This window comes from Stegostoma tigrinum, chromosome 4 (genome assembly GCF_030684315.1).
Source record: "Stegostoma tigrinum isolate sSteTig4 chromosome 4, sSteTig4.hap1, whole genome shotgun sequence".
In the NCBI taxonomy this organism is placed as follows: Eukaryota; Metazoa; Chordata; class Chondrichthyes; order Orectolobiformes; family Stegostomatidae; genus Stegostoma; species Stegostoma tigrinum.
Window position 1 is genome coordinate 116,125,491 of NC_081357.1, and position 222,742 is coordinate 116,348,232.

A 222,742-nucleotide genomic window follows, 5' to 3' on the forward strand; every position below is an offset into this window, starting at 1 on the left:
GTATAAATTGGGTAGCTCATTCCTTTAAACTGCAAGTTTACAAATGTATAGTGTGTTTGCAATGAAGTATTAACCATATGCACTGAAGTGTTTTTCTGGTTCGCTTCCCATTATGTGCACAATGGAAAAAAAACTTCCCTGTTTCTTCCTGCTGGTTGGCAGCATGGTGCATGGCTAGACTTTAGGAATGGTGCTGGTGACAAGAGAGAGGAGATTGGATAAATGGGACAAAATTGGGGCATTGTGTGTAACTAAAGAAACAAATTTCGGCTGACGGAGTGAGAAATCACAGAAACCCCTCCATGAAACATGCCAAAATTGATGATTAACCAATTTCTGGTAAAATTCAGCCCAGTGTGCTCTCAAACCACTGTCTTCGCTTGGTATCTGAGTTTAATACCATACAATTTACACACTTTAGGTTTTGAATTGGCAGTGAAGATTGTGAAGAGAAAATTAAATGTCATTTATGTAATGAATAAAGGCCAATTTCCTTCAACATTCAAAGTTGTGTCCTGTCATTGAACTTTTGTAGTATATAATGTACTTTATATTCAGGTCATCGTCTTAATTTCTGAGGCAAAAGCTATTGAGCAGATATAGTATGTGCTATTCAATGAACTAATTGGACTCAACATAATTTCAACAGGTTGTATGCACAAACTGAATGAAGAGTATAATTTCAGATTGTAGCCACTACTTTTTTTTTCAGACCTTGCATCCTGGTATTAGAGTCATAGAGTTGTACAGACTGTTTGGCATAATTCATTCACGTTGATCCGATATCCTCAGTTAATTCTTTGCCAGCATTTGGCCAATATCCCTCTACACCCTTCCTATTCACATACCCATCCAGATGCTTTTTAAATGTTGGACTGTAGCAGTCTCCACCCCTTCCTCTGGCAGCACATTCCATCCATATACCACCCACTGTGTGAAGAAATTGCCCATTTTGTCCCTTTTTAAATCTTTCCCCTCTCACCTTAAACCTATGCCCTCTAGTTTTGGACTCCCCTACTCTGGGGGCGGGGGAGGCCTTGTCTATTTACCTTATCTATGCCCCTCATGATTTTATACACTTCTATGAGGTCATCCCTCAGCTTCCTACGCTCCAGGGAAAATAGCCCCAGCCTATTCACTCTTTCTCTCTCCCTATAGCTCAAACACTCCAACCCTGGCAACATCTTTGTAAATTTTTTTGAACCATTTCAAGTTTAACAACATTCTTCCTCTGGCAGGGTCAACAGAATTGGTTATGCCACTTTTGGAATACTGTATGCAATGTCCTGTACAGCCACAACATGACCTTCCAACTCCTATACACAGTATGCTAGCTAACAATGGTGTGCATAAATGCAGCTATTGTACATCAACTCAAAATATTTTGCTTTGTTTCTGCACCGTCCCATTGCTACCCATCTAATGCGCTCCTTCATTTTTGTAAGTTTAAGCATTCCTGCTCTCCATCCTATCACAAACTTTTCTGTTAGCTCTTAACTTCATTCTCCCTTTCCCTGATTCTGCACTTAAATGTTACAGATGAACAGGACTTTTCATTTCTGTTGAAGTTCAATTTTGGTCAGGCAGCATCTTTGAAGTGAAACAATATTTTGACCATTGACTTTAAGAGCAAGCAAAAAATGACAGCAAATTATAAGGAAAGACGAAGTAGATTGAGAAAATGCTAGGTGCCAATATAAATGCAGGTACAAAACATTTTGAGTCAACTGACTGATTAATTCTTAACTTTTCCCTTCTTCCCAGACTTGTGGAGCTTCCCCAGCAATTTGATTTTGATCCCAGATCTCCAGCATCCACAGTTCCTTGTTTTTATTTATATAAATACAGATAATGTTTCTAAATGGGACAACAGTAATTGATTCTAAGTGTTTCCTGTGTTTTGCAGGGTTCCTTTTCTCAGTGTGGTTTGTCTTTTGTCAATGAATACATTATGAAACTATAAGACTTCCTGAGCATGCATGCAATATTTGACCTAATTTCAAGTGCTGTGAAGTCAAACTGCAGAGAAATAAACTCAGAAAAATGTGAATATTATTGTTATGCTTTCTTTCTCAGCCTTTGCATTGTACATAATTTCATCAGATTCAAAACGAGCCAAAATCAAATCTCTACGTGACTTGTTAATTCTTAATGTTGCTGCAGCATTATTGATGGATACCTGCCACAATGAAAGAAATGTGAACTTTACGGTTGAATTGTTTCTTTGACTTAGAATTAACCACCAGATGTGCTACCTGCTGGCTGTTCTATAGCTAATTTTAAACAAAAATGTCAAAGTGCTTGATGTTTCCACATAGGTAATGAGTGTGAGTACTGTACACCAATATAAAACAGCAAACCAGAAAAATTTGATTGCATTTGCTTTGCACACTGAGAGTGATCTTATGATAAAGAATAAACAATCTAAGCCTGTTAATTTAAGTTGCTTAATTTAAAAAAAACTGGAAATTCAAATTTTGTTTTGTGGTGTTATTTACATTTCTTCTTTCAAATTGATTCATCTTTTAGCACAGAATTGATTATCAGTCTACTGAATTAGTTTCTCAATACCACAGTATAAGCCATACGGAGACTGACGCCACAATATTAGTAGGCAACTACACAAGTTAGAAATTGGGGTAATGTTGACATAAAGTACCAACAAGTCCATAGCCTATCTCCTGCACAGGAGGTTAGTACTACTGGCGTCATTGATGTGCGCCATACAGCATTGGAACTAACGTGTCAGAAGTGGTGTGTCTATCTAATGTTGCTTCCTCTCACTTGCCTCTCCATCCTTTACCCCCCTACTGTCCAATCCCTGTGCCATCCTGCTGTCTGCTCTTCTCGCCACCCTGATCTCCTTTTCATTGTACAAAACAGCCTGCACCTGAGAGGGTAATTTGATCATGAGATAATCGTCCTCCATCATAATATAAAGGACTGTTCCTGGGAGTAGCTAGCTAAATCTAAGATCGGTCCCCAACATGTGATTCTAAGCACTAAGTTCCATGTAGTTAACAGTAATTGTACTTACTCTTAAGCTTAGCCTGAGGCTTCACAAGAGACTATTATGTAACTCTGATGTAATACAGCTAGTTATTAAGTGAAATGTGATAGTAATTATCTCCATATCAACTCCACCGCTTTGTAAATCCAACACCTGGCAGAATTTGTGAGCCAACCCACATGCAATTCCTAAAATTGACACAAATTCCTCTGCTAACGTCCTCAGGCGTGGACACAGTTTTCTGGGTCAAACTTTTTTTTTGTCTTTGATAGTTTGCAAGTATTTTCTCCAGACTTGGGAAGCGTTGCAACATTCTAATTTTTCAACTGTCGGTGCCAATCCAGTGATTTCACAGAACTGATTGTATGGATTAAATCTCTATCCTTTCCCTGCAGCTCAGTGTTCAGTTTGTTCAGTTTTGATGTTATGTCTGTAAGGAAACTAAAGTTGCCAGCTTACTGCATGCTTCATCCCTTGATTCAAGAGAAGTGATGATTTCAGGCATCAGAGTTAGTCTTTCCGGAGTTGTCTTTCGGCTTAACATGGACAATTATATCACCACAGGCAACGTTAAGTTTGTCAAGTAAGCATTTAAACAGTCCAGTACCAAAGGACTCTCATTTGTTTTGAGTTTACAATCTTAACAACTTGCATATATGAGAAAAGTCCATAATGTTACTTGCTAAGAGAGTCACAGAGTTATAGGCTATAACATATACCACTATAACATGCAACAGAGCCTCTAGCTGCCTGGTCTGAGTAGCAATTATTTAATAATTTTATATCTTGTCTCTTATAGATTCAATCAAAGCCAGATCACCACTTTCTTTTCTAAGTATTTCCTGTCATTTTCATTCCTTCAGTTATTCTAGTGTTGGTATTTCAGTTGTTATAGCCTTCCAGTTTTCTCCGTGCAGGTACACTTTCTCTCTACATCTTTTCTAATTTATGTTATTTTCTAGTTCTCCATTTAATTTTCACAAAACATTTTTCAAAGCAGAAAAGCTTAGTGCTTAAAAATCTCCACTTCTGTACTGTAATGTGAGCTCAGTACTTAATGCAATGTCAGGTGGGATGAATGAAATAATCACAAAAAATAGTGCCAGACCACCATTAAGTTCTGTCAATAATGAATGCTATCAACTCTATTTTCTTAGCATTTTCTTAATATGTTGACATACATCTAACCTTGGAAAAAATTAACAAATGACTTTTTTCCTATCTTCACCACAACTTGGACTCTAAAGTTGTGCCAGATATTACTTATACACAGATGCTAATGTATTCAACCAGTATCATTTTTTTAACTGCTATTTTAATAAAGGCATTAATCCTTTGAAAATAAGTGAGTGTCTCTGCTACATCAATAAGTGAAATAGGTTTCCTCCATGATGTTCCTTAATGTGCTTTCAAAGCCTTTAACATTTGATGCTGTTTGTAATGTGCCAACAGAAACATTGCATATTCATAGAATAGAATCATTGAATAGAATAGATTTCCCACAGTGTGGAAACAAGCCATTTGGTCCAACAGGTCCACACCAACTCTCTGAAAAGCTTCTCACCCAGACTCACCGATCACCCCCAAACTCCCCACTATGGGAAATTTAGCATCTTTGGACTGTGGGAGGAAACCAGAGCACCTGGAGGAAATCCACGCAGACATGGGGACAGTGTCACACAGGCCTGTCGAGGCTGGAATTAAACCCAGGTCTCCGGCACTGTGAAGCAGTAGTGCTAATCAATGAGCCACGATGCCTCTAATAATTAGGATTATTAAGAATACAGATTAAAAGCATATTAACAGAAACAAATACAGTTTGAATGTCAGGTTGGAGGTGCAGATGGACATAAAATATACTTCATTAATAGCAGCTTACGAGTTTTTGTAAAAAGAAAGGTAAACATTACAAAATTTCAACAGAACACCAATGGAAGTGAACAGTATTGTTTTATATTCACAGTAAACATACAATAAGAATAACATAAAAAAGTGCAAATTTCAACATTAAGAATGCACTTTGCAATTTTTTAAGAGAAGTCTTGGATTTTTAGTTTCTTTATTTGTTAATCATCCTCCACATTCAACTCAAAATCAGAGAGGTCAACATGGAAGGAAACTATTTGACCATGGAATCTGTGCCATTTGTTTTGCAGGATAATTGAACTGCTGAGCTAGAAGTTTTGATCTTATGTCAGGAACGCAAAGTCGTGAAAATACCACAAATCCACCTGCAAAAATGTATACTGGAAGGTTGTACTTTATTTCTAGAGCCAAATCAAAATGGGAGCTGTGCCAGGCCAGACTGGGTAAAAGTCAGAGACTGCTGTGTGGCAAGCCAGGCTGGATAGATGTCCTACATTGGACCATGGCTCTTCACTGAAACAAATGAAAAAGAAATCAAAACCAAACATGCACGCACTGTCCATTCACATTCCATGTAAACCCATGACATTTTATGCCTGCCATTTATTCCCAAAGGCCCCTTATACTTTCCATGCCACCTCGTCATTAAGTACAAATTGAACTGTCCTTGAATCAGTGTAGACTGTTATTGGGTCAGCCCCTTTAGCAGTGTTAGAACACATGAACTTATAGTTTCATGCTATTTATATTCACATTTCCTAACCATATGCCAGCAATTATTTCCCAGATTATTAAAACATCTAAAAATAATGTCACTGGCTAGCACATGGAATGATGGAGATGATTGCCATATGTGCATTTAAGGGGAAGCCAAATAAGTACATGAAAGAGAAAGGAATAGAATTATGTATTGATAACAAATACTAAGATCTTGCAATATATATACACCTCTGTTTAATACACACTGCAAAGGGCTTTCAGCGATTTCCCTGCTTGTTCTGAGGTTAATTGAATGTTGTCTTAAATGGTTATGTAGCTGGAAATGACTGACAGTGAGTCTGTTACATGAATAATGACATTACCAAGGAAAGCAGCTGTCTGGGTATTTTGATTACTGTAAACATGAACATCACAACTCTGAATATTCCTGGGTTGTCATGCCTTCAATACAATAGCACCAACATAGGTATGAGCAAATACATAGAGACTGATCCCTGTGTGGCCTAAGGTGTAGGTCAGGTAAATGACTGGGCTGAATATGATGAGGTTGACAAGATATAATGAGTAAGCCTAGCAGTTACTGCAAGAAAAGCTGGTTTTATTCATTAGAATTAAAACTTGTAACCATCTTAACAACAATTTCCTCATAAACAGCACTCATTCCATGGACTTAAATGTTGTATAAAGGAGTAAGAGGCTGAAAGCGTTAATATGGAAAAAGAACATGTGCGCCACCCACTACAATGATGTCATGTAGACCTTTAGGCAGAATATTTTCTGATCTTGGAGGAATAAGAACTAACATCTAGGTTCTCCTCACAGTCACTGTCACAACGTCTTCTTAATGTAACCTGTGACTAGTTGGTCACACATAATAAGCGTTAAATATGCTCCCTGAAATTCACAACCAGATATAACAAACAATAATTATCATCATTTTGATTTTCATGTCAGTGAAAATGGCTGAGTTTCTTGGCAAGACTCTAGGGTATATTGCCCAAAGTCTTACATGTTTAAGTCACAGTGAGCAGCTCCACTACTCTGCAGAGTTTCAGATTGGTAGGCAGATTTACTCCTCTTTATTCCCCACTGATGGTCCAAGTCTGCCTAATGCTATTCTAGTTTTGTTTCAATTCTTACATTTGTCTTGTTGTCAATATAGACAGCTCAAGGCAGTGTACTGCTGAGATAAGTGAACCACTTACTGCTAAAAGGTTCTGGTAATGGACCCAAGAGAGAGCTTTAGCTCAAGAGAGGGCTTTCATGGAACAGGCTTGTGCATTACTTCAGTTTTTTTTGTACTGCTCATAAGACTCAATTTGTCAAGTGCATTGGGGAACAATCCCAAGTAACAGTGCACGTTCAGCTCTGAACCAGTATGCAGTCATTGGCAAACAGGAAATTGCAAACTGAATGGTTGGAGACCCTGATCTTTATCTGGAGTAGTCTCAGATTGAACACCATCCACACCATGCCTTCAGCTTCAACACAGAAGCAAAAGGTGAGGTAGCAGAAGATATACTGAGCCCTAGGATCGGGATTCCTGCCACTTTGGGACCACACCTGAAAAACATTCAAGCAGCAATATCACCCGGAAGTGCTGGGGTTGTCTTCTTCGTAATTAAGAAAAGTGCATTTGTTTTCAGTAGAAGATTTAACTAAAAAACTATGACTTTGCTGGGAGGTGCAGAGGAATATCATTCAGCTGCTAGGAACCGGCTCGTACTGAATTTGAAAACAAACTACAGTAATATTGCAGAAAATCTATAAGTTCATCGGTTGGTAAGAAACTGCTTCTAGGTCCTATCTGTAAGTTGCTACAAATTAGAAAAGTGTATTATTAAGCACCAGGAATAAATGAAAATCAGGAGCAATGTCATAACGTAGTATAGGTGAGCCAAAGTCGGGTAAGGAGAGTAAAGTTTAGGGAAATAAGTTTAAGTTTAAAATTAAGATAAGGTATGGCTGGAGATTTCAGTCCCATGTGTTGTATGACCTACAGTATGAGGAAATTGTAGGGTCTCTTGGCTAATAAGCTTTAAGGGGACAATGTCTGCAGGAAGCTCAATTGATTGGCTCAATCAGTTTGGGCAGCAGGTTTTTGAGCTTGAGCATCAGCTTGAGGCACAGCAGTGTATCCATGAGGCTGAGAGTTATTGGGGAGCACATTTTTAGATGTGGTCACCCACACCTTGACAAACTTGTCAGAGAGGAATGGATGACCACCCGTCAGAAGAAAAGTCACAGGCAGTGGCCAGAAAAGCATGCTCTCTCTCATGAATGGACATCCTGTATTGGAAAACAGAGGCCCTAGAACATAGAACACAGAACAGAAACAGTACAGGCCCTTCAGCCCACTATGTTGTGCCAACCTATTATCCTACTCTAAAATCAAACTACCCTGCATACCCTACATTTTACTATCATTTTACTTTCCTCTAGGGAGTGCAGCCAAAGCCCAGCTGCACAAGGTGGGACAGGCAAAGAGGACTTTTAAAAATTAGCTTTATATTGCATATGAGCACTTAAAAAAATTCAGAGGTGAGGATGTGCAGTTGGAATTTATCACCGGACAGTCGTGTCAACAGACACACTATTTATTGTGTTGCTAAGCTAGGAAACTGCAATTTATGATTACCAAATTAGAGAGTTTACCAGATAAAGCAGCAACTAAATAAACTAATATAACTAATTCAATAAAAACAACTATTAAATCAAATGAAGAAGACTGGTTAGACACGGCAGGGTTGCAATAGTGTGTATTTACAAATGGGGCTTTATGGAGATTAACAACCATTCTTGCAGTTCATTCCTGTAGCTTCAGGAACTTTGACTCAGAATTTTCGAGTCAGCGTCCAAACTGCGGTGATTGCAGGGGTTAGGGAGTGAGAAGATTAACAAGACAATTTGTTCCAGAAAGCAGTGCCACCTCCATGGATAAGTAGATACAAAATGTGGAGCACACACAGCAACAGGTTCAAGAAAAACTTCTTCCCTGGTGTTATTAGACTGCTGAATGGACCTCGCCAATTTCAAATCTAATGTTGACCTTACATTTGTGCACCTCCTGTGCAGGCGTAACCTTGTATGCCTCAATCTGTCAAAGCACCCTATGGTCTGTATACTTGTGTTAACTATGATGCCTGTACTGCTCAGAAAACAAAACTTTTCATTGTACTTAGGTGTATATGGTAACAATAAATCAAATCAAATCAGATTAAATGTTAGAGTTGGTCAATAGACATGGATTGGAGGGTTTGACTGAGTCAGGCAGATATGGGAGCCCAGCAGGAGGAGGCCTATCCCCTGCCTTTGGCAAACAGGGTCCAATTTACTTGTTTCTTGTATGACTGCATGGTAGAAAGGTACACTGCATGTAGTTCTATGGTGCAGGAAGACCATCAAGTGGGGCTACTGAAAAGGGGCTAGTGAATAGAAATGTGGTAGTGATAGGTGACAGAATAGTCAAGGGAATGAATGCTGCGTCTTTGTAGCCATTGTACCTGAACATACAAAGCATTTACACCAATTCAGATACCTGAATAGTATAGATAGAAATAAATGTGTTTGATCCAACAGGCATTACAGACACATGGTCACAAAGTGACCAAGGTTAAGAACTAAATAATCCAGAATACTTAACTTTGAAAAGATGTAGGCAAATTGAAAAGGGAAGAAGAGATAGCCCTGATAATAAATGGTGGGATAAAGGAGATTCCATAAGATGATGCAGTTTAATATTGAGTTTGGAAGCTATTTATGTCCAAAATTGGAGGATCACTGTAGAGTCAGTCAAATGCAAAGTGAAACAGACTGGCATCGCTGATGTGAGAGATAAAGTAAACAAACCAAACTGTAACTTTACAGGAAAGTCAGGAATTCAATGGCTAATGAGTACTATCACTTTACTTTCTGTTCTCCAAAGTTGGGGAATTTGTCTAAGGAGTTGGGAAATATTTTTAAAAAACATTTTTTTTGGACAATAAGGATATTGGGATGTGATGGAAAACTCTCCACTTGCCTGGACGGATGTAATTTCAACACCACTCAAGAAGTTTAAAACCATCCACAACAATGCAGCTTCCTTGAATGACACCACCTTCAACATTCACTCGCTTCACTGCCAATGCAGTGAAAGCCATGAGTGCTATCTCAGCAACTTCTATCCCACAACCTCTACTACATAGAAGGACAAGGCAAGCAGATGCATGGAAACACCACCACCTACAGGTTTCAAGCCAAACACCATCCTGACTTGTAAATGTATCACTCTCGTCTCCACCTAACTTCTCCTCTATCCAGCTTCAGTCCGCCTCCCCCCTCTCCCTATTTATTCCAGAACCCTGTCCCCCATCCCACTTTTCTGATGAAGGGTCTAGGCCTGAAACAACAGCTTTTATGTTCCTAAGATGCTGCTTGGCCTGCTGTGTTCATCCAGCTCCACACTTTATTATCTCGGATTCTCCAGCATCTGCAGTTCCCATTATCTCTGATCATTATGTATCATCATTCCTTCACTGTTGCTGAGTGAGAAACCTGGAACTTCCTTCAAAACAGGACTATGGGTTCTTTGGGATAATGAATGCTGGTCTAGCCAGAGATGCCCACACCCCTTGAAAAAAGGGCTAGATATTCAAGTTGATGTTCATAACAACAAAGGAGAAGTAAGTTGTAAGTTTAGTTACTTAATTGATAAAGGATTGACAGGGAAGTGCCAATCATTGGAGTGCAAATTCCACTCCACGTGGTAACTGCTTAGGTTCTGCACGGTATGCACAGGAAGTGTGGTCAGCTACAGCAGCCTGGACACTAACTTTTGAATATTGAAAAGGAGTTGTGTCATTTCCTCACTGCTAGGCAGCTCACACTTCCCATCCTTGGCCTGGTTTTAAAGTCATTGAGAGTTGCTCTTGCATCCATAGCAAAAGTGGAAACGGAGTAAGCTGATCTATTGCTCTGCTGGCTTTACCACGCTGGAGAGTGGAGTCCTGGCCCAGCACCTGATTATATTCAATCCAGTGTTGAGTACCATGTCTTATTGATGGGATCAGGGAGCAATCATTAAGAGATTTCTGATTGAAAAGGGGTGAAGCTGATAACAAGTCCACTTAACAGACTGTACATCAAAGCTGCCTCATACCACTCATCTCCAGGACACTCGCTCATAGTAAGGATGCAGGAGAAGAAAACAATATCTGGGCGATTCAGCAAGAAGTCATGTCTGGAAACAGCGAGATGCCAGAGGTTGGGAGCTCGGCAAGAGAGTGGATTACAGAGCAGATGAGGATGCAAACTGGAGAGTTGGTGAGAGGAAGAGTCGACAGCTACCAAATCTTATTATATTTCTTAAAGTTTCAAATTATTCATTTGGCAAGATACACACATAACAAAGTATAATATTTTAATTTACACAGTATAATGTTTTAATTTTTTTTCTGATGGCCTTTCAGAATGTAATTACAACCTTTGCGTTGATTTCATTGGGAAACCAGAATTCACTTAATTACTAGATAACAAAGTGTGAAGCTGGATGAACACAGCAGGCCAAGCAGCATCTCAGGAGCACAAAAGCTGACTTTTCGGGCCTAGACCCTTCACCAGAGAGGGGGATGGGGAGAGGGTTCTGAAACAAATAGGGAGAGGGGGAGGCGGACCGAAGATGGAGAGAAAACAAGATAGGTAGAGAGGAGAGAATAGGTGAGGAGGTAGGGAGGGGATAGGTTAGTCCAGGGAGGACAGACAGGTCAAGGAGGCGGGATGAGGTTGGTAGGTGGGAAATGGAGGTGCGGCTTAAGGTGGGAGGAGGGGTTAGGTGAGAGGAAGAACAGGTTAGGGAGGCAGGGATGAGCTGGGCTGGTTTTGTGAAGCAGTGGGGGGCGGGAACGAGCTGGACTGGTTTTGGGATGCAGTGGGGGAAAGGGAGATTTTGAAGCTTGTGAAGTCCGCATTGATACCATTGGGCTGCAGGGTTCCTAGCGGAATATGAGTTGCTGTTCCTGCAACCTTCGGGTGGTATCATTGTGGCACTGCAGGAGGCCCATGATGGACATGTCATCTGAGGAATGGGAGGGGGAGTTAAAATGGTTCACGACTGGGAGGTGCAGTTGTATATTGCGAACAGAGCGGAGGTGTTCTGCAAAGCAGTCCCCAAGCCTCCGCTTGGTTTCCCCAGTGTAGAGGAAGCGACACCGGGTACAGTGGAAAGTCATCTTGGGGCCTGGGATAGGGGTGGGGGAGGTGGTGTGGGGGCAAGTGTAGCATTTCCTGCGGTTGCAGGGAAGGTGCCGGGTGTGGTGAGGTTGGAGGGCAGTGTGGAGCGAACAAGGGAGTCACGGAGAGAGTGGTCTCTCCAGAAGGCAGACAAGGGTGGGGATGGAAAAATGTCTTGGGTGGTGGGGTCGGATTGTAGATGGCGGAAGTGTCAGAGGATGATGCGTTGTATCCGGAGGTTGGTGGGGTAGTATGTGAGGATGAGGGGGGTTCTCTTAGGGCGGTTATTGCGGGGGCGGGGTGTGAGGGATGTGTTGCGGGAAATGCGGGAGACACGGTCAAGGGCGTTCTCAACCACTGTGGGGGTGGGGGGGTGCAGTTGCAGTCCTTGAAGAATGTGGACATCTGGGATGTGCAGGAGTGGAATGCCTCATCCTGGGAGCAGATGCGGCGGAGGCGAAGGAATTAGGAATAGGGGATGGAATTTTTGCAGGGGGGTCGGTGGGAGGATATGTATTCTAGGTAGCTGTGGGTGTCGGTGGTCAATGTCCACTTCAAGCCCACCGACTCCCACAGCTACCTCCTCCCACCTCAAGCCGCACCTCCATTTCCCACCTATCAACCTCATCCCGACTCCTTGACCTGTCCGCCCTCCCTGGACTGACCTATCCCCTCCCTACCTCCCCACCTATACTCTCCTCTCCACCTATCTTCTCCTCTATCCATCTTCGGTCTTCCTCTCCCTCTTTCCCTATTTGTTTCAGAGCCCTCTCCCCATCCCCCTCTCTGATGAAGGGTCTAGGCCCGAAACGTCAACTTTTGTGCTCCTGAGATGCTGCTTGGCCTGCTGTGTTCATCCAGTTCCACACTTTGTTATCTTGGATTCTCCAGCATCTGCAGTTCACATTATCTCTGTTCACTTAATTACTATACTACATTCACTTATAGTGAATCACTTATAAGTTGGATTTTTCAGAAGCACAACTTCAAGTGAGGAGTGAAAAATAGAAGAATAAAGAAGTGAATACATCGCCGAAAAGATTTGTGCAAAAGGGGTCTCTAAAGGCCAAACTAGTTGCACCAAAAACAGAGCCAGGTTTAATTTCATTGCAGGCAAGTTGGAGATAGTTTAAATCTGCCTTGTTCAACAAGCAGCCACAGGTCACACGGTTGCCTCCAGAGTCTGTGTGTACGGCTCACCAGGCTATTTTCAAATTACACGGAAGAACAAGTAGAAGGATTTAGAAGTTGATGCAGAGTTCCTCCCTCAATTATGGGCTGTTTGTTCTCTGTATTTAGTGTTGTTAGACTCCCAATTAACAGTAAAAGTGGAAGAAAAATGACTGATTGGTTGAGCAATAAATAGAGTGATTATGAGGTGTGTCTCCTTTGTTTCAACCAGGTCCTTTCTGTCTCTCTTTCTCTCTACCTTCACCAGTCCCACCCCAGGCTGGGATCTCAATATCTTGTGCTGACACTGGCTGCTGAAATGAGCACGCAAGGTGGCAGACCGAGCGTGGGAGGTCATGATGAACAGCACATCTCAAACAATGTCCAACCTGGGCAACTTCAGAGTTAAACAGGGCAGATGACAGAGTAAATGTTGCGACCTATTAACTACTTATCTGTGGCCCAGCTCATAGCTTAAATAGCAATCCAGCCTTGAGGCTTGAATCTGTCACTTTGATGGGATTTATTTTAATTCATTCAGGAGTTGATTGCCAATCTCTAGTTGTCCTCAAGGTGGTGATAGAGAGCCGTTTTCTTGAATTGTTATGATTTGGTATAGGTATATATTAGGGAGGAAATTCCAGGATTTTGACCCAGAAATAATGAAGGAGCACATATATTTTCAAATCAGTTTGGTAAATGTCTTGGGAAAAAAACTCACGTATCTGCTTGAATGAACTTACTGTTGGTATTACATTTTGATATCTATATTTTATGTTGCTCCACACCTAAATGTCAAAATGCATATATTAGCCCCTTGAGTCAAAAATACAAATGAGTTAGATTCCATCCCTCAACCATCAAAACAGTGAAAAGATTGAACACGTCTATTTAAACTAACTTTGCAAGGGTGTGGGATCCAGTTGAGACTGAGTAGTTTGGGTCTGTACTTTTGGAGCTTAGAAGGGTCAACCTCTTTGAAAGAGAAGATTCATAGGTGACTTACAAGATGTGGAAAGATTATTTCCCCTTGTGGGATAGCCTAGGACCACAAAACATAATTTAAGGAGTTATTTAGTTAGGATAGAGGAGGATGAATTTCTTCCAAGTGTAGCAAATTTGAAGAATTCTTTACCCTATGGAGCGGTGAGGGCTGGGTTATTAAGTATATTCACGGCTGAAATAGTAATGTACTAGGTCTGTACTTAAACCTTATCAGACAATGACAGCATAGAAAATGACCCACATGAAGGCAAAGGACAGTGGAGTTCCCAAGGGGGTGGAGGAAATACAAATAGTAAACAGTGGCATAACACAAATAACAGTAATCATGGACATAGGAATGCAAGTAAAATTGTGAATCTTGAGATATCTAATATTTCATCAGTTGTGGGGACGTTAATCCATTGGAACAATGAGTTGACCAGACTGCCAGCATGGATTGTAAAGGGTTAAATCTGTGGAATCATGCAGAAGCCCTTTGACACATCAAGTCTGCACTGGCAAAAATATACAGTCCCAATTTGCCACATTAAGTCCTTAATGTTATGACACTTAAGATGCTCATCAAGTAATTTTAAAAAGGTTTTGAGGTTTTCCACCTCATTAGTCTCACTGCTTTCCCATTCAGCACACTCCAGACCCTCATCACTCTTACCAGGTGAAAAGGCTTTTCCTCCAATCTCCTGTTTTTCACTTTAAAATTATGTCCCCTTGTTATTGACCCTTCAATAAAGGTGAACAGATGTTTTCTGTTCAGCCTGTCTATGCATCTCAATCTTATACACCTCTATTAGATTAGATTACCTACAGTGTGGAAACAGGCCCTTTGGCCCAACAAGTCCACACCACCCCTTAGAGCATCCCATCCAGACCCATCCCCCTATAACCCACACACCCCCCCCTGAACACTATGGGCAATTAGCATGGCTAATCCACCGAGCCTGCACATCTTTGGACTGTGTGAGGAAACCAGAGCACCTGGAGGAAACCCACGCTGACACAGGGAGAATGTGCAAACTCTGCACAGACAGTTACCAGAGGCTAGAATCGAACCTGGGTCCCTGGCACTGTGAGGCTGCAGTGCTCACCACTGAGCCACTGTGGTGCCCCTTCAAACTATTCTGAAAACCACCCAAGCTTATCACCAATCTCTTAACCAAAATGCTCCACCCCAGACAGCATCCTGGTAAATCTCCTCTTCAATCCCTCCATGCAATCACATCCTATGAAGTGGTGGCTAGAACACAGCATACCAGCTGCAGCCTAACCAAAGTTCTGCACAGTTCCAACACAGCCTCCCTGCTCTTATAGCCCATGCCACAATTGATAGTATTAAGTATCCTGCAGGACTTTAACTAACCTATTAACTTGCTCTGGCATCTTTAGGAATCGGCGTACAAACACCCAAAACCTGTTTCCTTAGGACTTGCCATTCATGGATTATTCCCTTGTTTTGTTCCCTGTTCCAAAGTGCATCACCTCACATTTTTAACATTTATATCCTCCTGTAACATGACACATTCCTCCTCACTGCCAAACACCCAGATAGTCTTTGTGTCATCTTCAAACTTAAGTACTATCCCTCCCACATTCTCACGTATATCATTTACAAATATCAAAAACAATAAAAAAAAGGTGCCCAGCACTGATCCCTACAGTCAAACAGCTTTCTACCATCATACTCTTATATCACAAGGAGAATTCTGGATCCATGATAACAAGGTGTGAAGCTGGATGAACACAGCAGGCCAAGCAGCATCTCGGGAGCACAAAAGCTGATCGCTCTAAAGAAGGGTCTAGGCCCGAAACGTCAGCTTTTGTGCTCCTGAGATGCTGCTTGGCCTGCTGTGTTCATCCAGCTCCACACTTTGTTATCTTGGACTCTCCAGCATCTGCAGTTCCCATTATCTCTTACCCTGGATCCATGAGCTTTTATCTTATCTGCCATTTTCCCTTGTGACCTTGCTGAAATGAATCCCTACAGTGTAGACCAAATGACCTGCTTCTATAGAGTCTATAGTAACCCTCTGAATAGCATCTCTCTAAGACCCATCCTCCTACCCTATCTCTGCATTTCCGAGGGCTAACCCATCTAACTTACACATCCCTGGACACAATGTGCAATTTAGCATGACCAATCCACCTAACTTATACATATTTGGACTGCACAAAGAAACCACAGCATCCAGAGGAAACAAAAACTGAGAATGTGCCAACTCCACACAGACAGTTGCCCATGGGTGGAATTGAACCTAGGTGCCTGACACTGCAAGGTACCGTACTAACCAATGAGCCATCAAGACCACCCTTAAAACCACCACCGTTCTACTCATTCAAACATTTGGACACTTCACTGAACAAAATTCCACCAGATTTATCAGAGGGAGGTCATGCCTAACAAAGTTATGCTGATTATCCCTGAACGAGCTTTGATTTTCTCCTTGCCCATTTTCTAACAGTTTCCCCATCACTGATGTTACAACAGGGAACTATAGCCCAGTTAAGCCAATACTACCAGCTTTCTTGTAAAGTAAAACAAGATCGGCTGCCTGCCAGACCTCTGACACGTCTTGTGGCCAGAGACGATTAAAAAAAAAAATTGGGGTAAGGGGCCTGTAATTTCCTCATCTCCCGTAAACAGCCTAGGGTACAACTCATCCAGACCTGGAGATTAAACCAATTTTACTCCAGCAAACCTCCAATACCTACACGTGGTCATCTAAGACAGTGGTAGGGTGCATGATTCCCCATTTGGGGGAAGACACATTCCACAATGCTGCTCTCACGTGCCATGATTTTAGACTTCCTTAGTCTTACAAACCAAGTTTAACTTTATCCCTGAATAATTTTACTCTGAAATGGCAGTGCTTATTGACAACTGTGGGTAACTATATCTGCACACTGATTCTTGAACACAATTTCATTTGCTGACATTATCACACAACCTTTGCTACATCATGCACAAAGCATGCATCACACAAACATTTTATTTTAAACTGGATTTCAATTGTGAGGGTAAACATGTTGGAGAATCCTGTGAAAGTGACAAAGGCAGCCCAGGAGCAGGGGCTGGGGGCCAAGAACCCAGGAGACCCTCTCCCCAACCACTTTCCCAGATCATAGCAACCCCTCCCAGTCTCATTCCCCACACCTCAGGCATGTGATTGCAAGCAGCATATGTCCAGGTCAACAAAGAGCCTTTAGAAGATTTAGGGAGTTTAGATTAGATTCCCTACAGTGTGAAAACAGGCCCTTCGGCCCAACAAATCCAATCTGCCCCTTGGAGCGCCCCACCCAGACCCAGGAGAATGGTAACTGCCTGTGTGGAGTTTGCACAGAGGCTAGAATCGCACCCGGGTCCCTGGCACTGAGGCTGCAGTGCTAACCACTGAGCCACCGTGCTGCCCCATAGTTTAGATGTCATTCTCAGCAGCTAATCAGCTTGCTGCTTTCCACTGACATCACTTTTTCCTTAGAAAGGAAGGAAACTGTGAAGTTTTTAATACTCATTTTTTCAAGCACCTTCAAAGACCCATCTTCCATGATTTCAAGTAAATTATGCCTAGCTAATCTAAGTTGATACTTACGAACAGCTTGAAGAAATAGGAAACATATCTAATGGAGAGGGGTTCTTAAGAACACAAGAAATAGGTTCAAAAGTTGACAATTTGAAACCTCAGATCTATAATATCATTTAACATGTCATGGCTAAACAATATGATTATGACGATTCATGTCAAGCAGCAGCTATGAAGCGAGAACTAAAACCTGAATGGGATTTTTTTTTAGGAAGACAACAGGGCCTCCACAAGGCATTCTATAAAACAATGATAATGATTGAGGTCCAAGTAAGTTTTATCTTTTATTTCAAGCTCAAATAAAAGTACAAAAAAAATTATTAAAGAGTGTAAACAAATTTCCATAGGAACACTTTAGAATGTGATCCCATCTCCTAGTCAACCATTTTGTTGCATACATAAACCAAACCACAATTTGAAAATTGAAGCACTCAAAACAATTTACTGGTCCCAAAAAGGTAGCCATTTAATATCACCCAAACAAACATTCTACTTAGGATTGCCGACTGGTCAGTGAAATTCTATGCAACAATTTAGACATTGACTCTTCCTGTTGGAGAGCGTGAAGAACAAAGAAGTTCCATTCCACTTTCCCAGGCACAGGATGCCAGTAGAGTATTAGCAGCACGATCTTCAACATGGGATGGAAGGTCACCTTCCTTGATTTGTTGCAATAATTGCCTAGGAGAATAAATAATAGATTATACAGCATGCTACTGTTTGGCAGAATGTAAAAAGTGGTTTCAAGTCTAAATAGGAAACTGTGTATTACATGGAGACGTTGAGATGACCACGAGCAACATTTAAGTCTGTGTTGAATCAATTAGGCTGCAAATTGATTTTGCACACATTATTGATTTCCTGAAAATATTTCTAAGTCAAGTTTCAGGATTGTGGGGAATAGCAACATTTGTAGCTGCAACATCACTGCATTGTTAGGAGAGGGCATGTATAAAGTCTCATGTTTTCTTAATTTCATTAGTACATGCTAAAATAGGAAAACCAAGAATGAAAAAAAGAGTGCAGAATAAATAAGGAAATACTGTACCAGATTGGCCTTGACATAACATAAAAAATCTGAGGTCTTTGAAATCCATTGAATGTTGAGGCAGCAGCAACAGTGTAAGCTCCCATGTTCTCAAACACCATCCAATCTCCAACCTGTAGCTCTGGCATACTGCAACGTTCTACAATACGATCAAGCCCATCACAGGTTGGGCCCCAAATACTGGTCAAGTACAGCTTTTCATCTGACTTCTGTTTCTAAAAAAAGTATTAAATAATTTAATGTACTTTTTTTGCACAGCTTTCTTAAAATCCTAAATTGGATGTAAGGTCTTACCTTAAGCAGAACTGGCATTACATGAGCATGATCATATAGTATGCAGTTGAATGATCCATAAACACCATCATTCACATAGTACATGAGGGTCCTGTCACATTCTTCATCCTCATCTTTAAAAGATACACGTGCACTTATTAGTCATGCTGCAAATAAACTTTGCTGAAAATAAAGTACACATTATTCCAATCAAAACAATGCTATCTTTTAGGTGGAATTCAGTTGCGCAAACAGGAAACTTTTGCAAATTCAGGGATTACGCTCAACACATTATTTTGAAGTAACTAGTACATTAAATTCGGATGGAGCTATGCACAGTCTACATGGCCTTCAGTAAAGCTTTGATATTTCAAGACAGCAAGAGCTCATGGGGTCCAGGACAATTAATAAATTGGATCTAAAATTTACTTCAGTGGCAGTGGGCAGAGGGTAATAGTCATTGGTTGTGATTATGACCAAATTTGCATCCAGTAGTATACGGCAGGCTTGCAGTGATTAGAGAACTGTAGGATATTTCATTAGGAAGTTCATGGATGAACTAAACAAACACTGGTGATTTAAATATGGGGGAAGCATATTACAGGGTGCACAGAAATGCACCAAAATGTTGTTTGGGCTGGAACAATTCAGCCAAGACTAGATAGGTTGGCACTGTTTTCCTAAGACGACTGAGGGAGAGATTTGATCAAAGCTTACAAAACACACACAGTCTCCAGGGCATGGACTGAGTAAATAGCAAAAACCTCCTCCCTGCCACAGTAGTGGCATCAAACACCCAGGAACAATACAGTTTTAATTAAAAAAAAAGGTACATGGGCCCCACTGTCAAAAAAGATTGTAAAGGCAGGAACAAGACAAGAAATACTTAGATGAATAGTTAAAAACACCATTGCATAAAGCCACCGGTCAAATGCTGCAAAATGAAGTTAGAAATAGATGGTTGATTACTGACATGATCAGTTGAAGATCTCTTTCCACAATGTAAATACTCTTGACATTTATAAACCAGTATTAAAAATTGTGGTTAATTCCTAAATTAATTCAAGTAACAACAGTACAAAATGATATTGCAGTACAGATCTTCAGGGAGGTTAGTTAATAAATAAAATAAATATAGATAATTTACATTTAGTGCTCCATTCCCTCCTGGTTATTTGGTCTCATGGCCCATCCAATGCCTTTTATATTTGCATCTTTATTAAATTCGTACATGTAATTTCTTCAACATTCTAATATTTCATACACTCAAATGAATTTCAACATAATCCCAGAGGACAATTGCATTGCTCACCAATATGACAGAGGGTGTAAAGTGCGGATCAGAGGATCACCACACCTTAGATGAGGTACAGGTGGGACTTTCATGGTAATCTCAGCTGGTACAGGAAGTGGGCCCATGTATTTGGTGTCATTGACAAATAACAAACATTAAATCAACATGGTCAAGATTTCTGCCTCTTCCTGGCATGTTTCAGAGGGTAATATATTTTATTAAACCCTAGTTGTGCTGAATTTCTGGGTCAAACATGCAATAAATGACTATATCACCATTAATACACTTACCAGAGTTACTTTGTTCACTAAAAACAACTTTCTTGGCAATAATGTTCACAGCAAGTGTGTAAGCAGAAGCAACGTAGAACCGACCAGGCTCAGCAATGACTTGAGCCCCAGAATCAGTGGGGAAGTATTTGTCCAGTGCAGGATTGATAACAGCTGCAATCTAAAAATTGAGAGAGAGTCAATCAACTTTCACTTTCAGATAAAGTTCACTTAAGGCTCAATAACAATGCTTCTCACCTCTTCAAATTTGAGTTTAGTGTCTTCTGAACCAGGAAAACCACCACCAATATCAAGCAAGTACATGTTGTAACCATACTCTACCTACAAAAAGACAACAACATAGCAAGAAAGATGACATGAGCGACATACTAATCTAAATAAAAAAAAAACTTTTGATGGCCTCAAAACAGCACTAAGAATGGTAGTATCATGCACACAACTGTTAAAGTGAACATATTAAAATAAATACCTACCCCCATATCAAAAACAAAACGAGCATCTGCAATAGCCTGGGCATACGTTTGTGCGTCTGTACAACCACTTCCCACATGAAAGCTTTCACAGGGGAGACAAAAATTAGTCCATACAGTCAGTACCTAATAAAGCCAATAGAGTTCAACCAATGAGCTACAGGAGGGCTTTTAAAATCTTCAAATCTCTCTAACACGAATTGCATTAAAAAAAACACTAATCTTATAACCTGTCAAACCTTCAAGTAGTATCTTGCCTACAAGTGAATGTGCTCATCGATAACCAGCACAAGTTGTCAAAGAAAAAAATGAAAGAAAACTGCAGATGCTGTAAATCAGGAACAAAAACAAAGTTGCTGGAAAAGCTCAGCAGGTCTGGCAGCAACTGTAAAGTAAAAAACAGAATTAACGTTTCAGGTCCAGTGACGTTTTTCAGGTTTTTTTTGTTCACAGATGCTACTAGACCTGCCGAGATTTTCCAGCAGAGATAAGGGGAACTGCAGATGCTGGAGAATCCAAGATAACAAAATGCGGAGCTGAATAAACACAGAAGGGTCCAAGCTCGAAATGTCAGCTTTTGTGCTCCTAAAATGCTGCTTGGTATGCTGTGTTCATCCAGCTCCACACTTGCTTATCTGAGATTTTCCAGCAACTTTTTGTTCTAAGCTGTCAAATAATCCTGTATAATTATTGTCTACTGGGAGGACAACATGATAAATTCAGGACAAAGGCTGCTGAATGGACAAATATATGATGGATGAAGGCTAATGCAGAGGAGTGTGAATATAGTTTGTTAGGAAGAATGAGGAAAGGCAATACATAACAAAATGATACAATTTTAAAAGTGGGCACTAGAAAAGTCAGGAAGCATACAAGCACAAATTGTTAAAGGTGGCATGGCATTTTTTTGAGAAAGTGGTTAACAAAACATATAGAATCCTGTGTTTTATAAAATGGAGAGCGTATCAAGCCAAGGAAACTATGGTGAATTGATAGAGTACTAGCTCTGCCAAAGCAGTAGTGTCTAATTCTGGAAGGATGCAGCTGCATTCTAGAATGCAGAGATTACAATAGCTCCTGGGATGAGGGACTCCAGTTACATGGATAGGCTGGGGTTTTCTCCTTAAAAGTATTGAAGGGTGATTAATGAAGGTGGTGAAAATAATCAAGGACGTGGACAGGGTAGATGAAGAGAAACTGCCCACACCAGCAGAACAAGAGAATGCAAAGGACACTGATTAAAAGAAAAATCTTCCTTTTGGATTTGGAGTATAAAATGCAGTACGATTAGCACTGCCTAAAAAAATGTGGCAGAGACAGTCTTAGGCTCAATCATGGCCTTAGAGGATAAAAAACAATTTGCAAAGCAACGAAGACCAGGAGTCTGGGAATGGACAGGTTGCTTTTACAGAAAGCCAGTGTAAACTGTTTAGGCAAAACAACCTGACTGCATTATAACCTTTTAATTTTCTATACTGTATCAAAATCAATATTTCAACAAATTAGAATAACCCAAAATATGTTCAAATGTTTCAGCAACATTTCAGCACCATCTGCAATGGAATTGATCAATTCTAAAGTAAAATTCAAGATAATATGAACAATTTACCTTACTCCAATAATGTCAATACCCAGCTCTTTGGCACGCTCAAGGAGGAGTCTACTAGTCCTAAGTGTCGCTCCAAACTTCACACTTAAGCGGCAGATTGCCTTGGAATCATCAGCAGCAATGCGCAGAACTAGCCTAGGACAGAGGAAGAGTTGGATGCATTTTACGCCAGGATTTGACGTTAGTTCGATAAAGGCGTCAATGAAACATTATAAAAGGAGAATCCCATATCCAGATGAATCACCACAGGCAACCTAAAAACAGGAAAACCTGTGCAGGAAACAACATCCCAGAATTAAGACCTGCCAGACGCTAGATCAACTAACATGACTTGCTCAATCAAGAAACTGAAACAATCAGGTCAGAAAAAACAAAATTTTTACAATATAAAGTAATGCAGAAAGAAACGCCGACATGCAAATCTAAAATAGTTGTTTTAGTATCACTGATGGATTATCCCACACCTGAAGCACAAGCAAAGTGTTCTGACCACTGTTCAGCCAAGGCTCTCCATGCCAAGTTTGGTTCTCCATTATTTCATGCAAAACCCTGATTTTCCTCATTCTACCAATGAAACTGGATGTCCAGTCATGAAGACAGACATGCAGCACAAAACGTTACTTGTCATCCTGCATATTTCTAACAGACAGATTTTCCACTAATAATAAGATCTCTTTTGCCCTTAGGAACTGTTCAAGATCTGGGTTCACTTGACATCTCTGCATTCAAGCATTAAACACAGCTTAAAGAAAACACTTTCATTAGCTTTAAATACCTCATTGTTTTGTTATTAGAACTGTTAAACAAAAATCATGTAATCAAAAATTGCAGAACTGACTGAAGTGCGGTGGGGGTGGATATATGCAATTAGCAGTTCCAAACTATCTATACTTTTGAAATACGTGGATGACTTTCTTTCTCAAATAAAGTTACATCTACTAATTCCATCACTCCCTTAAATATCTTTAGATGTATCATTTCAAACACATGAAAAAACTGAAATTTTTAATTCTTGTTTCCTTAAAAAAACCAAAGCTATCCTCAAGACCCAAAATTATTTGTTTTCTTTTGTACAAATTTGAGATTTGAGTATGCAAACCAGCAACTTACTTTGCACTTGGATGACCTCTTGCTACTTTCATCAGCTCCACTTCACTATCAAATGTCATCATCTGCACCCCATGTGTTGCAGCATATTTGATCTGAGACAGTTGTTTACATGGGTTCGCATAGATTATTCGTTCAACGGGAACATCAAGGCTCTGCACCATCTGAATTTCAGTCTGCAAAGAATGATTGCATTAAAATCATTACAACAGCACAGCTTAAGCTAGAAAACACAAGTCAAAGTTTCACATACCTTGCTAGCACAATCAAATCCAGCACCCAAAGTAGCAAGAGTTTTAACCACAGCCTTGTCATCATTGCACTTGACAGCATAAAAAGGAGTCACACGAGGAAGAATCCTATACCAGCGCATGTGTTTTTTGACAATATCACCCAAGTCGGCAACATAAAAAGCATCTTTGTCATCCTAAGAATATAACAGAGGTTAGATTTCCATGCTAGAAATACTTCTAAATTACATACTTAGTACAGAAAAATGCTGATGGGAAGGACAGATGGTCAAATCCCACAGAACAGAACAGTTTATAATGGAGAAAGGAAAGCAAAGTCAGTTTGTGTCACTTCAAAAGAAAGACAATAAAAACTGACAATCAAGTAACGAACACTTACAGAATGAGACACTTCATTTATTTTGCTTTCCAAGATGTCTCTCGCAGTAAATCCTTCCTCAAGAAAGGCAAAATCAAATTCACTATTACTGAAGTCGTTCATTCTGAAATTTATAGGAAGATGCACAAAGCGGGAATCTTCAGTATGCAACAAACTAGAGAAGAAAGAAAGCAAGTTACGTGATACGGCAACAACAATCCATTATATTCAACGTGCTTAAATGACAAAAAACTTATACCTACACAGGCAAGTAAGAGATGGAATCTAGTTAAAAGCAGAACTCAGCTGTCTGGCCAAGGTGGCTTTCCAACAGAGTTAAACCCTCGAAGGTACAAATCAAGGTCTGGGCTCTCTGCGTAGCCGTTATATACCTTCCTGACTTGTTCGTTCTGAAACAGAAGTTAAGACCTTTACACAAGCAAATAATTGAAAGTGAAAGCATGATTGCCCCTCTGAACTAAGCAAGTCACACCGCACGAGTGGAAGCAACTACTCTGCACTTAAACCCCAGTCAGACCACATCTTGGGATCAGGTGGATTCTCTTTACAATTCCATGTTGTCTACACTGACATCTTTTATTTAAAGTAAGCTAGCAAGTTGAGTGCCCGTGTAAACAGCCACTGTCATTACAGCTGCACAGCTCAGCGGCTGTTGCAGTGGGCACGGCCTCGCACCTTCAGTCGCCCCACCCCCCGACGTCGCTCAGCTGACTGACAAGACCGATGTCCAATAGGCAGCGGAACTCTCCACTCACGCGCACAACAACGCTGTGCTAGTGGCCAATAGGAAGCGGAGGGGGGGGGGGGGTGCGGCGAAGTCCGCTCACCAGCAAAATGCCGGAGACCCGGTGTATTTCATCAGGGCAGCCGAAGCGACAGAAACACAGAACTCACTGATCACTAGATGGTACCGAATGTGCACTTAAACCCCAGTCAGACTACATCTTGGGATCAGGTGGATTCTCTTTACAATTCCATGTTGTCTACACTGACATCTTTTATCTAAAGTAAGGCTCATTAATTCTCGACGAACAAACCCGACCATTTTGTTTTAAATTAAGGGAATACAGCCGTTGAAATTGCTCTGTAGAGAAGGTGACTTTTCTGGCGCCATCAAACCACATTAACACGTGGCATTCAATAAAGTCACGTCGCTACATTCATGACTTCCCCCCCACCAACGGCCTTTCTCGCACAGAGAAGCAGTAACAGGGAAAACCGTTACCTTAAAAAACATTTACGAAGACTATGTCCATCGAAGAAGTCCGTTTAGAAAAAAAAAGGAGCGCTCTCCTCCCGCACAGGACCTAGCCCGCCGCTGACAGAATACAGCCAGCTACCGTGCCGCGGCCGCCGCTTTTTATAGAGCGAGGCCGGGTTGCCAGGCGACGTGTCCAGCCCAAACCGGTCCTGATCGGTTTGCTCTTGTCTGTGATCATTGGAGCGTGGGCTCCCCCCCCCGACCCCAAAACGCCTTTACGTCACTATGATGGACAGCCCCGTCCCCTCCCCCTTCCCCCGGACAGTGCGCAACAGTAAGTCCTCACCACCAGCATATTGAATGCCAGAGCCAGGCAGGCTGCTTCCAGGAAAGTAATGCATCGCCAGCACCTTAACTTAATAGTGCCTGGCGTCTACCTCAAGCACCAGTCAGTCTGGGCGGCGTGGCTCTGTCAAGCAATTTCCAAAATGAATTAAAATTCATTTGCAGGGCGAGGGCATCAATGGTCAGCTAGCATTTAATGCCCATCCCTAACTGCGAGGGGCAGTTTGAGAGTCAACCAGATTGCTGTGGGTCTGGAGTCACATATAGACCCGACCAGGTAAGGATGACAGTCTCCTTCCCTAAAGGACATTAGTGAACCAGATGGCTTTTTCTGACAATCAGCACATGGTCATCATCAGATTCTTAATTCCAGATATTTTATTGAATTCAAATTCCACCATCTGGCATAGCAGGATTTGAATTCTAGTGCCCAGGACGTTATCTGGGTCTCTGGGTTGGCAGTCCAGCAATAATACCACTAGGCCATTGCCTCCCCTGCTATTTTGCATCATCCTGTTCAGACAGGTCTGTGGACCAAGGTATTCAAAAACAGAAGTTGCTAGAAAAGCTCAGCAGGTCTGGCAGCATCTGTGAAGAAAAATAATCAGGAGTTAACATTTCAGGTACAGTGACCCTTCCTCAGGACTGGACCAAGGTGGCGCTTGCTTGTCTGCTCAAAGGCAAGGGTGTAGGTAAAGTCGCCATAATCTCATCAGGTCACAGGGCTGCCCTCTGAGAGAGAGATGGCCGACTCGGGGTGGTTTAACCTCAGGGTCACCATGCCTCAGGTGAGGGGAGAGGTTGAGATTGAGAGCCCTTTGTGGTAACCTCAGCCAGTGTGAGAATTTAACCTCTCTGCAAAGTAGCCAACATCAAACTATTTTCTAATAACATAGCTCTGGAGCAGATGGGAGTTCAAGCCAGGTCTCCTTAGACACTAGGGAGAATACCATTTCACCACTGATTGCTTAGGTCTACATCACCTCCAATTGCACACAATTAAACTGCATTTTTGCACACGAAAGAAACTTGCTTACACTCATTTCTTGAGAAGAGGTTATCACTTTTCTTCCTGACCCACATTAAATAGAAAACCACACCTTTCTGAAGCGTAGAGGTACTTTTATGTGGAAAGCTGCTATTTCCATTCAGTTTGATACTTCCTTACTAAACTTGCTGATTGTAATTACACCCTCCAATCAGTGATGAGACTGTGGAGTATCAGGTTTACTCCTCACAAATTCCTCACTGTAGATCATCCATTGGACTTAGCCATCACAGAAGACATTGAACTAGAGTGAAAGCAATCCTGAGGGATAGTCTTAGCAAGAGACTGTAGAAAACCTCAAGGTGAACAAAATTCAGATATGCGTCAACAATTTAGGTAGGCCGTATGGGTTAAGTCATTCAATACACAGCCACAATACCCATACACATTGCTGGTGCAGACTGCGCTGTGTATTGTGTTGATATTAGCATGTGCAGTGTGAATACCTGCTAGAATCATAATGTTAATTTGACATCTGCTGCTATTTTGGAAACTGTGCTCAGCTAATACTGTCTCATGCACAGATGAACATCAGGAAGGATCCACCACCAATGCTATTTAAAGGGATCACTAATTTATTTCAGGTTATTTGGGGAGTGATTTCTACTGGCTTAACACCCCTTGTTTGCAATACTAACTAGGCAAAAACTATCCACTTACCTTCCTGCAATATTTCTGGCCAGTCTTCCAATGGAGAATCCACGTTTCCAAGAACTATTACTGAGAGAGGGAGAGAGAGAGATTTGCAATTTCTGGGGTTTCTCACTTACTGACTATCTCTAGGTTTATGAAAACAGAACTCAGGTCGAAAATGGGCTGCTAGATAACCATCACCGCAGAAGCTCCCATAGTTTTTCCAAAACCAGGCTTTTCAGCAACTAACAGTCATAAACCCTAGCTGCTATCGCCTTAAAGAGTTGCTTATCTTTTATGCACTTAACTTTCTGTAAATGGCAGGTAACCCACAGCACACATTAAACTTTGAATTTCATTTCCAAGAAACATGATGGTAAAACTTCTTTCAATCCAGAAATTGTTCCATATCTTAGTTTTCCACACTGCCCATGAATATAAATAAGCATTCCCAACAATTTACTCAATGATAGCATCTGCTCCTGATCATTTTCAGCATTGAATGCAAAAAGCAATTCAAATGTTTTAAATGTTAAGACACAAATTGATGTGTCGATGCCAGGAGTGTGACAGTATTGAATCCCCCTGAATTTGATAAATCAGGTTGGACACTGGCCTGTATTGTCTACACCATTGACCACATTAATATGTTCCCTGTTAGAGTCTGCAAGCTCAAAGTCAAATCTGTCAAAAAGATTTTCCCGCAAAAGGCTTCTGTCTTTACCTACACATAATGTGAATTTCTCATTGCGATGTTTTTGTAGAAAAAGTGATTGTTTCCAAAAGTGAAAGCTGCCAGGGATCTAAGCTGCTATGTGGGGTGTCTTTATATCTGTGTTGGCTCCTTGAGACTGCTCCACTATTCAATAAGATCACAGTTGATTTATTTGTGTCTTGAATTCCATAATTCCAACTACCCAATAATCTTTGATTCTTTTGCCTCGAGATGTAGTGACTGTTTTAGAGACAAACACATAACTGTTTAGCTGTGACTTCACCAGTCCATGGAAAGTATAGAGTCATAGAGTTATACAGCACAGAAACAGACCCTTCGGTCCAATTTGTTCATGCTGACCTGGTTTCCCAAACTAGTCTCATTTGGCTGTGTTTGGCCCATATCTCTCTCAGCCTTTCCTATTCATGTACCTGCCTAAATATCTTCTAAATGTTGTAACTGTACCCACATCTACCACTTCCTCTGGCACTTCATTCCATGTATGAACCACTTTCGGTGTGAAAAAGTTGTCCGTTAGGTTCCTTTTAAATCTTCCCTCTCTCGCTTTAAATTTATGCTTTCTAGTTTTGATCTTCCCTCCCTTTGGGAAAAGACCTTTGCTATTTATCTTATCTATGCCTCTCATGATTTTATAAACCTCTATAAGGTTACCCTTCAACTTTCTACATTCCAGGGCAAAACGTCTTTGCTTCTTTTTAAAACTTAAACTCTCCAGTCCTGGTAACATCCCTGTATATCTTTTCTGCACTCTTTTCAATTTAATAGTCAGTCAATCTTATATCAGGGCGACCATAACAGTACACAGTACTCCAAAAATAGCCTCACCAATGTCTTTATAGCTATCCCAACTCCTAAACTCAATGCTCTGATCAGTGAAGGCAAGCATACCTTTCAAGGAGCTATGTACCTGAACCCCTAGTCTTTCTGTTCGAAAACTCTCCAGACCCCTACCATTAACTGTGCCAGGAACCTGGGTTCAATTCCAAACCCGGGTGACTGCCTGTGTGGAACTTGCAAATTCTGCCCTTGACTGTGTGGGTTTCTTCAGGGTGCACCAGTTCCCTCCTTCAGTTGGAAGATGTGCAGATTAGGTGGATTGGCTATGCTAAATTGTCCATAGTGCTCAGGGATGTGTAGATTAGGTGGGTTATAGCAGGGTGCATCTGGGTGGGATGCTTTGAGGTTCATTGTGGACTTGTTGGGCCAAAGGGCCTGTTTCCACACTGTAGGGATTCTATGTTCTATGATAAAAGCCATGTGACATTTTATTATAATAGTATATAAATTCAAGCTGTTTTTGCTTTGTTGCAACTACAACTTGCTACGTTCATGAATTGGAGTGGAATGGGAGTGGGGAGGGTGCAGTAGAGAAGGGAAAAATAATTTGTCATAGTTCTTATTCCTTAGACCTATCTATGAAAACCTCCAATGGGAGCCTTTGTATAGAGATCAAGTGGTAGTAAGTGGTGCAGTTAATGATAGGCCCAATGTCAAATAGCAAATCAACACCTTTAGCATACTTGCATATGAATAAACATTTGGACAAGAGACACAGGGGTAGAGGCACCCATTGAGTAATTGACAAATGAAGTTTAGAAGACAAAGGAGAAAATTAGACGAGCAATAGATTGAAGTGTGTGCTGATGGCAATGAAGGTTGAATATATTAGAAAATCTTTGATATATTGCCTGTCTACACATGGTCTAGGTTGTTGGAGTTTGGATTTGTTTGTGCTGCTTGCAGATTGCAGCAAGTAAATTTAAACTTTGTTTATAGTTACTTTCGAGCAAGCATTAGGTTGTCAGGAGTAATCTTACCCTGGAATGTAACTCGTGGGAGGAAAATACTCAGTAAGTGGTTATGAGCACACAACAGTTGCACTTTTTAGTCTTGGTCAGAACTAGTTATGCCTAGAATATAATCAGTGTTAAACACTTATCTGAAATTGGCAGGAATACAATAAGGAAGATGTTTTGCCCAAGTTATATAGAATCTAACTTTGTCTCTTGTAACAGGGGGAGGGAGACAGAGATAAAACTAAAATTGTACTCCTTTGTTCTTAATTCCCCCAACAATGGAAAATATTCCTACATATCTATCCCACAAAATCCTTTAAACATTGAGTACACCTCTGAGATCAACCCTCAATACTTAAGGGAATAAAGTTACATGTATGCAGACTCCTCTTTTCAATAACTGCAATCAGCTTGGGTACTGCACTCAGTTAGTTTTATGTTAGTACATAACAGATTTACCGGAATGATATGGGGCTTATGATTAACGTATGACCTCAGATTTAGACTTTGCTAAATCACTCCACCAGATCCTCTCAGTTCAGGAGCCCAAATTCATCAGGAGACTGCCTGAACCACCACAGCAACACTTAGCCATTCCGTGAAGCTATTTCAGATTCTCCTGAAGCTCTGACCTCACCACCAGACACTCTCAGATGTTGGACTTCAAGGTCAGTCAATGGGACTGGCTAGATCTTCAAAGTTGCACTATTACTTAGTGATTTATACTGTAAATAAAGTATAACAGTAATGTGTATACACCCTACATGATGGTTCTAATATTTGTGATAATGGGAACTGCAGATGCTGGAGAATCCAAGATAATAAAATGTGAGGCTGGATGAACACAGCAGGCCCAGCAGCATCTCAGGAGCACAAGAGCTGACATTTCGGGCCTAGACCCTTCATCAGAGAGTGGGATGGGGTGAGGGTTCTGGAATAAATAGGGAGAGAGGGGGAGGCAGACCGAAGATGGAGAGAAAAGAAGATAGGTGGAGAGGAGAGTATAGGTGGGGAGGTAGGGACGGGATAGGTCAGTCCAGGGAAGACGGACAGGTCAAGGAGGTGGGATGAGGTTAGTAGGTAGGAGATGGAGGTGCGGCTTGGGGTGGGAGGAAGGGATGGGTGAGAGGAAGAACAGGTTAGGGATGCAGAGACAGGTTGGACTTGTTTTGGGATGCAGTGGGTGGAGGGGAAGAGCTGGGCTGGTTGTGTGGTGCAGTGGGGGGAGAGGACGAACTGGGCTGGTTTTGGGATGTGGTGGGGGAAGGGGAGATTTTGAAGCTTGTGAAGTCCACATTGATACCATTGGGCTGCAGGGTTCCCAAGCGGAATAGGAGTTGCTGTTCCTGCAACCTTCGGGTGGCATCATTGTGGCACTGCAGGAGGCCCATGATGGACGTGTCATCTAAACAATGGGAGGGGGAGTGGAAATAGTTTGTGACTGGGAGGTGCAGTTGTTTATTGCAGAACACCTCCGCTCGGTTCGCAAAGCGGTCCCTAAGCCTCCGCTTGGTTTCCCCAATGTAGAGGAAGCCACACCGGGTACAGTGGATGCAGTATACCACATTAAGCAGAGGTTCACCTGCACATCTGCCAATGTGGAAAGTCATCTTGGGGCCTGGGATAGGGGTGAGGGAGGTGGTGTGGGGGCAAGTGTAGCATTTCCTGCGGTTGCAGGGGAAGGTGCCGGGTGTGGTGGGGTTGGAGAGCAGTGCGGAGCGAACAAGGGAGTCACGGAGAGAGTGGTCTCTCCGGAAAGCAGACAGGGGTGGGGATAGAAAAATGTCTTGGATTGTGGGGTCGGATTGTAGATGGCGGCAGTGTCGGAGGATGATGCGTTGTATCCGGAGGTTGGTGGGGTGGTGTGTGAGAACGAGGGGGATCCTCTTTGGTTCTAATATTTAGTGTGTGTTTGAGTGAGAGATCATGTGGACCTCTCGTTCAATCAGAATCACTGATGAACCAGGACTCTCCTGATTCTGTAGGGGCTGATTAATAAAAAGTTTGCTCTATATCTATAGAGGTTCTAGCAAATGTAAGAGAGCCACATTGTGAACTTGAAAATAATCTTTTGTCAATATAATTTCAAGGGCAATTGATATTGTTCAGCAAGTGCTGCTCTATCATAGAATCACAATATGTTATCCACTACAATAATTACCTCTGTGGCCTCCTTGTCCCTGTGCCGGCAAGGTGATTTCTCCTCCTCTGTAACTCCTTCACACAACTTTCCAGCACATTCAAGAATCTGTGAACCTGCTTCCTGAGTTGTTCGGATACGAATTGTCTGTTAGTACACCTTCAGTAGAATTAGAAGTTACATCAACTGCACTCAGAAAATTGGTCCTAATCAACACCTGAGTGCCAAATATGCAGATGGCTATTTTAGTACAACCAGCCTAAACTAGAGTTTTAAACAGGCTTGTTATCATAACATTCACTAGACATGCATTTTCACACTTCTCCCAAAATATCCCCTTTGCTTATATCAGCTGTGACTTTAGGCATTGCAGGCACTAGGGATAAAGCCTGATGAAACTGGTCCATTTTCTACCACCATTTCCTATGCAAAAGGCTAATACCAAGAAAATGCACCAAAAATAGAAATAATGAAATTTTGCTTTAATATTAATCCACATTCAATTACAATGAATTATATTTGGTTAAAGTAATCTTGAACTCAATCTGCACAAAAAAAATGTGGTCTGAAGACAAATGAATTGCTGTAACTCAGCATTGTTATTGGTCTCTCCATTTTGTTAAGTAGCCACTAACATTTGTCACTTGGCTACGATTTCATTAAAAGAGTATGCCAAAGATCCAGTCAAAAAATGTGGAGCTGGAAAAGCACAGCACGTCAGACAGCATCTAAGGAGCAGGAAAGGTAGAGTTGAGTTGGAACATTTCTTCAGGACACTCAGCAACACCTCATTTGCAAACAATTTTGATGTGCATTTCCTGCATTTTAATTAAAGCATTTTAAATATTTTCAACAAATTATGTAAATATGGCTGTACTTTTGAAATCCATTGAAATGTGGAAAGACGTGTCTTCATTTGTTGGTGCAGGATTACATTGCCAAAATATAATTAGCACAAAACCTCTAGACAAAGGGTCATAACTTGAGGTTATTTCTAATCACAGTGAAGCAATGAAAAATAGCCTTTGTGGCAGCATGAAGTCTGAATGGAATCCTGCCAAATTAACTTATACGAGTTCGAACGTACACACAAGGATTGGAACATTTTACTCACAAAGCAAACACTAAACAGAGGACATCTTCTACATCATCACAATGAATGTGGAATGTAATCTGGGAACAAAATATCTTCTCAATATGTTGGAATGCATTTCAGATGTTTAAGTAATTGGACTGAAAGGAGAATAAAATTGTATTGATATGGCAGCTGTCATGATCGAACAAACCTGTGACAACTGGTCAGACACCATGACTCTGAAAATGAGCACCACTTTCATGCCATCGGAGGACATGGCATTAGGTTTCAGATATACATGGAAGACACTCATACTTTTCATTACGTCCCTCAAACTCTCCATTATCTCCAAGCATAATCAACAGCTTTTGATTACTCTGGTTTGGAAACAGGTATTAGAATTTCTCACTAGCATATGTAAAGAGCTAAAATGCAGTCTGTGACATGCAGAACTGAAAATGTCTAAGCTCAATTGAGCTTGAACATTTTCCAGGTGACTTGGGGCTGTTTGGAACATCATACACTAATTTACAATTTCTACTCCTTGCATTATGAATCCTTAAAGGTCAAATAATTTCCTATTTCTTTCAAATATATCCAGCCATAACAGGATCTGTGAACTCTTGCAATTCACCAGTTCTGTCCTTTTGCATATCAGAGTGTGGACATAATTTCACCATCTAGACCTTAAGATCAAGAATTCTCTCCGAGTTTCTGCACCACACTTGCTTTGCAACTCTCCTTAAAACCTATTTCTTTGATCAACCTCTTAGGTTAACGCCTGTACATGCGACTGATGTGATGTTTTAAGGGATAACTAGGTATGTAATTTCATGGAACTCTATCCCCAGACTCCATCACCTCATTGTGCTTTCCATCTTTAAACACATTTCTTTCATCTAGATTGTGGTCAACAACCCCTTTTTAACCCAATTTTTTTTTCTGAAAAAAAAAAGCCTTAAAAAATTAAATCCGTTGACAGTTGCAAGGTAAATATAAAGAATGGGGTAAAAGCAGATCTTAAGCATGTTTTATTTATTGAGAATCTAAGGAAGATTATATACTAATGCTACAAAAATGTTATTTTCTGTAACTTCTCTCCCACACTTCCAAGACTGACTGCAGTTACTATTAAACTTTACACAATTTCAATTATATTGAGGCTGTGCAAAAACCTAGTTTCTACATTCAGTAGTTAAAACCGTTTTCCTAGAGAATTGTAACATGTTTACTTTCACTTTTAAGCGGATATTTTTGGCAAATATTTTGAACTTTGCCAACCTGATTCACTATTGCAACTAAGTTAGAAAACTCATTTGACTGGAGCCTAAACCATGCTTAAACATTGAGAAGGCACTAATTGGATGGTGAAATCTACCCAGTTGACACATACATATATATTTGCAAATTTTCACACAAAATACTCAGTAGTTTCTACTCAATACTGCAGCAAATTTCACTATTATTTTAATGTGATGAATTTTTAAGTTTCTTTTGAATGCCCATTTCTTCCAGGAATCTTTTATTTCTGCCACTGCCTTCTTTCATTACATCCATTCATGTAGACTCTTGGGACATTATGTTGAAACCACAAAATAAATGCAAACTTACATGTTGTAACAATATGACCTATAGTTAGAAAAGGAATGGAAAGGAAATGAATTACATGATCAATTGGTAGAATAGTCATTATTTTTTGTGTTTGCTACTGGCCCTATAGTACATTTATCGATATTGATAGCCCATAGTGGCTAGAGCTGGTTGATTTTTTTTAAGCATACCGATACTGGCTTGTTTTAATATTACCTGCAGACAGTACCCTAGTGGTGTCATTCAGATCATTAATATAGATTGAGAAGAATAAAGGTCCAAATATTGATTCTTCTGGAACATCATGAGTTGGTATATGGGACCGTTATTATGAATGATAACCCTCTTTGTGAAGGCAAAAATTTTTCTATCTAACTCTGATTCACCTTCCAATTCCACGTGATCTAATATTGTCTTGTGCAGCACATTATCAAAGCTTTTTGAATGAGCAAATATATTAACATAGCTTCATTCACTAATCTAGGAATCTCCTCAAAGAACTCAACTTGGTTCAGAAACAAAGAAAATAAGTGCAGGAGTAGGCCATTCAGCCCTTTGAGCCTGCACCACCATTCAATATGATCATGCAATCTAAGTATATCATTTCTGCCCACTCTCCATACCTCTTGATCCAGCTCCCTCTTAAATGTATCTAATGAACTGGCAACATTCTTCCCATATCTAGCCTGTCCAGTTCCATCAGGATTTTATATGTTTCTATGAGATTCCCTGCCACCCCCCACCCCACCACCAATCTCCTAAATTCCAATGAATACAAACCTAATCAATCCAGTCTTTCCTCATATGTCAATCCTGCCATCCTGGGAATCCATCTGGTGAACCTTTGCTAGACTCCTTCAATGATAAGTACATCCTTCCTCAGACTAGGAGACCAAAAACTACACACAATACTCAAGGTGTGGCCTCACCAATGCCCTGTATAACTGCAGCAAGATATCCTTGCTCAGAGTGTCAAGGAACTCCAGAACAAGGGGTCACAGTCTAAAGGGATCAAGAGGTACGGAGACGGGGCAGGAACGAGATACTCAAATCCTCTTGCCATGAAAGCCAGCATGCCATTAGCTTTCCCCACTGCCTGCTGTACCTGCATGCCAACCTACGGCAAATGTGTCACCATGACACCCAGAACTCATTGCACTTCACCTCTTCCTAAACTGCTACCATTCAGATAACTTGTCACTGCCTGCCACTCTGAAAAGGATCTGTTTATTCCAACTCTGCTTCCTGTCTGCCAACCAGTTCTCCATCCATGTCAATACATTACCTCAGACACCATGAGCCTTAATTTTCCTTAATCTCGTGTAGAATCTTGTCAAAAGCCTTTTGAAAGTTCAGATATGCAACATCTACTGATTCACCCTTGTCTACTCTATTGGTCACATGCTCAAAATAAACTTTACCTTTTCTTCAATAACATCTTGCAAGTACCTAATAAGTGTGTCTAGCAATGTAGCTGTACAAAATGTTCTAATGCTCACTTCTGACGTCAAGCTTATTGATTTTTAAATAGCAGACGGCATGAATTTCTCTCCAATCCGAATTTTCAGTTGCATATAACTCGCTGAACTCATCTTTGAGTACTTTTCCTTTAGCCAGCAGCTCAATTTATTTAAAACCCATGTTAGCATTTACAATTTTAGTGTGTAAAGGTGCTTCCTGAACCTCCCTATGAGTAACCAATGAGGTGAAATTCTCTTCCTAAATTTCTCTATTTCTCCACTTTATCTTCTTCCTTTAAGATACTCATCAAAACCTATCACTGTCCAAGCTTTCTGCCCACAAGCTTGATATTTCATTCTTTGGCTCAATTTTTTATGTAACTGTTCCAGTGAAGCATCATCCTGGGATATTTTACTTTGTTAAAGGCAATACGGTATATAAATGCACAGTTTTGTTAGTTTATTCTTTGCTAATGGTGCCAATCTTATACTTCAACAAAATCTATCAGATATCCTCACCTATGCACTCCCACCAGAATTACTGGATACTGGTCACAATCAGTAAAAACAGCAGCCAACTGTCTCTCAGTGACACAGAGGTGCTGACATGATTGTATTATGCTTACCATTTTGACACCTCCTGATCTGTGAGATTCTAATACTCACTACCTTAACCAGCGAGCTAGTACAGGAAGACATCGCTGAAACCATTTTTGATATAAAGCTTCAGTTTGAGTTACACATTTGTCTACAATACATATATTCACATCAGATAAGAACAATGACTTTCTGTTAAAACTCAATTTGCAACTGAGGTTTTCTGATCCAGCTCAGCGAAATTGGCAGAGTTTTAGATTTTTAGACCTTGCTCTGAACATACAAATTGTGCAAAATGATTAGGAACCTGAGTTCTATGACTGATAGTAAGTATCTTATACAATTCATGTAATTTTGCTACTTTGTCATCGTTACATTTGCATGCTAGGACAGATGTTATTCATACCCAAAGTTTAGTTACAAGGTCATTATATTTTTGACATTGTTGCAAAAAATACAGTATTAAAGAAACGTAACTTCTTCACCCCAACAAAACTGTGCCAGAAGAAATTAGTTTAAAGGCACATGACCATTGTTTAGTAAATCTGTTTAAAGAGGAAGCAAAGCCAGAGCAGTGTTGTGGCATTTTAAATTTGTTTCTTCTGATACCAGTTTTAGAGTAACAAAAATTTTCTGTGGTTCCGCACAAAGCTTTCACTCAGAGTAGCCTTACAGCTACAATGTATGATACTGCACAATGTCAAGGACTTTTCAGAACCTGTTCTGAAGAATTCCAGAGTTCTAGCACATTAACTACTTCTGTCAGAATTGCTGTATAACAACGGCTACACTTGGCCAAAACATAATAAATTTTAACAAGACTAGGCTATTTCAAACATCTCTACTGTGAGGTCATACTGATCTGATCTGGCCTCAAGACCAAATTCTTTACCTCTCATGATCTTAAAGTAATGTTCAATTTTTTTAAAAAAGAAAAGGTGCAAACTGCATTGAAGTTTGTCACAATTTCTGTCACTGCTATCATTAAAATTCTGGCTATAAATGTTAAGAGTCAATTTAAGAATTTGGTTAGAATTGATTCTACAATGGCAAGATTATGGATCACCCACAGTATTCAAGACATTAGAAAATAAAAGCATTAAGTCTATATTTCCTTCTTTTTGAATGCAGGGCAAGTAATTAATGATTTGGTGTACAAGAATGTTGCTGGACTAGAATTGAATATTTTAAAAAGGATTTAATTTTCCAAATGTAGAAGATCACTGTAGATTTACAACTGTTCTTTCTGGACAGACAGTTGGCCTGTTTCCAAACCTTGACTGATGCTCCTTTTGGTTGGTTACAAGATACTACCCGTCCAACACGTTCAATCTTTTCCTGCTGAGACTGCTCTGGTGTTCAATATATCATCCACAGTCTGCTTGGGGGACTGTACCTTCAACCTCCCACTTTTTGGCACCTAATTTTTGCTCTGATACAAAATAACACTACTGCTATCAATATCAGCAGGTTGCATTCACACAGCATGTGCAACAAAAACAAGGTTAAGACAATTTCTAGAAGCATAAGGAGACAAAAAAAGGTGTTGAATTATTTTTTCTGAAAAAGGGTCCCAAACCAAAACATCAAGCTTTCCTGCTCCTTTGATGCTGCTTGGCCTGCTGTGTTCATCCAGCTTCACACCATGTTATCTCTGTTGAATTAGAAGTTCAGATAAAGTATTCAGGCTTTTAAAAAAATAAGGAGCCTGTGGATGGTGGAACCGTTTAGGCTGTGAATTGTACTAAATGTATTTCGGAAGATATTAGCAATAATATTTTGAGTGGGGCTTACAAGACTTGTTGTAAGAGTGCACATATCCTGAATTGGCTGAAGATTTTTGGCAAGTAATGGAAATTAGAGATAGAGAGGTTCTAAAGGGATTTAAACACAAGGGTAAAGTTGGTGCTGGGGCACTGGGAATCTGTTCAACATTAAGTTAGCAAGATCAGACTGTAGGTTTTTTTTAATATTCCAGGGAATATTTCTCTCTCTCCCGAAAGGAAGGATGTTGAAAGACCAGAAGTTATTTAGGCAATTTCTGGATTAAACATGATCATGTGCTTTCTTGGTTTTATATTCAGCAGTACGTAGGCTATGATTATGATCAGTTACAGAATCAAAAGCTGTAATGCGTGCTGTATGCCATTTTCTGCATTTTGGAAATGAAGTGATTTTGAAGCAGCCAAGGCAATAAGTAACCGGTTTATAACTTTAGTTACTACAAGAGAAAAACAATTTTCTTTTAGAAAAAGATCTCTGCCCTGTGCTAATAGTTGACCAGGAACCCTCGAGTAATACACTACAATTGCAACCTAGCAAAATTACTTTGAATGACCTCCAATGCAATTTCTTGTATCCTTACATAGATGACAACTGCACTTTGCCTTCGAGGTATGGTCTCAATAATGCCCTTTAAAACTCAAGGATACCATCCTGACTTATAGTGGGGGAGACACCAGAACTGCATACAATATTCCAAAAGGGACCTAACCAATGTCCTGTACAGCAGCATGACCTCCCAACTCCTATACTCAATGCACTGACCAACGAAGGCAAGCATACCAAACGCCGCCTTCACTATCCTACCTACCTGAAATTTTAAGGAACTATGAACCTGCACTCCAAAGTGTCTTTGTTAGCAACACTCCCTGGGACTTGACCATTAAGTGTATAAGTCCTGCCCTGATTTGCCTTTCCAAAATGCAGCACCTCTTATTCATCGAAATTAAACTCCATTGGCCCATATGATCAAAATCCTGTTGTAGTCTGAGGTTACCTTATTCGCTGTTCGCTACTGATCCAATTTTGGTGTCATCTACAAACTTACTAACCCCACCTCCTATATTCACATCCAAATCATTTGTATAAATGATAAAAAGTTTATTTACATGCCGTACCTGCATACTAACTTTGTGGCTCATACCAGAACACCAAATCGCTCTTTACCTCAGAGTTCCCCAGTTGTTTTCTGTTTATGTAACTTCTTTTTATTATTCTTGCCGAAGTGTACAATGCCACCTTCCAGATAGTTGCCTAATCACTAAAGCTTTCGATACTCATTGGTACATTCCTTTCACCTTCTTTAAAGCAAATTTTACTGCCCATCCTTGCATCATCCACAAATTTAGTTAACACTTGACAGATAAAATTTGATGCAAAGAATTGAAGTAAGGCACTTTCAGAGGAAGGGTGAGGTGGCGTCATGCATGTTAATTCTGAATAGGATGCATGAAGAGAGTTTCCATACATCAATGTGTTCTGCTACTTTCAAAGATTTGTAAAGCTATTAAGATAAGAGTTTAATGTAGAGATTGATAGCTTTCTGATTATCAATGGTGTAAAGGGTTATGGTGATTGTGTGGGTAAAAGATATTTAAGCGTCCGATCAGGCCTGATTGGAATAGGATTAGGTCATTGAGCCTACGTTCCTATACTTCAGCAGTAAAAATAGAAAAGCAGCATTTATTTAAATTGAGAGATTGCACAGCATTGTACAGAGGGATTTTGGTGTCCTAGTATTTGAATTACAAAAAATTAGTATGGAGGTACAGTAAGTGATCAGCATCTTGTGAGGAAAGATTACCCACTGGAGTTGAGAAAAAAGGTTATCTTATTTCAATAAGATCCTAAGCAGAGTTGATATTGATACAGTGGATGCTGAAAGAATGTATTTCCTTGTGGGAGACTAGAATTCAAATACAGAAAATTTCCAAGGGTCACTAGTCTATAGAACTCTCTCTACAATGCAGCACTGTAGGAAGTGCCAGGGTAACAAAAAGCTATGACAGACAGATTTTTGATTGTCAAGGGACCCAGACAGCATAGGGAAAGGCAGCAAAGTACAGGCCACAATTAGACCAACCACAATTTCATCAAATGTTGGGAGGAGCTTTACTAGGGTGAATAGCCTTCCAGTTCAGATGCAAGGCTAAGGCATGATAAAGGGAGGTGACCTGTATTAACTGCTTGCTTAAATTTTCCACACTTTGCAGGACAGTGAGAAAAGGGGAAAAAGAGAGTAGCAAATGGGAGGGAAAACAGCAAAAAGCACTTATTTATATAGGAGACAGCAAGAACTGCAGACGCTGGAGTCAGAGATAACAAGAAGGGTCTGTAGAACAGTCCCGACCTAAAACGTCAATTTTTCTGCTCCTCTGATGCTTCTAGACTTTTGCAAGTATATACTGAACAAATACAACTCAAAGAACATGATTGCTGGTTTCATTTGAAACAATACTATTAATTTCGTTGTTTATGGTTTCTAGTCAGAATATTGAAAATTCTAACATAGGGAAAAAACTCAATATGAACAATATTTTATAATTTTAAAAATCTTCTATTTATAAATACAAATTATTTAGGTCTTTAATAGAGAATGTTATTCACAAATAGAAATCTTCAGTCTTGCATCTTAAATTCTTCTTGATCATCTAATCTGAAGAAGCAGATAGCAAGAGTTCCTGTCTGGAGCAACTGTAAGTGGATTTTATTTTTGCTTCACTTATTACTGATGGTGCCAGCACCAGTGTTTTGGAATTACTTCGCTCCTACTTATTCACTTAGGAAGTCAAACAGGAACTGGAGAATTCTTGATTTAGAAGAATGAGTTCCTTTTCATTGCTTTGCCTCTGAGATGTCCTGCAGAACGCCTGAGTCGTCTTCTTTCTTCATGATGCTGCTTTTCAGCTTCTTGTCGCTTCTTTTGTTGTTCCGACTACAAAGGAAAGGTTGAGAGAATTAATAGCTTGTACTTTACATGATATGCAAATCAAATTGCCTTACATTCAGAAAAAAAGAATGAATGCAGCAGAGAATGAGAGAAAGGGAAGCTGGGTAAATCAAAGGAACACATTTTGAGAAGGATCTTGAAAATGGGAAGGCTGGGGACTTACAGATGGCAGAACCTAGTGACCTAATAAGCTTACAAATCTGGTGCAGTACTTACTGGAAGGTTACCAGACACATAGATGGAATTTGTAACCAATAGTCCCTTTACAGTTTAGCTAACTTTAAAGGTATTTATTCCTCCAGTGAATCCAACCATCCCTTGAAGCAATAAACGCTAGAGTATTTCAGAGCGTTAACTAACAGTCAGTCAATCATGTCACTGTGTGTCTGGAATCACGTGTGGGCAGACTTCTTTCCGTAAAAGACATTAGTGACTAGAAGGGTTTTTAATCCCCTCAAAAATGGTAGTTTCAGAAGCTGCTGAAAAAAAAAGAATTTTTTTCCTGCCTGTGTGTTAAGTACAAATCTTTTTAGATTTGCTTGGAAAAAAATATGATTAGCACCACAGAGTTTTCATAGTTTCAAAAACACAAAACAATCAAGAATCCAAACATTCAGTTCTTCCATGGTGGACTGAGTCAGGTTGTCACATAACCCTAATGTCCCCTTCTACACCTCCTCCCACTCTCACCACTGAACTTCAGGAGGTTGCTTAATAGTCAGTGTTTGTGTTCAAAGTTGTAAGTGTTTATGCTGAGAACAGAACATTTCTTTTGCTACTGTATCAGTATTAAAAGTCAAAAAACAGAATGACGCTTAATTAACTGTTAAACAAGGCAACCATATTCCTGACTCAGAACAGCGCTCCTATTGTATCAATTCAATTTTTCCCCATGTCTACACCAACAATGAAATCCACATGCTGATTTAATGTTAACATTGTAGTATTTTAAAAAATCTTCATTAGAAAGAAAACTATGTAACATGGATAAAGCTGTTTCTTTCGCATGACTTTGCACTACAGCACTGAGTGCACTCAGTTAGATTTAAATCTTCATTCTCAAAGCAGTAGTCTGGCAAATTGCCTTTCTAGTCCATTGTCTGTATACCTTCAAGTCCCTGTTGATGGAGGCCTGCAGTTTATTTAAGGCAGTTACGCAAGATGGGTTTGTGCTTTATCTCAATCTACATTCATAACAGATCATATGCACTGGATCAATTTAGTTGTTCCAGGTCAATTACATGAACTATGAAAGCTTACCTAACCATCAATGCCCACTCCCTGTGAATAATAATAAAATTAAAATATTTCAGTATCAGTAGCAATTCAATGCAATGCTTACTGTAGTAGCTGGAATCTTCAAAATGGATGGTGTGAAATTAGATGCTTACCAAGTTGAATTCTTGAAAATTGCAACTTCATTATTGTCTAAATCCATAACACTTGACTTTTTATTTAAAAAGGAAAGGGTGTCAAGTACTTGCAAATTAATGCAACTTGATCCATTAAAGAAGTTTTCCAATGAGGATAGAAATACAATGCTATGTAACAAGATTAAAGTTTTCAGCCCTCCTAGTTGATGACCAACGTGATATCATAACACAACAGGGATATTCCTTACTTGGACACTTACTTTATCACATTGACAAATATTCTATCCTTTCTGTGGATGCAACTCACCTTTTTAAGTGTGAATGTTAACTGTTTACTGCCTACAGTGGTATCAGATAGATGAAGTGTTCCAGTCTTTTCTTCATGTTTCAAACGATCTTCAAGTGATGTTCTGTACAAGTGTGAATAACAATAATGGTAGAGGCAGGAATTAATGTTTGTATACTTCTACAGGATGACAGTGCTAGAAGTATAAAATATGTAGCATAGTTACACTTATGTTGATCAGTAATTTTATATTAGAAGACTATCATGGCATGAGATCAAGATCTCAAATATTTTCTGGCTTCTTCCAATCCTTTTGAAAGCAGAGATCATGCTAAGTTAGGCTGTCAATAGTCAAAAACCTCAAGGACCCCAAAAGATACTGGCTTAAAAAAAACTCAGGTTACTCAACTAATAAAGCATCCTAAATGATTTCATCACTGACCCAATATCCTGCACATGGGTATTTCCAGTAGGCACCATATAGTCATTGAGGATAAGGTCCTCACTAATTTTCTTCACAACAAAATGTTGAGACATTGAAGGTATTTCTATGAATGGTGGGCAGAAGAGAACTGATGCATACAGGCACAGTTCAATAGCAGACATAAATGTGGGCGAGTTTGCGTGTGCATACCTGCAGCATGCAGTGGTGATGTGGGGGGTGGTTTGGCTTGCAGAACACAGTTCATATAAATAAACAGATCTACAAGTTAACAGTTGGATCCATCATTTACATTTTACAAAATTGCAATGAGAAAGGACAAACTTCCTTCATCTGTTGCCTCTCGAACATCAAAAACAGGCATTTTGACAACTTTTGAAGTACCATCACTGTTCTACAGGTGAACTTGGTAGTCAAACTGTATGTTACAAGGACCTACAGACAGTTAGGTTAGGTGAATGATTAGTTACTGTTGATGCTGGTGTTAGCTGAACAACTAACACTGTTCGGGACTGAAAGAACTCCCTGTTCTTTTTCAAATAGTGCCACAATAGCTTTTACATTATCTCAGCAGGCAGACAAGGCCCATAATTTAATATAATTTAGAAGTGTTCCACTGAAGCGTCTGCATAGATTATGCAACCATACCCAGAAAGGAACATGAACCCAGAATTTTGATTAAAAAAAGCAAAGCTACCAGCTAAATCAGCAATACTAAAATTTCATCAGATGTCCACAAATATTGTTTTACATTCAATTACTTTTCAATACCTTCTGTTAAGGAGGTAGATTTCTCATTGGGAGGTAGGAGAGGAACAATAACATGGTTCTGCCATTCAATGAAATCGTGGTCAATCTATGTTCTAACATAATTCACTCATTATATCCTGAGTATCAATAATCCACACAATTAATTGAAAATTAATTGGAGTTAGCATCTGCTACATCTTTGTGCCATAAAGCTCCACACTTCTACCACTTTGTGTGATATGTTTATTAACGTCACAGAGCATTTTCAGAGAAGAGTTAAGATGAAGTCCCATTGTTGAAGACTTCCTCAACAGCAAAACAATGTTTCTATCACCTCTTTCAAAATACTGAAAAAAAAATCCTCTCAAATTACCGCATAACCTTCTACGTTGCAAACAATACAAAGATGGTCTACATAATCTTTTTTCATATAATCTAACCTAAATTAGTCCCCAAGGATCCTAAATGGGGTCAAGAGCTCAAATTAGGGTATTGTGAGCTCTGATGCAATTGCTACCAGAGCTTTGATCACCATACAACAGCTATACAGCACCCCTAAAAGTTATTTAGAAGATGTTGACAACTTGAGCATTAAAAATGTTACGAGGGTAAACATTTAAGAAACACAAATGTAACACAAGAGCTGGTAAAATCTGAACTATCTGCTACTAACAAACCTGTAATTTTTAAATTTTTGGCAACGTGCAGTTTATTTAAACATAGAAGCCACACTCACTTGAGCAGCTTGTGTTTTTGGGCTGCATTTTTAAAGCTTTTGAACTCTTCTCCAGTTTTAATCTCAAAGAACTTTGGTTTTGAAAGAATTTGCTGCCTGCTTTCCATCAGTCTCAGTTTCTGTTCTCTGCGCAGGAGTTTGTGCTGTTTTTGGACTTCTTCAACCCATCCACGATCATCATCCGAGCTTTCAGAGCTCTCGGCATCACTTGGTTTTCCTTCCAACTCCTCTTCCACCTAAAGATCATAGAAGTACATTTGTATGCAAGAACTTAAATTCTGAAAACATCTACAATTTTAAAAAGCATTTGTTTTACCATTCTCATTCTAGAGCTTAAACCATTTCATAAGTCACCATTGGCACTAACCAATATTTAATTAACATCATCCTATATTTATGTCCAAAAGAGTTAAGAATGGTATTTTCAAACAAAATAATTGAACACCAGTTTAACTTTGAATTTTCATAAAGCCTAACTTTCAGCTTACATGTGAATCGCCTGCAAGTTTAAGGAAACAAGAAAAATCCACATGATGCACCGTTTTAAATTTGGAGGATCTAGCTTTTGCCGGCTGGGCCAGCAATTATTGTTGATCCTTAATTGCCTTTCAGAAGGTGGCGCGCAGTCTTCCTGAACTGCTGCAATCATTTTGTATTGGTACAGCCACAGGATTGTTAGAAGGGGCTTTCAGAATTGTGTCCCAGTGACACTAAAGGAACATGTCAGGATGGTGAGTGTCTTGGAGGGGAACCTGACATTGGTGGTGTTCCCACGTATTTGGTGCCCTTGTTTTCTTAATGGCAGTAGTTATGTTTAGAAGATGCTGTCTAAGGAGCCTTAGTGAATTTCTGCAGTGCATCTTGTAGATGTACATGATGCTAATAATGTCTGGTGGACATGGAGGGAGTAATTGTTTGTTGATTTAATGCCAATAAAGCAGGCTTTGTCCTGGATAGTGCCAAACTTCTTGAGTATGCTGCAGCTGCACTCAACCAGGCAAATGGGGAGTATTCCATCACATTCCTTACTCGTACCTTGCAGATGGTGGACAGACTTTGAGGAGTCAGGTTGTTAATTATGCACTGCTGGATTCCTAGCATCTGACCTACTTTTGCACTCAGTTTAATATGGTTGGTCCACATGAGTTTCTGGTCAATGTTAACTCCAGAGAATGCTATAGCGGGAGGTTTCATTGAATGTCAAAGGCCATTATCTTCTCTCTTTTGGAGATTGTCACTGCCTGGCACCTGTGTAGCACAAATGTCATTTGCCACTTCTCAGTTCAAACCTGGACGCTGTCCAGATTTTGTTATCATTGGACATGGACTGCTGTGGAATCTAAGGAGTTGCAAAAGATGCTGAATATTGAGCAATCATCAGCGAGTATCCTCCAGTTCCAACCTTATACAAGGAAGGTCCCTGATCAAGGAACTAAAGATGACTGGCTGCAAGACGCTCCCCTGAATAACTCAAGCAGCAATGTTCTGTGACTGAGATAACTGACCTCTAACTATCACAGCTATTTTAACTTGTGCCAGGTATGACCGATCAGCAGAGAGTTACCCCCAACCTCACCTCCACCTCACTGATTCCTAACAACTCTAATTTTGCTAGGGATCGTTGATGCCAGTTGGTCAAAGGGAGTCTGATGACAGAGCAGTTGCTCTCACATCCCTCTGGAATTCAGCTTGAATGACAACATCTCCAAACATTCAACCCCTTCACCACTGACACTTAGTACAAGCTGTATCTCTGTACCGTGTACAAGATGCACAGAAATTCACCAAAGCTCCTTTGGACAGGACATTCCGAACCCCTAAGCACTACCATCGAGAAGGACAAGTGCAGCATACAGAGACAACACCACACGCAAGTTCCTCTTCAAGCCACGAGCATCCTGACTCAAAAATACAATCACTGATCCTTTAGGGTCACTGAGTCAAAATCTTGAAACTGCATCCCTAATGGCATTGTGAGCATACTTACACCAAATAACCTGTAGCGGTTCTAGGCGGCAGCTCGCTACCATCTTTGAAAATCAAACAAGATAAAGTTGGCAATTTAGCCATTTGATCACAAAATATGTAGCTCTAGATTACTACCCTATGCTGTGTTCATTTAACAAATACATTATGTAAGTTTATCTGCAAGTTCTTTCTGCCAGTTAATATAAAACCAGTTATTAAACAAGGAACAGTCGAACTAGTGCTGCAAACAAAACATATTTGCACAGGAAGAATATTCTGCCGCTTAGTTAAACATAAAATGCCATGGATTTTATCTGCAGTTTACACAATTTCCGCAGAATATAATTTGTAACTGAAATGACTAATTTTTTATATAAATACACAAGTTTATGAAAATTAGACAACAGTTTGAAACATCTTATTTGGAACACCCTCTTCCTGCAATCTGTGAGCGTGTTAAAAACAAGTTCTTTTCGCTTAATACAGATGGTATTGGTGTACAGATTATGAGTATGGTATCAAGCTTGGTTTTATAAACTGCAACAAACCCACTATCTTGGTTAGCAGCAACAATTAATTTGTAAAACTTCTAAGAAGAAACTGATGTTAAAATACATGGCTCACTATCACTACTATTAAGATGCTGCCACCATTTTTAAAGGGAGAGTTACCTGTTCAGCCTGTCGGTGCTCTTGCAGTTGCTTAAGTTTTTTCTTTCTTTTCTCTGAGGCTTTGGAGACAATGGGATTTATGAGTCTGAATTCTTCGCTGGCTTCATCAACTTGGAAATCTGGATTTTCAAACATGACCTTGAAGCGCTCATCTCGTAGAATATTGGGTAGACTCTGAAAACAAATTCATCTTATGTTTGCAAGAAATCATGACTTTCATATCCTTTAGAAGTTACTAGTTATTTGGGTATTTTTGCAATGAAGAAAACTTTAGATTGTAAGAAAATCAAAATTTATTCAGAGGGAACAGATAGGAAATGTAAGAAAAGGAAAATTAAGAAATGGAATTATATTTGTACACCGTAAGTATTGCAGGGAGGGGCAAACTTCTTTTACCTACTAATTGGATGGACAACCAGAGGTATCAGTTTCTAAGTCTGCATATTTTCTCTTCCTGAAATTTTGTAAAATTAAGCTTGAAATTATAGTGAAATTTATAGCTTGAAATAAGAGCTCTCAGATGGACAATATGGAAGATAAAGAAAAACATGAGAGTAAGAAACATTAGCAGACAGCAGAACTAATTGAGTAAACTTGAGAAATGTACAAACCTTAACAGGGTGAAAAACTTGCTGTCCTCAAGATCAGAAACTTCCTGACAAGTTTACATAGGTGGACAATTTTAACAGTCAGCCTTTTCAACAAAATTTCACTTCAACAAAATCTCAAAAATTAGTGGTTGGTTACCTTTCCTTTCTTTTTCCTTGGTACTTGCTCTTCTGCTTCCTCTTCTTCCATAAACTTCATTGCTAGTTCTTTGTTTACTTTTGGCAGTTTCTGTTCACAGGTTTATTAAAATGAAATTATTATAAGGAATACACTGACTCACACCTAAAGATGAAAAAGGAGCTAACAACATTTCACTCAAACTCTTGCAAATTTATGCAATGGCTAACTGGATTTCTGGGAACAATTTCACACTTCCAAAACATTCTCATTCAAAAGTGATACTGCATCCAGATTCAAAATTTTCACAGAATGCACTGTCAACTTCAGAAGTGCTTCTTACATGTAAATAGTAAGATTTTGAAGATGATGCTACCAGGGTTACTTTGAAAAGTGGCATAATGCATCAGGAAGTAGTTTGAAGAGATTCAAGACTGAAAAGTGCCATATTTGGAAGGGGTAAGTCCAAGAAGCTTCGTCACTAACAATTAAGTTCAGGATCATATGTGAGAAATTACCAATTTCTATTAACGCCGTTCTAGCTTCCAAATCTTCAGGATTGACTTAAGAACTTTCATATTTACTTCCGTGAATAAAGTACATTTATATGTATGCCATTCATTGAACATGTCACATTTACATCATGACAAGAATATTCAAAACTTAGACAAACATTTTGTTAACCACCAAATAAGATATATAATAGTGGAGAAAAAGGGTAGAAAGGAAAGTTACCAATTTATTCACAGAAAACAAACTGCAATTTCAAGTTCAACTTTTTTTTCTATTGACCACTCAGCACCTTAATATAATGTTTTCAATGGCAATGTGGAAAAGCAACCATCCAATTTTATTTATTATATTCAACACTAATGCCAGCCCAGTAGTGTCACTTACCTTTATTTGGACTCTTAGAGCACGTGTTTCCTCTATTTTCTGTCTAATTTTTTCTTTTCGATATTCCTCATAGGCAAATGGATTTGTCATAGCTTTCGCCTTTTAATCACACAACATAACAATTAGTAACATAAAACTGAAAACTGGAAACTTGAAGTAAAAGAAAACAAAGTGCTCTAAATACACTCGTGTGGCAACATCTGTGAAAGAGACAGAGTTCATGTCAGTTCTATGACTTTTGGTAAGAATATTCCCGCATTTTTAAATTGTCTTTTGTTTTTAGTAACAATCTTATTTTACAATAATTTTGCACAACGTGTTTTGAGTTGAAGTAAATCAAACTAAAATCCTAATTATTATGGAACACCTTTATTATCAGTGTCAAAAATGAAAACTTAATTTTGTCTTCAAATTGTAATATGAAGATCACGTCCAGAAAAAAACTGCACTGGCACACTTAAATACCTTGTGATACAGTCGGATATCCATAAAGAAACCATGCATGTATGCTCGAAGCAGTGGAGAGCCAATAAGATGAGCAAGACCTAATGTAAAAGGTGTAGCACTTAAGTACACTTGCAATGTTTGCTATAAATATATTACAACCAATAATAAAACTGTGCCATTTTTACACATTTCTTGCAATTATTACCTCAAAAACATTTATCACTCCAGTTTTAAAAAAATTTAAATGCGAAAACAGAGATATTTCAGAATGATTTGGATACATTTAGTGAGTGGGCAAATGTATGGCAGATGAAGTATAATGTAGGTAAGTGGAAACTGCAATGAATCCTGCACGTCCTTGCACACCAGTAAATGAAAGCAAGCATGAAGTTACAGCAAGTGATGAAAAAGGCAAGTGATACGTTGGTCCTCCTAACAAGATGACTTGAGTACTGAAACAGGGATGCCTTGTTGCAATTGTACATGACCTAGGTGAGACCACACCTGGAGTACTCTGCGCGTTTTTGTGTGTGTACTCTCCTTATGTGAAGGAGGATATTCTGGCTATGGAGGGAACGCAATGAAGTTTGTTTACCAGACTGATTGGAGGACTGAAATATGAACAGAGACAGGATCGTTTAGAACTATATTCACTGGAGCTTGGAAGAATGAGGAGGGATCTCATAGAGACTTATAAAGTTCTAACAGGGCTAAACAGATTAAACACCAGGAGGTGGTTCCTGATCCCCAGGAAGTCCAGAATCAGCAGTCACAGCTCAAGGATACACGGTAGGCTGTTCAGGACTTGAATAAAGGAGAAATTTCTTTACCCAAAGAATATTCTCTGCCACACAAAGTTATTGAGGACAAAACACTGTTTTCAAGGAGGAGTTAGATATAGTTCTTAGGGCTGAAGGAATCAAACGGTATGGGGAGAAACTGGGGGCAGAATACAGAGTTGCAAGATCAGCTATGATTATACTAAATGGAGGAGTAGGCTTGAAAGGCTGAATGAGCTGCTCCTGCCCTTATCTTCTGTTTCTACTTTAAAAAAAAGGTAAATTCTGTTGCCCCCAGAGCTGTTGTAGTCATGCACAATTACAAGTACTGAAATTGGTCATTTAATCCTTTCTCATGCCCCAGGTAAACATGTAACCCAATGCTCAAAAGGAGGTTATTAGCCAAAGTGTAATGCTTCCAGAATAAGATGATAAACTGACTATTAAGACTTCACAGGACTGACTTACTAATAGTAATAATAACATATCTACTTTGGAATTCCAAGTAGGCGAAGTTTGTTTCAAATAATTTATATTTTCCATCTAGCAACTGATGAGATAAACTCAATAAGTATACATACTCAAAGAACGAAGACTGTGATGGTGTTTAACTGAAATTTACTGAAGCAAACACACACATTAATTGAAGAGGAAGACTGAAGTTAGCAATCAGAAAATGTCTTTTCTATTCAAAGCCCTGAACAGAAATCAAATACAAACTTAACTTCTAAAAAAAGTTAGTTGCTTTTCTCTGTAATTACTTTCAGATATAAATTAATCACACTTGTTAAACATCAAAATGAACTGCTTATTCAAAATTTTACCTAGATTTTCTAAATCCTTTTTGGTGACAAATTTATAGTCATCATACACTGTAGTTTCTGGGTTTTCTTCAAGTTCCTCTGTTAAATTATCCAGGAATGAACACCAGCGTGGTGCAGGTCCCAAAGTCTATGTTTCAACAGAGAAATTATTGAAGTATTGACTGTTAGATCTCAAACCTCAAAAAAAAGTAATCAGCATTTGTTCCAAATTATTCTGGATGGCAGTTCAAAAGCAAGCTTGTCTTAAAAAAAAGTTTCAGTTACAAATTTTAAAAAAAAAATCTTATGACAATGAGCACGGCAAAAAAAAATTCTCTTTAAAAAACCTTCATTATCTTACTTCTTTTTCCAAAGGTCTTGAAACTGAACAACAGGTATCTCTCTCTTAAATAGTCCTCAAGCACATGCATATCTCAATGGTGAAAGCTGGCAAACTATAAATGGGAAGCCGAGGACACTATTCTGTATTTGATATCTATGCCTGTGTTTTGTTGCAGTATCTTAAGGACAAATCAGGTATGGGAACCCTCAACAATTTTACATTTCCTAATTCAAAGTGCTGTCCCAATTACAACATCAACATCATATCTAGGGTTAGATAAGTCTGGACTATGTATTGAACTTATAAACTTAAGTTGAGAATTCAATAGCTTCCAATACATGTTCAAATGTGCTTTCCTTTTCTTGAAAGATTTGTTCCCAGGTGTCAGCAAATATTGCAATATCAACTTGTATTAAATGATTCCACTTTTCAAATCTGAAATACTTAAGTTTACTTGATAGGTTACTATAGGTTTTTAAACAAGTGCTCTAATCACATTCTTTGCAATGCATAATTTGAAGCACATAGTCAAGTATTTGGTTATTGTTTAAAAGTAGATCAAAGACCCCAACAACTCAAATGGAGCAAATACACTATGGAGACACCTGCAGTAATTCAAAGTGCCAAGTTCAAAAATTTCCATGTTGGAATACTTGAGATTAGCTAGGGGAGTGGTGAAAATCTTTAGGGAAAATTGGCAGCTGCAGGAAAAGTAAATGAAAACAGAGACAGATCCAAATTGCTTCTCTACCTGGCAGGTATGTAAAGAAATACTAGGAATATTAAATGGGATTCTATTGCCACCCAAACAGATTCCCAACACGGACTGTCCAGATCTGTTCAGTATGAACCGCAACAGACAAATGCTAGAGTTGAAAGATTATGTTTGTATGAACAAAACAATCACACTGTGTAAACAAATGATGCAATTTTATCTCAAGTAAGGTTTTCAAGAGAAGCTTTCAATTAATAAGACATGTAAATCCTAGGAGCTGGAGAAGTATAAAGTAACTTTTTCATATTTCTGTGGAAGTATCACCAAGAAATTTGTCAATCTACTTACTGGAACATAGAATGTATTCATTTTAGGTGACTCATTGGCTAGGAAAAAGAGTCCTGGAAAGGTAAAAATAGAACTGAGTGTTGTTTCACTTACAAAGCAATTCAAGGCATATTCAGACAAGTAGAGATGCACGTTTCTAGCTCTAGTAAGCATGGACAGCTTTCATAAACATTTCCTTGGACCATTTGCTTCTGAATACTGATTTTACTACTCACCACAAACCTCTACAGTATCATAAGTCTTTACTGTGAGTTTAAGGCCACAAGCCACCACCAGCAAAAAAAAATGGAAGGGAGGAAACAAGGCACTGTTTTCCTTCAAGGAAATGAACTTTTCCATCTTCATAAAATGTAACCTCTAAATTAAACAATTCCCTGTTTCTTCCTTCTTGTGGACAAGAATCCTGATCCCCTAGGCAGCATGAAAACTTCTTCCACATGAGTACTGAAGTTAACGTGCTGGTATTAACTTCCTGCCCTTTGTCAAAAGAGGACATTAGAGAATATGATACATCTGAGAATAATGTAATTGTGGTGCCATTTTAAACTGATATATTTAACAGAACAAGAAATTAGCATAGAGAGCAGAATCACTGTTAGGACTGATGTAATTTCATAATGTTTAATTTTATTTTAAAAATAAATTTAAAATGTTGTCTTTCTAACTGACGGTAACAATTTAAACAATTTTGGATGACAGGCTGCGAAAATACATTAATTACAAATAATAATTATCCAAATATATTTCAATATAGCTAGAAGAGACAGACTTTGCTTTTTAAATTATATATTTGTCAACTTCCTTCAAGTTTTAAAATCTATAAATACTGTATTAGGTGACAATCTTGTATCATGCAAAAGACCAGTGATTCACAAATTGCCATGACAAAAAAATGGCACAGCTCAACATCAAAAGAAAATGGAAATGCTTTTCACTGATTTAATTTTAAATTTTGTTTTAAGAGGAGGAGAGCACTTTCCACCTAAATCTCCCATTTCCTGTTTAAATTGCTTAGCTTTAAGTGTTACTATTTTTAAAGCAAAGGTATACAACTTGCAGTACAGAAGAAAGTAGTTGATCAAAAAAGAATTCTTTTACTACGCCAACCTATCATAATGTAGAATGCTATAATTGGACTTGAATAAATGTTACTATACCAGGAAAGGATCTATTCGATGAAGTAATTGAGAATAATCGATTGGCATCAGTACTTGTGCACTTTTGATTTGACACACTCCATTTGAACCAATGGTACTGATAATGTAAATGTACAAACATACAACACCATAAGATCTTCTAGATGTAGTAAATTATTAAAAACTGAGATTGTCATTTCATTCATATTAGTACCAGGTGTATCCTGAAATTTTACTGTATTCGGTTTCTATTGAATCATTTTACTGACTAGGGCATAAGCACAGTGTGGAGGATGGCCACATCTCCAAGAACATGCTATACAGGGATACAATCTATACAGAGAGTCCAGCAGTGTGCTTAAAACTCTAGTTAATGGACACCATTCAAGAGACTTTGAAGTCCTCAAGATCAATTATGACAATTGGGAAATTCTAGCTGATGATCGATGCAGATAACAATCAGGGATTTGGGTAGAAATTTGTCACTGACAAAATGTGATTTCAAAAACTCCAACACAAGAACCAGTTCTGCAAACACAATAAAAGCAGGTAAAGCTATCAGCAAGGAACAACTTCACGTGTGGCACTGATGGTAAATTTTGCTTTTTCATAATTTGATGACTGAATAAACCCAATTAAGTGCAGAATATCTCATCTGAGTTCAAAACTTCTGTTTGGGAGCCTTTTCATTTCTTGCAAATACAAGAATGACATGCTGTTTAAATACTGAAATCTCTGGAGGAATATGAGCCAAGTACAGGCAGGTGGGTCTAGTTTAGTTTGGAAACGTGGACAGCATGGACTGATTGGATCAAAGGGTCTGTTTCCATGCTGTATGACTCTCTGTGAAGAGTTAAACACATATTAATATTGAAAATCCCACATTACTTAATAAGCTTCACAGCCTAGTGCTTCAGAGTTCCGTTCAAAAAGGACAAGATACTTAAATAGTGGATTGAACTCACAGGTATTAGAATGACAAAGTACATGTGTATGTATCACCATTCTGACCTGCAAAGTAGTTTTGCACTTACCCGAGATAACACGGTGTGAAGCTGGATGAACACAGCAGCCCAAGCAACAGAGGACCAGAAAAGTTTGACGTTTTGGGTCAAGATCCAAACGTCAAACTTTCCTGCTCCTCCGATGCTGCTTGGCCTACTGTGTTCAGCCAGCTTCACACCGTGTTATCTCGGATTCTCCAGCATCAGCAGTTCCTACTATCTCTTGCACTTACCCGAGTTAGGATAAAGGCACAGATCATTGATTTCATGCTCGGTTTCAATCGAGGTGAACATTTTCCCCTTTAAAAAAAGATGCAATTGTGGTCACTAAAACTCCTGTCTCAGTATTGCTTAGTTTTATTTCCGTATTCCTTTTCCTGACGCATTTCCAGATTTCACCAGCTTCACCACCACATCCCTACCCACCCGATTATCTTGATCTACTTTTCTCAATTTACTGCTACTAGTAACATTTAGACGACTGTACTTATTGGAGACACCCATACAATTCCTGTTGTTTTGCAGATCTGAGCTTTTGGAAACTGCCCATCAACATGAAATTATGGTAAATGTTGCCCATTAATAAACTCTGTTCATATTTGGGAGATATTGCAGCTTGTAGAATTCGTCTATCTCTGATCAAATTAGCGTGATAGCTCTTTTTGTTTTCAGGCTGAATCAATACTTTGTATATTTTAAACAAAGTACATAGTATGCAAACACATTTCAGCATTGTCCAATATGCAAAATAACCTATCACAAATGGTCACTTTTTCCTGCAAATATTTATGCCCACTCTTCATATCATTGCTCAATTGTATTTTTCACTATTTTTTCCTATCAATTTTCTCCATGTTCCAGAAGCAGCAACTTGTTTCTGGGATTCAGTTCCGTTGAAAAGAGCAGCTCTCTGGTGCCCCACCACTGTAGCTTGATAATGAATACCGATAAACTGTTCAACTTTGGGGACATCACTGGAGGCCCACAGATGAGCATTTCTCGTGCAGGCCAGTGACAGGATTTGCAATCTTATCCAGACAGAGCTAGAATTTCTTCTGACTCAAATGGAAATCACGTTGTACTAAAAAGGTGTGACCCAAGAAATACAGATCACCAGTCAATGTGGCCTCTTGCACAAGTAGATTGTCAACAGCTGGTCAGAGGCAAACTTTTCAGGTTTTTCATCCCTCCTTGGAAATTTATTGACTGATGAACAGAGAGCATCTAAATTTTAACGGTTATGGCAATTGCGGTGTTAGTTTTTAAAATTTGTTCACTGGGTGTAGGCATCACTCGCTAGGCCAGCATTTATTTCTCATCCAGAAACAATGACCCAAAATCTGGGCTTTCTTCAGCACCCACTGACATCTGCTTTCTGTTGCTCAAAATCTGAAAAGACCTTCAAATTCAATGCTGCAATATCAAGCTAGCATGCCACAATCTCTTTTCACATAAATGACATCAACAAAATTGCAATTAGAAATGTGAGAATCATTGTACTGAGAGATTTAATTATGTAGGAGAAAAATCTTAACAGGATACAATGGTTAGAATGGTACTGGTAACATATACAATCTGTTGAATGGCATATGATTTAAGTTTCTATAATTATATTTCAGATTTTTCTAACAAACAAAATCAGCAACAGAATCATGTGAAGCAATACACATTTTGCAACCCATCAGTTGACTAGACCAAACTGTGCACCTACTCTTATAACAAATTAATTCAGTGCGCCTGGGTCAACTCAAACTGCTTGGTTACCCAACATCATAATTGTGATTAGATTTCTGGTCACACTCCTCAGGTACTGGAAGACCTGCACAGACATCAATACAAAAAAGTTTGGAATGCATTGCTGATTTGTAAAAGTAGATGGAGTGCTCATACAAGATGGATTTTTGTGGCTCTGGAGTCAATACCAACAGATTACTTCTATTTAGAACATTAATAGCTTACCGTATTCTGATTCCACATTTTCACAATCCTGGAATCTGCCGAAATGATCAAATCTAACTGCTCCTGGAATTCAATCGATTTAATTGGCAGTCCGTAATGATGGTCTTTGACAATCACTGGGGAACTTGAACGAAGATCATATAACAAAACCTGATATTGAAGATCAAAAGAACATCCAAATGTAAAACAGTTGATAAATTGTTAACTGAACTGCAATTTCATCAACTTCATAACATGCAAACCTACAATGTAGTCTCAAAGAAACATCTGCAAATATTAACTAGATGCTTTTAAAAAAGTGTAATGCTGGCTATACTACATTCAGCATCCATCCTATGGTGTCCTTGAATTACCACATTCTTGTATCATTGGTGATCCCACAGTAGTGTAAAGTCAACGGACATCCACTACACACCACCCCTGCCAAATCCCCACTTCCAAGAAATTAATAGAGCAGACTCAACAAGAACGGTGCCATCATTTCTGTGACAAATTAATCAGTCAAAGAGGGAATCGATTCATGGGAGAAGCATGGAAGTGTAGAGATAAATAGACATTTTAAGTTGGCAGGCTGTGATCAGTGGAATATCACAGGGATCAGTGCTGGGCTTCAGCTCTTTAAAATGTACTTAGCTACTTATAAAGAGACAGAGGATTGCATTCAAATTTAGTGATGATACAAGTTTTGGTGGGAATGCAATCGTGAGGAGTCAAACCAGCTGCAAAGAGATATAGATAGGTTATGTAGGTCAGCCACATGGTGGCAGATGGAATATTATCACAATTGTAGTTAAAAAAAATGGACTATCAATCTTCAATTTCTCATCATCCAATTCTAATACCAGAAAGCTTCATGGGCAAGTGGCCTTTAAAAGAGGGCAAATACAGGCCTAAAATAGCTGCTGTGATCACGAGATCAAACTGAGCCAAACTTATGAAACCAATAGTAAATGAGGATCAGAACACATCTTTACCTTGCACTCTGTACCAGACAATACCGTACTTCTTCATCCCCAATCACATCAACTTTTTAAGGTTATCTACATTTGTGCATGTGCTCGATGATACTTTTTTTTTGGGGTAGTACACAATAAAATTTCCCTTTCTTTCACCTTGTAATTTGGATAAATAAAAACTGAAAGAATTATGGATCCTGTAAATCAGGAACAAAAACAAAGTTGCTGGAAAAGCTCAGCAGGTCTGGCAGCATCTGTGAAGGAAAAAAACAGAGTTAACGTTTCGGGTCTGGTGACCCTTCACAGATGCTGACGGACCTTGTAATTTTGCTACTTCAATTTGATATAGTTAACTGTTTTTAATTGACACGTGATTTAAAAAAACAAAAATTAAGCTTGAACAAGCCAGAGCAGATTTTTAAAAAAAGGGAGTCAATTTCTCCTCCTCACTTGGTCACAGCAGAGTATGTGGGGAAGCGAGGGGTTATTCACCTTGTTCATCAGAATAAAAAAAAATTTTATGAAGTTGTAAATGTTGACATTCAAAAGGATTGTGTATTTGTACAAAGAATATAGTTAACATGCAGAAACAGTAGAGAATTAGCAAAGTAAAAAATATGCAGGTCTTTTTTAACAAAGTCCCTATTTGTATCAGAGGCAGTAGAATAAAAATTGGCCCCTGGATCAGAAGGTTGCCCTGTGATTGGGGAGCAGGTAAATTTTTTCTGATAGCGAGAAGAATATAAGATGATCCTACTGAAACACACAAGCTTCTGAAGTGGCTTGATAGAGCAGATGTTGAGGGGTCTTTTGCACAGGCTAGGGAATCTAGAATAAGGAGGCATGGTCTCAAGATAAGGACCCAATTGTTAAAGATTGAGACGTGGAGCAACTTCTTTACCCAAATGATTGAGAATGCGCCATTGATGAATACATTTAGGGTTGAGGACTGATTGATAGACAAAGGGATCAAGAAATATATGGAACAATTTTTAAAATTCTCACATGGGATGCGGGCATTGCTAACAAGGCTAGCATTTGTGGGCCAAACCCAAATGTCTATGAACCAAGTGGTTTGCTCGGCCAATTAACAGTCAACCACATTTGCACCATGACTAGGTAAGGATGACTTAGTGAATCAGAGGGGCTTTTATGACATTCAACAACAGTTACATGGTTATCATTAGTAGACGAGTTTGACTGGACTAGCAATGTTTCCCAGAATGCTAGCTGGGGACTCTGGCTTACTAGTCAACTAACATTATCACTAAGCCATTGCCTTCCCCATATTGAATGGTGAAGCAGGCTCAAGGGCTGTATGACAGATAATGGGAACTGCAGATGCTGCAGAATCCAGAGATAACAAAGTGTGGAGCTGGATGAACACAGCAGGCCAAGCAGCATCTCAGGAGCACAAACGCTGACGTTTAGGGCCTAGACCCTTCATCAGAAAAGGGGGATGGGGAGAGGGTTCTGAAATAAATAGGGAGAGAGGGGGAGGCGGACTGAAGATGGATGGAGGAGAAGACAGGTGGAGAGGAGAGTATAGGTGGGGAGGTAGGGAGGGGATCGGTCAGTCTGGGGAGGATGGACAGGTCAAGGGGGTGGGATGAGGCTAGTAGGCAGGAAATGGAGGTGCGGCTTGAGGTAGGGGGAGGGGATAGGTGACAGGAGGAACAGGTTAGGCGGGGACGAGCTGGGCTGGTTTTGGGATGCAGTGGGGGGGAGAGGAGATTTTGAAGCTGGTGAAATCCACATTGATACCATTGGGCTGCAGGGTTCCCAAGCAGAATAGGAGTTGCTGTTCCAGCAACCTACGGGTGGCATCATTATGGCACTGCAGGAGGCCCAGGATGGACATATCGTCTGAGGAATGGGAGGGGGAGTTAAAATGGTTTGCGACTGGGAGTTGCAGTTGTTTATTGCAAACAGAGCATAGGTGTTCTGCAAAGCGGTCCCCAAGCCTCCGCTTGGTTTCCCCAATGTAGAGGTAGCCACACCGGGTACAATGGATACAATATACCACATTGGCAGATGTGCAGGTGAACATCAGCTTGACATGGAAAGTCATCTTGGGGCCTGGGATGGGGGGAGGGAGGTGGTGTGGGGGCAGGTGTAGCACTTCCTGCGGTTGCAGGGGAAAGTGCCACGTGTGGTGGGGTTGGAGGGGAGTGTGCAGCGGACAAGGGAGTCGCGGAGAGTGGTCTCTCCGGAAGGCAGACAAGGATGAGGATGGAAAAATGTCTTTAGTGGTGGGGTCGGATTGTAGATGGCGGACATGTCGGAGGATGATGCGTTGTATCCGGAGGTTGATGGGGTGATATGAGAGAGGACTGGGGGGATTCTCTTTTGGCAGTTGTTGCGGGGGTGGAGTGTGAGGGATCAGTTGCAGGAAATTTGGAAGACATGGTCGAGGGCATTCTCGACCACCGCGGGGGAGGGTGGGGTGTTGCAGTCCTTGAAGAACAAGGACATCTGGAATGTACGGGAGTGGAATGCCTCATCCTGGGAGCAGATGCGGCGGACGCGAAAGAATTGGGAATAGGGGATTGAACTTTTGCAGGAAGGTGGGTGGGAGGTGGTGTATTCCAGGTAGCTGTGGGAGTCGGTGGGCTTGAAATGGACATCGGTTTCTAGGTGGTTGCCCAAGATGGAGACAGAGAAGTCCAGGAAGGTGAGGGATGTGTTGGAGATGGTACAGGTGAACTTAAGGTTGGGGTGGAAAGTGTTGGTGAAGTGGATGAACTGTTTGAGCTCCTCTTGGGAGCATGAGGCGGCTTCGATACAGTCATCAACATAATGGAGGAAGAGGTGGGGTTTAGGGCCATCCATCTTTGGTCCGCCTCCCCCTCTCTCCCTGTTTATTTCAGAATCCTCTCCCTGTCCCCCTTTTCTGATGAAGGGTCTCGGCCCGAAACGTCAACTTTTGTGCTCCTAAGATGCTGCTTGGCCTGCTGTGTTCATCCAGCTCCACACTTTGTTATCAATGGCTTGTATGGCTGCACTGTCTTCTGTTTGTGATACTCACTGTGTAATTGTTAGCAAGCAGCCCAATACAAAGATTACTGATGAGACTGCATTAGATAATAGGGGTTCAGAATGATTCCTCAAAGGAACTTTTGTAGTGATGACAAGTCTCTGACAAGCACAACTATTTTTTTTCCTGTTAATATATTTTCAACTAATGAAGACATTTCCCTTTGGCTCAACATTTTTCCTGTTATTTGCTTGAATGCTTCCCGAAAAGCAATGGCAATTATTGGAGATAAAAGTTTGAAATGGAGAAAGAAGTTATGGAGAATGCTTTCCAAATTAATTTGGGTCTGAGGGGAATATTTCATAAATCTTTTGAGAATAATGTAACCATGCTGTCAATTTCAGGTTTGAACTTTTGCAGCTTAGTAACTGTCCAGTGTATTTGATACTTGAATATATACAATGCTTCAGATACCCAGTACAACGTGCCCTATTGATGAATGCCAGCTGAATGGACCAATGATGTGCTTCAGAACTCTACTTAGACTGGACTTGTACTGCAATTGTTGGAAAAATGAAATCCTTCTAGGGTCACATTCCTCAGTAATTTGGCACAACGTAGTGTCCTGTGTTATGCTGTCACTGTACATATCACAAAAGACAAACAAACAATATGTTGTCAAATAATATTGGTTACAACTGTAACAGTTTAGTACCCGCTGAGCTGATTGGAGAAGTATTTCTGTGAAGAAGTAGGCACAATATAGTGAATAAACATCATTTTAAGTGTATAAATAATCAATTTAATTTCTAGCTTTCTGTATTTTTTTCAATTATTCAGAAGTGACATCTAGAATAATTCCACTGATAGTTATTATCAAATTATCTCACAAAGTGGGAGCATGAATTATTTTGTAAATCTGTCTTACACCTAATGTTTGCAAACAATGCTAATTAGCAACAATTTGGCTGCATTGATGCTAATTGGTTCTGGATGCATACCAATGCAGAAATGACAGCGTATCACAGCAGACTATGTAGGGCACTAAATCCCTGAGGAATCAGATCTGGATGGATCTGAATTTCCAGAGAATGCAGTACAAATCCAGTCCAAGTTTAATTCTAAAATAATCTACAGGTCCCATTCAGACTACATGTATAAATGGTGCACACTTCTCAAGAAAGAAAAACACCATTGAAACTAAGAAGTCTTTGTTACATTGAAAACAAGACAGAAAAAGCTTAAAAAGGGATTGGGGAAAAATAATTTTAGAATTAAATGAAGTTATTACAATTAAGTATAAAGAAATAACCCTTCTACAAAAATTACAAAGTTATGAATTTCTCATGCCATGGTCGGACGATACATTAGTATTTGTTTAAGAAACAAATTCAATAACTCAGAAGTAGTGCCATAATCTGGAACTCACTTGTCCTGTTGTAGTGCCAACAACCATATGCAATGCTCCTTTAAACTTCAGAGCAGAAATAGAAGGCAAACCGTCAATTCTGTAAAAGAAAATGCAGATAAGCTTCAAACAGGGCATTAATATACATTATTGGTAAAAGTTGGGTTATAGCCTTGCTTATATGCCAGATATCTTTAGACTGAAAAAAATCAAAAATGTTGGGAAACCCTCAACAAAATAGCATCAAAGGAGAAGGGGTTAGTGTTTCAAGTCTGTGAGCAGAGCCGAGCCTGAGGACTCTCAGGGCTTAAATCAATGTTACAACAAATTACACATCTTGATAATCTGAAGAACGTGTCTTCACGTAGGCCCTGTGAATTTTGTGCACAATCATGGAAATAGTGACTTAAAGGAATCTATTTGTGTACAGGATCCTTCAGGTTGCTCTATGACTTAGAGGGAACATATTCTTGAGTTACCTACAGATTTTGAAGTTCTGATGGAGAATATATCCCTATTGTGGCAATAAGACCCATTTAGTGACTTGAGAGCACAACTAAGTCTAGTTTCTCAGCAGGGATGCATTGTTAGACTATAACAGTGGTAGGTACACACAATTTTGATATTCCCTTACGTTCCAACCAATCAACATTGTCAGTCCTTAATTCGGAAGGAGAAACAAAAATTATTCTTAAAATAAAATGAAGGTGTCCAATGGTCCATACATAACTCTGAAAATTCAAAACTAGACAATTAGTAGAAATAGAACTGAACTGATGTACATTGTGGGTGAAATTTTCAGAACTTGCAGACAGCCCAATGTTGTAGCTTGGATACACTCACTTAAGATTTTTTTTCATATTCTCTGTTGGGCTGATGAAGAAGCACAGTAATACTATAATACAAAAGGCCATTCTGTAGGTCCACTGTTGCCAAAATGAATATTTTATTGAATGCAATTTTCCAGCTTTCCCTTTGTTTACGCATACTGCTCCTTTCCAAAACTCCTTTAAGAATGTATCAATTAAACTTGCCTCTACAAGATTCTTACAGTGCATTCCAGACACTCACTAAACACAGTATGAAAAAGCTTTTGCTTTTTTGCCAATTACATTACTGTGTGCCCTCTTGTACTTGATCCTTTCACGAGTGGAAACAGTTTCTCTATATCTACGTAGTACAAATCCCTCATGATTTTGAAAATATCTACCAGATTCCACTTCAGGCTTTTCTTCTACAATGAAAACAGTTCTAACTTCTCCAGTCTAAAATCATCATTTTCCTCAAACCTGAAATAATTTTCACAAACCCCTTGTACACTCTCCTATCCTTACGAACCTTTCTAAAGTGTCACACCCAGAACTAGATGCATTACAACAGTTGAGCCTGACTAGTGCTTTATACAAGTCCAACATAACCTCCTTGCCCTTGCATTCTGTGTGCCTGTTAATAACACCCAAGATGTTGTATGCTTTGTCAACTGTGCTCTCAATGTCTTGCCACCTTCAATGACTTAGGTACATATTCACTTAGGTTCTTTTACTCCTGTATCACCTTTAGAACAGTCCCCTGCAATCTATGCCTTTTCTTCATGTTCTTCCTCCCAAAATGAATCGTCTGCACTTCTTGTATTAAACTTTATCTACCATCCATCTGCTTATTTCACCAACTAGTTTATATTCTTCTGAAGTATATACTATCCTCCTCAGTTTGCAATGCTTCCAAGTTTCTTCCTATCTTCAAATGTTGAAACTGTGCTCTGTACTCCAAAGTTGAGGACATTAATATTCATCAGGAACAACATGCATCCCAACTAGGACTCCAGGGGAACTCCACTATAAACTCTGCTCCAGTTCAAAGAACATCCATTGACCACTATTGTTTCCTATCATTCAGCCAACTCTCTATGTTGTTACTCTCCAGTTGTAATCCATGTTTAGTCACATGGCTACTAATTCTGTTCCAAATTATTATTTCTAGAAGGTTTCTTACATGAGAAGTTAAACTGCCTGGTCTGCAGCGAGGGATTTGTTGCATTGTGCGTCAAGTGGAAGTACAGATGACTTGATGACTATAGGGCCAGCTGATTTCTAGACTCCAACATCAAAAAGAATCAAACACTAAGTAGGAAATTAGATGTAGCCCAGCAAGCTTCTTATCCAATCTGGAGTCTTGCCACTGAAATCCACCCACATCTGATGCTGCCAAGCAGAGGCCAGTCTTAGTTTGGGTGGTGAACAGCATGAAGGCCCAGGTCACAGAGTCATGACGACTTCCACTAGTGAGCAGTTAAGTTGTTTTGGGGAGAGGTGGAATCACAGGGTTGTATTTGCATGAATGGCGTCTAAGGCTGTGGTGGTCATTCCTCAATCTCTCACTCACATCTCCAATTTACGACAATTTAAGGATTTCCCCACCAGACCTGGAAGGCAGGTCACCCTGGTTTCCCTGTTGGGAAAGCAACACTTTTCTCTGCTGCTGAGAAGGCAGGTAGCAGGTTGATGTACTCAAGTGGCCATTAATAGAGTTAGGCAGCAGGTTGCCAATGAATCATCTTAGTTGCTGATGGTTTGCATTTGACTTTACAATGGAATATATTTCAAACATCCGTTAATACTAAAAAATATGGGACAGGAATTAAATGCCATCATCATCACTGGAGGAGTAGTAGCAAACAAACTAATGGAGCTAAAGGCTAATAAGTTTCCTGGCCTTCATGGGTTGCAGCCTAGGATCTTAGAAGAAGTAGCTACAGAAATAATGGAGGCATTGGTTGTGATTTTTCAAAAATCCTTGGATCCTGAAGAACTCCTGAATGACTGGAAAACTGCTGATGTGAAACACCTATTCAAAAATTGAAGGTACTCTCTGCAAGATACCAAGGTCCTTCAAAAACATCTTTCAAACCTCGTCACCTCTCCACCAAAAAGGAGAAGGGCAGATGCATGAGAACATGAACATCTGTAAATTCCCCTCCAAGCAACATACCACCCTGAACTGGAACTATATTGCTGTTCTTTCACTCTGCCTGGGTCAAAATTCTAGGATCCCCTTCATAACAGCATTGAAAGTGCACACACAACATCATGGAATGCAGCTGTTCAAGGAGATGTACTTGCACCTTCAAGGCAATTGGAAAATGTAATAAATGCTGGATTAGGTAGCAAAGCACACAACCTGTGAATGAATTAAAAACATACACACAGTATTGCTTGAGATAACAAGGTGTAGTGCTGGATGAACACAGCAGGCCAAGCGGCAGAGGAGCAAGAAGGCTGACATTTCAGGCTAAGATCCTTCTTCTGAAGGGTCCGCCTTCCTGCTCCTCTGGTGCTACTTGGCCTGCTGTGTTCATCCAGCTCTACACCTTGTTATCTCAGATTCTCCAGCATCTGCAGTCCCTACAATCTCTGAAATGCAGTATTGCTTACTCAGTATCTGTTGTCATGCTGCTCAGCGCACAGTCAAGAATTCCCACTCTGTTTCTTGCACGTGGATCCCAACATTCCACTTTACCCTAAAATAGACAAAGTTTTTCAAGATGTGAAACTTACTTACTAACACACAGCTCTTAAAATTAGATCACAAAACACAAGTACCTCATTATTACCTCAGCTGTTCCAGTAGCAAATAGGCAGTGTGCAGGGTTAATATCACAAACGTTGCTTTGTCTGAGAACATAAATAATTGACATTAAAAAATGTATTTTAAAAATAACACTTTGCCTGACATCTTGCTTCCACTTTGTGATAAAATCATATTAAAATAGGCATAAGAAAAATAATGCTGCTGTACTTTTGAAAAGGGTCAATTACGTTCAGACAGTGATCAACTTAATTGCAATGATATTTGTCCACTATTTTTCAATTTCAACTCTACATTCCACTTCTCTTCTAATTCAGCCTTAAATGTAGCAAGTTTTGTTTAGAAGATGTGGTTTTTTTTTCTTTTTAACTTCTGACGTTTCCTATTTTTGTTGAGCAATGCTAAACTGTTCATGCCATATTTTACACTGATTTTAGGAGCTCAATTCAGAATAGGAAAATGCCACTAGTCTGTCAAGTCCACAAGTCTAATGCAATCATTTAATTCCAGATTTAACATTTTTTTCCTTCCCCAGACTCAACATTATATGTAGATTCAGCATAAGCTGCAAGGAAATAGCCCCACCTAGTGGCAGGCTTACATAAACTCACCATTTCTGTTTGAGTGAGTGATAATGGGAACTGCAAATGCTGGGAGAATCCAAGATAACAAAGTGTGAAGCTGGATGAACACAGCAGGCCAAGCAGCATCTCAGGAGCACAAAAGCTCCTGAGATGCTGCTTGGCCTGCTGTGTTCATCCAGCTTCACACTTTGTTATCTTATTTCTGTCTGAGAGTCCTGTCTTAATGAGTTGAATTTCAACCTGAACATTCTAGCTATCCACATTTATTTTTACATCTTCATCATCTCCATTCCTACCATAATTCCTACTTAAATGTTTAACACCTCCAAAATGACTACATCCACTTTGTTGGCCTTCACAAAACTCCTAAAATTACAAGTTCCACCATATCCTTACCACCTTGATCTTTGCAACTTCTGCAAGCCCTTTTGCTCACCATATCCTGATCTGTTTTGTACCTGGTCTTTCAGCCATCTTCAAGAGCAGAAATATTTAGCCAAGCAAACCATTTCCTTAAACTGAAGCTACTTCCATCCTCGCCCCTCTCCTGAAGCTCAGCATCTTCAATCAGCAAACCTCTGCTTTCTCACATAGTGGCTCAATGCCCAGTTATTTAACTCTGTGAAACATTTCATGACATTTCATTGTATTAAAGCCTGGTCACTATGCAAGTTGTTAAAATACTTACGAGGCATCTGTCTGTAGGGAATTTAGGAATCTCCCCTGTTCCAAATTCAATCTGTAGACTTCAGAACTGCAGGGATACACAAGTAAAAGTACAACAGCATTTAAAATAATTCACAAAAAGGTCTCATTTTCAGAAGTATTTAGCTCAGGTCTATCAACAGCAATTTCCTTGCCATCCACTAGTGCCTTTAAGATACTTGCCATAGAGGTATTCAGTTCACAATGATTACAGTTCAGGATAGGCCATTCAGCCCATTGGATATGCACTAACTCTCCAAATTAGCATTTTACCTATTCAATAGTGTTCTCCCTGTAACCCTGCAGACAGCTTATACATTTTGAGGGTGAGAGTACAGAGATTCTTGTTAAACAATGGATTGAAAGGTCATCGGGGCAGATAGAAAATGAGGATTCGACGTTACAGTCAAATCAGGCATGATCAGACAGGTACAATGCGTTTAATGACCTATTCCTGCCCTGATATGTACATTTATGTTTTGAATCTCTTGACTGGATTTCCTCCTAACCTTCACTTTTCCAAGGAAAACAGTCCTAACATCTCCAGTCAACTTTCATCATTGAAGGCCCTTATCCCTGGAACCATTCTCTGAAATCTCTTCTGCATATTTGCCAATTCCTTCATATCCTTGCGAAAGTGCAGCACTTAAAATTAGATACAATAATCTAGCTGAGAATCTCCGAGTACACCCAGCTACTCTTGGTCACTCCCTTTAGAGTTGTACAATAATATTTTGTACTGGCACTTCATGTTCTTCCTACCCAATTTAATGATCTTTCATTTTTCTGTCTCAAACCGCATCTGCCCATTCCATCAATATGTCTATGTTCTTTTGAAGTTCTACACTATCCTGTTCAGTTTACAACGTTTCTAGGTTTTGTATCGTCTGCGAATTTTTAAATTGTGTCTTGTACATTAAGGTCTTGGCCAATAATGTAAATCAGGACAAAAAAGGGTCCAGACACCGATCACCGTGGATTGCAGTGCAAAATCTTCCTCCAGCCCAAAGAACACCCATTAACGACGACTCCCTTTCCTGTCACTCAGCCAATTCTACACTCATGATGCCACTGCTCCTTTTGTTCCAAGAGCTATATTTTGTGAACAAGTCTGCTGCATGGCACTGCCTTTACAAACCCACATACATCAAATTAACAGCATTGACTGCATTGTCACTTAACAAAACCACCAGCAACTTAGTTATATATGATTTTTCCCTTACAGAATCCATGCTGCATTTATCCACACAACCATTCAAATTTTGTCTTAAATGATTGATAGTAAGGAAACTTATAAAAACAAAGTTAACTTCATTGGTAGTTTTTGAATTTACTCTGACACCCTTTCTGGAAAAAGGACTAATTTTGCAATTCACCAGTCCTCTGGCACCACCACTGTATCTAGGACTGAAAAATTATGGTCAACGACTTTACAATTTCTGCTCTTACCTCTCTCCAATTCCTTGGATACATCTCATCTAGTGCCTTAGCTTTAAATACAGACAGCCTAGCCAACACTGATCTTTATCTGTTGTTAACCCTTCCAGTATTTGAATGATCAGCTCTTTCTCCATGACATGCACAGCATCTTCCTTGGTATCCCCCTGGGACCATGCGTAAATCTCCTTTCTGGTACATAATCAACCTACATTTTAGCACTCTTATGCATGCATGGAAGATTTTAAGATTCCCTTTTAATTTGGCTGCGAGTCTCTTTTTATACTCACTCCTCAAATGTCTTATTGGTTTTTTTCACCTTAAGCTTCTATATTCAGCCTAGTTCTGCATCATATCTTCCACCTGACAACAGTTATAAGATGAAGTAAAAAATTGTGCTTAATTCACATCTCTTTTGTCATCCTAGGAGTTCTGGTTTTCTTTACCCTTCTTTTCCTTCTTGAAGCAATATAAAACTTACTCAAACATATCCTCTAAAAAGAGAGCCCGTTGTTTATCTAATGCTTTTTCTGACACTGTCTGATTTATTTGATCTACGTTTACCCCACTGAAGTATAAACAATGCAGAAGGTATACACTGCAGCCATGCAAAACTTTGGTTCAACCCTACTTAGTGCACTGACAGCAGATCTGGACACTAGACATTAGGAAGGATATACTAGCCTTGGAGGGAGTACAACGTGTGTTTACAAGAATGATACTGGACTGCAGGGTTAATTTGTGACGAGAAGTTATACAATTAAGCTTAAATTCTCTAGAATTTATAAGGTTAAACAGTAATCTTGAAATCTTCAAGATATTAACAGAAAAAGACAGGGCTGATAGGCTATTTCGACTGGTCAGGAATTCTACACCCAGGGGACAATGTCTAAAAATTAAGGCCAGATCATTCGAGAGATATTAGAAAGGAATTCTAAACAGAGACTTGGAATTCTCCTTCAACAAATAATAGTTGATGATAGATCAGTTGTTAATTTTAAATTAGATGGCTAAATTTTTGTAAGGAAAGGTATTAAGGGATATAGGGCCAAAGGCAAGTATATGAAGTCAGGCCACAGATCCGCCATGATCTAACTTAATAGTGGAACAGGCCTGAAGGGCCAAATGGCCCAATCCTATTCTTATGTTACACTGAAATCGGCATCCCTCAGTTTATTACTCTTGCACCAGGTTGTTCAGTGTCTTTTTCCACAGTCATCCTAATCCTTGTACCGTAATGTGAACTACCTGCTACATGTTCTCCCACTGACACCTAAACTACTTGGCCCACTTCATTCCCTAGGACCAGACTTAGCAGCGTCTCCTTTCTCATTGGACTGGAAGCATAGTGCTGTACAAATTTTCTTGAGCTCTCCCTAGGATCTCTTGTCCCTCTCTATTCTTTACACTGCTACATCTACACATAGATGATTAAACATAATAATAAATTATAACTACATATGCACTATAACTAACCTACAGTTTTTGCATCTTAACATTCTTTCCAAAGTGCTCAACATCATTCTACTAGTTAGTGGCCCACGGACTACACTAAGTAATTTAAGATTGCACGATGTTCAGCACGATTCATGGCTTCTCAGACACTGACACATTTGAACAATGCAACAAAATCTGGACAATATCCAGGCTTGGGTTGACAAGTGGCAACTAACATTTGTGCCACACAAATGCCAGGCTATGACCATCATCAATAAGAGACAGACAAATCTAACCACTGCTCCTTTGCATTCAATGGTCCCTGAATCTCCGACTATCAACACCCGGCAGGGGGGGGGGGGGGTATCGTTGATCAGAAATTCGACTGGACCCAACACAAGCACAGTGGCTACAAGAGCATGTCACACGCTAGGAATACTGTGGCGAGTAACTCACCTCCAGACTCCTCAAAGTTTGTCCACCATTTACATGGCACAAGTCAGAAGTGCAATGGAATACTCTCCATTTGCCTGGATGAATGGAGCCCCCAACAACACAAGAACCTTGACACCATCCAGGAACAAGCAGCCCACTTGAGTGGCACGACATCCAAAAGAATCCACTCCCTCCACCACTGATGCTCAGTAGCTGCAGCGTGTACTATCTACAAGATGCACTGCAGAAATTCAAAGATCTGCAGACAGCACCTCCCAAACCCACAACCACTTACATCCAGAAGGGCAACAGATATGGGAACACCACCACCTACAAGTTCCCCTCCAAGCCACTCACCATCCTAACTTGAAAATATTTCACCATTCCTTCATTGTTGCTGGATCAAAATCCTGGAATTCCCTCCCTAATGGCATTGATGGTCAACCCACAGCAGGTGGACTACAGCAGCACAAGCAAGTTGCTCATCACCATCTTCAAGGATAACCAGGAGGTAGGCAATAAATGCTGACCAGCCAGCGCTACCCACAAACCACAAGTGAATTTTAAAAAATACACCTTTTTTGTTCTTCATTTCTAGTCAACTTAATTGTCCTTGACCCTCTGGGACATCCTCTTTCTTCAACAGTGCAATGCTCTCTCTTACTCAATACTGTCACTACCATCCCACAACTTTTCTTCAAGTACTTTGTTGTGCACATTCTTTCAAAAATATTTAATACCCAGACCTGCCCTTTGAGCCAAGTGTCTCACAGTCACATCACATTTCCTGCAATGCCCCAAGGATCAAAGCCTTCTCTCTTGCACCACCTTTCCAGCAATACACTTGACCTCTCCTCACAAATTTAGTTATGAATTGGTCAGTTCTTCACACTAAAATTATTGCAACATTTTCGTTATGCTTTAGTTAAAATCACAAATTTAAATTTTCAGAAAATGCTCAGTGTAAAGAGACTTGCAACATTTTGAAAATACTATTGCTCGAGTGTCATTAAGAAATGTACACAAAGGGGTCTGGTTGGTCATCCCTCCTCTTCACCAGAAGAAACTGGCATGTATAAAATAAAACACACTTCTCAATATAATCCTCTCACAGACAGATGTTGTTATGAGCACTACCAAATCATGGATGAAGTTTATTGGCAATCCCAATGGACGATGCTCAATCTAGTCACCAGTATGAAAACCCAATGCTCATGTTTATATATGGTGGGATAAGAAACAGAGAGAAAGAAATATAAATCAACGTTCCAGTACAGTAAGGTTCACTTATTGAGGAATTCAAAAGAAAAAGTGTAAAAATGCAGAATTTTGGGTCTACTTAGCTTCACAGCCTTTTGTCAACAGCATACTTCAAAACAATTCTGAATATGTATTTACAAACTCAACCAAAAGTAATTTGTCTGTGTTTTACATGTATGTCCCTCATACCCAGTGTTAATGTTAATCATCCGACACTTAACACATTTACAGTAACAGGACATTTCCATACCTTGCTCCTACAAAATAGAGATCACATGATGGATAATGATAAGAGAAGTCTCTACCAAATTTAGGGATACGTGTCCTATAGTAACGGCCATGCTGTGAATGAAACTCCACATAACGGTCACACTGCAGGAATACTATCTGTAATATCACAAGAGCATTTATTAAAAAAAGTGAGAATGGCAGCCCAATTACATATATTTGCTTCAAGTGTTTGGAGACACATTAATACATTATAATTAATGGAAGCTAGCTGTTTAAAATACAAATCTTAACATTGAGAAAACCTGGCAGAATGCACATACCTTTGAATAGTCATCTGATAAAATTTCAAATGTTACAACTGCAAAAAAAAATTAGAAATTACCAAACTATGGTAGAATAATGATAGTAGGCAAACTGAAAAATGCAAAATAAGCACTGAGTAAACAAGGCTCATTTTCAAATCAAGATCAAAGTAAAATGTATGGTCACTTTGTCTTCAAAATTATGTTCTTATTTCTAGGTCAGTGCTTTGAAGCTTTCTTCTTTGGAATCATACATATTTTGGCATGATAAATCTTACAACTAGCTCAATCAGATCAATTGAAACCTTCTAACTGGGTAGAAATTTAACAATGTCTTACGTTTGTTTAATCCATCCTCATCAGTTGTGAGGCCCTCTGATCTTTTTCATGAAAATTCTGTGTTCTGTCTGCTTCTTTCTCACTTCACCTGATGAAGGGGCTAAGCTCCGAAAGTTTGTGATTAAACCTGTTGGACTATAACCTGGTGTTGTGAGATTTTTGACTTTGTCCACCCCAGTCCAACACCAGCATCTCCACATTTCTTTTTGGAGTATAGTCCCTTAAAATTTGTATTTGGTTGTCCATTTGTAGTCACTTAAAGAAGCTACCTTGTGTTTGGGAACTTTTGGAGTTGCTGTATAGCTTACAGGGAACACTGGTTTGAGCCCTCAGTCTGTAAAATCTCAACTTCCGTTCTTCCTTCAAAATTTTTTTAAATGTGCTGGTGGCTCCCAAATCCATTCCTATCTTTCCTGCAAGATTTGTCCTCTTCAATCATCCATCAACCCATGCCACAGAATCAATACAGCTCTAATCAAAGTCACAAGTTACTTGTTCGGTGACTGTGATTAATTATTATTTGCTAAACACCTTCCTTTCAAGCCCCTCAGTTGCCCAGCTCATTGGACAGTTTTGTTTGGTTCAATTTCTTCTGTCCAACTAGTGTGTCCAGAAATGGTTTATTTTCCCACCATCCTCAGTTAGGTCTGCAGTTATCCTATTTCTGGCACCCTCCCACAACCTTGGATTTATACAGTGCCCTCAAGGATAGCACAAAAAGACATAAGGATGTATTTCCTCAAGGATCTGGCCCATACAGACCACTGTCTCATCCCCTTCACTGTTTGCAATGTCAGCATACTTCCTGATCATCCATTCCTAAATAGATTCCAACTTTCACATCTAAATCTCCCTACTGTAAACTCCACATTCTGGCCATTGATTCTATTTTCTTTCTTTCCATCAAAAGGTTGAACTTCACAAAAAGTAATTTCAGCATTTATTCAGCCCAAGTTGTCAATTTCATATCCTTGCAAAATCAAAGACTGTTTATTCCATAACATTGCATTTTTCCCCTTTATCAGCCCTATTGTCTACTGTAAATCTCATTAATATCACTGTCACTATCATCTTTAGCTTAAATGCCATCTTGCCAAATCTACATTATCCTAAGTTCCTCCAAATCTCCATTAATTTTGTCCATAGAATACCAAATCCTACTTTGTTATCATTCCTTTACTTGCGGAATTTGTCTCCTAAATTGTCTTGGAGAAACACTATTGCCTCAAATTTAAATTTTTTATCCTAATATTCAAACTCCTGCATTGGTCACATCTCTCACCATCTTTGAAATTTTCTCTATCCGTAACACTCCAAGGACACTACCTTCCTCCGATTCTAGCGTGGTGGTGCCCAAGATCATATTTGGGAACCACTGGTGGTTGTGTCTAAATTAACAAGCATCAAGCTCTGAAATTCTGTTCTGCCTTCTTCCTTCACCAGTCAAGACCTTTCCTTAATCATACCTCTTAGAAAGCTCAGGCAAACAGTCCTAAAATCATTTTTATTTGGCTAATTTTTGACACATTATGTTTTGGTGCCTTAAAGCATTTTTCATAGCAAAACAACCATTGAAAATTGGTTGTTTAAAATTCATCAATTTCTTAGTACAAAATTATTTCAACAAGAGTTTTTCTTGAATATAGCTGCAAAAAGAAAACTCAAAGTAAAATAAAAATCAAATTTTAGTACTGGAAACTTAATACAGCACATCCTACAGAATGAAACATATAGCAGTCAAAATATATTACATTTTCTTAAGAGATAACGGGAACTGCAGATGCTGGAGAATCCAAGATAATAAAATGTGAGGCTGGATGAACACAGCAGGCCAAGCAGCATCTCAGGAGCACAAAAGCTGACGTTTCGGGCCTAGACCCTTCATCAGAGAGGGGGATGGGGTGAGGGTTCTGGAATAAATAGGAAGAGAGGGGGAGGCGGACCGAAGATGGAGAGAAAAAAGAAGATAGGTGGAGAGGTAGGGAGGGGATAGGTCAGTCCAGGGAAGACGGACAGGTCAAGGAGGTGGGATGAGGTTAGTAGGTAGATGGGGGTGCGGCTTGGGGTGGGAGGAAGGGATGGGTGAGAGGAAGAACAGGTTAGGGAGGCAGAGACAGGTTGGACTGGTTTTGGGATGCAGTGGGTGGAGGGGAAGAGCTGGGCTGGGTTGTGTGGTGCAGTGGGGGGAGGGGACGAACTGGGCTGGTTTAGGGATGCGGTGGGGGAAGGGGAGATTTTGAAACTGGTGAAGTCCACATTGATACCATTAGGCTGCAGGGTTCCCAGGCGGAACATGAGCTGCTGTTCCTGCAACCTTCGGGTGGCATCATTGTGGCACTGCAGGAGGCCCATGATGGACATGTCATCCAAAGAATGGGAGGGGGAGTGGAAATGGTTTGCGACTGGGAGGTGCAGTTGTTTGTTGCGAACTGAGCGGAGGTGTTCTGCAAAGCGGTCCCCAAGCCTCCGCTTGGTTTTCCCAATGTAGAGGAAGCCGCACCGGGTACAGTGGATGCAGTATACCACATTGGCAGATGTGCAGGTGAACCTCTGCTTAATGTGGAATGTCATCTTGGGGCCTGGGATAGGGGTGAGGGAGGTGGTGTGGGGGCAAGTGTAGCATTTCCTGCGGTTGCAGGGGAAGGTGCCGGGTGTGGTGGGGTTGGAGGGCAGTGTGGAGCGAACAAGGGAGTCACGGAGAGAGTGGTCTCTCCGGAAAGCAGACAGGGGTGGGGATGGAAAAAATGTCTTGGGTGGTGGGGTCGGATTGTAGATGGCGGAAGTGTCGGAGGATGATGCGTTGTATCTGGAGGTTGGTGGGGTGGTGTGTGAGAACGAGGGGAATCCTCTTTGGGCGGTTGTAGCGGGGGCGGGGTGTGAGGGATGTGTTGCGGGAAACACGGGGGACGCGGTCAAGGGCGTTCTCGATCACTGTGGGGGGAAAGTTGCGGTCCTTGAAGAACTTGGACATCTGGGATGTGCGCGAGTGGAATGTCTTTGATGACTGTATCGGCGCCGCTTCTTGCTCCCCAGAGGAGCTCGAACAGTTCATCCACTTCACCAACACCTTCCACCCCAACCTTCAGTTCACCTGGGCCATCTCCAGCACATCCCTCACCTTCCTGGACCTCTCAGTCTCCATCTCAGGCAACCAGCTTGTAACTGATGTCGATTTCAAGCCCACCGACTCCCACAGCTACCTAGAATACACCTCCTCCCATCCACCCTCCTGCAAAAATTCCATCCCATATTCCCAATTCCTCCGCCTCCGCCGCATCTGCTCCCACGATAAGACATTCCACTCCCACACATCCCAGATGTCCAAGTTCTTCAAGGACCGCAACTTTCCCCCCCACAGTGATCGAGAACACCCTTGACCGCGTCTCCCGTATTTCCCGCAACACATCCCTCACACCCGGCCCCCGCCACAACCGCCCAAAGAGGATCCCCCTCGTTCTCACACACCACCCCATCAACCTCCGGATACAACGCATCATCCTCTGACACTTCCGCCATCTACAATCCGACCCCACCACCCAAGACATTTTTTCCATCCCCACCCCTGTCTGCTTTCCGGAGAGACCACTCTCTCCGTGACTCCCTTGTTCGCTCCACACTGCCCTCCAACCCCACCACACCCGGCACCTTCCCCTGCAACCGCAGGAAATGCTACACTTGCCCCCACACCTCCTCCCTCACCCCTATCCCAGGCCCCAAGATGACATTTCACATTAAGCAGAGGTTCACCTGCACATCTGCCAATGTGGTATACTGCATCCACTGTACCCGGTGTGGCTTCCTCTACATTGGGGAAACCAAGCGGAGGCTTGGGGACCGCTTTGCAGAACACCTCCGCTCAGTTCGCAACAAACAACTGCACCTCCCAGTCGCAAACCATTTCCACTCCCCCTCCCATTCTTTAGATGACATGTCCATCATGGGCCTCCTGCAGTGCCACCATGATGCCACCCGAAGGTTGCAGGAACAGCAACTCATATTCCGCCTGGGAACCCTGCAGCCTAATGGTATCAATGTTGACTTCACCAGTTTCAAAATCTCCCCTTCCCCCACCGCATCCCTAAACCAGCCCAGTTCGTCCCCTCCCCCCACTGCACCACACAACCAGCCTAGCTCTTCCCCTCCACCCACTGCATCCCAAAACCAGTCCAACCTGTCTCTGCCTCCCTAACCTGTTCTTCCTCTCACCCATCCCTTCCTCCCACCCCAAGCTGCACCCCCATCTACCTACTAACCTCATCCCACCTCCTTGACCTGTCCGTCTTCCCTGGACTGACCTGACCTGTCCGTCTTCCCTGGACTGACCTATCCCCTCCCTACCTCCCCACCTATACTCTCTCCACCTATCTTCTTTTCTCTCCATCTTCGGTCCGCCTCCCCCTCTCTCCCTATTTATTCCAGAACCCTCACCCCATCCCCCTCTCTGAAGGAGGGTCTAGGCCCAAAACGTCAGCTTTTGTGCTCCTGAGATGCTGCTTGGCCTGCTGTGTTCATCCAGCCTCACGTTTTATTATCTTACATTTTCTTAAGGGTGTTTAAATCAATTTTGTTTAAATGCCATATTTTAATAATTTAATAATTCCAAATTTACCCAACCTTCTGAATCAAGACATCGTTCAAACTTCATGGATAACTGGTATGTGTCATAACATCGAACCCTTGGTTTGTATGTGCCTGCAAAGATAAACTACATTAAAAAATTGGACAATAATATTTATTCATTCATTCTCAAAAAAATTGTTGCTGCAAAATACTTCACAGTGGTTTAAAATACTGACAGATTAAAGCCTGATTTAATAAGCCAATTTGAAAGATGACAATCCAAATGAAACAATTAAGCACAAGGGAAATAAATAGCTCACATACAAAAAAAATTACCAGTTGCAATGATATACTGGCCATCTCTTGAAACTTTAATGGTTGTACTAATTGTAGGCATCTCAAAATCTTGTATAAGTTCAATTCTTCGACGTATATCTAGAGAGAAACAATATTATTTTGTTATTAGTCATAACTAGTTGACTAAATTAGGAATAAAGTGTTTTCAACTAAGGCACCTTCCATAAGAAATATATTAATCCATAAAATTGTCGCCAGCCTCTTAAAATAGAAATGTAAAAATTGCAGTGCACCAGATTCTGCTTCAGGTGGAAAGCAAGCAGTAAAGGGTTTAATATTAAAGATTTGATAAATAGGAGACAAAGACATTTCCATGGCTGGGTTTCAGGGCAAATATGGAATATTCAAACATTAAATAGTGAATCTATACAAAACTTAAGTATGGCTATAATCGAAGAAATGCTTACAGATTTGAATACTATATTTATAGAAGAACTTAGTGAAATTGAGAAGGCAAGTACTAAATAAATGTGTAAATCCATTCTAATGTTGCAAGCTTAACTTATAAATAGGAAGATGCCTTAAAATTGGGATACACAGGACATATGGAATGATTTAACATAGGAATACCCAAGAACAGAATGGAGTAACAAGAAAGAAACTGTTTTCGAGATCGAGTGATCTGGAACAATATGGGACGACAAAATTGAATGGTGACTCATGAGAAGGCAGATCAATATACAAGGATATTAATAACATTACATATTCATCTGCAGGTTACAAAGTTGAAAAAAAACAAGACTGTATATTATCATCGATCATCCATAATATACTGCCGAGTTCACTGAACTATGCCTTATCCTTTCTCTTTGCACTTAAAATAATTCATAGTAATGCACAAATTGCGCGCAGATGTCTCCAACAAGCATACCAATAAATTATGATCATCAGTGTTTGTATTTGATAGTGTAACTGGTTTGAGAAATATTACTTAATTTGGCTTGATGTGATTACCTTTAGTTATATTTATTTTACTCTGTACACAAAGTTGAAGAAAGTACACAGATGACTTGAGGCTGCTTTCTAAACTTAGAGGACGATGATAAAAACAACCTACCTGGACTTCAACGTCAAGAGAAGAATGAGATCAAACTTTCTTTCACAGGCATAAGAACATTGTTCTTTTGGGCTTATGGTTGCAGTCAGGTTTAAAAGGCAAATCTAAGTTAAAGCATCTTGTCTCCATCTCCTAGAATCTCAGAATCCCTACAGTGCAGAAGCAGTCTATTCAGCCTAACAAGTCCACACCGACTCTCTGAAAAGCATCCCACCAAGACTCACCCCTCTATCATCCTTGTAACCTTGCATTTCCAGTGGCTAATCTATCTGATATACACATTCCTGGACACTATGAGCAATTTTAGCATGTCCAATCCACCTAACCTGCACAACTTTGGACTGAGGGGAGAAACCAGGACACCCAGACACGGGGAAAACGTACAAAGGTCACCTGAGGTTGGAATTGAACCAGGGTGCCTGGCACTGTGAAACAGCAGTGCTAACCAATGAGCCACTATGCTGCCCGATCAAAGTTCTCTCTATCCTTTCAGGTAGGTAGACAAAGGGTTGCTGACAATAAGCTAGAGAAGAAAAGGAGCTAAACTGATGATAATGGGGACTATTAGTAGTCAAAAGTAGATTGGCTGCAATGAAAGCAACCCATTGCATGACAGTGAATTGCACAGGTGAATGTTGAGTCCTGAAGGCTGTAAAGTCCTCAAGTGGAAGAGTAAGTGCTGTTCATGAAGTGTGAATTGAGCCTCGCTGCAGCACTGCAGTAGGCTTCAGGCAGAAATGTTGGCATGGGAACACAGTGTTGATGTGGGCAACTGGAAGCTCTGGGTAATTTTTATGGGCACAATATAACTGTTCTGCAAATTGGTCACCTCATCTGTGTTTCATCTTGCCAGTGTACAGGAAACTCTGAGCAGCAAATATAAAAGACTAGACTAAATGAGGTGCAGATTGGGGTGGCTTCTGTTTTGAAACTGAAGAACATGCAGAAGGTCTTAAGTATTAAGAAATCTTATTTCAATGTACTGTAAAAAGACATCTGTGTGAAGTCTTACACTCACCAACATCATTCTTCTGTAAGCTTCTCTTTTTTCTATCTGAAAGCCACTGAAATGAAAATACGAATTCAAATAAATGCAGTTATAATGCAAACAATAACTCCTGGCATTTTTGAAGAGCGTGTGAATGTGTGGCCACGTTATTGTAAGTTAACTTCTGAAACAAAACCTCTGACCAGCAAATACGGGTTAAGATCATAGTCAAGTTTAAAAGTTCTGCTAACCATGCAGTAGCACGAATGAGGAGAAGCATTGAGAGGACTATATTTTTTTGGAAAATGATCAGAACCCTACAGAAATTTTAAGAACATACCCAAATTTTCTTTTTTTTGATATATCTCAGTACATTGCTTTTCATGGTATTTAGCACTACACTAGGGGTTTTAAAAGAAAACAATACCAAATAGCTAATACTCAGTACTTTTCAAGGAAGGATTTGTTCCATTTTCTTTTCAGGAATGTGCATTCCTAACGTCAAGTGAAAGCACAGTTTCACAATGACAAATCCTTACTCCACTGAGTTTTTCAGTGGAATTTAAACAGCTACAAAGGAGTTACATGCACTCTATATAGCACTCAAAATTTATGATGCAACTGTTTAAACACACCTAATCAAGCCACGAGTTTAATCCTGTAACTAGAAAAAGTAAAAATCTTAACTATTTTACCGATCTGTGAAATGAGTAATGCATAACTGCTCTCCAATTTTTCAAGAAATATCACATGCCTGATGACCCCTCTCACTTATTTCCTGCAAAGTGGTACAGGTTACTGATTCAATGCTGCTCCAAATTTAGACTCTCAACAAATTTGATGTTATTAGCCTCGCCTTACACATACACAATAAATATAGTTTCATTCAGAGGCAATTCCAGATCAGAAGTGACAAAACTATCGTCTCAACATATGTTCATCTAAATACTGTGCATGGAAATCCACAGAAACAATGCAGTAGAAAGTTATTTGATATTATAAGATATGCAAAACTTTTCCGTACATTTCCAATGATAACCCGTGGTCAAAATTTGCAGTCTCTGAACAAAACAGAAAAATAACAATTCACACATTGTAACTTGTACATGGTAGAAGATCATGAAATGTTAAAAATACAGTCGGCAATGAGGTGTTCAGATGAATTTGTGAAAGAATTTTCAATTACATCAGTAACTAAGGCATCTTGTGTCATGAAGTCACGATGTGTATTGTATCCACTGCTCCCAGCTGAGCCAGAAATTGGCCCCATCGCTTCAGAACTGACTCCCTCATTCCTATTCCCTCCAATGGAATTTTTCATCTCACCTGAATATGTTCAATATGTCATTATCTTTGCGTTTCTGGTAAACATCCTTCACATAGGGTATTTGTTCTACTCATTTCCTTGACTCAGGAGCACCTTTTCCTCCATGCACAACATGTGTGTTCACCTCTCAGTCATTCCAATTCTCCAAGTAGACCATACCACAACAGAAATAAATATATTCATCAGTAGTCTAATAGTACATTAGAGCCATTTATCGTCCAAAAATTAAAAAAAAGGGTGGGCGGCTGTAAACTCATTGGTCTTGCTTTGAAGTCATGAGGATGAGGTGGACGCCGAATACTGAGGCAGTATGCCAGTATGTGCATTTCTGGCATACTCCTAGATGCTACAAATTTTCAGTAGGCTAAATAGATGGTCATAATGACATAAATAGAAGGTTAATATATCCTGAATTCAAGGTGTTCAAAACCACTGGCAGGTGTACCTGCATTAAAGGAAGCCAATGGGTAAAAGCATGGCACCTGTTCTACAATGTTGCAGCCATCACAGACACAGTGGAGAGAGAAGTAGGACTGGCTGCTCAACGTTCTAGGGTTTTAGATGAGATAGCGAGGAAGGTAAGAGAGGTACAGGAGTTATATTACCAATCAGGGAAAATGATACATCTGCAGTCAAGAGGACATACTAAAGGGCTCATCCAGAGAGTCTAGGCACAGCTCAAAAATAAGATGGGTGCAATCACTCTGATAGGCTGTTGGGGGCTTAGAGTATAATCCTACGAGTCATTGAGAAACAAATATGTAGGTGGATTATGGAAAGATACAATAAATCATAGTGGGAGACTTTAATTTCCCCAATATTGGCGCCAGAGGCTTAGACAGGGCAGAATTTGTTAAATGCATCCAAGACGGTTTCTTGAAACAGTATGTGGATAGTCCAACTCGAGGAGGGGCAATACTGGACCAAGCTAATGAGCTTAGCCAGGTGACTGGCCTTTCAGCATTTTGAAACAGTGATCACAACTCCTTAAATTTTAAGATAGCTACGAATAAGGATAGGTTTTGCAGCAAGGTACTAAACTGGGAGAGGGCAAACTGGGTCACTATTAGGCAGGAGCTGTTATCAGGAAAGTCCACATTTAATATGTGAGAATTGTTCTGAAGACCTGCTGATGAGAGTTCAAGAATGGCATTGTTAGATTCATTTTGCAGACAGCCTCACAGACTTGATGCAACAGCAAGACACTGACCTGGTTACAAAAACACAATCCTTTATCATTAAGCAAGTACAAGCTGCGGAGGATCACTGCACACAACCCGGCACAGAGTGCTGAGTATCGTGAGCGCTTCTCTCCGAACAGGGGACAGTTCCCGCTTTTATACCCTTGGAATTGGCAGATACATAAAACAATTACTACATCTGAAACATCATGAGTATGAGGTCACGCCACTATAACAAGAACAGGATACAACTTTTAACATCACGAAGTGTATGATAATGACAGAATGCAATTTCAAGTGGTGACGACTGCCTGGCTTGATCAAAGATCACTAGCCTGGCCATTTCAGCAGAAACAGGGGTAGGCGGCAGTGTGAGTAGAGCCATAAAGATTACAGAGCTTAATGCCTTTTGTGTTACAGATGTTTCACACCCCTACATAGTTTCACACCCAATCCTATTCGGGCAGGAAGTTGAGACAATGTTCACATACCCCTGTATAAGGAGATAAGCAGCATAAAAATTCATGGGATGTTAACCCATTAACATCTCAGCATGTTCGTGGAAAGAGGAAGAATAAGGATGCCAAGGTAAGGGACTCTTGGATAACGAGGGAGGTTATGAATTTAGTCCAAATGGAAAAAGAAGCATACGTAAGGTTTGTGAAGCTAAAAATCAGATAGGGCCCGGTGAGGAACATAAAGAACACAGGAAAGAACTCAAGCAGGAAATTAGGACAGCAAGAAGTCATAAAATGACTTTGACAAGTGACGAATCCCAAGGTATTCTATACATATATTAAAAACAATAGGATAACTAGGGAGAATGGAGGACTATTAAAAGGATAAAGCAGGGAACTTGTGCTTGGGTGAACTCCTAAATGAGTACTTTGCACCAGTATTCGCCCAGGAGAAGGATATGGGGGATAGCGAGATTTGTGTGGAACATACTAAAATGCTCCAGCATTTTGAGATCAAGAAAGAAGTGTTGTTACATCTCTTGAAGAGCATTAAGGTGGATAAGTCCCCAGGGCCCGATGGTATCTACCGCAGGTTATGGAGGGGGGCAGGAGAAGAGATTGCTGGGGCCTTGACCAAGATCTTTGTATCCTCATTAGTCAGTGGAGTGGTGGCAGAGGACTGAGAGTAGCTAATGCTGTTCCTCTATTCAAGGAGGGAAATAGGAGTAATTCAGGAAACTATAGACCAGTGAGTCTTACATCGTTGCTTGAAAAGAATTCTTAAGGATGGGTTTTACATGCATTTGTAAAAGCATGGCCTAATTAGGGACAGTCAGCATGACTCTGCGCAGGCCAGGTCATGTCTTACCAAGTTGTTTGAATTTTTCAAGGGGACAAAGGTGATCAATGAGGGTTGAGCAGTGGATTCTGGCCACAGATTTCAGTAAGGCTTTCAACAAGGTCCCTCATGGTAGGGTCATCCAGAAGATTAAGATGCATGGGATCCATGGTGACTTTGCTATGTGGTTTCAAGATTTGGCTTGTCCGTAGAAATCAGATGGCAGTGGATACCAAGGGCTTTCACTCTGACCTCACCTCTTGAATTCAGCTCCTATATCCATGTTTGAACCAAAGCTGTCATTAGGTCAGGAGCTGCGAGGCCCTGGCAGAGCCCAAACCAGGCATCAATGAGCAGATTACTGCTGAGCAGGTGGTGCTTGACAGCACAAAGGTTGATGACACCTTCATCACTTTACTGACGATTGGGAGTAGGCAGACAGGACGGTAACTGCCAGACTGGACTTGTCCTGCTTTTTGCGTACAGGGCATACCTGGCAATTTTGTTGTAACTGTATTGGAAGAGCTTGACTGGGGGTGGGAATGCAAGTTCTGCAGTATATGTATTCAGTACCATTGCTGGAATGTTGTCAGAGCCCATAGCATTTGCAGTATCCAGTGCCTCCAACCATTTCCTGCTATCATGTGGAGTGAGTCAAATTGGTTGAAGACTGGTATCTGTGATGCAAGGGACCATTGGAAGAGGCCGAGATGGATCACTCACTTGGCATTTCCGCTTGAAGCCTGCTGAAAACGCTTCAATTGTACCTTTTGCACTGATGGATTTGGTTCTTCTGTTATTGATGATGGGGATATTTAGAGAGCCACCTCCTCAAATGAATTGTTTAACTGTCCACAACAATGTGGCAGGACTGCAGAGCTTAGATCTAATCTGTTGGTTTGGGAATTGCTTAGTTCTGTCCCTCACTTGCTGTTTGTCTGGCATGTAAGCAGTCTGGTAGCTTCACCACATTGATACTTCATTTTCAGGTATGTCTGGTACTGCTCCTGGCATGCCCTCCTGTACAGTCTCCATTGAGCCAAGGTTGATTTCCTGAGTTAATTATAATAGTTGAGTGACGAATATGCCAGGCCATGAGGTTGCATATTGTGGAGTATACTTCTGCTACTGTTGATGGCCCACAGCAGCTCATGGACGCCCAGTTTTGAGTTGCTAGATCTGCTTAAAGTCTGTCTCATTTAGCACAGTGATACTGATTGCCACACAACACGATAGATGGATCTGGATGTGAGTTTGCTCGCTGAGTTGGAAGGTTATAGTTTTCAGACGTTTCGTCACCATTCTAGGTAACATCATCAGTGAGCCTCCGACGAAGCGCTGGTGTTATGTCCCGCTTTCTATTTATCTGGTTAGGTTTCCTTGGGTTGGTGATGTCATTTCCTGTTCTTTTTCTCAGGGGATGGTAGATTGGCTCCAAGCCAATGTGTTTGTTGATGGACTTCCGGTTGGAATGCCATGCTTCTAGGAATTCTCGTGCATGTCTCTGTTTGGCTTGTCCTAGGATGGAGGTGTTGTCCCAATCAAAGTGGTGTCCTTCCTTATCTGTATGTAAGGATACGAGTGATAGTGGGTCATGTTGTTTTGTGGCTAGTTGATGTTCATGTATCCTGGTGGCTAGCTTCCTGCCAGTTTGTCCAATGTAGTGTTTGTCACAGTTCTTGCAAGGTATTTTGTAGATAACGTTCGTTTTATTTGTTGTCTGTATAGGGTCTTTTAAGTTCATTAGCTGCTGTTTTAGTGTGTTGGTGGGTTTGTGGGCTACCCTGATGCCCAGGGGTCCGAGTAGTCTGGCAGTCATTTCGGAAATGTCTTTGATGTAGGGGAGAGTGGTTATGGTTTCTGAGCCCGTTTTGTCTGTTTGTTTGGGTTTGTTGCTGAGAAATCGGCAGACTGTGTTCATAGGGTACCCATTCTTTTTGAATACGCTGTATGGGTGATTTTCCTCTGCTCTGCGTAGTTCCTTTGTGCTGCAGTGTGTGGTGGCTCGTTGGAATAATGTTCTAATGCAGCTTTGTTTGTGGGTGTTGGGATGGTTGCTCCTGTAGTTCAGTATTTGGTCTGTATGTGTTGTTTTCCTGTAGACGCTGGTTTGAAGCTGCATTAGAACATTATTCCAACGAGCCACCACACACTGCAGCACAAAGGAACTACACAGAGCAGAGGAAAATCACCCATACAGCGTATTCAAAAAGAATGGGTACCCTATGAACACAGTCCGCCGATTTCTCAGCAACAAACCCAAACAAACAGACAAAACGGGCTCAGAAACCATAACCACTCTCCCCTACATCAAAGACATTTCTGAAATGACTGCCAGAGTACTCAGACCCCTTGGCATCAGGGTAGCCCACAAACCCACCAACACACTAAAACAGCAGCTAATGAACTTAAAAGACCCTATACAGACAACAAATAAAACGAACGTTATCTACAAAATACCTTGCAAGAACTGTGACAAACACTACATTGGACAAACTGGCAGGAAGCTAGCCACCAGGATACATGAACATCAACTAGCCACAAAACAACATGACCCACTATCACTCGTATCCTTACATACAGATAAGGAAGGACACCACTTTGATTGGGACAACACATCCATCCTAGGACAAGCCAAACAGAGACATGCACGAGAATTCCTAGAAGCATGGCATTCCAACCGGAAGTCCATCAACAAACACATTGGCTCCAAGCCAATCTACCATCCCCTGAGAAAAAGAACAGGAAATGACATCACCAACCCAAGGAAACCTAACCAGATAAATAGAAAGCGGGACATAACACCAGCGCTTCGTCAGAGGCTCACTGATGATGTTACCTAGAATGGAGACGAAACGTCTGAAAACTAACCTTCCAGCTCAGCGAGCAAACTCACATCCAGAACCTCAACCTGAGCTACAAATCTTCTCCAAACTCGCTAACAATAGATGGGTTCTCAATATGAAGGTGGGACTTTGTCTCCACAAGAACTGTGCAGCAGTCATTATTACCAATACTGTCACGGACAGACGTGTCGGCAGCTGACAGGCAAAGGTCAAGCCTGTTCTTCCCTCTTGTTGGTTCTCTCACCATCTGCAGCAGAACCAGTCTAGCAGCAATGTCCGTGTTATTTTTCTGTAAACAATCATTTTACCAAGTATTCCCTTTGACATGGTTACTGTAGTCAGTCATATAAGCAACTGACAAATATGCAAGTCACAGCACTAAGAAACAGGATTAAGGCAAGAGGATTTGAACAGTTCAATGTACGTTTTGATCTCACCATGATCAACTTTAAATTTTAATAATCTAGGCATTGTTTAAGTCTAAACATCGATTAACTGAACTTACTTTCTGAAACTTTAGATCAAACTGCATTTGCTGCATACAACAATCCAGATACTGCTGTGCCACAATTACAAGCTGTGATTCACAAAAAAAAGTCACAATGTGCAATGAATTATGCAAGCCCTTTTTAAGTTGTGCTGTACTGAAAGAATGCAGCAGCACATATTGTAACATCAAGTTATTTCTGCATGGTTAAGTTGGACAACTTACTTTAGATATTTGAGATCTACACTGAATTTGCTTTTACGAAGATACCAAAGACATTGATGACTGCAATAGGTAATGCAGTCTTCACAAAATTCAAAGAAATTAAATGATCCTGGTATTCGAAGAACACCAAATCCAATTTTATGCTAACAAAAACAAAGTTGCTGGAAAAGCTCAGCAGGTCTGGCTGCATCTGTGAAGGAGAAAACAGAGTTAATGTTTCGGGTCCAGTGACGCTTCCTCAGAACTGAACCATTTTTTGTTAGTTTTGTATGCACAATGTACAATTTGCAATGCAAAAGCTTTTCCTACATTCATCTGTCAGAGTATTTTCATTTCGGACTAGTGAAAGAACAGGGAAAGAACAATGTAGCTCAGATATCATGAAATTTACCCTTACAGTTGTTGGGAAGAAATTTGCTACCTCAGTACAGCTGAGTAGTTAGGGTAAATCAATGTAGTTTTTTGCAAGTTACAGAACTGCCCTCTTCAAACTTCTGTTTACAAGACAGTCTCCTAGGTGATGACACAGAATGGGAAAAATTTTGCAAACAGAAGAATTGGTACACAAGGTTTACTTACTGCAACTCTAATGTTGGTACTACATGCAAAGTAGAAAACTCTACAGTCCTGAGTCACAGCAAGTGGGGTTTTTGTTGTGTTGACATAATAATTAACTTATAAAGCAGACAATCCACTGGAGCTCTGTAAATTTGGAGAGGATTGGTAAGCTTTCCTCATTTACAGGTGATTCTACATGGCTTTCCAGTTCAAAAAGGCAAAACACTGGTTTCCTTTGTGGTCACTGATCAGCAGACAGGCATCACATAAAATTGAAAGCTGCAAGTGGGGTAATATAGTTATGCTTCTACTTAATCTCTACTAGCTTTTATCAATAGTTTCCCCAAACATAGATTAGATGCTAACTAGCATGGAGCTGGTGTTTTATCACCTTGCCAAAATACACAATGTTAGTAGTTTTTACATTGAACAAGAAATTGGTTCCAGGTACCATCTAGTGAAACTACAGCATTGGACATGAAAATACACTGCAGACAGAATCAAATGTAGCCATAAGCAATAGATCAGAGTAAAGTTATATAGCACTACTGCACAAATCAAGGAGCAAGAAAGCCTCCCATAAAAACAAATGCTCAACATTTGGCTCCAAGGAGTTTTAGAAACAGAAGCCAATGAAATCAAGTGAAAATCTATTCATTGAACAATACCATACCTAAGACAGAATTAATTGTGGCCTACAGGAGAGGGATCACAAACAAAAGCTTTACTGATTTTTCTAAAACACAAAGTGGCCACAAGAACAACTCAAAACTACTTTATGACAACTGGCTTGGATCCTGACTCTTCACCTAGCTACAATGCTCAAGTCAGGACTCTCACAAATAGGTGCAAACCACAACACAAAGATGTTCACAGCCCAGTCTCATTGACATCTCTGACACTTTCTTCAAAATCCATTCTACCATTGGCTCATTTGTGACTGTGGCACGTGCAGCAATTCACCAAGCAGTCTGTGACAGCACCTCACAAATGCGCAACTTTTACAAAAAAAGTGGACGAGGAAAACAGAAGAATGTGGATGACAACAATGCCAAGTGCCACTTTTTTTTTTTGAATTGAACTTGTACACTGTCATTGCATCAAAATCCTGCAGTATTCAGTCTTTTAAGAATGAGGCTTTCCACACCCTTTGCACAGCAGCCACGAACGAACATTAATTCATTCAGTAGCACAGCTTGCTTACAAGATCTCTCCTTAAATTAAGCAAATTAATTTGATCCTCAGTAGTTTAGGAAGTCATGTAAAATGGGATTTTATTTTTAAAAAACAGCAATCTGATTACAAACATCGGAAAGGAAGATGTATCCATTCTATACCAGCAATACCTTCCCCGAGGCTCGAATATCTGTGAAGGCTCAACCCAATCCGACACAGAAGCTTTTGATGAGCTGGTACAAGTGTTATTTCTATTTTTATTTCTATTTGTACTTCTATTTGGCAACTTTTCTGTGCATTTCTTCAACGCGATTTACTTTAATGTCTCTCCCCAATAAAATAAATTGCTAACTGAGCTCACATTTAACACGAATTCCATTAACTCAGTTTTCAACCTTGAAGGATATCTTACTACCTAAACCCTCTGCATCCTTCTGCAACTGGAGATAATGCTGGCGTAGCGTGATTGCATATAGCCTTAACAGGCCATTTCTCCCATAAGGTCAAAAACGTGCTTCTGTACTCCATGGGTTACTGCATTTCATTTTCATTTAATCCCAGTAACATTCCTTCAACCTTGTGTTTTTCGAAAAACATTCATTCAACCTTGTGTTTTCCTATTAAATGCAGCTCCACCATTCATAAGTATTCTATGCAGTAAGAAATCCCACATTCTAACCATTCTCCTGAAGTCTATTGACTCTGAGACCCATATTTAAGGCATCTTATTATTGTAACCAGGAGTGCAAACATATTTGCATTTACTCTACTACACAATTTCATAATCCTAAAAAGCCTAATCAGGTTTCCCTCATTGTTGTGTCTTTTGTTAGAGTCCCAAGCCACTCAACTTTTGCAAATCAGCTAGATTTTGGACATTTAAGATTACTTTGGACAAGTAAGATTAACAAAGGAAAGCCATCACAAGTTTGTTTTTAACAAATTTGAGTTTAAATAGCTTGATTTAGATGGTTGTGATGAGATGACAGGGAGGTTGATTATGATAACGATTGATGTAGAAAACAAAGATTTACAAAAGGACCTGACAGAGTGCCACATAATAGGCATATTGAAGTTCAATACCATAGGATGGAAAGGACACTGATATAAAGTTGGCTCAGTGGCAAACTGAATTATGATGAATGGGTGCTTTACGGACTGAAACAAGTATTAAAGATTGTGATTCCTCTGGGACTGTACGAGGACCACTGCTTTTTCTTTGAAGCTTTATAATATTTTATGCAAACCTGGGTTCTAAACTGGAGGAAAAGTATATTTTAATTTTTCAGTTCTGTGAAAATTTAAAACAAAAAGGTCTGAAAGTCATTTTTAACCTCAGAATTGAAACAGCATTTGCAAAAATCCACATGCTTCAGCTGAATGATCAGCCGTCCATTTGAGAAGGCGCTTCCTGCCTTGAGTATTCCAATCCAGAGAGAGGGAGGCTAGAAGGCAGCTGAGGGGAAGAAGTGATCCGTTGCAGCAGTAATACTGTTAGCGGTCTCCAAGCATTCAAGGCTGGGGAGAAGTCTACAATTACTCAGAAATGTGGGAGAAGAATGGATCTCCAAGGTAAACAAAAAAAATATTTCAAGTCAGATTGCACTTACCAATCCGATTTAGAGTAACGCCATCACCAGGGATCATTACACACAAGATATGATGACCTAGATTTGGGTGCATACAGCAATATTGCAAAATATCTAGATGACAAAACTTAGATGTGGAGTGAAAGATTGGAAGGACAGAAGATGGAATGGGGCACCATGTGGCAAAAGCAACTTAATATCGAGTGAAGTGCCATATTTTGGTAGGACAGGCAATATCAACTAAAAAGAGTGCAATTCTCAAAGCAATTAAGCAGACCTGGAGGCATATGTCTATACCTTGTTGGCATTGTCAGTGTAAGTTGTGAAAAATAATTTATAACGTATACAGGATTGTGAAGCAAATACAAGGAAATTATGAAGACCCTTTAGAAAATACCGCTTTTACCTCAACTGGAATACTGTATCTACCTCCAAGCATCATGTTTGAGGAAGAATGTAAAGGATTTAGTGAGGCACTGATTCTTTTGAGAAAGATTGCAGGGTTGAGGGATTTCAGTTACTTGGTCAAGCTGGGTGTGGTATCATACAAAAAAACAAGATAGAAATCACAGAGGGTCCAGATAGAATAGACAGAGAGTAAGGACTGAAAAGCAAAGGATGCCGATTCTAGATGATGGGGAAAAAATAAACTGCTATTGAGAAAACCCTTTGATGCAACAGGTGGTTAGGATCCAGAATGGACTGGCCAAGAGGGTGCTCGAGACGGTTTCAATTAGGATTTCAAATGGAAATTGGACAAGGGATCAGAACACAGCAGCAAATTGGAAAAGGTCAGGAAAGTAAGATTTGGTAACTTAGTTTGCAGAGATTTGGCAGAGGGTTGACAAATTGAACTGCTTCCTTCTGTTGAGTAACCAATCTTTCTGAGGCAATCCTTCATGATCTAGGATGAGTTGCTACCATTCTCATTCAACAGGTTATGAAATGGCTTAAATTCAGTGCAAGATCCAAAGATTCTATTGCATGCAGGAAAGGTGGTGTGTTTAAGGGTTGGGTGGATGCGCTTTTTAGAGGTTTGCACGTTCACTCCAGTGTCGCAAATTCAGCTTTGCATGTTCCCAAAATGTCTTGGTGTCCAGTGCATTCCTAAATTAACTTTCAAATTTGGGTCAATCATATCAGTAGATCTGTGTAATCTCTTCAAGAGTGCTTTGAGGACCATCTAAAGGGTTTTCACCACCCACCCCTAGGTGTCTGCAACTGTTATTGCACTCCAAAGCAACTGTTGTGTTGCCAGTTTCATGTTCAGATATATAACTTACACTTGCCACCCAGTGGAGCTGTGTTTGAATAAAGTGGATGCTGCCGTTAGAACTCCTTTCTTGCCACCAGATTTGGAAGACCTTGCAGACACCACTTCAATCCTTTGAGCTGACAGTTCTAGGTCGATAGAAGTTTCTTAAGCATATATAGAGATGTAGGAATATGGCCATTCAATCCTCCAAGTATAGACAGTTCTATACAAACTTAACAACTTTTCTGCTTTCCAATTCTACACAAATAATAGCCAAAAATGTTGGCGAACACAGGATCTAGTGATGGAAAGACTGGTGGAACTCAGTATTATGAAAGTGTGTGTTTTGGGGAAATTAATGGGACTAAAGGCCAATAAACCTCAAGGGTCTGATAACCTACATCCCAGGAAGTTGCTGTAGAAACAACGGATGTACTGATGGCCCTCTTTCAAGATATGAAACACACTGGAACAGCTTTTAATGGATTGGAAGGTAGCTAATATAATTCCACTATTTAAAAATGGAGGTACAGAGAAAACAGGGAATTACAGACTGGTTACCCTGGCATCAGCAATGGGCAAAGATGTTAGACTCTATTGCAAAAGCTTCAAAGCAGAGTGCTCAAAAAACAGCACTGGGATCAGACAGAACCAGCATTGATTTATGGAAGGCAATTCACGCATGAAAAATCTACTGGAATTTTTTTCTAAGTATTAACTAGTAGAGTTGATTAGGAGGAGCAGTGGATGCAGTTCATCTAAAGTTTCAGAAGACTGTGTGGTAAGGTCCCATGTAAGAGATTAATATGCAAAATTAACATGCATGGGATTGGGGGCAGGGTACTGACATGGGTACAAAATTAACTGGCAGAAAGGAAACAAGAACAGAAATAAACAGATCTTTTTCCAAGTGTCAGCCAGTGATTAGTGGGGTACCACAGGGTCAGTGCTTAGGTTCCAACTATTCAAAATATATAGTTTTCTCATCTAAATCATTACTATACATAAAATCTTCAAGTTTCCATACTCACGATGTTGGGTGGGACGGTGAATGTGAGGAGGATGAAGAGATGCTTCAGTGAGAACTGAACAAGTTGAACGAGTGGGCAAATGCATAGCAAGTGAAGTATAATGCAGATGTTAGGCTCTCTACTTTGGTAACAAAAACAGGAAGGTAAATTATCTGAGTATTGATAGGGAATAGGGGAGGTGCAACATAACCTGGGCACCCATGTACACCAGTCACTGAAAATAAGCACACGTGTACAGATAGTGAATGTGGTAAATGGTATGTTGGCTTTCATGGCAAGAGGATTTGAGTACAGGAGCAGGGATGTCTTGTTGCAATTGTAACAGGACTTGGTGAGACCACACCTGCAACATTGTGCACAGCTTTAGTCTCCTTATCAGAGGATGCATGTTCTAGTTACAGAAGTAGTGCAACAAAGGTTGATTAGACTGACTCTTGGGATGGCAGGTCTTATGGAAAGAGGTTAAATTGATTAGAATTAAATTCCCTGGAGTTTAGATGAATGAGGGGCATATCATCATAGTAACTTCTAATATTAGAAGTACTAGACAGGATACAGACTGGAAGAATGTTCTCAATGACCACGCTATGTAGTACCAGGATTCATAGTTTAAAAGATATAGGGTAGGTCATTTACTACCTGAAATTAAAAGAAATCTCTTCACCCTGATTGGAAAGCCTGTGGAATTTTCCACCATAGAACGTGGTTGTGACCAAAACATTGAATGTTTTCAAGCTATGTTTCCACATAGCTCTTGGGGCTAACAGGATCAAAGGTTATGGGGAGAAAGCAGGAACAGGGTTGGATGATCAGCCACGATCATACTGAATGGTGCAGCAGGTTTGAAAGGCCTGTTCCTGCTTCCACTCACTATGTTTTCATCGTGGAAAGGAGAATTTTCAGGGTCACGTTCAGTGACCATCTTTGAAGCCAAACTACACACACTAATGAGACTAAACAACGAGAAGAGAAATCCCCTTCTGACCTATGCTTTTCCACAAACCTGAGACCTATTCCGGGGAGGCGGCGGCGGCTTAGAGGGTGGGAGCAACTTGACGAAAAATGCCTCCACCTGGGGCGTGGGCCATTTGGAACTTGCCGCTTAAACAAAAAAAAGTGGCAGAAATCATAAAGACATTAGACCATCAGTTGAGGTGTCACAGCAGATGGCTGGAAATTAGGGATTGGAGTAGACGCTGCGTTCCTCCAGCTCCACACGGCGTTACTTTGGTATAGACGGAGGTTAGCACCGGACACGGTAAGGCCACCGTAAAGACTCTGAAGGGGCTGTTGCCGTTATAACCTATGGGGGGGGGGGGGGGGGGGGAGAGAAGCTCGCGACCGGGACCCACTTGCCACGCGCCAGCCCAATCGTCACTCCCTCTCACCTCCGGCAGCGACTTGCCATAACTCAGGTTGTAAATCTTCACGTCATTCACACTCGAGACCTGCATCTCGTCACCGGCCGCCCTTCCACAAATCGATCGCACCACGCTCCGCCACAGCTCGTGTGGAGGGGGGGCGTGCCTTTCCGTTATCTGGCCCCCCCCTTCCCGGTCCCTCAACCAATCCAGAGCAAGGAGTTCGGAGACCTACCGGAAATGACGTACACGACCCGCCGCCGCCCAGCGTTCAAGGTATGGGGGGGGGAGGAGGAGAAAGAGGAGGGGGGCGTGGATTATTATGTAAAGTAGGTGCCACTGCGCAGCCGCTTCTGCGCACAAGGAGCGGAGCCTCCTGCCTTCACCTGTAACAATTTTTTTTGTTGCATCCAAGTTCAGGTTCCAGAGTAAGGAGACAGCGGGCATAGCTGCAAGAACATTCTTCAACAAGAAGCACAGCGACTTTCATTCGTCCCCACAGTGATACACCAGAACTTTGATTCGTAGCAAGTCGGCAAAAACCGAACGAAATGACTAGTGAATTGCAAAACTGAGTGGCGAAGAGATTTCTTTCAATCTTTAGGGCCCCTCCAAGTCCAGTATTTCTGAGGTAACGTAAATGACGTTTCTTTTATTTCACAATCCACTTCAAAAAATATATATGTATGTAATACAGCAACTGATTTGTGTCGGCAGGACGTAATCTGTCCAGTTTTAACTTGCTTAAATCTTCAATAACGAATACAGTACCCGAATACTTTCAGCCGAAGCAGAAATTCCTTTAAAAAAATCCAAGTGCCCAGCAAAAACAAGAGCTGTGAAAGGTGAGTTTATGTGACGAACTAGGACCACGATCGTTCCGCTTTCTAAAGGACGTGGTCTGCTCTTTTTAATGAGGTGCATAAAATATGTTTAGTGAAGTTTTTCGTTTTGGAAGTAACTAATTAATTGTAAAGTTAACTGTTTAGACTCGTGAATATGCTCACAGGTAGTCTACCTGCGTGTTATTTACCGTGGGCTTTAAAAGCCGAAGTGGGGAGAGCCCTTTTGTGATCTTTGCAATGCCTGCACGTTGCGATGCTTTGTCAGTTTATGATACAGTGGTGTCCGATCAAGATATGTGGATTCATAGATAGTGAAATCGGTCTCAAACGACTCCTGTATTAACGATCAAATAACCCGACAATGGATGTTGTCATAAAATCTACGAATTCAGGGTAGAAAGATCTCTTTTTCCCTATTCCAGGATAGGGTCTAGTCTGCTAGTTCGAACAATCAATTAGCACTCCATATTGGATCATAAATAGTTTGTACGTCGCTCATGTTTTTGAGGTTATTTCACCTTGACCGCTTATTTTTCTAAAACTTTTTTTTACACACAGCAGGCGCAGTGCGTTCTAAGCGTCACAGGACGACATGAGCGAATATTGGTTAATTTCGGCCCCTGTTGACAAGTCGAACCAGCAAATATGGGAAAGAATGAACACAGTAACTGAAAAAGCCAGTTTATCAAATAATTATAAATTTCCTATCCCTGAACTCAAGGTAATTTCTGTTTCAGTCCATTGCCTCTCTTCAAAACTACCTGTACAGAAACATTTAAACTGGAAGTTATAGACTTTGGACTTTTTTGCAGATATGTGAAGGCAAAGTAATAAGGATGCAGTTTATCAAGCACTTCAGTATCTTATGGACCATGGTTATTTTAGCTCCATTACATTTTGCCTTTTACTATGCAACTGACACCTTACTTTATTTTCACGTTTTAAATTTTTCATTATATAAAACAATTTGATTACGTATTTTTTGAATAAGTCCAATCGAGTGATTTAATTTGGATGTTTTATTTCAGTGCTTTAAATAGTTTCATTATTACAAGCCACAAACATCATGATATTGTTAATTTTCTCTTAGGTGGGGACGTTGGACTCTTTGGTTGGCCTCTCAGATGAACTCGGAAAACTTGATACGTTTGTTGAAGGGTAAAACATTATTTACAGTACACAAACCAGTTAAAGTATATTTGCCTCAGTTTCCTGATGAGGATACTTGCTCATTAGTCCTAAACCAACCAAATGCAGATTTCACTTGGTTTAGTCAGCTTTATCCAAACTGATATTGCCATACAGCAATTCAGATCTGCAAGTGTCTGGTTTCATCTAGCACTCAAACTCCGAACCACAGCATAAGACAAGGTGACATGAAGATAGACTGGCTAACCTCTTATTATCAATGTTAGAATCCAATGACTTTTCTTGTGAAAGTAGAATATAAGAATTTGTCTTAAGCATGTGACAAATATGACAATAAGAACTTTTGAAAAAAAAATTGAACCATGACCTTCAAGCAGTGTTTGAAATGTTGTGAGAAATGTGTGAAAAGGGTGTGTTCCAGGTTGAAATATAAGTCAAGGTTAATTGACACTAGTTAGAGAGTCATAGAATTGATCAGCATGGAAACAGCCCCTTCAGTCCAACTCATCCATGCTGATCAGATATCCTAAATTAATCTAGTTCCCATTTTGCCAGCATTTTGACCCATATCCTTCGAAACCCTTCCTATTCATATCCCCATCCAGATGCCTTTTAAATGCTGTAATTGTACCAGCCTCTACCAATTCCTCTGGCATCTCATTCCATTCACACACCACCCTCTGCATGAATAAGTTGCCCCTTTAGGTCCCTTTTAAATCTTTCCTCTCTCACTTTAAATCTATGCTGTTGAGGTTTACACTCCCCCCACCCCAGGGCAAAGAATTGGCTATTCACCCTATCCATGCCCCTTGTGATTTTATGAGCTTCTATAAGGCGACCCCTCAGCCTCCAAATCTTCAGGGAAAATAGACCCAGCCTATCCAGCTTCTCAATATAGCTCCAACCCTTCAACCCCTACATCATCCTTGTAAAGCTTTTTGGTACCTTTTCAAGATTCACAACATCCTTCCTATAGCAGAGAGACCGGAATTGCATGCAGAATTCCAAAAGTGGCTTAATCAATGTCTGTTCCAGCTGCTACATGACCTGCCAACTCCTATACTCAATGCACTGACCAAAAAAGGCAAGCCTACCAAACACCACCTTCACTATCCTGTCTACCTGGGATTCCACTTGCAAGGAACTATGAACTTCAAGGTCTCTTTGTCCAACAACACCCCCCGGGACCTTACCATTAAGTGTACAAGTCCTGCCCTGATTTGTCTTTCCAAAATGCAGCACTTCACATTTCTGTAAACTAAAGTCCATCTGCCACTCCCTGGCCCGCTGGCCCAGCTGATCAAGATGCTGTAGTACTCTGAGATAATCTTTTTTCGCTGTACACTCCACGTCCAATTTTAGCGTCATCTGCAAACTTATGTTAGCTCATGTGTTCACATCCAAATCAGTTATATAAATGATGAAAAGCAGTGGACCTGGCACCAATCCTTTAGGCGCACCGCTGGTCACAGGCCCCCAGTCTGAAAAGCAACCCTCCACCTCTGTATTCTACTTTCAAACCCGTTATTAGCTTGTTAACACATGTACATACAAACACACAACCTAAAGGACAAAAATTTCCTTCATAACTTTATGTTTATTTCTATATACTTGATATATTACTAAGTCATCAATCTCTCAGATTTAAGTTTTGATCTATGTTGACTCAGTTGATAGCCTGCTTGACCTTTCATTAGAGCTTCATTATTGTGAAATCTTTGACCATAATTCCAAATGTATACATCAACTCAAGCAACTGAAATGATACACAGAGACCTAGCCAGCTTACAACAGTATGCTGCCAAGGCCTCTGTCCACCAAATTACATCCTTTCCTGCTCATTTGGTGCCCTTCATTGAAACAGAAGCAACATAGTGTACTGTAGACAACAGTCTGTTCTCAACTGTCCAGGAGTACATCCATTGTCTTCTAATTCTGGCTTTCTAAATGGTACAGTTACATTTTCATTTCACTTGCCTGGGATTGCCTGCAGTAAACATTACTGATTGAATTTGGAAAACTGTCATGGTTTCTTGGTCACTGCTGCCTCAAAGCTCCAGGGACCCGGGTTCAATTCCACCCTTGGGCGGCTGTCTGTGTGGAGTTTGCACATTCTCCCTGCGTCTGCGTGGGTTTCCTCTGGGTGCTCCAGTTTCCTTCCACAGTCCAAAGATGTGCAGGTTAGGTGGAATAGCCATGATAAATTGCCTGTAGTGTCCAGGAGTGTGCAAGTTAAGTGGATTAAACATGGGAAATGCAGGGTTACAGGTAAAGCGTAGGGGGATGGGTCTGGGTGGGGTGCTATTCGGAGGGGTGGTGTGCACTTGTTGGGCTGAATGGACTATTTCCACACGGCACAGATTCTATGACCTTTTTTTTTAATGATGCCACAAAGGGCAACGAAATTAGGAATCTTACATTGGAATTTATAATTTCCCTGTAATTGTAGTAATATTGGCAAAAGCTGTTTAATTATATGTTGGCAACATGAACAGTCTTTTTTACCTAGTATTGACTGTCCTTATTTGATGGAAGAAAAAAATACATGATTGCAGCCAGAAATATACGATGATCATTGTATGTCAACAAAAACTGTTTGTATTTTGAAAGCTGTATCAGTGACAATGGGAGCTGCAGATGCTGGAGAATCCAAGATAACAAAGTGTGGAGCTGGATGATCACAGCAGGCCAAGCAGCATCTCAGGAACACAAAAGCTTTTGTGCTCCTGAGATGCTGCTTGGCCTGCTGTGTTCATCCAGCTCCACACTTTGTCATCTTGCATTTTGAAAACTGTTTTTCCTTACATAACTGGTACAATAATTAGTTTTGGCAGAATTAAATATTGAAATAATATTATGCCTTTAAATAAAAGTATTTTAGAACTAGTCTGTCCCCTTTAAAGCATAAGCTTACTTGCGATTCAGAAGCATTGTGTAGTCATTTTAATTGGTACTGAGGTTCAGGATGGTGCCAAGGATTTTCCTGTACCTCCTGAACACAGTCTTTTCTTGTGATCATGGTTGAATGACTCAGGCAGATAAAACAAAAGTTATCGTTTTTCTCCAGAAATTAGTTGAAGCAGTTTCAATCAATCTTTGAGGGTCATAAGCCTCTGACATTATATTTTCTGAGGAAGGGTCACTGGATCCGAAACATTAATTCAGATTTCTTTTCACGGATGCTGCCAGACCTGCTGAGCTTTTCCAGCAATTTCTGTTTTAGTTTCCATCCACGATCTTGATGGCTGCCTCACAGCTATTTACCGCTGAGAGTGGTGTTACATATTTCAAGGAAAGGCTTTTGACCCTTTCTTCGGAGGATGTACTAGCTTAGAGTTGCCAGCCAATTGGGTTGACCAGAAGCTCTGTAGTCTGATCTACACCAATAATAGCTACTGCTACTGCATCAGGTCAAACAGCATGGGAAAGGAAACCTCCTGTTGATTAGTAACTAGTGCTCCCCACTCCTGACCCTCTGCCGATGATCAGTGCACCTCCATGTTGGACGCTACTTGGGGGAAGCACTGAAGGTGGCAAGGCCATACAATGACTTTGGGTGGGGTCTTCAATGTCCATCACCAAGAATGGCTTGCCAGCATTGCTACCAATAGTCGGTCTACAGCGGGTGGTGAGTGAACCAACAAGAGAGAAAAGTGTACTGGACCTCATCCTCACCAGTCTACCTGTCATAGATGTATCTGTCTTTGACAATATTGTTAGGACTGATCCTTGTGGCGATAAAGTCCTGTCTTCACATTGTGTCACAAGACACAATATATTCTCAATCACAATGCTAAAATTTGGTAGACTTTGAACAGATCTAACAACTCAAAGCTGAGCGTCTACGAGGGTCTGTGGGCCATCAGGTACAGAAGACTTGTGGTCATCCACTGTAACTTGATGGCCTGGTAAGCACCCACTCTACCATTACCATCAAGCATAGAGATCAGTTGTCGTTCAATGAAGGGTCAGGATGGTATAATAAGTGCAGCACCAGGCATGCATATGAAGGAGATGTTAACCTGGTGAAGCTGCAATACAATGCTTGCCAACAGCAGCAGCAAGTGATAACCAGGGCTAAGTGATTCCATGGCCAATGGATGAGGTCTAAACTCTGCTGTCCTGCAATTTGCTATTGTGAATGGTGGTGGATAATTAAGCAACTATTGAGATGGATATCACAAATATCCCAATCTCAACGATGGGAGAGCCCAGTACACCAGTGCAAAAAAAAAGCTAAAGTAATTGCACTCATTTTCAGCCAGAAGTGCTGGGTGGGTGATTTATCTTGGCCTCCTTCTGAGGGCACTAGCATCACAGATGCCAATCTTGCACAAATTTCAGTCCCTACACAAGATATCTAGAAATTGCTGATGGTTCTGGATACACTGAAGACAGTGGACCCGGGCAACATTCTAGTAATAGCATTGAACATATGTAGTCCAGAGCTAACCGAATCTCTAGACAAACTGTTTCAGTTCAGCTGAAAGTGTTCCAGTTCAGGATCTCTCCAGTAATGTGGAAAACCATCTATGTATGTTCTGTGCGCAAAAAGCAGGTTAAGTACAATTCAGCCTTATCCCACCTTATCAGACTACGTTCTGTCATCAGTAAAGTACTAGACCCAATTATCCTCAGCTGCTTTACCATTGACCTTCCCTCCATCATAAGGTCAAAAGTTTGCTAACAAAATTCAGCACCATTCATGACATCTGCAGCTGGACCTGGACACTATCCCAGTATAGGTTGTAAATGGCAAGTAACCATTGTGTTACGCAAGTGCCAGAAGGAGACCATTCCAACAAGACAGAATCTAACCATTAACTCTTGATATTCAATAACCTTATGATTGCTGTAGCATGCACTTTCAACATCCTATCATTGAGCAGGAATCGAACTGGGAAAAGCCATATAGCTACAATGGTGACAAGTGCCCATGAAAGACTTGGAATTCCATGATGGATAACTCATCCCTTGTTTCTCCAAATCTTGTTTGCCACCTACAAAGCATAAATCAAAGTGTTTTGGAATAGTCTTCAACTGCCTGGAGGAGTGCAGCAGTAACAACACTAAACAACTTAGTACCATCCAGCACAAAACAGACCACTTAATTGGCACTCTGTCCATCACCTAGGAGTTTCACTTCCTTCACCACTGATGCACAGTCGTAGCACTGTTAATGAGCTACAAATTCACCACAGTGACACAACAAGGATTCCTAGACAACATCTTTCAAATTTGTGACCTTTACCACTGAGATGGACAGGGCAGTGAATATATGAGACCATCATCACCTATAAGTTCCCTTCCAACAGCATTTTGACTCCAAAATTTATTGCCATTTCTCAGTGATCCTGCTTCAAAATCCTGGAATACCCTTCCTAATAGTACTGTGGCTCCCCTATATCCCAAGGACTGCAGCAGTTTATGAAGGCAGCTCACCATCACTATCTCCTGGGCAATAAATGCTGGACCAGCCAGTGACACTCAAATCTCATGAAAGAATAAAACAAAAGTCCCCAGAGCTGAGGACCCCAATTGAACAATTCAATCTAGAGTCAGTGATCATGGAAAGTGGCAAGAGTAGATGAAATGTGATGAGTGGGGGTAATGTGTACAGAGTCCTTAAGGGAGAGGAATTAGTTTGGTGGGGTTGCGGGGGTGGTGGTGTGTCCAATCGTCCAGGGTCCTGCCAGAGGAGGTTACCCTACATTTCTTTTGACATCAAACCATGCAGCAAAATCTGGTGGACTATTCATATGACATGTGCTGCCCCTACTGCAGGTAAACTATTGGCAGTTCTCATTTGAGGCACATTAGTGGCCTCTTAAGGACCTCAATGGGCCCAAAGGCAGGCCAGATCACCAATGTCTTCCTTGCTGCTCCTTAAAATTTGAGATAGGTTGGGGTGGGCAGGTATGCAAATAGCAAGCTACCCACCAGGTTTTACATATCCCTTTGTCTTAAAACATATCTGTTGACTATAAAATCCAGCCCATAATTTACACAGTAGTGCATTCTAAGTCCACTTGAGATTGGTTGGCTCACTGAGCTGGTTTGTTGTTCCGCAGATATTTCGTTACCCTGCTGGGTAACGTCCTCAGTGCAGCCTCCAGTGAAGTGTCAGTGTGTCTTCCTGCCTCGTTTTTAAACTCTGGAGTCTGTTGAGCTGGATTGCCTCGTTTTCCGGTTTTCCTTCACAGTGGAGTGTATTCAGGATTACTGTCTATCTTATCGTTTGTTGAATTTCTTCATTGATGTTGTTGGTCCTTAGTGTGGCTTCCAGTGTGGCTAGAAATTCTGTTTTGTTGGCGTCCCTGTAGTTGTAGTTCAGTCGTCGGGTGAGAATGGGTTTTTCCGTGCCTGTCAGTTTCTGGTCAGAGGTTTTTTTTTATCCAGGAGTCTGTTCTGTTGTTAACAAGGTGTGGAGCTGGAGGAACACAGCAGACCCAGCAGCATCAGAGGAGCAGGAAAGCTTGACGTTTCACGCCTAGACACTTCTGGTATCTGCAGTTCCTACTATGTCTGATCAGTTGTCCTCGTTTTTGTGGGTAGGCGTGGCTAGCGTGTCTTGAAGGGTTTGGCTTTTCTTGGCTATTCTGGTCTGTTGGCTGATGTTGATGGCTTGTTTCATGTCCATTGTATAGTCTTGATTGGTAGCCTCAACACCCACAACCTGAGCTACAAATCTATCCAAAACCTTAGAAAGTCTGCTTCTCAAATCTCTGTAGTTCTCTTGAGTTTGGAACTTAACCAGTGTCAGAACAAAAGGATGTTTTTACTTAGCAGTTTGTATGCTGTACATAGTGCAGCTGCTAGAGATCATCTCTGATGTCAGCCTGCCCTAAACTATTTCCAACTCTGACATTGATATTAGGTCTGGTCGAGTGGGTGTTTGTACCTCCTGTAAAAACCAGAGAACTCACTCACCTGCAGATTCCTTGAGAAAGATCCTCAAACTGACAAAGGAAAAGGAAATCTTCATTCTTCAGGAATTTAAGAATTCCAGCTTTGACCTTACCCCCCCCCCAGTTCCCAGTGAGGTTCAATTATGCTCTTCAGAGGCTGATATAACTCCTCCCCATTAAATATGCAAGATGTGGGAACTGCCAATTAAGGATTATGTCATCACCAGGCCTGCCCCCTCTTCTGAGTTGCACCTTGCTTTGTAAATTACTCATCCTGACCATCCAAGTAAGGTCATAACCCAGTGTAAATGGCTCCTGGTGAACCTTGCAGCCTCCCACAAGCCCAGTAGAAGAACTAAGGAACTTTAGCTTTGTTACACCTCTCAAACTCTAATTATAAAGCAGAGATTACCTATAGGCTTCTGTTTTATTAAGTTGAGAGCAGATACAATTTTAAATCTCTTTTAAAATTGATTCCACTTTTTTGAATCAATCTGTTAACACAGTTGAAATTATCCTAGCATTACTTCAAAATTTAGGAGCAATTTTTTCAGTTTTATTTACTCCAAAGTTCTGAATAAATAATCCGTGTAAATGTTACTTTCTTATAGGAGTACCTTTTTGTTTGAAGATATATTTTCATATGATTCATTTTTTTTTGCTGGAGTCTTGTTTGTTTAATTCAAGACCTTTGTACCAACATGCTCTCACCAAAGGGAAATTAACAATTTTCCCTGTCCTTTTCTTAGTAACCACTTATAAAATCACAAATTGTTTCAACACTTATCTTAAAATTGCACTAGTAAATTGTATTGCACCACCTTGTTTTTTCTAAATGTGTATTGTTACTTTGTATAAAATTGTATCTGCAAAGTGTCTAATCATTTTACCATTCCCTCTATGTCCTCCTAAGTTGTTTTCAGTCCTCTTCACTCACTGCATTTGAGTTTCATGTCATCTGTAGATTTTAAAATGTAATGGAGCTGGGGTCAATAATAGGTCAAAAAAATTAGTGCCTCTAGAGGAATACTACTGTTTACTTCCTGCAAGTATGTAAAATTCACCATTGCATTTTACTGTCCTTTTATCAGCCAAGTTTGTATCCACATTACAACTGCCTTTTTTTTTATTTGAATGGCTTCAATTTTGCTTAAATGTCTGTTATATGGTAGTTTATAAAATGCATTTTGAAAATCCATATCATTCTTCTCCCCTCAGTAAAAAATCAATCAAGTTGGTTCAAAATAATTTGGCTTTAACAAATTTATGCTGTTGTCCATTAACCCATATTGTTTCAAGTGACAATTTTGTCACAGTTTATTGTCTTAAAAAAATTCCCCACTACCAATGTTAGGCTGTCTGGTCTGCACTTGCCTGGTTCACCTCTGTACCTTTTGAGAATGATATGCATTGTGGGCCGGAGTGAGGGTGGGAGGGGTTTCAGGTGAAGCAAGCAAAGGAAAATTGACTGAAAGAGGAGCCTAGCAGGAAAGACAGCAGAACAGCAATGGCACGAGTTTCTGGGACTAATTCAGGAGATGCAGCAAAAACTCATGCCTAGGAAAAAGGAGCATGATATGGGGAGGGTGAGGCAACCATGGCTGACTAAGGAAGTCAGGGATAGCATAAAAGCAAAAGAGAAAGCATATAATGTGATGAAGGGCAGTGGGAAACCTGGGGACTGCGAAGCTTACAAAGACCAACAAAGGGAAACAAAAAAGAAATAAGGAAGGAGAAGATTAAATATGAGGGTAAGCTAGCCAGTAATATAAATGAAGACTGTAAGAATTTCTTTAGATAAATGAAGGGCAAAAGAGAGGCAAAAGTGGACATTGGACCACAGAAAATGACAGTGGAGTGATAGTGGTGGGGAACAAGGAAATGGCTGAGGAACTGAATAATTACTTCGCAACAGTCTTCACGGTAGAAGGCACGAGTAATCTCCCAAAAATTCGAGAGAGTCAGGGGCAGAACTGAGTATGGTGGCCACCTCCAAGGAAAAGGTGCTAGTAAAACTGATTGGCCTGAAGGTGGACAAATCACCTGGATCAGAGACTACACCTCAGAGCTCTAAAGGAGATAGCTGAAGAGAGACTGGAAGTGCTAGTGGTGATCTTTCAGAAATCGCTCAAGTCAGAGAGGGCCCCAGAGGACTGGAAGATCGCTAGTGCGACACCCATGTTTAAAAAGGGAGTAAGGCAAAAGACAGAAAATTATAGGCTGATTAGCCTAACCTCGGTTGTGGGTAAGATTTTGGAATCCATTGTGAAAGATGAGATTTCTGAATATTTGGAAGTGTAGGGTAAAGTAGGGCAAAGTCAGCATGGTTTCATCAAGGGGAGGTCATGCCTGACAAATCTGCTAGAATTCTTTGAGGAAGTAACAAGCAGGGTAGGCTAAGGGGAGCCAATGGATGTTATCTACCTGGACTTCAAGAAGGCCTTTGACAAGGTGCCGCGCAGAAGGCTGCTGAGTAAAATAAGGGCCCATGGTGTTAGAGACAAGGTGCTAGCATGGATAGAAGATTGGCTGTCTGGCAGGAAGCAGAGAGTGGGGATAAAAGGGTCTTTCGCAGAATGGCAGCCAGTGATAAGTGGTGTTTTGCAAGGGTCAGTGTTGGAACCACAACTTTGCACTTTACACATTAATGATCTAGATGAATGAACTGTGGGCACTCTGGCTAAATTTGCAGATGATACAAAGATAGGTGGAAGGACAGGTAGTATTGAGGAGGCGGAGAGGCTGCAGAAGGATTTGGACAGGTTAAGAGAGTGGGCAAAGAATTGGCAGATGGAGTACAATGTGGGAAAGTGTGAGGTCATGTATTTTGGTTAGAAGAATAAAAGCATGGACTATTTTCTAAATGGGGAGAAAATTCAGAAGTCTGAGGTGCAAAGAGACTTGAGAGTTCTCGTCCAGGAATCTCTCAAGGTAAACTTGCAGGTTGAGTCAGTAGTCAGGAAGGCAAATGCAAAGTTGGCATCTGTTTTGAGAGGACTTGAATATAAAAGCAGGGATGTACTCCTGAGTCTTTATAAGGCTCTGATCAGGTCACATTTGGAGTATTATGTGCAGTTTTGGGCCCCATATCTCAGGAAGGATGTACTAGCCTTTGAGCGGGTTCATAGGAGGTTCATGAGAATGGTCCCAGGAATGGAAAGCTTAACATATGTGGAATGTTTGAGGACTCTGGGACTATATTCATTGGAGTATAGAAGGATGACGGGGGATCTAATTGAAACTTGCAGGATACTGAATGGCCTTACAGAGTGGATGTTGGGAAAATGTTTCCATTGGTAGGAGAGACTAGGACCCGACGGCACAGCCTTAGAGTAAAGGGAAGACCTCTCAGAATGGAGATAAGGAGAAACTTCTTCAGCCAGAGAATGGGTGAATCTATGGAATTCACTGCCACAGAAGGCTGTGGAGACCAGGTCATTGAGTATATTTAAGACTGAGATAGATAGGTTCTTGATCATCAAGGGGATCAAGGGTTACAGGGAGAAAGTGGGAGAATGAGGTTGAGGAACTTATCAGCCATGATTGAATGGTGGAGCAGACTTGATGGACTGAATGGCCTAATTTCTGCCCCTATGTCTTATAGTCTTATGGAAGAGTGCAGAATGCAGCTTGCTTTGAATTGGCGCATATCAGAGATGTGTATTTACAGCAGCAGTTAATTGTTTTGCTGTGATTTATTCTTTTACTCATTTAAATATGTATTTTAAATGACTCTTTACCATGTTTTCTATCAGTTACATAGAGTTGCTTCTGTTTGTATGTGTTTTCTCCTAAGCATTGTAAAGAAGCTGGCACAATACACAGCGGATATCATGGAAGATTCGAAGGATAAAGCTCAAGAGAACCTATTAGCTAATGGAGGTGGGTTCTATAAAATATACTATCATGTACATGTCAAAGGTGAATATTACACAACAAGATGCTGCAGTTTTGAAAGCTAGATGATGTATATGATTCAAAAATGTAATTCTTTTAGGTTCCCTGCAATGAAGTTGGTGAGTATATTTGTTGTATGCCAGAATTTTATATGTACTCAAAAATAATCACATATTTAAGCCCAACCTCTTTATCTCATCAATCACTAACCATATTAATTTTGTAAAGTCTCTTCCAGAAATAATTCCTATACTCAATTCATGTTTAATAATGCCTTGCATTCAGTAATGGCACCAATGCGACATCTCTGGCTCTGCAGTACTTGCACAGACCTTACACTTCTACTGGAGGATTCCTATAAGACCATAAGAGATAGAAACAGGGATAGGCCATTCGACCCATTGAGCTGGCTCCATCATTCGATAGGATCATGACTGATCCAACATTCTTCACATCCACTTTCCTACCCTTTCTCCTCAGCCTTGATTTCCCAACTTATCAAGAACCTATCTATCTCAGCCTTAAATATACACGAGAACTCTGCCTCCACTGCTTTCTGTGGCAAGAAGTTCCAAAGATTTACAACTTTCTGAGAGAAGAAATTCCTCCTCATCTCTGTCTTAATTTGCTCCCCTTAATTCTGAGACAATACCCTCTTGTCCTAGACTCTTCCCATGAAGGGAAACATCCTCTCAGCATTTACCCTGTCAAGCTCCTTAAAAATCCCATATGTTTCAATGCAGTCACCTCTCAATCTTCCAAACTGTGATGAGTAGAGTCCCAACCTGTTTAATCTTTGCTCATAAGGCAGTCCTTCCATTCTGGGGATCATCCAAGTGGACTTTCTCTGAACTGCCTCTGATTAAATATCTTCAATTCACTAAAGGGATCAAAACTGCTCACAGTATTCCAAGTGTGGTCTGACCAGCAACTTGTACAGTTACAGTAAGACTTCCCCACTTTTACACTCCAATCCTGTTGAAATTGGGCCAACATTCCAATATTGCTTCCTCAATACCTTCCAAATTTGTGCTAGCTTTCTGCATTTCATGCAAAAGTCCCCTCAAGTCCACTTGCATTGCAGCTTTCAGTAGTATTTCTCTAATTGAATAATCTTTTGTTCTTGCTGCACGACTGCATATTTTCCTACATTATATTCCATTTGCAAACTTTTTGCTGACTGACTTAACCCATCAATATCTCCCTGCCAACTCTGTCTGTGTCCCTTCCTCAACTTGCCTTTCCATCTATTTTTGTGTCTGTAAATTTGGCTACTTTGCATTCCTTTCCTTTCTCCAAGTCATTAATAGATATTGCAAACAGATGTGGACCCAGCACTGATCCTTATTGAACCCCACGGTCACAGATTGTCAAGCTGAAAAATAACCTCTTGTTACTACTCACTGTTTCCTGCCTAAGAACCAATTTTCTATTCATGCCAATTTGCCTCCAGCACCATGGTCTCATATCTTATGATTTGAACTTTTGAGAGGTACCTTGTGGAATGCCTTCTAGAAGTCCAAACAACACATCTACTGATTCCCTTCTATCAACTCTGGCTGAGACTTCTTCAAAACACCCTAATAAATTAGTCAGACTTAATTTCCTTTTTATGAAGCCATGCTGACTCTGCTTGTCTTGAAATCACAAGTCTTGAATTTCAAATATTGTCTAAAATTAAAATTTGACCTCTACTTGAATGGTAGTATCTTAATTGGATGAAGTTGAATATTAAATTTCAAACAACTGAGAATAGTATTTTCTGTCTACAAATGCCTTTCTGCATATGTGACATATCTAATTAATGACAATCTAGCACATACTTTGAACAGCACACTAGGAATGAAAATTTTGAAAACTGGAGAATGAGAAAATACTACAAATTGGCGCATGGTGCTCGAATTGCTAGGTTAATAACCTGGTTTTTCTGTATTTTGAATTTAAGTACAGTATGATTAGCACCAGGTTTTATATCTCCAATTCATTAACTAGAAAGTAATCCGGTTTCATCAACTGGAGATTGTTAAAAATGGATTTCTATACCAGTGCATTGTTGTGCTGCTTCAAATACTAAACCTGCAGTCTTACTCTGCTGCCTTTTCTTTTAGTTGCTGCTGCTCCCTTCTAGCTTTTTGTCTCTCTTCCCTCGAGCTCCAAGGTCAGATCTACCAGATTTCCCATGACTAGAACAAAATCATTCTAAAACAATCCATGGCCATCACAAAGCCATTCCCAAATGTCAGACAACTTGTGAAATGAATGTGATAGTTTTTAATCAGTCGGCTTTGTTCAGGCATGTTATGACACATGTCTGGGTGAGATGCAACTTGGATGCAAGCCTTCTGGGTGTAGAGATAGGGACACTTCCACTGTGCCATAGGACCCTCTAGCATTACACATGTATAGCGTGAAGAAAACAGGCAAAAATAAGGGGCTGTAAGGTTTTCTTAATATTTACTGATACTGGTGTAAAACATAACAGGAGTCATTAAAGCTGACCCAATTCTGACTCACCTGTTCTCTTCAGTATAAACATTGGGTTTGGATTTGCATTTCACAATGATAATCTGGATGCATGGATACAGTGATCAGGTTACGATGGATTAAATAATTAACAGCCACATAGCCTGGTCACGCTGTCCATGTGATCAGAAAACTTCAATCTTTGAGGCATAATAAAAATTACTTTGTTTTTTAAGAGATGTGCTAGGTAAGCATGCTAGCATATCTGTCAATCAGATGGCTAAATAGAACTGTGAGGATACCTTAATTCTGTTTTATCTGGTGGAACTTTAGGTTGTGCGTATTTCATCTCAATGTAGCAAAGTAGATGTACAAATTTTAATTGAAATATTAAACGCCGGTTTTGGACATTACAATTATGCTGTATTACAATATGTCAGCCATGGAATTCAATAGATCAATTTTAGTGTGATAGCAATGATGGATCCAGGGTTGACAATAAAAAAATCAAACGTTTTGATTCTTCTTTTTCTGCTCCAGTTAATTCACTCCAGGATGCTCTATGTTGTATTAATTTATTTCTTTATCAGTTATGCTACCTCCAATGACTTACACATGCATTTCCAGGTCCTACTGCTCCTCTGACCATTTAAAATTGTTTATTCCTATTTATTTTATGTTGTTTCTCTTCTTTCTTCCTACCAAAACAAAACTCTTCATATTTCAGTATAAAATTTCATCTGCCACTTGCCCATCCTTTCTGCTAATCTATCCATTTCTCTTTGAAGTTCTCTAGAATCTTCCTCCTAGTTCACAATAATTCCAAATTGTATCATTTGCAAACTTTGAAATTATGCAGCAGTTATTTTAATAGTTTCTGACTGAAATATCAGTAAAGCTGATGAAATCAACCTCCATGATTTGATTTTTATTATTGTCACATGTACTGAGTTACAGTGAAAAATATTGTATTGTGTGTAAACCAGATAAATCATACCTTACATAAATATGCCTGGGTAATAAAACAGAATGCAGAATATAGGGTTACAGCTATGGAGAAGGTATAGAGAATGATCAACGCTAATATATGAAATGTCCATTCATAAGTCTGATAACAGCAGAGAATAAGCTGCTCTTACATCTGTTTGTGTATGTTTTCAAATTGTTGTATTTTCTGCCGGGTGGAAGACCGTATAACTGGGGTGGAAAGAGTCTTGGATTATATTGGCTGCTTCCCTGAGGCAGCAGCAAGCATAGATGGAGTCAATGGATGGAAGGCTGATTTTTTTTCATGGATGGTGCTGCATTCGCAACTCTCTGTAATTTCTTGCAGTCTTGGGCAGAAGAGTTGCTACACCAAGCTGTGATACATCCAGATAGGATGTTTTATATGGTGCATCTATAAAAATTGGGAAGAGTAATGGTGGACATGCTTAATTTCCCTAGCTTACTGAGAAAGTAGAGGCATTTCTTGACTATAAGGTCGACACGGGTGGACCGGGATAGATTGTTGGTGATATTTATTCCAGGAATTTGAATCTCTTGACCACTTCCACCTTATGCACCTGTCTGCGTCAATGGTGCTGTCCTCCACTCTGCTTCCTGAAGTTGATGACCAGCTCCTTTATTTTGCTGACATTGAGGGAGAGATTGTCATCTTTACACTATGCCACTAAGCTACCTTTCTCCACTCTGTCTCGTCGTTGTTTGAGATTGACCTGCTACAGTGGTGTCATCAGTAAATTTGTAATTTGTTGAGCAAATTTGCTTTGAAGGATTGTGGAAATAGAAAATTCATTTCAAGTTTCCAGGACATGTCTGGAATGGTTCCTTTAAAATTGAAAGCTCACTGGATATCAGAGATTATTTTTAGCAAGACTTCCCTGATTGATGGTAACTGCATGCTATTGCTGGAGAGGTCCTGCTGGGACTGTTTTGAACAGTAATTGTTTGGAAAGGCACTTGTTTTACCTGGTTCAGTTGGGGGAAAGCCTGCTAAGCACCAGCTGAATTGTAGGGAAGCCTGCTAAGAACAAGTTGATTTGGAGGGACCCTGCCTTTGATAGGTTGAATTGGAAGAAAGCTTGCAGTGAACAAGCTGCCCCGCTGATCCCTCCCATTTTTGAATCAGATTATTTCTGGGTAAAACATACTTTTTTTTGAATGAATGATTGAAATAACATCTCAGAATTATATTTCTTGAGCAAGTTGTGTCTATAAAGCTTTGGAGGCAACTGTATATGATTACTGGCTTGACTGAATGTGCCAAACCATTAGAAGAACAGAATCTAAAACATCCTACACATTATCCATTTGCTTTCATGAATGCTTTGGCCAAAGGGGGACTCTTTCAGAAAGTCATTCTCTGCAGAAAAATATGTTTTGTGTCTTTCTTCTTGAAATGTGTGTATGTATCTATACAAATGCGTATGTGTTTTCTGAATAGAGGGATAGCATTTGTGCTCCTGCATTACTGACTGTGTACGCTAACCAATTATCACACCTTTATTGAATAAATTCTACTTAGACAATAAACCCATAATTGTGTTTATTAGGAAACCTGATAGAAAGATCCTTTATTTGTTTGAAACCCTGACATAAATATAATATTTAATTGGCCATCATAGTAAATTCAAAAAGTATTTCTACTTTGTGGTGATCTGTGGAGTAGTGGGGCTAAAGTGACTGTGGATTCCTCCAGTTGTTGTTGTAATATAAAAGAGATGGCACGAGTAATAGTGCTACATACTAGTATAGGTGGTAAATACCATAAAATGCCGGGAGGGGTCATCTTTAAAAATGTTATTTCAATGTGGTCCGGATTGGACTCCAACATGAGAGTCAGAAATAAAGAAACATATTCAGCCAAGTGAGCTTACCACTTGAAGAGTATTATTGCTTGAAGAAGACATAGACAGTCAGTCAGCAACTGAAAGATGGTTATCAACATGGAGAGCAGGAGCAGCTTTGGAAGCAGTATAAAGGCAGGCTGAGCATTGTAGAAGCAAAATACCATTCAGAAGCTGGTTTGACACTCTGTTATGATACACGGGCTAGGATTCAATTTGATGATGACACAGAGCGGCTCTTTGCGAGCTCCCTACTGTGCATCTTATTCTCACATTTTCGACAATTGTTGTGCACTTTTAAACCTTAATTTTAAGGCAGTAAAAGTTACTCACCTTCTTTGCAGCTGTAACTTTGTATACCTTACTCAATTGTTCAAGCACCCTATGATCTTTGTATGTTATGATTTGCGCTGCATGCAAAACAAAACTTTTCACTATACTTAGGTACATGTAACTATAATAAATCAAATCAAATTGAAGACAAGGAGAAACCAGTTACACTTGGAAAATAGAGTCCTCGGTTATCAGGGAAGACTCTGCAAGGACTAACAGATGTCTGCAGAAAAAGAAAGTTAGAGATCCTAAGAGAAAAGGTAATAACTATGAAAAATGGAACGTAGAACAGAAACAAAAGATACATAAAAGAGAGATCTCGCCTCTCTCAATGAGTGTTGCTGTCATCAATATTAGGCTCCTTGAGGAACAGCAAAAAATTCAGACCAAATTACAGAACCGTGATGTCTTCAGAATTTATTTAAGCTGAAAATGAGCAATTTTACAGAGATCTGGCAGACTTCAGCAGAAGAAGAAGAAGTCAGCACAAGTTAAAGATTTAAAAGGGCTCCAGTATAATTAAATATTTTTGGCAGGAAGATCATATAAAGGCCACAGACAGAGAACTTTAAATAAAAGCTTGTGTAGAAAATGTCCTTGTTTTAGAATGTGAATGGTAGTTAAAGGTCTACCTGGGAGGAGTCAGAGGAACTCCATCTTGGCTGCTGAATGCAGAAAAACCATAAGAGTAAGCAGGTATCTGCAATTATGCTGATTAAAATATGTAGAAAATCCCTGAAATAAGCTGGAAAATATTAGACAGCACATAGGTACAGTATTAAAAACAACCTAAATTAAAAAACTTGAAATTACTACTGAACAGTCACTTAATACAAATTAAAGCTTTTATTGAAGAACTTAATAGTTATTCAGTGATACAGAGCTTAAAACAACTAGTAAGTGATTGGAATGCTGCACAGAATCTAGCTGTACAGTAATTCAATTTAAAACAGCATTTGTAAGCCACAGATTATAATCAACATGGCAATAATACTTTAAAGCAGCTTTACCGTAATGAGATTAAGCAGCACGTTTGAGAAGACATGTGCAAAGTTGGAATACTTCCACAGAAATTCATGGTCAGACACTACAGAACATAAAATTAGATATTGTGAAGGTGACCACTCCTGAGATACAGAATTGCCTCCAAATCAAGTACTAAGTTCAAAAATAGCACACGGTTACAGGTTGCTGGAAAGGAAGAGGCTACGCACAAATACCGTAATATGGTACAGCAGTCGCTATTAGAAAATATAACAGGCATCATAATAAAAAGTGATCTAGGTTTGTTGGAACTTGTTTATGTTCATGGTCATCTTCTCAAATTTGAGCTTGATATAAGTGTCAAGGTTGCTATCCTGTCAGTTACTGATAAAATGGATGCCAAAAGAGGCTTTAAAAAATTTAGTCAAGAACAAATGAGTGACCAACACTATGCTGCCATTCACCAGTATTCTGTTGAAAGATAGCTTGACCAAAAGTCCAGTGAGATGATTGAGAATGAATACATTGAGCACCAACATTTCACAACCATGGGTGATTTACTAGAGTATGACAAAGGACGAGTTATTCAACTACTATTCAAAAAAATTATCTTGTATGGGATACATTGAGCTTTCTAGATGTGCAGGCAGGAGTCACAAGTGGTATGGTGGCCAGAAATTTCAGAAGAGATGGAAGATATTCCCGACTTTTATACCTCATTGTGAGATCTGCAGTGTAGAGTTCTAAACTCTCAAACACTCCTGCCATCACCAAAGGCTGATAAGAAGCTGAAACTCAGCAAAACTTAAAAGACATGGTGGATGCTGGTGACAAAAACAGTGTTGACTCAACAACAATCTTTCAACAACGACTGAGAGTCTGATAAAGTTTGCTTCACAGTCAAATGTCTACAATGGGTGACTGAAGGTGTCCAGCCTGATCAGCAACTCAAAAAGAGATAAGTGCATATGATGATACGGGGGCTCGACCAAGGTTCATAGATCCAGGGCATGGTAAAGAAGAAGAAGCCACCTGGTCTAAGCATCTAGGATACCATTTTAAAAAAAACTACCTCGTTTTGCTTTGTCCAGAAACGAGGAAGGTAGTTATTTTAAGACAGTATCTTACCTCCATAAAGGAAATGCAGGAGATTAAAGGTCGTCCAGAAAAATAAATGGATCGACAGCAATGTCTACAAAGAAAAACAAAATACGTTCAAGAGATAAATGATCCTCCAGTAGAGAAGTGATGCAAAGATTGGTGCTAGGGTCAAAAGTCCTCAAATGAAAAACCTACCATTCTTCTAAGTCTGAAGAGTGTGAAATGTCCAGACCACCTGTATTTGTGAAGTCAGAGACTTGGGTTGACAGAGGAGGTGGTTGATGGAGTAGTAGTAAGTGTAATACAGTTACATAAATGATTATACAGTCGGTTAACTACAGGGAAAATAGGTTGGGGAGAAGCGGTATAAGATAATATCTCTGAAAGGATTAATGATCATATTACATTGTCTCCATATATTCTACTGAAGTCATCACCAGGCTGAGGATGGAACCAGGGAGTTCTATTGTTTCAAAGGGAACTGATGTAGTTGTTGACCAGACGTAATTGTATTTAGCATGCAATATACCCACCTGTTTGCTAAGGATAAAGGGCAGGCCTTTTAGGATAGAGATGAGGGGGAATATCTTCACCCAGAGACTGGTCAGCTTGTGGGATCGTCTGTCACAGGAAACCGTTGGGGCCAAAATATTGAAGACTTTCAAAAAAGATGTAGACATGGTTCTTAGGATTGAAGGGATCAAAAGATCTGGGGAGAAAGCAGGAATAGGCTACATTGTTGAGAGAGTCAATGGCCTAGTGGTATTATCGCTTGACTGTTAATCCAGAAACCCAGATAATTTTCTGGGGCCCCAGGTTCGAATCTTGTCACGGCAGATGGTGGAATTTGAATCCAATAAATATCTGGAATTAAGAATCTAATGATGACCATGAATCCATCATTGATTGTTGAAAAGACCCATCTGGTTCACTAATGTCCTTTAGGGAGAGAAACTGCCATCCTTACCCGGTCTGGCCGACACATGACTCCAGACCCACAGCAATGTGGTTGACTCTCGACTGCGCTCTGGGCAATTAGGGATGGGCAACAAATGCTGCTTAGCCAGTGGCACCCTCATCCCCTGAATGAATAGGAAAAAAAATACTGAGTTGAACGATCCTCCATGATAATATTGAATGATGGAGCAGGCTTGAATGGCTGAATAGCCTACTCCTGCTCCTACATTCCGTGTCTCTATGTGAGAGCACTGCTTCTTTTATCAATATTCAATAGTCGTGTTAATCTACAGCTGATCTTTGTATAGTTTGCTGCCACCAATCCTTTTTGTCCTCAGCCTATCTCAAAAAACGTTTATTCAGTAAGTGAGACCCTTACCCAGTACTGACAAAATCAAGCAGCAAATAATACCAAGAGTGACCATTTGGGAAAGTTACACAGGCTTACCTTTTACATTTTTTTCAAACTAGCATGGAACATTTGCAATTTTCCAGTCCTCTGGCATCAACTGAGATTGGAAAAGATTTGACCAATGCCTCCACAATTTCTACTTTCACTTCCTGTGATACGCTCTGATGCATCTCAACCAGGCCTTTCACTTTAACGGTCTGTCTGCACAAAACAGGACAAATCCAATTAATGGCCCATTGATCTACAGTTTATCATCAGTGAAAGTGTCACAAATGTGCTTATGGAAACAGTACTTACAAAACAATAACCTGCTGTAAGGTTTTGGAGTAGATCTGTAGCTCGGGTTGTGGGTGTTGAGGTTGGTTGGCTCGCCGAGCTGGTTTGTTGTTCCACAGACATTTCATTACTGTGCTTGGTAACATCCTCAGTGCAGCCTCTGATGAAGCATCGGTGTGTTTTCCCTCCTGGTTTTTAAACTCTGGGGTGCATTGCGACGGATTGCCTCACTTCGGATTTCCTCCGTAGTGGAACGTATATGGGGTCGAGTTCAATGTGCTTATTAACAGCCTGCTTTATGGAGTGCCATGCTTCCAGGAATTCTCGAGCTTGCCTCTACTCAGCCTGTCCCAGGACTTTGATGTCGTCCCAGTCGAATTGGTGGTTTGCCTTATCCATGTGGATTGATATTAGTGAGTACTGGTTGTGTCTTTTTGTAGCCACTTGGTGTTCATGTACTCTTGTTGTTAGTTTCCTTCCTGTTTGTCCGATGTAGTGTTTCTCACAGTCTCTGCAGGGGATCTTGTAGATGACATTGGTCCTGTCCATGGTGTGGAGTGGGTCCTTAGTTTGGGTGAGCACTTCTCGTGGGGTTGATGTGGGTTTATGTGCCACTCTAATGCCCAGCGGTCATAGGAGTCTTGTGTCCTGTAGGGAGTTGCCTACAGGAACAGCATCAGAAAGATTCTACATGCCCCGACACACTCATTGCACTACCCTAAATCCGGAACACAACAGAACGCATCACAAGACTTCTACGACTGCGAGGCATCAGAGTGGCACACAAGCCCACATCAACCCTACGAAAAATGCTCACCCGAACTAAAGACCCACTCCCCGCCATAGACAGGACCAATGTCATCTACAAGATCTCCTGCAGAGACTGCGAGAAACACTACATCGGACAAACAGGAAGGAAACTAACAACAAGAGTACATGAACACCAACTGGCTACAAAAAGACACAACCAGTACTCACTAATATCAATCCACATGGACAAGGAGAACCACGACTTCGACTGGGACAACACCAAGATCCTGGGACAAGCTAGGTAGAGACAAGCACAAGAATTCCTGGAAGCATGGCACTCCATGAAGCAAGCTCTTAATAAACACATTGAAGTCAACCCGATATACATTCCACTATGGAGGAAACCCGGAAGTGAGGCAATCCATCGCAATGTACCCTAGAGTTTAAAAGCCAGATGGAAAAACACCAACGCTTCATGATGCTCAGCTTTAGTTCTGTAAGGGCAATAACTCCTTACCTCATTGTGGCCTTGGTCCAAACATGAAAAAAAATCTGAACTCAGAAGGGAGGTGAGAGTGATTGCCCTTGACATCAGGATAACACTTATCAGAATATGCCATCGAAAAGCTTTAGCAAAATTGAAGTCAATGGGAAGCAGGATAAAAATCCTCCAATAGTTAGAGTCATACCTATCACAGATGAAGGTGCTTGTGGTTGTTTAAGACTAAGTACATGTCTGCAGAAATTCCTTAGGGTAATGTCCAAGACTAAACTATCTTCAACTGCTTCATCAATGACTTTTCCTCCATTATAAGTCCAGAAGTGGTGTTTACATTTGTTCAGTGTCATTTGTGACTTCATGATACTGACGTATTTCATGTCCATATCAGCAAGACCTGGACAACATCTAGGCTAGGACTGGCAAGTGGCAAGATTAAACTGTGCAAGTGTCAAGCAATGACCTTCTCCAAAAAAAAATTTCTAATTATTTGTCCATGACATTCAATGGCATTACCGTGTTGAATCCCCTCACTATGAATATCCTTGGGGGAGGGGGGGGTTACTATTAGCCAGAAACTAAATTGAACTGGCCATATAAAAATAGTGGTGATAAAAGCAGATCAGAGACTAGAAATTCACCTGGTAATTAACTCATCCCCAGTCTCCCCACAATCTGTTCACCATTTACCCAGGAGCTTAATAGAATACTGTCCATTTGCCTGCAAGAGTGAAGTTTTAACAACACTCAAAATGATGAAACTATCTAGAACAAAGTAGCTTGCTTGATTGACACTTCCTCACTACCTCTAACACCAATGCACAGTGGCAGCTTTGTACACCCTGTATAAGATACACTGTAGCAAACCACTAAGCCTCTGGACTGCACCTTTGAATCCGTGATCTCTACCACCTGGAAGGGCAAGGGCAGAGGAGGGATGGGATCCCCATCTCTTGTAAATCTCTCTACAAGTTGCACACCATTCTTACTTGGAACTTTTTTTCTCACTGTTGCTAGGTTACAATCAAGAACTGCCTTCCTAGCAGCACTGTGGACATAACTACACCATTGGAACTTCAGCAGTTCAAGATGGTAGCCCAATATCACCTCTGTTTATCTGTGTATGTCATTAAAAGGGACAGGGCAGGTAGAGATAATAATTGATAAAGCATACAATATTCTAGGTCTCATTAATAGGGTCATAAAGTACAAGAGCCGGGAGGTTCTGCTGAACTTACATAGCACATTAGACAGACCTCATCTGGAATATATTGTTCCATTCTGAGATAACATGGTGTAGAGCTGGATGAACACAGCAGGCTGAGCAGGAAGGCTGACGTTTCGGGCCTAGACCTGCACACCACTTTTAGGAATGTTCAGAATGTATTGGAGAGAGTGCAGAAGTGGTTCTTGAGAATGGGCCAAGGATGAGAAACTTCAGTTATGAGGATAGATTGGAGAGGTTAGGGCTTCTTTTGTTGGAGAGAAGAAGGTAACAGGAGATTTGACACTTGTCAAAATCTTGAAAGATCTGGCCTGCGTAGATAGGATGAAAGCATTCCCAGTTATAAGACAACTGAGAACCAGAGTGAAGCAGATGTGTGGTAAAAAAACTTTTTCCAAAAGGCATGCATTAAGAGTCTGAAATGGATTGCCTGAAAGTTCGGTGGAGGCAGGTTCAACTGATCTATTCGAAAGGGCACTATTTAAATACAAATGTGTGAGGTTATGGTAAAAATCAGGAGATTAGCACAAATTGAAAATGCTCAGAGATCCAGTGTGGACACTCTCGGCTGAACAGCCTCCTTCTGAATTATAACAATTCTGTGATCAAGGGAACATTTAGGTGGACAGCAAATCCATATCCGATGAAAGAAAAAAAACAAAAAACCAATACTTATAAATGAGATGGACCATGAGGTAGACGAGCAAGATGTGGGTGGGCAGCAGATTCTTTGTGCGTTACTTACACTATCACTACAAGTTATTGCGGTCAGAAGCAACAGCTGTGCTCAGAATTACTAGCTTCAGGAAACCCATGAAATGATGAGATAGTAGGAACTGCAGATGCTGGAGAATCCGAGATAACAAGGTGTGGAGCTGGATGAGCACAGCAGAACCCACTTCCCCTCCCCCATTTCTGAAGAAGGGTCTTGGCCCAAAACGTCAGCTTTCCTGCTCTTATGATGCTGCTTGGCCTGCTGTGTTCATCCAGCTCTACACCTTGTTATCCCATGAAATGATGATTTGTTTTGCTGTGTAACATTTACAAAAGTAAACAGCTGTTGAACTATTTAGCAACTGTTTGCTACAGCAAATGAAATAGGATGGGGAAAGTACTAACTGGTCATGGAATTGCAGTTCACATTGTAGCTTATTATTACTGAATAAACATCCAGCCTTTTAACTTTTGTGATCAGTGTTTTTATGTTTTCTGGTTTGGCTTTGATGTCACACTGTGTTGGTATCTAGTTTGTTACATGTGCTTAGGGGAGCAGTAGGCACACAAATAATTCTGCCCTGTTCTCTTCATTTGTAGTTGACCTTAATCGATACGTGACGCATTTTCAGTGGGACATGGCTAAATATCCTATAAAACAGTCACTACAAAATCTGACAGAAGTTATTGCTAAGGTGAGATTTTGTGTTAATTTAAAAAATGTCACTAAAACTTTAAAAAATGTATAAATAAATGCATGAATCAATCCTTTTTACTCATATATTAATCTTGTTGGAATAGAATAATCTTGCCTAAAGCATGGCTTTCCTCTTCCTATACTTTGCTTCTTGATGCTGTGATTTTTTTTCTGGTAATGTTTTGATGTCAATATTTATCATTACAAGTTAGAGGGAGTAAAGTTCATTTTTGAAAAGAGAAGCAAAGGGCAGTTCGTCATTCCAATATATTACCTTGCTCGATTTTCTTCCTCATTGACTTCAGTGGGAAGAAAGATCAGTTGGGATGTTTAATGGATGACAATCCATTACCATCTGTTTTGTGCACTAAAGTTAAATTTTACCCCAAGTGTGTAAACACTTGTAGTTGATAATGCGTATACCAACAATTTGTATTATGATGTAACTGAAGGCTCTGGGAGGCTGGCACTATGATGTAAAGACATTCTTTTTCCATCTTTGAGCTCCCACATTTTTCAGTCTCCAGCCTACTCCATGGCCTGCTACCCCTTTAAACTAAAAACAAACTTTCATAAACTTTTTTTTTTCACTTTTCCACTTCTTTGTAAACTTTCCTGTAATTCACATATCTTCATTTGTCTGACCTCCAGTTTCTCCTGCCTGCAGTATTCCCTTCCAGCCACCAAACCTCCCATTCAAGCTTCTTATCTGTTGGTATTCTTTGTTACTGCTGCCCTTCTTCACTGTATATGGATTGCTAAGTGCCATTTTCTGCTGTCAGATCAGACCTAGTCATTAATTTGTGGTTTACAGCCTTTTCCCTTCACTCAGGTACATTTTTAAATTTTTAACTAGGAAAAATCTTCTTGATGTTAACAGACAGAAAAAGCAAAAGATGTTGCAGTATCCAGCCTAGTGGCCCACTTTAGTTTCTCAAAGGATTTCTACCTGACCAACTTCCTTCCTGCCTCTATCTCATTTTCACTCACATCCAGGGTCCGCTGTAAAGCCGGGGACAGGTTAAAGCTGCAGAAATGTGGCATGTTTGTCCCATCATTTGTTGATTCACTTGAGTACCTACAGTCCTATCTGTTGTGTGTATATATTACTTAGCTAGTGGTTTGTGCTGAATTTATTAACACATTGGTACCTCCTGTTCCTTTCATGTGTTTTATGTTGCAATGTTCATAGATTCATCAATTCAACTGTTAAGAACCCACATTTCCATTGAATTGTTAGTTTACTTACTTTTTAGCTGTATTAAGTCATTAATAATTGTGGTTCTTCATAATTGTGTCAATTTTCAGGAGTCTGCTGAGCAAGTAATTTGTTGACTCAGTGATAAGCAGGTTTTATTACAGTTTTCCCTGTGATCCTCTGCTCATTAATAATCTCCTGTCTATGCGTGTGTTGTGCGTCTTAAGTTGCATTTACCTTCTACAACAATATATCATGTCACACAAAACCAATTACATACATTTTTGCATTTAAACTCTCAAGTTTATTACGTTCATGTTTAATCTCCATGTTATTGTGTCAGGTTGTGTTCTGCAGTTCTTTAGCTTTATAAAACCATTGAATTATTTGGAAACACTGAAATAAGACTTATCAATATTGTACATGTCTTAACTCTCCTTTCAGAGATATCACAATTTATTGATGCTTATCTCTAAAGACTTGTTTGATGTTTATAATGCTTGCTGTCACACCTTGATATTAGTCTCCCAATATCATGTACTTTTTTTGATGCAGAGGCTAGTTTAGTAGCTTGCTTTATGAATAGCATTCTGAAGCCATGAATTAGGAAATGCACAATATCCCCTTTCCGTTTAATTTCTCCTGTCTTCCCAGTAGAGAAGCGGCTTCCCTCTGCTTTGTACATGCTGACAGTCTCACTGTGAGCGAATTTATAGGTACAAACATAGGTCACTTTGCTGTATTGGTATTTTCCAGGCAACTTTAAATAGTGACAGAAGTGTTTGTGCAAGTGAACAGAACTAAATTCAGTTAAAGAATGATCCTTGCAACACAAACCCATGGGCAAGGTTTTCCCCTTTCAGAGGTGGAAAATTGGCCTGAAAGAGAAACTCTGCCCTTCTGAGCACCTCAACAATTACATAGTGGGGCTGAATATCGATTGGGGACTTTCTTAAGTTGCCAGCAACTAAAGTGGTCAATTAAAGGCTACTTTAGGGCCTCAATTCACCACTTCCCTGATCACTGGCAGGTAAGAAGGCTACGTAATTTCCTGATGAGGACCTGCATGGGTGAGTGGCCTTCAATTGCTCCAATCTGGGAACAGTCAGAGATGTGTATGACAAACACAAGGATGGTCTCTGAAAGTGTTGGCCTTTTCCTTGCCTTGGAACCCTTGACCACCCCTCCCCAAGACCACAAGAAGAAAAAGAATCCAGGCCATCTCATCACTTGATCTCCAGAAAACTAGGCCTCGACCAGTGAACTTGTTGATCTCTGATTGGGCAGTGTTGAAACTTGTGATGCGACAAGATACTTACCTTTATTTGTCTGTCAGCCATCTAATGTGCTATCATGGTACTACCCTGGCCCCCCAAAAAACACAGAAAATATGTTTGGAGACTCTGCCTTGTGTCTTGGTAGCTGATGGAAGAGTTCAGTTTGGCTTTGAAATTGGTCCCAATTCAAAAACTAATTTTCAGTGTAATGTGCACATGAATAATAGCTGCCATTATGATTACTAGTTAAAAACAAAACTTTGCAGTTGTTTGCATATTGGGGCCAAAGCAGCTGAATGGGAGTGTAGCTTGGCACTGTATTACTGCACTCCTACTACCGTTCCAATCACTCTGGTCACTACATCCCCTCTTCACATACCTGCTGCAAATTTGGCTGTTTGTTGCCTACCTTTAGCTGCATTTCAATAGTCATTAGCAACGTATAAAAATTCTTATGGAATGTACCCAGGATAACTGGGAACAGGCCACCAGAACGGTGATGGTGTATCTCATATATTTTGACAGGCATGGATTTACTATACATTCCTTTCCCTATATGGTGTACTTCTTTGCATTCTAAAATGGCTATTACTCGTCTAATTCTTTTTATAAAGATAAATATTACATTAGAAAATATCGAACATGAAATATTTGACATTGACAGAATCATTAAGAACAAAATAACTGTTCCCTTTGTTTCTTATTTTCAGCAAATCTCACAGATTGACACTGATTTAAAGTCTCGTGCAATGACCTATAACAACACCAAGGGAAATCTCCAAAATCTGGAAAGAAAAGCAGTGTATGTAAACTGGGATCTTTAATCTATGCATGTTGGAAAGTTACCAATTCAAATGTTTGGAAACTGCACAATTCATGTCTTGTTATTGAGATTTGTGAAGAGCAATGCGCTATGTGTGGTACAGATTCCAAAAAGTAGTGGAAGTTGGTACAATTACAACATTTAAAAGGCATCTTGTTGGGTATAAGAATAGGAAGGGTCTAGAAAGATATGGGCCAAATGCTGGAAAATGGGACTAGATTAATTTAGGATATCTACTCGGCATGGATGAGTTGGACCAAAGTATTAGTTTCTGTACTGTACGATGTATGACTCAATGACTCAGTACTGAAATTTATTTTATTTCTACCAATAATGACTGATATGTAGGCATTATAGGATTATGTTTCAACTTGCCTGGAGACCTGAACCTAAAAAGGAAATCAGACAGAGTCTATAAAATTCAGCTGATTCAATAATGCAAGCTTCAGTGCATTATTGTCATTTCCTTGGTCTCCTACCCCCACCCCGTCAAAGGTGAAAACTAACCCACGTTACTGCGTTATCATCTAAAGCTACCGAGATCCTTTTAAAATGAGAGTTCCTAAGCTTGGACAATCAATAATGCACCAAAAAAGACAAAATATAATTAAAGGCTGGAAATCAGAAACAAAAACAGAAGTTGCTGGTAAAACTCAGTGGGTTTGGCGGTATCTGTGGAGAGAAAGCAGAGTGCATGTTTTGAGTCAAGTGTACTTTCTACAGAAATTCTGAAGTATGGATCACTGGACCTGAAATGTTTATTCTGCTTTCTCTCTATAGATTCCTCCAAGAGAAGTGAGTTTTCCCATCAATTTCTGCTTTTGCTACAAAGTATTAAGTGTTGCTGTAGAATGGATTTCTTTTTGAAATTAACTAATGTGGAATATTAGCCCAATTTTTTTAAATGAAAAAGTTGTTTGGAGATGTATTTTGACACTTAATTGAACATTTTGTTTGTGTCTAGATTTTTCATCCATCTGTCAGCTTTAAAATGTGACCAATTTTTTGTAGTAAGCATTCTAATGCATAAGTTTGAACATTAAAAAAAACCATTTAAGTTATTTAGAATGAAAGTAAGGACAATTAACCTATATTCTAAGCTCAGAACTAAACCTGGAAATAGTATATAGTTATTTACTTTTTTAGATGAAGGAATTTATTAGGTATCTGTTTGTAATATGTCATTTTAAACATAAATTAAACATATAAAGAACATCACAAAGAACAAATCCATGAGGCATCAAGAATGCACCAAAAACAGATTTGATGGAGAAAAGGAAATCTGTTGATTTAGAATGTGTTTGTTAAGATTAAATACTGTGGAATAGCAGATTTTTAATTAATGCTTTGGAGAAGCTTTATCATCGGTAATATCTTAAATTTTTGGAGTAGAAATCCATCTCCGGCTATGATACAAAATAGGCAATATTGAAACAGTAACCCATTAAACATAGCGCCTGACACTCAGTTCCATTGCAATTAACAGGACTAACTATAAGGTGTTGCACAGAACAGGTGGCTGAACTGCCAGGCAGGTTTCAACACCTTATTGGTTGACTCGAGTCTGGGTTATTTTAGAGTCAGTGGGCATTGGGTGGAGTGTGTTACTTACTAATGTGAAACAGTTACAAGGGGCCAAATGCTCCATAACTTATGCATTCTTAAACCATCAAGCAAAGTGGAAGGATCCAGTTGTGTCTGCAAAAGCCAGGAGATTGAGTTTCCCAATATGGTGCTAAGTTTTAACTCCACACTATATGACTTAGCTCCTTAAGAGTTACCCTGCCAGAGTCAAGCTTGGTTCCCAGTCAAGTGGGTTACAGTGCAGACTCCTGGTCTGGCGAGAGTTGGGTTCAGATGCCCAAGTAGGGCATGATTCTCAAGCCATGATAGTGGAGCTGTGCTCTGATGGTTGGGGAGATTCAGAGAACTGGGAGGAAGCTATTCCGCTTCTTGTGACCTGCAGTAAGAGGTGTGAAGGCACCTGCCTTCCCACAGAGACAGTCCTCGCCTCTGCAGCAGTGACTGGTCTTGCCGCCCAGGAAATCTGGCTGCAGTTTTCCAAAGCATATTAATATATTTAAAAAGCTAACTGACATCCTGGGGTTAAAATTGTTTCAGAGATAGCAGGAACTGCAGATGCTGGAGAATCTGAGATAACACAGTATGAAGCTGGAAGAATACAAGCAGGCCAAGCAGCTTCAGAGGAGCAGGAAAGCTGACGTTTCGGGTCGAGACCCTTCTTCATTTTTTGGCTTTTCTGCTCCTCTGATACGGCTCGGCCCGCTGTGTTCATCCAGCTCTACACCTTGTTATCTCAGACATCCTGGGGCTACTTTGGCTGTCCACCTTGGACCTGCCTCAGTAAAATTCAGAGGTTACCAGATCGACATTGACTTCCCAATACATTCCCTGGTCATGTAACCTCCCACCAATTTATCCATATTAAACCTCCCTCTGTGTGGTAGTAATCACATCTATAATGAAGTCAGTTAAGTACTTAAGAGAAACTTTTTATTGTACGAAGGAAAATAAATACTCATTTTCACCTTTCCTCTGTAATTCTTTGGAAGGGGTTTTTTTCAGTTGCACTAATTTACAGAACCTTATTGAAAATTGCAATTCCAGCAGGAGTCACTGGCTAGTGATTCGAGCAGCAGGGCAACTTCGCTCTTTTAAACACAGGAACAATCTAGTAAAATTAGTCATTGCCAGTCACAGAAAACAAGCTGAGAACAAAATTATGAGGGAAGCAATGTCAACAGGCAACAATATCTGCGTTGGTGTAAAATGGGTTGTTGATTGTTTATTCATATATTTTACATTACATGCATTGAACACACTTATAAAGCCTCTACTGTTGCTGGATGAAAATGAATAAACTCAACAGATAAAGTGAGGGAGATTCTGTTTTGGAGTTTGCCCTCACGCCGTCTACCCCACCCTCACTTTGTCCTCACGTACACCAAAACTGAAACCCCCTCGTCCTCACATTCCAAAACAGAATCTCTCTCATCCTCATGTAACCAAAACAGAATCCCCTTTGTTCTCACATACACCAAAACAGAATCACCCTCGTCCTCATGTACCACCCCACCAACCTCCAGATCCAATGCATCATCCTCCGACACTTCCGCCATCTTCAAGCCAACCCCACCACCAAATACATTTTTCCCTCCCACCCTTATCTGCTTTCCGGAGAGACCACTCTCTCCGTGACTCCCTTGTTCGCTCCACACTGCCCTCCAACCCCACCACACCCGGCACCTTCCCCTGCAACCGCAGGAAATGCTACACTTGCCCCTACACCTCCCCCCTCACCCCGATCCCAGGCCCCAAGGAGACTTTCCACATAAAGCAGATGTTCACCTGCACATCTGCTAATGTGGGATACTGCATCCGCTGTTCCTGTTGTGGCCTCTTCTACATTGGGGAAACCAAGTGGAGGCTTGGGGACCGCTTTGCAGAATGCCTGCTCTCTGTTCGCACTAAACAACTGCACTTCCCAGTCGCGACCCATTTCAACTCTCCCTCCCATTCCTCAGACAACATGTCCATCCTGGGCGTCCTGCAGTGCCACAACGATGCAGGATGAGGCTAGTAGGTAGGAGGTGGAGGTGGGGCTTGAGGTGGGAGGACAGATTATGGTGGGGGAACGAGCTGGGCTGGTTCTGGGATGTGGTCCGGGGGAGGGGAGATTTTGAAGCTTGTGAAGTCCACACTGATACCATTGGGCTGCAGGGTTCCCGAGTGGAATATGAGATGCTGTTCTTACAAATTTCGGGTGGCACTGCAGGAGGCCCAGGAAGTACATGTCTTCCAAGGAATGGGAGGGGGACGTTGAAATGGTTTGCGACTGGGAGGTGCAGTTGTTTGTTGTGAACCGAGTGTAGGTGTTCTGCAAAGTGGTTCCCAAGCCTCCACTTGGTTTCCCCGATGTAGAGGAGGCCACAACAGGAATAGCGGATACAGTACATCACATTAACAGATGTGCAGGTGAACATCTGTTTGATGTGGAAGGTCTTCTTGGGGCCTGGGATGGAGGTGAGGTGGGGGGGAGGTGTAGGGGCAAGTGTAGCACTTCCTGCGGTTGCAGGGAAAAGTGCTGGGGGTGGTGGGGCTGGAGGGGAGTGTGGAGCAGACAAGGGAGTCACGGAGAGAGTGGTCCCTCTGGAAAGCAGATAAGGGTGGGCAGGGAAAAATGTCTTTGGTGGTTGGGTTGGATTGCAGATGGTGGAAGTATTGGAGGATGATGTTTGGGATCCAGAAGTTGGTGGGGTGGTACGTGAGGACGAGGGGGATTCTGTTTTGGTTGTTATTGCTGGTAGGGGGCGTGAGGGATGAGTTGTGGGAAATGCGAGAGACACGGTCGAGGGTGTTTTCAACCACCATGGAGGGGAAGTTGCGGTCCTTGAAAAACAAGGGCATCTGGGATGTCCGTGAGCAGAATGCGTCATTTCAGGAGCAGCTGCAGCAGAAGCGAGGGAATGGGGATGGAAGGTGGGTGAGAGGAGGAGTATTCTAAGTCGTTGTGGGAGTCGGTAGGATATTGGTTTCCAGGTAGTTGCCAGAGATGGAGACAGAGAGGTCCAGGAAGGAGAGAGAAGTGTCAGAGATGGTCCTGGTGAGCTTAAGGTTGGGGTGGAAGGTGAAGGTGAAGTTTATGAACTGCTCGTGGGAGCACGAGGCAGCACCGATTCAGTCATCGATGTAACAGAGGAAGAGTTGGGGGATAGTGCCGGTGCAGGTACGGAAGAGGGACTGTTCCACGTATCCTACATTCTGTTCTGTTACCCTGATGTACCTATGTATGGTTTGATTTGTCTGGGTAGCATGCGAAACAATACTTTTCCCTGTATCTCAGTACGTAACAATAATAAAAATCAAATCAAGAAGGTTAATTATTACATTTACCGATATTTTAGTCAGACACTATTAAAATAACTGCTATAAAATACAAATTTTCTCCTATTTAGTAAATGTCTGAGCAAAGCTACCTGCTTTTATTTGGAAAGAATTTCGTCCAATCCAAAGTAACTTTGCTTAATTTAGATTAACTGGTTAGGAACTCCATTAACTCCTCTGAAAAAATTATTTCACAGTTAAACATTGTCCTGAGGGTCAGAAGGAGATGAGATTCCATTTGAGTTGAATTAGCTTACTTAGCAGAACTCAGTTACTCTCTGACACAAGCTAAATTATACAGTATGTATATTTAATTCAAATGAATGTCGTCCCATTTCATTTTAGAAAGAATGTAACTTTGCAGCATATTAAAGTTCACTGCAAGTAACATAATAGTATCCAGTTTGAGTGCGTAAGATCTCGCACTTCAATATTTTAATCGATGAAAACAAAATTGAGCTATTTTTAGGGAGGGAATATTTAAACATGTTCTGAAAAACATTTGTTTAAATCATAACATAATTAATACTGTGGTTCATTGTTATTGAATTTTAATTGCTACTGAATAGAGAATTAAAGTTCTGACTACCTTTGATGATAGAAAGCAAATACAAGGACCCTCTTGTGACACAGTCGTAGTGCCTGTACTCCTGGACTGAGAGACCTGGGTTCAAGTCCCACCTGCTCCAGAGGTGTGTAATAACATCTCTGAGCAGGTTGATTAGAAAAATAGTTTTTAATGAAAAAGAAAGCAATTGCAGTTATCCACTGGGAAGTGGTTTGTTTAATAGCCTAGATTTTGCTTTGATCGTGACAGTGAAATGGTTAAAAGTTATCATTACTCCTGTGAAATTGACAGCAAATCTGGGAGTCCGCACATATGTGAAAGTAAACCAAAATCCAGAAGTCACTTGCAATGAGATTATGCACTTCAATAGGGTGCACTGTAGGAGTTCCTGCAGACTGTGATCTCCATTACACAGAACACCTATGTAAACCTACACTCCTATGCTGCTGTTAACACTAAAAATCCTTCAAAATGTTGCACATTGCTGAGTGAGGTGTAACTAGGCTTTTAACAATTTTAACTCCATAATTACTACGAAATACCCTCACTAGCTGTAAAAGCTAATTTATATTTGAAAAATGTCATACATTTCCAAAATTAAAAAAAATCCACATTTTAAAAAACATGAAGCTGATCTTTTTTGCAAAATATTATTTGTATGTGGATGAGAATGGAAGGTAAATTAAAGATGAACATAATCATTTATTTCACAGTCTGTAAATGTAAACAAAAATTGAAGGGTTTTGGAGTTTTAACTTCCTGGTTTGCTGATATGATTGACTGTTAAGCTTGCTTGCTGATATCATAACGGCTGCACAACAAGTTACCCCCTTGAATTGATTCTGGATTTTGATCTCAATTAGGCTACAGCACCAAGGTAACTAGATGTTTGTGGCAGCTTCTTTCAGAATCAGTGGTGAGGCACTTGCTTCAATGTCAACTGCAAAATGGTATATTATTTTCCAACAGTGATTGGTAGAGGTTGTATTAATGAAATTATTTCAAATGTTTAAAACAGATAGTTTGATTTTGTGTATTTGTGTGGTTGGTTGGCTTGGTGAGGGGTTTTGTTGTTCTGGAAACGTTTCATTACCCTGTGGGCTAACATCACGAGTGCAGCCTCTGATGAAGCGCCGTTGTGTTTCCCCACCTGTTGTTTAAACTCTGGGGTCTGTTGAGGTGGGTTACCTCCCTTCTGGATTTCCTTTGCAGTAGAGTACATATAGGGTATAGCTCTATGTGTGTTTGTTGATGGCCTTCTTAGTGGACAACCAGGCCTCTAGGAATTTAGGAATTACTGTGCTTGCCTCTGCTTGGCCTGTCCCAGGATCCTGGTGTTGTCCCAATCAAACTGGTGGTTTTCCTTATCCATCTGGGTGGAGATGAGTGAATATTGGTCGTGTCTTTTTGTAGCTAGTTGAATTTTGTGTGCTCTTGTGGCTAAGTTTCTTCCTGTCTGCCCAATGCAGTGTTTGTTACAGTCTTTGCAGGAAATCTTGGACATTATGTTGGTCCTATCCATAGTGGGTAATGGGTCTTTGGTTGCAGTTGGCGTAAGGTTGATGTGGGTTTGTGTGCTACTCTGATGCCCAGTGGATGTAGGGATCTTGTGGTCAGTTCAGATGTGTTCTTGATGTTCAATAGCGTGATGAGTGCATCGGGGCATTTAATATCTTCCTTGTGTCATTTGTGTAATAGGCAAATTCTAACCCAGTGTTTTGGGTATCCTTTGGCCTTGAATACTTGGAGGAGGTACTCATCTTCTTTTTGGCCCAGTTCTGTGTTGCTGCAGTGTGTTGTTGCCTGCTTAAGTAGAGTTTTCACGCAACTTCATTTGTGTGTGTTAGGGCTGTTGCTTGTTGAAATTCAGTACTTGTTCAGTGTGTGTAGCTTTCCCGTGTATCTTTGTTAGGAATTCCCTGTTGGTCCTGCATTCCACCAGGATGTCAAGGAATGGGAGCTGTTTGTTCTTTTCCTGTTCCTTGGTGAATCTGATCCCAGTTAGTGTTGCTAATTAGTTTGTGTGTCTCTGCACTGATGATGTTAGCCAGCAGGGCAATGAAATGTCTGCGGAACAACAATGAACCAGCTTGGTGAGCCAACCAAACACCACATCCATAACCTGCACTACAAATCTATTCAAAAACTTTATGTACAACATATAAGCTTAATAAAGGGAATGGCTTTGTTGTTATTGAATTTGGGCATGCTGTAATTTTTGACTGTCATTACACAGAAGAACAAAAAAGAGAAAATTTATCATGTTAGATTGATAGAAAATTGGGAAAGCTCCCTTGATTCTCATTGGAAGCTTTCCTCTCTGTGTGACATCCAGAAGATCCAATGTGTAAAACACATATGATGGTGCATTGTATATCCAAACATACAGTGGAAGAGGTTGACTCATCATCTGACACAAAACTAGAAAACAATAAATGTTAAGCCATAGCACTGTATTTGTGTTTTGGATGCAATAAATGTCTGATTTTCTCTCATTCATGTTTTTCCAGGGGTAGCCTTTTGACCCGTACCTTAGCAGACATTGTAAATAAGGAAGATTTTGTGTTAGATTCAGAATATCTCACCACTCTTCTGGCTTTTGTCCCAAAGTAAGTTCCTGCCTGGTGCGAGTTGGAGCACTGAAGCCTTGATTATCCTGTAACATGCTTTCATAATGAGCTCTTCTTTGTGTTGCCCTTATGATGCATTAGATCCAATTACATTAACTGGCAAAAGACGTACGAGTCTCTCTCTGACATGGTGGTTCCTCGATCAACCAAGTAAGTTGAGAAAGAATAATTTTTGGTTACATTGAAATATGTGAATTGTAGTTTGAGGAACCTTGCTAATCTAATCATTTTCCATTTAATTTTTCTTAACAAAATGTATGAATTATTATAAGAATCTAGGATTGGAAGTGGTGATGCAAAATCATCAAGTTATGTCTATAGAGTAGTGAGATTTGGTGTAATTGTTCATTCACTCCGGATCACTGTAGTAGTATTCTGTGAGATCAACACTGTGAAGTTTATGGGAACTTGGGGTAGCACTCAGGAATTCCAGTGTTTGCTGAATCGAACACAGGACATGATTTAACTTCTTTGCTTCACATTGAAGGCTGACTGGCAGATAGGCAGGCAAGGAGTCGCAAGCAGGGAAGGATGTCATTGTGGGGTGTTGGCAACACAGGGTTGGGGTGGAAAGATATACAGGGGATGGAGGATATCGACAGATCAAGCTTCGGTGTTGAAGGACAGATGATTGGGATTAATAGGAGATTGGGGCATATGATTGCAAGCCTGGGTGGTTCTGATCAAGCAGATTGACGTGATTTTAGCAAGGCATTTCTGATTATGTGGATGGAAGTGTTCAGCTTGTTTGGCTGGGCAGAAGCTGCTCCAGCAGCAGTAAGACTACTGTTTGCACTTGCCTCCACCTGTCAGCTTTCCCAGGCCCCGGATACCAGGCCTGCAGTTCACGCGTTTGAAATTCTCCTAAAATCAGAGACGGGCAGCTTAATTGAAATCTCTAAATAGCGTGGCTTTCTTGAGATAAGGTTAATCACTCTCCCCCAACATGCCTTTGTGAAAATCAGATGTTGGTACCTACCTGGCTGTTTTCCCAAGCCTCTCCCACTCTTTGTTAAATGGGAAGTGGACTAAAATCGAGTCATATGATCAAATAATTCACAGAGGAGAACAAAGCAAAGGTATAAACAATGTTTCAGTTGAAACTTCCCCAAACAACCATTGACTAAGAAGCTGTTTCTGTCCTTTATTTGGTTTAATCTCTGTTCCAAATGACAGTTTAACATCCAGCAGCTGTTCATATATTTTTAAGTGTGTTGGATGTTGCTAAAGTGAAGAATCATCAGCATGATAGGTAACAGATTTACCATTGATGGTAAATGATTGAAAAGTCTTGGTCTGAGCTAAAAAATCATACTAAATGCTATTTTTCATTTATCTTTCTGTCTTGAAATATCTGCTTGTAACTATTTAATTTTATGAAACCAATTGCAAACAACAAAAAAAATCAAAGAACACTTCTGCGAGCATATCATAAAATGTGACCTATTTACGCAAGCTGAGAATACTGCCAGGCAGGAACAATTAACTATAAAACTGCATGATACTGTGCACTTTAGCTACCGAATTGTGGAATTTTCCCTTCATGCATTATGAATGAAGGGAAATTTCCGGACAAGTTGAACATACGAACCATTAAAAAAACCTGGAGAATCATAAATATGAGTTTGATTTTTCTTCACATTTTTAGTCCATTCATTGCAAAAACCACCCTTTCATTAATGTTCCAAAAATCGGTTGTTGCAGTTCCTAAAAATAATAGACCAGGTTTCTCTGTTGAAATGACAGTAATGCTGGGACAAACATTTAGTGAGCAGCAGCTACCTGGTACTTGCTTTGGGGTACAGGTCAGGAATTTGCACCATCTGGTTTCTCAAGGAGTGAAAGGAGAATTAGAAATGGTACATAAATAAGGTGAGTGGGGCTTTAATCTGATCCAAATAAATAGAAGCAAAGTAGTGACAGCTCAAACAGAGATAGTGAGAAGTGTCGATGCTGGAGTCAGAAACGGTGAGATTCTGAAATCGTATTTCAGGCTTCAGGAGAAAATTGCAAACATTTTTCTCCATGTCGCGACATTGATTTCATTTTAGTCTCTGTATTTTCCCACCTTTCCCTCCAATGCTCACACCACCCCAGTCAGGGAAATTCCCGCCCATACAAAAAGATCATTGTCCAAAGGTAATATTCCATGTTTCCCACTTAACCATAAATATTAGCACAGACTTTGCTGCAGCTGGGCATCCGAAGAGATCTGACATTAATTAGAATTGTTAGTGCATACCTTGCTTTAAAGTTCTTTGTATGGAAAACTACTCAAGTTTAACTCATAATGGTGCCAAGGTGGAATGATGGAAATCTCTGCCATTTAAAAAAGCCTTGCATTTAGTGTATATTGTTCACCGCCTGACTTTCCAATTTTTACCACACAGATATAGTGAAAGGAAATGAAAATAAAGATTTAAAAATCGTCAGTGGCTAAAATACTGAGTTAAAAGTTAAATGCTGCAGAGAGGTTAGAACAGGTACAATGCGATATTTAATGTGTTTAATCTGGTCACCTGCTTGAGTTGTAGTGGTTTGAATTACCATTACTGCTTGACAAAGAGGTCTTGTTATGGACCAGGCCAGACCCACTCAAAGTGCTTTAAGAAGGTAGCCCAGACCATAACTTTCTCTTATTTTAAAGGTAGATGTGAAGTGGATGTTCCAGGTGTGATCTAACTGGCCAAACTACTTGGGTTCAGGCAAAACAGAATTTATTTAAACACTACAGTTGAAAGAGAACAAAAGAAAGCAGAATTTAAAATAACGTAATTGGAAAACTTGACCGACCCAAAACAGCAACTTAACTAATTAACAGTTCCAATATAGTAACATCCCATAAACACACCTCTTGGCAAAAAGGCAAATTCAAACAGATTCTTACAGGCAAAAGGGAACCATACCCAAAGAGATTTCAGAGAAAGTCAGTTATGAATCCTTTACTGAAGCTTGCAACCTTTCTGTCACTCAAAACATCTTTTGTCTGCTAAAGCCAAAAAAAACTAGTAAACCCCAAACTGGAAGAACTGGCCACACCCCTTCCACTCTTAAAATGTTTTAGTTTTGTGGCTGCCGAGACTCTTCAGCGTCTCTGCCTTTTTAACCTCTCTTCAAAAATAAACCCAGGACAAAGTAATTTTTTTACAGTAGCAGTATTGTCACAGTCTTAAGAGTTAACATGCTATTTACCTAGAACTTTTTTTTGGGGTTTGCTATCATTGATACAGATGAGGAAGATGGATCTGCCCAGGCTGTTTAATATGATTTTAATTCAAGTATCCTTTGTGAATGGATGTGGCATCTTGTTTCATTGGAGCTAGACTCTGGTCAAATATTGTAACGAATTTCCTAAAAATAAATACCAAGCCAAAGCTCCCAAAATTCGCATATTGTACAATTAAACAACATACTGCATCATCGACAACTCAATAACAATGGTTGTGGCATTAATCTACTTAAATGCACTTACAACTTAAATGTTGTAAATTGACTTATCAGGGTAAAATGTGAATTATAAGTGGCATTAGATTTTCTGTCAGCACCTATAAACTTCTACATCTGTATACTCTGCTTTGAATAATCTATTTGAAATCACACGCTGGAAGTTTCTGTAAAGTAAGTTCATAAACCTTTCTGATGCACAGAATGATCATAGAAGATACAGAGGGAGCTCTCTTTACAGTAACTCTCTTTAAGAAAACCGTGGATGAATTCAAAATCAGGGCCAGAGAAAACAAGTAAGTTTGAAAGCATTTTAAATGCTCCTATTGTTCATATTTTGAGTTTTCTTCCTTTCAAATTGGAATAGATGATTGAATCATAAAATACAAAGAGACTGATTTTCACGTTTATAAGCCCCCCCCAGTTTGTTCGGTAAGGTTTACTTTTAATTCCTTTGATGCCTCAGCAGTTAGTACAGAGTGTGTCTGAGAACTGGTGCTACACCTGCAGAAGAAACAGCAACAATTTATTCTCATATTTAGAAACAAACGCATTCAGACATTGCGTACAGGGGATAATTTCAAAGTTGTGAGTGATATGAAACTTGGAGAAATTGTAAACAGTGAACAGGACAGCATAGAAATTCATGAGGACATTGACAAGTTGGTGAAGTATGTAGATAGGTGGTGATAAAGCTCAATGCTGAGAAGGGTAAGCTGATTTAGGTAGGAAAAATGTGGACGGACCTGAGTGTATACAAGGTCAGATGACACACGACACCAGGTTGTATTGGAAATCACAAGCGTTCAGAGCGCTGCTCCTTTGTCTGGTGAAGGTTCAAGGGGATGGCGTTAAAACAAGACAGGAAGATGTTACCTTGCATGTAACGTGACATGAGCCAAAGATCAAAGTTGAGGCTGTCTACATGAGTACGGAATTTGGCAATCAGTTTCTGCTCGGCAATTCTGCTTTGTGCGTATCTCACCTTGGAGATGTTTACCAGAAGATCGAAGGCTGAATGCCCTGGACCGCTGAAGTGCTCCCCGACTGGGAGGGAATATCCCTGCCTGGCAATTGTTGAGCAGTTTCCATTCGTTCATTGTTGTAGCGTCTGCTTGGTCGCACCAACATACCATGCCTCTGGGCATCCTTGCCTGTAGGGTATGAGGTAGACAACATTGGCCAAGTCGCATGAGTATCTGCCGTGCATGTGGTGGGTGGTGTTCCCACGTGTGATGGTTGTATCTATGTCTTGCAGAGGTTGCCATGACATGATTGTATGGTGTTATGGTTGATGTTGTCCCAAAGGCTGGGTATTTTGCTGCAAATGATGGTCTGTTTAAGGTTTGGAAGTTGTTTGAAGGTGAGAAGTGGGGGATAGCGATTATCTTAGTGAAATGTTTGTTGTTATCGATGACGTGTTGAAGGTTGCAAAAAACACGGTATAGTTTCTCTGCTCTGGGAAAGTTACTGCATGATGAAGTGTACTCTATCGGTCATACCCTGTGTCTTTCTTCTGAGGAGGTCTTTTTTGATTTTTCACTGTGGCACATCAGAATTAGCGATTGATGAGTTGAGCATCGTACCCTTTTCTTATGAGAGTGTCTTTCAGCGTCTTTAGGTGACCATTGTGCTCCTCCTCCTCTGAGGAGATCCTGTGTATATACAGGGCTTGTCCATAGGTGATGGTTTCTTTAACATGTTTCGGGTGGAAGCTGGAGAAGTGCAGCATGCGTGAGGTTATTTGTGGGCTTGCGGTAGAGTGAGATGCTGAAGTATTGGTCCCTGATGGAGGTGTGTGTGTCCAAGAATGAGACTGATTCTGAAGAATAGCCCATGGTAAATCTGATGGTGGGATGAAACTTGTTAATATTGTTGTGTAGTCATTTCAGTGATTCCTCTCCATGGATCCAGAGGAAGAAAATGTCATTGATGTGTCTGGTGTATAGCGTCGGTTGGAGGTCCTGTGTGTAAAGAAGTCTTGCTCGAACTTGTGCATGAAAATGTTTGGCATATGGGGATGCAATCCCCATGGCTGTTCTGTGTGTCTGGATGAAGAACTGGTTGTTGAAGGTGAAGACATTGTGGTCAAGGATGAAGCAGATGAGTTGTAAGATGGTGTCTGGAAATTGGCAATTGGTGGTATTGAGCATTGAGGCTGTTGCAGCGATGTCATCTTTGTGGGGAATGCTGGTGTAGAATGCCGAAACGTCCGTTGTGATGAGGAAAGTTCCTGGTTTGACTGGTCCATGGGTACTGAGTTTCTGCAAGAAATCTGTAGTACCATGTAGGGTTCCTTGTACAATGGGTTTCAAGATGCCCTTGACATGGCCAGAGAGATTCTCACACAGGGTCCCATTGCCTGATAAGATGGGATGCCCGGGTGTGTTGGCTTTGTGAATCTTTGGAAGGCAGTAGAAGTCTCCAAACCAAGAACTACGTGGGATGAGAGTGCACAGGATACTCTGAAGGTCTGGATCAAAGGTCTTGATCAGTCTGTTGAGTTGACCGGTGTGTTCTTTGGGCACGTCATTAGGTAGCTGGCTGTAGTGTTCCTGGTTGTTCAGCAGTCGGTATGCTCCTTTGACTTGAGTGCGTTCATGATCTGTAGTCTTTTGAGGACCTTCTCTGCTTTCGTGCATCTCTGCAGAAATTTATGCCTGTGTCGATATGTGTAATCTTCTTGAAGATCCTCTCCACTTTGAGCAGGCAGATTATGGTGTCGATGGTAAACATGATGTGGAGCCAGTGTTGGACAGGGGTGGACAAGGTCAGAAGTCACACGACACCAAAGAAGGATGAACATGACAGGTACCTGAAGACGCTGAAAGATGCCCACGTAAGAACAGGATACGATGCTTAACTCATTGATCGCCAGTTCCGACGTGCCAGCATGAAAAATCACAACGACCTCCTTAGAAGGCAGACACAGGACATGACTGACAGTGTACGCTTCATCGTCCATTGTTTCCCCAGAAGGGAAAAGTGAGGCCATGTTCCTCACAGCCTTCACCATGTTATCGATGATGTCTCACCATGTCTCACCAAATTCATCCCTTCGTGCCTAATTCTCATCTTCAAACAGGCACCAAATCTTAAACAGACCATCATGCGCAGTAAGCTAGCCAGCCATCAGGACAACATTGACCACAACACTACACAACCCTGCCAAGGCAATCTCTGCAAGACATGTTAGATCATCGACATGGACACTACCATCACATGTGGGAACATCACCCACCATGTACATGGCAGATATTCATGTGACTCGGCCAGTATTGACTATCTCATATGCTGCAGATAAGGATGCCCTAAGGCACAGTACATTGCCAAGACCATGCAAATGCTACAACAACGGATGAATGGACACAGCGCAGCAGTCGCCAGACAGGAATGTTCCCTCCCAGTGGGGGAGCACTTGACTGGTCAAGGGCATTCAGCCTTAGATTTTCGGGTTAGTGTCCTCCAAGGCTAGATACACAACAATGCAGAATTGCTCAGCAAAAACTGATAGCCAAGTTCTATACGCATGTAGACAGCTTTAACAGTGATCTTGGGTTCATGTTGCACTACATGTAACCCTTCTACACTGTTCTGTATTTTTAAACTCTTCCTGTCTTATTTTAACACCATATCTACTTTAGCTTATCCAGTTTTAGATTACTTGCTACTTTGGTTTGACCCTCGGTATGCGACTATTATACTTCATCATGTTATTTCAGCCATTTGGTTTGTCTCCAGCACTACTTTGTTTTAATTTTTTGTAATTATCTCTCTGCCTCAATTAATTGGATTATAAGTTATCCCCTTCACTTACTATTTAGACATTGACATTTTACTCACACACCATCTGATATCTACAGTGACTTATTATTCATTGAATCGACACTCCACTTACACCATTTGTATGATCTTTTGATCTCTCTGCCCATTGATCCTCTGTCTATAATTTCTGTGCCTGTATGCATGTCTTCACTTCGACCTGACGAAGGGGCAGTGCTTCAAAAACTTGTGCTTAATAATATAACCTGGTGTCAGACTATAACCTGGTGTCAAGTGAATTCTGACCTTGTGCAGCCCAGTCCAACACTGGTACCTCCATGTCATGGGTGTATTTATACTCAGATCATTGAATTGATGAGGCAGGTGGCTAGAACAGTGAGCAAGCCATGCAGAACCCTGGCATTAATTAATAGGGTCATTGTGTGTAAGAGTTGGGAAGTTATGTTGAACTTGTACAAATACACGAACTAGAGTCTGGCGTGCTGTTCTAGAAAGTGAACACATTGGAGAGGTTTACCATAATAGTTTAAGGAATGAGAAACTTCATTTATGAGTATAATTTGGAGAAGTTGGGACTATTATCTTCAGAGAGAAAACGTTAATAAGTGATTTGATAGAAGCTATCAAAATCATGAGAGATCCGGATAGGGTAGATAGAGGGAAACTGTTCCTGTTTGTAAAAGGATCAGGAATGAGAGAGCTCAGATGTAAAGTGATTTGCAAATGTGGCAAATCTGATGTGAGAGAAACCTTTTCACACAAAGAATCGTTTGTCCACTAATCTGCCCAAACCATTTTCCCTATGTCCTTTTCAAGTTCTCCACCATTCTCCTCACAGTTTCCAGTTCTGCCGAGTTTTGTATCATCTGTATATTTTGAAATTATCCCTGTGTTCAATCTCTGAATATGTTTGTTTCTGAACATCAAAATAAATTGTCATTCATATTTGCTATCTGGAATGCAGTGCCTGGAAGTGTTCTGGAGCTAGTTTCAATTGAAACAAGCAAAAGGGCATTGGATGATTGTTTGCATGGGAACAATAGGCAAAGGAGAATGGCACTAAGTCATAATGTTCTTTCGCTAGGTGGTAAAATCATGATGGACCAAATGGCCGCCTCCTGTGCCTTAACACTTCAGTGATTTGAACAAGCTGCAGTTTCCTATCCCTTGCAAGTGATGCAGATGAAAGTTAATAAAATTTACCCCAAACCGTTCTTTGCGGTATGTGTGCTATGTGGAAATGTGCCACAAGACTGAAACTGGCACTATAAAGACACGAGTAGTTTCAGTTCATGAGTTACTTGTTTCAGAATGCTGCATTAAAAAGGAGCAAACGATCGGAATTAATGCTTTAATTTGTAGTATGGCAGCACCAGTAATTAAACTATAATAGGCAAAGGGTGACACACAATCAACAAAAGAATGGATGTGATAATGGGAACTGCAGATGCTGGAGAATCCAAGATAACAAAGTGTGGAGCTGGATGAACACAGCAGGCCAAGCAGCATCTCAGGAGGGTCTAGGCCCGAAACATCAGCTTTTGTGCTCCTGAGATGCTGCTTGGCCTGCTGTGTTCATCCAGCTCTACACTTTGTTATCAACAAAAGAATGGGTCAGGATTACCAAATTAAATGTGGAACTCCAATATGACACACAAGAAAACAATGATCCGTTTCCTGTGGTCCACTGTACACACTAAAATTTTTCATATAGCACTTGCTGTTCAACAGAATTCACAGCCAGAAAATATTGTGTTTTACTTGAAACAAGGAAGCAACTGTGTTCAAGCAACATAGCAACATTATTGAGACTTAACCAAATCTTCTTTTATGGCTGTATATAATTATCCTCCACTTTACTTTTTTTCCAGAAATCTTACTGTGTTAGGTTACAGCATGAAACTATTTAAACCTTTATCTTTAGTCATCTTTCTGAGAAGATTGTACCGTGTTGACACTAGTCAATCAATTTGTGACGGAGCTGTACCTATATCTGAGAGACTTGGCCTGGATCTCACAGGAGTGTTAGGAATCCAATGCCTGGTCAATATCCGATTCCCAATCTGACCACTGTAGTACATCTGTTGGTTCTTTTTATAGCAGGCAGAAAATTAGAAGGTTGTGTCTACTTTTGCCGCGAATTAAAGGGGGTAGGTGGGCACTAGAGTCAAAGGAATGCAGAAGGTGGGGCCAACTGTAAGGAAGGCTTGCGGCCCCCATCCTGTTAGCTGTGGGAGTGCAGGCAAGGATGAATGTCAGTGAAGCAGTGCAGCTGCCATTAACATCAGACAAGTGACTGAAGCCTCACAATTCCATCTTGTGGAATTCCGCATTCACTGGCACGCCTGTAAATTAAGAAGATAGAGTCCACATTCTTTTTGCCAGAAATGTTTAAATGTTTAATTTGCAATGCAACCTCCATCTTGCACTGTGCATTTACTTGATTTTAATTGCTGGGGAGTTGATACAGCAAAGAGGTCTGTGTAATACGTTCACAGTGTAATAAAGATCTAAAACACAGAAAAAAAGTTCATTGCTTCTGCGCCAGTCAGAAGCAACCATTATCTACTCTAATCTTATTTCCAGCACTTGGCCTGTAGCCTTGTAAGCTTTGGCAGCACAAGTGCACATATAAATACTTTTTAAATATTGTGAGAGTTTCTGCCTCTACCATCTTTATGGACAGTGAGTTTCAGATTCTTTCACCCTCTGGGTGAGCCATCAAAGGCCCTTTAATTGGGTTGAGTGAATTCCTGACTTCACCAGGCAACAATCCTTCATATCCAAGAAGCTGGCTCAGGAATATTGAAAAGAGGTGGCAACGTCAGGCAACCGGTATTTCCACCCAGTAGAGTGAATTTGCCATCCTGTCTTTCACCAAAGCTGCCAACAGTTCTCTGGGAAATTTCCCCCGACTGAATATGTCAAACAGACTAACTTAAGGGATTCTTTTGACTGTGTTCATGTCAGCATCTATGCCCAGCACAACTATTTAAGGTGGAAAGTTCCAAGGAGGAGTTCTGTAAGTCGAGAATTCTCAGTAACAAATCTTGAAGAACTTTTATGATTAAAGAACAGGCAGAGTTACCTTGTAGCATCTTTAAAAAGACTGCATGGTAGAATTTTATCTGTACTATCTGCATGTGGCAATTCAATGAGAGGGTTTTGCAATCATTTATGTTAGTGTTTCTCGGGTCATTTATGGTTGAACAGCTCCTTTTAATAAACATAATTATCATGAACTGCATGCATGCTATGATACTATACAGTGGATAATGATGGATAGTGTAGGGGGAGAGGCTTAGTTTTGTTCACAGGTCAGCGCAACATCGAGGGCCGAAGGGCCTGTTCTGCGCTGTATTGTTCTATGTACTCTATGTACAGTCCCACAATGTGAAAGAGCTGCAATATTATGTTTTAATAATATTTTAAGAGAATAGGTGTTTGCTGACAGATATCAGTGCGATAAAAATTTTTACTTCTAAAATCAGTCTACCCTATATGATCCTTCAAAACAACACTTCTAAATCATTCTACATGAAGGACAATGTTGGTTTTTACGGGGAAAAGTGACAGGGATTGCCGAATGTGGTTCTCGCAAAAGATGCATTAACATTCCAACTAATTAAAAACAGGATTTGACTTATTCAGCCTGGTAAATCAGTGGCCCTACAGAACACCAGGAGACCAGATGGAGGGTCGTTAGAGACTAATTTGACTGCGCCAGTGCAAGAGGCAGCAGACACTCTTATCTTATGCTGCTTCACTCTGTAAGGACTTTTAGCCAAAATGCTCAGTATTTTAAGCAGCAGCAGGCAGCCTTGGCAATTACCTGGTGACAAAATAAGATCCAGACCCTGACCTGTCTGTGTGGCTCAGTAAACAATTTCGCATTATTTCACACGCCTCCCCCCCCCGTAAGATTGCACAGACCCCAACGATAACCACTGCTTTATATCATCTGTTTGATTTTCATCCTAGTGTTTTCAAAGGAACTATATTGATTCTTTAATAGGTGGCAACCCACTGTGCCAATTACAGATCAAGTGGTTGAGATGCAGATCTATCCCCTGTTCCTTTCACAATGAAATTATTACTTGAATTCAAATACCACTCGCAGCAGAGTTTTTTTCTAAAAATTATTCTCTGCAAGGTTTATAGTCCGCGAATTTAACTACAGTGAAGAGGAGTTGCATGCTGAGAAGGAAGAAATGACAAGATTAAGCGCAGACAAGAAGCAACAGTATGTGAGTACTGTCATCCTGTCAGAAACGTCAGATATTCATAACTTGAGAATTTCATTTATTTATGGTGCACTTTTAGAAGATTTAATGCAATGCTATTCATTAAAATACTGCATGTTGTCACGAGGTGTCGAAAACAATTGATACAACGATATGTTACGATTCATGAAACATGTGCTAAATTTAAAATAGTTTCACCAAATTCTAACCAAAAGCAATACAATCACTATTATCCTGTGTATAATAAATTTACTTGTTCCATAATAATTTTCATTTTATTAAGGGTCACAATTTGGATCTTGCAATCCGAAGGGAAAATGATACATGCTCAAGTGCTAAACAAGTATCAGACATATATACAGGCAAAGTATCAATGAATATAGATGTAACAGACTCTAAGAGACATTAAACATATAATTGGTTTACACTGTCCAATGGGAATCTCCATTCCATGAATAAACATATTTCTGGTGGATAACATGGGGCTGGAAACATTACCAGGAAATTCTGCTGGAGAGCTCCCAATCTCCTTCAGTAAGCAGACATTTTCAGTCATAATTGCCATTTCTTTGGCGATTCCAGTGATCTCCCGTTGAACTTATTGCAGGAGATTGTCTGAGAAAAGGTTGAACAGGTTGGTCCTCTACCTCACCGCATTGAGAAACGACTGATCTCATGGAATCATGTAGGGTTAAATTGTCGTGTTCTTGGAGAGTTAGGCACTGGAAATATGACTAAATATGCACGTTGGAATTCCATGAATTCCGGATGCCCAGACCTAAGTGGGAATTGTCTGGGAAGTTTAAACTTCTGACAGGCAGCTCCTGCTCCCTGGGATTCTGCATGATAACCTCTGACTCTGATTTAGAGTTGGAGACAGTGGGCAGTTCTGTAGTATTTACCTGAATAGTTACCTAGGGAATGTTAGACAGGTTGATTGTAGTGTAACACCTGAATAACTCCATTACTGCCCCCTCCATCATTGTCTCTGACCACTGATCACCTCCCAACCCCACTACCTGCTGACACAACCTGATTGTGTTCCTTGATAGAGTTATCCCTAATCAATTAACTACATATATCCACCCTCTCCAACGCACCACCCTGCCTCCAGGCACCTACCTCGGATCATTCTGCTCCTTGACCTGACAACCACATGGCTACCCACTGACTTCCATTTCAACCCAACTAACTCCCATCCCAATCTGATTACCCAGCACCCAGCTTGACCCAATTCTCTCTCCCTGACCCAATCCAACTACCCCAGATTAGGATCCAACTAATTCCTGCCCAAAGTACCTACTGATGTGACCCAACTACCCACTGACATTGTGCTCCTGAGATGCTGCTTGGCCTGCTGTGTTCATCCAGCCTCACATTTTATTATCTTGGATTCTCCAGCATCTGCAGTTCCCATTATCACTACCCACTGACCACCCTGACCACTACCTCATCCACATAACACCTCATAAAAACCTACTCACTGACTCACTGCGCATACCCAACCAACCCTTCTCACCCACTTATCTACCTCACCCACTCATCCTGTCACCCACTCACATTCTCAAAACTGGACTTTTAAACTTAGCATTTGGTGCCTAGGGCAACTAAAAAGTGGGTGTGTTCAGTATTCCTCCGTCTCTATCCACTCAGACGGAGTTTCACAAGGAACGCTGTGCTGCACATTTCTTTGACAACCAGGATTATGAGTTTCTGAAAGGAATGTGCAGCAGTATCAGATGGAGAACTCTTGGAGCACAGCAGCCTTCCTCTGGTGAACAGCCCCTTTTCCCTTGGAGCACAACAGCTATCCACTCAGCATTGCTTGGAAGAGTCAGGCAATGACATCCTTAAGTGACTTAAAAGGATGGATGTGAAGAGAATGTTTTTCCCCAGAGCAAAGTCTAGGATTAGGTCTTGCATTTATCTAAATTAACTGAGAGGATTATCAGTCTGTAGAATTTTCTTCTCCAAAACAGTGAAGGTTGCTTCATTGAACATATTCAAAGGTGAATTATATAGCTTTCAGATTAACAAGGCAGCAAGTAGCTATGGAGGCAGACAGAAAAGTGAGTTGAGGCCACGTTCAGAGTTTTCATGGTTTTATTGAATCACCTTAAGGGGCTGAATGGCCTGCTCCTACTCAAGATTCTTGTGTTTTTGCATGATTACCAAAATATATAAATGCACTCAAATAAAGAACACTCAGCTCTCAAACATCTCACTGATAGCCCACCAGGCACAGAAATAAATAACATCCTGAAAATTTACTTTTGCTCACACATAAAAAGACGAGAGTGGATCAGATCCATCCTATTGGACCTCCCGCCCCTTGGTACCAGAAGATTTTAGTTTTACCCCTAAGTAGTGCTGCATTATTTCATATTCTTGCAATGGTCCAAACCCCTACTGTAAAGTTCTTCCCAGGCCATTCCACAATACTGCTGCTGTCCGTCCAACCTCAATTTCCTGTTCCCTTCCTCAAACTCCTCACTGCTTCCATGGCTTGGAAATATCATTCCTTGTTCAATTCCTATACGTAGATATCCTTTCGAATATTCACCTACGCAGTTGCAATAAATTAATGATGCTTTTGGGATGGGACTTATTATATAATAAAATATAATTCGGGTTTTTGTTCGGAAGACTATGGGAATCAAGTAATATATGTCTGTGAGATATAGGTCTGTTGTGTGTTATCCTTCGGGCATTACAAAACAATCTGTAAAAACTGGGGAAGAATTTCATTTGTTTCATGCTGCTTTTTATAGTGAGGAAGGGAGTTGGATTTATAACTACTTGTTAAAGGCCTAATATTTGACAAGTGGATATGTTCAAGTACATGTGATGTGGACATGATCTCAGAAGGGTCCTTATTTATGCACATTTACTATCAAGTGTAAAAACCTTGTGGATTTAGCAACAGCATGCATGCCCTGAATTAAATGATGTAATAAGATCATGCATATATACAAACACACAAGGTTGGAGCAGGTGTAGTTCTTTCATCCTCTTGAGCCTGGTTGATCTCGTCCTTTCTGTGGCTTGCCATCTTGCTGCAATGGAGAGGCTTGAGTGTTCCATTGATCCAGAGAGTGATGTCGGCAGGAGTTCTCAGCTTCTGGCAGCGTCACCCACGACGCTCAGGTCAGAGGAGAGGAGACCAGACAAAGCTCAAATAAAAGCAAGTCCTCATCAGTGATCCAAATGGAAGGTATTTGTGCGATATCAATGATAGTGATGGTGGATGAAGGCTGCAGCAGTATCGAGGTCCCCACTTGTTGAGGTCTCCTTGCCGCTGGACCCAAACCACCTTCTGTGAAGGACGATGTATTTGCCGACGTGAAACAGCATTCCTAGAATGGGGCGGCACAGTGGCTCAGTGGTTAGCACTGCTGCCTCACAGCGCCAGGGACCCGGGTTTGATTCCAGCCTCGGGCGACTGTGTGCAGTTTGCACATTCTCCCCGTGTCTGCGTGGGTTTCCTCCAGCTGTTCCGGTTTCCTCCCACAGTCCAAAGATGTGCTGCTTAGGTGGATTGGCCATGTTAAATTGCCTGTAGTGTTCAGGGAGGTGTAGGTTACTTGGGATGCTCCGAGGTTCGGTGTGGACTTGTTGGGCCGAAGGGCCTGTTTCCACATCGTAGGGATTCTATGATTCACATTAAAAGACACCCTGCTCGAAGCCTAGAGGAATTCAAACCCTCCCCGCATTCCCCAACTCTCAATCTCAACACACAACACAAGCTCTGCGATGAGAGGTGATAGGGACAGAATGAGTGTTCTGGAAGTCCGTAGCTTTGGAATGTCATGTAGTTGGTGGAGGTAACTCAGTTTTTCTGCTCCAGGAATAGGAGCAGGAGAGCATTTTGGCCATTTTCTTCACAGTTTAGCAGCCTTCTTCTGGATCTGCTCTGTCCACCCAGCGTGGGGAAGGAACAAGAAAAGGTGTTCTAAAGTAGTCTGTTCCATCATGAAGTTGGCTCATGAAGGAAGACTGTATCCAGCAGGCTCATGTAGTCTGAAAATCAAAGTGAAACTCAATCTTGGGATGTGGAAAACACTAGCCCTTATGGATAACGAGCAAACCAATCATCCAGAATGAAGAACTGCCCTTGATGCTCATGAGCTCAGGCATTTACTTCAACGTTGATATCATTGATTTACTTCAACGTTGATATCATTGCCTTGCAGGAGACTCAAAGGATAGACGAAGAGCAGCTGAGGGAGGAAGGTTGTGATTACATGATCGTCTGGAAAGGAGAACCCTGAGGATCAACCTAGGATATGTGAAATTGGGTTTGCTGTCAAGAATGAACTTGTCAGCTGATTCTCAGCACTCCCAGTTGGCATCAGTAATCACCTAATGACTGTGTCAAGAACTATCAGACAATGGTCATGAGTGCCAAAGTTCCAATCCTCAATACCATTGCTGAGTCCAAAGATAGCTTCTATTCCACCTGGACACCATCCTGAAGGAAATAAGATTACCATCTTTGGAAACTTCAATGCCTGGGTTGAAAATTACTCCCAAGTCTGGAAAGGAATGATCAGAATGGAAAGAATTGTCAGTTGCAATGTAACAGGATTCTCCTGCTCACTAAATGCATAGAACATCGGCTGGTCATCAACACACTGTCCATTAAAACGACATCAAGGCAATTGTACGTGATTGACTACATCATAATTCCTTCCTGAGACCAAAACATGTCCTCATTACCAAAGCGATGATCAGTGCAGATGATTGCTGGACAGACCACCAGCTCATCCATTTCTTTATGTCCATTAAATGCCACCAGAAGTAGCTGGAGACAAAGAAACACTTCAGAAACAAAGCTCAACATTGAGCACTTCCAAGTGCTGAACAGACTAGTGAACTTCTAATGATGTCTTCACCAAGATCTCCAAAGACTTTATTTTTGTGGAGTGGAGGAAATGTGGAAAGAGCTGAATTCAGCCAGCAACTAATGCTGCAAGGAATGCCAAAGCAAATCACATTTGAAGAAGGCTTTCAAATGAGAGACAAAGTTTCAAACTCTCCCTGAAGGCTTCCCCCAAGAAGTGTAACATAGATATCAATTCATGGGAGATCCTCACTCAGAAGAACCCGATTTGGAGGAAGCTGCTGTGTTACACGGAATAATTCTTTGAGAACACCCAAAGGCAAAAGAAAGTATAGAAAACAAACTGAAGAAAGGAATGCAGTAATTTCAACACCAAGGACCGTGTCCACCTACTGGACGCACAAATATGCAGTTGGAGATATAACTGTATGATTAGGTTTATCAGCCATTCATGAACCCATGACCAGTGACACAGAATTTCCAAGGTGAACAATCATACTCGTTAGCGAATGATTAGTAACAACGATGGTTGATTTGATTTTAACCTCCAATCTGCGTTCACACTTACCCCAAATGACCTTTCTCCCCTTGCCTAACAAGAATCTGTCTGTTTTTGCATTTAAACTTCTTCAAGGACTCTGCTTCCATCATTTTTCAGGACGAATATCCCAAAGATTCATTAGTCTTTGACAGAATTTATTATGCAAAATCTCTGACTTAAAGTTCGAGAAGGTTTAAACTAGTATGGCAGGGGGGTGGGAACCTGAGCTGTATACCGGAGGTGAGAGTTGATGCAGGTGAGGCAGTAGCAAGAGGTAGACCAGCTAGTGGGAAGGAACCAAGGGATCGGTAAAAGTGTGTTTGCTTTAATGCAAGGAGTATCAGGAATAAAAGTGATGAACTTAGAGCATGGATCAGTACCTGGTGCTATGATGTTGTGGCCATAACAGAGATATGGGTTTCTCAGGGGCAGGAATGGTTGCTGGATGTTCCAGGGTTTAGAACATTTAAAAAGAATAGGGAGGGGGGAAAAAGAGGAGGGGGTGTAGCACTACTAATCAGAGAGGGTATCACAGCTACAGAAGCTTCCTTTGTCAAGGAAGAACTGCCTACCGAGTCAGTATGGGTGGAAATTAGGAACAGCAAGGGAGTAGTCACCTCGTTAGGGGTTTACTACAGGCCCCCCAATAGCAGCAGGGAGATTGAAGAAAGCATAGGTCGGCAGATTTTGGAAAAGTGTGGTCGCAGAAGGGTTGTTGTAATGGGTGACTTTAACTTTCCTAATATTGATTGGAACCTGCTTCGAGCAGAAGATTTGAATGGAGCTGTATTTGTAAGGTGTGTTCAGGAGGGTTTCCTAACGCAGTACGTTGACAGGCCGAAGGGAGAGGCCGTTCTAGACTTGGTGCTCGGAAACGAGCCGGGGCAGGTATCAGATCTTGTGGTGGGAGAGCATTTTGGTGATAGTGACCATAACTGCCTCACATTCTACATAGCTATGGAGAAGGAGAGGATTAGGCAAAATGGGAGGATACTTAATTGGGGAAGAGGAAACTATGACGCGATTAGACATGAGTTAGGAAGCATGGACTGGGAGCAATTGTTCCATGGTAAGGGAACTATAGACATGTGGAGACTGTTTAAGGAACAGTTGTTGCGAGTGATGAATAAATATGTCCCTCTGAGACAGGCGAGAAGGGGTAAGATAAAGGAACCTTGGATGACGAGAGCGGTGGAGCTTCTTGTGAAAAGGAAGAAGGTAGCTTACATAAGGTGGAGGAAGCTAGGGTCAAGTTCAGCTAGAGAGGATTACACGCAGGCAAGGAAGGAGCTCAAAAATGGTCTGAGGAGAGCCAGGAGGGGGCACGAGAAAGGCTTGGCAGAAGGAATCAGGGAAAACACAAAGGCATTTTACACTTATGTGAGGAATAAGAGAATGGTCAAAGAGAGTAGGACCGATCAGGGATAGCATAGGGAACTTGCGTGTGGAGCCTGAGGATGTAGGGGAAGCCCTAAATGAGTTTTTTGCTTCTGTCTTTATGAAAGAAATGAACTTTGTAGTGAATGAAACCTTTGAAGAGCAGGTGTGCATGCTGGAATGGATAGAGATAGAGGAAGCTGATGTGCGAAAATTTTGTCAAACATTAAGATTGACAAGTCGCCAGGCCCGGACCAGATTTGTCCTCAGCTGCTTTGGGAAGTGAGAAATGAAATTGCTTCGCCACTTGTGAAGATCTTTGCATCCTCGCTCTCCACTGGAGTCGTACCTGAGGACTGGAGAGAGGCAAATGTAATTCCTCTCTTCGAGAAAGGAAATAGGGAAATCCCCGGCAATTACAGACCAGTAAGTCTCACGTCGGTCGTCTGCAAGGTGTTAGAAAGGATTCTGAGGGATAGGATTTATGACCATCTGGAGGAGCATGGCTTGATCAAATACAGTCAACACGGCTTTGTGAGGGGTAGGTCATGCCTCACAAACCTTATCGAGTTTTTTGAGGATGTGACTAGAAAAGTTGATGAGGGTCGAGCTGTGGATGTGGTGTATATGGACTTCAGTAAGGCATTTGATAAGGTTCCCCATGGTAGGCTCATTCAGAAGATCAGGAGGAATGGGATACAGGGGAACTTAGCTGCTTGGAGACAGAATTGGCTGGCCAACAGAAGACAGCGAGTGGTAGTAGAAGGAAAATATTCTGCCTGGAAGTCAGTGGTGAGTGGGGTTCCACACGGCTCTGTCCTTGGGCCTCTACTGTTTGTAATTTTTATTAATGACTTGGATGAGGGGATTGAAGGATGGGTCAGCAAGTTTGCAGACGACACAAAGGTCGGAGGTGTCGTTGACAGTATAGAAGGCTGTTGTAGCCTGCGGCGGGACATTGACAGGATGCAGAGATGGGCTGAGAGGTGGCAGATGGAGTTCAACCTGGATAAATGCGAGGTGATGCATTTTGGAAGGTCGAATTTGAAAGCTGAGTACAGGATTAAGGATAGGATTCTTGGCAGTGTGGAGGAACAGAGGGATCTTGGTGTGCAGATACATAGATCCCTTAAAATGGCCACCCAAGTGGACAGGGTTGTTAAGAAAGCATATGGTGTTTTGGATTTCATTAACAGGGGGATTGAGTTTAAGAGTCGTGAGATCTTGTTGCAGCTCTATAAAGCTTTGGTTAGACCGCACTTGGAATACTGCGTCCAGTTCTGGTCGCCGTATTATAGGAAAGATGTGGATGCTTTGGAGAGGGTTCAGAGGAGGTTTACCAGGATGCTGCCTGGACTGGAGGGCTTATCTTGTGAAGAGAGGTTGACTGAGCTTGGTCTCTTTTCATTGGAGAAAAGGAGGAGGAGAGGGGACCTAATTGAGGTATACAAGATAATGAGAGGCATAGATAGAGTTGATAGCCAGAAACTATTTCCCAGGGCAGAAATGGCTAGCACGAGGGGTCATAGTTTTAAGCTGGTTGGTGGAAAGTATAGAGGGGATGTCAGAGGCGGGTTCTTTACGCAGAGAGTTGAGAGAGCATGGAATGCGTTGTCAGCAGCAGTTGTGGAAGCAAGGTCATTGGGGTCATTTAAGAGACTGCTGGACATGCATATGGTCACAGAAATTTGAGGGTGCATACATGAGGATCAATAGTCGGCACAACATTGTGGGCTGAAGGGCCTGTTCTGTGCTGTACTGTTCTATGTTCTAAATGGGTAGTCCCTTATTTTTAAAACAGTAATCCCTAGTTCTAGATTCTCCCATAGTTAGAAATCACATGACACCAGGTTATAGTCCAACAGGTTTATCTGAAATCACAAGCTTTCATAACACTGCTCCTTTGACCAAGGAACAATGCTCTGAAAGCTTACGGTTTCAAATAAACCTTTTGGACTATAACCTGGTGTCATGTGACTTCTGACTTTGCCCACCCCTGTACAAGACCAGCACCTCCACATGGTTACCATAGATTCTCCCATTAGAGGAAATGTCTCCACACCTACCCTGTTAATGTCCCTCAGAATATGTTTCAATCAAGTCATCTCATATTCTTGCAAACTCCAAGTACAAGCCTAGCCTGGCCATTTGTTCCTCATAAAAGAACACGGTCATTACAGATATCAGTAAGTTAGTAAATTAATACAAGTAACTGTGGATGATGGAGATCTGAAACAAGAACTGAAAATATTGGAGAAACTCAGCAGGTCTGACATCATCTGTGGAGAGAAAGCAGAGTTAATGTTTCAGGTCCAGTTTATCTTTGTCACAACTGATAGTGGCTAGGAAAATGTGGTATTTATGCTGAAAATGCAAGGGTGTGGGGTTTGGAGTAGTGGTGTGCAGATAGGGAGAGATTTATAAGGGGTAGGCAGACAAAGGGGACTGTTGATAGAAAACCAGGACAGAAGAGAAGCTGATCTAATAGCTTAATCTGGTAAACCTTCTATGAACTGCTCCAATGCATTGACACCATTTCTTAAATAACGACACCAGTACTGTGCACATCACTTAAGATACACTCTCACAAGCACCCTGTATTACAGAAGCATAACCTGTCTGTTTTTGAATTCAGTTCCCCCCATGATAAATGATAGCATTCTGTCAGCTTTTCCAGTTAATTACTGAACACGCAGAATAACCTTTGTGATTCATGCATGAGGACACTCCAATCTCTCTGCATTTCATAGTTCTTACTTAGTATGCTTCATTTTATCCTTCCTGCCAAAATGAACTTCACTTTTCACACGTTATATTCCAATTACCACATATTTGTCCACTCATTTAACCTATGCATCTTTTTGGAGCCCTTCAAAATTGCATACCTTCTACGTTACCAAGAGCAGCCAAGGGAACTAGTGGTCAGCAACAAGTAATGAACACCTCATACTGGGTGAACGATTGCAAATATCAGAGAGAAAATTTTCAACATATTGTTGATATGATGAAAGTGCATTTCACAAATTGACTGCAACATCAAGTCTCTAAGAAAATGATTCAGCAGTGACTATTAAACACTACATCCAAACAACTGGGTAATTGTTCCATGGTTTGTAAGTCTCCAGATAACATTCACCCTGAGCTCAAAATCCCTTTTGTTTTTATTCAACCATGCATCATTGGATTATTATGCCACTACATTGAGTGAACAAGGGAAATAAAAACATTTTTTCTTACATTTTGCTTGGATTGCACTTTATTTTATCTTTATCCCCCACACAATATTCACTAATTTTCACTTCATATTCCTACAACTAAGTGTTCAGATAATCCTGCAAATTGTAATTGTTCCGGGGCTGCGGCACTTGGGCTAGGCCAGTTGTGGCATGCTTTGATGTCAAACAAGATATAACTTTGCAAGAGGATCAAAGAACACAATGAACATGAATTGTTCATGCACATACAAGCCAATTAGGGTGTGAGTGTATCGACTTCTATTCAACATTGATGGTCCAACTTGAAAGAAATGGAAGAGAAACATTCAGCACTTATTTCTCTGTTTTATGAGTTGGAAATGTAATCACAAATTTGACGTTTGTAAAATTTTGCAACGTAACATTTGCTGATTGAACCCTCAGCGAAAAGGTGGCATTAGTATGTAACTTCAATATGAGAGATATATAACCTTACTTCAGTTTGTATTACATTTTTGGTAAAAATTAAATGGCTGTATTTTCTATTCCCTAGATAGTCATGGGGGCAGGGCGATGTTTGGGGTGGCCATTCCCCTTTTCTGCTGGGTTTCTGAAATCTGTCACAACAATTCTTGTCTCCGCATCCTCCTGGACATCAGAACAGGTGGCATGATTGACAAGTTAACATTATATGTCAGAATCTCTTAACTCCATCTGATTTTCCATGCTGCCCCACACACTTGGATGAAGCTTCAAAGATCCCAAATGTGACCTTAGTGGGGCAGTAATATTTATAATTATTTTAATCTACCTGTTTGGACATGTTATGAAACACCTTCAGGGCTATTGGAACTTGAAACTAGATCTCCTGGCCCAGAGTTAGGGACACTACCTCTCTGCCACAAGACTCTTAAAAAGCTTAGTTTTCCATGATAATCAATTGCCATTTTAAAACAGGAACTTCACATTTGGATTGTTTTAAAAGGTTTGACCAATCTTCAGTTGGCACAGCAACATTATTCGTGCTGTATTTTTATGCCACAATGAGAACCCTCCTATGTCTGGTGAGATGAGCCCACTCATTTTGCTAGAAGATGGCACAGGAATCTGGCCAAAATATGGTAAAAGCCATTGGTTTTGGTAATTTGGGAGAGCAGTTAAGGACACATGCATTCAGTTCCTGCCAGCACTCAATCTAGCCCTGAACTTCCTCCGGGAGGGGGGGGGGGTGTGGCATCAACAGTCTTGCTCATTTCTTTATTGTCATAAGGTGGGTGGCACTGGCAAAGCCAGCATTTGTTTCCCATCTCTAATTCCCCTTCAATTGAGCGGCTTGCTCTGCCAATTCAGAGGGAGATTAATAGCTAGCCATTGTTGTGGATCATAAGTCATATGTCACTTGGACCTCAGAGGCAGATTTCCTTCCCAAAAGAACACCGATGGCTTTTCACAACAATTCATAATTTCTTGGTCTGATTTACTGATGCTGATACAATTCTATTAACTGCTGTGCTGGGTATCAACCTCATGTCCCCATGACATGGGGACTTTGGATTATTTACTCAATGACATTACCTCAATGATTTCAACTTTTCCGAGCTCCTAATTAGCTGATTGTTCCTTTGTTGACAGGTTGGAAATTGTTCCCATCTTTGTGGCCTCCCAATTCTAACCATCATCTTTCTCTCTTTTTCCCAACAGTGCAGCCTTCCTCTCTCTTCCCACCCTCTGAAGCTTCTCTCTCTTTCTCTTACACCCCATAAAACCTCCCTTTCTTGTCTCCTATCCTCCCTTGCAATTTGCCTCTTTCCGAACCCTGCACACAGTGTCTCTTTCTCTCTTTCTTACATTCATCTCCTTTGGGGGCATTCCACCCCCACCCACCGAACTTACAGTCTCCCATCTCCCCCCCCCCCCCCCCACCTCATTGCAGCCTCCCGCAGCTCCCTTTCAGCTTCCTCATCCAATCCACCCAATCTTGCAGTCTTCTATCTCGCTCAAACCACTGTAGCCTCACTGTCCCACCCCTTTGCATTGTCCATCCCTTTCAATTTTGTTCCCTTCAAAGCCCCCGAACCCAAGGAGGCCACAACTGTTTTTTCTCCCCCCTCTGTGGCTTTGATAAAATGGCTGCTTCAGACCCCACTTCCCCCACCCTGAATAGAACGACAGCTGGATACCAGATCTTGGCCCTCATTCCCTCTGGCCCTGGCAGCACACCTCCTGTCACGAGAAGGGGTTATCAGCAACAAATGTAGGAGAGAAAACCAGCCTATGATTGGAGAAGGCAGCTCAACACTCCCATCCAACTGTCGGAGGACAACTTTTCTTTGATGAGTTATTTCTGTGAATAAATTTACATGGGTGATTCGGGGACTTTCAATTTGCCTGCAGCCCACTTCTGTTTTGAATGCTGACACACAAGCAGTGTCATTGAGAGCGTGGAATATGCAACTGGGATGACATTACAGCAAGTAATTCAGAAAGCTAATGGAATGTTATCATTTATTGTGAGAGGAATTGAATAAAACAAAAGGGAGGTTATGCTCCAATTATTATGTTGGTGAGATGTCATCTGTAGTACTGTGTGCCTTATTTGAAATGGGATTGCTTAAGGCCATTGTTTAACATGTTGCTCTCTGCCAGCCTCAACCTTTTCAAGACGAATATCCTGGGCCAAGGACAGAAATTGTAGTAATTAGAGTAATTACTAATCCGGTTTTTAGACAAATCATTTCCAACTAGCCTTGAGAACTGGAACCTGCCCACGTACAAATTGTCCAGCAGTGAGATATTTTTATCTCTCCCGCTTGTGATGAGTGACTTCAACCAGCAGATAGCCATAGTGCACCTCTCAGGCAGCTTGACCTGCTTATTTAATTCCTCTCTTCCAAATATATTGATTGGGGTGAATTGCTGAACTCGCTGGTACAATAATAGTGTTGTTGTTTTGATACTTAGAAGTACAGATTTTACAGCAGAACAAAATTATGCAGAAATAATCTTAAATCTGTGAATAAATCTATTTAATAGGCTTTTCCAACTTTTTCTTTTTGACATGCTACCTTTCATCACCTTTCCCCTTACCCCTACCCATCATAAAAAAAGCACAAAAGAAACATTATGAACCTCCACCCTTTGTGCCTAGTGAACTAATCAACCTGGGGCATTAGGGACATAACATCATCCTCAACAGATTGAAGTAGGAATAACTAAAATTCCTTAGTCAAAGCTAGCACATAAATATCAAAAAGCAATTGTGACAAATATGTATGCATTTATCTCAGATAAAACCAAAATGTGCTGACAAAAATACATTGTTTAATTTTATATTATTTTAATTCCCAGGGTCCTTTGCTGCGTTGGCTAAAGGTTAATTTTAGCGAAGCATATATTGCCTGGATTCACATAAAAGCTTTAAGAGTTTTTGTTGAATCTGTCCTTAGGTATGTAATGTTTGTTTTATCTGTACAAGTCACTGAAAATACTTCAGTTTAGACATTATAACCACAGTTGATAAATTACCTGCACTATCCACCTGTTATTGAACAATTGTTTATGCAATGTAAGTTGCAGAGCCCACAGAATGTTGGTTTCTAAATTGTTGTGAAGTGAAAGTTGAGTCTGATTGCCTCAGCACAGAGGATATTCATGAGATTCATTGCCTGTACTTTTCTAGTGTAGTTGCTTGTAAATTGCACAATTCATTTCAATATAATGCTGAAATATAATGTACACTGCTACCCCACATGCTAAACTTGCATTGCCAAAGAGATAGCTGCTTATTTACCACAGCCCATTGTCTAATAAAATTTTCAGCAACTTTAAGACAACAAGAAAGAAAAGCACTGCATTTAAGTCAGGTGACATGCATTGTGCGCCATTAGTGTTCTGCTTTGCATCTTTGTGAATCCATACTCAGAGAAACTGTGAAAGGGCACAGTAAAAAGAAACATGGAAAATCATAGTGTGATTAGGCATGGTCAGTCCTTATTTATGAAAAGGAAATAGTGATCGTTAAATCTAATAGAGACTTTTGAGTGTATAACTAACAAGATAGATAAGCAAGATCCAGTCGATTATATTGTATCTGCATTTTCAAAAGACATTCAACAACAAATATAGCCCCCACAACTTGCTCCTGTTTATGACTAAAAATGACAGTAATTTACACTGATGAATGATGCATTTGTGACCTCTGTAATATATCAATGGACGGTAAACTAAGAGATGTTGCAGATTTCAATAAGAGTATCTGGAAGAGACTTAAAACATAAATACTATCGACAAAGTGGCTTTTAAAGCTGCTACCGTGTTTTGCACGTTACATGCAACATGAAGGCTATCCTGAAAGAGACATCAATGCTCCGTTACTGACTGTATGATAAATCCTTAGCCTTCTTTCTGTTATTCCAACAGCTGTGTCTAAGAACATAAGGTTTAGGCTGTAGGGTCCACCAGTTTTGCTACATTAAGATCATGGATGGACTTGTACATCAAAGCTTTCTAGCCATGTCCACATCCCTCAATTATCTTAAGCACCAAAAATCTGTAAAGCTCATATCTGAATGTGTTCATCAACCAAGTGTTTCACAGCAAAGACACTTCCTTCTTACCTTAGTCCTAAATGAACTAGGATACTGGCTGATAGCAGCAATAAAGACCTGGACTGGGGAAGGTAAGTGAATTGTTTTTGAGGAGGATTGTGGGATTGGGGGGGAGGGGTCATGGGAATAGAATGTTGGGGCAGAGTCAGTTTGATGCAAAGTAGTGAGGTAGTTTTCAGTGGCCATATTCCACTCCCAACCATGCCCCCTATCCCCCAACCAAGGGGTCGGGCCATCCCTGTTTTCCCAGTCAGAAAGGCTGCCACTCTTCATTGCTACAATGGAACAAGGTTAATTGGCTTGGTTGTTTTGGATGTTGTTGATCACCACCAGACAATCTTAATTGATAGGTCAAGAAAGTTGACGAGGAATCTTCCAATGTCAACTTGCACAATTGTTTAAAACTGAAAAGACTGCAGATGCTAAAAATCAGAAACAAGAAATTTCTGGAAAAGCTCAGCAAGTCTGGCAGCATTTGTGGAGAGCAATCAGTGTGAACGTTTCAGATCCCTTCCTCAGAACTGCACAATTATTCGCCCTTCTCACCACCTTTCTCATTACTTCTAGGGCAGGAAAATTCGGTCCTATATCATCTTTCCCATTGGCTTACAGCCATCCAAATCATATATGTTCATCTACAACAGCTTTTACGGGATGCGTGCTATAGATCAATGAGAAATATCCTTTATAGAATCTTTGTGTTTAGATGTTTGCAGCTCATGATTAATCTTTGGACAGTGGGTGTTGACGTACAATTAAACTTATGAAATAATCTTGGAAATTCCTCTCCCGTGATTATTTAAGCCAAAAGATATTGGCAGTGTAGATAGGATGGCACTCCTATTTCTGAGATTTTGTCTGGCAGAAGGCGGCTATTTGGCCCTTGAACCTGCTCCACCATTCAATAAGATTGTCACTGATCAGATCCTGCCTCCCTTTCATTCCCTTGCTTGTCAAGAATCTATCCATTTCTGCGTAAAAAAATGTTCAAAAACCCTTTTGAGGAAGAGAGTTCCAAAAGACTAATGACCCTCTGTGAAAAGAAATTTGCCTCATCTCTGTTTTAAATGGTTGACTACTTATTAACAGTCACCTGTAGTTCTAGGTTCTCTCACATGAGGGAACATTTTTTCCATATCGACTGTGTCAAGGTCCCTCAGGATCTCAATTCAGTCAAGCTGCCATTTATTCTGCTATACTCCAGTGGATACAAGTCTAGACTGTCCAACTTTTTGTTATAAAATAACTCACCCATTCCAGATATTAGTCTAGTAATCCATCTCTGAATTGCTTCCAATTTATTTATGTCCTCCCTTAAACAAGAAACCCATATTGTACATAGTACTCTAGATGTTGTCTCACCGATCCTCTGTATCCACTGAAGCTGACGAACCACCTTCAGTGACTAATGCACATATTTATGTCTGCTTTTCCACCCCCTTTAAAATTCTACCTTCTGTCTTATATCCTCTCTCATCATTCTTCCTACCAAACTGAATAATTTTAATCATTCTGCATTGAATTTCATCTGCACTTTTCAGTCATTCCACCAACCTGCCTAAATTCTTACATTATTCTCACAATTCACATTGCTTTCAAGATTTCTATCATCTGCTATTTTTAAAATTGTGCCCTGTGCACCAAGATCCGAGTCATCAACATAAATCAAGAAGAACAAGAATCCTAACATCAAAGCCATGGAGAACTCCACTAAAAGCCTTCCTCTAACAAAAAAAAGCCCATTAATCATTACTGTCTTGTTTCTTCCCATTCATTGAATTTTGTATTCATGTTTCTTTATTTCAGACACTCTAACTTCATTCACATGTCTGTTGACTGGCAGTTTATTTAATGCCTTTTGGAAGTCAACATGCACTACATCAAACTGCAATGCTGTTACCATCCCTTTCTGTTATCTGATCTTAAAATTCCAGCCAAGTATTTCTTTTCTGTTAATAAATCCATGTTGATTTTCCTTATGTAATCACATTTGCCCAAATGACTAATGATACTGTTCTGGATTATGTGTATAGAAACTTCCCCCATCAATGTTGATCTGGTTAGCCTATAGTTGCTGGGTTTACTTTTACGCACTTTTTGAAGAAAGGTGTAACATTTGCAATTCTCAGCTTTTCTGGCACCACCACTGAGTCAAAGCAAGACTGACGACAAATTATAGCCAGTGCCTTCACAATTTCCACTCCCACTTCTCTCTGCATTGTTGGATGTATTTCATTCATTCAGGAGCGTCTTAGCAACTTTAACTACAGCCAGCCTATAAGATACCATCCCCTTATTGATTTTAAGTCCTCAGGAATATGAATTATCTCTTCTTCCACAGTGACCTGCACAACACATTCTTCCTTGGTAAAGACAGATGCAAAGCATTTATTTAGTTGCTCAGCTATGCCATCTTAAGCCACATGTTGTAGACCTAAACACCCCATTATCCCTCTTATCATTCTTTCATGTGCCTGAGGATAACTTTGGGATTTTCTTCCATATTGACTGCCTGTGTTTTTTCAAACTCTATTTCTCTTTGTTTTTTTCACTTTCCCAGTAAACCTACATTCAGCCTGGTTCTCAGTTTTATTATTCATCTGACCTTTGTCATAAGCACGGGGCGGGGTTAGAGCCAGTGAAGTTTTCTTCTTCATCTTAAAGTCCTTGCCCTCCTTCATCCAAGTAACTCTAGACTTATTTACCCCGTCTTTTCCCCTTCATGGGAATTTACCTTGACTATGCTCGAAAGGCAACTCCTTGTTCCCTTACCAATATGCCAGCCAACGTTTGATTCCAATCAATCTAGGCTAGATCCATTCTTACCCCTTTGAAGGTGGCTTTTCCTCGGTTCATTATTCTTATTGCGGATTGTTCCTTGTTCTTTTCAATAGAAATGTAAAACTTGTAAAAATGTAAAAAATGTAATCTAATAATAATTGTCCCCTACATGTTCTCTTACAGACATTTGATCCACTCAGCTAATGTCATTCCTAAGAACCTAGTCTTCCTTTTCCATTGTAGTAGAAACCTACTGCAGTAAAAAAAATCTCCTAGATATTTCTTGCCCTTCTCTGCCCTTTACACTATTACTAATTGAGACTATATTCAAGTAATTAAAGTCCCTAATTATAACTACTTTATAATTCTTGCAACTCTCTTTAATTTCCCTGTAAATATCTTCCTGTATCTCATTATTTGACTACTTATAGTCTACACAAACAAAGTTATTGCATCTTTTTGTTTCTTGTTTTGGTCAGTGACATTCTCTGTCTTCAGCATTGAAATGTTCTCATGAATCAGTACTTCCGTAATTCCCTTTCCTTCTTTCCTATGTTTCCTTATATTTAGGAATATTTAACAACCCGCCCTGTCCTTCTCTGAGCCAGGTCTTCTTCTTAGTCACAATATAATATTGCCAAGTGGTAATCTGTGCATATAAAGCACCAATCTTATTTACTACACTCTGTATTCAAATATGTGCACAGTAACACTATTATAAACTTTGTTACTTTCTCCCTTGGTCTGAAACCCCACCTGATAACATTCTGTTTCCTGCTTCAGAGCTCTTTCCTTCTATCTGTCTCTGATTCTCAGTATTCTAGGCACCTTAGCTTTTCAATATGATAGTACCATCACATTTGTGCTCTGTTGGTTTAACCCCTCAGCAGTAGCATTAGCAAGTTTCCCCACAAGGAAATTGATCCCAGTTCTGTTTAGGTGCAAATCCATCTAGCTGTATAGGTTTCATCTGCCCTAGAACTGATCCCAAAGTCCCAGGAATTTTAAGCCTTTCATCCTGCACTAACTTTGCAGTCACACATTCATCAACTTATTATAAACTTGCATGTACTACTCAGAGTAATCCAGATATTATTAGCACTGGGGTCCTGTAAAGTAATGGCCTGCTTATTTTCTTAAATTCTAATTGCAGGATTATATCCACTTTCTGCCCTTAAAATTGTTACAAATATGGACCACGACTGCTTGCTTTTCCCCCTCCACCTGAGTGTGCGTATTAGCCGTACAGTGATTTCCTCTACCTTCATGCCAAAGAGGCACACCATCCACAATTAACAACTGTGGCTGCAGAAACACCTGTCTATTCCTTCATTGAATAATGCCATTATTACTCTTCAGTTCTTTCTTATGCCCTCCTTGGCTCTGGCAACAATCCCCAGATGAACCATTATTCTCAACAGCAGTTAACTGCAGAGATAGCAGGAACTGCAGATGCTGGAGAATCTGAGATAACACGGTGTGGAGCTGGATGAACACAGCAGGCCAAGCAGCATTAGAGGAGCAGGAAAGTTGACATTTCAGGCCAAGACCCTTCTTCAGAAATTGGGGAGGGGACCCTGAAATAAATAGGGAGGCAGGGGGAGGCAGATACAAGATGGATAAAGGAGAAGACAAGGTGAGAGGAGACAGACAGGTCAAAGGGGCGGGGTTAGAGCCAGGGAAGGTGAAGGTAGGTGGGGAGTTAGGGAAGGGATAGGTCAGTTCAGGGAGGACAAACAGGTCAAGAGGTGGGAATGAGGTTAGTGGGTAGGAGATGGGGGTGGGGCTAGAGGTGAGAGGAATGGTTAAAGAGGCGGTGACTAGCTGGGCTGGTTTTGGGATTTGCTCAGGGCAGGGGAGATTTTGAAGCTTGTGAAGTCCAATTGATACCCATGGCCTGCAGGGTTCCCAAGCGAAATATAAGATGCTGTTCCTGCATCTTTTGGGTGGCATCATCGTGGCAATGCAGGAGGCCCAGGATGGAGATATCATCCGAGGAGTTGAAATGGTTCGTGACTGGAAGGTTTAGTTGTTTATTGCAAACAGAGCGTAGGTGTTCCGCAAAGCAGTCCCCAAGCCTCCATTTGGTTTCCCCGATGTAGAGGAGGCCACAACGGGGGACAGTGGAAACAGTATATCACATTGACAGATGTGCAGGTGAACTTCTGTTTGATGTAAAAAGTCTTCCTAGCGCCTGGGTTCTTGGTGAGGGGGGAGGTATAGGGGCAGGTGTAGCACTTGCTTCATTTGTAGGGAAGAGTGCCGGATGTGGTGGGGCTGGAGGGAGTGTAGAGCGGACAGGGGAGTCATGGAGAGAGTGGTCCCTCCGGAAAGCAGATAAAGGTGGAGAGGGAAAAATGTCTTTGGTGGTGGGGTCAGATTGCAGATGGCGGAAATGTCGGAGGATGATGCATTGGATTTGGAGGTTGGTGGGGTGGCACGTGAGGACGAGGGGGATTCTGTTTTGGCTATTATTGCAGATAGGGGGTGTGAGGGATGAGTTGCGGGAAGTGTGGGAGACACGGTCGAGGGTATTTTCGATCACTGTGGAGGGCAAGTTGCAGTCCTTGAAAAAAGAGGCCATCTGGGATGTTTGGGAGTGGAATGCTTCATCTGGGGAGCAGATGTGGCAGAGGTGAAGGAATTGGGAATTGGGGATGGCCTTTTTACAGGAAGGTGGGTGGGAGGAGGAGTATTCTAGGTAGTTGTGGGAGTCTGTAAGCTTAAAATGGATATCGGTTTCCAGGTGGATGCCAGAGATGGAGACAGAGAGGTCCTGGAAGGAGAGAGGAGTGTCAGAGATGGTCCAGATAAAATTAAGGTTGGGGTGGAAGGTGTTGAAGTGGATTAACTGTTTGAGCTCCTCATGGGAGCATAAGACGGCGCTGATACAGTCATCAATGTAACGGAGGAAGAGCTGGGGGACAGGGCCAGTGTAGCTTTGGAAGAGGGATTGTTCCATGTAACCTACAAAGAGGTAGGCATAGCTTGGGACCATGCGGGTACCCATGGCCACCCCCTTTGTCTGTAGGAAGTGGGAGGAATTAAAGGAGAAGTTGTTTATGGTGAGGACGAGTTTGGATAAGCAGATGATGGTGTCAGTGGAGGGGGACTGATCGGGCCTGCGGGACAGGAAGAAGCGGAGGGCCTTTAGGCCATTTGCGTGGGGAATGCAGGTGTATAGGGACTGGATGTCCATAGTAAAAATGAGGCATTGGAGATCGGGGAATTGGAAGTCCAGGAGGAGGTGGAGAGCGTGGGTGGTGTCACGGACATAGGTATGGAATTCCTGGACCAAGGGGGAGAAAATGGAGTCCAGATAGGTGGAGATAAGTTCGGGGGAGCAGGACCAGGCAGACACAATGGGTCGAAAAGGGAAGGTGGGTTTGTGGATTTTGGGAAGGAGATAGGAGCAGGCAGTGCGGGGTTGGGGAATGATGAGGTTAGAGGCTGTGGGTGGGAGGTCACCTGAGGTGATGAGGTTGTGGATGGTTTGGGAGATGATGGTTTGGTGGTCGAGGGTGGGGTCATGATCCAGGGGATGGTAGGAAGAGGGGTCAGAGAATTGGTGCCTGGCTTCGGGAATCCCCGCGCTTGTTTCTTCTTGACTGTCTCTTCACTCTCTGCCTGCATTAAGCTAGAGGGTGACCACCTCCATAAAAGTGTTATCCACAAAACTCTCAGTTTGCACATGCAACACAGTAGTGCGAGCTTCTGTTCAAACTCCAAAACTTGAACAATGGAAGCAGAAGTTGCTAAAAATACCCAGGAGATCAGGCAGCATCTGTGGAGAGAGTGATGGTGCGAATGGGGGAAAGGATAAAATGAATATAGTTGGGGTTGAAAATAATAAGCAGACTCAACTTCACATTCTTCCTTATATTCGAAATGTCTGAAATTATTTTAAATTTTGTACAATTAATGTGCCGATGATTTTGAGCTATTCAAGACTTGTTTGAAAATATATGAACACTTCACCTATTCTTTGCAACCTAATTATGCATGATACTAGATAAACAAATACTATTAATGATAAATTGATCAATTATTCTATTAACATTGCAACTTTTCCAGATATGGGCTTCCTGTTAATTTCCAGGCCATGCTTCTGCAACCAAATAAAAAAACCATGAAGCGACTACGAGATGTACTAAATGCACTTTTTAAACACCTAGATGAAGTTGCTGCAGCTAGCACCATTGATGTAAGTTGGTGCAATGATATGCACTTGTGATATTGTTATTTCACTGCAACTGCTTGTTTGACTGAAAAGACTAAGAATTCAAGCCCTTGTCAGTGCCTTCTAATCATCATGTTCTCCAAACATTCTTATTTCCCTGCCCAGCTTCTCCCAACTCCTTTGAATGTAAAGGAGACCAGGCACTGGCAAAGCTTTACATCAGGATGACCCTGCCTCTTGGGATGTGTTTTTGTAAGTTTAAGTGGGAATCAACTGAAAAGCATCCGTGGCCCCAGTGTTAGTTCAGGCCCTCATACCTGGCTCAGACCAGACTTTAATAAGGCCACCACAATGATTAATGTTGTTCAGTTGGCAGCTCTGTCATTGCACAAACAAAATTAGCCTCAAAGAGACCTTTCATACATCCCCTTCTCACCCATTTTTGGAGATAGTCTGCACAGCAGCTGAGTGGGTTTAGCTTGAGTACAATTTGGTTCATCTTTTGTTCTCTATGTTTCTGTTGTGTTGCTATTTCTATACCATAAAAAAAGAATTTTCTTAGGTGGAAATGGATTTTGTAGCTCATTGAAACTGTCCCAACTCGTAACATGACACTTCAGCATTGGTATCCAATTGAACACCCTAAGATTTCTGTCCCTACCATTCTGCTTGGCAGATGATTCCGCACATTTGTCATTGTTTGAATAATGCAGTTATTCCTAACATCTATTTTATAAACATTCTTTTGACTTTCTAAAATTGCATACTTTGGTTCACTTAAGCTCTAGGCATTACGGTCTTCAACATCTTCTTTTGTTTGTATACAAAAACGCATGTATTTAGAAATAACTTACAGCAAAGGTCAATGAGCTGAAGGGTCTTCAGTCGTCATGACTGTTCCTTAATTTAGAAAATGAATCACATTGTACAGCATTGTCACTTGTCATTGGATATGGTTGTCACTAGCAAGGCTAGCATTTGTTGGCCATCCTTAAATTCCCTTGCTGGGATTTGAATTTATGGCTCCTGATTCTGGGCATCTGGAATACTAATACCGTAAGTTAGCACAGTGTGATTACCTTCCCATGATAATCAACCAATGAATTAATTAGATTATATTTAGAAGTTATTTAGTTACTTAATTGATTGTTGTTTCAAATACGTATCCTCATAGTGGAAGGAGGAGATAAAGATAGATTTAAATTGGATTATTTTCTTAGGTGCTACAGTCACATAAGGATTCAAGGTGCACACAAATAGTAGTGTTCCAGTGAGAACCAAGCTACCCCAGGGATCATAATAGAACACATCACCGGCATCCTCAAACACTCCTTCCATTACCAGGAATGCCAGAATGCAGTACTCAGCTGAATAGGGAGTGGTATGTGACATGGCGTGGTCATTGTTAATTAACAGCCTTTGCCATCACCAGAGTAAAAGCTAAGGAGAAGGAGATGCCGTAACAGGAATGCTACATTGCTGACTGGCCTTTCTGTCCAGCTTCTATGGGATCTAGTTAGACTAATAAGCCCACCTTCCTATTCACTAACAACCCTGCACTCACTATTTTTTAAGCTTGGGCTAAGTTGGCAGCAAAATTAAGTTTATCCATTGTCTGCAACCTTCTAGCTGGGTTTACCCTTCATTCTTTCAGAATCATAGAAACCCTACAGTGCAGATAGAGTCCATTCAGCCCATCAAATCTGCATCATCCCACGGCTACACCCCCCAAACTCCCAATCTCCCCCTAAAACCCAACATTTCCCATGGTTAACTCACCTAGCCTATACATTCCTGGACACTATGAGCAAGTTAGCATGGGCACTTCACCTAACTGTGCAAAGAAACCGGAGCACCTAGTGGAAACCTTGACACACATGGGGACAATGTGCAAACTCCACAGACAGTCAGCCAAGACTAGAATCAAACCCAGGTTGCTGGATCTGTGAGACAAAAGTGCTAACCACTGTACCATCATGCCACCGTGTTCCCAGACGCCAACCTGGTGAGCTTACAACAGAGGATTACAACTACCTGCGTGCCAAACAGTGGAGAAGCATTCAATAGGCAGGGCCAAGTGATCCCACAACCACAGATTGTCTAAATCTGCATTTCTGCCACATCCAGCTATGGATGGACAACTGAAAAACTAAATGTAATAGGCAGAGGAGACATTACGGATGTCACCATCCTCAGTGATGGCACAGCTCAAAATATTAGTGTAAACAAGAAAGCTGAAGTATTTGCAATCATTTTTGGCCAGAAGTGCCAGCAAATGATCTATCTTGCCTTCCTCCTGATGTCCCCAGCATCACAGATGCTACTGTTCCGCCAATTTGAATCACTTCATGCTATATCAATAAGTGGTTCAAGGTATAGAATATTTGCAAAGGCCCTATGATAGGTGCTGACAATATTTGACAACAGTACTGAAGGCTTCATTTCTGGAACTAGCAGCCAATTACAGTTGGCATTTATCTGGCAATGTGAAAAATTGCCGAGGTATGTCTGTCCACAAAAGGCAGGACAAATGCAATCTGGTTAATTAACATTCCATTGGTTTCCTCTTGATTGTCTGGAAGGTTTTGTTAAGAGTGCTAACAAACAGCACTTATTCAGCAATAACCTACTCATTGATGTTAACGTTAGGTCCTGCCTGGCCTCTTGGCTCATGACCACAATATAGTCTTGTCCAAGTAGTGGCAGAAGCACTGAACCCAGAGTGAGGTGACAGTTACTGCCTTTGACATCATGTGACTGCATGTGGCATCATGGAGCTCTGGAAAAATAGAGACAATAACCAGGCTGGAGTTGTACGTAGCACAAAAGATGATGTTGTGGTTGTTAGGGACCAGTCATCTCAGTTCCAGGACATCCCTGAAGCAGTTTCTCAGGTGTTCCAAGTCCAACCATCTTCAGCTACTTCATCAATGACCTTCTGTTCATCATTAGGCCAGAAATGGGTTTGTTGGTGATTGCACAGGGTTTAGTGCCATTTGCAGCTCTTCAGGTACTGAAGCAGCCCGTACCTATGTTCAAGAAAACCTAGACAAAATTCAAGACTTGGCTGATAAATAGCAAGTCATATTAACTCCACACAAGTGCCAGGCAATGTTCATCTCCAATGAGAGAGAATCTGATAATCTCACTTTGACATTCAATGGCATTTTCATTGCTGAATACTTCAGTATTCACATCTTGGAGGTCTACATTGACCAGTTATAGAGCAACTAGACCGGCAGGATGAATACAGTGGCCATACCGACAGGTCAGAGATTCAGAATACTGAAGTGAGTAACTCATCTTTTGACTCTCCAAAGCCTGACCACCATCTATGCGGCACAAGTCAGGACTGTGAATAAAAACTGTCCACCTGCTTGGCTGATATAGGTTCAACAACACTCAAGATTACTTCAGGAAAAAGCTATATGCTTCATCGTTACCCAGTTCACCAATTTATGCATCCACTCCCTTCCTCCACTTCTGACACACAGTGATAGCAATGGGACCATTCTGAAGTTGCACTGCAGCAAATTACCTAGGCTGTTTCCATGGCACCTGTGACCTGTGCCGCCTCAAAGGACATGGGCAGCAAACGTATGACTATATCACCATCTGCAAATTCCTTTCAAGCTAAATACCATTCTGGCTTGAAACTAAATTACCACACCTTCAATGTGATTGGATTGCAAAACTGGAGTTCCCTTCCTAACAGCATTGTGGGGATACTGGTACTAGAATAACTGCAGTGGTTCAAAAAGGCAACTCATCACCACCTTCTCAGAAGTAATTTAGGAATAGGAAACTAATGTTGGCTTTGACACCTACATCTCATGGGGGAAAAAAAAACTCACCCCTGAGTTTTAAGGCTGTGGGTCCAAGAATGAGGGGTAACATATTTAAGCCAGAGGTGAGGATATTTCCCCTCTCAGAAGGTTGTGAATCTTTAGAATTCTATATTGTAGAGGGCTGTTAAGGCTGGGTCATTGACCATATTCAAGGCTAAGATAGACAGTTCTTTTTTTAATCAGTAAGAAGTCAGGGATTATAGAGAAAAGGCAGGAAAATACAGTTGAAGATTATCAGATCAGCCATGATTTCATTGAACAGTGGAGTAGACTTGATGGGCTGAAAGGTCTACTTCTGTTCCTATATCTGATGGTCTTTTGATCAAGCACCACTCCAACATGTGCACCGGAATCTTGAAGTTTACAATCCAGTGCAGTTACATAGTTGTGCTGCACCGTTCAAGGTGCCATCTTTTGGATGAGATATTAAACTATTTTGTGCACAATAATTAGCCTTCCAAAACCAGCTTTTTACTTAAGCAAATAGAGCAGCAAAAAATGTACCAGAAAATTTGCATATATCAGCATTCCTTTGTCAGCAACAGCTCGTTGCGTTGTGGGAGCACCATCATTACAAGGACTGCTGTGGCAAACTCAGCAGTTTGCTTGGATATCTACCAACAAGTGGCAATTGTCAAGAACTGCAACTGGAGAAATCAAATGGATTCCAAAATAAAAACAGGGGGTGCAGAGGGACAAAGGACTCATCAGTGATGCTGGTGTTGCTTACAACCAATATAAAATAATTTAAAACACTTCATAGAATTTGTGAAATTCCTTACTTAGTTACAGTAATAGATCTAATATTTATTCTATATACTTACAACAAAAAGCCTTATGCAACATAGCCTACTGAAAATTTGATTTCTGTATGACAAGTTATTGCATCCTTCGAGTCATTTGAAGTCTAGAGCAAAGAGGGAAACAACTTGATTTGTCATTTGTGTTACAGCAATCCAAAAACCAATCTCTGGAAGGAAACAGTTTCTGCCTCAGCAACTCTCTGTTCTAATAGTAATTTCAAGTCAAAAGCTTAGTTTCCTATGACACTTTTAAAAACAAACACTACATCAGTTGTAATTGTTACTAAGGGATAAAATCTCACCATTATTATGGTAATTGTTACAGAGTAGTTGATATAAGACATTTGACAATCAGCAAACATCCAAGTACAAAATTGGTGGCAGGTTGGCTCAGTGATTAACACTGCTGCCTCACATCACCAGGGACCTAGGTTTGATTCTCATCCTCTGGTGATTGTCTGTGGGGTGTTTGCATATTCTCCCTGTGTCTGTGTGGGTTACCTCCAGATGCTTCAGTTTCTTCCCATAGTGCAAAGATGTGTGGGTTAGATGGATTGACAATGCTGAATTGCCCATAGTGTCCAGAGATGTGCAGGCTTGGCAGATTAGCCTTGGGAAATGCAGTGTTACAAGGATAGGTTAATGGGGCAGGTCTGGGTGGGATAGTGTTTGAGGGTTGCTATGGGCCAAATGGCCTGCTTCCACCATACGGGGATTCTGTGAAACTCTGATAGGAAATGGATTGGTATTTCAATTTTATTGTATTTTTTAAAAGTAATTTGTCCAACTCTAAATGTTGCATATTTATTCAGGAAACAAGTGAGAGGAAATGTTATCAAAACAGATCACGGGCCAAATTTTGCAGGTGGGCCTGATAGCAGGCTGAGAACCCAGAGGTGACTGTAACACAAATGACAAATCACATGTAAGATAATAAAGTGTGAAGCTGGATGAACACAGCAGGCCAAGCAGCATCTCAGGAGTACAAAAGCTGACGTTTCGGGCCTAGACCGAGATCATCAGAAGGGCCTAGGCCCGAAACGTCAGCTTTTGTGCTCCTGAGATGCTGCTTGGCTTGCTGTGTTCATCCAGCTTCACACTTTATTATCTTGGATTCTCCAGCATCTGCAGTTCCCATTATCTCTGACAAATCAGATGTGACGGTTCCAGAGAGCACATCTTAATTAATCAATCAGAGATGGCAGCCAGGGTCCAATGTCAGGGGGTTCTACTCAACACTGGCTACTAGAGCAGAAAGATCCTGCTGGGGACCAGCAGCAGGAGTGGCAGCAAAGCCATGAAGCATTTTCATTAGTAACGCAACAGTATACTATTTATGCTGCAATCTGGTTACTGTTCTTAACCAGCAAATTGAGAAGCTGCTATCAATGGACATAGGGTTTTTTTTCAAAAAAAAGAGCTATCCAACTTGCGTCTTTTCACATATGAAACAACTTTTTCTTTAACAACACTTTGATCACAGTAAGGTGCTAGCTATCAATGTTGGTCCAGTGTACTCCCTGGAAATACAATGTGCAAAGCAACAATAACTTCCTGTATTCAGCATTAAGTTACCCCGAGTTGTGCTAATGGTTAATTTTCCAAGACAAAGTTTCTGAATTGAACTTTTGTTTCCATGGGCAGCGGTGTGGAAATACATGCCAACTGATAGTATTTAATGGAGAAATAGTGGTGAGACTAGGAGAGTGCAAAAAAAAAGGACACAATTTTCCATTCTCTTGTAGTTGGTGAGAAGGACAAATGGAAACTTGACCGCAGCAAATAAGTTTTGGGTGACAAAGTTCAATCCATTACCAATTAAGGCTTTTAAGTGATCATATAACAACCACTTAAGACTTTAACTCACCACTGTGCCTTTCCACCAGGTGAGAAAACCCTGCCAACGTAGTTGCCTCTCTCTGGGAATGGTTGCGGGCAGGGATACTAGTTGAGAGCACTGAAAGCCACCACACTGCCCTTGCTCCTTGAAATAACTCCACAGAGGCAGGTATCCTGTCACCAAGTCCCCCTTCATTTACACATGGCAAGTCTGGGACACTGATCCAGCTCCCTCAGAGCCAGCTCTCAGAACGAAGAGAACCTCTGACATTCCTGTTCTTATCTGTCAGCCGGGGCTCCCTGATTGGAGCAGATTGACAGCCCCAATCAGGGAGCTGCTATTCTATGCAGTCCACCTGACCAACCTCATTGCAATCACTAAACCTCCAATTCTCTCTCCCCACAGTTCTCAACCTGACACACCTACAGTTCTAATTTATTTTTTATTTAGAGATCCATCTGAATAGTTTAATGACCATTGAGAAGCTGCCACTTGCATGTTGAAAAAGTGAAGGGTTTTGCTCAATATTGGTGTTTACTGGGAATCATTCTTTGCTTTGCTATTCTCACAACTAAGAATATGTCTCCAGTAAAGGGATAAAGCCATCATACTCTTACCAGACCACTGGGCTATTTTCTAATTAGAGAGAGGTGATTGGTGGTGATTTAACCTTAAGGTCACCATACCTCAGGCAAGGGGATAGGTTGAGATGGAGAGTCCTTCATGGTAATCTCAGCTGGTGTGGGAATTGAACCCACCCTGCTGGCATCACTTGTTATTCTTACTGAGATCAGTATGCTATTCTCTACTCCTTAAGAATTCAAGACTTTTAATTGGGCAGACCAATGTCTCATTGAACACTTGATAATAGAACTAATCCAATATCATGAATGTAAACCATTCATATAAATTAAACCTATGTCAAAGACTATGAGGAGCTTTGGAATTTTAAATGAAAGGCTGCATATAAAGCAGGTTATTGTTGAAGACCATGGTCAAGCTTGTAATCAAGATGGGACTGTAGCCGGGGGTGAATTGAATCTTTGTTTTGGTTGTGCAACAAAGCTTTATTTTTAGTAACCAATAACTGATAAAATCAAATAGCCTGCTGAGGAAAGTAAATGTAAGGTCAGAAGTCACACGATGCCAGGTTGTGGTCCAGCAGGTTCATTTGAAATCACAAGCTTTCAAATTGCCAGATGAAGAAGCAGTACTCTGGAAGTTTGTGCTTTCAAATAAACCTGTTGGACCATAACCTGGTGTCATGTGACTTGTGATTTGTCCACCCCAATCCAACACTGACATCTCCGTATCATGGCTACCAGTGAAAGTGATATAGCTAGACGTTGGTAAGGCCATATTTGGAGCACTGCATGTAGTTCTGGACGCCCTTGTATAAAAAAGGATATAATTAAACTAGAAGGTGTGCAGAAAAGATTTACTAGGATGCTATTTGAACTGGAAGAGGCTGGATAGACTGGGTCTTTTTCCCTGGAGTGTAGGAGACAAGGGCTGACCTTGTAGAGTCTATAAAAATATGCAAGACATAGATAGGGTGGATAGCCAACAGCTTTTCTCCATGCTAGGGCAGTCTAAAACTAGAGAGATAGCTTTAAGGTGAGAGGGGAGAGATGCATAAACGTTCAGAGGAGCAATTTTTCCACACAGTGTGTGGTGAGTGGAATGGGCTGCCAGAGATAATGATGGAGGTGAGTACAATTTTGTCATTTAAGAAACATTTGGATAGGTACGTGGATGGGATAGGGTCGGAGGGATATGGACCAATGCAGGCAAATGGGACTAGATTAATTGTTGAAACTGGGCATCATAGACAAGTTGGGCCAAAGGGCCTAGTTACATGCTGTAAACTTCTATGGCTCTAACCTGAATAATAGAGGATGCAGGAGTGAGCAAGAGCGAGCTTCTTCAATTGTGCCTCTCAAATCCACAACCTGTACCATCTGTAAGAACATAGGTAGCAGGCACCAGATCATCATTACTGCTAGGTTCCTAACTTGGAACTATGTTGCTATGAATGAGAAAAACGAAGCTGAGAATCCTTGGCCCAATTTACGACATTCCCAGACTGAACAGGAGTTGTTATATGGTGCACACAGTAGCATCAAGTTGCTTGCCAGTTCAATTGGCTCAGTTAAAAAGTACATTCCATCAGTTGTCTCAGAGAAAGGTGAATGGTGCCATTTTTGGAGGTATAGACCATTGCCACAGCGGATGCAGTTTTCTCCAGTTGACAGACATAGATGTTAGGTTTTGCGGAATTCAGGCTGCTGATCGCTAAATAAGCTAAGATTACAGATACTGCTTATTTATGAATTCCCTTCCACCATTCTACATTCCTTGCTTTGGTGCTTGGGGAGAAAAGAGGCTAATACTTAGCATATGTGGACCTCAAACTCACTGATTCTGTGGAAATGCAGGACTATTATATTCCAAATACATTTGAAGGAACAAAAACATTTCTAGCAGTACTGTGTTCCTACCAATAGGTGGTAAGGGAGTACTTTGTAAGTCTAACTAAAGTCTACTGTCAGAACCAGACATGAGTAAAAATGGTTTCATTTTTCCCTTTACCGGAGAAATTTATTTTATAATTTGTGTAATTATCATTTGCATTGTTCGCTTGTAAATTCCAAGCACTGGATAAATATTCAAGAATTCCAAGAGAATTTGGTATATGAAGCTCAAGAAATTGATCTCTCTGAGGACCTTGATGTCAAGTCAATACAAATTTTATGAAGGGTCTTGCATTCGAGGCATATGTTCTCAGAATATTCTATTGCCTTAATTGTTTACAATTTGTTTACTTTTGTTAAGCTATTTATGTTTTGTTCTTATTACATTCATATTTGGGATGAACAGATTCAATATTTTCATTTGAGCAGATATTTGGGAAAACCTTGATGGCATCAATCAGAAACAAGAAAAATCATGTGACCTTCACATGTATTTTACCATTTATTTTGCTTGTTTTATAATGAATTAACAATATTCCACAGATCCCACTTTTGAAACTGCAAATGCTTTATTGGCTATTTAATTAAATTATATGGTGGCTCCAGATACAGAAAAAACAAATAACCTTCTTGCCACTGAATTCTCTGTATACTCATCCTTTTCTAGCTCTTCTCCTGTGATTAAATTGCCAATACGGTTCTTTCTTCCAAGAAAGTCCTAAACGGAGCTCTGGATTCTCTCACAATTTATTTAAGCACATAGACCACGGATAAATTTTGCTGGGGTATAAAAGAAATCGCAAGGAACCATGATGACATGGCTTCCTGATTATTCTTGCCACCAGGGAAGATTCCCGGTCACAGGAAGGGAGACAGTTCAGCCATGTCCTGAACAGAGGTGGGGGCATCTGGCTGAGCATGTGTAACATACCAGTTAAGACCCTAACAGGTAGGAACAGGAATAGGCTGTTTGGTCCCTCGTGCCTGCTCTGCCATTCTATAGGATCATAGATGATCCAACATACCTCACGTGCACTTTCCAGCCCCTTCCCTGTAACCCTACTGATTAAGAATCTATCTCTCTCAGCCTTAAACATACACAAAGACTGTGACCCCACTGTGCTATGTGGTAGAGTTTCAAAGATTCACACCCTTCTGAGAAAAGAATTTCCTCCTAACTTAGTCTTTATCTCCCTTCTAATCTGAGACTCTTCCCATGAGGGAAAACATCACCTCAGCATTTACCCTGTCAACCCCCTTACGAATCCTATATGTTTCAATGGATCATCTCTCATTCTCCTAAACTCCAATGGGTAGAGTCCCAATCTATTTAACATTTGGTCACAAGACAGTCTCCCCACAAAGGAAAAGTTGTACTGTTGGGGGTATGATTTTTTTTTTATCAGGAGAGGCCCTAACACATTGGGAAGCAGTCAGGTCCATGGAGCCAGTTTCCTTGGTGCATTCTGGGACAGAATGGGGTTTGTGAATTGGGGAAAGCCATCTTAACTGGAAACTCCATGCCATAGAGAGGGGCTATGGGTGGGAAAGGCAGTCCCTGTACCTCCAAAAGGCCATCTGAAAAAAACAGAAGAACTGTGGATGCTATAAATCAGGAACAAAAACAAAGTTGCTGGAAAAGCTCAGCAGGTCTGGTAGTGTCTGTGAGGAAAAAACAGAGTTAATGCCTTGGGTCTGGTGACCCTTCCTCAGAATTGAATCACATCACATTCTTCAGTGACTGCCTCTAGCTCAGACTCACCCCAAGTGGATTCCAACTGAATTTTCATCCCTCATGTTTTGAATCCTCATGGATCACAGATATCTCTGTAATGTTCAACGTTCCATGGGCAGCTGCTCTCACCGCATCCCGAGATCCACACTCAGTGCCATGCAGCGTCAATGCATACTTTCAACCTCTCTCTCCAACAGCATTGCAACATACTGGCTCAGCGTTGCACCACTCCACAGTTCCACTTAATCCTCCAGCTCATTCGTCGTGCTAACTAGAAGCTTTTTCTTTTCCTTTCAGGCATCAAGGCCCACAAGATGCAACAACTCAAAGATACACATGGCCCTCTGGAACTTTCCTCTCCTACCCTTCCCTCTGACTTCATCCCTTCACTCAACTCCCCAACCTCCTGTGGGGTATTCACAATCCCTCCTAACCTTCTGCTCTTCGATGCTGAATGTTCTGTACTCAGTGAAGGCCTCTATCTCTCCGTGTCCCCACTTGAGCGAATTTCGGGCACGCCATGATGCCAAACTCGTCTTCCTCCGTCTTTGCCTCCATGCTCATTTTTTTGGACAAGAGTCCTTGTCCGTTCTATAGACCCTTTTGCCAAGTTCCAATGCTGTCCTCCTCCGGCCTTTTACCTAAGCTTGATCTGTTCATTGAGAACTGTTGACATGATATTAGTTGCCAAAAGAGTCATCAGACCTGAAACATTAACTCTGTTTTTTCCTTCACAGATGCTGCCAGACCTGCTGAGCTTTTCCAGCAACTTTTGTTTTTGAGCCATCTGGAAGAGTCTGCCTGCCTGACATGTATGACTTTTTGTTTCATTCTTAAGTCTCCAAATTTCCTCCCTCAGTCCCAGGAAATGCAGACTAGGTGCATTGGCCATGCTAAATTGCCTGTAGCATTCCGGGATGAATAGATAAGGTGGGTTATAGGGGGATGGGTCTGGGTGTGATGCTCTGAAGGTTCGTGTGGACTTGTTGGCCGAAGGGCCTGTTTCCACAATGTAGAGATTCTGTAAAAGAGCTTCTATGTTTAGCTGTTGTGTTGATCACAAGAGTTGACAGCTGCCAATGCTCTTTGGTCCAGCAGCAATGGGAATCCACCTATCTTAGGAGGCTGCCTCTGTGAATCTACTGGGTTGATCCTGTTGATGGTACGTAAGTCCAGGATTTCACTTGGTCCCAAAGACAGCTCCAGAAATGGTGTTGAAATAACTAAGGATGAAATTAAACAGCATACATGTTTTAGTAGACTGGCTGCTCAGTTGCAGATTATCTATCCCTCATGTCTTATCCTCCCTGGTTCAAGAATAAAAATGATGAATAAGAACTCAGAAATGCAGGGATTTTTGATGCTGGCTCACAAGCAAGAACTAGTGCCAATGGGTAGGGGAAGACTAGATTGGTGCAGTGGGCCTTGGGAACTGCTCTTTGCTGATTTCTATTTGTAAACAAAAGATTCTTGAGTGGATAGAAGATCTACGTGACACTCCCTTCTTTGAGAAAATCAGCTCTGACCCAAGTGACACAAGTCCGCAATCGTTAAATTAGATATAATGCTGAACAATATGGCCAAAATAATCAGAATAAAAGGCAAAGGAATCATGTTGAAAAAACTGTAGAGTGCCCCAGTGAGTCACCATGTCTTCTGGTTACTGGAACACAAGAAGATCTTCAGTTCGTTGGTGCTGTTCAGGACAGAGCCATGAGATTATTTCTTCAATCCCAGTGTTGAATTGGGGAATAACGTTTTAACCCAAGGGCCTTATTTCAATAGAGCAGGCCTAACTCCCATCTCAGCTTAATGTCAGTGATATGACATAATGATCGGTAAAGTAGGAGGGCATAGTCAGGGGACGCAATTGGAAAGGATTGGAACCTGGGTCATGGGAGATCCAAGGCTTTCTTGAAGAGTCTGAAGAAATACTGTGGCTTTTCATTACCCATAAAAAAAGACAACATACTTCAATGCCTGCAAACTGTTAGCCCTTTCTGGGCTAACATCACATGGCAACATGTTTACTTTACAGTGCCTGCCTGAACACTGATTTTGCAATGCAAAGTTAAAACACTGTTAAGTGTGATTGATGCCACAGCTGCCTGACTTTTAAATTTCCGTGATGCTTTTATCTGCCTGATCAAGGACTTCACTTGCTCCCTGAAGCATACCTATTAAAACAACATGAGCACAGTTTGAGTATAGATCTGACAGTCCCATGGTGCTGAAAATTTGACCTCACTCCAACCCAGCCCTCCCCCTCCCCCGGCCCTGATTAAAAATCTTGTTTCTAAATGGTTCATTGACTAGAATTGATCATGTGTTGTCAGGGGACTTGGTCATGAGGATAGACTAGAGCGACTTTTGCTTGATAGCCTTGAAAGAAGGTGACTTTATGGGTACGCAAAAAATAATCATCTGCATGATAAAGTTTGGATCTGGAATAATATATCAAACTAAACTGCAGCAATAGGATCAGAGATAATGGGAACTGCAGATGCTGGAGAATTCCAAGATAATAAAATGTGAGGCTGGATGAACACAGCAGGCCAAGCAGCACCTCAGGTGCTCCTGAGATGCTGCTTGGCCTGCTGTGTTCATCCAGCCTCACATTTTATTATCCTGCAGCAATAGGACATTTGTACATAATTGTTAACAGAAAATGGGAGATTGCTAGAAAAATTCTTCCTGGTCACAGGATGTCATCAGCATTTGCAAGTGACTTCTGCATAGGGTGATGGATGCTTAAGCTCTGGAATTGTTTATGGCTTTGATCATGGCAAGAGCTATAGTGTCCTTCTGAATGGATGAGCTAAAATAGGCCAAACAGCTGTCGTCATCCATACATATCATGTGATCTTAAGACCCTTATTATTGAAATAACTTAATACTGTGCTGATTCCATTTCTATTGCAGGTCACCATGGACATCCCTGGACTGAATGTCAGCCAACAAGATTACTATGCTTATGTCTACTTCAAGATTGACATTGATTTATTTAAATTTAAGTAAATCTTTGACCAAAATAAGAAAGAATGGGTGCCTCTTGAATTTCCTTATAGGATGGGTTTTAAAAACGAAGTACAAAAAATCTCATGCACATGCAAAAACATGTACACATGGAAGTGTGTCGCTTGGTAATTATTAAAAATCTTTACCTTAATTCAAATCAGATTTTAAAATGTAATGATTGTTGAGGCTTGTCTTTTACACATTTTAAATGAAAAACTCAGTATGCCTGTCTTATTAGCAAATATTGATTACAAATAAAACATACCTTTGTGAGTATATTACCCTGAACTGTTTCTCTTATCCATTTCATGTTTTTACCTAGCCAAATGATTCAAACTCCAATCATCATTGTTGTTGAATTTGTGATTTTTTTACGTCAAATATTAATTTGTCTACACAATAACAAAAACACTTACATGATGTACTTTATTTGCTTTCAGTTAATTGAGCTTTCTCTTATTGTAGCTTTAAGATTTAAAAACAAATCCTTGTTTAATTTTCTTTGATTCTTTTAAGTTACAGTTGTACCACTTGCAACTAAGGCTCAGGCTCTCTACTCTCTACTGCCTGCAACATCTCCTGTCACTGGCTATTGCCCCTACCTTAATAACCTCTGTGCTGCTTACTCACTTAGAATCGCTACAGTGTGGAAGCAGGTCATTCAGCCAATCGAGTCCACACTGACCCATCTTCCTATCCTATCCCAGTATTTCTGGATTTCCCACGGCCAACCTATCTAACCCACACATCTTTGGACTGCAGGAGGAAACGTGAGCAAACCCACACAGACACCAGGAGAATGTGCAAACTCCACACAGTTGTCTGAGGGTGGAATTGAATCCAGGTCCCAGCCATTGTGCCACCTCACTTTGGACATCTCAACATCTTTACCCCACCTACACGGGCACCAAGTCTACTCCCTTAGACTTGGAGACATTACCATTTGTTTACAGCACAGGTAATGAATATGGCCTGTACACCTACTGGTGTATGGGTGTGGGATTGATGTAGCAATGTGCTGCACAGCAACATGCCCATCTACTTGACTGCTGACAAGCATGACAAGCTGTCTGGTTTTGTGACTGTGCTTAACTACAAAACAATTAACTCTGGATGAGGAGGTAAAGTGCAAATAGGCAAGGCAGGGAAGCTAAGTGTGAGTAAACACTAAGAGCAAGCAAAGTACTGGAAATAGAGTATGTTCTGTGAGCTTGTCCTCCTCAGAAACAAAGTGAGTGAATGCTAAGAGAGTGAGAAAGCAGCCATGAGATGCAGCCTGGTCCAATCCATAAGAGACCGTTGGGAGAAGTGTACTGTATGTGAATCAAACGTGTCATGAGGCTGCAGAGAGATGGCACATGTTAGATGCTAGAATCATTGGATGTAGGATTTGTGCAATCACTGCATAATGCACTGTGCCCTAGATGTTGATAACAGGAGTCCAAGCCAGAGATCCAGAGAAATGCATAATGAACTAGACACCTACTTTGACTTCCACATCAGGAATTCTTAATATTTAGTTTTCGTCAATGGGTGGCCAAATGGAAGCCTGCATACTAATGAGGTGAGTTTAGATTGTAATAAGGGTGATAATGAGCAATAATCTATGTTAACAGGCTGTTTGTCTGTAACTAGTGATAATCTTATTTCAATATCTGGTATTGAGTTGTTGCATCTGACATTGAGATAGGCCTTCTTCAACTTTACACATAATTCTATCAAATTTCTCTCCATAGCTGATGTCATTGTTTGCTTTAACTGTATCCTTTAGGCCCTGTGACAGTGATTCAAATCCCGCCATGACAGATGGTTAAAAGCTCATTGAATTTATGAAAGCCCTTTAGGAAAGGAAATCTGCTGTTCCTAACCTGGTCTGGCCTGCATGCGACTCCAGACACACAGCAATAGGATTGACTCTTAACTGTCCTCTGGAATGGCATCACAAGCCATTCAGCAGTGTAAAAAGCCACAAAAAGGAATGCAAACAGGAGGACCAACTAGGTATTGGAAATGAAAATGGCAAGCAAACACAGCTCTCTTGACCCTGCAAACTCCTCTGGGGGCTAGTGCCAAAATTGGAACAGCTGTCTTAAGGACTAGTTAAGCAACAGCCTGACATACCCACACTCATGGAATCATATCTTGCAAGCAATGTCCTGCCCACTACCATCACACACCCTGGGTATGTCCTGTCCCACCAACAGGACACCAAGTAGAGGTGGTGGCACAAAGCGACACAGTTGAGAGGGAGTTGCACTGGGACTCCTCTATGTTGATTTCGGACCTCATGGCATCAGGTCAACCATGGGCAAGGAAATGTCCTGTTGATCACCATTTATCCTCCCACCTCAGCTGATGAATCAGTACTCCTCGAAGTTGAATGCCTCTTGAAGTAGGCACTGAGGGTAGCAAAGACACAGAATGTACTCTGAATGGGGCTTCAATGTCCATTACCAAGAGACACTCAGCAGCTCCACCACTGACTGAACTGGTCAAGTCCCAAAGGATATTGCTGTTAGACTGGGTATGTGCCAGGTGACGATGGAACGAACAAGAAGGGAAAACATGCTTAACTTCATCCTCATCATATGATGCCTCATATGCATCTGTCCATGACATATCAGTAAAACAGACCATTACAAAATCCTTGTAGAGACAAAGTCTCATCTTTACATTGAAAATATCCACCATCATGTTGTGTGGCGCTATCACCATGGTAAATAGCATAGACTTTGAAGAGGTCAACAACTCTAGAATGAGCATCCATGAGGTGCTGTGGGCGATCAGCAGCACAGAGTCATACTTCAACACAATCTGCAAATCTCATGGCCTGGCATAATGAGAGAGAATGCTGGTTCAATGCAGAGTACAGGAGAGCATATCTAAAATTGAGGTATCAATCTGACAAAGTTGTAGAACAGGGCTACTGGCATGCCAAACAGCATAAGTAGCAAAAATATCCCCATCCTCAAAAATGCAAAAGAGAAGATTGAAGCCTATGCAAAAACCTTCAGCCAAAAGTGCCAAATGGATAATCCAGCTCGGCCTTCTCTTCAGGTCCCCAGTATTATAGCTGCCAGTCTTCAGCCAATTTGATTTGTTCCACATGCTACTAAGAGTCAGTAGAAGACACTGCATACAACAAAGACAATCGGCTGTGCATGTCAAAGGTCTAACCAAAGTAACAAATAATCCACCTTGATACCTTACTCTACTGCAACCCTGTAGATAACCTCACAATGCTGCACTTCTCTAGCTTCCACATGTTAAAGAAACTATCCCCTACGGACAAGCCCTGCACATATTCATGATCCGCTCAGAAGAGCAGCAATGTGACTAAAGATGCCCTCACAAGAACAGGATACAATGCTCAACTCATCGATTGTCAGTTCTGACATGCCACAGTGAAAAACTGCAATGATGTCCTTGGAAGACAGACACAGGACATGACTGAGAGTGTACCCGTCGTCATCCTGTACTTCCCTGGAGCAGAGAAACTATGCTATGTTCTTCACAGCCTTCGACATGTCATCGATGATGATGAACATCTTGCCAAGGTTATCCCTACGCGTCCACATCTTGCCTTCAAACAACCACCAAATCTTAAATAGACCATCATTCATAGCAAACTATCCAGCCATCAGGATAACACAACCCTGCCATGGCAATGTCTACAAGACAAGCCAGATCATCGACAAGGATTCTACCATCACACGGAACACCACCGACCATGTACATGGAAGATACTCATGTGATTTTGCCATGAAGATGGCCTCATCCGTGATCTTGGGTTCATGTCATGCTGCATGGAATATCACCACACTTCTGTATTTGTAAAATCTTGCTGCCTGCTCTTGATAACTCGTTGTGACCTCTCTACCTTAATTAGATTGTACAGTTTTGGATTACTTGTTACTTTGGTTAGACCTTCGGTATGTACTCTTACACCTATTTTGTTTATCTCCAGCATCAATTAATCACATCACAGGTCATCCCTTCACTTACTATCCAGCAGTTGACACTTTACTCACTCCGTCTGACACTTTTGATCACTTGCAAAGGCTTGTTATTCAGCCTGTCGACGTTCCACTCATACCATTTGTATGATCTTTAAATCTCTTTGCCTATGCATTCTGTGCCTGTGTACCTCCATTCATTTCACCTGATGGAGGAGCAGCGCTCAAAAAGCTTATGATTTCACATAAACCTGATGGGCTATAACCTAGAGCCATGAGACTTAGAACATAAGAACTAGGAACAGGAGTAGGCCATCTGGCCCCTCGAGCCTGCCCTGTCTTTTAATAAGATCATGGCTGATCTTTTTGAGACTCAGCTTCACTTACCCACCCACTCACCATAAACCTTAATTCTTTTACTGTTCAAAAATTTATCTAGTCTTGCCTTAAACACATTCAGTGAGGTAACTTCAACTGCTTCACTGGGCAGGGAATTTCATTGATTCACAACCCTTTGGGTGAAGAAGTTCCTCCTGATCTCAGTCCTATATCTGCTTCCCTTTATTTTGAGGCGATGCCCTCTAGTCCTAGTTTCACCTGCTAGTGGAAACAACCTCCCTGCCTCCACCTTATCTATTCCCTTCATAATCTTATATGTTTCTATAAGATCTGCCCTCATTCTTCTGAATTCCAATGAGTATAATGCCAGTATACTCAGTCTGTCCTCATAATCCAACCCTCTCAACTCTGGAATCAACTGAGTGAATCTCCTCTGCACCCCCTCCAGTGTGAGTATATCTCTTCACGAGTAAGGAGACAAAAGCTGCACACAGTACTCCAGGTGTAGCCTCACCAGGACCCTGTACAGCTGTAGCATAGCCTCCCTGGTTTTAAACTCCATCCCTTGAGCAATGTCAGACAAAATTCCATTTGCCTTTTTAATTACCTGCTGTAAATGCAACCCTACTTTTAGCGATTCATGCACAAGGACACCCAAGTCCCTCTGCACAGCGCATGCTGCAATTTTTTACCATTTAAAACATAGTCCATTTTGCTGTTATTCCTACCAAAGTGGATGACCTCACACTTATCAACATTGTACTCCATCTGCCAGACCTTTGCTCATTTGCTTAGACTATCTATATCCCTCTGCAGACTTTCAGCGTCTTCTGCACACTTTGCTCTATCACTCACATTAATGTCATCTGCAAATTTTGACACACCACGTTTAGTCCCCAACTCCAAACCATCTGTACAAATTGTAAACAATTGCGGTCCCAACACTGATCCCTGAGGCACAACACTAGCCACTGACTGCCAACCAGGAAAATACCCATTTACCCCTACTCTTTGCTTTCTGCTGGTCAACCAATCCTCTATCCATGCCAAGACATTACCTGTAACACCATGCAACTTTATCTTATGCAGCAGCCTTTGGTGTGGCACCTCGCCAAATGCCTTCTGGAAATCCAAATAACCACATCCACAGGTTCCCCATTGTCCACCATGCAAGTAATGTCCTTAAAGAATTCCACAAATTAGTTAAACATGACCTACCCATCATGAACCCATGCTGGCTGTTCCCAATGGGACAATTTATATCCAGCTGTCACGCTATTTCTTCCTTAATGATAGATTCAAGCATTTTCCCCACTACCAAAGTTAAGCTGACTGGCTGATTCTTACCTGCTTTTTGTCAACTTCCTTTTTTAAACAGTGGTGTCACATTGGCTGTTATCCAATCTGCAGGAACCACCCCAGAGTCCAGTGAATTTTGATACATAACCTTTAGCTCCACTAGCTTGCCCAGCACTGCCTCCTTAGAGATAATGATAGTTTCTAGGTCCTCACCTGCTATAACCTTCTTGCCATTAGTTTTCGGCATGTTATTTGTGTCCTCCACTGTGAAGACTGACACGAAATAACTATTTAATATCTCGGCTGTTTCCTCATTCCCAGTTATTAAATTGGCCTTCTCATCCTCTAAAGGACCACTGTTTACCTTTGCCAGTGTTTTACGATTTACATATTTATGGAAACTTTTGCTGCCTGTTTTTATATTTTGAGCTAGTTTACTCTCATAATCTATCTTACTTTTCTTTATAACTTTTTTTTTGTGGCTTTCTGTTGGCCTTTAAAGATATCCCAGTCTACTAGTTTCCCATTATTCTTTGCTTTTTTGTATGTGTTTTCTTTTCAATCTGATACTTTCCTTTATTTCCTTAGACATCCATGGCTGGCTCTCTCTTTTCCTACAGTTCTTCCATCACTGGAATATACTTCTGCTGAGCACTGTGAAAATTGTTTTGAAGGTCCTCCACTGTTCCTCAATTGACCTACCATAAAGTTTTTGCTCCCATTCTACCTTAGCTAACTCCTCCCTCATTCCTTCATAGTCTCCTTTGTTTAAGCACAGGACATAGGTACTGGATTTAACCTTCTCATGCTCCATCTGTATTTTAAATTTGACTAGACTATGATCGCTACTTCCAAGGGGATCCCTAACTGTGAGATCATTAATTTTTCCTGTCTCATTACACAGGACTATATCTAGAATAGCTTGCTCCCTCATAGGTTCCATTACATATTGTTCAAGGAAATTATTACGATGCATTCTATGAACCCCTCCTCAAGGCTGCCATGACCGACCTGGTTTGACCAATCAATATGTAGATTAAAATCCCCCGTGATAATTACTGTACCATTTTTACATGCATTAGCTAATTCTATGATTATTGCCCACCCCACCACGATGTCATTATTTGGTCGCCAATAGACCACACCTATCAGTGACTTCTTCTCCCTACTATTCCTAATTTTCACCCAAATGGATTCAACATTTTGTTCAGTAGAACCTACATCATCTCTATCGCCCTGATAACATCCTTAAATATCAGAGAAACACCACCTCCCATATCTTCCTGTCTGCTCTTCCAAACAGTTTGGTACCCCTGGATATTTAACTCCCAGTCATGACCATCCTGTAACCAAGTGTCTGTAATGGCCACTAAATCATACCCATTTGCCATGATTTGCACCGTCAACTCATCCATCTTGTTTTGAATGCTCTGAGCATTCAGATAAAGTGTCCTTAAGCCAGTTTTTGCACCTTCCTTTTGGGTCCTATTACCTCCATTACTAACAGCTCTTGAGTTCTCCTTCCCTTTAACTTTTTTTCCTAATTTTCAATGGAGTTGAAGCTTCGTCATCACCTGATAACCTGCTGCTTTGCCTTACATTAATTGTTATTCCCCCTCTATGCTCATTTCTCCCTTCCCCTCTACTTACTAGTTTAAAGTCCTATTAACCACCCTATTTACTCTTTTCACCAGAACACTGGACCTGGCCCTGTTCAGGCGGAGTCCATTCCAATGGTATAGATCCCTCCTGTCCCAGAATTGATGCCAGTGCCCCGTGAAGAGGAAACCCTCTTTCCCACGCCACTCTTTTAGCCACATGTTTATTTCCCTGATCCTCACCTCTCTATGCCAATTAGCACATGGCTTGGGCAGCAATCCAGAGGTTATGACCTTTGAAGACCTGTTTTTTAATTTTGTTCCTAGCTTTACATAATCCCAAAACAGGTCTTTTTTCCTAGTCCTGACTATGTTGTTGGTACCTACATGGACCACAGCAACTGGATCCTCCCCCTCCCTCTCTAGTACCCTCTCAAGCCGGTCAGAGATGTCTCACACCCTGGCACTGGGCAGGCAACACACCATGTGGGATTCTGTATCCTGCTAGGAGAGGATACTATCTATCCCCCGAAGATGGAATCCCCTACAACTACAATCTGTCTTTTAGATCTCCCCTCTTGAATGGGCTCCTGGACCATGGTGCCATGGTCAGTTGACTCATCCTTCCTGCAGCTCTGATACTCATCCACACAGGGAGCAAGTGCCTCATACTTGTGGGACAATGTCAAGGGCTGAGGCTCCCATGTTCCTGTCTGCAGGGTCCCTCTACCTGCCTCACTCTCAGTCAGACAGTGCTGTCCCTGCCTGCCGATCGAATTAACATTAGTTAATCTACCAGGTGTGACTGCCTCCTGGAACACGGCATCCAGGTATTTCTCCCCCTCCCAGATGTGCTGCAGTCTTTGCCACAGCTCTTTAAAAACTTCTGACCTTGACCACCCCAGTCCAACACTGGCACCTCCACATCAGTAATGTGATAGAAATCATCATCAACAATGCTATCAAGCAGCAATATCCTGCTTACTGATGCTTAGCTGGGGTTTTCCAAGGCCACTCAGCTCTTGATTTCATTATAACCTTGATCCAAACATGGAAAGAGCACTGAATTTCTGACATGACATTAGAATGACTGCCCTTGACATCAAGGTTGCATTTGATTGAACATTGCATCAAGGACCCCCAGTAACAATGGGGTCAATGTGAATCAGAGGGAAAGCTCTCCACTAGGTGGAGTCATATCTGATATAAAGGAAGATGGTTGACGTTGTTGGAGGTTAGTTATCTCAGGGGTGAGACATATTGCAAAAACTGCTTAGGATAGTGTCCTAGGCTAGACCATCTTCAAAAGGGATCAAGAATAAAACTGACCTAACAGTGAAATTGGATCATTTAACATAATGGAGCAGGAAAATGAGGAGTTAGTTTTGCTAGTGTACTTACAGCCAACCCATGCAACCATGGATTTGTCCCACGGTTAACAAAATCAAAGAAGGCCAAGTGTTTTGCTTAGACGCACTGGCAAGGCAAATGGATCTAGAAGCAACATCATGGAGAACATGGAAACATTTTTGGCAGTCAGAACTGAAGACCGTAAGTTTCAGAGATAATGGGAACTACAGATGCTCGAGAATCCAAGATAACAAAGCGTGGAGGTGGATGAACACAGCAGGCCAAGCAGCATCTTCGGAGCACAAAAGCTGATGTTTCGGGGTCTAGGCCAGAAACGTCAGCTTTTGTGCTCCTAAGATGCAGCTTGGCCTGCTGTGTTCATCCAGCTCCACACTTTGTTACCTTAAGTTTCAGCCTTAGTCTTCTTAATTGGTTGCTGTTCTCAGTATTGGCAGCAAATGTAGTTTTCTGCTCACCCCTGGAAAACTTGCCTAGTGATGGGAATACGTCAGAGTGCCATGCCATCACAGCTGATCTCTATTTTCCTGCCTAAACCTCAAACCCTGCCTCCACAGTTATCTGAGTTATATCAGGCAATATAGAAATTGTGCTATTTCTGCACAAATTAAATATAAACTTAGGCATTTTAACTGCACAATTTTAACTAAAATCATTAATAATCATGAACAGCAAGCATTTTGCTCAGTGATCCCAGCAAAAATAATCAAATAGAACTAATGTTATTTACAGCTAAATAAATTGATTCTAACATTGGTTCAACAAGTTTCATTTTTAGCAAATCTTCTGAGTTCATGATTAAATAATGTATTTGATAAGCTACACACATTAGCTAAAGTACTCTCAATTACTGAAGTTGCTGGAAAAGCTCAGCAGGTCTGGCAGCATCTGTGAAGAAAAAAATCAGAGTTAACGTTTCGGGCCTAGTGACCCTTCCTCAGAACTGATGGTAGCTGGGAAAACGTTGGCTTATATGCAGAAAATGGAGAGGGTTATGGAGTAGAGAGTAAACTATAGGATAGAACCTGAAGAAAGACAAGAGCAGTTGGATAGACAAAAGAAGTCGATAACAGTCTGGGCGGGGTAATTGGTAGTATTTTCATCACAGATGCTGCCAGACCTGCTGAGCTTTTCCAGCAAGTTCTGTTTTGTTCCTGATTTACAGCATCTGCAGTTCTTTTGGTTTTTATTCTCAATTACTGACTCATAAATCCCTAAAGAATTGTAATAGATTTGTTAGACTGGGATGTGTTACAATAATGTAATATTTCTGGTAAAAGGCTAACAATCGAAAGGTTATGAGTTCAGATGCTACCACAAATTGTGAAATTGATTTCAACAAATCGCATAACAGTACCAGATAAATTATTACACTGCCATTGAGAAAGAACGAGCAGATCATAGTTAGGAATCACTGCTAATGCAAAAGGAAAAAAGTTGACAGCAATGACTGAGATATCAGACTGAAATTTCTCTGCCTTTTAATGATGAAATGGGAAGCAGGAGTGCTGAGAAAATGGCAGGCTAAAATGCTAGGACAGGAACCAGACACATTCCTACTATCATGTTATTTTGCCAGTGGTGGGAGGCATTTCAGTTTAGACTCCCAATGGGATGCCGATTGACCAACTTAACCAGTCCCTTTCATTTTTCTTAAGTTGAGGGAGGGAGTGCTGCCTTTCAACCTGATTGCAATGGGTTGGTTGCTTGGTCCTTGCATTTCCAATGCTTCCTCAACTCTTTTGGAGGGCACTTAGCCAGTGAGGCACCCTCAGCAAAGCCTTCTGCTCATAGAGGGATGCTGACTTACCAGACCTCTAACTGAAGTCGGGCTAATTTTAGTTTGGAAGTAGCCCTGGCAACAGTCTCTAATTGGCCACTGTTGGCAACTAGGGTGTTGGTTTAACTCAATTGGCTGGATCTCTGGTTTGCAATGCAGAGTGATGCCAACAGTGTAGGTTCAATTTCCACATCAACTCATTATCATGAAGGATTCTCCTTCTCAACAGGAGAAGGACCATTATCAACACTCCTTCTCTGAGGTATGGTGACATTCTGTCTAAACTGGCACTATTGTCTCTTTCTAAATGCAGTGGCAGTGATTAGCACTGCTACCTCACAATGCCAGGAACCTGGGTTCAATTCCAGCCTTTGGAGACAGTCTGTGTGGGGTTTGCATATTTTCCCTAGGTCTATGTGGGTTTCTCCGGGTGCTCCAGATTCCTTCCAAAGTTCATGAAGTGCAGGTTAAGTGTATTGACTCTTCTAAATTGTCCGTAGTTACTAGGGATGTGCAGGTTAAGTGGACCAGCAATGGTAAATTGGGGTTACGGGGATAAGGTAGGTCTGGGTGGGATGCTGTTTGGAGGGTCAGTGCAGACTTGATGGGTTAATGCAAAAGAAAAGGAAATGTCCAACCCCAGTGGCTCATTCTTGGCATGATGATAATATCAACAGAATCTTAACATCCTGATCTTCATTATTATATCCCATGGGAAGGATAAAGCCAGTAGAAGTAGAGTATGTGGTACAGAATCAAATGGATATGACCCTGAAGAATTCTTAAAATATAGATTCCATGATACGCCAATGAGTGAGCTTCTTTATATTAATGGTGGAACAAGAAAAGAGGAATTGGGAAGCAATAGTCTTTGATTAGGAACAGTGAAATCTCTGGACGGATGTGCATCATTCCTTAGTAGTAAGAATCAATCTATTTTAGGCTGCACTTCAATGGAAACATTCACACAGGCAGCTCAAAGTGAGTTCCAGACATTCCATTCCCTTTTACTGGAAGATCTCAGCTGAAATTTGAATATGTGCTTATGTAGGTCTTTCAACTCATTGAACTTGCTCTATCATTTAAAAGGGTCATGACTGATCTGATTGTAACTTCAAATCCACATTTCCTCCTATCACCTATAAAATTTTGACCCTTTGCTTAGCAAGAGTATATCTACTTATGCCTTAAAGTATTTAAAAAATCTTATTCCACTACCCTTTCAGGAAGAGTGTTCTGAAAGCTCATTATCTTGTGAAAAATGATTTTTAATCTGTTTTAAAAGAGTAATCCTGATTTTTAAACAGTGATCCCTAATTCTACATTCACCCTTAAGAGGGAAAGTCCTCTTCATTTTGGTCAAGACCACTTTGAATTTTATATACTTCAATCAAATCAATCTTATTACAAAGTCTGGCAGATACAAGTCTGTTCAACGTTTCTCCATAAGATGACTTGCCTGTTCCAGGTATTAATCTAGGTCACCTCCTCTGTACTGCCTTCCGATGCATTAACATTCTTCCTTAACTAAAGTGAAACGCGGTTGCACCAGCGTCCTCTTAACTGAAGCATAACTTTCCGACATTCGTGTTCAATTTCCCTCGCAGTAAACAATAGCATTCCTGTAGCTTTCCAAAGTACTTGTTGTACCTGCCTACTAAACTTTTATGATTCATTCACAACCAAATCCAAATTCATATGCTACTCAGAGTTCTGTAAACTGTGTAGATAATATGTTTTCTTAAAAATTCTTCCTACTAAAATGGAAAAGACTATAAGATTTAAAAGCATTTGGCCCATTGAGTATGCTCTGCCATTCGTTTCACTTTCTTCCCTTTTCCCATAACCCTTGATTCACTTATTGATCAAGAATCTATCTCAGCCTTGAATATACTTAATGATCCAGCCTTGACAGCCCTCTGCAGTAAAGAATTTTACAGATTCACTACCCCTTCAGAGATGAAATTCTTCCTCATCTATGTCTTAAATAAGTGACCTCTTACCTCTTATGCCCTCTGGTCCTAGATAGCCCTACAAGGGGAACAACCTCTTGGCATTCTCCCTGTGAAGCCTCTCAAGAATTTTATATCTTTCAATAAAGTCATCCCTCATTCTTCTAAACTCCAGGGGTTACAGGCCCAAGCTACTCACCTTCCCTTCATAAGAAAATCTCTCCATATCTTGGATCAACCCAGAAAAATTTCTCTGGACTGCCTGTAATGCCTGTGTATTTTTCCTTAGATAAAAAGACCAAAATTGTTCACATTATTTTAGATGTCATTAGCTAGTGCCTTGCAAGATGTAGCAAGCTGTCTGTTTATCATTTCTGTATTAATTTTTTCATTAGCCTTGACTCTACTCTTTGATTTACTGCATCTTCACAAATTTGATTCATTGCCCAATAATTCAGTTTGAATTCTCGCTAATTCCCGAGTTATACACCTGTGCCAGCATAGTTCTGTTGGAGTTCATCCCATTAGTACAGATCCCATTTCCCCAGTACTGGTGCCAGTGCTCCATGAATTGGAACACATTTCTCCCACACCAGTCTTTCAGCCAACCATTCATTTGTCCAATTTGATTTGTCCTATGCCAATTTGGACATCGCTCAGGTAGTAGTGCAGAGATCATGACCTTTATTCCATTTCTTAAATGGCACCTAGATCTTCATACTGACTACAGAACCTGCTTCTTGTGTGTTAGTCCTAACATAAGCCTCAACATCTGGATCATCCTCTCCCACTCTAAGTTCCTTTCCACACTGAGCAAATATCCTGAATCCGACAGGAAACACAGTCGTATTGACAGACATTCCTTATTGCAGAGAACAGTGACAATTCCCTTCACTGTACTGTCCTCTACTACTACTACTACATTCCTTTTACACCCCCCCACCCCCACCATCTTGAATGTCTACTATGGTGCTGCGGCCAGATAGTTCATACCCTGCTGCAGACTTCATTGTCATTCAGACTTCCTTCCTTCTCAGGCAGCACCAGCGAATGAAGGAGTCTGCCACCAGGAAAGTGAGTTCACATTCACAGAAAGCATTTTCTGTAGTCACAAGCAAGTTGAATACTGAATGAATGGAAACATTTCCTGTTGGTGAATCTCACTGGCCTCAGTTTTGGTACCTTAATGACCAACAGGGTTCCATCGATGATGCCTTGCACTTGAGCAAATTCAGAAATGGAGGCGAAACTCACTGACGTTTGCGACTGCAAAACATGGCAAGCAGTACTACGAGGTATGAGGTATAGTGGTGAGGGGACAAATCTAAGACCACCTGGCTGCAGATTCATGGTTTCCTGCAGCATTTGTTCTCTGTCTTTAGCTGTAGAACTTATGTTGAGGGTATGGCTCATTTGCCTTCTTATTCCTCGTTCCTCTCCTCTGTCCTGCTTATGCTTGGCGCTCTGTGGAAAATGTAGCTCCTTATCTCCAAAATCTGAGTAATGCAGTCCTATTGCTTAGAATAGCCTTCTTTATGTTGAGGTGGACTCTCAATTGTGTCTAGAAACTGAACCTCTCCACTTCTAGCTTCATGATGCCTGATGGATGACAAAATGTTGTATTGTCAAAGATTGTACAGAAAACTCCACAGTGAGCGCAGACACAACAGTACCCATGTGCTAATGGCTGAGTCAACCTCTGAGGTGTTTGTCTTTTAATGTCCTCCTAACTTCTTCAGGAGCCAAAGATGTCTCCAAACTGTGTTGCCATTTCCATGCATTTGCCTGCCCTTCTCCTTGTGTGCATCCTGCACTTCCCACTATGTTCTCATATATGTCCCTATCCAGACTTTCAATGAACTCTTAAACTAGCTTAGTTGGTATTTTGGGTGAGTTCTCTTCATGAGTCTTCTTCTGCTCTGGTGAAATGACTGGAAGCAGGAAACTAGCATATCAGCAGATGTCACAGTTATTATCACATGCCCAGCTTAGTTCTTGCCTTTGGAGAGGCCTAAAAATCCTGCCCATGGAGGCAAATTTTTTCATTAATTACTATTGATTAATATTTAAGCATATGTCCACAGCAAACAATAAGACTATATAGGATATTTTTCAATGAAGAATGCAGCCAGTTAAGTTCTATATTTTCCCTTCCTCTGTTCCTTCTTCTAGTGTGGCAATGATCTCTCTCTGTTTATATTGTTTCTAACTATATTAATCCATAGTCATCTGCATTTCATAATCTTTCACCCATTTTCAGTGCCAGCTCATATCAGTTAGCATCAAGATGTTCCATCAAGATGTATGTACCTAAATATTTATCTTTAGTTTGATGTCCATGGATTCACAACAGAACAGAAAACCTTAGTGTTATGATTAGCAACACATAAAGGAGAACTAAGTCTCCAGATTGTTGTGATAAATTGAATCTCAATATAAACATGAACAAAGTGGCCTTAAAAGAAAGCTTCAGCAAACCCATGCTCAGACATACAGTCTGTTCCTTTTGTGGTCTCCCAGTCCTAGATATTTAAATATAGAACCCAAGATAAAATGGAGCACAATATCAACAAAGTATTTTCATGAAGTTTTTCTTTATTAACTTAATTTTGATCTTGATCTCTAACAGAGTAATATGCAATATGTTCTATTCTTTTGGTTGCCACCGTTGTACACAAAAAGTACATTAAATAGTTTGTAAAAGCAACATCCTTACATTTCTACCATAAATGAACAATGTTAACGTTGAGTATTTGTTCAAGCAGATGTACTATTGAGCTTTAAGGTCTGGTAAATGTTTAATTCAGACAACCATGTAAAAATTGGAATTCATTCAGAATTTTTCCATTTTCAAGGCAAATTATTTTTTATTTGATTTTGTTTAACTTTGTAAGTAAAAGATGCTGCTTTGTTATTCATATGGCTAGTCCTTCAATGGAGAATGTACTAAATTTCTAGCACTTCCAGGCTTGTTGTTTGTCTCGCAGAATAAATATAAAACAGCTGGTTCTTTGTTACTAATGTTTAACTAAAAGTATTTGTTTTAGGGGTCTATTTAAAACATTGCTGGCAGGACATATTTTGTCAATTGGGTAGTCAGCTTGCTGACCTCATTCCCTGGACATATTTTCAATAGACCAGGGGTCTAACATATTATAGGCTGCAGATAGCAAAAACACAAACAAGGGTTAAAGATACCCCAAGTTCATAGTCATGCATGTCCTCCATTTTTAAGCCATTGAAAAATTAGTTTGTGCTAAATTGTTGAGGTTTGTGATATCACCAAGATTATTGTATAAGACTTTAATATGTAAGAGCAGAAGTAGGCCATTCAGTCCTTCAGGTCTGCTTCACCTTTCAATGAGATCAATGCCGATCTGACAATCCTTAGTTGTACTTTTCTGCGAATTCTCCATATTCCTTCTCGATTCCCTTACTGTTTAAAAATCTGTCTGTCTCAGCCTTGAAAATACCTAATGACCTGGACTCAACAGACCCCTGAAGTAAAACATTCCACACATTCACTATCCTCTAAGAGAAGAAATCTCTCCTCATTTCTCTCTTAAATGTGTGAACCTTTACTGGAGATTATGGCCTGCTGGTCCTAGTCTCTCACAAGGAGAACTAAGCTTTCCAAATCTACCCCACCAATACCCCTAGGAAGCTTGTATATTCAATAAGGTTACCTCTCATTCTTCAAAATTCTAGTGTTTTCAGGCCCAACCTATTCAACCTCCCCTCATAATACAGTCCTCCAGACCTGCTATTAGCCTAGTGAATCTTCTTAGGACTGCCACCATTGCCAGTATATCTTTTCTTAAGCAAATGGCTTAAAACTTTTTACATGATTCCAGCTGTGATTTGACTAGTGCCTTGTACAGTTCTAGCAAAACTTCCGTACTTTTATACTCCATCCTCTTGGAAATAAAAACTAAAATTGCATTTACCTTCTTGATTTTTATTGCTCTGTATCTCCTTTACTGTTCTTCAGGATCAGGCACAACACTGCCATAACACTGCATAAAAAAGTTGTTTTCACTTCTGTACTCTCGTTCTCAGTTGGAGGTCTTAAAACAAATGAAAATCATAGCCTGAAATTGCACATTCCAGAAGTGCATAAGTGGATATTTTAACAGAAAGTCATTAGGTCTTGGCTATTTAACCTGATGATCCAGCAGAAGACCATGTCTGAACAGCTGGCATTAAAGAAACAAACAGAAGCAGTTAAGTTTTTTCTATTGTTATTTTATTTTCATTGTCTCCACTCTGAGCAACTGCTTTAGCACCTACAGATTTTTTAAACTCAGATAATAGGACTGTTCCTATTTGTTGCTAGTTGATTTTTTTTGCTGTAAACACGAGCATACAGCATTTAATAATCACTCAGCAACTGTCTTAATCACTCATTGAAGATGTGCTGGTGGCATAACTAGCAAATATTTTAAAAATTGAGACATTAGGTTTAGGCATCCAGGCTAGTTCATTAAGGATTAAAATAATCTTTCATCCTTGTTATGATCTACACTTGATTAAAATGAGAGGGTCCTAAACGTCTATTATCCTACCTCTGGATTGAGGCCGCATCCTGGATGAGTAAAGACATGTGGAAACAGAAGGAGGCATTAAAACTTAAGAGTGTACAGCCACATCAATGCTCTGCCCCAAACTGTGTTGGTCCTTCCTCTGGATGATTTTTGGAACTGCTGCTTTACAGATGGAAAAACCTAGAATGCCTACATATTTTTATTTAGAGATTATTAAATGCTAAGTGTTCCAGAATGCTTTTCCAATAAATCATGAAGTATTTGATAAGATGTAGCAAATATTAATCTCCAATAATTAGTGGCTACCAATTTCTCAAAGTAGCCAGAGAAAGAAACAAGGTGCAAATACCAAGATCAAGGCCAAGTCCTTGATTAGATTTAGCAATTTATTGATCTCCCACATAGTCAGACTAACAAGAATACAAACTGAAGATTAGGCAATGTACAAATTAGTAAAAGACATTTCACATTTTGAGATAAAGAAGGAAGAGTTTTGACATTGAGGTTCCTTCCAGCAGAACCAGGTAATAACATCTCTGTACTTCTAATCAGTGAAATTTGCTGATGTACAACACTGTTTTGAGTCTAGAAAATATGCTTTGCTAATGACTCAGCCTGTTAACTCTAATTGCTAAGTGTTATTCTAAATCTTTGGATAAAGTGCATTCTCTGCACACTGAGTTGGTTGGAGCTCCTTCAGTATCTCTTTCAAAACCTCATGTCAAAAAAAGAGGTGAGGCCAGTGGTCAAGTGTTGGAATTACCATTCCTTCATTGTCCAGTGCCCCCAACATATTGCATAACCACAAGGAAGATTCAGGGAAACAGTATTTGAGAAGTTATAAGTGGGGGGGTAACACTGTTAGACTAGTTTGAAGATCTGTTAGTCAGTTTTAGACGATTCTACCAATTAACTGATGTTCTTGTAAGGACAGACATTTTTGTACTTTTCAGCCATCTCCCACTGACTCAATGAACCAAACTGGTTCAATGGTACTGCATTTTTCAGCACTTCCTCACCCACACCAGACAGTCCAATTCTGTCAAATTTAAATGCAGAGGCCTATGAACAAAACCAGGCACATTGATTCTTGTAGGGCAGAAGTCACACTCAAACACTGAATACTCAGCAGATTTCTGAGTTTTCAGGTTCTAGAATTATGATTTTAGTGTGTTTCCTAGATAAGTTCAACATAAATATATTTATCAAAAATAATTTTTATTCTGCATCTGAAAGAAATTTACAAAGAACTTCGGAAAAAATGCATAAGCAGATTAACTTTTTGAACCAGAGCTTACAAAGGCAGTGGAAACTACAGTAAAGAACACAATATAATAATTTCTATTCTGCTTGGATGTACTTCACACATTACAAGTAACCATTAAAACAAAATAACAGTATCATTTTAGATTCCCCTGTTTCTAAGTTGTATATATAGTAGACAATGGTCAGTTGGTAAATAATGTATGTTCAAAGTTTGAAATTCTGTTTTAAATGCAAGTATGTTTTTATTAAGAAAACATTCCTATTTGGAAGAAATTATGAAAAAATTAAGTTATACTTTACAGCATTAATTTCTTCTGGTAGCTGAAATTCTGTGAAGGGTTAACTGTTGACTCACAACTCCTCGTTTTCTAATTCTTCAAAACTTGGGCCAATTAGGATAATAGGCTCCTTTGTGGCCAACTTTAAAGATTAAAAAAATTGTATATTTGGTCACACCATATATAGGGTACATTTAAAATAGAAAATAAATAAAAAGGAAGCTAGATAACACAGGTGCAATACTTGGCAATAAAGTTCTGGAAAATCAGATGAGATATTTTAAACAGCTGTCTTCATACACCAATTTTGACATAAACTACAAATATTCAGAATTGAAGTACTAAGAAGCTGATGAAAGAATGGAACCAAAAGTCTACCGTGGTTCAACCCATCTGCTCTAATAACTCAAGTAATTTATCTCATGAGAATGGTTCCAGGAATGAGAAATTTCATTTACATGCATAGATTAGATTAATTTAGTCTGTTCCCCTTGACAAAAAAAATTAAAAGACATTTGATAGTGTGTTCAATAATTTGAAATTTGGGCAAACAGGAAGATTCTTTTCATGTTGGTGGAAGGTTTGAGAATAACAGCACACTGATTTAGGGTAAATTGCAGAAGAACCAACATATCTTTGCAGCCAGTCAGTGGTTAGGATCTGGAATGCACTGCATGAAAGTGCAGTGATGGCAGTTTCAACTAAGGCACTCAAGAAGGAATTGGATAATTATCTGAGGTGAAAATATTTGCAAAGCTACAGCAAATCACAGTAGAGTTGGGCCAGGTGGGGTTGCTCTTCAGAGACCTGGTATGGAAAGGGTGCTGTAACAGTTCTGTGATTCTCAGCATTCACAGCATTTTGTTCATTTAATAGTAAATATTGATTGGGGGTTGCAGGAGCAGAAGGAACTGGGTGTATATGTCATTATGAGGTTGATTCAAGGCTCAAGTTATTTAAGGTCGTAGTGAGCTTCTAATTCCAACTTTTTTAAAAGAAGTTTGCTACAGGCATAAAATGAATGTGGGTATATGTCTAATATAAACATTGTTTGGTAGATGTAACTCTGGAGAGACAGCAACAGAGCTAACACTCGAATCAGATGTGATTTCTACAGAATTCACTGGGCCTCCAGCCTGCAGTCTCAGAAATGACTGAGCTCTGCCGCTGCCATGTCTGTTGAAAGCTGCCAACCTCTTCTCCAGCAAGGCACACAAGTTTGACTCTCCAGCTTGGCAGGATTTTTCCTCGTTTGTTGGTTCGCTGCTGACTGGCATTACAATCCCCCCAATAATTTTCTGCCCATGATCTCTGCTGATGATATTTTTTTAAAAAACTCATTTGTGGGATGTGGACATTTCTGGCTGGTCGGCAATTTGTTCCCTGTCCTTACCTACTCTTGAGAAGGTGGTGGTGAGCTACTTTCTTGAACTGCTGCAGTCCACCTGCTGTGGGTTAATCCACAATGCCATGAGGGAGGGAAATCCAGCATTTGTACCCTTAACAGTGACAGGACAGCATTATATTTCTAAGTCAAATGCTGCGTGGCTTGGAGGGGAACTTGAAGCTGGTGGTGTTCCTGCTGTCCTTGTCCTTCAAGATGTAAGTGGTCGTGGGTTTGGATGATGCTGTCTGAGGATCTTTAGTGAATTTCTTCTGTGCATCTTGTAGATAGTACACATGGTTGCTACTGAGCATCAGTGATGCAGTTAGTAGGGTCTTGTGGATGTAGTGCCAATCAAGTGGGCTGCTTCGTCCTGAACGGTGTCAAGCTTCCCAAGTGTTGTTGGGGCTGCACTGATCGAGGCAAGTGGGGAGTATTCTATCACAGAAATTGTAGGAACTGCAGATCTGGAGAATCTGAGATAATAAGGTGTAGAGCTGGATGAACACAGCAGGCCAAGCAGCATCAGAGGAGCAGGAGCTGGGCCGAGTTTTCTGAAGAAGGGTCTAGGCCCGAAATGTCAGCTTTCCTGCTCCTCTGATGCTTGTTATCTCAGAATTCTATCACAGTCCTGATTTGTGATTTGTAGTCTTTGAGGAGTCAGGAGATGAGTTACCCACTGCTGTATTCTTAGTCTCCGACCTGTGGTGAGTCCAGTTGAGTTTCTGGTCAAAGATAATTCCCAAAATGTTGATGGTGGGGTATTCAATGATGGTAACACCATTGATTGTCAAGGTGTGGTGGTTATATTGTCTCACATTGGTGATCATAGCCTTACATTTGTGTGGCGTGATTGTTAGTTGTCACGTGTCAGCCCAAGCCTCGATATAATCCAGATTATAACAAAAACTGAAAGAATTGTGGTTGCTATAAATCAGAAACAAAAACAGAAATTGCTCGAAAAGCTCAGCAGGTCTTGCAGCATCTACGGAGAGAAATAAGAGTTAATGTTTCAGTTCGAGTGACCCTACCTCAGAACTAATGGAGGCTAGGAAAATGTCAGTTTATATGCAGAAGATATGATGGGGGAAAGGAGAATGAGGAAACAATAGATGGAGATGGAACCAAAAGAAAGAGAAGAACAGTTGGACAAAGGAGTGGATAACAATCTGGCCAGGAGGGTGAATAGCTATTAATGGGGATGGTTAGTGGCTAATTATTAGTTTGTACATATATTCATCGGAGTCTTTCTGTTTTGTGCTTAAATCAAAATTTGAATAGCTTCCTCCAAAGTTAAGTCTTCCTCAAACTGTAATAAAGCTGACAAAGTTTTATGAATAATACCAATAACAATTCTGTGAGTTATAAATATTCATTTGGAAGTTCCATTTTCACAGTTTTCCACTGATCTGTAGAAATTATTTATAAAGTTATGTATCAAATCTCCGAGAAGCTGCAATCTTACATTTGCCAATGCTTTCTTAAATTGCATGACTGTACAGCTTGATAGATTCTATACTATAGCAATGTTGCATTATTTCCATCATTTGCCTGTATTTTCAGCACAGTATTTCTATAATATTCTACCGAATTCTTCAATGGAGCTTTAAACGATATTATGGCGCTTCTGTAGTAATTTACTGCTTTTAAGCTTTTTAAATCTGTTTCTTGGTAATGCTGTGGTACTTGTGGTACTGGGTATAGCTTGTTTGAGTTAGTTTACTGCCACCAACCTTCATTTGTCTTGGGTCTATCTTGTGATTAATGGTATAGATTACACCGTTGCAGAGAATCTAAAGAAGCGGTACTGTTCTTAGATAGCTAGACCATTAAATAAAAATAGCAGTAAGTACAATTACACCTTGTCAGAATTATCAGTATATTAGAGAAATGTTCCAAAAATTAATGTGGAATCCCTGTCTCCACTTTAGACTCTGGTATTGAGTCTAGCAAGCTCTACAGTCAGTTTGAGAAAGTACTGGCAGATACGAGAATGCAGCTTCCAGGAGAACTGATGCATGCATGACATTAGTAGAATGGTGAAGTCAAAATCACATGAAAGTTAACCCATTCAGAACCATTATATTCCACAATAGTTACAGTGCTGCGTTCTGTATAGCCTAGCAGTCATACTGTTCCTAGTCCACTGTGTCTGCCAAATAAGATATTTGTGGTTTCCAAGCAGAATTACCATAACTGCATTTCATCATCAAAGTGCCAATGCAAGGAATTGGTCACCCATTATAGGGAGTCAATTTCACTGCTGTAGGTTGACTTCCAATGATCCCAGTACCTATTAGAACATAGAACATAGAACATAGAACAGTACAGCACAGTACAGGTGCTTCGACGCACAATGTTGTGCCAAACTTTTACCCGAAACCTAAGGTCTATCTAACCTCCAATGCTACCTTATACTATTATCCATACACCTATCTAATAGCCGCTTAAATGCCCCTAATGAGGCCGACTCCACTACCCTCTCCGGCAAAGCATTCCATGCCCCTCCCACTATCTGAGTAAAGAACCAACCTCTGATGTCTCCCCGAGATCTACCTCCTTTCACTCTAAAACTATGTCGCCTTATAAAAGCTACCTCCACCCTAGGAAAAAGTCTTTGGCTGTCTATCTATACCTCTGATCATTTTGTACACTTCTGTCAAGTCACCTCTCATCCTTCGTCGTTCTAAAGAGAAAAGCCCTAGCTCTCTCAACCTTTCCTCGTAAGACCTTCCCTCCATCCAGGCAATATCCTGGTAAATCTCCTCTGCACCCTTTCCAATGCTTCCACATCTTTCTTGCAATGAGGCGACCAGAACTGGACACAATACTCCAGATGTGGCCGAACCAGGCTTTTGTATAGCTGGAGCATAACTTCACGGCTGTTGAACTCAATCCCTCTATTAATGAAAGCTAACATACGCCTTCTTAGTAACTCTATCCACCCGGGTGGCAGCTTTCAGGGAACTGTGAACATGAACCCCAAGATCCCTCTGCTCCTCCACACTCCAAGAATCTTTCTGTTAACCCTATATTCTGCTTTCAAGTTTGTCTTTCCAAAATGGATCACCTCACACTTTTCAGGGTTAAACACCATCTGCCACTCCTCAGCCCAGTTCTGCATTCTATCAATGTCCCTTTGTAACCTAGAACAGCCCTCCGCGCTGTCCATGACACGATCCACCTTCGTATCGTCTGCGAACTTGCTAATCCACCCTTCCACTCCTTCATCCAAGTCATTTACAAAAATCACAAATAGAAGAGGACCCAGAACAGATCCTCGTGGTACACCATTCGTAACTGAGTACCATGTTGAATATTTTCCATCCACTACTACCCTTTGTCTTCTAAGGGTCAGCCAATTCTGAATCCAATCTGCCACATTTCCCTCTATACCATGCCTCCTTACCTTCTGCATGAGCCTACCATGGGGAGCCTTATCAAACACCTTACTAAAATCCATGTATATCACATCCACTGCTCCACCTTCATCCATGTGTTTGGTCACCTCTTCAAAGAATTCAGTAAGGTTTGTGAGGCATGATCTACCTCTCACAAATCTATGCTGACTATCACAAATCAAACTATGCCTTTCCAAGTGATCATAAATCCTGTCTCTCAGAGCCCTTTCTGATAATTTTCCCACCACTGACGTAAGACTAACTGGTCTGTAATTTCCAGGGTTATCCCTATTCCCTTTTTTGAACAAGGCAATGACATTCGCCTCTTTCCAATCTTCTGTCACTATACCCGTAGACAGTGAGGACGAAAAGATCATTGCCAGAGGTCCTGCGATCTCGTCCCTCTCTTCCCATAGAATCCTTGAATAAATCCCATCAGGCACAGGGGCTTATCGATGTTCAACTTCCTCAGAATTCCTAGCACATCTTCTTTACTAACATCAACGTCCTCTAGCCTACCTGCCTGTTTCACAATGTCCTCCTCTACAACTAGATCCCTCTCAGTTGTGAGTACTGAAGAAAAGTATTCATTAAGGTCCTCTCCTATCTCTTTAGGCTCTGTGCTCAAATTCCCTTTACAATCCTTGATCAGCCCTCCCTTTCTCTGGTCATTCTCTTGTTCTGCATATACGTGGAAAAAGCCTTGGAGTTTTCCTTGATCCTGTCCGCCAACGTTTTTTCATGCCCCCTTATAGTTCTCCTAAGCCCTTTCTTCAGCTTCTTGCTGGCTAACTTGTATCCCTCTGGAGCCTTTTCTGTTCCTTTTTTCCTAAACCTTACAGTAGCCTCCTTCTTCCTCTTAACCAGTCATTCGACCTCTCTCAAGAACCATGGCTCCCTCACTCGACCGCATCTTCTCTGCCTGCTAGGGACAAACATATCGAGCACATGTAGGATGCATTCCTTAAACAAACTCCACATTTCTGTGGTGCTCTTCCTTGACTGCATCTGTTCCCAATTTATGTTACCCAGTTCTTGCCTAACTGAATTGTAATTACCCTTGCCCCAATGATAAACTTTACCCTGTCGTATGTATCTATCCTTATCCATGAATATCGTGAAAGAAACAGAGTTATGATCACTACTGCCAAAATGCTCTCCTACCAAGTCTAACAGTTGGCCTGGTTCATTGCCAAGGACCAAATCGAAAGTGGCCTCTCCTCGTGTTGGTCTATCTACATATTGTGTCAAGAATCCTTCCTAAATGCATTGGACAAAATCTGCTCCATCTAAACTATTACAACTAAAATGTTTCCAATCAATATTTGGAAAGTTGAAGTCACCTATGACTATAATCCTGTGACTTCTACACCTTTCCAGAATCTACCTCCCAATCCGCTCCTCTACTTCTCTGCAACTATTAGGGGGTCTGTAAAAAAAAAACCCAACAAAGTGACTGCTCCTTTCTTGTTCCTGACCTCAACCCAAACTGACTCTGTAGATATATCATTCTCGAACTTCCTTTCAGTTGCTGCTATACTCACCCTGACTAGCAATGCCACTCCCCGACCTCTTTTTCCACCGTCCCTATTTCTTTTAAAGCATCTAAATCCCTGTATTTCCAACATCCATTCCTTTCACTGAGTTACTCAATTTTCTGTAATGGTCACAGCATCGTAGTTCCAAGTACCGACCCATGCTCTGAGTTCATCCGCTTTATTTCTGATATTTCTTGCTTTGACGTGTACACACCTCAAACCATCTCGGTGTCCGCAATTACGCTCCATCGACCACATTTCTTTATAAACCACCACACTCCCTGTTGTAAGATAATAAAGTGTGAAGCTGGATGAACACAGCAGGCCAAGCAGCATCTCAGGAGCACAAAAGCTGACGTTTCGGGCCTAGATCCTTCATCAGAAAGCTCTCTGATGAAGGGTCTAGGCCCAAAATGTCAGCTTTTGTGCTCTTGAGATGCTGCTTGGCCTGCTGTGTTCATCCAGCTTCACACTTTATTATCACTCCCTGTTGTATCTGTTGGAAGGCTGAATACCTCATCCTCTGAATAATAAATCTGGTTCCCCACCCAAACTAGTTTAAACCATTCCGTACACCTCTAGCAAATCTCCCTTCCAAGATATTTGTGCCCTTCCAGTTCAGGTGCAACCTGTCCTTAGGCCATTCTTCAGGCTTCTGACTGACAAGATCTTTTCACCAGTTCCTGTGTCAATATTGATCTTTAGTGTTTACCAATTTTCTTTGGGCATATGATGCAAAAAGTGGCAAAAGCTTCTGTTTGAAGTCAATGTACTAACCCTCCTTGTTAAAGGTTGTTAATATAGCAAGCAGTTAATCAAGTAATTGGGTTAAATGATTAATATAAAAAAAAATTTCTGAAGAAGGGTCCAGACCTGAAACGTCAGCTTTCCTGCTCCTCTGATGCTGCCTGGCCTGCTGTGGTCATCCAGCTCTACACCTTATTATCTCAGACTCCGGCATCGGCAGTTCCTACTATCTCCTTCACATTTTATGCCATTTTTTAGCACTGTGTTAATGCTGTGATGTTTCTCTTTCTTCAAAAGGTGTTTTTTTGGAAAATTTTGATGTACGCTGAAGCTATAACCAGCTCCATTATCTGCTTAGACAGCTCAGCCTCTGAGAAATCACATGCCTTGCCACTTGTCATTGCACCTACTGACAAACCAATCAATTGATTCTTTTGGTTATTCTCTCTATGACATCAAATCTAGACAGGGGATTCTAAATTTCACTTTTACACAAAACTGATCCTATTCTTAGCATTACTGATATTTTACTCAGGGCCAGCAACCTTTCAATTTTAATAGCTATCTTTATTTTCATTACTTGCTGTTCTGTTCCACCTTAACAATGGCTAAACATCTTCCTGATGTTCTGTTATCTTTATGACAGGTGCAGTAATTTAGTACTAAGACTATAAGACTATTCCATGTGGATTCAGCAATGTGGCTGCTACGTTTAAAAATGAAATTCCCTAAAGCTGTCAGCAGCTGTAGCTCAAGCGTTCGTGTTTCCTGCACTTTTAGATATAGAGTCATAGCCACAGCCAGACAGCACGGAAACAAACCCTTTCGTCCGAATCATCCATGCTGACCAAGTTTCCAAAACTAAACTAGTCCATTTGCCTGTGTTTGGCCCATATGCCTTTAAGCCTTTCCCATTTATGTACCTGTCCAAATGTCTTTCAAATGTTGCAACTGTACTTGCATCCCACTTAATCTGATAGTTCATACCACATATGGGACCACCCTCTGTGTAAAAATGTTGCCCTCAGAACCATTTAAATCTTTTTCCTCCCACCTTAAAAAGATGTCCTCTTGTTTTAAACTCCCCTAGCCCAGTGAAAAAGACCTTTGCTATTCACCTTATGTCCCTTATGATTTTCTAAGTCTTTATAAGGTCATCCCTTAACCTGCTACACTCCAGTGAAAAAGTCCCAGACTATTCAGCCTCTCCTTACAACCCAAGCCCTCCAGTCGCAGTAACATCATTGTAAGCCTTTTCTGCACCCTCTCCAATTTAGTCATATCCTTTCTATAGCTCTGCATAGCGTAAATTGCCAGGTTATTTGGATGACACTGCAGCCTCTAATTAAGAAACCATGTTGCCTAGACAGCAGAATTTTAGTTAAGATGAAAAGGCTTGGATTCTTTCTTCGGAACAGAGAAGGCTGAGGGGAGATTTTTTGAAATATACAACATTATAGGGACTGTGGCTAGAGTGAATAGTAAGGTCCCCATCTTGGTGAGGGATCTATAACCAGAGGATATAGGTTTAGGATAAAAGATTGGAGAGAATTCAAGGGAAAATATTTGTAGCGATTGGCATTTGGAGCTCACATCCTAAAAGGGTGGCAAGGGCAAAAACTTTCATAACACTTAGTATTTGTACATGTACTTGAAGTGCCATAACCTTGAAGGCTCTGTACTACAAGCCATAATGCAGGATTAAGCTAGGCAGATGTTTGTTAGCTGGCTGGGAAATTTGGGGCCAAATGATTTCTTCCCATGCTGTAAATTTTCAGTTACTAATAATGTATTCCATCAAACTGGGGGAGTAGTCTTGTTCTTCTCTGTACTGTCTTCAAAATTTTGCAAAATGGGCTGCTTCTGCAGCAACAGAACAACATAACAATGGATTAAAATAACCTGATCAAAGTACTGCTCACTTTCAACAGGTTCTCTAGAGGTTTGAACTCAATTAATTTGACAATATAATCTAGGACATTATTTGCTCTGTTTATTGTCATTGCAGATCGTTTAGACACCATTAGCTACAAATCAATTAGACCTTTAAGTCTCTTATTCCAGGTAAATTCTATCGTTGTTATAATAGTCATTCTTGATTGTGACTGTTTTGGGCAAGGTCAGAATTTATTTGTGAATCCTTATTGCTTTTACGGTGGTGTGTGCGAGCTGTAGTAGGCAAATTAATACTGGTAAGGTTAAAATTTAAAGAGGATGACAGTTTTGAAATGTGTACTATATTTATGCCCAATTTCTTCCTGGCGTGATGGGATACTTGACCAAGGTTGGATTTTGGGTATGTTAGTTCGGCAGTTATAATAATAACCTATTTAGGCATATTATTCATCCCTATGCAGAGCAAAGGGTTAAGGGGACTGGAAGCCAAATAGGACAGCTTAGTCAACATTGACACTAGCAGATGCAAAGCTGGAGACTGAGATAACAGGGGCATATGTAAAGTTTGGAATTAAAATCATGTGCTGCAACACTATATTATTGAGAAGTTTTCTTGGGTAACCAAGGTTTTCTTCCTTATAGATGTTCAAACAAAACTTTTGCTTTCTTGAGTTAAGCAGATTGAAGAGTGGTCATTTTTTAACCAGCACAGATCTATGAGGTGTGTTTATAGAAAGGTGGTTCCACAACTTTGATTCAGAGACAGAGATAATGCAGGAATATTATTTTAGTTATGTATCAGGATGGTCTGCGATTTGAGTAGGAACTTGCAAATGATGATGCTGTGATGAACATTTACAGCTCTTCTAGGTGGTATAGTGCACAGGTTTAAAGATACTGTTGCTTTTGTTAACGGTACATACTGCCACCACTTTATGCCAGTGGTGGAGGGAATTTATTTTTCTGGTGGAGATTGTGTGCCAATCAGATGGCTGTCGCCGCACTCATCCCGCCAAGTGCAGAATATTCCAACACTGTTTGTCTTGTGCCTTTTTATAATTGCTGGTGATGAGGGCCAAAGAATTCTCAGCATCTGAATGATTCTTCTGGCCACAGCATGAAAGTGGTTACTCCAATTAAGTTTCTCATAATCCCTCAGCAGGACAAGAAGCCAATAAATGTCTGAATGCTGCAGTAGAAGTTCAGCTGGATGTCATGCTGTGATAATGGGAACTGCAGATGCTGGAGAATCCAAGACAATAAAATGTAAGGCTGGATGAACACAGCAGGCCCAGCAGCATCTCAGGAACACAAAAGCTGACGTTTCGGGCCTAGACCCTTCATCAGAGATGGGATAGGGTGAGGGTTCTGGAATAAATAGGGAGAGAGGGGGAGGCGGACCGAAGTTGGAGAGAAAAGAAGATAGGTGGAGAGGAGAGTATAGGTGGGGAGGTGGGGAGCTCCCCACCTCCCCACCTATACTCTCCTCTCCACCTATCTTCTTTTCTCTCCATCTTCGGTCCGCCTCCCCCTCTCTCCCTATTTATTCCAGAACCCTCACCCTATCCCCATCTCTGATGAAGGGTCTAGGCCCGAAATGTCAGCTTTTGTGCTCCTCAGATGCTGCTGGGCCTGCTGTGTTCATCCAGCTCACATTTTATTGTCTTGGATGTCATGCTTTTGTGTTTCTATTAAAATCAGTTGAGTCAGTTAAGTTCAAGACAGACCATTAGATGAAAGATGGCTGTGTGTGCATGATGCAGAAAAATTATATTCAGTTATTTTGAGACAATATGAATTAGATGTTTACATGCAAGGAAAAGAAAGCTGCTATAGTGAGGGAGTGGGAAAGGATTTAAACCCTGAAGCTGGGCACTGACAATGCCTCCATGGGCATTAATCTTTCTTTAAATGTACCTTTCTCCTGACATAAAACAATAGACCGGACTCTAAGATTACATAACAACACAAAGATGATGCTGATTGGTAACCAATGTGCTCACAAATATTCCAGCTCTGCAGCATTCTCGGATGTCATTTAATACGGATATAAGCACAGTATTTTGAATATTTTACAGCATACCAGTTTAAGACACATGTTAATATTTTGCACCGTAAAATACATCAAGTAAATGGGGCTCGATGTATTGCAAGTAGTTCATGATTTGAAATTATATAGGAGTGTTGTTTGTTTGGTTTTGCCATGAAATATAAGCTTTGAAGATGATTGTTATTTGAGGGCAGTCTCCCTTAAATGGAAACAAAATACTGACATATGAATAGATTGCACCTATTGTAATATTTGGTATGTTGTAGTTGGGGTTTACACTTGTTAATCATCTAAACCAAAAGTACGGAACTCAATGACTAGAAAAAAATTTAAAATAATTAATCGTTTAATTTTAAAATAATTAATCGTTAACTAGGCACATATCTGTAAGTTTTAAACGAGTAAAAGTAACTTACATCCCCCTTTTTGGCAGTCCAGTGTTTCACTCTTATAGTTTTGGGTAAAATGTCACTTATTGGTGTTCTTGAAACATTTCCTATAGACAGTCTTCTGTAGTTTAGAAATGATTAAATCACAATAGTTACCTTATTGAATTAGAAGGGAACTGCTTTACAAATGTTTTTTTCAATTCACAATCAAAATGTGCAAATATATTGGACCCCATTTTTAGTGATAAATTAAATACTTTGCTTATATGCCTTTTATTTAAGATTGTGTCTTAAAGTTATTGAAAATGTTAAAGTATCAAATAGCCATCAACATGATTAAAATGCACAATTTTGATTCTGACTTGAAAAGCCTGGTGTAAAGAAAATGGATTCCCACAGCAAAAACTCATGTTTGTAAAATATTTTCAGGTAGAATTCAAATCTAATATCCCAGAATAATGCCCACACTTAGTACTATTGCTCTGTAAAACTGAGAGCAACTTCTGATGTTTATACATGCACAATTAAATGTGTAAATATTGATATTTCTGTACGTGACTTGCAATGGAAAAGCAAATAAGGATACCAATGCAGTTTTCACACATGGAGCCAGTACAGATTGACCGATTTGATGTGAACTTCAAGTACTTTGCAGGTCTCTCACTGCAAAATATAACCAAAATTGCCAGCTTTGATCAGTCAGGAATAACCGAGTTCAAATAATTGTTGCTTGTATAGGACTTGAGTAGTGCACTCTTCAGGACAATTCACAATTATACTAATTCAAGGGGAAACTCAACAGTCAAATAGCCTCCCTTTCCTTGCTGTCCTAGTTAAGAAATCAGCCCAGGGGTTCATTACTATAGTATACCGCAAAACTAATTTCATTAGTCAATAAACTATCAACATCCTGAGGGTTACCATTGACCAGAAACTGAACTGGACTAATCATATAAATACATTGGCCACAAGAACAGGTCAGAGGTTAGGAATCCTGCAGCAAGTGACTCACCACCTGATTCCTCCAAAGCCTGTTAACCATCTCCAAATGACAATTTAAGAGTGCGATGGAATACTTCTCACTTGTCCAGATGAGTGCAGCTGCAACAGCACTCAAGACGCTTGACACAATCCAGGACAAAGCAGCCTAGTTGACTAGCACCACATCTACACCCTTACCACTGAGAGTCAGTATCAACAGTGTGTACCATCTACAAGAAGCACTGCAAAAATTCATGAAGACTCCTTAGGCAGCATCGTCTAAACCCACAATAACTTCCATCTTGTAGAACAAGAGGGGCAGATAAATGGGAATCCCACCTTCTGCAAGCAGCTTTCCAAGCCACTCACCATCCTGACTTGGAAATATGCTACTGTTACTTCAGTGGTGCAGGGACAAAATTCTGGGGCAGCCTCTTTAACTGCATTGTGGATATATTTACCATCATCTTCTCAAAGGCAACTAGGGATCAGCAATACATGTTGGCCCAATTGAAAAAAAACACATTGGGACTCCCAGAGTTCCACATGTTGATAAGATTTGCTTTATTGGCAACCTCATAAATAGAGCCAAGCCATTTGTTCAACGTGTAAACTGGATACTAAAATAGAGCACATCAATGCAATTCTGAGGGATATTGGCTACCCTAATCAGATACTTTCTTGCTGGATGTTGTGCAAACTTGTGACAGGGCCCGAAGGGGTCTAACAAACAAAGAAAGAAACCTACAGCATAGGACCAGGCCCTTCGGCCCTCCAAGCCTGCACCGATCAAGATCCTCTGTATAACTTGTCATCTATTTTCTAACGGTCTGTGTCCATTTGCTCCCTGCCCATCCATGTACCTGTCCAAATATATCTTAAAAGATGCTAACGTGTCTGTGTCTACCACCTCCACTGGCAACACGTTCCAGAAACCCACCACCCTCTGTGTAAAGAACTTTCCACGCAGATCTCCTTTAAACTTTCCTCCTCTCACTTTGAACTCATGACCCCTAGTAATTGAGTCCCCCACTCTGGGAAAAAGCTTTTTGCTATCCACCCTGTCTATACCCCTCATGATTTTGCAGACCTCAATCAGGTCCCCCCTCAATCTCCGTCTTTCTAATGAAAATAATCCTATTCTATTCGAACTCTCTTCATAGCTAGCACCCTCTATACCAGGCAACATCCTGGTGAACCTTGTCTGCACCCTCTCCAAAGCATCCACATCCTTTTGGTAATGTGGCGACCAGAACTGTACACAGTACTCCAAATGTGGCCAAACCAAAGTCCTATACAACTGCAACATGACCTGCCAACTCTTGTACTCAATACCCCGCCCAATGAAGGAAAGTATGCCATATGCCTTCTTGACCACCCTATTGACCTGCGTTGTCACCTTCAGGGAACAATGGACCTGAACATCCAGATCTCTCTGTTCATCAATTTTCCCTTGGACTTTTCCATTTACTGTATAGTTCGCCCTTGAATTTGATCTTCCAAAATGCATCACCTCGCATTTGCCTGGATTGAACTCCATCTGCCATTTATCTGCCTAACTCTCCAGTCTATTTATATTCTGCTGTAATTTCTGACAGACCCCTTCACTATCAGCTACTCCACCAATCATAGTGTCATCAGCAAACTTGCTGATCAGACCACCTACATCTTCCTCCAGATCATTTACATATAGTAAACAACAGTGGTCCCAGCACAGATCCCTGTGGAACACCACTGGTTACACGTCTCCAACTTGAGAAACTCCCTTCTACTACTACCCTGTGTCTCCTGTTGCCCAGCCAGTTTTTTTATCTATCTAGCTAGCACACCCTGGACCCCATGTGACTTCACTTTCTCCATCAGCCTGCCAGGGGGAACCTTATCAAATGCCTTACTGAAGTCCATGTATATGACATCTACAGCCTTTCCCTCATCAATCAACTTTGTCACGTCCTCAAAGAATTCTATTAAGTTGGTAAGACATGACCTTCCCTGTACAAAACCATGTTGCCTATCACTGATAAGCCCATTTTCTTCCAAATGGGAATAGATCCTATCCCTCAGTATCTTCTCCAGTAGCTTCGCTACCACTGACGTCAGGCTCAATGGTCGATAATTACCTGGATTATCCTTGCTGCCCTTTTTAAACAAGGGGACAACATTAGCAAGTCTCCAGTCCTCTGGGACCTCTAGGAAGTGCCCTGTTTATCTCTGATTACCGTGGAAGGGTAAGATTTCTTGAATTTCAGCAACACGAAGCTCATTGTTTCACACTGTTGCTATGCAAAAAACATGAATGGTGCTTGCCACTAAGCAGGATGCTGCCTTTAAGCCAAAAACATGTTCTGCTTACCACACAAATGAGTAATATGGTATATGAATTTCAGGGCTTGTGTGATACTAGATATGAAGACTGTAAATCCCAAATACTGGCAGATCATATCAAATAACAAATCCTTTCAGCTATTCACAGTATAACACACGTGTCATTCTTAAATGGCCCTTGCTTGCAAACCTGAACAGTGTCCAACATTATATTTGATTCTCGCAATTCGCTAACATTTGGCGGACAATCCTGAATGTAAGAATGATTATGCTGACTAACAATTTATGACTGTAAAGAGAATGGATAAAGAAACCAAACCTGAACACAATACTCCAGGCATGCTCTCATCGAGGCTCTGTATATATGTTAGTTCAGTTGGCTGGACAACTGATTTGCAATGCGGTGACACCAAGAGTGCGGATTTACTGTGGCTGATGTTACGATGAAAAACCCTCCTTCTCAACCCATCCCCTTTCCTGAGGCATGCTAACCTCAGGCTAAACCATGACCAGTCGTCTTTCTCAAGTGAGACAGCAGCCTATAATCTGGCAGGGCTGTGGCAACATTTTTTTTATATATAATTGCAGTGAGGTATCTTTACTCCTATTGCCAAATCATCTTGTAATAATGGCCAACATGCCATTTGGCTTGATTGTTGTCTCTAACTGTATTTAACAATTCCAATCAATTTTAAATCGTTAACATAATCTCATGGGACTAAATTGACAATAGATGAATAACTTGCTTTTTGGATGAGACAGCTTTTATCATGTGGATCCTTGTATTGGATTACTGCTTTGTGGATATCAAGTATTCTAAGATGCTGCATTTGTGCTTTCATATGCAGGTAGAATTGATTTGGTTTCCCTTTATATAATTAATGGTTCACTTTCCTTTTTAACTTGTGGCTTTCCGATATAGACAGAAATAATGAAATGGTTAAATTGTTTATATCAAGGATACTACCACATAAGCACAGAACTGACGTCATGTTTTATGAAGAGCGGTGTATTATAGGCAGCAGCTTAGCAATTTGGGGTTTAACCATTCTTCTTGGTTTTCCTGAAGTCATTGCAACATTTATTTTAATTCTAAGTGGCTAGACAGAGTCTTGAAAATTATGATTGTGTTAGTCATGTCCTAATAAAATTGATCAAAATTATATATCCATATAACTAATGTTGACTTTTTTGTTACAATTTTACCTTCACTACATGATTCTTTAAATTATCAAATTTGCCAATAAATACAAATAATAAGAAACTAAAATCTACTCCAAAAACTTAGAGGCCAAAATTCTTTCAATAATTAATCCTTGATAATCACAAGTTATTCAGGGCGCTTATTATGAATGAATAGAATGAACAGAAAACCAGATCTGAACAGTAGCTGCAACTAGCTCATAAGGCTCCATACAATCACTTTTATGATGGTAATGAATATTAAACCAGTATTAATTTACTTTAATTACTCCTGATTTACTAATACTAGGTAACTGAACTGCTGTTCTTGTCTGGTCTGGTGTAACTGTGATTGACTGTAGACCCGCAATAATGTGATTAGCTCTTAGCTGCCCTCTGAAATGGCTCAGAAATCTGTTCCATTGTATTAATTTTATCAAAAACTGCACAAACCATCTGTAATCAACCTAATTTAACAGAAATTACAGGTCGATTGAATAATACCTTACAACCAATGCCCCAGACTCCTCTATCAATATCTCTGCGTATGCCCTATACCATCAGCAGGACAGATCGAGGGAGTGTCCCTGGGAGTCCCCAACATTAACTCTGGGCTCCATGAAGTCTCATGGCATCAGTTGATACAAAGGCAAGAAACCTCCTCCTGATTAGCACCTACTGCCCACTGTCAACTGACAAGTCCATGTTCTTCCATGCTGAATACCTCTTAGATGAAGTACTTTGAACAGCAAAGATATAGAATGCATGATGATGGGTACTTCAATGCGTATTACCAGGAGTGGTCAACAGACTACTACTGATTGAGCTGTCTGAATCCTGGAGGTCATAGCTGCCAGACTGAATCTGGAATACACGGTGATAAAAGCAACAGTAAAGTGCCAAAATCCATGACAGAATCAGTCACTGCACAGTCCTTATGGAAGCAAGTTGCATCATTAAATTGAGGATATTCTCCATACATTGATCAGCACTACCACCTTCTAATGGAACAGATTCAGAACAAATATAACAAAGTGTGGAGCTGGATGAACACAGCAGGCCAAGCAGCATCTCAGGAGCACAAAAGCTGACGTTTCGGGCCGTGACCCTTCATCAGAGAGCTGCCTGGAGATGCCAGTGCGTGGCTGCAAGTGTCTGTTTCAGGACTTGCAGGGAGAAACGCTTCTGAAGGGTCTGAATGCTCTGGGTGTAGAGGTGGTCACGGTTGGGGCCAAATTGGGAAGGCTTGAATATAGACTGTAGTCCATTGGGGATGATCCAGTTCCATAGGCAGGTGCTGAGGAAGGTGATGTGACTGTGGTACCTGGTTTGCTTCAGGACATGGTCGAGCAGTTTCAAGGCTGAAGAGATTACAATCTCTTGAGATGCTGCTTGGCCTGCTGTGTTCATCCAGCTCCACACTTTGTTATCTTGGATTCTCCAGCATCTGCAGTTCCCATTATCTCAGAACAAATATAGCAGCTTATGAGTAGGTTATCTCTGCAGCGCTGTGCGCCATCAGCAGCAGCAAAATTGTATTCAATCATCATCTGTCATCTCACTGCACCATTACCATCAAGTCAAAGGATCAACTCTGGTTCATTGAGGAATGTAGGAAAGCACAGCAGGAGCAACACCTAGCACACCTTAACATTTAGATGCCAACATAGATTCAGGGCTATGGTATGCAGTAAAAATAGCAGGTCATAGATAAAACTGAGCAAATCCACAACCAATAGATCATAGTTCTGTAATCCTGCCACAGCCGGTTGTCAATAGTGATGAGCAATTAGAGGAAGGGTTCCACAAACATCATTAATTGTGGCAAATGCCAGCACATCAGTGTAAATACAAGCCTGAAAGGTTCACATTAATCATCAGCCAGAAGAAGTGCTGAGCAGTCGATCTATCTCGGCCTTTTGTCGAAGTCATACAAACACATGAATTGGAAAGAATCGGCCTTTCAGTCCTATCCTGCTCCACCGTTTGATAAAATTGTGGGTGAACTGGTTGTAATCTCAACACTTTGCTTTTGAGACACCCCTGATAGCCTTTGGCTCTCTTGTTAATCAAATATCTGACTCTCCCTTAAAAATATTCAGTGATCCTGCCTGCACTGTTATATGGAAAGTGAATTCTACAGACCAATAATCCTGCTGACAGAAACAAATTCTCGTCATCTTTGATTTAAAGTGGAGATGTCTTGTTTTGTATTTTGTCCCTTAGTTGTTGTCTCTAGTCTCTACATAAAGAGCATCCACCTGTCAAGTCCCTTTAAAACATACGTTTTAATTAGATAGCCACTCACTTTTTCTAAACTCTAAGGGATTCAGGCCCCAGGCCCAATCTGTCCAGCCTTCCCTCATTAAACCTCTTCATCCTAAGAATCAGTGAAGTGAACCTTCTCAGTAATACTTGTTATGATGTAATTGCCTAAATGAGGTCAAAACTGTACACAGTATTTCAGATGTCCTCTCACAGTTTTGCAGCTTTTATATTCCATTTCCCTTGCAATAAACAACAAAAATCCATTTGCCATCTTAATTACTTGCTGTGTCTGTATTTTAACATTTTGTGATTCATGTCCAAGCATTGCAGATGCCAGTCTTCAGCCAATTTGATTAACTTCATGTAATATCAATAAACAGCTGAAGGCCCTGAATATAGGAAAAGCTTTGAGTTTTGACAACATCATACAAGTAGTGTGAAGAATTATACATTAGAACTAGTTAAGCCCCCAGCCAAACTGTTCCAGTACAACTATAACTGGATGTGAGTTTGCTCGCTGAGCTGGAAGGTTCGTTTTCAGACGTTTCGTCACCATACTAGGTAACATCATCAGTGAGCCTCTGACGAAGCCTTCGCATCTTCGGGCCAGTTTTTGCGTATTGCGCCCATAGGTGCTAGCGAGTTTTGAGAAGATTTGTAGCTCAGGTTGAGGTTCTGGATGTGAGTTTGCTCGCTGAGCTGGAAGGTTCGTTTTTCAGACGTTTCGTCACCATACTAGGTAACATCATCAGTGAGCCTCCGACGAAGCCTTCGTCTCCAACTGCCGGCGAGACATTAACTGCCTCAACCTCTCCACCCCTCTCACCCACTCCAACCTCTTCTCCGCAGAACGGGCAGCCCTCCGCTCCCTCCGCTCCAACTCCAACCTCACCATCAAACCCGCAGACAAGGGTGGCGCAGTGGTAGTATGGCGCACTGACCTCTACATCGCCGAGGCCAGACGCCAACTCTCCAACACCACCTCCTACCGCCCCCTCGATCATGACCCCACACCCGAGCACCAAACCATCATCTCCAACACCATTCACGACCTCATCACCTCAGGGGACCTCCCACCCACAGCCTCCATCCTCAATGTTCCCCAACCCCGCACGGCCCGTTTCTATCTCCTTCCCAAAATCCACAAACCTGCCTGCCCTGGTCGACCCATCGTCTCAGCCTGCTCCTGGCCCACCGAACTCATCTCCACCTATCTGGACTCCATTTTCTCCCCTTTGGTCCAGGAACTCCCCACCTACGTCCGTGACACCACCCACGCCCTCCACCTCCTCCAGGACTTCCAATTCCCTGGCCCCCAACACCTCATATTCACCATGGACGTCCAGTCCCTATACACCTGCATTCCGCATGCAGATGGCCTCAAGGCCCTCCGCTTCTTCCTGTCCCGCAGGCCCGACCAGTCCCCCTCCACCGACACTCTCATCCGCCCAGCTGAACACGTCCTCACCCTCAACAACTTCTCTTTTGACTCCTCCCACTTCCTACAGACTAAGGGGGTGGCCATGGGCACCCGCATGGGCCCCAGCTATGCCTGCCTCTTTGTAGGTTACGTGGAACAGTCCCTCTTCCGCACCTACACAGGCCCCAAACCCCACCTCTTCCTCCGGTACATTGATGACTGTATCGGCGCCGCCTCTTGCTCCCCAGAGGAGTTCGAACAGTTCATCCACTTCACCAACACCTTCCACCCCAACCTTCAGTTCACCTGGGCCATCTCCAGCACATCCCTCACCTTCCTGGACCTCTCAGTCTCCATCTCAGGCAACCAGCTTGTAACTGATGTCCATTTCAAGCCCACCGACTCCCACAGCTACCTAGAATACACCTCCTCCCACCCACCCTCCTGCGAAAATTCCATCCCATATTCCCAATTCCTTCACCTCCGCCGCATCTGCTCCCACGATAAGACATTCCACTCCCGCACATCCCAGATGTCCAAGCTCTTCAAGGACCCCAACTTTCCCCCCACAGTGATCGAGAACGCCCTTGACCGCGTCTCCCGTATTTCCCGCAACACATCCCTCACACTCCGCCCCCGCCACAACCGCCCTAAGAGGATCCCCTCGTTCTCACACACCACCCTACCAACCTCCGGATACAACGCATCATCCTCCGACACTTTCGCCATTTACAATCTGACCCCACCACCCAAGACATTTTTCCATCCCCACCCCTGTCTGCTTTCCTGAGAGACCACTCTCTTCGTGACTCCCTTGTTCACTCCACACTGCCCTCCAACCCCACCACACCCGGCACCTTCCCCTGCAACCACAGGAAATGCTACACTTGCCTCCACACCTCCTCCCTCACCCCTATCCCAGGCCCCAAGATGACATTCCACATTAAGCAGAGGTTCACCTGTACATCTGCCAATGTGGTATACTGCATCCACTGTACCCGGTGTGGCTTCCTCTACATTGGGGAAACCAAGCGGAGGCTTGGAGACCGCTTTGCAGAACACCTCCGCTCAGTTCGCAACAAACACCTGCACCTCCCAGTCGCAAACCATTTCCACTGCCCCTCCCATTCTCTAGATGACATGTCGATCATGGGCCTCCTGCACTGCCACAATGATGCTACCCGAAGGTTGCAGGAACAACAACTCATATTCCGCCTGGGAACCCTGCAGCCTAATGGTATCAATGTGGACTTCACCAGTTTCAAAATCTCCCCTTCCCCCACCGCATCCCAAAACCAGCCCAGTTCGTCCCCTCCCCGCACTGCACCACACAACCAGCCCAGCTCTTCCACTCCACCCACTGCATCCCAAAACCAGTCCAACCTGTCTCTGCCTCCCTAACCGGTTCTTCCTCTCACCCATCCCTTCCTCCCACCCCAAGCCGCACCCCCATCCACCTACTAACCTCATCCCACCTCCTTGACCTGTCCGTCTTCCCTGGACTGACCTATCCCCTCCCTACCTCTCCACCTATACTCTCTCCACCTATCTTCTTTACTCTCCATCTTCGGTCCGCCTCCCCCTCTCTCCCTATTTATCCAAGTTCCCTCTCCCCATCCCCCTCTCTGATGAAGGGTCTAGGCCCGAAACGTCAGCTTTTGTGCTCCTGAGATGCTGCTTGGCCTGCTGTGTTCATCCAGCTCCACACTTTGTTATCTTGGATTCTCCAGCATCTGCAGTTCCCATTATCTCTGAAAGTGAAAACTGCTGTTGATATCAAGGCAGAATTTGATTGAGAATAAATATTGTCCTTGTCTTGCTGCATTTGAATATGGACTACTTCAGTATCTAAGGAACCACAAATGGTGCTAAACATTGTACAACCATTAGCAAATATCCCTCTTCTGACCTTGTGATGGAGGGAAAGTTACTGATGAAGCAGCCGAAGGTGGTAAATATGGGATGCTACCTTGAGGAACCCCTGCAGGATTTGCCTGGAGCTGGAGTGACTGAAGAATCTGAGATAACACGGCGTGAGGCGGGATGAACACAGCAGGCCAAGCAGCATCGAGGATCAGGAAAGCTTGAGGTTTCGGGTCTAGACCCTTCTTCAGAAATGGGGGACGGGGAAGGGGATTCTGAAATAAATAGAGAGAAGGGGGAGGTGGATTGAAGATGGATAAAGGAGAAGATAGGGTGAGAGGAGATAGGTAGGTCAAAGAGGCGGGGTTAAAGGCAGTGAAGGTGAACGTAGGTGGGAGTTGGAGGGGATAGGTCAGTCCAGGGAGGATGGACAAGTCAGGGGTTCGGGACGAGGTTCGTGGGTAGGGGATGGACGTGGGGCTTGAGGTGGGAGGAATGGTTAGGGAGGCGGGGACTAGCTGGGCTGGTTTTGGCACGTGGTCGGGGGAGGACAGATTTTAAAGCTTGTGGAGCCCACATTGATACCCTTGGGCGGCAGGGTTCCCAAGCAAAATATGAGATGCTGTTCCTGCATCTTTCGGGTGGCATCGTTGTGGCAATGCAGGAGGCCCAAGGAGGGATGGGGGAGGAATTGAAATGGTTCGCAACTGGAAGGTGTAGTTGTTTGTTGCAAACAGAGCATAGGTGTTTTGCAAAGTGGTCCCCAAGCCTCTGTTTGGTTTCCCCGATGTAGAGGACGCCACAACGGGAACAGCGGAAACAGTATATCACATTGACAGATGTGCAGGTGAACACATGTTTGATGTGAAAAGTCTTCCTAGGGCCTGGGATCAGGGTGAGGTATAGGGGCAGGTGTAACACTTGCTTCGGTTGCAGGGAAATGTGCCAGGTGTGGTGGGACTGGAGGGGAGTGTGGAACAGACAAGGGAGTCACAGAGAGAGTGGTCCCTCTGGAAAGCAGATAAGGGTGGGGAGGGAAAAATGTCTTTGGTGGTGGGGTCGGATTGCAGATGCCAGAAATGTCGGAGGATGATGTGTTGGATTTGGAGGTTGGTGGGGTGGTACGTGAGGGTGAAAGGGAATCTGTTTTGGTTATTATTGCGGAAAGGGGGTGTGAGGGATGAGTTGTGGGAAATGCAGGAGACACATTTGAGGGCATTTTTGATCACTGTGGAGGGAAAGTTGCAGTTTTTGAAAAAAAAGGACATCTGGGATGTTCGGGAGCAGAATGCCTCATCTCGGGAACAGATGCTGAGGAGGCAAAGGAATTGGGAATAGGCATTTTTACAGGAAAGTGGGTGAGAGGAGGAATATTCCAGGTAGCTGTGGGAGTCGGTAGGCTTAAAATGGATATCGGTTTCCAGGTGGATGCAAGAGATGGAGACAGAGATGTCCAGGGCCACTAACTTGCACATCTTTGGATTGTCCGAGACATTAAGGCCGCACTGGATGAAGTATAGCATCAAGGAGTCCCAGCAAAACTGGTGCTAATGGGAATCCGAAGGAAAACTCTGTGCTGGTTGGAGTCATACCTGACACATAAAAAGATGGGATACCACAGTGTGAGGCTAGATGAACACAGCAGGCCAAGCAGCATCAGAGGAGCAGGAACGCTTGAGGTTTCGGGTCGGGAGCCTTCTTCAGAAATAGGGGAGGGGAAGGGTATTCTGAAATAAATAGGGAGATGGGGTAAGCAGATAGAAGATGGATAAAGGGAGGTGCACATCGCAGTTGCGAGCCATTTCAGCTCCCCCTCCCATTCCTTAGACAACATGTCCATCCTGGGCCTCCTGCAGTGCCACAATGATGCCATCCAAAGGTTGCAGGAACAGCAACTCATATTCCGCTTGGGAACCCTGCAGCCCAGTGGTATCAATGTGGATTTTACAAGCTTCAAAATCTCCCCTCCCTCTACTGCATCCCAAAACCAGCCCAGCTCGTCCCCACCTCCCTAACCTGTTCTTCCTCTCACTTATCCCCTCCTCCCACCTCTAGCTGCACCTCCATTTCCTCCCTACTAACCTCATCCAGCCCCCTTGACCTGTTCGTCCTCCCCGGACTGACCAATCCCCTCTCTACCTCCCACCTACACTGACCTCTACTGGCTCCATCCCCCCTCTTTAACTTGTCTGTCTCCTCTCCACCTATCTTCTCCTCTATCCATTTTCGATCCGCCTCCCCCTCTTTCCCTGTTTATTTCAGAACCCCCTCCCCCATTTCTGATGAAGGGTCTAGGCCCAAAACATCAGCTTTTCTGCTCCTAAGATGCTGCTTGGCCTGCTGTGTTCATCCAGCTCTACACTTTGTTATCATGATGTTGGTAGTGTCTGGGGCATTGCCTGTAAGATATGACTGGGTGAGTATGAATATGTCAGTCTGTGAGACAACGCTCCCAGTTTTGGCACTCACTTCAAATTTTAGTTAGATGCACATTGCAGGGTGAAGAGGGCTGTTTATCATTTTTTATTTCTGGTACCTTGGTTGATGCTAAGTGGTTCATCCAGTTTCATTTCTTTTTTGAGACTTCATAGCAATTATAGAGTTACAGAATTATAAGACCATAAGACCATAAGACATAGGAGTGGAAGTAAGGCCATTCGGCCCATCAAGTCCACTCCGCCATTTAAATCATGGCTGATGGGCATTTCAACTCCACTTCCCTGCACTCTCCCCGTAGCCCTTGATTCCTTCTGAGATCAAGAATTTGTCGATCTCTGCCTTGAAGGCATCCAACGTCCCGGCCTTCATGGCTCTCCGTGGCAATGAATTCCACAAGCCCACCACTCTCTGGCTGAAGAAATGTCGTCTCATTTCAGTTTTAAATTTACTCCCTCTAATTTTAAGGCTGTGCCCACAGGTCCTAGTCTCCCCGCCTGAAGGAAACAACTTCCTAGTGCCCACCCCTTCTAAACCTTACATTATCCTGTAAGTTTCTAACCTTCTAAACTCTAATGAGTACAATCCCAGGATCCTTAGCCGTTCGTCATACGTTAAACCTACCATTCCAGGGATCATTCGTGTGAAATAAGGTCATACAGCGCAGAAACAGATCTTTTGGTCTAACTCATCCATGCCAACCAGGTCACCTAAACTAAACTAATCCCATTTACTTGCATTTGGCGTATATCCCTCTAAATCTTTCCTATTCATGTACCTGTCCAAATGTCTTTTAAATGTTGTAACTGTACCTGCATCTACCACTTTCTCTGGAAGTTCATTCCATATACAGAGCACTTCCTGTGTGAAAAAGCTGCCCTTCAGGCCCCTTTTAAACCTTTCCCCGTTCACCTTAAAATTATGCCCTCTAGTTTTGTACTGCTCTATCCAAGTTGAAAGACCTTTGCTATTCACCCTATCCATGCCTCTAATGATGTTGTATAACTATATAAACTCACGCCTCAACCTCCTGTGCTCAAGGGAATAAGTCCCAGTCTATCCAGTCTCTCCTGATAAATCAGACCCTCCAGTTCCAGTAAAATCCTTGCCATTTTTTTTGCATCCTTTTCAATGTATTAATATCCTTCCTAGAGCAGGGCAACCAGAACTGTACACAGTATCCCAAAAGTGGCATCGCAAATATCCTGTACAGCCGCAACATGATATCCCATCACGCTCAATGGAAATTCTAATGAGCTCTGGAGCATGATTGACAAAAATTCATTACCAGCAATCAGTATTTGGACTTTTCAAGGTTGCTTAAACATCACCATCTGATAGACTTGTCATGGTAAAGTCATTCTTTCTAATCTGATTTAGAACCTTCTGTAACAATTATTCCAGCTGAATGGTTTGCTAGCCCATTTCAGAGGAGAGTTAAGAGTAAACCGGACTGCTGTGGGTGTTGAGTCACATGTGCCCAGACCAGGTAAGGATGTCAAATTTCCTTCACTTAAAGACATTACTGAACAGACGCATTGCCTAATAATTAGCAGTGATTATATAGTTATCATTATATTCTTAATTCCAGGTTTTTATTCAATTTAAATTCCACTATTGCACATGGCAGGATTCAACCTACATCCACAGGGCATTGGGGAGATGAAACTCAGACTCGATTTCTGCTTTGCAGACAGTTACATTCTGTCTGCAAAAATGCCACTTCAACATGCCACCATTTCCCTTGGCCAACATCTTTGTTTCAGGCTTACTGCAAAGTTCAATGCAAACTGGAAGTGCAGCACTTCATTTTTCATTTGGGGATCATTTAGTCTTCAGGGCTCAAAATATTGAGATCAATAAATTTAGAACCTGTACTCCTTCTTCCATAGCCTTTTACGCAGTCCTACACCCAAGACCCTCAAATAACACAGGCTGCTTTCAGCACACCATTTTAGAGTACTTACGGGCCCCATTATGAGCTTTTATTTCTCCCTGGCATACTCTCATCAATCCCTCCGTCTACCCTACTGTCATTCTCTCTCTCTCTATCTGCTCACTTCGCCAACCATTTTCAGTACATTTACTTTTCTTGGCTACTATCCACTCTCAAAAAGAGTGTCGAGGGACTTGGAACATTAATCCTGCTTTCTCTTCACAGATGCTGCCAGGCCTGCTGTGTTCCTCCATCAATTTCTGTTTATCTTTCAGATTTCCAGCATCCATAGTTCTTTATTTTATAAATTTAGCTACACAACATTAGCTGGGTTTTCTTGATAAGCAAGGAGATGAAAGGTTAGTGGGACAGATGGAATGTTGCATAATCAGATCTTATTCAGGTTACAGT

At 41.0% G+C, this 222,742-nt stretch overlaps 3 protein-coding genes across 12 annotated transcripts; 1 reads left to right on the top strand and 2 right to left on the bottom strand.

Moving 5' to 3' along the window:
- Nucleotides 1-17,827: 17,827 nt before the first annotated feature.
- On the bottom strand, nt 17,828-25,706 carry odc1 (ornithine decarboxylase 1). The gene is made up of 12 exons (XM_059645618.1): nt 25,503-25,706; nt 24,520-24,666; nt 24,278-24,431; nt 23,901-24,074; nt 23,651-23,823; nt 22,541-22,675; nt 20,931-21,016; nt 20,699-20,778; nt 20,462-20,621; nt 18,899-19,011; nt 18,605-18,819; nt 17,828-18,237 (listed from the first exon to the last, which is right to left on the bottom strand). Exons 3-12 carry the CDS (start codon nt 24,377-24,379, stop codon nt 18,090-18,092), a joined length of 1,386 nt encoding a protein of 461 aa, XP_059501601.1. The 5' UTR covers nt 24,380-24,431; nt 24,520-24,666; nt 25,503-25,706; the 3' UTR covers nt 17,828-18,089.
- A 15,495-nt stretch (nt 25,707-41,201) lies between these two features.
- Nucleotides 41,202-94,122, bottom strand: nol10 (nucleolar protein 10). Of its 3 annotated transcripts, none has more exons than XM_048531481.2 (21): nt 93,991-94,122; nt 79,662-79,707; nt 77,566-77,664; nt 77,284-77,361; nt 72,349-72,386; nt 72,048-72,184; nt 67,212-67,277; nt 65,965-66,025; nt 65,786-65,871; nt 62,376-62,454; nt 57,014-57,163; nt 55,288-55,354; nt 52,915-52,967; nt 51,530-51,656; nt 49,945-50,024; nt 49,480-49,578; nt 48,604-48,693; nt 47,857-48,030; nt 45,218-45,453; nt 43,311-43,413; nt 41,202-41,615 (listed from the first exon to the last, which is right to left on the bottom strand). In XM_048531481.2, exons 1-21 carry the CDS (start codon nt 94,054-94,056, stop codon nt 41,496-41,498), a joined length of 2,055 nt encoding a protein of 684 aa, XP_048387438.1. In that variant the 5' UTR covers nt 94,057-94,122; the 3' UTR covers nt 41,202-41,495. The 3 variants fall into 3 exon arrangements, with proteins under 3 accessions (XP_048387438.1, XP_048387439.1, XP_059501602.1); XM_048531482.2 differs by having other exon boundaries at nt 77,284-77,374; XM_059645619.1 differs by lacking the exon at nt 93,991-94,122 and adding an exon at nt 80,958-81,085.
- Nucleotides 94,123-94,311: 189 nt separating this feature from the next.
- Nucleotides 94,312-178,413, top strand: LOC125452974 (V-type proton ATPase subunit C 1-A-like). Of its 8 annotated transcripts, none has more exons than XM_048531990.2 (14): nt 94,312-94,594; nt 94,681-94,808; nt 95,367-95,529; nt 95,899-95,966; nt 106,662-106,747; nt 119,926-120,020; nt 123,208-123,299; nt 131,304-131,402; nt 131,505-131,573; nt 135,071-135,163; nt 142,804-142,897; nt 156,198-156,295; nt 164,312-164,441; nt 178,040-178,413. In XM_048531990.2, the coding sequence occupies exons 3-14, from the start codon at nt 95,401-95,403 to the stop codon at nt 178,133-178,135; spliced, it is 1,149 nt and encodes a 382-aa protein (XP_048387947.1). In that variant the 5' UTR covers nt 94,312-94,594; nt 94,681-94,808; nt 95,367-95,400; the 3' UTR covers nt 178,136-178,413. The 8 variants fall into 8 exon arrangements, with proteins under 8 accessions (XP_048387947.1, XP_048387949.1, XP_048387948.1 ...); XM_048531992.2 differs by lacking the exon at nt 94,681-94,808 and adding an exon at nt 175,855-175,929 and having other exon boundaries at nt 178,040-178,151; XM_048531991.2 differs by lacking the exon at nt 94,681-94,808 and having other exon boundaries at nt 95,370-95,529.
- Nucleotides 178,414-222,742: the final 44,329 nt, after the last annotated feature.

Bases quoted from the DNA above. Each gene is read 5' to 3' on its own strand.
- odc1 (XM_059645618.1), bottom strand. From the start codon at position 24,379: ATGAACGACTTCAGTAATAGTGAATTTGATTTTGCCTTTCTTGAGGAA. The intron at 18,820-18,898 runs GTAAGACCTTAC...TACTTTTTTTAG, and splicing joins TAATGCCAGTTCTGCTTAAG to AAACAGAAGTCAGATGAAAA. The intron at 18,238-18,604 runs GTACAGTATTTC...TTATTCTCCTAG, and splicing joins GTTATGTCAAGGCCAATCTG to GCAATTATTGCAACAAATCA.
- nol10 (XM_048531481.2), bottom strand. From the start codon at position 94,056: ATGCAGGTCTCGAGTGTGAATGACGTGAAGATTTACAACCTGAGTTAT. The intron at 65,872-65,964 runs GTAATAATGAGG...TGTCTATTTTAG, and splicing joins TTGCTACTGGAACAGCTGAG to GGTAAAGTGGAATGTTGGGA. The intron at 62,455-65,785 runs GTAAGCAATACT...TTTCTTTTACAG, and splicing joins AGCATGACAACAGATACTGA to AATTGACGGTTTGCCTTCTA.
- LOC125452974 (XM_048531990.2), top strand. From the start codon at position 95,401: ATGAGCGAATATTGGTTAATTTCGGCCCCTGTTGACAAGTCGAACCAG. The intron at 131,574-135,070 runs GTAAGTTGAGAA...TCTGATGCACAG, and splicing joins GTGGTTCCTCGATCAACCAA to AATGATCATAGAAGATACAG. The intron at 156,296-164,311 runs GTATGTAATGTT...CAACTTTTCCAG, and splicing joins TTTGTTGAATCTGTCCTTAG to ATATGGGCTTCCTGTTAATT.